We start from the raw sequence: 252,032 nt of genomic DNA, 5'->3' as shown, positions 1-252,032 counted from the left end.
ATATGGCTTTTGTCTAAAATTTGCTTAAGATGTTTCTCAGATCCTGATTTCCAGCAAAATAGCTGATGCCAACCAGCGTGCAGACCCACAAAGAGGAAGTGAATTAGCATGGGAACACTGTTTCTTCATCTCTCAGTCCCGTGATTTCACCCTGCTTTCTTCAACCAATCAACAGCCCCCACACCTCAGACTACTCCAAACCTCTTAAAATCCCTAGCTCCAAATTCCTCAAGGAGGCAGATTTGAGATTTCCTCTTGTCTCCTCATTTGGCTGCCCTGCAATTATTGAACTCTCGGCTGCAGTGTCTCAGTATATAGACTTGCTACGCACTGGGCAAAAAAACCTATTATGCCAACACTTGGTATTATCAGTCTTTCTTTAATTTTAGACATTCTGGTGAGTGTGTTGCAGTATCTTACTGTGGTTTTAATTTCCATTTACCTCTTGCTGAATGATGTTGAACATCTTTTCATGTTTCTTACCAACTCAAGTATCTTCCTTTGCAAAGTGGTTACTCAAATTTCTTGTCCATTTTTAATGAATTGTTTGTTTTTTTATTACTAATATATGGAAATTTTCAAATATATTCTAGGTGAAGTCTGTGTGTGTATGTGTGTCTGTGTGTGTGTGTGTGTGTGTTGAATATTTTCTCCCAGTCTGTAGCTTAACTTTTCAGTTTCTTAATGATGTTTCTTTTGATGAAAAGTGTCTAATTGAGATGAGGTCCAATATGTGAATATGTGAATAGTTTGTTTTTATTGTTAATACCTTTTTTTTTTACTTTCTAAGACATTTTTACCTGTCTCCAATAGTGAAGATATTCTCCATTTTATTTTATTTTATTTTATTTATTTTATTTTATTTTATTTTATTTTATTTTATTTTATTTTATTTTATTTAGATTGTGTCTCGCTGTGTTGCCCAGGCTGGAGTGCAGTGGTGCGATCTCAGCTCACTGCAACCTCTACCTCTTGGGTTCCAATGATTCTCCTGCCTCAGCCTCCTGAGTAGCTGGAATTACAGACACCCACCACTATGTCCAACTAATTTTTGTATTTTTAGTAGAGACAGGGTTTCACCATGTTGGCCAGCCTGGTCTCAAACTCCTGACCTCAAGTGATCCACCCACCTCAGCCTCCCAAAGTGATGGGGTTACAGATGTGAGCCACGGTGCCCAGCCTGTCTTTAATTTTTAATTTCAAATTAATTTATATGTGTGGTATGATGTAGGACCCAAGGTTAATTTTTTTCTATGCCAATATCTCATTTTTCTACCATTTTTCCCTACCATTTACTGACATGTGATTTATTTTCTTTCTCACATTAAATTGCTTTGGCATTTTTGTCAAAAATCAATTGATCATGGGTCTGTATGTTGTCCAGTAAACCACTGCAGGTCTATTTCCAGACTCACTGTTTTTCTTTATGTTTTTTGTTTTTTGTGGTTTTTTTTGAGATGGAGTCTCGCTCTGTCACCAGGCTGGAGTGCAATGGCGCAATCTCAGCTCACTGCAACCTCCGTCTTCCGGGTTCAAGAGATTCTCCTCCCTCAGCCTCTCGAGTAGCTGGGACTACAGGCATGAGCCACCATGCCCAGCTAATTTTTGTATTTTTAGTAGAGACACAGTTTCATCATGTTGGCCAGGATGGTCTTGATCTCTTGACCTTTGGCCTCCCAAAGTGCTGGGATTACAGGCATGAGCCACCGCTCCCGGCCTATTTTTTATCCTTATACTTGAAAAGTAATCCTGACCCACTAATGGATTAAATGGACCCCCTTGGCTTAAGAAATCCTAAAAGCTAAGAAAAAGTTCATTGAGTTGCTGGCTAGGGCAGAATGGGAACTAGTTATGCCTCAACATACCCCTTCCTTATTAACCTTTAACCAGAATTCTTTCCTAAGGAGTAAGCAGAAACAGGCTGTGAAAAACAAGAAATGGACATCTCATTCCTTTATCACCTTTGGCCAATCATCTGAGGCTGCAGCCAGACTCCCCCGACACCACTACCCCCACCCCACACCCCCTTTGTCGCTTTTACATTGACAGTCACCAGTTTTGCAACACATCCTTTCCTGATGAGAAGCCACCAACCATGGTGGTTCTGGGACGTCTACAGAGGATGCACAATGCAATGACAGCGTTTGTGTCCTCTGCTTCACCTTTTGATGCCACGGGGCTGAAAACTTGACCCTCAGATCATGCTAATGGTGCCATTCTTTTTGTACATGTGATACAAGGAGAGGTGTACAACTCAATTGCACATGTGCGTGTTTCTCCTTTCATAAATATTCAGCACTCCCTATGCAGCTTATTAAATATGTATATGCAGCCACCCCACTCAGTATAAATTCCTGTTCCTTTTACTCCTCCCTTGAAGTGCTGTTTTTCCAGCATCTGCCAGAGTCTCTGCTTCCTGCCTGCAGGTTGTGATACCTTTCAGGAATAAAGCTCTCCATTTTAAATGTATAAAATATTATAACTTTATTGGTCAACATACCAATACCACACTGTCTTGATTACTATAGCTTTTTAATAAGTGATATGGTTTGGCTGTGTCCTCACCCAAATCTTGGCTTGAATTTTATCTCCCAGAATTCCATGTGTTGTGGGAGGGACCCAGGGGAGGTAATTGAATCATGGGGGCCAGTCTTTCCTATGCTATTTTCATGATAGTGAATAAGTCTCATGAGATCTGATGGGTTTATCAGAGGTTTTCGCTTTTGCTTCTTCCTAATTTTCTCTTGCTGCCGCCATGTAAGAAGTGCCTTTTGCCTTCCTCCATGATTCTGAGGCCTCCCCAGCCATGTGGAACTGTAAGTCCAATTAAATCTCTTTTTCTTCTCAGTCTTGGGTATGTCTTTATAAGCAGTGTGGAAATGGACTAATACAGTAAATTGGTACAAGTAGAGTGGGGCATTGCTGAAAAGATACCCAAAAATGTGGAAGTGAGTTTGGACCTGGGTAACAGGGAGAGATTGGAACAGTTTGGAGGGCTCAGAAGAAGACAGGAAAATGTGGGAAAGTTTGGAACTTCCTAGAGACTTGTTGAAGGGCTTTGCCCAAAATGCTGATAGCAATATGGACAATAAAATCCAGGCTGAGGTGGTCTCAAATGGAGATGAGAAATTTGTTGGGAACTGGAGCAAAGGTGACTCTTGTTATGTTTAAGCAAAGAAACTGGTAGCATTTTGCCCCTGCCCTAGAGATTTGTGGAACTTTGAACTTCAGAGAGATGATTTAGGGTATCTGACAGAAGAAATGTCTAAGCAGCAAAGCATTCAAGAGTGATTTGGATGCTGTTAAGGGCATTCAGTTTTATAAGAGAAGCAGAGCATAAAAGTTGGGAAAATTTGCAGCCTGACTATGCAACAGAAATGAAAAACCCATTTTCTGGGGAGAAATTCAAGCTGGCTGCAGAAATTTGCACTAGTAGCAAGGAGCCTAATGTTAATCCCCAAGACCATGGGGAAAATGTTTCCAGGCCATGTCAGAGACCTTCATGGCAACACGGAACATCACATCACCAGGTCATCACAGACCCGGAGACCCAGGAAGAAAAAGTGGTTTCGTTGCCCAGCACAGGATCCCCATGCTGTGGACTTGGTGCCCTGTGTCTCAGCCACTCCAGCCGCGGCTGAAAGGGGCCAATGTAACAGCATGGGCTGTGGCTTCAGAGGGTGGAAGTCCCAAGCCTTGGCAGCTTCCATGTGGTATTGAGCCTGCAGGTACACAGAAGTCAAGAATTGAGGTTTGAGAGCCTCCGCCTAGATTTCAGAGGATGCATGGAAATGCCTGGATGCCCAGGCAGAAGTTTGCTGCAGGGGCAGGGCATTCATGGAGAATCTCTGCTAGGGCAGTGCAGAAGGGAAATATCAGGTCAGAGCTTCCACACAGAGTCCCTACTGGGGCACTGCCTAGTGAAGCTGTGAGAAGAGGGCCGCCATACTCCAGACCCCAGAATAGTAGATCCACCAACAGCTTGCACCGTGCACGTGGAAAAGCCACAAACAATGCCAGCCCATAAAAGCAGCTGGGAGGGAGGCTATATCCTGCAAAGCCACAGGGGTAGATCTGCCCAAGACCATGGGAACCCACCTCTTGCATCAATTTGACCTGGATGTGAGACCGAGAGTCAAAGGAGATCATTTTGGAGCTTTAAAATTGACTGCCCCACTGGATTTTGGACTTGCATGGGCCCTGTAACCCCTTCGTTTTGGCCAATTTCTTCCAATTGGAACAGCTGTATTTACCCAATACCTGTACCCTCATTGTATCTAGGAAGTAACTAACTTGTTTTTGATTTTACAGGCTCATAAGCAGAAGGGACTTGCCTTGTCTCAGATGAGACTTTGGACTGTGGACTTTTGGGTTAATGCTGAAATGAGTTAAGACTTTGGGGAACTGTTGGGAAGGCATGATTGGTTTTGAAATGTGAGGACATAAGATTTGGAAGGGCCAGGGGCGGAATGATATGGTTTGACTGTGTCCCCAGCCAAATCTCAACTTGAATTCTATCTCCCAGAATTCCCATATGTTGTGGGAGGGACCCGGGGGGGGGCGGGTAATTGAATCATGGGGGCCGGTCTTTCCCATGCTATTCTTGTGATAGTGAATAAGTCTCAAGGGATTGGATGGGTTTATCAGAGGTTTTCGCTTTTGCTTTTTCCTCATTTTCTCTCGCTGCCAACATGAAAGAAGTGCCTTTTGCCTTCCGTCATGATTCTGAGGCCTCCCCAGCCATGTGTAACTGTAAGTCTAATTAAACCTCTTTTTCTTCTCAGTCTTGGGTATGTCTTTATTAGCAGTGTGAAAATGGACTAATACAATAACTCTTCAAATCAGCTAGTATAACTCGTCCAACTTTGCTCTTCTTTTCTGCAGCTGTTTCGGCTATTTTAGATCCTTTGCAGATATATTCTAGAATCAGCATGTCCATTTCTACAGTTGGATTGGGATTAAATTGAATCTGTAGATAAATGTGAGGAAAGCTGATATCTTAACATGCTAAGTTGTCCAATACATGAACATGGCATATCTGTCCATTTATTGAAAACTTCTTTAACTTTTTCAGCAATATTTTATAAATTCTCATGTAGTGATCTTGCATATCTTTCACTAAATTTAAGTGTATTCTGAATATATGATTCTTATACTACTTTAAGTAGTATATTTTAATTTTATTCTCTCATTGTTTGTTGCCTGTATATAGAAATATATTTCAATATTTGTACATTGACCTTTTATTTTATAACCTTGCTGAATTTATTTTTAAAATTCTAGTAGCTTGTTTGTAGATTCCTTTGGACATTTCATGTACACAATGATGTCATTTGTGAACAAAGATAGTTTTACTCCTTCCTTTCAGATTTTTAGGCCTTTAATTTCTTGTTCTTGCCTTATTGCACTGGCTTTGCCCTCTACTACATTGTTGAATAGAAGTGATGAGCGTGGACATTCTTGCCCTCGCTATAGGGGAAAAGCATTTAATATTTAAACATTAAATATTATTTTAGTTCTGTGTTTGGTAGATAGCCCTTATTAGAGAGGAAATTTTCTTCTATTTCTAGTTTACAGTTTGCTGAGAGCTTTTTGTTGTTGTTTTGGTTGGCTTTTTGTTTGCCTTTTTTTTTTTTTTTTTTTTTTTGAGATGGAGTCTTGCTCTGTCACCCAGGCTGGAGTGCAGTGGCACGATCTTGGCTCACTGCAAGCTCCGCCTCCTGGGTTCACGCCATTCTCCTGCCTCAGCCTCCCAAGTAGCTGGGACTACAGGCACCCGCCACATGCCCGGCTAATTTTTTTTTTGTATTTTTAGTAGAGATTGGCTTTCACCGTGTTAGCCAGGATGGTCTCAATCTCCTGACCTTGTGATCTGCCCGCCTCAGCCTCCCAAAGTGCTGGGATTTCAGGAGTGATTGTTTGCTTTTTAAAATCTTGGATGGATGTTGAATTTCACTGAGGGATTCCTTTGGATTTACTGAGATGGTACAACGTTTTGCTTCTTTATGATATAATTGTTTATTGAATGTTCAACCAATTTTCTGTACCTTGTAAAAACCACACTTCGTCAAGATAAATTCTTCTTTTTATATATTGCTGTATTGTATTTGCTAATATTTTGTTTGGGGTTTTGGTAAATTTCAGGAACTAGTCTAATCTGAACAACAAACTGTTCTCATTGTGTTGAAAAGAGGGTCTTCACATCCCAAATTCAATAGCTTCGTTGTCGTCATACAAGCCTTTCATGAAATACAGATTTTTTTTAACCTCTCATTTTTACTCTTCCTTGTGAAAAATTTTAAAAAGTAAAACTGAATTGAATTTGCCATGGCACAAATAAAAATGTATAGACTGTAGACATTTTCTGTGAAATAGGGATCATCTAAAAGCCATAACAAAAACAAATTCTATTTGAATTAGCAAAGTCAGACCAAAACCAGATCCTACTTTCTCTGTAACTGAGTAATACTGAGAAACCTGGCTGTTTGTTCCTTGTAACAATGCTTGTCTTTAGCAATGCACAAATCCTAAAATGACAAATTTTATCCTGGGATTAAGAATCATCCTTTTATAACTTGGGAATGAAAATTGTCTACGAAATATGTGACTTGATTTTGAGAAATAGATGATGAATCCCCAGAATCTCTCAAAAATCCTCATAAATTGTCTCCTGACACCATCCCCAATTCCCACTCCAATTCCAGCCCACCTGTATCTTTTGGTCTCTGAGTTAAGCCAATGATTCACTATGTGCAAGGGTAGACTTAGCACAGACCTTCTTCCTGTGCTGAAGTGGGGTCCCATCTCCCACATCAGAGAATCCCAGTCATACCAGGCCCTAAGAGTCATTCCCTGAGAAGCTCTTTTCCTGACATGTCCCCCAGGAATGCCTGGAAAATTGGATAAAGGTCCCATCTCACTCAGCCCCAAAGTAACCTACCTCAGGAAATGAACTCTCTCCAAACTGCTCACCAGAGCAAGGACTGTCCAAGGCCAAAACCTCTCCTCTGGCCTGCCCTGGGGTGGAACCTGCTCCCAGACAACCTGTATCTGAAGCCATTGCCCCACATCCACCCTCTGGCACACTGGTTCCAGGCTCTGTGGGGTGGAGACGGTAGCCTCTGTGCCTGTCTCCAGCCTTTCCCGAGAGCAATCCCTGATTCCTTGGAAAAACCACCCTTACTTACCACTCACACCCCATTTGTCTTTCTCACAGTTTCTTGAGTTTGTTTTGGGCACTTGCATCCAAAAGAAGCTTGGCTAGGTCAGGGGAAGCTAACATATATAAAAGTGAGGGAAACAAAAGTGCTGCAAGTTCCCTGCATGCAACAGGGTACGGCAAAGCCATGCAGGAGGACGCACCAAGCCAAACATGGGATAGGTCAAGACCTCACGACCAGGTGACTTGCCAACTGTGCAGCAGCAGAGAAAATGGAATCACCTTCAGTGTGGAAAGCTGGTAGAGGATGCTCTTGAAGACAGTTTCAAATCGTGCAGTGAGGCTGGATAGTGCTGGTCCCCAGGTCTGGCCAGGAATGACAATATGGCAGGGTATGTGGTTCCCGATGAGTTGGAGCAACAGTAACAAAAGAGTAATGACCCAGGCACAGTATTTCCAAATGCAGAGGAGAGAGAGGCTTGCTGGTCACCTGAGGCTTGTTTCAGCCCCACATGGATGAAATCCCTGTGGAATCTGCCAACTCCAATCCTCACACTTGGTCATCACTGTCACTCAATTCTTTGTCATGCCAGGCCTGGTCTTAGGAGCTGAGAGCCTATGAGTGAGTCAATCAAGGTACCTGCCCTCAGGGAGTTCACATACATTCTGCCAACTGAGCACCTACGGTGTGCTAAGCTCTCTTCTAAGCCCTGCACCTGCATTCATTCCTTCACTCCTCAGAGCAACCTTGTGAGGAAGGCGCTGTTATGAGCTCCACTGTACAGTTGACGAAAGAGGTTCAGAGAGATGAGGACACTGGCCCCAGAGGACACAGCTGGTAAGTGGTGCAGCTAGGACCAGCAGCTGCCTGGCTCTACAGCCTGAGGCCTTGGCTTCCCTGCAGGCAGGCAAGGCAATCTACACTCATCCCCCCACCTACCCCTGCCCCCCACACACACATTATTCTACTGGAAATGCTCCTGGGCCCTGGGGTACAGTGAGAAAGGAATCCTCAGACCAGCAGACAGGCAGCCATGTTTGGCTCTCGACAGGCGGGAGCTCTGAAGAAGAAGCCATTAGTGCAGCGAGACAGGGGTTCACAGAGAAAAGAAGTCTCGAGAGGAGACCGCAAGGATGGCGGCCAGAGGGGGAAGAGCAGAGTTGGGGCAGGGACACAAGAGTCCCATGGCCTAGTGTGGCTCTGAGACCAGGCCCTGGGGGGAAGGAAATTGGAGGCAGTGAGAGGGGTGATGAGGGTGGTTAGTGGAGAGGGAGGAAGTACAGGACATACTGTACCTAGCACAGTATCTGTCACCTGTTGTGGGGAGTGGAGAGGGAAAGAAGATGCTAAAAAGCCAAGGTGAAGACAGATTGTGAAAGACTTTCAATCCTTGTTAAAAGTTCAGACTTTTTGTTGTCAATGCAGAGTCAATAATGGTTAGAGTCATTAAAGGCATAGAAGTAATAAGTAGTACATGACCAAATCTATGTTTCTGTGTTAGATAGGTAGATAGTAGATAATAGAAACAGATAGATGATAGACAGATAGGTAGAGATGGCAGAGATACAGAAATGATAGATAGATAGTAGATATAGATAAATAGATCAATAGATAGTAGCTACAGATAGTTAGATAATGATAGATATCATAGATATGGTAGATAGGTAGACAGATAAGCATGATAAATAGAGATAGATGATAGAGATTGATATATAGTGTATCATTCCATTTCCACACTGCTACAAAGAAATACCTAAAACTGGATAATTTATAAAGGAAAGAGATTTAATTGACTCACAGTTCTGCATAGCTGGGGAGTCTTCAGGAAACTTACAATCATGGCGGAAGGAGAAGGAGAAGCAGGCAACCTTCTTCACAAGGAGGCAGGAAAGAGAGAGATCAGGAGGAACTGCCAAACACTTATGAAACCATTCACTCTCGTGAGAACTCACTCACTGTCATGAGAACAGCATGGGGGAAACTGCCCTCAAGATCCAATCACCTCCCACCAGGTCCTCCCTTGACACGTGGGGATTATGGGGATTACAATTTGAGATGAGATTTGGGAGGGGGACACACAGCCCAACTATATCAGATAGATGGATAGATAGATAGATAGATAGATAGATAGATAGATAGATAGAGCAATGATAGAGATTATAGAGATAGATATGATAGAGATAGCAATGATAGAGATCATAGAGACAGGTATGATAGATGGATAGATAGATAATAGATAGGTATGATAGACTGATGGAGGTAGAGGTGAAGGTACAGAGAGGTGGAGATGGGGATGGGGATGGAGATCGGGATGGGGAGAAGGGATAAGGATAGGGACATATATTTCCTGGTGGGGTGTAGAGGGATTTAAAGGCATAGAAGGCACTAGGAGTGGGCAGAGACCCAAATTATTTGTCACATTTCTCCTCCTCCCACTGTTCTGCAAATACCTTGGGGCAAAGTGTCCCTAGTACTCCTGGCTAACATTGCAGGCTGGTGACCAGTGGATGGAGGACATGCCGGAGGCAAGCCCTGGGCTGAAAGAACAGCCACTTCCCCTGATGGCTGCTCAACACCCGGACTTCAGATCCTCCGACCAGACCTGCTGAGCATGTAGTCGCTAATCTCTGCAACAAAGTTCCTCCCTGAAAATTAGGGGTTTTGTTTTTGTGTTTTGCCTTCTGCAGTCTTGTCCACGTTTGCCTCAATTTCCACCCCTCATTGTGACCACCTGTTGGGTCTAAATGTTATTAGGAGGGGACAAATCCCGCAGGTAGCTGCCACCTTGCCCACAATGGCAGTTGTTCAGAAAGCCAGGCTCCTGCTGCGAGGGGCCACGCCACCCTGGGAGGGAAATGACCAAGGTCAATGTTGGGGATGCAGCATCTGCAGTGAAGCATTTGCCCATTCTCCTCCTGTGGTCATTGTTACATTCCACTGACCAGCTGCCTGCAGGCTCCAGGCACAGCCGCCATTCATCAGAGATTAATGCCTGAAATGAGCCACACCTCTGAACAATTGCTTCCTATAAGAGGGACAGCACTGAATGGCCAGGGAGCCCCATTGATGACTGTTATAAAAGAGGTGAAGGCTTGCATGGAGGAAAGAAAAGTTTCACACCGCCCCTCAAACCTAGCTCGATTCTTCCTTCTCTCTCTTCTTTTCCCTTCTGACTGCCCATTTTGGCCACATTGCCTTAATTCAGAATCTTCTTTTATGTACAGGACTTGGGCAGCAAGCTGAAAATTTGTGAATTTGCTACTGTAAGTCATATTGCTGTGTGCTGATCGCATTAGTACTATTATCTGTGCAACTTTCCAACTTGACAATTAGTTACTATCATTCACGCTGTGCAATCAGCTGTTAAATCCTCGTTTATGCTAATTTGAATATGAATGTGCTGTTCAATAACATGTTAGATTGCCATGTTTACAAATATACTCCAGGTATTTAGAAATTTAGATGATGCAAAACATACTGTTTAAGTTGCGCTCAGTGCCAGTTTAAATAACTTAAGCCTATTTATCAGTCACTTAGCAATTCTTTTCACATACTTCTGTTTTCCTCTGTCCTACCCTTCTCAACCAAAACTAAAATATGCTCTTTTTGCTTGTTTGTTTTGTTGCTGTATTAAACTAATCATCTTCAAGATGGGACTTAATTAGCAGTCACCTCAACGTGGGCCTTCTTTTCTAATTCCTGACTCTTTTAGAAGCAGATGAAACAGTTAATAGGAAAAAGAAAGAAAAAAATGATCTCTGCAGCTGCAGTGTTAAATATTGACTTCTAACACAGTCATTGAAAAGGAATGATTTGTATGTAGCTAAAAAAGGAGAGAAGACAAAATTTTTTAATGAAGGTAAAACTAAAGAGGGCGAGATACTCGTGATGGTAAACTCCTGGAAGGAAAGCAATGTGAATGCTAGAGCGGAGCTTCTCAACCCTGAGCATGCACGTGAATCACCTGGGGATCCTATGACTCATACACACTGGTTTAGTGAGTACCCTACTGACTGAGCTGCTGTGGGTCAAACCATCTCTCAGGTGCTGCTATTGTGGCTGCTAGCCTGGGTACCACATTGAGCAGTCCAGCTCTAAAATGTATATCAACCAACTCCACTGGAAACAAGAAAAAGTAAAATAAAATAAAATACATATCATACCTCTACCTTCAACTATTATTTTTACAATAAAACACACTTTTCCACTAAGAGATTTAAAAATCAAGCTTGACAATTTCCCTTCTGAGTATTAATCCAAAAGAACTGAACTCAGAGTCTTGAAGAGATGTTTATGCAACATGCATGTTCATAGCAGCATTATTCACAATAGCCAGGAAGTGGAAGCAACCCACTTCAATAGCCAAGAAGTGGAAGTTATTATCCATTGACGGGTGGGTAGATAAACAAAATGTGATGTAGACATCCATACAATGAAATATTATTCAGCTGGAAAAAGGAAGGAAATTCTGGGACATGCTGTGACATGGATGGGACTTAGAAATATTATGTTGAGTGAAATTAGACAGTCACAGAAGGATAAACACTGTATGGATCCACTTATATGAGATCCCTAGAGTAATCAAGTTCGTAGAGACAGAAAGAAGAATGGTGATAGCCAGGGGTTGGGTAGAGGGGAAATGGAGGGTTGTTTAATGCATATAGAGTTTCACTCTTTCAGGATGAAAAAGTTCTGGAAATGGGTTACACAACAATGTAAATATACTTGGCACTACTGAATGGTACATTTAAAAATGGTTAGGATGGTAAATTTTATGTTATGTTCTTGTATTTTACCATCATTTTCCCCAACATATATAAAATAAAATTTTTTAAAAATTGGTTTTAGGGACATTGTAAAAAATATTTTTTTTCTGTAAAGAAAGCTATATTTTAGCCAATTCTTCTTGATTCTTCAAGGAGCTAATCAGATATCGCCAGCTCTGGCACCAGTCAGGAAATAATTAATCCATCTTTCTTCATAGTCTCACATCTTTTGATGGAAACTCCATTCCAGGATGGGTGTGGTGGCTCACACCTGTAATCCCAGCACTTTGGGAGGCTGAGGCAGTGGATCACTTGAGGCCAGGAGTTCAAGACCAGCCTGGACAACATAGGGAGACCCTGTCTCTACAAATAATTGAAAAATTAATTGGGTGTGGTGGTACATGCCAGTGGTCCCACTTGGGAGGCTGAGGCACAAGAATGGCTTGAACCTGGAGGCGGAGGTTGCAGTGAGCCAAGATGGCACCACTGCCCTCCAGCCTGGGTAACAAAGCAAGATTCTGTCTCAAATAAAAAGCGTTTTACAAAGAAACTCTGATCTGCTAAGTGTGACATTCTAGTTGATGATCAGATTCCTTGTGACTGTCTCCACGTCCCTCCCTACGGCGTGAGGTTTTGAGGGCAGTGGTTGATGTCCTGCAGAGCTGCAGGTGATGCTGTCGGCTGCCTTCCCTCGGGCCATCTTCTCTCCTCCTTCTTGACAGAGTCCTAATTTTGCTTAGTAAGTCTCCTTCTCCACTCGTCCATGCTGGCACCAGCCTGAGGATTAAGCTAGTATCAGAAAAAGACAGAGTCAAAGGACCCAGAGAGGCAGAGCCAGAAACCAGGCCACCCTTGCTTTAGATCTCCTGCCATGTGAAATATAAAGTGCCCTCAACACTCCAGCTGATTGAGTAGGAATTTTCTGTTTCTTGAAGCCAAAACCAGTTTAACTCATAACAGTATTTTGCAGGTAGAAGATCATCTGAAATTTGCCGGATTGAATTCAAGTAGGAAGATGGGGCTGGTTCACTGTGCCCAGAGGCTCAGCAGGCAGCGTGACAACTGTCCCCTGTGCTAAGCAACTTCACATAGGAAACGGTATTTTCCAAGAAGAAAGGTAATGGTGTTTTGGTTTTTTGTTTGCTTGCTGGCTTTATTAAAGGATTTTCTAAGGGCTACTTTTCCCAGAAAACATTTTAAATGTTTTTCCATTTACAAAGTTTTATTGAGTTTTACCTTTTTACAAACCTGTGTCTTACAAGAGCAACATTCAGGAATAGGTAAAAACAATGTCTACTGTTTCTTGAGCACTTACTCATGGTATTGTGCTCAGTGAATCCTCACAAGAGCCCTTGGGTGATACTACTTTCATTCTCCCTTTACAAACAAAGAAATAGGCCACAAAACGTTTCATTTACTTGTCCAAGGTCATACAGCTAATAACACCTAGGGCTGGGATTCGAACCTGAACAGTCGGCTCCTACCATTATACTCGGCAGCTATGCTTTGGTGAGGTGCATTGCGGCATTCCTTAGTTCAAATAACTGCAACCCACATTCTATAGGGTGGTCAGAAAAGTCTTCTTAAAACCATTACAACCTCCTTAAGACTTAAATCTCGTTAACCTGCTACCCAATGCCCTTCAGTGGATTCCAATGGATGTTCTAGATTATATCAAAGTGATTATATCCACAGCCTCCTCCCCCTGTCATTTCCAGCCCTGCCCACCTCCTACTGGCCTTCTCTCTGCTCCTTTAACACTTTCTGCCTCTTCTGTCTCAGAGCCTTTGCATGTGCTTCTCCACCCTCTCCAACACACTCACATACACACACACATGCATACACACACACTCACACACGCACACACATACGCACGCAGACGTGCACACGCACCCCTTGGTTCTGGATAACTTCTACTAATCCTTCGAGTCTCATTTTAATATTTTATTTCTTCAGAGAGGTCTTTGCTGACCATCAGTCTAAATTAGTCCCCCTGTTAGACTCTCTCCTTGTCATCTTTGTCACAGCATTTATCAGAATTTATCATTTCACTGGTTTGTGTGATTACGTGCTTTGTCTCTGTCTTCCCCAAGAAGAGGATCAGCTGCAGGTGTGTGCCCTCCTGTCCATATTGTCACCACTGTATCCTGAGCAACAGGCACATTGTAGCAAATAGCAGGGAAATTGGAGAATGGGAGAAGCAAAGTTGAAAGGAAAAGAAAATATTGGAGGGAAGGAAGGGAGGTGAAACTGGGAGAACAGTGGAAGGAAGGAAGGGACTGTGAGGCTCCCAGGAGTCGCCATGCATCAGAAAGCTTTCATCACGGTATCATTCCCTACTCCAACACTCAAGAAACACGGCTGTAACAATAGCTAGCTTGTTTCTATGCTTCCTTCTTCTTTCTATACCTTTCTTCCTATTTCTTTATTCCTTTTTCACTTTTTTATTTTTATTTTGTTGTATTATTTTATTTATTTATTTATTTATTTATTATTTGTTTTGAGACAGAATCTTGCTCTGTCACTAGGCTGAAGTGCAGTGGCGTGATCTTGGCTCACTGCAATATCCACGATCTCAGTTCATTGCAATATCCGCCTCCCAGATTCAAGTGATTCTCCTGCCTCAGCCTCCCGCGTAGCTGGGACTACAGGCGTGCATCACTGTGCCCTGCTAATTTTTGTATTTTTAGTACAGATGTGTTTTCACTGTGTTAGCCAGGATGGTCTCTATCTCCTGACCTCGTGATCCTCCCGCCTCAGCCTCCCAAAGTGCTGGGATTACAGGTGTGAGCCACTGCACCCGGCCAATTTTTTTTTTTTTTGAGATGGAGTCTTGCTCTGTTGCCCAGGCTAGAGTGCAATGGTGTGATCTCAGCTCACTGTAGCCTCTGCCTCCTGAATCCCAGTAATTCTCCTGCCTCAGCCTCCCGAGTAGCTGGAATTACAGGCATCTGCCACCAAGCCCAGCTAATTTTTGTATTTTTAGTAGAGACAGGGCTTCGCCATGTTGGCCAGACTGGTCTTGACCTCCTGACCTCAGGTGATCCACCCTCCTCAGCCTCCCAAATTGCTGGAATTACAGGCGTGAGCCACCGCACCCGGCTTACAAGTGTGACCCCCGCATCTGGCTATTTTTAATTTCCATAAAACAAGAGTAAATGATGAAATGAAACTGGCATTTAAAAATTAAATTATCCTTAAATTTTAAGGTAAAATATGTTCTGGGCCAACAAGATACTTTTACCCTTGTTTGATGGAGAGCCACGGAGCTCTCTCCTCCCTCATTCTCTTCCTCTTCTCAAAGATGTATCTGTTTATATTATGTGCATGAGCCTTCACAATCTCCTCTATCTTTCAGTGCAATAACACTAACCAAGCTATTATGCTAGAATTGGGAATATAACTTTTAGAAAATCCACTAGGCAATTTGGTGGATTGTTCACTTACAGGATTAAGAGGCTGTCAAGAAATCGGCATGGGGTCAAGAGAGTTACGGCTCAAATACCTTCCTTTAAGTAAATTAAGAGACAACTAGTGAGAAAAATATAATGACTTAAAAATACCCAAGCAACCAGAAAACCGTTAAAGGTGAGAATCACGAAAGTATAGAGTAATCTGGGGAAGCAACAGAAATTCTAGCACTTTAAGCCATTTTGAAATAGACAAAATAAATTCATTCCAGAACATGTCTAACTACTCAGGAAATGTGATTATAATCAGCAAAATGTCTTAAAATTTATTTTGTAGAGCATTACTTTGGTAATTATAACTAAGATGATATTGACTAACAAAATTCTAGCTACACCACTGAGGCCATATATTCAAGTTTCCCCAGATTAGAAAGCACGTGCTTTAACTAGTAAATGTCTCATGTCTTTTTTGTTTGACTAGCTTTCAAATTCATTTCATTCATAGGACCCATCAATTAATCATCTGATGTGGTAATGAGACTGGTGAAAGGAAGGAAGGGAGGAAGGAAGAGAAGGAGCAACAAAGGGAGGGAGAAGGAAAGCTATGTGTCTAAACTAATAGGATCCTTCAGTAGTGCTTCCTTGAGATTATGCATTTAGTCTTCAGTGCCTCCATTCCTTAAATGTTTTGGGGAAGTTTCCACTTGGAACTGTCTTTTCCATAGTGGTTCTGCCTTGTAGCAGGTGCACAGATTAGACCATCCCTTACCTGTATATCACACACCACAAAAGTTTAGGGCTTGAAGAGACTTTAGGGTTTACCAAGTGTTTATTTTATGGATAAGGAAACTGTAATTCAGATAATTTAAGACACTTAGCAAACTCACAGAAGTGAGAAAAGGGATCCACTTTGACATTAAACTATTCAAAGTTATTCCATTCTTTTTTTCTGCATCCAAGTATATCAGCTGTTGTCATTCTTTCTTATTAGATTCTCTCGTTCATTTATTCCGTAAATATTTACTCAATGCCTAGTAAGTGCCAGCTATTGTTGAGACAGCAGTGTACAAAACAGACAAAATTCTCTACCCTCATAGAGCTCATGTCCAGGGATTCAGTGTGATTTAAATTCCTGAATCTATTTTCCATTCACAGCTTGCTGTTTTAACAATTCTCAGGAACCACTTAATTAAAATCAAAGGTGTTGAGCAAATCACTTACAGGATTAAGTGGCCATCAAGAAATTATGTCCTACTGACATAATTTGATGAGTGTAGAAATTACAAATATGAGCCCACTCTATTGATCACAAAGGGAAATGGAAGCAGTGTCCATTCAACTTTTAAAGAGACAGAGAAATTAAACCCCGTGAAAAAATAATGTCCCAGCATAACATCCAGATTCGCCAGCCACAGCTCCTGAAACAGAGGGCAAGACTTAGAAGTAAGACAAAAGACAAACTAAAAGCATTTCTACAGGCTTTGCATACAGGATAAGAAAACATGAAACTCTTGGCAAATATCCTAGCAGCTTGCAAAACAAAACCACTCCCTGCCTGTAAGTGTTTAGCCCACAGCTGTTGGAAATGAAGAATGTCAAAATACGCAAATGTAAGAATTCATGCATGTGCATCAAAGAAGCAAAGCTCCAGGGAAACCCAAGGGTTGAACTCCAACTAGGATGGATCACCGGAGCATGGAAGAAAAGGCAGGAAAGGGAGATCTGGACCATGCAGAAGACCAAGCCACAGCCACAGATCTGGGCTGTGCTTATCAGCCTCCTATACCATCATATGGGAAAATTATCTCCATCATTCAGAAATACATTTTAATAGGATAAAAATCCCACTTCATTTGCTCTGTTTTGCACATGGTGCCTCAGTTTACTCAATAATAAAATCATAAAAACATAGGGAGGGGCCAGGGACAGTGGCTCATGCCTGTAATCCCAGCACTTTGGGAGGCCGAGGCAGGCAGATCGCAAGGTCAGGAATTCGAGACCAGCCTGGCCAACATAGTGAAACACTGTCTCTACTAAAAATACAAAAAAAAAAAAAAAAAAAGAATTAGCCAGGCATGGTGGTATGCACCTGTAGTCCCAGCTATTCAGGAGGCTGAGGCAGGAGAATCTCTTGAACCCAGAAGGCGAAAGTTGCAGTGAGCTGAGATCGTGCCACTGCACTCCAGCCTGGGTGACAAGAGCAAAACTCCATCTCAAAAAAAAAAAAATAATACGTAGGCAGGGCTCCCAGTTTGCTTTGTCTTTTTTTTTTCTTTTAATCAAATCTCATATTTACTGTACAAGTAAAAATACTTAATTTTGAAAAGCAAAACAATCTTATTTATAAAGAAAAAGCATTGTATACTTTTGAGAAGCCAATGTTCTGAAAGTTCATAAATCCCTTTATTTCTTGGTTTAAGTAAAAACACCACATCCCAGCCATAAAGGGGAGGCACATTCATCAATGGGGCCAACCCTTGTGGAGCCTTGTCAATGATGGTTGTGAAGATGATGTCATAACTCAGAGAAATTATTTGTGATGTGTTTTCTTTTTGATTTTTACAAGTTTTGTGGAATTTGACAGTGTCAGTTTAATAATTTCAACAAAACTAAAAATAATATAGAGTGAACCTCCACTATGACTAGAGGTGAGAGGCATGTCCCTGGATTTGGTCTTTTCAGATACAGTGACAAAGAAAGGCATCAAAATCAAAGAAAGTATGGGAAGATGATCCACAGGCCAGCTAAGCCTTTTGACACATGAAATGCAAGGATTGACATGCTTCTCTTATATCACCACTTTATTCAAATAATTCAAGAGACTTTTATAAGCATTAGGAAATTGGTCCCTAAAATGTCTTGAGTTACTTAGGTAAGAAAAAAGAAAGGGAGAAATCAGAAGAACTATTTTGTAAATTGCTTTGATGAGAACCTACAGGACAAACCCTAGTTCCAAGGCATGAGAGCTGCAGGCTACAAGAGGCTGAATTAATACAAGTGATAGTGGCAAGAGGCAGCCAAATGCCTATGCAGATAGGGGCAGGTCCCTGGTTAAACCCCACCTCCAAGCTGAAGACAGTTTAAAGCCTGAAAGCCAAGCTACAAGTCAAATCCACAGACTGGATTGAGAACCTGTCTTCCTGTTTGGCACACTTTCCTCTGACTGATCCCCACCCTTCATCTATTTTACATATCTATCCTTTCCTAATTGTCTTTCTACACTGCTGTGCCCACCTTTGAGTGGTGCTTTTGCTTTAGCCTTTCTTTGCATACTCACAAGCCAATCAGCACACACTCCCCTATTCTGAGCCCATAAAAGTCCCAGACTCAGCCACACTGGGAGAGGGAATCCACCCCACTGCAGGGGTGGGGGACCACCCCCGATGTTCCCTCTCCACTGAGAGCTGTTCCATCACTCAATAAAATTCTTATCCACCCATCCTCACCCTTCAATTGTCGGCATATCCTCATTCAGTGATTGGTAAAAATCATTGTTTATATCCTCCGTAAATTTTGATTAATGGAAAAAGGGATTTGTGAGACTAGTCTTAAGCTATAGTGAATCCATTGTATTAAGAATTTGTCTTTCTGTATCTTTCCATCAGAAAGAGGGATGCCTTAGGATAGAACATGGGCCTAGGACCCCGTAAGCCCACTGTTCAAGCCAGCCTGGCAAACTGTTTAGTAACAAACTTTGCTACAGGTCTCTAAAGAAAAGAACTGGATGAGGTCTCCATCTTGTTTTACGTCCTTTGCAGCTGGACCTTGTAACCACATGGCAGTACTTTCTTTTGGTCTTTGCCATTTTGCAATGGAGTCCCGGGTTCAGTCCTGGCTTAGGCAATGAGTACTTTCTGGTTAATATCTGCATGACTTTTACCATTTGCTGATTCTCCTCCCCTCCATGAACAACTTCTAGCTTCCTTTTGATGGCAGCAGTGGGCTGTCCAGAGCAACCACTGCACTGACTGCAGTGGGGAGGTGTGAGAGGTGGTGACAGGAGCAGCTGTGGGAACAGCAATGGTGGCGGTGGGCCCCCTGTGCCCCATGTCCCTGAGGCAGCTGACTGTGCAGCCCCCACCCTGGCACAGCAGCCAGGTGGGACCTGCCCCCAGGGCCTTAGCCTTCGTAACTCCAGACCCTGGCTCCGAGTTGCTGCTCTCATCTGCCACCACTGCAGGGGAGGGCTCAAGGAGAAGGTAGAGTTGGGCCCAGGGCAGTGCCACTCTCCATGGAGCCAGCAGGAGCCAGGGACAAGTGGGAACCCCCCAAAAGCCTGCTGTCCTGGAGGCTGCCATGAAGGGGCTAGATCAAGCTGCCCAATGGAGGGGAAAAGCATGGTTGGGCACAGAGGGGTGGGGACAGAGGGGCCCAGTGAGGACCTGGAGCCCCCACCCCAAGCTGCGAGGAAGCACAGCCAGGGCTTCTTGCATGCTCCTCAGAGAGGGCAGGAGTCCTGCCCTCCCAGGTGCAGGACCTGGGTGTCTCTGCACTCTGCACCCTCAGGGGTGTCTGCTCCTGCTGCCTGGCCTCTCCCAGCTCCCAGCACCTGCTCTGATCTTGGAGCGGGGTTGGAGTCCAGCATGGGCACTGTCACAGCCCAGCCAGGTACGCGCACACTTGGGGCAGTACTGGCACACCAGACACACCAGCCCCCTGCTGCCTCAGCCTCCTCTAGACATTGGGCACTGACAAGCATGGTGGGGAAGCTGAGAGGGGCACTGAGGGTAGCTCGGCACTGGTCTGCAGGTGCTACTTGTCACAAGTAGCCTGGGCACCATGGACAGTGGCAGGGGGGCAGACAGGCTCCTGGGCAGAAGGAGGTGGGTCCCTGGTGAGGCCCCACCTCAGGCCAGGGAGGGCCTGATGGCTGGGGGCGAGGCTGCCAGAACTGCAGACCAAAGTGGGAATTTGTGGTGCCTTTTCCAGGTGCCCCCCATGGCCACCCATGGACCAATTGATATACACTTTCTCCCCACTGAGGCCCATAAAAGCCCCATGCTCAACCAGAGCAGAGCAGATGACAGGATGACCAGCTGTAGAGAGGAGCTACCCTCTCTGCTAGGAGCTGAACATTCATCAGGACACCCTGACTGTGGAAAGGAGCTACAAACTGAGGGTCTCCTCTCAGCTGTTCTATTACTCAATAAAGCTCCTCTTCTTCTTGCTCGCCCTCCACTTGTCAGCATACCTATTCTTCCTGGTCACAGGACAAGACTTGGGACCTGCCAAATGGCGAGGCTAAAAGAGCTGTAACACAAACAGGGTTGAGACATGCCCTTTGCTTGCCACATTACAGGTGAAGAGATGGAGAAAAGAGCTGCAACCTTTCAGGGAGCCAAGACCAGGGAGCTCCCTCAGCCAGGACTGTGACTCCCTCCTTGGGGCCCTGTGATTTCTGGCATGTTCAAGCTTCTGGGTGCCACCATGTTCCCCAGTGCCATCTCTGGAAATTGCTTGTGGTGTGCCTGGTCCAGCCATAGCCTTGCAGACAGCCAGCACCTGTGCAGACACCTGGAGCTGCCCGCCCCACTGTGGGTTTCTGCACAGAGGTTTCTGGCCAGAAAAGCGGCACCTCAATGATCCCATAACATTTTCTCTGAGCTACCTTTAAAGATTTTAGATTTTGTAAAAAGTGCCTACCACCTCTGAAAATGCCTTGTACACTCATGATTAAATCAACCTTAGTTGAGGTTTGTTGGTTTCACCTGTGAGGTTAATTTTGGTAAAGTTCAAAAGTCAGAAATATCAGCTGCTTGGCATGGCTAAAGTTGGGTAATAAGGGAATTAAAAGAATTTTTTAAAGAGTGCTACAGCTAAAAGTCACCTTAATTAAAAGTGGATATCCAAGCTATATGTACATTTGAAAGGCCTTTATGCTTTTTTTTTTTCTCTTCTTGGATCTTGTTTTGCTGGAAAAAGTTTTCTTTCTTCTCAGTCACCTGAATTATTTTTCTCCATTTTGTCTTGCCACTCTTTTGTTGTTGTTGTTGTTTGTTTTTTTCTTGAGACACAGTCTTGCTCTGTTGCCCAGGCTGGAGTGCAGTGGCGCAATCTTGGCTCACTGCAAGCTCTGCCTTCTGGATTCACGCCATTCTACTGCCTCAGCCTCCCGAGTAGCTGGGACTACAGGCGCCCATCACCATGCCTGACTAATTTTTTGTATTTTTAGTAGAGATGGGGTTTCACCGTGTTAGCCAGGATGGTCTCGATCTCCTGACCTTGTGATCTGCCCACCTCAGCCTCCAAAAGTGCTGGGATTACAGGCGTGAGCCACCGAGCCTGTCTTGCCACCCTTAATGCACACATGAGAGGCCCTAAGACAACTTCTGATAGCCTGGGATGGCTTGGGAAAAACAGAAAAGGTGCCATGGACCCCATTTTGGGCAAAAACCTGTGTTTTCCTCATGGAACACCAGGAATTAAAAGTGGATAGAACCCTCTCAAAATCTGTATTTGTCTTCCTGCTATGCCTGTTTATTAGCCCTAGAAACTGCATGCTTTCCTAGCCCTGCTCTTGAAGGGCTCCACCCTGAGGCCAGTAATCAAATTAAGAAACTGGCAGATGAAAAATCTTACAACTACTGGATCTTCTTCTGTCTGTCTGTATAAAAAGGAGCTCTAATTAATTGGCTTAAAGAAAATAAAGGCTTAGATCAAAAATTTTAAAGGAAAAATAAAAGCTGTAATGCCATTTAGTTCACATGACTTTAATCTTTGAGAAATAAAAACAGTTTTAAAGATTATTGGTAAAATACAAATGTCTTCAAAATGTAAACATGTGGTCTAAATTATGTTCAGATATTAGGTTTGCTAAATGCTCTAAGGTCATAAACTGCTTCTTTGGATTTTGAAAACTGTTCGGCTTGTCTGCTTTACAGTTTGGTAAGGCCTTGGGACATGTGGAGTTAACTATACCTCTTACTATACTGGAAAGTGTCAGATCTTAGCTGCACCTAGTACATAATTAAAACAGCTTACCAGGTTTTACACTAAAATTAAAAATTGCTAAGAGTTACCATTATAACACATAATTGGGACTACTAAAAATAGATTTACATGCAAGGTGTGTAAAGAAAGTAAAATATATTTTTGGTAAAATATTATAAGAAGGCATGGGAATATAAATTTTTGCCTAGTTTAGAGGGTTAAAGAATTGTTTTAAATCAGATAAGATAAAGCTAAAGGTTTAAAGAAGTTGTGAAAGGTTGGTAAAAATTAATCTTGTAAAAGAAACTTCATTTGAGATCAACTAAATTCAAAAGGGTATGATTTGGTTTTTCCGTAAATCAAGCATTGGAATTAAAGCATAACAGGGTTTTCTTAATGTATTGATCTGCTCTTTAACAAAAATTTGTAAAGGGTTATAAAAGGTTTATAGGAACCTCACCTCATGGTCAAACTGGTTAAGATTGGATAGAATTATCTATAAGGTTTCAAATAAAGGAGGGAGGAAGACAAGACAGATTGTTTGGAAAGCTAAGTCTTCCCTCTTAGTATGTAAAGGTTTTTGCCTTTTTAAAAATGTTTTAAATCATTATTTTGGCTAAATAAATGACTTGTGGTAACCTGGAATTCTATTGCATAATATCAAATGTTTTAAACCTTTAACATGTTTGTAGGCTTCCCCAAAAATCAAACTTTAGCTTCAAGGTTGTCTTTTCTAGCCCCTAACTTTTGGATGCTACAGAGGGCCCCTGGAACATCCAAAAGAGAGGTAAACAGGATTATTTGACATGTTTAGTTACATGGGATTGCCAAAATAAAAATAACATTTAATTTTCAGGTTCTATTTTGGTGAATAATATTAATGTATGTTCCAAAATTGCATAGGATTTCTAAAATTCTAATGTCTGAGTATATGTTATCAATCATAATTAAGGTTATTATGTTAAGTTATTGTAAACCATACAAGTAGCCAAATTTCTCTGTCAATCAAGTTTTTAACTGTAACTAGCCTGAACATTTTGTCATTCACAGATAATTGTTGTCTTGTATTGTTCCTTTTCAAAAGATGGTTGATAATCAGCTATAGAACTTTGACAGGTGCTCTTAAATGCAGGTTCCTGATATCTTTGGAGATTGTGACATTGGAATAAAGGAAAAACATTCAGGACTCATGAAGAGCTGAAATGTTCATGAATATCAAGCAGATATTGGACTGAATCAATAGAAAACTGAAGTAATGTTTTCAAAATTTTGCTTAAAACATTGCTGATCCTTGTTTTGTTTTTCAGAGTCAAGGAATCTTTTGAGCTATCTACAACTTTTAACAATTGAGTAAGGTATACTACTGTGAACAAAATTTGGAGCATATTTGTTTCTCTCTGCCTGGTTTCTCTAGAATTTGGAAACTATTTGCGAGTATCCTTAACTTACGGCAATATAGTTATTTGCACCAGTGCAATAAGAATCCATTTTCTTTTGCAACAATATTCAATTGGAGAAACTGGTTGTTCTGCCAAGGCTTTGACTGGAATGATGTACTTTCCTTTAGGGAATCAAGCTTGACTTGCAGAACCAATAAAAGCCCCTTGGGAAACCTGGCCTCACACCTTGTCTACACAGTTCCTTTACAGGGTTCGTAACCTGTGGTGAGTAAAGAATGTCACTTTCTAACAGGCCCAGCAGCCCCAAGCTTTCTTAGAACCTCAGGAAGAGAGGAATTTACCCAAATCATAGGTATTTGAGGGTATAAACCCATGGCTGAGCTCAGCTTTGAAAAGTTTTATCTAAGATTACTTCTGGAACAGAGTTTCATCAAAGCCAACTTAGAAAAGCCTATGTGAAAATAATTATTCTTCCTGCACTTTATGCAGATAATTAAGCCATATATAAGATGAAAGTTTATTTTGCAAACAACTCAGTCCTATCATGATTTGTTTTTAACAAAAATGAGGACTGGAGAGAGAAAAAAATATGTTTCAAAACTTATCGTACACTTGACATTAAATTCTAGTCTCATTGTTTTTAAGTTTTTGTCTGCATTTTAGACTAACCCTGCTTATTCCTGTGAACCAACCAGTGATCTCCAGCTGCAGCTCAGAAGAAACAGAAGGGCTGGGTAATGTAAAAATCTGGATCAATATTCTAGTTCTGGGCAATTATCCTGCAAATCCTGCCAGGTGATAGGAGTAAATAGGGTGCCCATAACCCCAAGATTTCTTTGTTTGGGAAAATAAGACCAAGGGAGCTAACCAAAGCCAAGCTCCATGCACTCAAATCTTAGCAGGCATAACTATAGCCATCAGTTATCTGGGCATGTTGGCAACCTTGGGATTTTTGAACTGTCCTTACCCCCTTGTTTCATTTTGATACATGTCTTCTAATAACCTGGTTTGTCTCTTTTCACCTTCAGGCCATCAAACTGCAAATGGTCATGCAACTGGAGCCTCAGACAATGGCTCCCTTTTGTCAGGGACCCTTAGAGAGGCCTCTGAGGGAGAACTGACTGCCATTTTCCCAAAATGGCACCTCCTGTCAGCATGAAGCAGTTAAGATCGGTCACCGTTCTTATCCTAATGACAGTTAGAGGTACCTCTTCAGAGGGGGGAATTGATAGCGGCAGGAGGCAGACAAATACCTAGGCAGATATGGGCAGGTCCCCAGTGAAACCTGACCTTCAAGCTAAAGACAGTTTAAAGCCTGAAAGCCAAGCTACACGTCAAATCCACAGATTGGATTGAGAACCTGTCTTCCCATTTGGCACACTTTCCTCTGATTCGTCCCCACCCCTCACCTATTTTACATATACTTACCTTTTTCTAATTGGTTTTCTACACTGCTGTGCCCACCTTTAGTGGTGCCTTTGCTTTAGCCTTTCTTTGCATACTCACAAACCAAACAGCACACACTCCCCTATTCTGAGCCCATAAAAGTCCCTGACTCAGCCACACTGGGAGAGAGAAACCACCTGAGTGCAGGGGTGGGGGACCACCCCCGCCATGTTCCCTCTCCACTGAGAGCTGTTCCATCGCTCAATAAAATTCTTCTCCATCCATCCTCACCCTTCAATTGTCAGCAGCATATCCTCTTTCTGCTTGGACATGACACAAGAGCTTAGGAATCACCAAACTTGGGTACAAGCTATAACACTGGTGGGCCAAGTGGGCAGGGCGCCTCCAGAGGCAGGCCGGGCTAAGCGACGTCTGGGCAGGGAGGGGGTCACTGGCCATGGAAGTCCCCAGTTGGCAAAGTGGCCAAGAAAAATCCTGTGTCACAAGTAAATATGGCCTCCCTGCCCCACTGCATTCCTGCCCCTGAAAAGCAGCTGACAGGATTTGCATAATATGATAAATTTCCAGAGGTCAGCTTAACTACATATGTGAAAATATATATATCCTTTGAGCTAACAATGCCTCTTTTAAGTCTTTATCTTAAAGCGCTAACCAGAGAAGTACACAAAAGGTATTTGTACAAGACATTGATTTCAGCTTTCTTTCTAATAAGAAAAAAATGAGCACCCCCACAAATGGCCCACAAAAGGGATTAATTATATAATTAAAGAATATCTATATGATGAACTCTGATGCTGTCTTTAAAAAGGAATATGGGCCAGGTGCGGTGGCTCACACCTTCAATCCCGGCACTTTGGGAGGCTGAGACGGGTGGATCACCTGACATCAGGAGTTCAAGACCAGCCTAGCCAACATGATGAAACCCCATCTCTACTAAAAATACAAAAAATTAGCTGGTCATGGTGGCACGTGCCTGTAATCCCAGCTACTCAGGAGGCTGAGGCAGGAGAATCACTTGAACCCTGGAGACAGAGGTTGCAGTGAGCCGAGATTGTGCTATTGCACTCCAGCCTGGGCAACAAGAGCAAAACTCCATCTCAAAAAAAAAAGAAAAGGAATATGAAGATATAGAGTCAGTGAAATGAAAAAAAAAACTTCATGACATATTGTTGGCTAAAACAAGCTATTTATAAAATGGTATGTATGGATGGGAGGGGGTGGATGATGAGAAATTAATTAATGGGTACAATATTCCTCATTTGCATGATGGACACACTAAAAGCCTTGACTTCACCACTACACAATCTGTCTATACAACAAAATTCCACTTGCACCTCATAAATTTATACAAATAAAATAAAAGAAAATGGTATGTATGATATAGTACCATTGTTACTGGGCAAGATGTATAAATGCGTAGACATCCGAAAAAGCAGTCTCCTGTTTACCGGCAGTGGTATCTCTCAGTGGTGAATTTAGGATGACTTTTACTTTGATCCTTACTCTGGCCTGTGTTGCTTGAACGTCCTACAAAAGGAGGTGTGGACTTCATCTGGTGCTGTGAAGAGGCCTCTAGGATGGAGCTGACGGAGCCTCTTGAGAAGCCCTGGGGAGCCCCAGCATAGTGACGGGCGGAGGCCCCAGGGATGGAATTGCTGGAGGGTCGGCAGAAAGGCTTAAATGATGTGGAAGCAAAGACAGAGCCCAAGCAGTTTTATGGCAAGAGAAAGGGCTGTGATGAAGCAGAATTTCCGGGTGATTTGGCTGAGCTCTCCGCGAGGCTGCATGGGATTCCATGTCCCATTATTATTCATAGAATTCTTGCTATCATGGAACTTATTGGGCCATTGAAACAGCCTGGCTAACTGATTGTTGTTTTGTGTTTTTGTTGTTGTTGTTGTTGTTGTTGATTTTATTTTTTATTTTTATTTATTTTTTTGGTCAGCTTGGGACCTGCTGGGGAAAAGTAAATACCAAGCTAACTTTCCCAAGGAATGCCATAGTCATTGGAGGTGGGGGAGAAATTCTTCCGCAGAACATGTGAAATCATTAAGGTCCACAGGTAGGCTGCAGACTATCTTGATTGGCAGTTGCATTCAGCACAGTGAAATACAGTACATTTTTCTTTCCTAAAAAATGGTGAAAATGAGGTAAAGAATAATGAATCTCTTCATATAACAGGAATCCAGCGTATAGAGTGAGTGTAGAATGTCCTGTAATGGTTCCATTTAGTGTTGAGATCCTCAGGCACCAAAGATGTAACTACTAGATAATATAATAGCTCTAATCCTGCGAAATTTTCTAGCGGAAGAGGGAGAATAAGAAGCATTTTTGGCATAAGTACTAGTTTGCCTGATTAAATATTCTCTATAGAGTAGGTGGAGTTCACAATAGAAATCAATAATATTGAAATAATTATCATAGTGTTGGTCCAGCACAGAAATATTGTTCAGTACTTCAGTAACATATTTTCCACTACCTAAATTCAAAAAAGTATTGTAAAAATATAGCCAAAACACTTATTTTCTCTTCCATAAGACTCTATTTGATAGAAAATACTTATTAAAAGGAAAATATCTTCAAACCGATTGCCCAAAATGGCTCCAGTGCAAATGTCTGGGAAAATGACATGCTAATATTCAGAGGACTTTCCTACTTGATCCTTTTAACAGTGGTCACTTGAAAACTTCACATTAGATTTGCACACCATACCAAATCAAAAATTAAACAGCCAAAAGAAATAAAAAACAAAACCATAATGCAAAACCAAGCTGCAACAAAAAGCCCTCAAACATTTGAGGCTATTTAAACATTTTAGAACATCTCAAAGTGAAAATAAACTTCTCTGCTCAAAACTAGTAAGCAAATTTTAAATGTTGCAACACAGATTTTCTATCACATACTTTGAGTTAACACAGAGATACAACTTAATACAATAAGCATGGCTGGCTTCTCCTGTTTGGGATTCTTAAATTGAAAGAAATATAGCATGCTGGCTATTTACTCTGTTTGAATTAACAGCAATGTACATATAGGATATTGTTAAGATCTAGTCATTCTATGACCCTTTGCTGCTTAAAATTTCTCCGTTTAACAGAATCCATACATTGGTAATGTTTAAAATGAGACTTTTCTGTGACCAAAAAAAAAAAAGTATTTGTGTAATCTTCAAAGTGTTTAATTTGTATTAAAGCTAAATCCAGAGGCTCTGAAACCTTAGGGGCTCTTGATGTGGATTTTTGTTCTGGTTCACACACCTTGAGACAAAGGCTCATAGTCAAGATGTGGAGGAAAAAGACGTTTTTTTGTGTGTGTGAGATGTGGGGCAAATTTATTCCTGAGGCAGCCTGGAATGGGCTTCAGAAAATGGATAGAGTGTCTTCTTGAAGAAAGGGCCTCTAAGTAAACTCCACTGCCATTCAAAAGATTTGCTCTGACACTTAACAAGTGGTGCAGGAAGAAAGGAAAATCTGTTGTCAGGTTTGGGGTGTTTATCAGCTCCCCTCGAGACACTTGACCTAATGCTGCGGTCCCCCTAATCCGCTGATCTGCATGCGGTGGCCCTGCAAGCCTCAGCCCACAACTGCCAGCAAAATTGCCTGGAACACTTATCCCAACACATTGATCCCTCAGTATATTGTGTGCCGCTCACCTACTCCCCCTCCTCCCCTCCCGCCCCCCTCTTGCGACTCCCCCGAAATTTAATTCTGCTCACAAATTGTGAAATAAGTTGTTTGGGCTGGATTTGTCGAGTGAATTGTCCCACTAATGAAACAGTCTGTTCATTATACAGTGGTAGGACGGAAGATTTAGCGCTCCCATACCCCGGGACCCAGGCAGGTTAACGTTTTTAGACTGACAGTTGACAAAAGAATGAATAGCTCTCTCCTGTCAAATCAGGCTTACAAACAGCTTGGCATACAAACAGTTACTGCTTGCATGCATGAGGATTTAGGGTCCCCGTCTGCTAATGCCCCAGATTTGTAAGTACAAATTGGTTAGCCTTCAAACTGTTTGCTAAAGGAATAAAATGACCAAAAATTAGTTTGTTTTAGCCTTTCCCCCTCCCCTCCCTGCTCCTGCAAGTGAAACATTAAAAAAAGAGAAGAAAAGGATAAAATAGTGTGTAATGGTCTCATGGAATATTGTTGGGTTTCTGGGTAAGGCATCAAATTAAGCAGAACCATTGTTTGGCAGGAAACATTTTGTTGTGCTCGGACACCCTGCTTCTCGAAAAGCAGCTGAAAATCTAATGGAATTACTGTAAGACATGTGATTTTAAACGATAGGGAGCAGAGGGGGAAGGAGAGTGATCAAAAACATTCATTTCTATTCATTTTAGTACCTGTTGCTTAAAACAGGTTACAATAATACAGTGGGTAATTGAGATTTCTGAAACTTTTTCATCGGCAATTATATGTACATTAGATAAAAACCATTTTAGTTTTCCTTGTTGGTTTGCATCATTTTGTGACTAAAGTAAACTAATGCAAAAATCACTGAGAGAGAATGCTTTATAGGAAAGAAAGTAAATACTTTTACCAGGTGATTTCTCGATGTGGTGATAATTTTTAGTCTGGGTTAGGTTAAATAACTCTCTGCTATATTATAACTGAGGCAGAGCAGTTGACAGGGACAGGAGTGATAGCATATATTTTTATTGAATTCTAGGGAACACAAATGAAAAAAAGGTAATAGACAAGAATTTTTTCAACTTCAACATGACCCAGTGTCTTTGAATTAAGAACTCTTTTCTTCTTTATAAAATATATTCCCAGGGTAGCCATATTTCAGTGAGTTCATGATCACATCTTTCTACATATGCTAAAGACAATTTTTAAAAATCAGACCTTTTGGAAACTTTGCAAGTAGCAGTTATGAGTTAATTCAAACATTCCTTACCACCTCCTCTCTTATCAGCGTCTAAGTCTTGCACGGGTATTTGCAGCATTAAGAGTTCCAAACAATAAGTACAATCTTAATGCAATGCATAAGTGTACAAAGTCAATGACAGTTGCTATTGGAAATCTGAATAAAGCAAGAGCATTAGGCTGCTAGAGAGAATAAGTGGGACAGCCTTCGTCCCAGATATGATTGAATCATTTTTTATGAAGTCGTCCAAGCCTATAGAATGTTCTGCACCTGTGAGTCCTTATGCCAAAATTGGTCATTTAAATCTGAGGATGGGAATGGGAGAGAAAGTCACAAACAACTCAATAGCAAACAATACTATGGCTGCACACAGAACAGACCCGAGTGGTCTCTCTCCCTTTCCCATTTCTCCTTACCACTCCCAGAACTTTGCAAACATCTTCCTCTAAAATCCATTCCTTTCCCATCAACCCTAAATTTTTTTTTCCTACATCATCACATTTTGGGCGTTTCAAAGACAGAGGCCGGGACTGATGAAGAACTTCAGGTTAAGAAAATGCATATGTTTGGTGAAAACTTTTTGGAGAAATATGCTTAGAGAAATGGCATTTTCCTATGGATTTTACAGTGCAGTGATTCCCTTACAATGGAAAACCACAGAAAATGCGGGGGTTTCAGTAATCAGGTCATCTGTTTGGGGCAGATTTCTCCATACAATCCACAAGATTACAAAGAACGCAGAGGGGAGTAAAACTAAAGCTGACCTAAGTTCCATGCAAGAGTTGAAGAGAAATGAATAAATACTTAGGGCTGCTTATTGTCTTACTCCTTATGAGAAACAAAGGCTGCTGATGGAAAGCATTGTTAATAGCACACTATAGGCTAAAATACAAAGCCTTCCTACTCTAAAAAAGAGCTGAGGCTAAAGCAAGCAAGCAAGCAAGCTAGCTAGCTGCATCATTAGCAGGAAGGGATGGGCATGGCGCACAGGTCTCTACAGAAGGAAATGCCGTTGACCTACATGGAAAGATTTTCATGGTGGTAAAGCCTCAGTCACCCAGTGACCATGGGCAGGTCTCTTAACCTCTTTGAGCTTCCCCATCCCATCTGTAAAATGGAAAGAACAGCATCTCATGCTGTTATTGTAATGGATAATTTATGTGTTACACAATGCCTAGTCCAGCAAACAAATATATGTAAATATTTCCCATATATATATATATAGAATAAATAGTGGACAGGCACGGTGGCTCATGCCTGTAATCCCAGCACTATGGGAGGCTGAGGCAGGCAATCCCTTGAGCCGAGGAGTTTGAGGCCATTCTGGGCAACATGGTGAAACCCCGTCTCTACAAAAAATAGAAAGAGTAGCTGGGCATGGTGGTAAGTGCCTGTACTCCAAGCTACTTGGGAAGCTGAGGTGGGGGGATCAGCTGAGCCTGGGGAGGTTGAGGCTGCAGTGAGCCATGATTGTGCCACTGCACTCCAGCCTGGGGAACCCTGTCTCAAAAAAAAAGATAAAAAAGGAATATATATTCTTATGAGGTTTCTGAGCAATTGCAACTGGCTGAAGCAGAAAAATCCTAGTGTTTTATGATGTATCTAAAAGCCCAGTGGAAAACAGAGGGTGATGGCTGTGGCTGAATGAGCTACCCGATCAGTAAACCTCAGGTTGGTGTTGCATCCCCCAGTGAGGCTTAATTCATCTAACGTCAGGTCTGGATGTCAGTCTCCCTTATCTTACAGATGAGGAAGCTGAGGTTCAAATTAACATGGGGTTAAATCTCAGGCCTCCTGATCACCAGTCTAGTAATGTTCTTCCCCTTCAGCACATTCCTTCTAAAGGAAAGGTTGTAATGCCGTAACCTGGTTTATCTTTTGACACGTAACTCTTATTTTATCTGTACAAAATGGGGCATTTGTGTGGGTTCACTGAGTTTTCTGAAGTAACATTGGTTCAGTACTTTTTGCCTTTTAGGCTTGTTTATGAATCTGTGAGATCTATTTTTAGAAGTTAATTACAAAGTCTACCTTTTTTCCAGTTAAATGCCTAGGTTGTGGTTATTGTTGTTTTGTTACTTATAAAGTAAAATAAGCAGAAAAAAACCCCGAAAAACAAAATAACCTATTTGTTATTTTAAATCTTCTAAAATATAACATCAAAAATACATTTTTCGGCCGGGCGTGGTGGCTAATGCCTGTAATCCCAGCACTTTGGGAGGCCGAGACGGGCAGATCACGAGGTCAGGAGATCGAGACCATCCTGGCTAACACGGTGAAACCTCGTCTCTACTAAAAATACAAAAAATTAGCCAGGCATGGTGGCAGGCACCTGTAATCCAAGCTACTCGGGAGGCTGAGGCAGGAGAATGGCATGTACCCGGGAGGCAGAGATTGCAGTGAGCCAAGATTGCGCCACTGCACTCCAGCCTGGAGGACAGAGCGAGACTCCGTCTCAAAAAGAAAAAAAAAAAATTCACATTAAAAAATCCATTGATTTGAGAAAACTGTACTTAAACCATGGCCCCAGGGTGAAATGAATGGTGAGTGGGAATGCCAATTAAAACAGATGGGAGGAGAAACGTACTTGCATTACCTTACACAGGTTTTCTAGGATTCCCTAAGTTCCCCAGAAACCTCTAGAAGGTGTTTGTTTTCTCTTTTGCCATCTCCCTTTCTGGGAAGGCTGCCAGAGTCCCTTCACCCCGAGCACCCATTCAACATAAAGCACCAGAGAGGCTAACACGGCTGCCACTTCCAGGCAGGGCTCAGGTTAGGATATTAGCTGCTCATGGCTTGGCTACATATTGCTTTGATTCAGTATTAGCGGCATCCTGCTGTGGTAAATATTATCTTTTAGAGAAAGGGATCCAGAAAGAGACGTCTAAAGCCCCCAAGACAAATTTCATCGTTTTACCCAGTACAAGCCCATGGCAGATCTATACAAGAGCCACCGTTCTCTAACTAAAAATGGGGCCAGGGCACTGAGTCCTATGTGAAAGGAGTGTAATGATGAGGTTGGAAAAAAACAAAAACAAAAAACAAAGAGGCTGTGCAGTCAGGGGACATGGTTTTGAATTTTATTTTATTCCCGCTCACCATTCGTTCACCCTGGGGCCATGGTTTAAGTACAGTTTTCTCAAATCAATAGATTTTTTAATGTGAAAAATGTATTGTTGATGTTATATTTTAAAAGATTCAAAATAACAAATAGGTTATTTTGTGTTTTTTGGGTTTTATTCTGCTTATTTTACTTCATAAGTAACAGAACAACAATAACCATGACCTAGGCATTTAACTGGAAAAAAAGTAGACTTGGTAATTAACTTCTAAAAATAGATCTCACAGATTCATAAACATGCCTAAAAGGCAAAAAGTACTGGACCAAGCTGTGTGGCCTCAGTTATTTAGTTTATTCACTTAGGTATTCAATTATTTAATTCTTCATCTAGAAGATGGAGGTGATAATAATATCTCCCTCATGAGGTTAAAAGTAAAGATTAAATAAGCAGACACATATAACACACACATACAGTACTTACAACACAGTCATGTGGTTCATAAGTGTTAGCTGCTGTCAATGGATATTCACAAGACCCTCTAGTGAATGTTCACTAGTGTTCAAAGTTTGGGCCTTGGACCAGAAGAATGGACATCAACTTGTCAGCAATGCAGAATCTCAAGCCTCGCCCCACAACTGCTGAATCAGAATCTGCACTTTCGTAAAGCACTCCGATGATTCATGCGTCCATGAAAGTTGGAGGAATGCTGGCTTAGAACACACACTCCAGACTTGTCCCTTGAGGCTTTGGCTGGGTGGCATTGAAATGAATGCTGAAGTCTTCAGCTTGGATCTCCCATATGCTAGCACACTACCCAGTGGTGTGGGCTGCCAGGCTGGTTATTTAATGAGTTTTATGATACATTAAATCTTCCAGACCTCACGGCAATTTGACCATTAAAGAAATAACTTTTTTTAAGGTAGCCCAAAACAAGCCAACTCAAGCGAATAATGGGATTAGCGCGGTGATATTGAAATCAGAGTCAGACCACGTGAGTCAGTCTCCATCAATCACGGCTGCTGTCCTCACAGCTGATTGTGGCACATTGTTTCATCAAATTAAACACCAAAGGGATGTTGTAAAGGCAGCATATGGTCCTCTTTCAAAAGTAGTTAGCCTGGCATTGCACAAGTGGCCTCATGGTGGCTCCCCTGAAACCTTCTGAATCAACATATTAAGGGTATTTGCTTTCGCAAAACAATGACTCATAAAAGTGGTTGCTTTTAATTGCAGGCTTGATAACGTTGTCGTCGGAAGCAAGTCCAGGATGTGAGATGGGAAGGAGAGTAGATGGACTCATGATGAAAGGACAGAAATCAACTGCCATCTTTTCCTGTTCTCCCATTGCAGTGGCAGTGATCACAGAGGAGAGATGCCTATGTTCACCTCTTCCACCTGGATGGATGCTGAGCTCTTAGAAATTGACTTTCCAGGGGATACAGAGGCTCATGCCTATAGTCCCAGAACTTTGGGAGGCCGAGGTGGAAGGATGGCTAGAGGCCAGGAGTTTGAAGCTGCAGTGAGCTTGAGACCAGCTTGAGACTAGACCCTGTCTCTATAAAAAATGTTTAATAAAAACTTAGCTGGGTATAGTGGCATGTATCTGTAGTCCTAGCTACTTGGAAGGCTGACATGAGAGGATGGCTATGTCCAGGAGTTCAAGGCTGCAGTGAGTGAGCTGTGATTGCTTCACTGCACTTCAGCCTGGGTGACAAAGCAAGATCCTGACTCAAAAAAAGCCAGGGGGAGTAGGAATAAAAGAAAAGAAAGCAATAGACTTTTCTCCCTCTCTATTAGGCAAAAGCAGACTGGGGATGGTTTTAGAATCAAGGCAAGAATAAAGACATGTGGCTAAAAGACCTGCTGGAGGGGGAGAGGATGTCCTCAGGAGAGACAGAGGACAGACTTCGCAGAGGGGCTGGTGAAGGGCAGCTGTGTCAGCCTCTGGTGGCTCCGGTAGAACCCTCGTAGTTTTTGATGCACCAGCTAGATGATACTGGAAGGTGAGGCCAGCCCAAGTCTGACTTTCAAGAGAAAGTCATTAGGCAATATTAGGAGTGATGTTTGGTTGCTATTTTGCATGTATGTGGCTGACCTTTGCTCCATGAATGTGATGGATTAGCCAACGTGTGATTAGTGAATAGCAAACCTCACAGCGCCCCTGTGAGCTCAGCATGAAAGGAATGATGTCATATCATAGGTAGCAGGTCACCTGAGCCATATACCTCTCTTGCAACTGCAACTCTTATCCCACCCTCCCCTCAAAGTGCCCCCAAAATAAGAGGGCTTGACCAGCCTTGGCGCAGGGTTGGAGACTGCATGGGTCACCTCCCACCTTCTGGTTTGTATGTGACCCTTTGTCACTTATGACCACACAGTTGCCACCATTCCTGGGGGCAGCCCTAAGTCCACAGCCCCCTTTTATGTCTGCTCAGAGGTAAACACAACTAAGAGAACTAAGGGAACATTTGAATCACAGCCTGAAAAAAGGTATTATTATTGGCTGGGCGCAGTGGCTCACGCCTGTAATCCCAGCACTTTGGGAGGCCAAGGCGGAAGGATCACTTAAGCTCAGGAGTTCAAGATCACCCTGGGCAACGTGGTGAAACCCCTTCTTGCTAAAATAAAAAAAATTAGCCAGGCATGGTGGCTGTAATCCCAGCTACTTGGGAGGCTGAGGCACCAGAATTGCTTGAACCCAGGAGGCAGAGGTTGCAGTGAGCTGAGATGGCACCACTGCACTTCAGCCTGGGTGACAGAGTGAGACTGTCTCAAAAATTAAAATTAAAATTAAATAAAAGATATTATTATTATTATTATTATTCAACAGCAAGACATGACCTTTCATTTTTCAAAATCAACTGAAGGGGATAAAAATAAAAGTGAAAGTCTTGTCAGCTGACTCCTTTACCAACCTTCCCCTTCTGTCCAAGAGTAGCCACTGGTGCTGGCATGTTCTCTACCCCGAAAAGGATCTTAGATGATGCCTGGTCAGCTTCCCAGTGGATACAGAAATCTCCTCAACACTGAGAATGAACCAAGATGCCTTGGTAAAATCATCCTACTGATAATACTTCACAAATAACACAGCCTTTTCCCTTGAGAGTTGGGAAATACTGGTTTTTACCCCAATTTATTAAACTCTGGCAGCATGATACAGTATCGTAGGGGTGCTATTTTACCCTTCATAAAACAGACGTGGGTTCTACCATGTCTAGGCTTCTGCAGAGGCCTCAGAAAACTTCCAGTGATGGCGGACGGTGGAAGGCAGGCACATCACATGGTTGGAGTAGGAACAAGAGAGAGAGGGGGAAGGGGCTACACACTTTTAAACAACCAGGTCTCACCAGAACTCACTCACTATCCTGAGGACAACATCGAAGGGGTAGCGCTAAACCACTTATGAGAATTCATGAGCACCCATGAGCCAATCGCCTCCCACCAGGCCACACCTCCAACATTGGGAACCTCCTTCCTACCAGTGGGCAAAAAGCAATAAATCACTAGGTAACCAGGACAATTCAATCCATGAGTAGCCACAGAAGTGACCTCAAAATTCCAAGTTATTTTTCTTGACCAAACAAAACTTTTAAAACTTCAAATAGAGGAAGTTGTGTCAACAGTTGCTAAGGTCATTATCTACTGAAGAGATTATTAGTAAAAGGAAGATTATATAAGAAATGGAACTCACCTACTGGTCTGATTAAGAAAATTCAGCATGGAAAGACTTCAATCAGAAAAGTGAGAGAAATATTTCATTCCTGCTTGAATAACAGGGGTATTTTAAAGGAAAACATGTGTGCCACAGAGTGGAGAGTGAGCTCGTCCAAGACAAGACTTAGATCATATCCTTAGCTGTGGCAAGACGAGGTGGCTCCTGGTATAGGATTCATGGGGGTTGGCAACTGTATTAGTCTTTTCTCACATTGCTATGAAGAAATACCCAATCTGCAACCAATTAAGCTGACTGAATTCCTTTCCTCCCGGGGGCCAGGTGTGCAATGGCTGCAAACAGCAGCTTCCTTGGTAGTGTACGCAGCCTGTTTCTTGTATGCGTTGCTCTAAGGGACCTTGGAGACAGGCCCTTCAGATGGATGTTCATGTCTCTGACCTTGTATTACCCCAATGTATGCTCCAAACAGACATGCGAGGTGCCTTTGGAAAACCCCAGGGCACTGTGGCCGGGGTTCACATTGTACCACGGTTATCATGTCCATCTGCACCAAGCTGCAGAACAAGGAGCATGTGATTGAGGCCCTGCGCAGGGCCAAGTTCAAGTTCCCTGGCCACCCCAAAGATCCACATCTCAAAGAAGTGAGACTTCACCAAGTTCAATGCAGATGAATTTGAAGACATGGTGGCTGAGAAGCGGCTCATCCCAGATGGCTGTGGGATCAAGTACATCCCTAGTCGTGGCCCTCTGGACAAGTGGCAGGCCCTGCACTCATGAGGGCTTCGACTGTGCTGCCCCCTCTTAATACTCACTAATAAATCCTACTTCCTGTCCAAAAAAAAAAGAGGAAGAAATACCCGAGAATGGATAATTTACAAAGAAGAGTTTTGAGGCTGGGTGCGGTGGTTCACGCCTGTAATCCCAGCATTTTGGGAGGTGGAGGCAGGTGGATCATGAGGTCAAGAGTTCAAGACCAGCCTGACCAACATGGTAAAACCCAGTCTCTACTAAAAATACAAAAATTAGCCAGGCGTGGTGGCGGACACCTGTAATCCCAGCTACTCAGGAGGCTGAGGTAGGGGAATCGCTTGAACCTGGGAGGCAGGGTTGCAGTGAGCTGAGATCATGCCACTGCACTCCAGCCTAGGTGACAAAGCGAGACTCCATCTCAAACAAAAAAAAAGAGTTTTGATTAGCTCACAGTTCTGCATGCTGTCCAGGAAACATGATGCTGAGATCTGCTCAGCTTCTGCAGAGGCCTCAGAAAACTTCCAATGATGGTGGGCAGTGGAAAGCAGGCACATCACATGGCTGGAGTAGGAACAAGAGAGAGAGGGAGATGGTGCTACACACTTTTAAACAACCAGATCTCACCAGAACTCACTCACTATCCTGAGGACAGCATCATGGCGGTGGTGCCAAACCATTTATGAGAATTCATGAGCACCCATGAAACAATCACCTCCCACCAGACCACACCTCCAACAATGGGGATTACAATTTGACATGAGATTTGGTGGGGACGCAGGTCCAAACCATATCAGTGACCACGTACGAACTTAACCGCTCAGCTAAAATAATGACTACATGTAACCAACTTAAATGATCTTAATAAACTCGTAACCCTGGCGTTCGGGCCACCTTGGGATCTGCGGTAGCTGAAGCATAACAACCAACCAACCTGCTGGGGGAAGATGCGATTCAAAACACACCTGCGGTAAGTTATTTTTTGGTATCAATTTAAAGCCCAAACACTGATGCAATTTGGTCCTCTTTAGAGCCAGGCTTCATCAGGCACTCTCCCCGTTAATTAGCTGAGCTGTAAGATGTTGCTAATAGCCACACATCTTGTAAACATGTTGAGGAGGCCCTGGCCCTGCCCCTGAAGAGCCCGCACTGTTAAGTGATATCTCAGCTGGGGCAGGCAGAGCCGGTCTTCCCACCAGGGAGCGGGTTGCAAGGTGTGCAGCCTCTGCTCAGCATCAAAACACTGTGCTCTGAGAGGTTCTCATTTGGTCGTTGTTCCCCTAGAGGTGACTGCCTTTTGGTAGTAATGATAATAATAATGAGAAAGAGAATAAAAATGAAGAGGCAGAGGAGGAGTGGGAGAAGGAACTTGCCTTTACATTCACTAGAGAGACTAGAGGCAGTGAGATTGTGAACATTCTGCTTTCTTCCCAAGGTAAACGGAGACATCAAGCCTTGCAGAGAAGAAAATATCTGTGAGTGTTCCTTAGTCTGCTGACATGGCTGATCAGCTGCTCTCTGGCTAGCCACCAAAACTAAAACCATAGCAATGAATGATTAAAAACAGTTTCCCAAAGCAGCACCCAGATAGGAAACTGCAGAGGCAGAAGAAGGAGTGAATGAAGAGGTGGAGAGGCCACATGGCTGCAGCTCTGTTCGCTAACTTGATGTTTGAATTCTTTTGCAGGATTATGTCCAATCTCGGGTATTCAGAGGTATATCAGGGAAGCTGATGGAATAAACCAAATGTGGAAGAATCCTGGAGTTATGGTGAACAACCATCCTAGTTTTCTCTGACTCTCCCAGTTTTAGTACTGAAAGTCCCTGTTCAGGGAAACCCCTGAGTCTGAGGCAAATCAAGACAGTTGGCCACCCTGCATAGAGTCATAGAAGTGCATGGTTAAAAGAGACCCTGGAGCCTCATACAACTCCCTCATTTTTGGCCCAGAGAGGTCAAAGAGGCAGCACAGCAAAGAACTCAATGTCTTCTTAATAAATGATGAATAAATCTATTGTCTCGTCATGTGAGTAAAATCACCAGAGATTATTAAATGTAAACATGGTACGAGACAAGGACTGGCACCAGAGTGAGGTGATGTGGGATCTAATCCTGGCTCTGCCACTAAATGGGGACCTTGGGTAGGGGAGCTCTGACCTGCCAGGTACTATACACCGATTATTTCATTAATCTGAATTATACTCCTTTAAAGCAGGATTAATATGCCTGTTTAACAGATGGAAGAATGGGCTCAGAGAAATCAAGTAACTAGCCCAATATCATAGTAAGAGCTAAGATTCGAAGGTCAGTTACTCTGACACCAAAGCATATGTTGTTGCCAAAATAGCCCCTACACTGGTACAAAGCTGATGGCAAATCAGCTGCTTGTTGCTCCCATGAAGGACTCATCAGATGGGAACGGCAATTGGAAGAGATAATTTTTTTTCCATTTCTGCAATGCAATTAAGGATATAATAAAATCATCACAGAATGCCCAAATGATTGATAATTGAGAGACTAGTACCAAGTCTACTTCCAAGAAAGATTTAGATTAGCTAGTGCATGTATTTAACCTGAGCTCTCTTTTCTGTTTTTTAATAACAAACTCAGCATCTGATTGATTTTAAGCTTAAGTTCACCAGTTTCTCATATCCACCAAATCAGAAGATAAACTGTATGAGGATAAGAATTTTGTTCACTGCCATAACCCCGGGGCACTTATGCTTGCCATGTAGTAGGTTTGCAATCCATATCTGTTGGATGTAAGAATGAATGAACAAATGAAACAAATTCAAAATTCAACATAGGAATGTTAAGTAATCTTATTATGTATATATACATGTGATAATTTATTTAAAAGTTGATTGAGCACTCAATACAGGAGGTAGAAATAAGGGAAGTAAAGATTTATCTGCCATGCAAATATTAACCAAAAAATTATTGGATGGATAAACTATAAGGATCAAATTGATCTATATATTTTTAATTTTTATAGATTAGAGCTTTTTTAGACTAAAGGGGGTTAGTAGAAGGTTCCTGTGATGAAATAAAGAATCCTTTTAGCAAAATAATAATGATCATAAACTCATTTTTCTAAAACAGTTGAGGATTTGCTTCCAGTGAAGGACTCTTTTACGGTAACTTGAGTCTCACTTTCCTTTGTTTATGTGGTGACATACATGTAGGAAGCAAAAAGCTGAATGCTTTTCTCTTTTGTTTTTTTTTGAGACAGGGTCTCACTCTGTCACCCAGGCTGGAATGCAGTGGCACAATCATGGCTCACTGCAGCCTTGACCTGCCAGGGCTCAGGTTATCCTCCCATCTCAGCCCCCCAGGTAGCTGGGACTACAGGTGCGCCACCACACCTGGCTGATTTTCATATTTTTTCATAGAGGTGGGATTTTGCCATGTTGCCCAGGCTGGTCTTGAACTCAGCATATGTTATAAACATAATTTCTCTGATAGTAAGGATGATATATGTGGGCATTCAGTACTAGGGGTTTGGGGTTTATGGGTGAATGAAGTTTTATATCACTTACCATGCTCTATGCTCCTTAAACTAGCTAGTGCTTGAAAATGGTATTACCATACATATCTTCAAATATGTATATTTGACAGTGGAGAATAAAAAAGAATAAATCACATAGCTTTAAAAATGATGTCAAATACAGCTTCAGCCTTTAAAACACATTTTAGAGGAAAAAAATTAACTATTATATAGAGTTAATCAAAATAAAACAACTTCTTAGGTTTGATAGCAGATCAAAAGTAAGCTTAAAAGTAATATACAGTGTTTAACATTTATGTGTAAGTTTAGTGGTCTGAGAAATAACTTTCCAATTGTACGGCCACTCTGTATTAGACATGATATTAAGGTAATGATGGAATATGTTCTTTCTTTATGGATACAAGGGATCTATTACCATAAAGAATGAATTAAATCTGTTACTATATCAAGAAAAACAGTGCATAAAATACTAATGCTACAAGAAAATGTGTCTCAGCCGGGTTAACAGATGGGTGAAGTGTGAAGGCAGATAAACTCTGCTTCTTTTGGCTTAGTCTTTATATCTCCCTACAACTATAACTAATCCTCTTTATTTGAACAATTTCAAAGACTCTAATTTTACACACATGGCATGCATACAAGAGACACACTTTTAGTTCCTGCCAGCAGGTAATTAGAAGCAACAAAAAGGTATGTCTTGATGAAGAATTGCCTCACTGCCCAAGCCACCACTTCAGCTGATCCAACAGAAATTCATCCTGTTACAGACCACTGCTCAGAGGCAGAGAAGGTCTGGTTTGCAGAGGAAAAAAAAATCATCCAGCCAATCAGACTTGAAATTGATCAATTCATCCCATTATATTTATGTACAGAAAAAGCCTATTAATTTTTGTATAACTAACTTTATAACCAGGTACTTAGTCATATTATTTCTAACAGCTTTTCAATTGATTTATATGGATTTTAGAGATATATAATGATGTAATCTGCAAATAATTTTCCCCATATTTACAGCTTTTTTTCCTCTTATCTAATTGCACTGGCCAGTACTCCTAGAACAGTATTAAAAAAATAGTTTCCATGGTGACCAATATTGTCTTTAATAACGGAAAAAATGGTTTTAGCATTTTGCCATTTAGCATCATGATGGTTTTTCAACTAATACGTGCATATGTGTTTACATGTTAATTTATTGTGTCCAGAATCTATTCCTAATTGAAACTTTTAAAATGAAGAAATGATTGTCAAATTTTGACAAAAAAAGCTCTTTGGGTCACAAAACTATAATTATGGGTTTTTTCTTCCATTACCTATTAATATAGTAAATTATGATAATAAACATAATAGCAAGCCATCCTTGCATTCCTATGATTTTTGCATTTCAACAAACTTCTAAATTCTATGTGCTAGTATTTTCTTTAAGAATTGTACTTAAGGACATACAGTATAAAGAGATAATCAGGGCCAGGTGCAGTGGCTCATGGCTGTAATCCCAGCACTTTGGGAGGCTGAGGTGGGCAGATTACCTGAGCTCAGGAGTTCGAGACCAGCCTGGGCAACGCTGTGAAACCCCATCTCTACTATAATACAAAAAATTAGCTGGGCATGGTGGCATGCGCCTGTAGTCCCAGCTACTTGGGAGGCTGAGGCAGTAGAGTTGCTTAAACCCAGGAGGCAGAGGTTGCAGTGAGCTGAGATTGCACCACCACACTCCAGCCTGGGAGACAGCAAGACTATGTCTCAAAAAAAAAAAAAAAAAAGAAATAATCAGAATTATCCCTCTCCATACTGGCATTTCTATATTCTTTGGCTCTGTAGGAAAGTTGGTGCTGCTAATACACCTCTAGGATTTATTTGCTGTAAGCAAGTAATAATAATAATAGTAGCTCACACTTCCTACAGCATGTATTCTGTAACAGATGATGATCTGAGAGCTTGTTACATAATGCTTTCAATCCTGTGAGGCAAGTACTATCATCATTATCATCACCATTATCTCCACTTTTCAGACAAGGAAACTGAGCTTGTTCAAGGTCACTTAGGTAGTAAGTCACAAAGTCCAAGCAATCTGGCATGACAGTTTGTGTTCTGATTCCCTAAGTCACTCGTTCATTCCACCTGCAGCATGTATTTACTCACTGCCTATTTGGAAGACACTTCACAATATTTTCCTTTTAAAAAGCAAATGAATACTTTGATGAACATCTAGGTCTATGCAGTAGTTCTAAAATGTTTGTATCTATTTATTCCAGGCACTATTCCCATACAGCTCTCTCCCCAACCTTTCAAAATTTCTGTCCTAACTGCTGTGATCCAATATGTCAGGCTGAGAGAATATTAAGCTGAGCCCAAGATACTAGCCTAGTCTGATGACATTCTGGCAGAGTCTATGTGGATGCTCCTGGAAAGGCAAGGCCTTAGTAACAAAGGAGAACCAAATATCCATGTCAGCTGGATGACGAGGCTGTTGCAAATGATGCTACCCGACATGACATGTCTCGTCTGGAAAAGAGAGAAAACTAGCTAGATGTGCAGCAAGGCATGAGTGCTTGGCCAGTAGAAGGTACAAGAAAATAACCGAGTGCCAACTACAGGCAGAGCGTGAGAGCGGAGCAGCGTCTGGGAGGTGCTTTTCACACCATATGTCTTTTCCTTTGCCCCACAGCCCCTGTGGCATTTTTGAGGTGTCAGCTCTTGATTTCTTCTATTACCTGGTTTACATTAGCCTCCTGAAGCCCCTTTGTGTGGGTTGTAGTGTCCTCTGTGAGGGTGATAAATAGAAGGCACCGTGGCCAATATTTGGGGGAAGGAGCCTTGTGAATGGGCCTGATGGGCTGAGGTTGGGGGCTGGGGAGGATGGAAAGAATGTTTCCTCTGTAATCCGGCATTTAATCACTGGCGCTGAGGACAATGGAGGCTCCTCCACCCTCCCAAGGCCTGATTTCATTTGGCAAGCCCAGCCCTCTTTTGTCAGCCTCACAAGGAGGTCCCACCCCTCCATGCTCCACACAAGGTTCGCTTCCCAAGTGTCATTGAGATGAAACAGCCAGAACATGGGCTGGGGACTGCTGCGCTCAGCCTCTCTCTGTCACCAGCACTGGTCCTTCCCTCATAGGCCTTTGTGACTCTGTGAATCTATAATTCCAGGAAATTTTATATTTAGTGTTCTCAAAGCGAGTGCAACCCGGTGCAATGCGTTTCTATATATATAACTTTTCCTAAGAAAATTATGATTCCATTCAAGAGCCAAAGAGTGCCAGATGGTTCCCAGCAATATGAAATGATAAGCACAGTGGTACTAAAATGAAAGGAAACCTCTCAATGACTTTCATTTCTTCCCTTCCCTTCCAGTCCTTAAGTATGATGGCTATCTAATTTTATGTAATAATTACAGCAAATATGTGATTTTTTTGTACTTTTTTTCAGCCTAGTATTTTTTAATATTGCTATGTTGCTTTCAAAATAATTATGTTAATGCTAGATACTTACACTCACGTTCCTGGGTTAACATTTACCCTGTTGCCAGACACAGATATAAAGGGATGTCATACTGCACGATCAGCCCCTGGAATCAGAAAACCTCAGCTTTGTTCTGCTTTTATTCCAACAGTGTGATCTGTGTATCTTAACCACTCTGAACATGTCTCTTCATCCATGAAGCAAGGGTCACAACCGCACCTACTTCCCAGGGACACGGTAAAATCAAAGGAAATGATACATGTGACAGCTGCTTGTGAACTGCAGAGCCAGACAAGTGGTAGTTATTAGTAGCTTGTTTCCCAGTTTTCCATGCTAAAAATAAAGATTAAAGTGAACATTTTCAAACACAGAGCATTCAACTCCCTTTAGATGCTTTGTCTAGGATAGATTCCAGAACCTAGGACTATTTGATCAAAAATAAAGAAATAAACATTTTTATGGTTCTTAGATCAGAATTGCTACCTGCTTTTCAAAGGGTTGAACCAACTTACATTGTAACTGGCTACATATGGATGTAGCACTTTGCCAAGACCTCACCAGCATAGCAAAATTTCGTTTTAAAACAGGTTGGCTAATTATATAAGTTGCCACCATTTGCGTTGTTTAACCACTGGTGAAGTCTGAACATTTTTCATATTTCCTTATGAAAAACAAGTGGGCATCAATATGTTTTAAGACCATTTTTAAAATAACACTAATTTCCCAAGGTAGGGAGAAAAAGACCATATCATGTAGAGAAACCAACTTGAGCTTTAAAATGACACTTAAGTACAAAAATGTTTGCAGTACTCTATAGCCAATGAGCTCTCCAAAACCAAGAAACCAAGTTCCCACTTTTGTCCTGAGATATATCTGGCCACAATGATTTATCCATATCTGGGGCCCAATCCTGCCTCTTTGGTCCTTTTCTGTAGTGTGGATATTAGCTTGTGAAGGCAAGCAACAGAGTTGGGGACTGACAGTTTCCTGGGGAAAAACGGAGGCTTAGGGGGCTAGACTTCAACTAATGGACTAGTCGACAAATATTTATTGGGTGTTATTAAGCACTTACTAAAGCATGGCTTCTACTCTCAAAGAAATAGTAAGATGAAAGGGTTAACAACAGGAAACCATCGTAGAACACAGAACATACTTGAAAACCTGGTGATGATGCCCCCTAGCACCCTGGCAGTCAGGAAATGGAGAAAACATGTCGCCTGGAGTGAGCTGGAAAATCTTCAGAGAACAGGTAAAAATTGCTCTGCCGGCCGGGCGCAGTGGCTCACGCCTGTAATCCCAGCACTTTGGGAGGCCGAGGCGGGCGGATCACGAAGTCAGGAGATCGAGACCATCCTGCCTAACACAGTGAAACCCCGTCTCTACTAAAAATACAAAAAAATTAGCCGGGCGTGCTGGCGGGCGCCTGTAGTCCCAGCTACTGGGAAAGCTGAGGCAGGAGAATGGTGTGAACCCGGGAGGCGGAGCTTGCAGTGAGCCGAGATCGCGCCACTGCACTCCAGCCTCGGCGACAGAGAAAGACTCTGTCTCAAAAAAAAAAGACAAGAAAAGAAAAAGGAAAAAAAAGAAATAAGAATTGGGCACTTCATTCCCAGGGGAATTACCAGAACCCACCTAAGCTAGACAGGAAAAGAAATGAAAGTAGAGGTTATCTGTAGTTCATGATGAACTTGCTGTTTCCCTCATTATCACTTGTACTTTCCTCTTGTTTATGTACCTAGGATGACTCCTTTGTCCAACGCTTCACCAAATCCAGCACCATGGACTCAGTCAGATTCCATAGGCGAAGAACAGAAGCTCATGTTAGCAAAGCTTCCTTGTGTGGTATTCTGATTTGATGATCTTTTTTTTTTTTGGAAACATACTATCAAGAGATCCTGTTGGCCATGCAAGGTGGCTCACGCCTGTAATCCCACCACTTTGGGAGGCCGAGGTGGGAGAATCCCTTGACACCAGGAGTTTGAGACCAGCCTGATGAACGTAGCAAGACCCTCATCAGTACAAAATATTTAAAAATTAACTGAGTGTGGTGGCATGCAACTTGTAGTCCCAGCTAGTCAGGAGGCCGAGGTGGGAGGATCACCTGAGCCGAGGAGTTAGAGGCCGCAGCTGAGCTATGATTGCACCACTGCATTCCAGTCTGAGTGACACAGCAAGACCCCATCTCCACAAAACAAACCTCAGAAAGCTTAGAATTAAAATGAAGAAGGTGATTGGGATAAAAAAAATTCATGATGGAGTAAGATAATAAATACAAACCTAAATATACCATAATAATATTAATGGCTCAAATTCCCACAGTAAAAACAGATTAGATTTAAAAATCAGTTATATTTGGCTGGGCGCAGTGGCTCATGCCTGTAATCCCAGCACTTTGGGAGGCCAAGGCAGGTAGATCACCTGAAGTCAGGAGTTCGAGACCATCCTGACCAACATGGAGAAACCCTGTCTCTACTAAAAATACAAAATTAGCCAGGCGTGGTGCCACATGCCTGTAATCCCAGCTACTTGGGAGCCTGAGGCAGGAGAAGAGCTTGAACCTGGGAGGCAGAGGTTGCGAAACTCCATCAAAAAAAAAAAAAAGGCCGGGCGCGGTGGCTCACGCCTGTGGTCCCAGCACTTTGGGAGGCTGAGGCAGGCAGATCATGCGGTCAGGAGATCGAAACCAGCCTGGCCAACATGGTGAAACCCAGTCTCTACTAAAAATACTAAAAAAAATGCTGGGGGTGGTGGTGGGCTCCTGTAATCCCGGCTACTCAGGAGGCTGAGGCAGGAGAATCGCTTGAACCCAGGAGGCGGAGGTTGCAGTGAGCCAAGATCGTCCCACTGCACTCCAGCCTGGGGGAAAGTGCGAGACTCTGTCTCAAAAAGAAAAAAAATCAGTTACATTCTATTTATAAAAGATAATCCAAAACATATGGAGGACAAGGGAATAAAGTGATGAATAAAGATATACCAGACAAATAGGAACCAAAAAAAAAATCTAGGATCGCCACATCAATTTTAGACAAAATAACAATAAAGAGGGTAACTAACATTCTGATTATCTAGAAAAGAGAGTAACTAACATTCTGTTGTTTAGAACAACAATTCTAGAGTAGAGGGCATCATATAAAATAGCGTCAAGGAGGAATAAGTTCCAGTGTTCTATACCATTGTAGGATGACTGTAGTCAAAAATAATATGTGGTTTCAAACAGCTAGAAGGAGGATATCAAATGTCCCCCATACAAACGAATGATAAATGTTTGAAATGATGGATATGCTAATTCTTGTTATTCTGATCACTATACTTTATATGTACCAAAACATCACTATGTGCCCCATAAATGTGTACAATTATTACATGTCAACTTAAATATATATAAAGCAATAATTCTAAAACAAGAGATTCTAAAATTAAATGGAAACATAGTGGGCTAAGAGTAGCTAAGGCAATCTTGAAGAACACTTCGGAGCTATTAAAATTTATAAAAGACCTATCATAAAACTCTAGTGGCCAAGACAGTAAGGTATCGGTACAAGAATGAAAAAAAACAATAGAACAGAATGGTGAGTTGAGAAACAGACCCACATATATACAGTCATCCAATTCATAAGAAATTGACAATCAGACAATTAAATTTGTTTAAAATCTTGACCCCTGACTCACACCAAAGATGAAAATCAATTCCAGACAGATCATAGATTAAATGTATTGGGTTAAACCATATGAAACTCCTATTTTTTATGTTGACTATTAGTAATTTCATATGGTTTAACTTAATAAAACAGTAAAACTTTTGTGATAGAGCATGGGAAAATATTTTCATGAAACTGAAGTAGCCAAAGGTCTATTTAACCAACACAAAAAATGTGATAATCATAGAGAAAAAATAAGTAAATTAAAACACATTAATATTAAAAACTTTCGGCCAGGCGCAGCAGCTCATGCCTGTAATCCCAGCACTTTGGGAGGCCAAGGGAGGTGGATCACCTGAGGTCGGGAGTTTGAGACCATCCTGACCAACATGGAAAAACTCCATCTCTACTAAAAACACAAAATTAGCCGAGCATGATGGCGCACGCCTGTAATCCTAGCTACTCAGGAGGCTGAGGCAGGAGAATCACTTGAACCTGGGAGGCAGAGTTTGTGGTGAGCTGAGATCACTCCATTGCACTCCACCCCAGGCAACAAGAGTGAAACTCTGTCTCAAAAAATAAAAAAGATTAAAAACTTTTGTTCATCAAAAGACAGTGTTAAGAGTGAAAAGTTAAGCCACAGAGTGGGAGAATATATTTAAAATACATGTATTCAACAAAGGACTCATTCAGATTATATAACGAACTCCTACAAAGCGATTTGTATTAAATGTCAGACAACCCAAAAGAAAAAAATGGGCAGAATTATGAGCAATTATGTCACCACACAAAGAAGATAGCCTTCAAATAGTTATCAAGAAAATGTCACCTAGGACCACAATTGTGTACACAAGAATGACTAAAGGGAAGAAGACACTATCAAGTGTGGGCAAGAGTGAGGAACAACGGGGACCCTCATATACTACTGGTCGGGGTGTAAAATGGCCCACCCACCTTAGAAAACTGTCAGGCGACATCTACTAAAGCAGAAACATATGTGTAGTCTGTGACCCAGCAATTTCAATCTTGGATGTATACTCAACAGAAATGTATATACATGTTCACCAAAACACATTTAGGAGAATGTTCATGGCTTCACTATTTATAATAGTAAAAGAACTGGATACAACCCACATGCCCATCTATAGTAGAATGGGACTAGGTACAGTGGCTCACGCCTATAATCCCAGCACTTTAGGAGGCCAAGGCAGAAGGATCGCTTGAGCCCAGGAGTTCAAGATTAGCCTGGGCAACATAGTGAGATCCCACTCTACAAAATAATTTTTTTTTAAAGATGAAAAATTAGCTGGGCATGTTGGCATATTCTTGTAGTCCCAGCTACTCAGGAGGTTGAGGTGGTAGGAACCCTTAAGCCCAGAAGTTGGAGGATACAGTGAACCATGATTGTGCCACTGCACTCTAGCCTGGGTGACAGACCAAGATCCTGTCTCAAACATTAAAAAAAATAAAATTAAAATAGTAGAATGGGTAAATAAATTGTGTAATATCCACACTTAGAATAATATTCAACAGTCAGTGAGAGCGAATCATCTGTAACTGTCTAAGACTACTCAGGCCCTATAACAAAACATCACCTATTGGATGACTTATAAAAACAGACATTTATTCCTCATGGTTCTAAAGGCTGGAAGTTCAAGATCAAGGTGCCAGCAGATTTGATGTCTGGTGAGGGGCACTTTCTGGTTCATAGATGGTGCCTTCTTGCTGTGTCCTCACATGATGGAAGAGAGAAAACGCTGGTCTCTCAGCTTCTTCTAAGGGCACTAAGTCCCATTCCTGAAGGCTCTACCCTTATGACGTAATCGCCTTCCAAAGGCCCTGCTTTCTAATACCATCGTCTCAAGAGTTAGAATTTCAACCTGTGAATTTTCAGACCAAAGCAAGAATATAAAGCACTCAAAAACAACCTCAGATATATATATAGAGAGAGAAAGAGAGACATTTTATATTTGCATATCAATAAATAGAACTGGGAAAATTAGTTTTTCATATAAAAAGTTATACCTAAATCATGCCATACTCAAAATTAATTATAGATAGATTTAAAACTCCAATGTGAAAAGGAAAGCTTTAAAACTTTGGGAAGAAAATATCAAAAATATCTTTATAAATTCAGAATAGTGAAGGACTCTGGGGCCAGGCTATCTGGGTTCCAGTCTCAGCTCTATGACTTACTAGCTGTGTGAGCTTGGACAGTTTCTCCCTACTCTTTACTTTCCACGTATGAAAAATAAGGAGAATAATGGCACCTTCTCACAGGGTCATTGAGAGGATTAAATGAATAATATGCATAAACTGTTTAAAATACTGACTGACACTTATTAAGTGCTATATGGGTTTTTGTTGTTTTATGAGTAGTACTGGTAGTTGTTATAAGGGACAGATACTTTCCAGTTGGAAGATATATGTTTTTAAAAGTTCAGAAAGTCTAGTAATTAAGGGAAGAAATGGATAATCAATATTGAAAGATAGCAAAAAAGAAAAATATAATAAAGAAAGGACAAATTAAGAATTTGTGAGCCCCTCATGTAAAAAACCAGACTAATGTAAATAAGCTGAATTACTCTATTAATCATTTAATCTGTGTATGTCTCCCCCACTGACCCCCAAGCTGTCCCTAACCAAGAATACCATGGGATTGTGTTCTTGTCTGCTTTCTTCCTGCTGTACTTCCACATTCTGAAATGCATTCCACAGGCAGGTGCATCTTGGGTTTCCAATAAAAATCAACCGACCAAGGGGGCGGAATCTCCAGGCTTGAACCCTCAAATACAGACAGGATTATGTGTTCTTTTTCTATTGGGAGGCATAGTTTTCTGGTAGGATACTGGCAAATCAGAAACAGCAAAACAGAGTCTTCTCAGGAGTTCAATAGACTTTGCAGCAAGACTCTTTTATATGCTCAAAATTTAAAATCATTCATGCACTTCTTCATTTTTAAAAAATAGTCTTTTAAGTTTATAGTATTTTCTTATGTTTTTCCAATATTGAAAAACTGCAATGTACAGTATTCTTATTCTCCTGCCAAAACAAATAGCATATTATTGCAGCTGTAACATTTTATGTCTTTGCCACAATAACTGTGGTTTTCCGCAGTAATTTTGCTATTATGCTATGATTTTTATTAGAAAATGTATTACTGCCATCTTAATTTTCTTAGCCAGTTTAACACATTTATGGCTTTTCTGCTTTGGCAAAGTGGTATTTCAAATACTGAAGAATAACTTTTTTAAATTCTATAAATCCTGGATGAAATTTAAACCATAAATTTCATTTCTGAATAATCAAATCAGAACATTACTGCAACTGTGTCATCGCCTAAAGCCAGTAATATTCCATGAGTTTGTAATAACATTATTTTGAGCAAGTCACACAAGGGGTAGTTTAGTGATCTGAAATGTCCAGGGTTTGCTATTTTTTCCCCAATAGTCCTTTTTTTTTTTTCTAAGATGGAGTCTCACTCTGTTTCCCAGGCTGAAGTGCAGTGGCATGATCTCAGCTCACTGCAAACTTCGCCTCCCGGGTTCAAGCTATTCTCCTGCCTCAGCCTCCCAAGTAGCTGGGATTACAGGCTCCTGCCACCACACGCAGCTAATTTATGTATTTTTAGTAGAAGACGGGTTTTCACCATGTTGACCAGGCTGGTCTTGAACTCCTGACCTCATGATCTGCCCTCCTCAGCCTCCCAAAGTGCTGGGAGGCGCAAAGTGCAGGCGTGAGCCACCATGCCCAGCCTCTTCCCCAATATTCTTGAAGAGATTTATAACAACACCGAATCTCAGATTTGATGGCTACCTGTTGAGAGAAATCAAGGAATGAGGAAGAATTTGAATGAGGAATGCAGGTGGCCTTTCTCGCCATCCTTTTGCCTAGTGGCCCCCTTTTTCACCAAGACAAGAGGCTGGTTTTTGTTTCTGGTTTTATCACATCAGACTCTGGCTCATAGCAAAAGCAGTCAGTCTCCTGTTGCTGCTTCATGGATAGCGCCTCTAACAGGCATTAATTTTTTGTTGTTGTCGTTATGGAGGAGTGTCAGCATACACTCTAATAGAACAGTCTGGAAAGACAAGTGTTGTTGGTAAACCCTAGGGACGTGAGAATCAAGTGTCACCAGTAGGTGGAGGACTTGATCAGAAATACACATGCCTTGGGGCCTATACGGAGTTGCCTGCTCAGCTATGGTTTGAAGCAGAATCTGAGGGGATGCTCATGGTCCAGTTTGGCAAATATCAGGGTGTGGTTATTTAGATGAGGCACAAGACTAACTGGAAGTGTGGGACATAAGTGAAAGATGGCACCAGGAGGTTGAAACTGTCCCTTAAACTGAGTCCTACAGGCACCCTCCCTTGGGTGACGGAGCCCCAGTTATTCCTGTGCACCCTCATAGTCTTCTGAGCCAGGGCCCTCTCCCCAGCTAGGTGGCTGATGCCCCAGAACACACCGTATGTGAAACTGTCAGTGGATTCCAGGCACCCGTCCTTTAGTAGGCAGCTAGCAGATCCCCAGCTTAGCAGAAGGCACAGGTTTGGTGGAGACTCAGAAACTAAGCCCAGCAAGTTCCCTCATCAGTGGCTCTCCACCTGGATACATAAACAACTTTTACAATGGTTGTTTAAATAACAGAGCTAGTTCGTCGCCCAGATCTCCTGTGTGTCCTCTCCGTCTTTTTTTTTTTTTTTTTTTTTTTTTGAGACGGAGTCTCGCTCTGTTGCCCAGACTGGAGTGCAGTGGCACGATCTCGGCTCACTGCAAGCTCCGCCTCCCGGGTTCACGCCATTCTCCTGCCTCAGCCTCCCGAGTAGCTGGGACTATAGGCGCCCACCACCATGCCCAGCTAATTTTTTGTATTTTTATTAGAGACAGGGTTTCACCGTGTTAGTCAGGATGGTCTCGATCTCCTGACCTCGTGATCCGCCCGCCTCGGCCTCCCAAAGTGTTGGGATTACAGGCGTGAGCCACCGCGCCCAGCCTCCTCTCCCTCTTAGACATATATTTTGCACACTGAGCTATTTGCACAATCAGGATTAACAAGCAAATAGCTGATGGAGGAAGGGTGAATTGGCTCTCTCTGCTTCAGCTGGGACATCCGTCTTCTTCTGCCCTTGGACATCAGCTCTCCAGCTTCTCGGGTCTTTGGGCTCAGACTTAGACTCACATCATTGGTTCCTCTGGGTCTCAGGCTTTTGGGCTGGGACTGAAACTATACCACTGGCTTTCCTGGACCTTCAACTTCCAAATGGCAGATGGAGGGACTTCTCAGCCTCCACAATTATGTGAGCTAATCCCTCATAATAAATCCCTTTCTTTACATCTATATATAGCCTATCAGTTCTGTTTATCTAATACATTTCCTTTCTGATTTCTTCAATTACTTCTTCTTTACAGCTTTAATGAGACATAATTCAAATACTACACAATTCACCCATGTAAAGTGCAAACTTCGTTGGTTTTAGTGTATTCACAGAATTGTGTAACCATCACCACAATCAATTTTAGAAGCTTTTCATCACCCCAAAAATAAACCCATGCCCATTAGCAGTCATTCCCCATTTCATCTCACCTCCAGCCCTAGGAAATCACCAATCTATTTTCTGTCTCTATGGATTTTCCTATTCTGGACATTTCATATAAATGAAATCATACCATATGTGGTGCTTTCACACTGGCATTTTGCACTTAGATAATGTTTCAAGGTTTATCCATGTGGCAGTATGTATCAGTACATCATTCTTTTTCGGTGCTGAATAATATTCCATTGTGTGGATATACCACATTTTATTTATCTATTCATCAGTTGATGGACATGGGTTGTCACCACTTTGGGGTATGATGAATAATGTTGCTATGAACATTCATGTACAAGTTTTTGTGTGAACATGTATTTCACTTCTCTTGGGTACATACCTCCCAGTGGAATTGCCTGGTCATATGGTAACTCTATCTTTAACCTTTCAAGGAACTGTCAGACTGTTTTCCGAGGTGGCTGCACCATCTATGACAGGCTGAGCATCCCTAATCTTAAAATTTCACATCCAAAATACTCCAAAATCTGAAAATTTTAAGCACCAACATGATGCCACAAGTGGAAGATTTCTCACCTGACCTCGTGTGATGGGTCGCAGTCAAAATGCAGGTGCACAATGCTGAAGATAACATAGTTAACACTGCAGAAAAATTGCCTCTAGACGACATAATGAAAACGTGTGATGGGCTCATTGAAGGACTAGAGCACCACGCATTCATAACAGAACAATAAATCATATCAGGTTTATAAAGTCAAAGAGAGACTTCTAAGACAAGAACAATTTACGCTTGACATTTATGCTTTAACGAGGCAGTTGATTCTGGAGGAAACATCTTTAAAAGCCATCCATCAGAATGCCTCCTGAGCCCCAGAGGACCCACTTCCTGGTCTCTCAATTGCTTCTGAAGTTTCTTCTCATCTAAAAAAATAAAATACAGTGCACAGTAACCTTTTCATCAAAACACAGCATCGTAGGTGGAGCCTGAAAACCTGCTGTTGTTTGTTGCTACTGCTGTTAAGCAGCTGATTCAGCTATTCCAGGGATGCTACTGAGCAGCTTGGTTGCCCTGAACACATTATGTTTTCACTGCATTGATGGCATTCCATGTTTTATTTATTTACTTTTTATTATACTTTAAGTTCTAGGGTACATGTGCACAACTTGCAGGTTTGGTACATAGGTATACATGTGCCATGTTGGTTTTCTACACCCATCAAGTCATCATTTACATTAGGTATTTCTCCTAATGCTATCCCTCCCCCAACCCCCCACCCCCTGACAGGCCCCAGTGTGTGATGTTCCCCACCCTGTGTCCAAGTGATCTCATTGTTCAGTTCCCATCTATGAGTGAGAACATGCAGTGTATGGTTTTCTGTCCTTGCGATAGTTTGCTCAGAATGATGGTTTCTAGCTTCATCCATGTCCCTGCAAAGGGCATGAACTCATCCTTTTTTATGGCTGCATAGTATTCCACGGTGTATATGTGCCACATTTTCTTAATCCAGTCTATCACTGATGGACATTCGGGTTGGTTCCAAGTCTTTGCTATTGTGAATAGTGCCACAATAAACATACGTGTGCATGTGTCTTTATAGTAGCATGATTTACAATCCTTTGGGTATATACCCAGTAATGGGATTGCTGGGTCAAATGATAATTCTAGTTCTAGATCCTCTAGGAATCACCACACTGTCTTCCACAATGGTTGAACTAATTTACACTCCCACCGACAGTGTAAAAGCTTTCCTATTTCTCCACATCCTCTCCAGCATCTGTTGTTTCCTGACTTTTTAATGATTGCATTTCTAACTGGTGTGATATGGTATCCCATTGTGGTTTTGATTTGCATTTCTCTGATGACCAGTGATGATGAGCACATCATCATGTGTCTGCTGGCTGCATAAATGTCTTCTTTTGAGAAGTGTCTGTTCATATCCTTTGCCCACTTTTTGATGTGGTTGCTTGTTTTTTTATTGTAAATTTTTTTGAGTTCTTTGTAGATTCTGGATATTAGCCCTTTGTCAGATGGGTAGATTGCAAAATTTTCTCCCATTCTGTAGGTTGCCTGTTCAGTCTCATGGTAGTTTCTTTTGCTGTGCAGAAGCTCTTTGTTTAATTAGGTCCCATTTGTCTATTTTGGCTTTTGTTGCCATTGCTTTCAGTGTTTTAGTCATGAAGTCCTTGCCCATGTGGTCCTGAATGGTACTGGATGGCATGCCATATTTTCTACTGATCAGTACTCATGCAAATAAGTGTAAGAAAATGATTTTTATTTATTTATTTATTTATTTATTTATTTATTTTTAAGACAGAGTCTCGCTCTGTCGCCCAGGCTGGAGTGCAGTGGCATGATCTTGGCTCACTGCAACCTCCACCTCCTGGGTTCAAGTGATTCTCCTGCCTCAACCTCCCAAGTAGCTGGGATTATAGGCCCGTGCCACCACGCCTGGCTAATTTTTTGTATTTTTAGTAGAGATGGGGTTTTACCATGTTAGCCAGGATGGTCTTGATCTCCTGACCTCATGATCTGCCCTCCTCAGCCTCCCAAAGTGCTGGGATTACAGGCGTGAGCCACCGCACCTGGCCAAAAATGATTTTTATCACTAGCATATATATTCAGAGTCTGGAATAACAGTGATACCAAACAGCAATGCCCACACGGGTGGCTGAGATAGTGACACTTGCTTTCAGATGGTTCAATGTATACAAACTGTGTTTCATGCAAAACATTATTTTAAATATTGTATAAAATAACTTTCAGGCTATGTGTATCAGGTGTATTTGAAACATAAATAAATGTCCTGTTTAGATTTGGGCCCCATCCCCTTATATCTCTCATTATGTACATGCAAATATTTCAAAATCCAAAGAGCATCTGAAATCCAAAACACTTCTGGTCCCAAATATTTTGGATAAGGGAAACTTAACCTGTACTTCTTATCTTAAAAGTTTATTTACTATTCAATTAATTTTTACCTCATTTTCCTATGATTTTATTTTTAAGAATTTATTAATCCCATATAGACTTCATTCCATATATAGTGACAATCTATATTTGCATTTTCCTCCAAATTCATAGCCAGTGATTCCAAATTATTGCTGAGTAATCCTTAATCTCCTCAGTAATATATATTTTCTTCTTTTATATATCAATTCAAAACAACATTTTTCAGACACAGGGTCTCACTGTGTTGTTCAGGCTGGCCTCGAGCTCTTGGGCTCCAGTGATTATCCCAAATAGCTGAGACTACAGGTGTGCACCGCCACCTGTGGTTACAGTCTGTCTCTGTTCATGTCAGTACTGCACTATTTCAGTGACTGCCATTTTGATTTTTGTGTTTTGGTGGGTTTTTTTTGTTTTGTTTTTTGTTTTTTGTTTTTTTTGACAGAGCCTTGCTCTATTGCCCAGGCTGCAGTTCAGTGGTGGATCTCAGCTCATTGCCACCTCCAACTCCTGGTTCAAGGATTCTAGTGCCTCAGCCTCCCAAATGGCTGCGGTACCAGGTGCATGCCACCACACCAAGCCAATTTTTGAATTTTTAGTAGAGACAGGGTTTTGCCATGTTGGCCAGGTTGGTCTTGAACTCCTGGTCTCAAGTGATCCACCCACATCAACCTACCAAAGTATCATTTTGTTTTAATAAGTCAAATGACTAATCCCCCCTTATTATTCTTCATATTTTGAATATTTTCTTTATTATCTCATTGAACTTCAGAATACTTGTATCAACTCCTTCGATATTTGTATCAATTTCCATTGGATTTTTAAAATCACTATTGAATTAGCTCTCTAAATTAAGTTGAGAGAAGTTGTTATTTATTGCTGGCTGGGCACAGTGGCTCGCACCTGAAATCCCAGCACTTTGGAAGGCTGAGGCAGGCTGATTGCTTGAGCTCAGGAGTCTGAGACCACTATGGGTAACATAGCAAAACTCTGCTTCTACAAAAAAAGTATAAAAATTAGCTGAGCATGGTGGTGCATGCCTGTGGGTCCAGCTACTTGGAAGGCTGAAATGGGAGGATTGCTTGAGCCTAGGAGGTCGAGGCTACACTGAGCGGAGATCGCACCACTGCACTCCAGCCTGGGTGACAGAGCGAGACCCTGTCTCAAAAAAGAATAAGTTATTATTTCTATAATTTTAATTATTACACATTGAAATGTGCTTTTTCTGCAGGAGAAATTTCAAACTACAATTTCCAGTATTTGATGATTTGTTGGCTCTTGGATTAAAGAAGGAAGAGTCAAAATGTTTCTAAGGCTTGGGGTCTGAGAGACTTTGGGACTCAGAAAAGCTTCACAGGAGCCAAAAGAGCATTGCTAAGTGTTATCAGAAAGAAGAGGGAAGATTTTTCAGTGTTACTCTTAAGGGCGGAAAAACAGCCAATGTCTCAAAATTCCCAGGAGACAGATTTAGCCATACATAAGAAATTATTTTACATAATAGAGCTCTCCAAAAATGAAAAAAATGCTGCTGTGTGAGGAGGCAAGCCTTTCATCTCTGGAAGCATTCAAACTGAGGATAGATTACAAGTAAGTGTCAATAAGACAGCCCTCTTATTTCTAATAGTCTGTGTTGAGTTTATTCTCCAAGCGGGGGTGACCTTCATATAACTGAAACAAGTGACTAGAACTCATGAAGAAGAGCAGGGTTAAGGACAACACTTTAGGTGCTGCTCAAGAAAAGAAAAATAGGCCAGGTGCCATGGCTCACACCTGTAATCCCAGCACTTTGGGAGGCCGAGGCGGGTGGATCACTTTGAGGTCAGGAGTTCAAGACCAGCCTGGCCAACATGGCAAAAACCCGTCTCTACTAAAAATACAAAAATTAGCTGGGTGTGGTGGTGCTTGCCTGGAATCCCAGCTACTCGGGAGGCTGAGGCAGGAGAATCGCTTGAACCTGGAAAGTGGAGGTTGCAGTGAGCTGAGATGGTGCCACTGCACTCCAGTCTGAGCGACAGAAGGAGACTCCACCTCAAAAAAAAAAAAAGAGAGAGAGAAAGAAGAGCCCAAAGGGGAGAGAGAGAGAGAGAGAGATAGAAAGGATGTGACCAGTAAAATAATATTATAAGCACCAGGAAAAAGTTATAGAATCATGCATGACAGTGGAAGACCAAGGAAAGGTTGGCTAATAGTCAGGTGCCACAAATAAGAGAAGTACAGTAAGGCCAAGCAAGTTGTGAGAGGACTTGGAGAGTGAAGTTCCAGTAGATCTGTGCAACAGTGAAATGACACCTAAGTGGCACTACAGAGTCAAGTGACACTTTCTGCATTTCAGAATGAGGAGGCCTTGCACATCTGAAGTCCAAAGAACAGACAGCAGGGATTAAGAGATAGAAAGTACAGGATATTCCTGATATTTATGCTTTAATCTCTATGGTTCTTACCATTTGTCATCAACCTCTATGGGCCAAACCATGTTGTAATTTCTAAATTTTGCCAAGGCACACACTGGAATCACATCCGCTGAGGAACTGCCGCACAAGAGTGAGTCACTTATTTGGAGAGCATGCCTCGCTAGCTGCCCAACATCTGTATCATATCATGCCTTTGTTATTCTCTGCTAATCGTATGTGCTGTAACTATCATGAAGTGAGAGGGACTCCGCTGCTTTGTAGATTCAGATAAGCCCATGGGTAATGTCGCCACTAAGATGATGTATGATGACTACTTTAGTTCTTTAAAAACCATCTAAGGGACTGAAGATATCACTTCGATGCTTCAGGTATTCTTCCCATCATTTTATGGAGGTAATTCCATATGAGGGGTACTCTGAAAAGAGGGATTTTCGAAGCTCTAAGGATACATTTCTTAAAACTATCAAGATCAAGATTCTACTTATTGGAAGAGATGAGGCCATCACTAGAGAAGAAACGCAGGAGTTGGGAAGGGCTGCTTTTAGCTCACAGGTAGAAGAATTTATTTTAGAATCTGGAAAGAAGAAAGAATGTGGCTTAGCCTGATTTTCCCAGAGAGTAGAACATCAGAAAAGCATATATATACATATATGCAAGCACTGTATTGGGAACTGCTATCCCTAGAAGCAAGAGTGAGGGAGAGGGAAGCGGTGAGGGGCAGCGCAAGGTAAGTTACTGCTTGATTCTGTGAACCACCTGAGAAGCCACAAGGCACGCATCTCAGGACTGTCTGCCTGGATTGAGAAAGGAGGAATCCCCCATTGGTCAAAGGATCACTCCATGGAGGCATTAAGTCCCCGGAACTTCAGGTTGCATTCATGAGACTACTAAGGAGTGTTTGCAGTGTCTGTCCCAGGCTGCAGAGATGACAGAGAAGGCTTCGGATGGGAGGTGAGAGGTGCTTGCAAGTTAGTTCTACATGCAGCTGGTCAGGCTCATGGCAGAACTGTCACTACAGTGGCGGCTGGAATCAAAGACAGGTGTGGCTGAAAGGAGCTGAGGCAGTGCTTACGAGGTGTCTGATCCAAGATGTTCATGTTCTAAGGAGTATATAGGTGTGAGCAGGATGGTAAGAAAGCCCTGGTACGATTCCTGGCTCCTCTCAGATGCAAGGCCTTCTCACGAGGCCAGGGATGCTGTGACAGCAGTGAGTATCTGACACAAGTGGAGAAGAGTTATTGCAGCCACTGGGCCAGAACCGCTGGAAGACTTCCGGGATCACATCAGGGGTTCTCAGGAAACCAAGCATTAGGAATTCTTAGTTCTCTGCATTTTCTCCATGAGTGCCTGTACCCTAAAGTGGATGCTGAGGAAGCAGACCATGAGAGGACCCAGAGTGGACTTTGCAGAGGGCAAAGGTCATAGGTAGGGGTCACCTCGGTAGGGGTCAGGGCAGTGTGGATGCAGCAGGGCAGGGAGCTGAGGGTGGATGGAAGAGGTAAAGCCAGAGGCGCTGATATCTAGAGACACTGTGAGGATGGAGCAGGGAGAAGGAACACACATAGAGCCCTGCACAAGCTCTGGGGCCCAGCAAGGCCATGAGGTGAGGACATGAGTGCTGACGGCCTGCAGTGAGCTGAGAATACAGATGTTAAAGTTGCCAAAGAAGGAAGGGGAAGGGAAGTTGGGAAGGAAAGAGAGACCCTGAGATGACTCCTGCCCCAGATGGAAGAAACACTTATAGAAGACACTGGTAGTGATTTGGAGGCAGTTAAGTAGGGGGTGGTAGAGAATCCAGATGAGAATCCATGAAGAGAGGGTGTCAGAAACAGTGGAATTTGAGGCCTTGTGGTAAAAGATTTTTTTTTTCTTTTTCAGAGACAGGGTCGTGCTCTGTTGCCCAGGCTGGAGTGCAATGGCGCGATCTTGGCTCACTGCAGCCTCAAACTCCTGGGCTCAAGAGATCCTCCCACCTCAGCCTCCTGAGTAGCTGGGACTATAGGTGGGCACCTCTACACCTGGCTAATTTTTTATTTTTTGCAGAAACAGGGTCTCACTATGTTGCTCAGGCTCGTCTCAAACTCCTATCTTCAAGTGCTCCTCCCATCTCAGCCTCCCAAAGTGCTGGGATTACAGATGTGAGCTACCATGCCAGGCCCAAGGTAAAAGATTTTAAGGAACACGTTAGTGAACAATCAAGCAAGATTTGCTTCACTGCAGACTTACACCAGACATTATTTCCAGAAGATCAGTTGTAGAGGGGGGTGTGGATTTTCACTTTTGCTTAATACATTGGATATTATCTGAATGTGCTATCAGAAAAACTGCATTGCTTTTATGATAAAAAATAAAACGGAGAAAGAAAACAAAATTGGTCAAGGACAAAGCTAGAATTCCATCTCATTGTGAACAAACACTTGTCCACCACCCGTTGGCTCCACAGCTGAACAAAACAGGCAGTCTGAGGTGTGGTTTTATTAACCTTCCCAATACTCATTGCTGCTAAATCAACTTAAACTATGTGACCGGTTAACACAAAGAGCCAGTGGAAGTAAATGCTTTAAAAAGACAGGGAGATATAAAACCTGGGGTAAATGTTTAACATGCCATACACAGGGCCCCAGCCACATTCCATCAGCAGCTGCATGTTTGGCCTTCAAGTTTCCAGGGAAGTACCTGGCTCTTCACACTCTTTGCCTTCAGCCAGGAACCCCACTAAGCAAGAGGTCCTGGAAGGCATCCGAGTCATAAATAGAGAAAGTCACAAAGAGTAATCAATATAGTAGCTACCATTACTGGCTGCCTTATTTGTGCTCAGTTTACACTAAATACCTTATGCTGTTTATCTTAGTCATTAAAATAAAGAAGTAGAAGAGACAGTACCAGCAAACTTCCACTTACCTTGTATAGTAGGCCATTCTCGCCTTGCTATAAAGAAATACCTGAGACCGGGTAATTTATAAAGAAAAGAGGTTTAATTGTCTCATGGTTGTGTGGGCTGTACAGGAAGCATAGCAGCATCTGCTTGGCTTCTGAAGAGGCCTCAGGAAACTTACAATCGTGGAGAAGGTGAATGGGGAGCAGGTGTGTCCCATGGGGAAAGCAGGAGTAGGTGTGGGGAAGTGCCACACACTTTTAAACAACCAGATCTCATGAGAACTCACTATCGTGAGGACAGCATCAAGCATTCATGAGAAATCCACCCTCATGATCCAATCATCTCCCACCAGGCCCCACCTCCAACATTGGGGATTACAATTCCACATGATATTTGGGCGGGGACATATATCCAAACTCTGTCACCTTGTATTGGACAGAATTAAGGCACTAGTATATAATTCAGGGTTCTTGGTTACAGGCAACAGAGTCTACTCTAGCTGGTTTAAACCAGGAATTTCTTCAGATATACAGATACTGCCTTGAGTCATTGGAAGGACTGAAGAAATGGATTCTAGACTGAACTCTGAAAGTCACCATAGAATTGAACCATCATGGGGAGCTACTACCTCATCCACAACCAGGAAGTTGCTGAATTAAGAGGCCACATTCTCCAACAGGAAGTTAGTGCCACAGTCCTCAGCTCTTGAGCCATGCCATATTGGCCACAACCAGTCAACAACTCAGTCAGAAGGCCACCCCCACAACAGACCATGCCATATCTGCTGAGACCCTGGCCAGCAAGAGATTCCCAGTACTCTCCTCTCTCTTCTCACTTAATTCATTCCCAAAGTCTCAGGATCCTCTCTCCACGTGACTTCATTCTGAATCAAGTATAAATAATAAAACTTAAATCCCATCTGAAACCTCAGCTTCAAGAGACTCTGTTGTGTTGAATAATAGAGATTTCCAGTCTCTACAGTAGAGGCAGGCAAGACAGAAAGATGTTGAAATAGAGGTTGAGTACGCCAAACCATTGGATTAGCCACAGTTGCTCTGGAAAGTTGGGGTATTCGGTGTATTGTTGGCCAGCCTTTCCCTCCCTCATCTTCAGGCATCCAGTGCACATATATTATCTCATTTTTTCCTCAGCTCTACCTTTCAACAAAGTATTATTATACCCACTTTATAGATAAGGAAACTGAGGCTTATAAAGTTTAAATAATGTGCAAGAAGGTAACAGACTCAAGGTTTGAACCAAGATCCACTTTGCTATTCTTACATGGTAGAATTCATATATGTGCTTTGCTGAAACTGATCACCCAACAATAGCAGCCTCTCTCTATTCTCAATTCCCTTTATTCTGGCTGTGATTCACTGGCTTTCCAAATGGCTGAATAGGCCTGGGACTCTTCCACCTCCAAACCTTTGCTCCAGCAATTTTCTTAATTACTTGAGTTCCTTTATCCTGTGGGCCACCGAGAAGCCATTTGTGCCAGGCTCTCTGGGTGCAGAAAGGAGGAAGGATATATCCATCAGCTTGGATCCGCAGTTCATCAAATAATCACTCCATGAGAGATCGTTGTCCTTTCCCCCACATCTGACCATGCAGATCTCAGCCATCCCTTAAGGCCTAGATCCAAAACTACCTCTCCCCAAGGACTTCACCAGTCTCCCTGGCAAAGGCCGACCTTCACTGGGATTCCCCTGCATTGTGTCTGTATCTCCCTTCAAACATTTCCCAGATGCAACTTACATAATTGCCCCTCCTATAGTATAACTTCCTTAAAGACAAGAACCATGACATTGATCTCTGTGCCCCTTAAATCTCCTGGCACAGTGCATGTGTGTGGTAAGGATTCAGTAGATGAATAATAAATAAATGAATGAATAAATTTCCCTACTGAGGTGCTCTCTTCTTTAACATATTGGAGAATCTGTATCTGGGTAATTACAAATCAATTGCTCCAGACTCCTAGTGCTTTTAATTAGCAAGATTTTTCTTTATCTCAGCAGTCCCCTTCTTGGCACTAGAGACCAGTTTCATGGAAGATAATTTTTCCACAGACAGGCAGGGGTAGGAGGTGGTTTGGGGATGATTCAAGCGATTACATTTATTGTGCACTTTGTATTATTATTGCATTATAATATATAATGAAATACTTATACCACTCACCATAATGTAGAATCAGTGAGAGCCCTGAGCTTGTTTTCTTGCAACTAGACTGTCCCATCTAGGGGTGATGGGAGACAGTGACAGATCATCAGGCATTAGATTCTCATATGGAGCATGCAACCTAGATCCCTCGCATACACAGTTCACAATAGTTCACAATAGAATAGCATTCTCAATTCAATCCTATGAGAATCTAATGCCACTGCTGATCTGACAGAAGGCAGAGCTCAGGTGGTAATGTGATTGATAGGGAGCGGCTGTAAATACAGATGAAGCTTCTTCTCTTGCTCACCCACTGCTCAACTCCTACTGTAGCATGGACTGGTACCAGTCCGTGGCCTGGAGATCGGGGACCCCTGCCTTATCTTTTTTTCCCATATTTAGTGAGACTTCATCAGTTGTTAAGGCCCAGGTATTTATCTTCCCTTAAAATACATATATTGAAACCTAATCCTTAATGTGATAGCATAGGAGGTGGAGATGTTGGAATGTGATTAGGTCATGAGGGTGGAGCCCTTATGAATGGGATTAGTGCCCTTGTAAGAAGCTGAAGAAACCACAGTTTCCCTTCCACCATGTAAGGACTCAGCTAGAAGGTGCCATCTATGAACCAGGAAGCAGACCCTCACCAGAAAACAAATCTGCCTTGATCTTGGCCTTCCCAGCCTACAGAAATAAATATGTTGTTTGTAAGTTACCCAACTAATGGTATTTTGTTATAGAAGCCCACATGGACTATCAGTTAATGTACATAGAATAATTGTTACCTATTTATTGGTTTTGTGGCTTCTAATATTTTTTTAAATGAATTTTAAAAAAGACAGAGAATAATGTCTATCTTTGGAGTTCAAATGAGTTTTTTTTCTTTGGAACAACTACGATAGGACACTTTATACAGTAGTGCAGGCATTTACCATAAGTAACAATTCATCAGACCAAAAAAGGTGGAATAAATCATGAAAGTAAAAGTATCAAGGAGTCTCCGTACTCTACATTTAATCCATTCAATTTCCTGCTAAAGTAGAATTTCTTCCATTTGTGTCAATCCTTTGGGATCAGCCTACAGCAACAGTCTCCTCAGTTTCTTCTAGAAACTTCCCAGTTTAGAACCCCAAAAGAGTGGTCAGCAGTCACCAAGGCAGGTTCTCTCCTGCGTGTAGTTAATGAGACTGGTAGGCCAGCAGCTTCCTCCTGGTTGCCATGGAAATGACCAGGCTGCTGGCCCTCCGAAGACGGAAAAGAACAGCAAGTGCAAGACCACGCATTCCACCCTGGCTTGCAGATTAAACCAGCTGTCAAGCCAGGGTGAAGGATCCGTGGCCAGGCAGAGGTCTGTGGAGTGGAGAGGCGAGGCCTCACGGTGGAACTCTCAGATGTAAGTAATTTCTGTGTTCTTCTTTTTTAAAAAGCATGTCTAGTCTGACAGTTTTTCAGAGCTTCAGAATTTCTGCTGCATGGCAGGAACTGTGACGGTTGGAAGAACCATTGTCAGGGTCACCTTCTTGTTGCATTTGCATTTCCTGAACATAATGTACATGTATGAGTGGCTTTCACTATGAAACACTTTTTTAGGCTTCCAGGCATATGAATTCCTCTTTACTGAGATTCTGCCTTTAAAATGAAAGATTTTCAGTGCATTAAGCAAAGAATGACATGGTCTTCTCATTTAAACCCTAAAAAGATAAACTCACTTAAAGCTAATATAACAGATAGCTCCTTGAAATCTTGTCTCTATTTTAAAACATCTGGCTAGACTTTTCCATTAGTCTTCAATGCTAAATAACAATTAAGGAAAAGAGATATGATATCTCTTTTCCTTATTGTGATCACAAACAAAGAAAAGTGAGAACTCCCAAAACACCGGCTGATACTGTTTCTTTGCTCTGTTTTATCTTTTAATAATATTATATTTACTGCCTATTTACACACCAGGCTTTATAGAGTTTGCTGATTAGAAAACAAAGAAAAGAAAGTAAGCTAAGATGAGCATTAACATTTGGATTGGATAGTTCGTGTTTTTAAAAAATTGGTCTTTTATTCAAAAGTGAAAAAGCATGATAAATAATGTAGCAAAAGGCAAGATGAAGAGGGGAATGTTTTAATTCAAAATGAGTAGAACATATACAGTCTTGCATTTATTTCTTTGTTTAATAAGCATATTTTTGGAAAGCTTTTAGCAAAAAGTATGTTGGTGTATACTGAGGACAGGAAATGTTTCAAAAACATTGTGCATAATATTTATAAAAAACCCACCCTTAAAAAATACCAAAAAAAAGACTTCATTTGTTTGAAAATTTTTTACCGAAAAGAGCCATCCTTGAGAAGTTTTTTGCTTTTTTTTAGTCTAAATAATGCAATATGTTTGGAAGGAAAAAAAAAGACTTTTCATTACTTTTTTTTCTGACAGAAATTGGGCATTTTCTGAAAATAACAGTTTCAATAAAGTATTTATGGAAATGAGTGCTTTTCAAGAGCTGACTTGGATTTCTCATCTTTCTTTTCCACACTAATATTTTTCACTGCTTAAAGCTGCCACATTATCAGCTTTTAAAATTCAGTGCCCAGTGGCTTGTGTCTGTGTCTGTGGGAGCTAATAGGTCAATAGGCCCCAGTGGGAAGAACAGGCAGGCCTCACAGTTCTGTGGGCGTGGGACCAAGGGGCAGCTGTGCAAAGCTGTGGATGTGAACCCCAGTGATGCAATTAACTGAGTGTCTACCAAGTCACTCAAGGGGAAAGCCTGAAGGATTTGCACTCATTGCCTAATTCACTCTCTCAAGGACTGTGTCAAGTAGAAAAGTACGGTAGCCACATATTTTAGTTAGGACTTCCCAGTGGCTCACTCTCTGAGAATTCTTTGTCCCACATTCCATACCTATGTTAGCAGAAGCAGCACTCTGCTCATATTGTCCTCTATTCTGATTATGAACTTAAGAACAGAAATTTCTTTCTTATGGTTCTGGAGACTGGGAATTCCAAGGTCAAGGGGCCTGCATCTGGCAAGGGCATTCTTGCTGTTTCATTCCATGGTGGAAGGTGAAAGGGCAAGAGAACATGTGCACACACATAAGAGAGACAGAGAGAAAGGGGGTCAAATTCATCCTTTTATTTGAAACCTATTCCCATGGTGACCAACCCACTCCTCAATAACAGCATTAATCCATTCATGAGGGCACCGCCCTCTTAAAGGTCACCCCTTAAAGCTCCCACTTCTCAACACTGTTGCACTGGGGATTAAGTTTCCAACACGTGAACTTTAGGAAACACATTCAAATCATAGCATTTAGCATGAGGGTTCTATACACATATAGGTTAAAGGCTACAGCATCTAGTAATAGAATACAATGCATGGAATCTCACTTGAATAGGCCCAAGACCCTGGGGTAGGAAATAGCGCTGTAATTTCCACCATGACTCTTCAGAGTATAGTTGGCTGTCTGGGTTCAAATTTTAGCCATTATTAACTAGTTCTGTGACCTTGGACAAGTTATTTAACCTCCCTGAGTACCCATGTATCATTTCCTGATATGAAAATGGGACCATATGCAGTGGCTCATGCTTGTAACCCCAGCACTTTGAGAGGCTGTGGTGGGTGGATCACTTGAGGTCAGGAGTTCGAGACCAGCCTGGCCAAAATGGCGAAACCCAGTCTGTACTAAAAATACAAAAATTAGCTGGGCGTGGTGGTGCAACACCTATAATGCCAACTACTCGGGAGGTTGAGGCAGGAGAATTACTTGAATCCGGGATGCAGAGGTTGCAGTGAGCCGAGATAGTGCCACTGCACTCCAGCCTGGGTGACAGACTGAGACTCGGTCTAAAAAAAAAAGGGGAGGGGGGGCCATAATATCTACCTGTAGGATTACAGAAAGGATTAAATAACATAAAACACGTGAAACACTTAACAGTACCTGGCACAAAAGAAACACTCATTAGATCTTACTATTAGTGAATAAAAATATGGATAGTTCCTGATTTCATTCAATTTTCAGTATACAACATACATGTATCACATTTTATATATTATAGTATGTTGCCTCTTTATCAATGACAATTTGCTGTATTTAGCTAGCTTAGCCTTGGGAACACAGGGCTGAGGAACAGTGAATTACTGGTACAGTAACATTTCTCATAGGAGTCTGAACTTTCTTGGGAATCAGGAGCTGTGTATTTGGCATGTTAAGTTGGAGATGTCTACTAGACATTCAGAAAGAGCTATCAGATACAATGTGGGACATGTGAGCATGATGCAGTCAGGAGCTAGAGACGTATCTCAGTTCACCATCAGCATCTAGGTGGTATTTAACTTCACAGGACAGCATGCAGGCACCAAGAGAGTGGACGCACATACAGAAGACAGCCATGCACTGAGCTGGGGACATGCAACAATAACAGGTAAGAAGATCAGGGCCGGGCATGGTGGTTCACGCCTGTAATCCCAGCAGTTTGGGAGGCCGAGGCGGGCGGATCACGAGGTCAGGAGAGTCAGACCATCCTAGCTAACACAGTGAAACCCCGTCTGCACTAAAAAAAAAAAAAAAAAAAAATTACCGGGCATGGTGGTGGGCGCCTGTAGTCCCAGCTACTCTGGAGGCTGAGGCAGGAGAATGGCGTGAACCCGGGAGGCGGAGGTTGCAATGAGCCGAGATCACACCACTGCACTCCAGCCTGGGCGACAGAGCGAGACTCCGTCTCAAAAAAAAAAAAAAAAAAAAAAAAAAAGATCAAATGCCAGCCAAAAGACTGAGAAGGAGTGGCCATTGAAGGAGCCAGAAAACCAGGAGAATGTGACATCATGGAGGAACAGAAAACTATTCACTCAAAAAGAAGGGGGAGGCAACTAAGTCAGATGCTTGTGGGAAGTCAAACAAAATGAGACCAGGAAATTAATCACTGGATTTGGTATGGGGGTGGTGGGATTCACTGGGAACCTGATGAGAATGGTTGCAATAGAATGATTACAGCAAAAGTCTGGTTTTTTGGAGTGGCTTAAAAATCTAACACGACTAGGTACTAGGCTCTGTGTGATAACAGATTGGCTTACAAAAGCTCTTTTTTTTTTTTAATTTATCTTACAATAGACTGATGTTGCACTCTAAGAAAAGTAGGTTTGAGTCAAACAAGAACTGTCACCTATTCCCCCAGCATAATAAAATGTCATGAAAGAGGAGAGATTTGAAGACAGTATCAGAGATGAAGGTAGTTTCTTAGTGGACAAGAAACAGAAATCATCCCCAAACACAGAGGGCAACATACCCAGCATGAGGCGAATGGGGTCCAGATTGGAGAATAAGAAAACACAATGGGGGCAGGCGCGGTGGCTCATGCCTGTAATCCCCACACTTTGGGCGGTGGGAAGATCTCTTGAGGCCAGAAGTTGTAGATCAGCCTGAGCACTACAGTGAGTCTGTGTCTCTACAAAAAATTTTAAACATTAGCCAGTGGTACGCACCTATAGTCCTAGCTACTCAGGAGGCTGAGGTTGGGAGGCTTGCCTGAGCCCAGAAGTTCAAGGTGACAGTGAGCCACTGCACTCCAGCCTGGGTGACAGAGCAAGACCTTGTCTCAAAAAAGGAAAGAAAGAAAGAGAGAGAGAAAGGAAGAGAGGAAAAAGAAAGAAAGAGGAAAGAAAGAAAGAAAGAAAGAAAGAAAGAAAGAAAGAAAGAAAGAAAGAAAGAAAGAAAGAAAGGAAGGAGGGAGGGAAGAAAGAAAAGAAGAAAGAACAACAAAAGCCCAGTGAGACATCACACACACACACACACACACACACACACACACACACACACGCACCCCTCGAGGCTTGTCCCCACAACATGCCGTGATGCCTCTCCTTTCCCAGTTTTGATCCACTTCCCATAAAAGGATTACTTCGCATTTCCATCTCTGAAATGCCTGGTCTCTGGGTCATTAAAAAAAACAAAAAAAGAATCTTCTCTGTGGCCAGGAGGTCTGAAGAATTCATTTGGAGTTGTGCCTAGACACTATTTCATGGGCACTCGGTTTAGCCCAAATTGTGATGCCAGATTATCTACTGGAGCTCTGCTGCTGTCACAAAACTAATCGTCAAAGAGTCATCAATGAGATCAGGATTCACTCTTTTTAAATAAAATTCTTATTTTGCAATAGTTTCAGGTTTACAGAAAAATCGTGAAGATAATAGAGAGTTCTTATATAGAGTTAACATCTTACATGAGTATGGTATATTTGTCACAATTAATGAACCAGTATTGACACATTATTATTATAAAATAAAGTCCAAACATTATTCAGATGTCCTTAGATTTCACCCATTGTCCTTTTTTTTGTCCCAGGATCTCATCCAGGATCCCACATTACCTTTAGTCATCATTCCCAGGAAGCATTTTAAAACTCTGAAAAATCTTTCAAGAAAGAAACAAGGTTTAAATGTTCATTGGTTCCAATATTTGTAACTAAAACCAGCAAAGGAAATTTTAATTCTTATTTTTGTCCAAAATCGAATGGTCGGAACTATAGCTTGAACACAGTTGAAAGGAAAAAAGCCCAAGGCTTACATCTTAAGGAAATAGTGCAGGTACTTTACGGGAATATAAGAAGGGCACGACTGTTAAGTGGAAGATCTGAATTCTCTTTTATTGTTCTGGAAGCAGGTAATTAAAATAGTAAAGGTCTGCCAGCCTTTTTTTTTTTTTCTCTCATCTCCTAGCAAAGGGATTAGTGTCTGACTCATTTTCCTTGGCAACTTCACACTCACATAATACTAGCCCAGTAATTTAAGCAAAGCTCTCCCTGAGTTAGCTTTGCAAGATTGGACTCTGAAAGGTTAGGTTGTGGGGGAGTTTTGCAGCAAGGGCTGTTGTAATCTCTCAACCAAGAGCAATTAGGGGAATGGCTTCGTGATGCTCACAAATATCTGTGAGACCAAAATATACTAATTCTACTCATGTTTTCCTTCGCCCCTCGGAAGGTGTGTGGCATAAGATGGAAGGGCAGTGACTGGAGGCCTGACTTGGGACTCACGGTCTCCATTCTAGCCAAGTGTATTTCACGCTTCCTCCTCATCAGATTCACAGGAAAGTTGTAAGGCAATCAGGAACCTAGACTAGGCCTTTTGTAAAGTCACAGGAGGTTGGAGGTGCCTCCTGGGATTTTGCCAGATGTCATTCAATGGCTTTCAAGGATGATGCACAGCTAGGCCATAGGAGAGTAAGCTCAAATTCCCACCCTGTCACCCATACACAGAAACTCATTCTGGTTTTTCTGCCATGTCTAGGCCATACAATGAAAGTCGCTGAAGAAGAATATGAATTTTGCCTGCGGATTTGCTAACACTCGACAATCCTAGGAGGTAAAAGGCAAAAGAGGGGCTGGGTGTGGTGGCTCACGCCTGTAATCCCAGCACTTTGGGAGGCTGAGGCAGGTGGATCACCTGAGGTCGGGAGTTCGAGACCAGCCTGACCAACACGGAGGAACCCCGTCTCTACTAAAAATTAGCCGGGTGTGGTGGCACATGCCTGTAATCCCAGCTACTCGGGAGGCTGAGGCAGGAGAATCACTTGAACCCGGGAGGCGGAGGTTGTGGTGAGCCAAGATCAAGCCATTGCACTCCAGCCTGGGCAATAAGAGCAAAACTCTGTCTCAAAAAAAAAAAAAAAGGCATAAGAGGGAATCAAGGATCAATAACATGCCTCATTGGCTTAGCAAATGTAGGGACTCATTTGGATAATATAAATAGTCATGGAGTGCTCCTATGTGCCAGGCCCTGTGCTAAGGACTGGGGAAACCGCAATCAGCAAGAAGGCATCAGAAACCTGACCCCCTGATATGGTTTGGCTGTGTCCCCACTCAAATCTCACCTTGAATTGTAACTCTCATCATTCCCTCATGTTGTGGGAGGGACCCAGTGGGAGATTATTGAATCACGGGGGTGGTTTTCCCAATAACGTTCTTGTGGTAGTGAATAAGTCTTGCGAGATCTGATGGCTTTGTAAGGGGAAACCCCTTTCACTTGGCTCTCACTCTTCTCTTGTCTGCCACCATGTGAGACACGACTCACTTTCCACCATGATTGTGAGGCCTCCCAGCCATGTGGGACTGAGTTCATTAAACCTCTTTCTTTTGTAAATTACCCAGGCTTGGGTATGTCTTTATCAGCAGCATGAAAATGGACTAATAAAACCCCACAGTAAACCAACAAGGAAGCCCCGCATCCAGGCAGCAAATTAGTGGGTGAAATTAATACCCAGGTGAGCTCAGTGCTTTCCAAATAAAATATCTACTTTTCAGTCAGTTCTTACTCAGCTTCTAAGCTCCTAAGCACTTTAGTCTATTTCTATGATTCAATCAATTTAATCTCAAACAGGTAATCCAGCTGATACCTGAAGAGCTCCTGGCTTCACCAGCCAGAGGGCACAGATGAAGTTAAGTGAACACGAATAGCTTGTATTCTGTTGGCTCGTGCTCCCACCTACCAGATACAGGTCCTTGCCTCCTCCCACCACTACGTCTACAAAACAGAATTTCCTCTAGGTGCTTCTTTGAGTCCCCAGGGGTCTTGCCTATGCGCACAATGGTCCTTTCATCTGCTTCTGTCCCCAGCCCCCACTGGATGCTGACTGTCCCTTACCTTGGCCATGGGGCTCCCTGTTGCTTGATGACCAGAGAGCAAAATCCAGGGGTAGCCCCAGTCTGTTCTTGAGAAAGGGTCAAATAGTGCCATCTGTCCCTCATTCCTCACTGTGCTAGAGCTGAGCTGTACTCAGTACAGAAGTGGAGAAAATGCTTCTGTCCACCACTCAATGTCACCCTTTCTTGCCTGGGCAGGGGGCCACTTGTGCCTCACATCTCAGAATTCTTAAAAGCACTTCTTGCAGCCTCTGCTTGCTACCTGACCGGACTCAGCCTCAGGCATACGTTTGGGCTGGAAAGACACAAATGCCACTGTCCCATCCCTCTGCTCTTCCCTGCCCTGGGCCCTCCCATATCGTCTTCGCTCTCCTTCAACAATTCCATGTATGCAATTAACCACCTGAAGATGGTTCCCCCTCAACTCATAAGACGTAGCCAGATGTATCCATTTGGGCTTGGCTGGGTCCAACATAGTGTGACTATTCTATGGGAGCATTGAGCTCGGTATTTCAGGAGACTAGTTACCAATGATCCAGGCTAATGAGAGGAATAAACCACATAATGTAATTAGCAAACACTGCAGGGCTGTGAATACAGAAGGGCTGGTTTGGTCCACAAGGGTGGTTTGATGTGGTGGTTTGGTTTCCTCACCGTCTCTGTATTCATTTCCTATTGCTGCTATAAAAAATTTCTACAACTTGGCCAGGCGCAGTGGCTTACACCTGTAATCCCAGCACTTTCGGAGGCTGAGGCAGGCAGATCACTTGAGGTCAGGAGTTTGAGACCAGCCTGGCCAACATGGTGAAACCCCATCTCTACTAAAAATATAAAATTTAGCCTGGTATGGTGGTGCACACCTGTAATCCCAGCTATTCAGGAGGCTGAGGCAGGAGAATTGCTTGAACACGGGATGCAAAGATTGCAGTGAGCCAAGATCGTGCCACTGCACTCCACACTCCAGCCTGGGTGACAGAGCGAGACTCCATCTCAAAAAAAAAAAATATAATCTACAATGTTAGTGGCTTGAAACAACATATCTATATTATTTTACACTTCTGGAGGTCAGAAGTTCAAAACCAGTCTGACCAGGCTACTGTGAGGGTGTCAGTAGGCCTGGTTCCTTCTGGAGACTCCAAGGGAAAATCTGTTCCTTGCCTCTTTCAGCTCCTAGAGGCTGCTCGCATTTCTCAGCTTGTAGCCACATTGCTCCAATCTCTGCTTCAGTTGTCATATTGCCTTCTTCTTATAAGGACCCTGTTGATTACATTGGGCCCACCCAGATAATCTAGGATCATCTCCTTATCTCAAGTTTCTTAATTTAATAGCATCTGTAGAGGCCTTATGGCCATGTAAGGTAATGTATTCACAGGGCCCAGGTATTAGGACACAGGCACCTTTAGGGACCATTATTTGACCTACTATAACATCCATTAGGCACAGTTGGAGATCAGAAATAAAGTGTTTTGATCACATCCCATATTCCTGCTGTTCCTTTAAACATTTCATTCACATTTAAGTTAGTAGAAATGGGAATCAGATAATTAATTTCTATTTTCCAGACTAGCTCACTAATAATTTCAGGACCTCACAATCCTCAGAATTTACAGGAGGACGTTTGTAAATCTGATTGGATTAATTACAGGAAAAATCATGCAGAGAGACATTTTTGTTTTACGCTGTGCTTGTTCTCTGTCTAGTCAAATGTTTGATACAAGTAATGCATTAAATGAACCAGTTACTTTAGATTTCTTTGGGGTGGCTTTTGGGATGCCCTCACAGAGCATGGTAATACATTTGTTATCACTATGACTCTGATATTACAAAATATCAATGTCTATGAATAGTACTATGTATATTGTAGCATGCCTATGAGTACTTATGAGTATACAATATACATAATACTACAGAACTATTCAGGCTGGGTGTGGTGGCTCATGCCTATAATCCTAGCACCTTGGGAGGCCAAGGCAGGAGAATCACTTGAGCCTGGGAGTTTAAGACCAGCCTGGATGACATAGTGAGACCCCATCTCTAAACAAAATAAATAAATAATATAGTACTATTCATATATATATATATATATATAATCACATGCATCTACTTTGCTTTTGCAACCTGTGTGGTTGGATTATTATCCTGTGCCCTGTCAAGAGAAATAAGACTCAGACAGGTTCTCCGACTGATCCAACTATATACTAGTGAGTTCAACATGAACAGTCACAAAAATATTTTAAAGTGTGTCCTCTCAAAACCCAAATTGCATACTTGAAGCTAATTTTGCCTGCATAATTCCAACTTATGGAGACATGAATTTACTTCATCTTTTTCTAGATGAGCAAAAATATCAGATGAGAGCATATAGTTTAGATCCTACTATAGAAACCAAATGAGATTCCGATCACATCAGAATTACTGGGAACTCATTTCCTGCCCCGCACAATGAACTGTGTAAACCACAATGAAAGGGAAGTGATCTTCACCCACAGAGACTGCACAGAACGGTGACTTCAGCATTAGATCCTTGCAAGGGCCTGTGAAAATTCAGTGGCTCATACCAAGGATGAGGATGTGCTGTTGTGGAATGTGAAGAAGAAATAAAAGACACAGTATCACAGTATCACAGTATCACAGTAAGAAAACATTGGGGAGGGACCCAAATTAGTTTTCAACTTCATAAGCTTTGAAATAGTAAACAACAAAGATATCATTCCGTTTTCAAATATCTTACATAGTGTTTATCTCTAACCTATCTCCTGCAGTGCATTCGTGGAACAAAGCCAAAGAAAAGAAAAATGCTAAAAATCCCTTTTTTCAAGAGCATTTCAAGGTCCTACAGCTAAAGCCCTCACACTGCCTGTGTGGGCATCTCATCCACATAACAGAATAGCCAACACCCCTCCTTGACCTCAACGGGAAGAGGGGTTGCACAGCCCTGGACAAGTGGGCACTGGACCTGAGAACAGGTGACCACTTGTTTCTGGAGCCCAGCGTGGGTCTCCACCCCACACTCCTCCCATACTTTCTGTTTGATCCTTGCTATCTCTCTAATAAGGAACAAGGTAGCCATAAGGCTTACAGTGCAAATACCCTTGGACAAGAATGTGTCAGTTTAAATTCCGATTAAGGCCTAACCAACTGGTATCAGATACCAATCTGTGAGCGGGTTTTCAGCACTGGCTCCTGGAAAGAAAAGAATGGATGATCAGGGAGTTAAGAGGAAGGCACATCAAGGGGAACTGGGGATCGGAGAGCTACTCCACCTACTCCATAGTTTGCCATAACTAGCCCTCACTAGCAGCTAGGCTTGCTGCCAGTCTGATGAAGCCACCCAGAGGCTCCTAACTCTGAGAAAATGAGCTATGTTTTTCTCGTGGCTGTCAGGGCTCACAGTGGATGTCTCAGGGAGTGGCGTTCCCAGGCAAGCTGTGTTGGGATGCTAAGAATGAGACAACGATGAGAGGCTGAGGCAGAAGAATTGCTTGAACCTAGGAGTGGGAGGTTGCAGTGAGCCGAGATCGCGCCACTGCACTCCAGCCTGGGAGACAGAGAGAGACAAATGCTTTGCTGTGCTGCCCACTGGGCTCTCCTGCTCCCTGTACCACTGGTTCCCTCCTGGAGGTTCTAGCAGGTATCCTGACTCATGCTCATAGGAGGAAGACAGCCTCATCCTCATCCCCACCTTCTCAATCCTACATTCTTGGTTCTCTCCATCCCCTTGAGGATTCCAGATATTGAAACAAATTTATCCAAAGAGCCTGGAGTTAGAAGGAGTCAACAAATGGAGAGATGGAAATCACTGAGGAAAATACAAAAGAAAACTATTTAGAATTCACTGTCCTGACTAGTGTTTTCTCCCCAGATTCAGTCTCTCCCTGGCAACCTAGGTTACCTTCCTTAAACAAGATTTAAGTAGATGTCTCCTGCTTCAGACCTTTACCATCTCATTTTTTGTCTCTTGCAGGAGCCTCCAAAGAGGGAGCTTACCTCACAGGAGGTTTGCAAGCCAAGCTAGTGGGGTAGAGCTGAAAATATTCAAACTTTCATTTTTATTTATTTTTCATCTTAAATTTTTAAAAATGCTACAGTTTGTGTATTGTTGATAATACAGATGATATGTAAGCATGGTAATATGTGAATGGCCTTTATAAATTAACAGATACATCTATTGGGGAGGGTTTTAAAATCATTTATTGATGGGGTGATGATCAGAAGAGTTTGGAGACCAAGTAACTGCCAGCATAAAGTCCAAACCCCTTAGCTTGACCAGCAAGGTCCTGTCTAACCCTGTCTTCCTGCCTACATCCCCAGCCTCATGGACCTCCAGATGTCTTATACCTGCTCTAAACATACTAAGGACTTTAGTCATTCTGACATCTGCGCCAATGACTCTTATATCTGCACTGCCTCGCCCTTCCTAACCCGAACCTCTTCTCTGCCTGGCCCAAAGAGCACATCCTTTGAGAGTCTTTCCGTTTCTCCCTTACCACCACTCCATCTGCATCTTTTTTTTTTCTCTTTTGAGATGAGTTTCACTCTTATTGCCCAGGCTGGAGTGCAATGGCGCAATCTCGGCTCACTGCAACCTCCGCCTCCCAGGTTCAAGTGATTCTGCTGCCTCAGCTTCCTGAGTAGCTGGGATTACAGGTGCCCACCACCACGCCCAGCTAATTTTTTTGTATTTTCAGTAGAGACAGGGTTTCACCATGTTGGCTAGGCTGGTCTCAAACTCCTGACCTCAGATGATCTGCCCACCTTGGCTTCCCAAAGTGCTGGAATTACAGGCGTCAGCCACTGTGCCTGGCCTCCATCTGCATCTTTAAGAACTACCAATCACATTGTCTTATAATTAGTTGCCCAGTTGTTTGTTCCCAGAGTACATTCCAAGTTCTCTGGGCACACTTCAAGTCCCTTGAGGGCATGGATGATATCTTCTTCATTTTTGCTTCCCCATGACTTAGGCCATTTGCCTGGCATCCAATAAATGTCCTCTAAATGTTGATTTCTCATTTTCTTTTGAGAAAAGAGGATGTAAAAATCCTAAGTTGCAAAGCAATATTAGCACCTGCTGTATTGTACCCAGCTAGCAGGGTAGGCTAGCTGCTTTGACAAACTTCAAGATATCAGTGGCTTAGAGTAATTGAGATCTGTTCCTCCCTTACATCACAGACTAATGCCATTAAGGGGGAAGAGGGGTGTGCTCTCTTTCATACAATCATTCAGGGATTCAGCCTTTTGTCTACAGTTCTGCCATCTTCTAGGGCCGTCGGTTCCTTCGTGGAATCTTCCACCATATTCCATTGGCCAGAACTCAATCACATGGTACCACTTCACTACCAGAAGCTCAGAAATGAAGTCCAACAGTGTGCTAAAGAAGGAGAGGAGAACATGGCATTCACAGGGACTAGAAGTCTCTGATATACCTAGGTTGTAAGACGCAATAAGTAGCTTGATGCAACCATGACAAATACTCAGGGGATGTCTACACATCCAAATTTTTCAGTCAAGATGCTAAAAACTGTGCATGTTTTTTTTTTTTTTGGTTTTTTTTTTGTTTTTTTGAGACAGAGTCTCACTCTGGAGTGCAATGGCGCGATCTCAGCTCACTGCAACCTCTGCCTCCTGGGTTCAAGCGATTCTCCTGCCTCAGCCTCCTGAGTAGCTGGGATTACAGGCACATGCCACCATGGCCAGCTAATTTTTGTATTTTTAGTAGAGACAGGGTTTCACCGCATTGGTCAGGCTGGTCTCGAACTCCTGACCTCGTGATCTACCTGCCTTGGCCTCCCAGAGTGCTGGGATTACAGGCGTGAGCCACCACACCCGGCCTATGTGCTTACTTATTAAATATTTGAGCCTTTGTGCATGATTATTAAATATTTGAGCCTTTAAATCACTGGACATGTTTAAAAACCAGAGCTACTATTCAGAATCAGTTTGAGTATTATTTTTGTATTGCAGCTGAAGAAATCTCAAGAACAATACTAGCAACTAGCTGCATAAAGACAGAGGGTTCTAAATTGAGGAGATACAGACATCAGTTACTTCAAAACAAATTCCACACAGATTCCTTCTCAATCTAGGATTACACCCAACATTTAGATAATGTTTATACTTGGCTTCAAAAGGAATGTTTCAAACTTGACTAGTTCTGTTTATAAGAAGATATTACTAGTAAGGAGATATTGTGTCAGTGGGAGGACAGCATTTGGAGCATTTGCCCAAAACAGATTTGAAATGTCATAAATAATGATGTTCTGAGCTCTATAGTCCTAACACAAAAGACAAATAACTAATTGTGGAAAAATCAAGTGACATTCTCCAAATCCTTATAGCAATTAAAAATCAAAAGCAATTTAAAAACGTAATTTGGAAGTGAGCTTAATTTGAAATCAAAAGTGGTTTTTATTTTATTATTTGAGATAGAGTCTCACTCACTCTGTCACCCAGGCTGGAGTGCAGTGGTGCGATCTCGGCTCACGGCAACCTCTGCCTCCCGGGTTCAAGGAATTCTCGTGCCTCAGCCTCCTGAGTAGCTGGCATTATAGGTGTGCACCACCACACCTGGCTAATTTTTGTATTTTTAGTAGAGACAGGGTTTCCCCATGTTGGCCAGGCCGGTCTTGAACTCCTGACCTCAAATGATCTGCCCCCCTCAGCCTACCAAACTGCTGGGATTACAGGTGTGAACCACCATGCCTGGCTGTGATTTTTATTTTTAAAGTGGAAATGCAATTAGGGGAAAGACTCAAGAGAAGAAAATTGTGAAAGGCTCAAGAGTCAGAAGCTGAGAAGATGCCCTGGCAAGAAGCAGTCTCAAGTATAGATCTGAGTTATGGCTCTGGGGTTAAAGCCAGAAGAAAGCTAGGGCCCGGGCACCCCAAGGAACACACTGTGAAGCCAGGACTTGGAGAGGTAAGCAGGGCTATTGCTCACAAATGCAGTACCCAAAGTGTGTCCCTGCAAAAATCCTTGAAGATTCTTGGGTGGTAAAATCGAGGGGCCCTCCAGTAAAGGAGCCAATTTGAAAATCTGAATATATCCCACAAAGTCAGACATATATCTGCACTCTTAGAGGGCATTTTATCAAAGTGGTGCTTTAGTGTTTGCTGAGACTGAGAGGAGTAGAGTTGCAATGCTCACCCATGCTCATCCCATGGGTCTTGTGGGCACCCACCTTTCTGACTGCCTACCTGGCCCTTTTCTGATAGCGCCTCCTGATTTCCCTTTGCAGAACCATCCTTCTACCCTCTCAGTCCACTCTTTGCAGTGGGGCTGATCCCATTCATTGGCTCCCAAGCTGAGTGTACGACTCAGGAGTCCAATGTATTTTTGCCTCCTAATATTTATTTATTTACTTATTTGGTTATTTATTTCATTATTATTATTATTTTATTTTTTGGTTGCAAAGTCTCACTCTGTCACTCAGGCTGGAGTGCAGTGGCACAATTTCAGCTCACTGAAACCTCTGCCTCCCAGGTTCAAGTGATTCTCCTGCCTCAGCCTCCCTGTAGCTGGGATTAAAGGCACATGCCACCCTGCCTGGCTAATTTTTGTATTTTTGGTAGAGACAGGGTTTCGCCTTGTTGGCCAGAATGATCTCGAACTCCTGAGCTGAAGCGATCTGCCTGTCTTGGTCTTCCAAATGCTGGGATTACAGGCCTGAGCCATTGTGCCCAGCCATATTTATTTATTCATTAGAGATGGGGTCTCGTTCTGTCATCTAGGCTGGAGTGCAGTGATACAATCATAGCTCACTGCAGCCTCAAATGGCCTAAGAGTTCAAAGCCCAGTGAAATCACAGCTCACGAGGGGTACTTGAGAGAAACTAGGGGAGGAAGTTTTAAGACACAGTCTCCAGCAGAATAGGCTGTCATGAACCCGTGGAGTAAGAATTGGGGTTAGGTCATGAGGAGAACAGGTGCCTTTGCATATCATCCCTCCCTCTGTCAGTCACCCTAGGCAAGAAGCCATCCAGAGAGACTCCGAGGCCAGGGACTGAGTGTGCTCACACACCTTGCCCTGAACCTGCACTTGTGTCCCTATTTCTGCCTGTGCAGCCATAGCAGATACCACAACAGGGTGGCTTAAACAACACCGAATTCTCAGACTCAAGTGATCCTTCTGCTTCAGCCTCCCGAGTAGCTGGGACTATAGGTGCACACCATCATGTCCAACTAATTTATTTTATTTGTAGAGATTATGTCTCACAATGTTGGCTGGGCTGGTCTTGAACTCCTGGCTTCCCACAATCCTCCTACCTCAGCCTCCCAAAGTGCTGGGGTTACAGGTATGAGCCACCACACCCAGCAGCCTGGTGCTATTTAAAGAGAGGTTTATTTATTTATTTATTTTTTCTTGAGAGGTTGCTCAGCTGATAGAAAGTAAACCTGGATCTACTAGTGACCATCTTGTCCCCAGAAGGAGTGATCTTATCTGGGAACAAAGCCCACAAATGAGAAAGAATAAATGAAGAACGGACAGACATTTCTGACAACCTTTTTTGAGTAGCTGGATCAAGCCATGCCTGAAATCCTTCCTTAATTTTTCAAATAAGTGAGCAGTTTATTTTGTTTATTTTTTTATTTTTTTTTACCCAAGTGAGTCTTAATTGGATTTCTATAGCTAGCAGTTAAAAGAGTTTGAGTACACTGACATTTGGTAAACTATGTTTTTTCATTCATTCAATGAAATTTGTTGAGTCCTTGCTATGTGCTAGGCACTGTGCGGGAAATTGAGAATATAAAGCCCAAAAACTGCTCTCTTAAGGTCTTTACCCCAGTGAAAGAGAACCTTGAACTAATAATCACGGTACAGCCGAGTGCAGTGGCTCATGCCTGTAATCCCAGCACTTTTGGAGGCCAAGATGGGTGGATCACCCTAAGGTCAGGAGTTCAAGACCAGCCTGGCCAACATGGCAAAACCCCATTTCTACTATAAATACAAAAATTAGTCGGGTATGATGGTGCGTGCTTATAATCTCAGCTACTCAGGAGGCTGAGACAAGACAATCGTTGGAACCTGGGAGGCAGAGCTTGCAGTGAGCTGAGATTGCACCACTGAACTGCAGCCCGGGCGACTTCATCTCAAAAGAGAAAAAAGAAATTCATGATAGACTGAAGGAGGAAAATTTCCAACTAGCATTTCTGTGGCAGCCTCCATAAATGGGTTACCAGGGGTATTTGCCCCACTTGGTGCCCTCTTAGTGAGCCTTCCCCCACTAGGCATGTGTTTTTGTTCTGGCCTTTGGGCTTCCTAATGTCCAGGAGGCAGGGACCATCCTGAGGTCTAGCCAGGGCCTTACTGTCGGGAAGTTGCTCACAAATTCTTCTGGGAACTTCTTGTCCCACATGTTCCGCAAACCAATATCCTTTTCTCTTCTGATCTCTTTTCCTCTTCCACGGCTGCCTCTAAAAGGATCAGCACCTGAAACAGGGAGGCAGACACTTTTCTCACTAGGTTCGGGCTGATGAATAGACCTCTCCCCTCTTTTTTCTTTTAAGGCTAGGGTCAGGGTGGGCCAACAGTATTGACAGCATTCCTGGTTCTGGGATAACAGGGTTACTGGGACACGAAGTCCCAGAGGCCTCCAGTGGAATCTGGGACAGCTGATTGTCTAAAATTATCTTGTAATTAATAAATTATACACCGTTCCTCACTAAGGGGGTAGACACACCCACATTCTAACACTGCTTAAGACTGTTAAGCCTCTTGTTCAGGGAGAACGCTTGTTCTCCACGTTTCTCAAAGCTCTTTCTTTCATGACAAAATGTACCTATTAATACATTTAATAAGAAGCCTTTAAGAAAATCCTGTGCCAACTTCAAAATAGATACAAAGCACTCTAAACCGCCTTATCCAGTCCCCCGCGTCGAATCTCTCTCTCTCTCTGCTATGTTCTCATAGCCGCCTGTATGTTCAGTACAGTGCTTCTCAGTTCAGCCTTATTGGTCTTTTTCCTTTGAGGATAAATCCTGGAGGATAGGATCCAGGTCTTTTGTATCTTTGTTTCTTCTGCTTGGCCTAAGCCAGGGCCTGGCACACAGCCCAGGCTGGGCCCTGCCTAACTCCTGCATTTGCCCCCTCCTCTCGCCTCCTCCCCACTGCTATAGCCTCTCCATCCTCACATGCAGGACGGGCCTGGCTTTGGGCTATGACGCCCCAGCCCATTGGAAGCAGAATCAATTTCGTTAGGACATAAGTTCTATGAGGACTGGGCCCTGGGTTGTCTTGTTCTGAGTTGTACCCCCATGGCTAGCAGAGGGCATGCCACCTAGTAATCTTCCAATAAGCATTAGTTGAAGGAAGGAAGGAAGGAAGGAAGGAAGGAGGGAAGGAAGGAGGGAAGGAGGGAAGGAAAGAGGGAAGGAGGGAAGGAGGGAAGGAAGGAAAGAAGGAAGGAAGAAATGAAGAAATGAAGGAAGGAAGGAAGGGAGGGATGAATGCATGAATACAGTCACAGTTGCTGTGAATCAATGTCTCACCCTCTGTTCAAGTTTACGCGGCAGAGCTTACTTCTATCCTCCTGGCATCCCAGCCATGGGGTTGTGGCTTGTGCCTCCTGCCTGTCTACCCGATCCCTGGCATTTTTAGCCTTGATTCCTTTGGATTTCTAATTGCCTTGTGGCCTCATCTTACACCCTAATTGCTGCTTGTCTGCCTAGCCTCTTTCCTGCTGTCACTGTACTCTTTGGACACATGTTGAGCTCTTCAGACTGACCCTTCCATCTGTGGCTCCCTGGCCCTTAGTGTAGTGGCCCTGCCAGTAGCTCTGGGCCCTCCCACTCAGAGGTCGCATGCCAAGTATCCCACCACACCCATGGAGCTTAGCAAATGGAGAAGACTGAATTGTATTGTTTGGTTTCTCTCCTCAGTCATTGGGGGAATGTTATTACTTTCGCCAAACTGAAATGTGGTACACTCTGCCATAATGCTCATCTCATCTCATTCCAATCACACCACAAAGGAGGATCCTGCATCTGTCATATGCCAGACACTGTAGGGCTTTTACCCAAAACTGGACATTGGTGCTGCTCTTTAAATTACCCATGCATCCCTACCTTATTTAGATTTTTTAGAAGTTCTTATATATGGTTTTGTTTTGGAGCCCTGCAATACATTGACAAGATCAGTTCATAAATTTCTTCTGGCATAAGAGTAGCTAAGTCAAAATAATTGTGATTAATCGGTGGGTGATTAGTCTTTTTGTTGTCTATTACCACAGTTACCTAGGTACATTTGTAAGAGGCCCTGAACAGGATGAATGGACTCACAAACAGATTAATATGGTGGGGATGGGAGGCATGTTTATCTACTTAGAAATTAAAGCTTGCCATTAACTAAATGCTTCATTGGTATTCATGCTATGTTGTGTAATAGGTAGCGCTTGGATAGCTGAATCCAACAAAGAAGTGTTTGTCTCCCGAATTCCAGGAAGTCAGATATTGAGGGGGAGGAAAGCATGTCATGTTCAGGGGTTTTTGGGCGCTTCATGCTAGTAATTGGATGTTTGGAGAATGTGCTCTTTCAACTCCAAATCCCTGCCCATAGATAGGATGCGGTAGGTCTCCTCTCTGGCATCCGCTCTGGCATCGCTCTGGCTGTGTTGTTGGCATGTTGGTCTCACTGTCAGCCAACATCACTGGGAGTTTTACACCTCAGATGAGCAGAGCTCAAAGGTTTGGCTGCTGTCTCTGGATGAGGTGCTGAGAAAAGAGCTTGCCCAGTGCCTGGGCTGCAAGCATTGCCTGTGGCTCAGGAAACAGTTACTAGAACTGCAAGAAAGAAATGTTTACAACTTGTTTTTTTCTGGGGTTCCTTTTCCATAAGCTGTGTATTTCAAATGAAAGGTTGTGATAAAGCTGCCTCTTTTCTTTCAGGTGAGTTCCAACAAATTGGTTCAAAAAGAGGGGGGATAAACACGCTGGCCCATGCTGGGCAAGCATGGCACCACCTTCCAGGCACTGTCTTCTTCTGATCAGCACTCTGGGTGTCTTTGCACTTAACTGCTTCACCAAAGGTCAGAAGAACAGCACGCTCATCTTCACAAGGGAAAACACCATTCGGAACTGCAGCTGTTCTGCGGACATCCGGGATTGTGACTACAGTTTGGCCAACCTGATGTGCAACTGTAAAACCGTCCTGCCCCTTGCAGTAGAGCGAACCAGCTACAATGGCCATCTGACCATCTGGTTCACGGACACATCTGCGCTGGGCCACCTGCTGAACTTCACGCTGGTCCAAGACCTGAAGCTTTCCCTGTGCAGCACCAACACTCTCCCCACTGAATACCTGGCTATTTGTGGTCTGAAGAGGCTGCGCATCAACATGGAGGCCAAGCATCCCTTCCCAGAGCAGAGCTTACTCATCCATAGCGGTGGGGACAGTGACTCCAGAGAGAAGCCCATGTGGTTACACAAAGGCTGGCAGCCATGTATGTATATCTCATTCTTAGATATGGCTCTTTTCAACAGGGACTCAGCCTTAAAATCATATAGTATTGAAAACGTTACCAGCATTGCCAACAACTTTCCTGACTTTTCTTACTTTAGAACCTTCCCAATGCCAAGCAACAAAAGCTATGTTGTCACATTTATTTACTAGCATAATAACTGTGTCCAGCTGCCTGGAACTTTGGCAAATGATGAATAATTTGCAGAAGGAATCTGGAAATAAGGCCGTGAGATAGGTATCCCTACCCACAACTGTGCCTCTCTCCGCAGGCTCCATTTGCAACACAGCCACACATACCAATAACCAGCTCTCTGTTCTGCTCTGTGCCCAACTGCGAGAACACTTTTGAAAAACAAAAGAAAAAGAAACCAAAAAACCAACTTGATTCCGTCCAGGGACATGTCTTGGGAGCCAGCTAGGCTTGGTCTCTGCAACTAGAAGCCTGCAGGGAAATGTCCCGTCAGAAATGGAGAAAGCAATACACCCTAGAGACTGCTTAGTGGAGCTCCTCCTAGAAGGTGACCCCCAAGAAACATATCTTCTTTCAAAATACTGCCTTAATTTTTTTCTGTTTCATTTTGTGAAATTGCTTGGAATTCCCCTAAGTAGAGAATAATCAATTTCAGAGGTTTGGGGACTATGAGTTTTATAAAATGGTCGGGCACAGTGGCTCACACCTGTAATCCCAGCACTTTGGGAGGCCGAGGCGGGCGGATCACCTGAGGTCGGGAGTTCAAGACCAGCCTGACCAACATGGAGAAACCCCATCTCTACTAAAAATACAAAATTAGCCGGGCATGGTGGCACATGCCTGTAATCCCAGCTACTCGGAGGCTGAGCAGGAGAATCGCTTGAACCTGGGAGGCGGAGGTTGCAGTGAGCCAAAATCGTGCCACTGCACTCTACACTCCAGCCTGGGTGACAGAGTCAGAGATCACACCATTGCACTCCAGCCTGGGCAACAAGAGCGAAACTCCATCTCAAAAAAAAAAAAAATAATAATAATAAAATGATTAGGTTCTCTTAAACTGATCTTTTCTAAATACCTTGCTAAGAATAGATGCACCAAGAAATAAGAGGTTGGAGACTGTGTTTGTTGGGGTGGAGGTACCACAGGCATGGATAGGGTAAGACCTTAGGATCAAATGGGGGGACCAGTGTTCCAGAGAGAGGGATGCAGCAGTGAAAATTGGAGGACACAAAACACATTTGCATCTATCTCAAAATTTTGCTTAGAGCACAGCCTAACTGCAAGGAAAGTTCTTCACTTCTAGCCTTTCACATTCTTTTCCTTTTCTTTCTTTGCATGGTCTGTCTTTGCCCCTGCTATACCATTTCACCAATTTCTCTTCTCATTTTCATCTTCTTTCTCCTACTCCTTTTCCTCTTGCTCCAAAAATCAGAACTTAGATGAATACCATTCAAGCTATGTTTAACTACATTAGGGGCTAGCCTGGGAATTTACTCACCACTTACAACATTATTTCTATTGTTAAAAGTGCTCAAATTATTAACAGATAATTAACAAAAAAACATCTAAGGCTCAATCCATTTGGAAGGTTAAGATTGCAAAGTGAAGGCATTTTATATGACACGGTTAACACAAAATGATTTTATGTGTGCTGATAAAAGGAACCAAAGCAACATACTTTTGAAAAAATTAAATGGATTCATTATTGTACAAAGAAAATTTTCCCTCATAGAGACGCAACTTGCCATTAAAGTGGACTGTAAAGAATCCATGGCTTGGGAGGCCGAGGCAGGCGGATCACCTGAGGTCGGGAGTTCGAGACCAGCCTGACCAACATGGAGAAACCCTGTCTCTACTAAAAATACAAAATAAGCCAGGCGTGGTGGTGCATGCCTGTAATCCCAGCTACTCAGGAGGCTGAGGCAGGAGAGTCACTTGAACCTGGGAGGCGGAGGTTGCAGTGAGCCAAGATTGCGCCACTGCACTCCAGCCTGGGCAACAAGAGCAAAACTCCATCTCAAAAAAAAAAAAAGAAAAGAAAAAAGAATCCACTGCAATTGTGATACAAATGTCTAAACCTGGAGTGGAATGAATTTGAAACATTATTGCATTCATGATACCATAATGATAAGAAATAGTCCATGACTTAACAGGATATCCTGGGGTTGATGACTTTAGATCACATACATCACTTTTTTTTTTTTTTCACTTAACCTTAACATAGAGTAACTGAAATAATCTGCAATTTCTACATTTGCTTAATTGGTGGGGGATTTAGCCATTCAGGCTAATTAGCATGAGCCCATGTCAGTGTTTAAATTAGGCCAAAACAAAGACCAAAGTATGAATTTTAATAGAAAAATGTGACCTCATTACTGACATTGTACTGCAGATAATGTTAAAGTGAAAGAAAAAATAAGGAAAAGGGGAAAAAGGAGGAAAAAGGAAAGCAAGAAAAGACAAGTGAAAAGATTAGTAATATATTCATTGTCATTAGTTACTGAAAATATAACAAATTGAATTTTAATAATTTTTATTAATAAAGTATAAAATTAAATGATGATAGAAAGTATATGCCTCCTATAAATATCTTCCATTTGGTAGCTTTTAATAGTTTCAAAGCCCTTTCACATATGTTTTAAGTAAGTCTTTTGAGAAATACTTGTGAGTTAATGGGACTTAAACCAACAGAAAAGGAAAGCTAATTTAGTTATAAATCAAGCCTGAGGTTTCAGATTTCTGGACTAAAAATATGGTTCAGTTTGTGCTGCTGTGGGATGAAGAATGGGCAGAGAAAATCCACAGTGCAGGCATGGGGATTAATGGCATTTGGCACTTAGCTGCAGGGTTTGGGGGACAACAGGGAGTGGTGGGATGGTGGTTAAGTAAGGGTGCATGCCCCACCTGAAGCTCTACAGTGGCTCAGCTCCAACTGAGTGTTGCCATGGGAAAATCTGATGGGGCCAGATCTGATCCTTCAGAGAATGAGGAATTCCAGGTTGTTATGTGAATTCTCACAATTTGTAAATGTCGGCTTGCCATTCAGCTTTTTTGTTTGTTTGTTTTAAATAATATCATGTGGGTCAAACAAACTATGTTAATGGTAGCCATCTGGCCTGGGGCTAGTAGCTTATTGCCTCTGGCCAGTGGTGTGCTAACAAAAGTTTAACCAGCAGCTCTCCAACAAAAAAGGGAGGTGGGCTGCTCTGCCTATGCAGTAGCCATGCTTTTATTCCTTTACTTTGTTAATAAACTTGCTTTCACTTTACTCTACGGACTCGCCTTGAATTCTTTCTTATGTGAGATCCAAGAACCCTCTTTGGGGTCTGGTTTAGGACCCCTTTCTGGTAACATCTTTATGGCAACCACAAAGGGATGATACTAAGGAGACCCCTGACCCAAAGGAAATAGACCAACACTGATTGGCTGACTTTGGAGTCAAGGAAACCTTTCTTTTGAGCTATTGACAGCTTTCAACAATTGCATAAATTACGCTCCTGTGAACAAAATTTGAAGCATGCTTGTTTCTCTCTATCTAATTTCTCCAAAATCTGGAAACTAGTTATATCACTTTTAGTCAGAGTTATGAATGGCCCTCACCATACGGACTTTCTCTGACTGAACTCCTCTCTACCCTGGATCTGAGACCCTAATAGATAGGCAGGAATATCATCACCTCATTCAGCCTCCAGAAGTTACAAAAGATGGACCTTCATCTCTCTATGACCCTTAGGATTAAGGGTTCTCTTATAAAAGGGAGCGGGGAAATGTCAGAGGCGTTTAAACCAGAGCGACTCCATCTTGTTTAGAGGCTGGGTAAAATAAGGCTGAGGCCTGCTGGCCTGCATTCCCAGCAGGTTAGGCATTCTTAGTTACAGGATAAGATAGGAGGTCAGCACAAAATGCAGGACATAAAGACCTTGCTGATAAAACAGGTTGCAGTAAAGAAGCCATAACCCACCCAAAGCAAGATAGAGATGAAAGTGAACTCTGGTCGTCCTCACTGCTACACTCCAACCAGCGCCATGACAGTTTACAAATGCCATGGCAACATGGTCTAGAAAGGGGAGGAATCCTCAGCTCTGGGAATTGCCCACCCCCTACCCATTTCCGGAAAACTCATGAATAACCCATCCCTTGTTTAGCATATAACCAAGAAATAACCATAAAAATGGGCAACCAGCAGCCCTCAGGGCTGCCCTGCCTATGGAGTAGCCATTCTTTTATTCCTTTACTTTCTTAATAAACTTGCTTTCACTTTAGTCTTCAAAAAAGTACGCAGATATGTATGTACATAGTTTATTTCAATTTTACGGATGTAAAGAATGTGTAGCACACAATTTACAAATGATAATAAACTATAGATTACTCTTTATTATATACTCTTTGTACATCATTAGTTCTCAAAGAATGCTTTGATTTTTGCCAAACTCTTGTACACAAAGCCAACCTAGGGTTGCAACTGATGAGCATGTATAGTTTTGGTATAAATATTGGTTGAGATTTTCATTTATGTTAGAAGTAAGAGGAAAGTTAAACAACAAAGATATATGTGAGAATGTCACTTGCTAGTCAGTGATGAAAGCAACTTCTTTGCTGAATCAAATAATAGTTTTCAAATACTGGAGGAATATTTTCTCATGTATGGGGACTATTCACAATGTAAGGGCTATGGACATGACACACTTTTAAGTTTAATCTGCATCGTTAACATTTTCTCCATCACACTCAACAAAATCATAAATCACACTCTGATATGTAGTGGTGTAAATACTGCCACCATAACCCAATTTCATGCTACCAAGAGAACATGGAGTTGAGAAAAGACATACAATAGGGCAGCATTATATAGTATTTCCACCCTACCTATACAACAGGCACAACTAACCCCAAAAGCATGAATAATAGTAAAGTGAAGTAAAATAATTAGGAAGTGATAAGTTCTGAGTATTTATTATTTTTGGTTTTGATATAATTTATTTAATTGTAAGTTTACATAATTTGCTTTCAATAATGACTGTGCTTAACAACCAGCTTGCAAATTCCTGAAAACTTACCAATCAGCTCTTATGAGCCAGTACAAGTCCATGCCAATACCCCACTGACTGGAAGAAAGAAATGCTGACGGAACTAAGTAAAGACAATGAGTTTAGAATGTGAAGGATGGCTTGCAGTATTGAAATCCCCAATTTCTCACTTTCCAGAACCAGGGGTGGAAATTTTAGGGGTTTGCACCCACCTTCCATGCAGTAGCCCATTCTTCAACATTGAGAGTCATGATTCTGAAAGCACCAAAGGTGGTAGATGATGAGGTTGTGGAATTTAAGGCCTTGTGAGAAAAATGAGTTAGGGGTTAAAACTCTTGAATGAACCTATGAAAGTCCCTCAAAAGAAAGGAAGGAACAAAGGAATGAAGAAAAGATATAGATAACATTTTATACACATTAAATTAGTAAAAACAGGAATTGGAACCTCCATTTCCATTTCCCAGACTTGCTCACGAATAACTTCAGGGCCTCTGTTTCTCCAGAATTTACAGAACACTTGTAAATTGGATGTGATTTGTTACAAGAATAATGATGTACGGAGGCTTTTTCATTTAACAGAGTCTGATATGGTTTGGCTGTGCCACACCCAAATCTCATCTTGAATTGTAGCTCCCACAATTCCCACAGGTTGTGGGAGGTACCTGGTGAGAGGTAATTGAATCATGGGAGTGGGTCTTTCCCATGCTGTTCTCATGATAGTGAGTTCTTATAAGATCTGATGGTTTTATTAAGGGGAGTTCCCCTGCACACACACTCTTGCCTGCCACCATATAAGACGTGACTTTGCTCCTCATTCACCTTCAGCCATGATTGTGATGCCTCCTCAGCCATGTGGAACTGTGAGTCAATTAAACCTCTTTCCTTTATACATTACCCAGTCTCATGTGTGTCTTTATTAGCAGTGTGAGAACAAACTAATACAGAGTCACAACTCAAAATGTTGCACAAGGTCATGTTTATCCTACCCAGACTCTAGGAAAGCAATGAGGGAGAGCTGGCTCTACAGAGAGTACATTTCTCCTAAAGACAATTGTAAGACAATATAAATGGCACCATAGATAGACAAATACAGCAGGAAGGATGCCTCAAAGACAGATCCTAAACTAAAAAAAAAAAAAAAAGTACTTGCTAATAGTAAAATCATTAAAAAAAATGGAAAGGGAAATTAAGTCAATTGAGGGTGTTAGAAGCACACACACACAAAACAACAACAAAAAATAAAAAACAGACTAGGACGCACACTAAAAACAGTATCATATGTGGTGATGGTATGGGGGCAATTCTTATTTTCTACCTATCTGGGAGAAATATTTATTTACTGGGAGATATATTTATTTTTTGAATAAACATATAATCAAGACTTGAAAGAGCAGGGAGTAGATGATGAGAAATTACTTAATGGACACAAGGTACATTATTCCAGTGATGGACACACGAAAAACCCTGACTTCACCATTATGTAATATATCCATGTAACAAAATTGCACTTATGCCCCATAAGTTTATACAAATAAAATTTAAAACACACAAAATCACTTTCATAATAGAGAAAACCCAATAAGAGCATTTCTACATACATATTTTATTTTTATTTTTTTGAGACAAGGTCTCACTCTGTCACCCAGGCTAGAGTGCAGTGCCGTAATCTTGGCTCACTGCAACCTCTGCCTCCTGGGCTCAAGCGGTCCTTCCACCTAGGCCTCTTGAGTAGTTGGGACTACAGGTGCACACCACCACGTCTGGCTAATTTTGCAATTTTGGAGAGACTGAGTCTTGCCATGTTGCCCAGGTTGGTTTTAAACTCCTGGACTCAAGCGATCCACCCGCCCCAGCCTCCCGCAGTGCTGAGATTACAAAGTGCATGAACTACCATGCCCAGCCCATTTTTACATAAATAAACAAATGATGCTGGAACAAGTGCTTACTGCTTAAAGTTACAGTCTTACCCCAAGACAAATCTCATAATGTTAAATTAGATAGTATTAAAGTAGAAAACAAAGAGACTAACAATCTAATAGAAAAACGATGAAATAAGCATGCAATTCACTTTAAGATGAAAACAAGTAGCCAATAACTGAACAACAAAAAAATTACCTCTACCCAGAGAAATGCAACAGGAAACTAATATTTCATCCACTAGATTGGCAAAAAGTAAAGTTATTTGATATTCCATTTTGTCATGCCTGTAGGCAAATAGTCTCTATTTAAGAGAATAAACTGGTACAGTCACTTTGAAGTACAATTTAGGAATGTGTCTTAAAATTTACACAAGCTAGAAAACAACATTTATATTTTTGTATATCTACATAGAGAAGCACCCCACACACACACATACACATATGCCAGTTAGTAAAAATTCATTTAGCTCTTCATGTACAATAAATGCACTTTTCTGTATGCATTCTATACTTCAATAAGAATTTTTTAAAAAGAAAAGAATGAATAATATGACTAACACTCATGTAATTATCATCCAGAATTGACAAATATGAACATTTTGCCACATTTAAGATTTTTTATGAAAGAAATAAAACACTGTTAGTTTTTAAAAATGCAAAGAAATTATAAACTTTAGTAGGCTTGTTGGTGGTGATAATATTGGTACAACAATTCTAAAACCACTTTGTAGGATTGTGCAAAAGAGTAAATACACTCAAATTTTTGGAGGTCCATCCAGAGTTGTAATGGTAGGAAATATGAAGTGAGGGAAGGAGCAGAAGCCTGGGATGTTGGATTGGAATTAAAGGTATCAGTGCAAACTCATCACTTTTTTTTTCTTTTTTTTTGAGACAGGGTGTTGCTCTGTCACCCAGCATGGAGTGCTGCAGTGGTATGATAATAGCTCACTGCAGTCTCGACCTCCTGGGCTCAAGCAATCCTCCCACCTCAGCCTCCCAAGTAGCTGGGACTACAGATGTATGCCATTATGCCTGGCTAATTTTTTTAATTACTTGTAGAGACAAGGTCTCACTATGTTGCCCAGGCAGGTCTCGAACTCGTAGGCTCAAGCAATCCTCCCTTGTTGTGCTGGGATTACAGGTGTGAGCCACTACACCTGGCCAAACTCATGCTTTTTAAGACATATGTCTTAGCTTTATCCTCTGAGAAAGCCTAGAAGCAATGACACCCCTGTGGCAAAGAACACACCTGACACCTAAATTGTGGTTTCTCAACACCATTCCCCATTAAAACAAACAAACAAACAAAAAATAGGGTTTTGAAGAAATGGCTGATTCCAGGGGTCTGGAGAAACAAAAACATAAAGTGAGCTTGAAACATCTTACTGTGACAGAAAGTAAGATAAGGTCAAAAAGTTGATGGAGATGTAGCAAGAGAATGCAGAACCCATCGCAGACAGTTCTACTGGCCAAATTAGGGACAATATGAACATCAAAACGATCAATTACAGAAATGGATTTTAGCATATTGATTTGAAAAAGACTCCATGAGTCTGTACTGTCACTAAAAAAAGTAAAAAAATAAAAAGTGGGAAAGAAGAAGAGAAAGTCTGATTTACAGAACATTGGCAACTAATAAATTTAGAAGGAGTAATAGAGAGTAATACCAAATTACCATTTTGCAAATGCTATAGTAATCATGAATTCTGAAAAGAATCATTAATGGATGCTAAAATGATTGGTTGAAATTCTGAGGAATATTTACACAGTCTAAAATTATCATCATTCCACAGATTACTTATTAACTACAAGTAGGACCTTTACAATGGAGAAAGGTCCATAACTGAGTGATTAAACTTACCAGGGGTGACCATAGCCAATAACTGAATTGTACATTTTAAAATAACTAAAAGAGTGTAATTGGATTGTTTGTAACACAAATGATAAATGCTTGTGGGAATGGATACCCCATGTGTCTCCATGATCACATTGCATACCTGTATCAAAACATCTCATGTACCCCGCAAACACATACACCTACTATGCACCCATAGAGATAAAAAAAAAAAACTTACCATGGGACAAATTGGCATCATAAGCTGCCTGACATGATGCATTGAGAACTACACATTACCTAGGTAGGATTTTTCCAAAAAACGTTAAACTTTGTGTAATCCAAATCCAAATAGAGGGTCATTCTGGAGAAGAAAAAAAAAAAAACTGATGAGGACGCTTCAAAAATGTCAGTGTTGGCCAGGCGTGGTGGCTCACACCTGTAATCCCAGGACAAGGTGGGTGGATCACCTGAGGTCAGGAGCTCGAGACCAGCCTTGCCAACATAGCGAAACCCCGTCTCTACTAAAAATACCAAAAATCAGCCGGGCATGGTGGTGCATGCCTGTAATTCCAGCTACCTGGGAGGCTGAGGCAGGAAAATTGCTTCAACCTGGGAGGTGAAGGTTGCAGTGAGCCGAGATCTTGCCACTGCAGTCCAGCCTGGGTGACAGAGCGAGACTCCGTCTCAAAAAATAAAAAATAAAAAAGAGTCAATGAAAGTTAAAAGAAGAAAAAAAGAACGGATAGACTGTTCTAGAATAAAGGAGACTAAATACCCATGACAACTAAATGCAATGCACAATCTTTACGAGATCCCAGATTGGGGATAAAACAACAGCTATGAAAGACATTATTGGGATAAGTGAGGGAATTTTGAATATGGACTCGATGTTAGATAACAGTAGTATGTTAATGTAAAACTTCCTGAGTGTGATAACTGTATTATGGGTATGTAGAGAAATGCCCTTGTTCTTAGGGGATACTCACTGAAGTATTTAGGGCTGCAGTATCAGGATGTCTGCAGGTAACTTTGAAATGACTCAGCAAAGATAAAGAGAGAAAGCAAATGTAGCAAAATATTAACAGTGATGAATCTAGGTGAAGGATATGTGGGTAATCGTTGTATTATTCTTGCTGTTATGTGTGTTGGTGTGTTGAGAGAGGGTCTTTCTCTGTTGCCCAGGAAGCAGTGCAGTAGTGCGATCACAGTTCACTGTAACATCTAATTCCTGGACTCAAGTGATTCTTGAGTCGCTGGGACTATATGTGTGTGCCACCATACCCAGCTAATTTTTTTATTTTTAATTTTTTATAGTGATGGGGTCTAGCTATATTGCCCAGGCTAGTCTCGATCTCCTGGCCTCAAGAAATCTTCCTGCCTGGACCTGCCAAGGTGCTGGGATTACAGGCGTGAGCTACCATGCCAGCCTCCTGCTTGTGTTTTGTTTTTTGGTTTTTACCCCGAGACGGAGTCTTGCTCTGTCGACCAGGCTGGAGTGCAATGGTACGATCTCGGCTCACTGCAACCTCTGCCTCCTGGGTTCAAGCGATTCTCCTGCCTCAGCCTCCCAAGTAGCTGGGATTACAGGCATGCACCACCACACCCAGCTAACTTTTTTGTATTTTTAGTAGAGACGGGGTTTCACCATGTTGGCCAGGCTGGTCTCGAACTCCTGACCTCATGATCCGCCCGCCTCGGTCTCCCAAAGTGCAGGGATTATAGGCATGAGCCACCGCACCCGGCCCTGCTTGTTTTTATCATTTGAATTTTTCCAAAATAAAAAGTTGGGAAAATGAATGAAGTATATTTAAACATACTTAAAAGAGCTGCAAATCCCAAGCTAAAAGGAAAAAGCAAGTTATAAAATAACACATAGAGCATGATACCATTTAGTTAAAAAACACAGAGAACATTACTGTAGATAAATAGATGCTGTATCTGTGCAGAAAACAGAAAACAGTCTAGGTGTTTTGAGCAGAGAATGACTAAACACAAGCAATCAGGAAGGGAATGAACCAAAAATTAACATTTAATACCTTTTAAGATTTAAACCATATGATTAGTTTATAAGTTATTCTCATTTTCTTCTTTGTATTGTTTTGCATTTTCTGAATTTCTAAAATGTGCAAGCAGTACTTTTATAATTAGGAAAAAGTTACTTTTCAAAGTCCATCTGTAGTTTTTAACAAATTCAAAGCTGCATCTGATTCTGTTAGGTAATCATAGTCTAAGCTTACTGTATGTTTATTGTATGACTTTGCTGCCCTCTAGTAACACTAAACAATACAGAAAAAAAGAAACATCAATTCTTCTATCCTTTATACCCAGAGAGCATGTTTATAACTGTCGTCTTCCATAATATATCTGCTTCAAATTTTTTTCAAGAGGCACAATAATGTATGAATGATACTGACCCAACAGGTGGTAAGCGGGTTCTTTCAGAAAGGGTGCATAGATTGGTATTTTTGCTTTTTCATTGGTCACACTATTCTCAGATATAAAGTGTCCATTGTGAATGTAATATAAATATCTTGTTCTACTATGGTTCTGAATAATACTCTTTCACATAGTAACACTAGAAGATATAAAATACTGAACTGAACAAAATGATTTCAAATGCCCATTTTACATGAAATGTTTGAAGAAAAGTTTACTACTGAAGACACCTTGGAGCTGTTCATTGTAATTATCTTGCAGGAAAATGTTCTGCCTCAGCCCCCAAAGTCCTTACACATTTTCTAATGATAAAGATACTTAACTGGCCATTGGCACTGTTAGGGCTCACAATACCACAAAGCATGCCACTTTAGCATGCTGAGTACTTTGAACTAAAGGAGATTGGAAAACCACAGAAGGAGCCTCAGAACCAGGGTCTCTCTGACCTTCTCCTGCCCTCCTGTCTCTGGCCCCTCTTTCTTTCCCAAAGCACAGGGAGAGGCTCTCTGAACTTCTCATACCTGCCTAAAGATAGATCCTCCAAAAAGAAACTCAATTGTCATGAGTCTCCTCCCCAGGAATCTCTTCAACCAAGGAAGATCAACTGCAACCCAAGAGAAGAGACTGAAGGTCAACATCATGCCCAGAGAGACTTGGCACAGGCTCTAACACCTATTCATCTTTTCCCCAAATTATTTTCTCAACCTTAAGCTGCCTACATCCTTCCCTGTCTCTCCCCTTTGAAGAAGGTATATAAGCTTCTCAATATCATTCGGTTATAGGGTACTCACTTTTTCCTATGATGCCCCTGTGCATATAATAAATTTGTGTGCCTTTTTTTCCTGTTACTCTGTCTACTATCTATTTACTTCAGTCCTTCAGAGGGTAAAGAGAATGTTTCCTGTCCCCTACAGCACATAGAAAAAATAAACTCAAACTGAAATTTCTATCATTTTATATCAGTTCTTAAGATGTAGTACCCTATTGATTTCGTTCACAATTATAATCACAATTAGCAATTAATTTGTTTATTGACTTTTTACATCTCTAGCAGCTGACTACAGTTCTAGGACAAAGAAAACATCTGTCTTATTCACTGTTGTGTCCCTACTGCCTAGCACAATGCCTAGAGCATCAAACATGTTCAATAAATTTTGTTGAATGAATGGGTAAGAGAAATACCTGGTCTAAATAGAAGATACATCTTAAAAATAAACTAGGATGAACAAGGTAACCTTCATTAAAACATTTACTTTTGTTCCAAGGTTGAGGGGTCACATCTGGTGAAGGCCTTAGTTTGGATAAAGAGAAATTTCACTTTCTTTTGGTTGAAGAAAGTGTCATTTTGGAAAATGAAGAAATGACCATTATAGCTGAATTGCCAAAACACTCATGAGTGGAATACATTTATAAGAGTTGAATCTCCACTGGGGATACTAATGTGGCCAATAATTTTTAAAGTAACAACTTTATTTAAAAAAATAAATAAATAAAACCTTGGGGTCTTTTAAACCTGGATTGAGTCAAAGTTTTAGTAGAAACAATGATCTCATTCAATTAGAACCAATGGCTACATTTTAATAGAGTTTGATACAAAGTATAAATTTACTAACAATTTTAACTAGGACCATTTATATGCTCTAAACAGAGGTACTTATCTCTATTAGCAAGTTACTTGCAATAACTATGTGCCTGCAGGAGAGAGAGCATTCCTCACTGTTACTTGCTGCTTAAATGCCTGCTTGTGAGGATGTATGTGTGCATAGTTTTTAAAAAGAAAGAAATAAGAGAAAAACTCTGTTGAACAAAAGCTATAGGTGAAGAGTTATTAAGCAAGTGAACTTTTAAAAACAATTGTATAAGGTACACAGATAAAATTTACCCTACTATAAAATGAAAATAACTCTTTAAGCAAATATACGTAACACAATAAAACATCATTAATACCAACAATAACAAAAAGGAAATTTATTATAAGGATTCCAAGAAGATCAAGGGAACTCACACATGGCGTGCAGTCCAGCTTCTGGAAGAGTCAAGGACCTGGGAAGGTACCAGAAGCCCTCAGAGTATCCTTTCTGTCCTCATTCTTCTCTCTCGCTACATTGACTAGTTTTCTTGGCTCCTGAGTTGACATGTAATTTAAGGCTTTCCTACTGCTTTTGAGTTCATTGCAATTCCAGCCATAAGCAGGGACTCACTGTCTCTGTTTCAAGGGCAAAATCTCGGGAGATTCTGATCAGCCCACTTTGCATCAGCCAGTACAATGTAACTTGGTGTCTTAGTCCATTTCTTTTTTTTTTTTTTTTCTTTTTGGGTGTGTGCCCTTGTTGTTGTTGTTGATACAAAGAAATACCTGAGGCTAGGGTAATTTATAAAGAAAAGAGGTTTATTTGGCTCATGGTCCCACAGGCTGTACAAGAAGCATGGCACCAGCATTTTTTTCTGGTGAGGGCCCCAGGAACCTTCTACTCATGGCAGAAGGTGAAGGAAAGCCAGCATGTCACATGGTGAGACAGAAGCGAGAGAGAGAGAGAGCGAGAAGAGGAAGTACCAGACTCTTTTAAACAGTAGGTTCTCATGGGAACAAATAGGGCAAGAATACACTTGTTACAGGATGACACCAAGCCATTCAGGAGGCATCTGCCCCATGATCCAAACACCTCTCACCAGGCCCTACCTCCAACACAGGAGGTCACATTGCCACGTGAGATTTGGAGAGAACAAATATTCAAACCATATCACCTGGCTTCCTAACTCACGGGGTACTCTTCTCCCTAGAGGAGGCAGTTCCCAAAGGTGGAGGGGAGATGTCTATTACTACTTTAAGAACTAATCGGCCGGGCGAGGTGGTTCACGCCTGTAATCCCAGCACTTTGGGAGGCCGAGGTGGGTGGATCACCTGAGGTCAGGAGTTAATGACCAGCCTGGCAACACAGCGAGACCCCGTCTCTACAAACATTCGCTGGGCGGGTGGTGTATGCCTGTAATCCCAGCTACTCGGGAGGCTGAGGCGGGAGAATCACTTGAACCTGGGAGGCGGAGGTTGCAGTGAAACGAGATCACGCCACTGCACTCCAACCTGGGTGACACAGCGAGACTCCGTCTCAAAAAAAAAAAAAGAAAAGAACTAATCTACTTCAGTAATTTATAATACATTGAGATCATGCTTTAGAAATAAAGGGTTGTTACCTGTAGAATATGTCCATTTATATCAACGTAGGGTAAAATATTTATCACTAATTCAATAAACAGATAATGTCCAATAGCATTCAGTCAACGAATATTGTCTATTCTGTGCCAAGAGCCATTGAACATACTGTGAAAACAGCAGTGAACAAAACATAAAAATCTCTTCCCCTATTGTCTTAGTACATTTTGTGTTGCTATAACAAAATACCACAGCTTAGATAATTTATAAAGAACAGAAATTTAGTTCTTATCGTTTTGGAAGCTGGAAAGTTCAAGGTTGAGGGGCCACATCTGGTGAAGGCCTTCTTGCTGCACCACATACCACGGCAGTACGTGACAGGGGAAGAGAGTACAAGAGAGCAAGACAGAAAGGGGGCTGGACTCATGCATTTTATGAGGAAGCCAATCCCAAGATAACTAACCCACTAATCCAGCGACCACCACATGAATCCATTCATGAGGGCAGACCCTTCATGACCTAATGTCTTAATGTCTCACCTCTCAACATTGTTACATTGGGAATTAAGTTTCCAACACATGAATTTTGGGGGATACATTCAAACCGTGGCACCCATGAGTTGACATTCTACTTTAAGTTACTGCAGAACTGCCTTCATCAAAGTAAGGTCTAAATCAATCTAAAAAATTATTACATTATTTCTTCAGCCTTTTTCCAGAATAGAATTATTGAGATGTCCAGAGTTATAGTTTTTTTAAAAAAAGGAAAATCCTAGATCAGGGACTCCTAGGCTGTTATATTTCACCTACCAGATAAAATTTTTTAAAGATAAAATAAAAAATTGAGGAGGGCCTATAGCTTTTACTACATTTCAGTTTTCCAAGTAAGGGTATGAAGATAAACTCACAGACTACCATATATTAGCATCATTGTTTATAGAAATAAAGAAATTTTCTCATCTTAACATGAAAGAGAAAAAAAGGCACATAATTTCAGAATAAAGGACTATTTCTTCCAAGAAAGGACATCTGGTTACTCTATACACACAGACTGTCCTTCCTCTTTTATTTTGGCAGCTGAGTAGGGAAAACTTTTCACAAGTTCACAGACCTGAATTTGGTAGTCATTGTTCCAGACTGCATGGTTTAGGACTGAGTTGGCAAACCAAACTGCTTATTGCCTATTTTGTCTGAATCTGTGTGTCAATTAATCCATGTAAAGTCACAATTTCATGGGAAAAATACTAACCAGAATTATTGCTTGGAAAGATGACTTTTTTTAAAGGAACAATTTATTGATTGAAACAAAATGGTTGATGTATTAGTTCTTTGTCTTCCCAGGATACTAAAAGCATTGCAATATTAAATGGTGATGACATACTATATCAACAAACAAATTAGTATATTTGATACTCAAAGTACAGAAGTACTTTATCAAGTAATTAGTTTCTGATAATATACCAGCTGACAGGCAGTTAAGGTAGCTATTCAATTTCAGGAATTTAATTTCCACAATCTCTATAACTTCTGATAGAAGAACCTTTGGCTTGCTTGGGCAGTAAGATAACTTTTAAATGTTTAACTTTGCTCTTTAACTATATAAATAGGTAGACTGGCAAAGTTATAAATAAATCTGTTGTATCTGAATACAACCATGCACTGCATAATGATGTTTTGATCAATGATGGACTGCATATATGGTGGTGGTCCCATAAGATTGCAATGCGGCCAGGCGCCGTGGCTCATGCCAGTAATCTCAGCACTTTGGGAGGGTGAGGCAGGCGGATGACCTGAGGTCAGGAGTTCGAGACCAGCTTGGCCAAATGGTGAAAGCTCGTCTCTACTAAAAATTCCAAAAATAGTCATGTGTGGTGGCACGTGCCTGTAATCCCAGCTCCTCAGGAGGCTGAGGCACAAGAATCGCTTGAACTTGGAGGCAGAGATTGCACCACTGCACTCTAGCCTGGGCAACAGAGCTACACTCTGTTTCAAAAAAAAAAAAAAAAAAAGATTGCAATGGAGCTGAAAAATTCCTATCATCTAGTGACATCATAGCAATCATAATACTGTAGCACAATACATTACTCATGTGTGTGGTGATGCTGGTATTAAGAAACCTCTGTTTCAGTGGTATAAAAGTATAGCACATACAATTACATATACCACATAAAACTCCATAATGATAATAAATGACTATGTTACTGGTTTATGTATTTGCTATACCAGTAGTCCCCAACCTTTTTGACACCAGGGACTGGTTTCATAGAAGACAATTTTTCCATGAACTAGGGGGTGGAGGATGGTTTGAGGATGATTCAAATGCATTACATTTACTGTGTACTTTATTTCTATTACAATTACATTGTAATATATAATGAAATAATTATACAATTCACCATAATGTAGAATCAGTTGGAGCCCTCAGCTTGTTTTCCTGCAACCAGATGGTCCCATCTGGGGGTGATGGGAGACAGTGACAGGTCATCAGGCATTAGATTCTCATAAGGAGTGCACAAGCTAGATCCCTCATGTGCAGAGTTCACAATAGGGTTCGTGTTCCTGTAAGAATCCAATGCTGCTGCAGATCTGACAGGAGACAGAGCTCAGGTGGTAATGCGAGTGATGCAGAGTGGCTGCAAATACAGATGAAGCTTTGTTTGCTCACCCGCCGCTCACCTCCTCTTGTGCAGCTCGGTTCCTAACAGGCCACTGACTGGTACCAGTCTGTGGCCTGGAGGTTGGGGACCCCTGCTTTATCTTATTTCTCGCATATTTAGTGAGGCCTCATCAGTTGTTAAGGCCCAGCTATTTATCTTCCCCCCAAATGTATATATTGAAACACTAATCCCCAGTGTGATAGCAGAGGAGGTAGAGATGCTGGAATGTGACTAGGTCACAAAGGTGGAGCCCTTATGAATGGGATTAGTGCCCTGGTAAGAAGCTGAAGAAACCACAGTTGTCTCCCTTCCACCATGTGAGGACTCAGCTAGAAGGTACCATCTATGAACCAGGAAGCAGACCCTCACCGGAACACAAATCTGCCAGTGCCTTAACCTTGGATTTCCCAGCATCCAGAGCTGTGAGAAATAAATTTGTTGTTTATAAGTCACCCAATTAATGGTATTTTGTTGTAGCAGCCCAAATGGACTAAGACATCAGCTAATGTATATAGAATATTTTTTACATATTTATTGGCTTTGTGGCTTCTAACATTTTAAAAATAAACTTAAAAAAAGAGAGAGAACAATGTCTACCTTTGGCCACTTGCCTCCTGCAGGGGTGGGAGGTGGTTGGGGACGCCTATACTATACTTTTTACTGTTATTTTAGAGCGCACTCTTTTTACTTACAAAAAAAAAAGTTAAGTATATAAGAGCCTCAGGCAGGTCCTTCAGGAGGTATTCCAGAAAAAGATATTGTTTTTATAGGACATGATAGCTCCATGTTTGTTATTTTTCCTGAAGACCTTCCAGTGGGACAAGATGTGGAAGTGGAAGACAGTGACACTGATAATCCTGACCTTGCGTAGGCCTAGGCTGATGTGTGTGTTTGTGTCTTAGCTTTAAAGTTTAAAAAGTAAAACAAAATAATTAAAATGGTAAAAATAGAAGATATTTTTGTGCAGCTGTAAATGTGTATTTTTTTAAGCAAAGTGTTATGCCGGGCACGATGGCTCACGCCTGTAATCCCAATACTTTGGGAGGCTGAGGCAGGTGGACGACCTGAGGTCGGGAGTTTGCGACTGCCTTGACCAACATGGAGAAACCTTGTCTTTACTAAAAATACAAAATTAGTTGGGCGTGGTGGTGCATGCCTGTAATCCCGGCTACTCAGGAGGCTGAGGCAGGAGAACTTCTTGAACCCTGGATGCAGAGGTTGCGGTGAGCTGAGGTTGCACTACTGCACTCCAGCCTGGGCAACAAGAGCAAAACTCTGTCTCAAAAAAAAAAAAAAAAAAGTCAAGAAGTTTTAAAAAATGTCTGGGCACGTTGGCTCATGCCTGCAATCCCAGAACTTTGGGAGGCCGAGGTGGGCAGATTACTTGAGGTCAGGAGTTCAAGACCAGCCTGGCCAACACAGGAGCTTGTGGGGTGTGCGGATCATCTCTACTAAAAATACAAACATTAACTGGGCATGGTGGTGCACGCTTATAATCCCAGCTACTTGGGAAGCTGAGGTGGGAGGATTGCTTGAACCTGGGAGGCAGAGGTTGCAGTGAGCTGAGATCACGCCACTGCACTCCAGCCTGGGGATAGAGTGAGACTCTGTCTCATTGCTTGAACCTGGGAGGTGGAGGTTGCAGTGAGCTGAGATCGCGCCACTGCACTCCAGACTGGGTGACAGAGTGAGACTCCATCTCAAAAAACAAAAACAAAACAAAACAATAACAACAAAAAAGTTTTAAAAAATAAGAAAGCTTATAAAGTAAAAAAGTTATAGTAAGCTATTTATTATTGAAGAAAGAAATATGTTTAAACATTTAGTGTAGCCTAAGTGTACAGTTGTTTATAAAATCTACAGCAGTGTACAGTAATAACCTAGGCCTTCATATTCACTTACCACTCACTCACTGACTCACCCAGAGCAACCTCCAGTCCTGTAAGCTCCATTCCTGGTAAGTGTCCTATACAGGTGCACCATTTTTAAAGCTTTTATGCTGTATTTTTACTGTATCTTTTCTATGTTTAGATACAGATACCATTGTGTTACAAGTGCTACAGTATTCAGTACAGTAACATGCCGTATAGGTTTGTAGCCTAGAAGCAATAAGCTATGCCATACAGCCTAGGTATGTAGTAGGCTACACCACTAGGTTTGTGTAAGTATGTGATGAAATTGCCTAATGGCATATTTCTCAGAATGTATCCCCGTCAAGTGACAAGTGATTGTATTGTGGCTTACTTTAAAATGAGAGGTACTCTTCCCTCTATCCATATCCAATCACCACTTTTACACTGGGAGAAATTTTTGAAATTTCAGGCCACCATAATAACATATTTGGCTTCTGGACCTTGTCTTTGCTACCTCTACCCTAATTATTTTACTGCAAATCTTTCTCTTGGCTCAGGTGTCTGGAGGCTGATCAGGCACAATTTGAATCTTCTATGATTAGAAAAGGGAGTTCAATTTCACTAGTGAAACACTGTTGGAATCAGAACTTACACCAATGCTGAACAGCCAGAATATAAGAACTGAGAGTAACATAAGTAGAATGGAAGCCAGATGTTATTAACCCTTCCTATTAACTAGAAGAAAATGTTAATGTTATAGAGGATGCTCTTAGCTCCAAAACTGAGTCCTAGTTGTGCACATGTCAAATCTAATTAAAAATATAAAAATTAGGCCGGGTGTGGTGGCTCATGCCTTAATCCCAGCACTTCAGAAGGCCGAGGCAGGCGGATCACAAGGTCAGAAGTTTGAGACCAGCCTGGCCAACGTGGCAAAACCCCGTCTCTACTAAAAATACAAAAATTAGCCAGGTGTGGTGCCAGGTGCCTGTAATCCCAGCTACTCGGGAGGCTGAGGCAAGAGAATCGTTTGAACACAGGAGGCAGAGGTTGCAGTGAGCTGAGATCGTGCCATTGTACTCCAGCCTGGGCGAGAAGAGCAAGACTCCGTCTTAAAAAACAAAACAAAACAAAACAAAAATACAAAAATTAGCCGGGTGTGGTGCCAGATGCCTGTAATCCCAGCTACCCGGGAGGCTGAGACATGACAATAGCTTGAACATGGGAGACAGAAGTTGCAGTGAGCTGAGATCGTGCCACCGCACTCCAGTCTGGGCCATAGAGCAAGACTCCGTCTCAAACAAATAATAAATAAATAAATAAATAAAATAAAAAGAAATGCTTGGAGTGCTCGGGATCTTCCACTTCAACCTGGAATTTAAATCTTACTGAAATTTCTACAGGATGGTGTGGGCAAACAGGCATCCTAATGTTTGCTGATATAAGTGCAAACTGCATAACTTCTATAAAAAGAAATTTAGAATTAGCAAAATCATAAATGCATATATTGAGATCTAGCAATTTCAATTCTATTTCATCCTACAGATGTAACAGTTTTTCAAAGCTTTTCATTACAGCACTGATTAAGACTAGAAATAATCTAAATATCAATGTTTATGGAACTGGTTAAATAAATTACGGTATATCCCAACAATGAATCACTACGCAGGTGGGTTAAAAAAAAAAATAGACGGCCGTGCGCGGTGGCTCACGCCTGTAATCCCAGCACTTTGGGAGACTGAGGCGGGCGGATCACGAAGTCAAGAGATTGAGATCATCCTGGCCAACAGAGTGAAATACAAAAATACAAAATAAATTAGCTGGGCGTGGTGGCACGTGCCTGTAATCCCAGCTACTAGGGAGGCTGAGGCAGAAGAATCACTTGAACCTGGGAGGCGGAGATTGCAGTGAGCGGAGATCGCGCCATTGCACTCTAGCCTGGGCGACAAGAGCGAAATTTAGTCTCAAAACAAACAAACAAAAAACCAAAAAAACACAACCCTTCATATACAGATATGGGCCGATCTCCAATCTACGGTAGGCTAAAAATGCAGCTTACACACCATCTGTGTAAAAAGGGGAACACATTAAAATATGCATATTTATTTGCTTTTATGTTCATGGAACATCTTTAGAGGATCATAAGAAACTGTTAACATTGCCACTGAGGAAGTGAACAGCCTTCCAGACATGGGTGGATTTTTTTCACTCTACCGAATACCCTTTTAATTTCGAAACATCAAAATGAATTCGCATGCACAGGTGCATGCCCGAAGGAAAAACTTCTAGTTCGGTGATGAGATAGGGAAAGCCGGTGAGTTCAACCTTAGGCGCAATCACCCTGTGAAGGTGTGGCCAGCGAGGGCTTTGTCACGCAAGTCTGAGAACTGTCACAACCTTCCCCACCCCCTGCTCTATTTTCCTTCCACTTGTTTCTGAAACTCACTAAGCTTTGGAAAGTATTTAGTCATAGAATTGCTTGCAAACTTGGCATTCTTTAGAAAACACGGAAACACTTTTGCTTTCCTTGTTCCTGAAAGACTGGGGAACGGGGGACATCAAGCCAGGTAACATTGTATCATAACTGAAATTCAATGTCTTTGAAGTAACATTGTACCATAAATGAAATTCAATGTCTTTGAAGTAACATTGTATCATAAATAAAATTCAATGTCTTTCTAAGAGCTCTGTAGCTATAAAGCTGTAGAAATACAAAGTATTACTCAAGAATAACTAGTAATTACCAATAGTCACACCTCAGGTCAAAGTTTGGAGAGGACTATTCCACCTACTAGATCACACTTTCCTTCCCGAAAGCCGCTTCTCTCTCTGGCCTCTCCCCTCCTCCTCCTCCCTCATCTGTTTGGCGGGAGGCTTCCTCACATTACCGCTCCGCGTAAGTGCGAAGACGCACTGCAGCAGCGCCGTCTGAGGGACAACAGAGCCTACTCTTTCTTCTCATCTCTATGATCCTCTTTGTGACCTGTCAAACAACACCAGAGTTCCATGCTAATAGTACTCCACTCCGACAGAGAGCGATGCAAAGAGCCGACGCTCTCGCGAGAGGTGTGGGGCTCTCTCTCTCTCTCTCGCTCTCTCTCTCTCTCTCTCTCTCGCTCTCTCTCTCTCTCTCTCTCTCTCTCTCTCTCTCTCTCTCTCTCTCTCTCTCTCTCTCTCTCTCTCTCTCTCTCTCTCTCTCTCTCTCACTCTCTCTCTTTCTCCAAGTATTGAGAGCGCGTGGGAGCATAGGCGCATGCGCGCTCGTGGGGTGCGCGGTAGCAACAGAGGACTCGACCCGGCTGGAGCTCCGGAGAGCGCGCGTGCGCCGTCACGAGCTCGGCGCTGCCGGGGCCGCGGTGTGGAAGCGAGTATTCGACCGCCGTGCGGGCCGCGGGGATGTTCCGAAAGGCCCGGCGGGTGAACGTGCGCAAGCGGAACGACTCCGAAGAGGAAGAGCGGGAACGCGATGAGGAGCAGGAGCCGCCGCCGTTGTTGCCGCCGCCGGGCACGGGCGAAGAGGCGGGCCCCGGTGGCGGCGACAGGGCCCCTGGCGGGGAGTCGCTGCTGGGCCCGGGGCCGTCGCCGCCTTCCGCGCTGACCCCGGGCCTCGGGGCTGAGGCCGGGGGCGGCTTCCCCGGCGGCGCGGAGCCCGGCAACGGGCTGAAGCCGCGCAAGAGGCCTCGCGAGAACAAAGAGGTGCCCCGGGCCAGCCTGCTCAGCTTCCAGGACGAGGAGGAAGGTAAAGTGCGCGCTTCGGACGCCCTTAGACGGCCGCATCCCCGACGCAGGCCCCCGTCCCCCGCCCCCGTATTCTCTGGACGCCCAGCCCCGGAGCCCTGGAACGGAGTCCCCTGCCGTCCGACCGGCTGCGAATCTTCCCCAGCCTCCGGCCTTCTGCTCGGGCAAGGGACGCGTTCCCGCGCTGCCCCCAGCCTTTTCTTAACCACCTCCTCTGCCACGGGGCCGGAGCTCAGATCAGGCATTCAGAGTGTTTCAGGGGAAATTCGGTGTTCCCTGTCCTGCCTCTTTTCTGCCTGGCGTGTTTCAGGGCCAACTTGGTGTGGGTCCCCTGGCTGCTCTTGGCATGCTTTCCGAGCCCTCTGCAGGTCACTGCGCCCACACTTCTTGGATGCTCTGTCCAGGCATCCTCGACCATGAAGGCCGAGTTTGTAAAAAGGAATACTAGGAGAGGGAACAGAAGCCTGGAGTTGCAGCTCTGGTTCTGAGTGACCTTGGGCCAGTCCCTTGCAGTCGCTGAGCCTCAGTTTACCCATAAAAGTAATTAGGGGTAGCAGATACCCAGCCTTCTTCGCACTGACTTTGGGAACAGTGAAGCGAGACGGTGTAAAAATAGTAAAAGCAAGGTAGTTTCTCCAATTCCTGTGGGAGGCCAGGCTGCAGTGGTTTTAGATTGCTGATCTTAAATGAGCCTTAAATCTTTTCTTCTGACCATTTGAATGTGCATAACCCAGTTAATTCCATGTTACGAAAAAAGAAATTAAGTTTTGTAAATCTTGCATTTTTATTCGAGAGGTTTCCAGTAAGGTAGGTAGTTTATCTTTGGCATTTCTGTTACTCTTTATTTGGTTTGAGAGGAGTACAGACAGATTTTTGTTTTTGAGATACATGAGCTATTTTTTTTTAAGTATTTAGTACTTTTAAAATTTCAAATCAAAGAAAAGTGATTTGCCCTTACCTTAGCTTTAAAACCACTATGTCAGCTTGTGGTGGATGTAGTTACTCAGAATTGACAGCACCTTTTTATTTTAGATATTTTGTTTCGGATTCGTTAATAACTTGGTGATGTGGTTTTTCAGAAACATTTTGAATGATTTTTTCCCCTCTCAAATAGATGATTTAAGGACGACAATAATAGGAAAATTTTGTGAAGTTACATGTGCTATTCCTTTAAAAAGTCTCAAAAATCTCATTACTTCACAGTAATTTAGGAAGTTGACCTCTGTTTTTGAGTCTGTGACAGACTTGAAATAATTATACAATGATTTTGGCATATGAGTATATATATTTGGGATAATTTGGACAGCACGTAAGATCATGTGAAAGAAGGGAAAATATTTTCAGAAAATAGTTGCTACAGACTTCATTTAATTTCCTTTTTAAGAAAATGAAGAAGTTTTCAAAGTGAAGAAATCAAGTTATAGCAAAAAGATAGTAAAATTGCTCAAGAAGGAATATAAAGAAGATCTTGAAAAATCGAAGATTAAGACAGAACTCAACTCATCAGCTGAAAGTAAGTACCAAACTAATTGAATTCTTTTGAAATGACAAAATGAAAGCTCTTTCTCACAGTGATTTGCTGTATATCTTCTGAACTCATTCAGTGGACCCTGTGGTTGTCAAGGGCCCTTATTGAGTAGCAGTACAGTTCTGTTATTTAATTGTAACACAGATGCTTTGTAAATGTATTTTATAAGAAGACAGAATTGTTGCCACTGGAACATTTCTGCTGCAATGACTAGATTCTCTCACAGTTTTCCTACTTGTGTGCAGACTGCTGTTGAACAGAGAAAGAAGGTTTCTCATTTTAGCCTAAGACACAGGTTTATTTCTGTTTGAAGGAGTGTTGTGCAAATTCTTGTATTTTGTAGAGACAGATTTGCGATTTCTTTGGTGGTATTTCCACAGTGGATTTTATTCTTAGAGAACTTTTAGGAATGCCCTAAATTTAATATTAGTATTACTCCCATTCAGCAGCCTTATCTGATACTAGATGAAGACTCCTTAGAATAATGAGGCAGGTATATTGTACAGACATCTCTTACGTCTCTCAAAACCTCAGTTTAAAAAATTTTAAGCGGTTATTTTGTCTTTAGGAAAGTGGATCCAGTATAATATTCTATGGTCTGAGTTATTCTCCTGCAAATGCTATTTTATTTTATGGAATTAATGAGAAAATCATGATTTTCCAGATTCTCACTTACAGGCTTATTGTGAAAAAGTATGGCTTTGTATCTCAAATTTACAATCTAGATGTGAAGACAATATCTCATAAATGTGTAAGAGGACTCAGTGTTTGGCAAAATGTTCAATCAGTGTTCCAAAGGGTGGCTACTCTTTCAGAGGAGAGAGGACTGCTTTATGGAAAAAGTGGGACTCGAAGATGGATCTTTGATAGTTAAAATTCCGAAAGGGAAGGTATTGGGGGTATGATCAAGGATTAAAATGACTAAAGCTGTTTTGGAAAAGAACAAGTACACCTGACAGGTCAGAGTAGATGATTTGTGAAGGAAGTAGTTAGAAGTTTCATGTGAAAGATACGTTGACAGATTGTGAAGGATGTTCAGTATCCAGTAAGGGTTTACATTTGCTACAGTGGCTTGCCAAGATGGTGACATGATAAATGCGTTTTGAAACTTTAGCCTGGTATTAACATGCAGCATGAGGAGAGATTGGAGGCCTAAAGCAGTTTAAACTCAAGGGCCAGCTTTGATCCATTAATAGTGGGTTTAAAAAGGTCTCACAGTTGAGCAAGAGTAAAGGCTTCTACTGATTTAGTAGGAAATTCTGGATGAGTTAAAAATGTTTTCTGTTGTTTTAGGGGGAGAAGTGGAAAGAAAGAATGATTTGAGAACCATTCCAAGGGAAGAATTGATAGGCTTAATATACACTTTGCCATATTGGATTTAAAAGAAAGAGTCAAATTTGAACTTTTGTCCTGGAGTGTCTTAATCCATTTTCTGCTCCTGTAACAATACTACAGACTAGGTAATTTATAAACAATAGAAGTTTATTTGGTTGACAGTTCTGGAGTCTGGGAGGGCCAAGAGCATGGCACAGGCATCTACTAAGGGCCTTTATGTTGTCATAACATGGTAGAAGGGCAGGTGAGTCTCCAAGACAGAGAGAGAATATCCTGCCAAACTCATCCTTTTATCAGGAGCCTGGGATAATGGCATTCACCTTCTCATGTTGTAACTGCCATTTAAGGGCCCCACCTGTTAATAACGTTACAATGGCAATTAAATTTCAACATGAGTTTTGGAGAGGACACTCAAACCATAGGGTGTCTTGGTTATGAATAATTATATATAGGAATAGAGAAGGCAAGTGGAAGGAGGAATGTTTTTAGGAGAACTGGTTATTTTGGAGTCTAGGAAACTGCCTTATTTTCCTCAGAATTCTTGAGACCAACTATATATGATGAGAGTAAAAGAAAGGTCAGGATAAGTGACAACTGAGAAAGGCCTGTTGTCATGGTTGTTGTATTAAGTCTGTTTTCATGCTGCTGATAAAGACATACCCAAGACTGGGAAGAAAAAGAGGTTTAATTGGACTTACAGTTCCACGTGGCTGCGGAGGCCTCAGAATCATGGCAGGAGGTGAAAGGCACTTTTTACATGGCGGCAGCAAGAGAAAATGAGGAGGAAGCAAAAGCGGAAACCCCTGATAAACCCATCAGATCTCGTGAGACTTATTCACTGTCATGAGAATGGCACGGGAAAGACCAGCCCCCATGATTTAGTTACCTCCTCCTGGGTCCCTTCCACAACACGTAGGAATTCTGGGAGATAAAATTCAAGTTGACATTTGGATGGAGACATAGTCAAACCATATTAGTTGCCATTTATTGTTGGGTTTAGAAATTGAAACAAGTGTGAAGTTGATGAAGCCATCTCTGACCTCTTCCATCCTTCTATCCTCATTGAATTCTGATACTCCACTCACTAGATAACTCCAATTAATGTCCTCTGAAGGCGGAGTCTGATTGTATTGTAGGTTGTCATTGGTAACACTGAAATGAAGGTCTGTCATTAATTGGCAATCCAGAACTCTTCCTACCTTCAACCCTCTATAGTAGGCAGAGACAATTAACTTCAAAATAACCACGGTATTGACTTGAGAACCCCATTTTTCTGATATTCTTAAAATAATGAGTTCTCTTTTTAATTTGAATTTGAGTGGAAGTAGTCAGTGAATACCTAGAGATGTAGATTTGGGGGTGGTGCTTATTGCGGTGATAATTAAAGGTGAATGGAATTGATGAGGGAGCCGTATATAAAGGAAAAATTCCTGAAGACCAAAGACTTCTACTCTAGTAAGCCTACATGTAGAGGAAGGGATTTACCAAAGAGATAAAAGAATCAGGAAGGCCAAAGAGGAAAAGAGAAGAATGTTTCAGGAAGATGATGGTCGCTTGTGTGAACTAGTACAAGAAAAGTCAGGAAAAGTGAGGACCAAGGAGGGGCTATTGGCAAGATTGCCCAGCGTTTCTCTTGAGGGCTTCTGACAGGATGGATGGGAGTGGCCCACCAGCCAGACCCAGTGCCCTCAGAGATGTTTGGAAGAAGGAACATCTTTTGCTAAATTGCTTGATGATGCTATCATATATGAATTAGCCGTGGCTGCAGCCATTGGGTTAGGTTGGGTGAAATCAAAGGCTGTTTGTAGGGTCAAGGCACAAAAGTTGGAGAGGAAGTAGAGGGCAGCAGGTCCACACTGCTTCCTTGGGAAGTTTGGCAGAGAGAGACTAGGCAATAACTAGAGGGACCAATGGAGTCAAGTGGGAAAGCTCTTTTGATGAAGAGAAGCCTGTCCCTCTTTGTAGAAGAGGAGAGGGAGAGCCTGACCAGGTTTAAGGTGAAGTGGGTAATAATTGTGAGCAGGTTTCCTGAAGTAGTAGTAAATGAAATTGAAGGCATGAGTGGAGCCTTGAAAAAGGTTATTTAACATCTATATAGAGATGTCTGGAAGGGTAACATGTGACCACTGACATTCACATATCACCATGCTTTCGGCTTGTGTTTGCTCAATCATAAGCAAATACTTGTGAATTTAATGAAACATTGAATCCTAAAATTTGTAGGAATCATTCATTATCTGAGCATATCTGATGTAGTAGACCTTTTGTGCTTTTGTTTTTAGTCCATTAACAGCCATTGGTTTAGCATGGGTAAATTTGTTTTGTTTTTGAGGTGGAATCTCGTTCTGTTGCTCAGGCTGGAGTGCAGTGGGGCGATTTCACCTCACTGCAGCTTCTGCCTCCTGGGTTCAAGCGATTCTCCTGCCTCAGCCTCCTGAGTAGCTGGGACTACAGGTGTGCGCCACCAAGCCCAGCTAATTTTTGTATGTTTAGTAGAGACAGGGTCTTACCATATTGGCCTGGCTGGTCTTGAACTCCTGATCTCAGGTGATCCACCCGCCTTGGCCTCCCAGGGGATTACAGGCGTGAGCCACCATGCCTGGCCTAGCATGGGTTTAGAGCAAAAGGAAATAGGTAGTTTTTACTCCATCTAATAATGTGATAAAGTGAGTTTTAAAACCTTATAGCTTCATAATCCATTTCAGAGGGAAGTCTGGGTAATGAGAAAATGGTAAATGAAAAAAAAAAAGAAAAAAAATGAAAGAGCCTAAAAGAGGTTACCTAAAATCTTCTTGGTAAAGTTAAAAAGAGGGGAGGGATGTTATCTCTGGGACTGTTACTTAAGGGAGTACAGTATGGTTTGAGAAGAAGGAAGAAGTTTGAAGCAGTTTTGGGGACAGGAACATTCTAAGGAAATGACAGAAAAATATCTTTCATATTGAGAATAAACTTTTGCTTTACTCTTTCAGTATATTCCTTGTGCCTGTTGTGAGCATTACCAGGTTCAGTGCTTCAAGGTGAAGCACTTCGATTTTTGCCTGGGACAGAGGCTGTATTAGGATTATTTAATTGTAAGTAATGTAAACCAGGACAGTTTATCATTAAGATGTAGTGGTGCCTCCTGGATGACAATGGCAGGAAAGCAATCTTGAAATGGGCCTCAGGAGTGGATTAGAACTGAGAATTAGGAGGCTCTCTTCTCTGTCCAGATGGCACAATGTGGCCATTCCTCAGCTCCCTTCCTAGTTTACATATTCATGTAGCCTTTAGTTTCAGTCCTGATTCCAGATTCCCAGAAAGAGAATCTGGTTATCTCTGCTTCAGTCAGAAGTCCACTCTTAAACATTGAGTCGTGGTAGTGGGGTCAGGCTTGCACAGTGTAAATGTGACTGCTGGGATCTCATCTCTTTAGGTGATAGGTGACAAGTGGTTTTGAGCTAAGAAGGTATTCCATGTAAGTGTCCATTACTAAGAGACTTAGCTGGACTGTAAATGTGCTTTGTTCATAACAGAGTTGCCTCGCATGGGCTTAGGGTTTAATGAAATACTAACATAAAATGAAGTAATGCTTGAAAGAGGTACAAGCAGTTCCTTGTGGGAGTTTAGCAGAAAAAACAGTTAATTTTGATAAATTGTTGACATTTTGATAAAATTAACTGAAGGTGGAATGGAGCAGGGCCTCAAATGCATCCTTTATTACATCCTCTGTATTATTTTTACCTAATCCTGTCTGTTATGCTGTTTCATACTCACACACTCAAGAGTTATGAGTTTTTAACAAACAATTAATTCAAGCTTTACTGGATTGAGCCCATAATTGAATGAAAAGTTCCCCTTTTTTTAATTAAAAAAATTTTTAATGATGTCAATACCATTGGAATAAACTTTCTTAATTTATGAATTTTATTTTACATATATTTTAATTCTTCAAAAATTTAGGTGAACAACCTTTGGACAAAACAGGACATGTTAAGGATACAAATCAAGAAGATGGAGTTATCATCAGTGAACATGGTGAAGATGAAATGGATATGGAAAGTGAAAAAGAGGAAGAAAAGCCAAAGACTGGTGGAGCTTTTTCAAATGCTTTATCTTCATTGAATGTTCTTCGTCCAGGTGTGTACTCAAAAGTATTTCTCAGAACTAAACTAAACCCTCAAGAATGGGCCATCTTTAAAGATGATTATTAAGAAGGAATTAGCTGAGTGGTGTTTCTTATTATGACATTGCTGTTTGAAGAGGGAGTTTTTCCATTTGCAAATATAAAAAATAGGAGAACCAGAAGTTTCCCAACTTTTCCAAGTTTATTCACAGACAGGTAATTGTATTTTGCAAATAAGTCTTCAAGTAAATGGAAAAATGGTCCTGTAGTCCTTTTTAATGTATTTCAGATTAAGACTGACTTAACTTTCTTCTGAACTGCTGCTAAAAGCAAAACTAGTTTCTGTTAGTTTTTTTTTTTTTTTTTTGCTTTTTGAGGCGGAGTTTCCCTTTTGTTGCCCAGGCTGGAGTGCAATGGCACGATCTCAGCTCACTGCACCCACCGCCTCCCAGGTTCAAGCGATTCTCCTGCCTCAGCCTCCTGAGTAGCTGGGACTAACAGGCGTGCACCACCATACCCAGCTGATTTTTGTATTTTTAGTAGAGATGGGGTTTCTCCATGTTGGCCAGGCTCGTCTTGAACTCCCAAACTCAGGTGATCCGCCTGCCTCGGCCTCCCAAAGTGCTGGGATTACAGGCGTGAGCCACTGCACCCGGCCTAATTTCTGTTAGTTTTATGTCCACACTCCTTTTTACTTTTCTGCAAAAAATAGTTTGCAGGTCTATCCACTGGCTAATCAGCCTTTGAATAAATAAGTGCTTAGTAGCCAGATTTAAATTATGAAGCAGTACCATTTAACTCCTGTTAATGTTTATACAATTTAAAAATATGCTACTCTGGGCTGAGAAAGTTGTAGTAAATTCTATACATACATCACTAGTGGCAGTCTGATTGGTACAGTCCTTATGGGAAGCTCTTTGGCAATATGAATCAATAGATTTCAAAATGTTCTTACTCTTGACCCAGTAATTTCATATCTAGAGATTTATCCCAAGGAAACCATGTTTTTATTGGAACATTTGCAATGAGCAACATTTAGGAAAAAATGTCTAGCAGGAGGGGAAAGGTTTGTTAGAAAATTACAGTACATTTACTTGATAGGATATTATGTAACTGTTAACAATTAGGCAAGTAGGGAGGCATTAATTTTTGCTATACTCAAAAGGTCAGTTAATGTGTGCGGTAGATTATGCCTTATCTATGCAGAAAATGTTAAACCATTAAAAATTATGTTTATGGAGAACAATAACATGGAATAAAACTTATTATGATATGAGAAATAGGTACAAAATTAAATATTTAGTATGATTACAGGTAAACTAAAAACTATCTGCAAGAGAAATGTACTATACATCATATAGTGCCTTTTCAGGGTCATGAGATTATATTATTTTTATCTGTTTTCCAGCATCATAATACAGTTTCATTACTTTTTTTTTTTTTTTTTTTTGAGACGGAGTTGTGCTCTTGTTGCCCAGGCTGGAGTGCAGTGGTGCAATCTCGGCTCACTGCAACCTCTGCCTCCTGGGTTCAAGCGATTCTCCTGCCTTAGCCTCCCAAGTAGCTGGGATTACAGGTGCCCGCCACCACACCTGGCTAATTTTTTGTAGAGATGGGGTTTCACCATGTTGGCCAGGCTGGTCTTGAACTCCTGACCTCAGGTGATCCACCTGCCTCAGCCTCCCAAAGTGCTGGGATTACAGGTGTGAGCCACTGTGCCCGGCCACTTCTATTTGTTAAAAATGAAAAAAAAAATTATAGCTAAAATAAAACTGCTTTGGTGGGTTTTTCCTTTTTACCCCGTCCCACTCTTTCCCATATATATTACCATTATATGTTCTTTTTAGTTTCCTCAGTGACTTTTATATTCCATTTAAACTCAATTAACAATCTTTTGGATTGCAGACATAGTATGGGAAGGAGGTGCCAGCAGCTGAAACATCACTGTGATGAGGCTATCTTGGATTATTTTACCCTTCATATTTTCAAGAAAATAGAAACTTTGCATCTCTCATACTGCCATATTCTTACCATTTGTTTCTAGGAGAAATTCCAGATGCAGCTTTTATACATGCTGCAAGGAAAAAGCGCCAAATGGCCCGAGAATTGGGAGATTTCACTCCTCATGATAATGAGCCTGGTAAAGGCCGCCTTGTTAGAGAAGATGAGAATGATGCCAGTGATGATGAAGATGACGATGAGAAACGCCGGATAGTTTTTTCTGTGAAAGAAAAGTCACAAAGACAAAAAATTGCTGAGGAAATAGGTAACTTGATTTAATTGAATAGTAAGCCTATTGCATTGCCTTTTTTTGTTTGTTTTAAGGCAGGGTGTCATTCCATCACTTAGGCCAGAGTGCAGTGGTACAATCATAGCTCACTGCAGTGTCTTGACTCGTGGACTCAAACAGTCACCCTTGTCTCAGCCTCTCGAGTAGCTGGGACTACAGGTGTGCGTCACCACACCTGGCTAATTTTTTTATTTTTAATTTTTTTGTAGTTATGGGGTCTCACTGTGTCTGGTGTCTTAACTCTTGGCTTCAAGAGATCCTCCTGCCTTGGCCTCCCGAAGTGCTGGGATTACAGGCATGAGCCACCATGCCTCAGCCTCCCAAAGTGCTGGGATTACAGGCATGGGCCACCATGCCTCAGCCTCCCAAAGTGCTGAGATTACAGGCATGAGCCACCATGCATGGCCTCTAATGCTATTAAATGTGATTTGATATTATAGTCAAGTAAAAAGTATTTAGACTTACTAAATTTTATGTTAGAGGACTATTCTTGGGTACAAGTGTTTTATTGGAATTTTTAAAAACTAATATCATTGTGATAACTCATGTTCATTGAACATTTATTGTGCAGCTGGTATTGTGCTTAGCAGTTTACATGCGTAAATTCATATAGTTCTATATTCCTAGGAGGCATTAGATTTTGTTCCCTTTGTTGATGTCAAGTTTACAGAGATTAAGAAACACATCCAAGATTTTAACTATTACATTAATACTGCCTTTAGCTTCAAGGAATACTGTGTTTAAAACAGGCAAAGTCAGGACTACCAAATGAGAGAGGAGATCATATTAGACATTTTAGTAAGATTGAGTTAATAGTTTTGCTCAGTTCTTGTGAAATGTCAGGACAGCATCTTTTACCTCTTTGCTCTTTGGGTGTTACTTACTTTTCTTTGTTGCTCATGGCTGTAGGAATTGAGGGGAGTGATGATGATGCTTTAGTAACTGGAGAACAGGATGAAGAGCTCAGCCGATGGGAACAGGAGCAGATAAGGAAAGGAATTAATATCCCTCAGGTACGACAAAAGAATTAAACTAAAAATTAAAAGTAGATTAAAAAGCCTTTTTTATTTTGTTAAAGTAAAAAATTCCGTATTGAATCTTTGTCATTCATTTCAAGTAACAAAATCCCATGAGGAGACACACACACACACACACACACACACACACACGCACGCACGCACACAGAGACACGTAGGCTTTTAGAAGAAACTGCAGTGTGTTCGGCTTTTTGCAGTCAGAATGATGGAGGAATTTCCAATTTCTTAGATGAGTTTTTCTCAAAGTGGTCCTTCAGTTAGCATTAGCATTACCCGGTAGCTCATTAGAAACGCAAATTACCAAATTATCAGCCCCCAGAGACCTACAGAGTCAGAAGCTTGGGGTGGTGGGGCCAGCAATCTTTGTTGAACAAGCCCTCCAGGTGATTCTGATGCACACTAAAGTTTGAGAACCATTGCTTTAAATGGAATGTTTTTGTGCGTGTAGCTTATTTTTTTGGACTTTAAGAATTATTTTGAAGAAGATGGATTTCTCAATAATACAAAAAACTTGAGATCGATGAAAAATATCTTCCCAGTTATAACAATTTGTTTTATAAAAGTAAGTAATACAGTGAGAAAAATTGCATAAACGTAAACCTATTTTTGTTAATAGTGTTTTGAGGCAGAATTCGCATACATTTGGGTGAAGTTAAGAAAATGGCACAATAGAGAAAGTCTTGGACTGGATGTCAGGAGTCTTAGATTCTAATCTCTGGTTGCCCATTGATTCTGTGACCATGGGCAAGGCATTTATCCTCTTTCATTGATCAAAGGTGGCCTTAAATGATTTTTGATGTTTCTTCCAACTCTGAACTCTGTTTTTCTGAAAATTATTAGAAATAAATTTAGTGATTCCACCAAGAGATAGGACATTCATTCAATCCTGCTTTTATCTAATTTTGAAGAATTCTGCAATTATTACATAATATTTGGCAAATAGGTATAATTTTTGCTGTTGATTTTTTAACCCTAAAGGCATATTATTATTTTCAAAGTTTTAACTACCAGATTTCATCTATATCCCATTTCTTTTCTAGGTTCAAGCCAGTCAACCCGCAGAAGTGAATATGTACTACCAGAACACTTACCAGACAATGCCTTACGGCTCATCCTATGGCATTCCTTATAGTTATACGGCCTATGGATCATCAGATGCCAAATCTCAAAAAACAGATAATACAGTCCCTTTCAAAACTCCCAGTAATGAGATGACTCCCGTTACTATTGATTTGGTAAAGAAACAGCTTAAAGACAGGTAGGGCAGATCAACTTCTTAAAGACCTGTCCGCTAGCTTTCTGTTCCCTCAGGCAACATGTAGTCTGGGGTAGCAGATGCAGAATATCAGCAAAGAAGATTCACTGGCCCAGCTTCAAAAGCTAAACAGAAGATGACTTCATACTTTGTTCTGCTACCTTCTTGGATTACTTCTGTGGAAGCCTCGAAAAATTATAAAAAATGCCACTCCATGATCTTGTTGAAGACATTTCTGAGTTTGTACCTCTTGGACTCTGAAAAAGTGTAGTCACGCTATGGGGGGAAAAGCAAAACAGTGAGATTTTGGTTAGCCCACAAAACTGTGAAATCTGTAAACTGCCATTTTTTGTTTTTTGAGAAAAAAAGCAGTACAGAGGAAAAGATGCCATTCCAAATATTTTTATGTTCTAATAGTGGAGCTAAATGCATATTTTAATATTGCAAGAGTCCTGACACCATAGACCTTTGGATGTAAATGTGTTATATTTATCCTTTTGTGTTCCTAAGGTTGGACTCCATGAAAGAATTGCACAAAACAAATCGACAGCAGCATGAGAAACATCTGCAAAGCCGAGTGGACTCTACCAGGGCTATTGAAAGATTAGAAGGGTCTTCTGGGGGTATTGGTGAACGGTATAAATTTTTGCAAGAAATGCGAGGGTATGTCCAAGACTTGCTTGAGTGTTTCAGTGAAAAGGTAAGAATGCAAAAATACTAATCTCTTTGAATAAGGCAAAATTAGGGAGGTCTAGATGGCCTTGTGTAGAACATTCTATAATTCTCAGAAAGTACCCACTGAACTCAACATTAGAAGTGATGAAAAGTCATGCTTCATTTTTCTTCACTTCATTAGTGGCATTATCTCTTAAGGGCAATATAATACCTTTGTTGAAAACAGAAATAAAGATAATATCTTAAAGCACATTTAAATAAGACTTTGGAAAGTCTTATTTCAATATGGTGGTAGATTATTATTGGCCTGTGCTGAATTCTTAGAATATAAGGGACTCATCTGATAAAATTTTCTTTTCTGGTTCAGGTTTAAACTTATTTTTAAACGTTTCTACAAGCAATTCTAAATATGCATATAAAGTTGCAAATTTTTATTAGTTTTTTTTTTTTTTTTTTTTTTACCCTGGATGATGATTACCATTGTTGCTAATAGTTTTTATCTAAGTAAGCCTATGCTTGATTTCTTTCAGAAACCATTTCATTGGATATCATTTTTTCTAAGGTTTCATTTCTCCCAAGTTTGTTTTTTTCAATAGGATAGTCAGTTGACAAAATGTTTGGCATTCTTATACTATTTATTGTTTACATTTAAAATTAGGTGCAAACAGCTAGTTTCTCAAATGACCTCCTAATTGATTTTTTTTCTTTAAGATAAAAGTATTGGTTGAGGCACTGGTTTATAAGCATTTGTGGACTTTGCAGCCTTATCTTTAAAAAAAAAAAAATTAAAACTGTGGTCCTTAAATATCCTGTCTGAACTTTGGATTGGAAGGCACATTTCCCTTTGTTATTGGCTATGTAGATTAGCTTAGAATCTGTAAGCATATAGTGTGGTTAAATATGTATTTCAACTTTTGTTATCTTTGTTGATTACTTGAATACCCTAAAACCAATGGCTGGGAAAAGATCATTGCCAGACTATGTCTTCCTGATGGATCTTTCTTCCTGATGGGTCTTAATGGTTCCAGTCAGTCTGTGGCCAGATTCAGGATGAGATAACATTCACCATGTCCTCTCTGTAGGGTTTCTCATGTTTTGTCTTTATCACCTGGTTTCTGGAGAAGCAGCTGCAGTCTGAGTTATGATACCACTTGTGGTGTATCAGTTGCTTAGGGTGGGGAAGAAGTATAGGCTTGTCTGTATTCCTCTGTGCCGGGAGCTGGAGTCAAGATTGGAAGTGGAACCTAAGTGTCAAGAGTTGACAGTCATGTCCTTCCTACTGGCAAAACTCTTCTGAGCCCAGTGGGCATGGTGGGAGCTGGTCTCATAACCTTTGTGACTAGAGAAAGGATCTTTTTCTTAAACTATGCTTTATGAGTTTGTCCCTGGAGAGCTGCTTCTTGAAGTGTCTTGGCGCTTGCTTCGGAACTTTCTTGAGTAAATTAAGACATTCATAATTGCAAACACAACTCTAAAAAATTTGACAGTAATATGATCAGCTAGATCATACCAAAAGTAGGACAACCTAGTTTATAGTTTTTAATTGTTGAATTATTAGTGTATTTCATCTCGATTACCTTGTTCCTAGAGAAGTTTACTTCAGATTATGCTAATGTGGTTATACAGAGTCACTTAGATTTTTTGGAACAAATCTTAAACCTTATACAGTGACTACGTTTTAATTAAAAGAGAGGTAGACATAGCTTCATTTAAAGATGAGTATTATATTTCATTCTAACATTTTCATGTGTATTTCATTTTAAGAGTACTGCTCAGCTTAGATCTTTAGAAGATAATCTTAAAAATAAAGAAAAAACAAAAAAGTACTGCTGAGTTGATAATATAAATTGTTATATTGGAGATACTTAGAAATAATTGGATACTTTGAATAATTATACTATAATAATATTTCAGAGTTAACCGTAAAAAGATAAAGATCCCTTTTTTTTTCCTCTTTGCTTATGAAAGTTTAGGTGGTTTTTAAAGAAGTTTTAAATATTTGTAAATCATTTTAACTTGCCATTGTTTTTGTTTCCCTGTAATTATCTTTCTTGGGTTCTTTGCCTTAACTTTGGCCCTAAAATAGTAATAATTGGTGAGAGTTTTGAGTTTGGAGAGGATAAAGAAATTGTCACGGTGCAGACTCTTGAGATAAATCAATATTGTTAAGAAACTTGAATGAGAGCTCACAGTCTGTTTAGGGCTTTTATTCTCAGTAGAGTTTTTCTCTGGACCTCCGGTAAAAGGCATTCCAGTTAACCTAAAGAGAAAAACTACATTGTCAGAATCTTAACTATATGTTGCAAAATTATATTCTGTATGATGCCAGCTTAGGTGGGTAGTTCCTACAGTACAGGAAGCTTAACAATCTCTAGGATTAAAAGATAAAAGAATGCCTCAGGCTCATTTATCTTTAGTACTTCATGGTTTAAAAAAAAAAATGAGGGCATGGGGAAGTGTAAATGGCAATGTTGTGGCAGTAATTGCTAAAAAAAAATCAGATTATAATAAATTTTAATGATAGAGTCTCTGGACTCAGCTATCAAGGATAATCATTACAGATTTGGGGACATTGTTGCCCATGGTGTGGCATATTAAAGAACAAAATAACTCCATTAGTTTGACCTTTCTGTGAACATTTGCTACTTTTGCAATGGAATCATGCAAGTATATAAAATTGCTTTTATTACAGACATCTCTGTATTCCACCTGCCTTTTTTTATTTTCCATTTGCAGTCTGTTCAGTTCAGGAAGCTGCTATAACACTTGGTGCCAGTGTTCCCAAACTCTAAATAATGTGTTTTCCATTTGCACTAACCATCAGGAAACTAGAATTTCTGGTTTCCTCAGGTATGTGTAGTGGTCATTAGTGTTACGTGAAAGTCTCATAGCATTTGATTATAACATAAGGTATTTAGAAAAAGAAAGTTTTCTGTTTTAAGTTAGCTCTCATGTTCTTTTGTATTCTATATGAATCAAGTAAATGCTTTAGGGATATTAACCTGGAAAAATTATTGACTTTGTAAGTTCACAATTCATGTAAAGAAATTTTTATAAAATATGGGAGAATTTAAACATTTGACAGGAAGAGAACAACTTTTTAAATTTGAGATATATTGAGTTCAGAGAGGTTAGTGATAGCTGGAAATTTTATTCGCCCTAGTAATTATTTTGTTTACATTAAAAAATCTGTAATAAAGCTACAAAATAGTAAACAGATTACTGTAACGTACTTGGTACATATGAGTGGCAGAGCAACTGAAATGTCCAAAATTGGAGAATTAGCAGACTCTTGTTCTTACCTACTTATAGAGCCATTGCACTTTTTTGGTACCACACAGTGATAATGTTTTACTTTGAACTACAAAAATCGCAATGCAGATAATGCTGCTGGAAAATTAAAAATAGATATTAAAAAGACTTCTAAGTACTTAAATATTCTCTAAGGGAAAAGCTCTAAAATTGTTGACATTTCTTTACTTGTTCTATGAATACTGAAGTGTTACATTTCTTAACTAATGTTTGCTCCAATAACTAGGCACTGGACATTATAGCTCTATGCATGGATTAAAAGAAGAAGTGTCGTTTCCCAAACATAAAACAGAATTTGCTACTTGTGTGCTGTTGGGGATTCATGATTATTCTGTCCATAGAGAGGGTACTTTTTCAGAAATCCGGAAATAGTATGGAACCCTCAAATAAATAAGCAGCTGAGGAGTTTGGTGTTACGGAGTGTGTTGTATTTTTACAGGTGCCACTGATTAATGAACTTGAATCAGCAATACATCAGCTGTACAAACAGCGAGCTTCCCGCCTTGTCCAAAGACGACAAGATGATATTAAAGATGAATCTTCGGAGTTTTCAAGCCATTCAAGTCAGTCCATCTTGAAGGTTTTTATTATTCATTAAACAACCTTGTTTACTTAGTGCAGCCTAATTGAAAATTAGAGATCTTGGAGCTTTTTTTTTTTTTTTTAAAGAAACAATTTCCTTGCTGTTGTGTCAGGTAGATCTAAAAATGGTAACAGCATGTACTTGAATTGTGTTTAAGAAAATAGAGCTTCACAAAGGAGCTCAAAAACGTGCTAAGATTCTGTCAGTCTTCTTATTCTTTGGGCATATTTTTTCATTCTCCTTTAGAGTATAGAAAAGACATTATCCGTATTTTATGTTAAAACCATTATCTGTTTGGCCCTAATTGGTTTTTTCCCCCATTTTCATTCAAAACACCAATACAAATAAATGCTTTTGTTGATCACAGTGAAAGAGTTTGAGTTTAGGGACTGGGACATGTTGTGGGTAGGGGGAGGGAAGCTATAACTTAACAAATGACACAACTCCAAGATAGGAGAGTTTTGAGCTTCATCCTTTGGATAAAGCAAACTTTTTGTAATTTCTTTTTAAATGTTTCTCTAGTTTGCTTTATGTACTGTGTTTTTTAGTAAGTCAGTTGGTGCTTACAATTCTTGAAATTTTGTATACAAATGGATAGAAATTGAATTTGTACTTCCATCATTATGACATGTGTTATGGAAAACCAGAATTAGAAACCTCTTGTTAAATAGTTCAGCGGAGGTCCTTTAACTGGATGTTTTAAACCGTTTAGTTCCTTTTTTTCCGTTACCCTCCATATTCTTGAGTGCGCTAATAGGAATTTTCCTAGTGTGAATTCCTTGTGGTTTCTTTTGTCATTTCTTTGTTCCCTTTGTCAGCATTTCTCAAATGGAAGTGTGCATCACAATTACCTGATACTCGTTTAACATACAGATTTTCTGGTTCTATCCCCAGTGATTCTTACTAGGTCTTCAGCATCCAGAAATTTGCATGTTAAACAATCTCTCCAGGTGATCAAATGCAAATAGCTCTAATGTTATTCTTTCAGAAAGCAATGCTTTGCTATACATGGTCTCTAAGTCAGAGAGACATAGGATCCCTGAAAAAGCATCCTCCTATATGTCAGATGGGTTTTGGAGAGGCATAAACAGATGGTAATACGGCCCTCATAGCTGAGGTAGTCTCAGCTATGAGCCCTATAAATGGCTATGACCTTCTGTTTTTGCCACTGAATTTTAAATTGGATTATTGACATTAGCCACCTACATGACTCATGCATCCCTCCCAGATCACTTTTGATCCAGACAGAACCAGATTTCTGGGGCAGATTACAGGTAACCATTATACTACAAAGGGAGGTAATTTTCTTTTAAGTTAGATGGTTTGTGTGAGCTGTACATTTCATCAAATACCTTTTCCCATCTGTAATTTGTTCTTGAGAATATGGAGCTATTTACTTAGAGGGGATTTGAAAGAAGAGTTGAATTATTTATATTAGTTTGATTGAAAGTTGGAAAGAAATTAAAAGATACTGGGAAAGTGAAAAATACAGTCCTAGAGGGAGTATACATTAATTGCCAAAGATTTGAGGAAAATGACATGGGATGCTGGAGAATCAATTCATTTTCTGATCTGTTTTTTAAAGAAGTAAAGAATAGTCTGAAATTCTTCTGTTTAGATTTATAAGCACTTATCTGCAATTACTGTGTATAATTCTTACAGAAATGGAGGAGGCTATCACTTGAGTCATGTTAGACTCACCTGTCTCCTCCAGTGCACATTTTACAAAACCTATACATGCAGTGATGTTTTAAGTATAATGTTTTTTTTTTTTTTTTTTTTTTGAGACGGAGTCTCGCTTTGTTGCCCAGGCTGGAGTGCAATGGCGCAATCTCGGCTCACCGCCACCTCCGCCTCCCGGGTTCAAGCAATTCTCCTGCCTCAGCTACGCCTGGCTGATTTTTGTATTTTTTTTAGTAGAGACGGGGTTTCACCATGTTGGTCAGGCTGGTCTTGAACTCCTGACCTCGTGATCCACCAGCCTCAGCCTCCCAAAGTGCTGGGATTACAGGCGTGAGCCACCGTGCCCAGCCGTATAATGATATTTTTAAAAATATTTCTTGAAGGAAAACTCTTGAGTCTGGAATTATTTTTATAGTTTGGGATATTTTAGCTAATTCATCTGGGGTGTGTAGTGAACTCACATCTAGGGCTGGGAAATCTTTCTGGTTTAGTAATTTTTCATTGTAATTGATGCACTCAGGAACATACCTCCTTCCTAATTTCAGAGCTATTTTGAAATATGAATGAAAAACTCAGTAAAAAAAAAAGTCAACTTTTAAAAATAGTAGGGTCTGGTCAGGCACGGTGGCTCTCGCCTGTAATCCCAGCACTTTGAGAGGCCGAGGCGGAGTTTGAGACCAGCTTGGCCAACATGGCAAAACCCCGTCTCTAAAAATACAAAAATTAGCTGGTGGCGGGTGCCTGTAATCCCAGCTACTCAGGAGGAGGCTGAGGCGGGAGAATCGCTTGAACCTGGGCGGCGGAGGTTGCAGTGAACTGAGGTTGTGCCATTGCACTCCATTCTGGGCGACAAGAGCAAGACTCCGTCTCAATAAATAAATAGATAGATAGATAGTAAGGTCTGATAATTAGGATATTCTGAAGTAAGAGCTAAATTTTGGTTTTGTTTTTCCTGTTGCTGATTTTGGTGACACATCTCTGTTGATATCAGTAAATATCAATTGATAAGTAAAAAAATATGCAAGTCTTAACTTGGATGTCTTTCATCTTGCATGTGCTCACCTCCCTCCCCTCTCACCCAGTCGTTTGGGTTGTTTGCCTCCCCTTACTGTCATATCTTCATAGTGTGGAACTAAAACGTAGAAATGAGGGAAGTATAGTGGACAGATGTTTCCCCCACCCCTTCTTTTACCTAGGCAAGAGATTAGGGGAGTCTTTTTTGATTAAAGAGAGTAGGTCCAAAATAAAGACCCTGAAACACTAAAATCTGGGGATCCCCAACAAAAGAACTGGCTCAGTACCTAGTGATCCGACGGAGACACCTCTGTTAGACAGCTCCTGCCCACACACACAGCTTCCAGTCTTGCTCTTCTATATGAACAGGCAGTTAACGATGATCATAAGGACCAACCTGAGCAGCAGAACCAAAGGGACTGAGGAAACAGACAGTGCTGGTACAAGTATGCAAGTTTTCTGTAAACAGATTACTTTCAAACAGTTGGGAGCCCCAGGGAGATAATAGAAGGTATCCTACTCAACAGGAGTATATAGAATGCTGTAGAAGAGGAATATTGTAAGAACAAGAACTATCTCTTGAAAACTAAAAATATGATAACTGAAATATAAATTTAAATAGGATTGGAAGCTAAAGCTAGGAAATTACCCTAGAATGTTTTTTGAGAAATGGAAAATACGAAGACCAAAAAAATAAAATAAAACTATGCTGTGAAAGAGAAAGATTAGCATTTGAGAAGGCGGAAGTTGGTCCTGCTCAGATGCGGTTTTCAGATGCCTTATTCTAAAAATAGTGATAGAAAACAAATTTCTACAAAGCAAAATTACAATAAATTTATTAAACTCTTGCAACAAAGCTGTTTTCTTATGTCTTCCTATGTTTTCCTGCTGTCATTCAATGTGATGCTGAAGTTCTTCCTCCTTAAAAATGTAATATTTTTCCCTTTGCACAGGTAATTTAGAGTTTTAATTTATTTGGTCATCATGATAGCTATTCCTGATAGCTGTCCTGTTACTTAGACATAAAAATAGTGAGTAAGCCCAATTACATATTTGTAGGGTTGTTGAACTCTTAAAAAGAAATCACTTCTTTAATTTTTCTACTTTTTAAAATGGGAACGCAGAATAATAATGAAATTTGTTCTAAACCAAAAACCTACCTGGTTTACCAGTTATTGCAGAATCTTGCCGTTGAGATTAGCAAGCAGTCTGTCGTAATGGCTTATTCTGTGCAAACTCTTTCCTCAAGATTGTTGAAAGATGGCTTTTAATTTTAACTGTTGTTGTTTTGCAGACAAAGCTCTGATGGCACCAAATCTTGACTCCTTTGGACGCGATCGGGCACTGTATCAAGAGCATGCAAAACGTCGCATTGCAGAGCGGGAGGCCAGGAGGTAATTCTCAAAACCCTTGCTCTGGCTTGTTTGGGAAGGGAGGAGTCTCTGTTATCTAGTTTGGGAACTTGATGTTTATTATTTAGGACTCGTCGTAGACAAGCCAGAGAACAAACCGGTAAGATGGCAGATCACCTTGAAGGCCTTTCCAGTGATGATGAAGAAACTTCTACAGATATTACTAATTTCAATCTGGAAAAAGGTTAGACATTTATTTGGAAATAAGACTCATCATCAGTTTAGTTTCTACTTGGGTATGGTTTTTACCATGAAATGATTTGAATCTTCATGGTCTCTGCATTAGAACCAGACACTTCTTTTTTAATTGCAGAAATTTGCATGCCTTTTTATTAGTGAATATCATGATGAATTCTCAAAAATAGGGGTAACATCTTCTCATAGGGTGTACTTAGTATTTGCATAATAAATGTTGTTACTGTTCCAAATGGTAGAATTTTAAGTGACTGGAAATGTGTCAGGTCCTTGAGGGCAGCTCTCATTGCAGCCTGTCTGGTCTGGAAAGGTAAAGCTTGGCAGTAGAGCACTCAGCCCTGAAGGAAACTCTTGATTTGGGGAGTCATAAGTAATCTCACCTTAGAGGAATGGTTAGTACTATTATGTGCCAGGCATTTTCAGAAGGATCCCAAATAAAAGTCTTCATTTCCCACCATTGGCTATAATTGTTTGGAATTATATCAATTGCACACCATTTGGAACTTAGTTGGAGAAGCTTCTTTCTCTTACTTTTTTTACAGTGAACATTTCTAAACAAAATTTGAAAGACTAGCACAGTGATCATCCACATACCTATCACTCAGATAACAATGCTTATGATTTCACCAAGTTTGCCTGGCTCTTTATACAAGGAGATGTGTGTGTTTGCTGAACCATTTGAAAGTAACTTACAGACCTCATGGCTCTTCACTCCCCAAAATTTCAGAGTGTGTTTCCTCTAAATGAGTATATTTTTCTGTATAATCACAGTATTATTATCTTTTTTCTTTTTGTTAGATGCCTATTCTGATTAAGTATTTCTTTTTTTAGCACAATAAGAAAACAGATTTCTTAATATCATGTCCATATATAATTTTTCTCAATGGCATCCTGGAAAAACCCTTTTTAGGAACTATTTTTATGGGTTATTTTGTGGTTTTTGAAACCAGGATCCACCTAAGGTTCATGCTCTGCATTTGGTTATGACATTTTTAAATCTGGAATAAATGAGTAACCCTAAGTACACATTCACACACCCACCCCTATTGTTCTTTAAATTTTTGAAGAGACCAGGCCACTTCTCTTATAGACTGTCCTATATTCTAGACTGGTCTGTATGTTTCCTCATAGCATTGTTTAACTTGTTCTTTGATCCATTTCTTGTAAACTGGAATTTAGGTCTGAAGGCTTAATTAGATTTAAGTTAAACTTTTTTTTTTTCTTCCCCAAGAATAATTTATACAGGATGCTGTTTCATACTGCTTAAAAGCACATGACAAATGTTAGACTGTCCCCACTATTAGCAATGTTAAGATTGATCTTGCAGTAAAGGTTCTCAGAACTTTATCTCTCCATTGTAAATATTTCCTTTTCCCAAGTAATCTGGGACATCATAAGAGTATCTTATTCTTGGTTGGGCACAGTGGCTCACACCTGTAATCCCAGCACTTTGGGAGGCCGAGGCAGCGGACCACTTGAAGTCAGGAATTCGAGACCAGCCTGGCTCACATGATGAAACTCCATCTCTACTAAAAATACAAAAATTAGTTGGGCATGGTGGCGCATACCTGTAATCCCAGCTACTCAGGAGGCTGAGGCAGGAGAATCACTTGAACCTGGGAGGCAGAGATTGCAGTGAGCTGAGATCGCACCACTTCACTCCAGCCTGGGTGACAGAGTGAGAATCTGTCTCAAAAAAAAAAAAAAAATCTTATTCGCAAATAACTTTTCACTTAAAGTTCCTAGCATCCATTCAGCTGATAGTTGGCTATGTCAGTTATTATAATCACCAACAGAGTTTGAATGAAGCAATGTGATTAGTGACTGATTATGATGCACAGCTGTTAATCTGTGCAGTGATCTGTGAACTAAAAAGCTAGCGGCACAATTACTTATGGCTAATACACCGTAGTAACTGAAATTTGAACCATCTTGTTTGGGAACAGGTTTTATTTAGCCAAACTGTGGTAGAAAAATTGTATATACTGGAACTGCAAAACAAGGACTGGCTGCACTTTAGTTTACATAATAGACAAATTGAAACTTCAATTTATTTTTTTCTTCTAAATTGTGACTAACAATTGGCCCTTTGTTAATGAGCGTATCTTCTGATACTGAAGCTACAAAGAAAACACTGAAAATATTGGACTGTTTTTTTCCTACTTCATACTAATGTATGGTTCTCTGTGGGGTTTTGTTGTTTTTAGATCGAATTTCAAAAGAATCCGGCAAAGTTTTTGAAGATGTCCTTGAAAGTTTCTATTCAATTGACTGTATTAAATCACAGTTTGAAGCATGGCGTTCAAAATACTACACATCCTACAAAGATGCTTACATTGGCCTTTGTTTGCCAAAATTATTCAACCCCCTCATACGACTTCAGCTCCTCACTTGGACTCCTCTTGAGGTGAGTGGCTTCTGTCACTATTAGAAAGTGTTATAATTTGATATCTGGGTAATTTTAATCTCAAAGCTAGAGATGTAAGCTTAAGCAAAATATTTTGCAGGGGTGATAGGGCATAGGCTATAATTGATAGATTGTATCTGGTTATAATCTTATGATCTTTCCTTTTAAGTTTCATGTCTTCCCAGCAGAGCTATGTGTTTTTTTTGTTGTTGTTGTTGTTTTTTCAGTTTACATATAATCCTTTTTTCAGCCAGCTGAAATTATATGCAGTAACACTGGGATATGAACATGAATAGTAAGAACTTGGTCCTTTGATCCTAGAGGAACTCAGAACCAGATGGGAAAGCACAATGAGGCAGGTGTGAAATGAGGACATGACCCAAGTCAGTTGTCATGGTGAGAAAAATTGATAGGCCAGGCATGGTGGCTCATGCTTGTAATCCCAACAGTTTGGGAGGCCAAGGCGGGAGGATTGTTTGAGCTCAGGAGTTCAAGACCAGCCTGGGCAACATAGCAAGACCTTGTCTCTACTTAAAAAAAAAAAAAAAAAATTAGCTGTGGTGGCATGTGCTCATATTCCTAGCTACTTCGGGGGCTGAGGCAGGATTGCTTGAGCCCGGGAGATCAAGGCTGTAATGAGCTATGATTGTGCCACTGCACTGCAGCCTGGGTGATAGAACAAGACCTGCCACAAGAAAAAAAAAAAAAGATAAGGAGGTGGAATCAAGAGGACCTATTGGCCTGTCATATAAGGGAGGGGGCTAGAATTGACTCTGGAGGTCTAGTGGTGATGTTTACAATGTGGTTTTAGAAGTTACCAACGTGGGTGAAGCTGTAGACATGGTTGAGATTGGCTAGGTTGAATTTGTGAACTATAAGGAAAAGGGAGCTGAGGTTGATGCCATGGAAACACAACTGAAAAAAATGTGAGCTCTGAGAAGCATTCAGCTCACAGCTCCTATTTCCTGTGTGCTCTTGGCCAGACCTTCTGAAGTTTTGCTGTGTGCATGAGTGTCTTGGTAGATAGCAAAGGCCCAAGACTGTATTTTGGAGTTATTTTTCTGTGTCCCCCACTCCTCTGCCCCACAGTTTCCAGCTGTGTCAGCCTTCCTGAGCTCCACCCTCTGTCTCCTCCACTCAGCAAAACTGCTCTGCTGTCCTGAACTAGCATCTCACCTCATTTGATTCCTTTCTTTAAAGGGTCATAGTCTTGTGCTGCCTATGGTCCATTGTATTTTGTCCAGTTCTTTTTTATTTTCTTTGGCTTTTAAGTTCCAGGGTACATGTGCAGATTTGTTACATAGGTAAACATGTGACATGGTGGTTTACAGCACAGATCAACCCATCACCTTGGTAGGAAGCCTAGCATCCAGTAGCTGTTGTTGCTCTCCCTCCCCCAAGTCCCCACCCCCACCCCCCAACAGGCCTCAGTGTGTGTTTTTCCCCAGTATGTGTCCATATATTCTCATTGTTCAGCTCCCACTTGCGAGAACATGTGGTGCTTGGGTTTCTGTTCCTGCGTTAGTTTGCTGAGGATAATGGCTTCTAGCTCCATCCATGTCCCTGCAAAGGACATGACCTCGTTCCTTTTTATGGCTGCATAGTATTCCATGGTGTATATGTATAACATTTTCTTTATCCAGTCTATAATTGATGGGCATTTGGGTTGATTCCATGTCTTTGCTATTGTGAATAGTGCTGCAGTGAACATACATATGCATGTAGCTTTATAATAGAATGATTTATATTTCTGTAGGTATATACCCAGTAATGGGATTGCTGGGTCAAATGGCATTTCTGCTTCTAGATCTGTGAGGAATTGGCACACTGTCTTCCTTACACTCCCACCAATAGTGTAAAAGTGTTCCTTTTTCTCTGAAACCTTACCAGCATCTTTTGTTTCTGGACTTTTAAATAATTCCCATTCTGATTGGCATGGGATGGTATCTCATTGTGGTTTAGATTTGCATTTCTCCAATCATCGGTGATGTTGAGCTTTTTTTCATGTTTGTTGGCTACATGAATGTCTTCTTTTGAGAAGTATCTGTTCATGTCCTTTGCCCACTTTTAATGGGGTTGTTTTTTTCCTATAAAGTTTCCTGTAGACTCTGGATATTAGACCTTTGTCAGATGGATAGATTGCAAGAATTTTCTCCCATTCTGTAGGTTGTCTGTTCACTCTGATAATAGTTTCTTTTGCTGCGTAGAAGCTCTTTAGTTGAATTAGATACCATTTGTCAATTTTTGCTTTTGTTGCAGTTGCTTTTGGTGTTTTTGTCGTGAAATCTTTGCCCATGCCGATGTCTTGAATGGTATTGCCTAGATTTTCTTCTAGGATTTTTATAGTTTTGGGGTTTACATTTAAGTCTTTAATCCATCTTGACTTAACTTTTGTATATGGTGTAAGGAAGGAGCCCAGTTTCAATTTTCTGTATATGGCTAGCCAATTCTCCCAACACCATTTATTAAACAGGGAATCTTTTCCCCATTGCTTGTTCGTGTCAGGTTTGTCGGAGATCAGATGGTTGTAGGTGTGCGGTCTTATTGCTGAGTTCTCTATTCTGTTCCATTGGTCTATGTGTCTGTTTTTGTATCAGTACCATGCTGTTTTGGTTACTGTGGCCTTATAGTTTGAAGTCTGGTAGCATGATATCTCCAGCCGTCCAGTTTTTAGTTGTTTGCAACCAAAGGTTAAATCCAGTTCTTGTTTCTCTTATCATAGCTGGAAGCAGAAATAGCCACTATTTTAGTATTTGGGTAACCTTTTAAATGTCTTTTAGGCAAAATGTCGTGACTTTGAGAATATGCTGTGGTTTGAATCTTTGCTGTTTTATGGTTGTGAAGAACGAGAGCAAGAAAAAGATGATGTAGATGTTGCCCTACTACCTACCATTGTGGAAAAGGTGATTCTTCCTAAACTAACAGGTAAATCTCCTGTTCTCTGAATTGAGCATTCAGACACACTGGCTTTCTCAAATCTATTTTTATGAGTTTATAATTCAGAGCATGTTTCCTTATAGAAATTACATGAGAAATAATAGTTACCACCTGGCCCAGAGATGGCTAGAGGGCAGAGGGGTTCTTATCCTGGGACTTGAAGACCACTTTAGGGTGGGCCTGTAGTTGAGTGCAGTAATTGCTTCATAGGTGAGGTTTAGAAATTCAAAGACTGACTGAAGCAAAATTATACAGAGTTTGAGGGAGGAGGATATGCATTTATGTGGGGAGCAATTAAAATGCTTTCATAAGTTCCTCAAAAAAGATTAGGAATCATTGATACAGGAATCTATTTTAAATACTAGAAATGTTAGTTTGAAATTCTTGATGCCAAGACAACATTTCTACAGAAATCCTCTTTTTTCCTAATCTTTATTTTCCCTGAGTACCAGAAATAAGAATAATCTATCCTCTCTCCACATCCCTATCCCTCCAAATTCCCACAGTTAATAGGACAAAGAAGACTAAAGCTTATATTGTAGAAAAAGAGGAAAAATAAATTAGGATTGGCATTAATAGAGGTCTGCTTGACAAAAAATTAAAGGTACAATTGGCTTCTGTGTCTCAATCCTCTTTTTTTCTTAATAGTGATAGCTGAAAATATGTGGGACCCTTTTTCTACAACACAGACTTCAAGAATGGTGGGAATTACACTAAAATTAATCAATGGATATCCTTCAGTAGTGAATGCAGAAAATAAAAATACACAGGTAATTTAGTATCTTTTGAAGCCTTTTTTTTTTTTCCTCTTTCTGTTGAATATGAGCAAGCATTGAGAGAATGAGTGGTTATCCTAAACCAATCAGAAATCTGGTTCTCCCACTTGGGCCATCAGGGCCATTAAAGCCTGAAATACACAAAATTTGAGATGTTAGGTTTTTTTTTTCTTTTTTTTATACCTAGTCCCGCAGAGAGATGTTAGTTTTCAGTTTAAAAAAATCAATATGGAAGGAAGATGTCATCATTTTAAATAGCCTTTCATTATGATTTCTCACCACCACACCTCAGTCCCAATCCAACTAATCAAATGTCCTTTTAAAGACTGTATTTTCTGGGGGGAAATGAGAAACCAAAATGTTAACAATTGATAATTTAAGCTTGTCCAACCCGTGGCCCATGGACATGTGGCCCAGGACGGCTTTGAATGCGGCCCAACACAAATTTGTAAACTGTCTTAATACATGAAATTTATGCACAGACCCCGCCCCCCTCCTTTTTTTTTTTCTTTTTTTTTTTTTTTTAGCTCATCAGCTGTCATTAGTGTCATTGTATTTTATGTGTGGCCCAAGACAGTTCTTCCAGTATGGCCCAGGGAAGCCAAAAGATTGGGCACCCAAACCATTTAAACAGCATATAAAACAACTAGATACTGTTTTATAACTAGTTGCCAAACTTAAAGTTAATGCTCTTCAGGGGCCATTCATAGAAGCTGTTTAAATGTAGAGAAGGTGGGTGCTCTTTGTCATTGTTGAATTTTCACTTTGAGAGCTAGATTATGTGTCTGGTCTTAAATCTTTATGTAGACTAAGGAATTGAAAGATTTCTAAAGCTTTATTGCTTGGCAGTTGTTGAGGAATGAACTAATAGATTATTAAGTATTAATTACTTTAGGGTCTTCAATGAGGAAAATTAAAAATTTGAGAAACTAGTTCACTCAGTTCAATATTCAGTTACATGATTTGGAATATGGCTTATTTTTCTTGTCATAGTCCTTATTAAAATGTGTGATCTACTTTTAACTTTTTAGGTATACCTAAAGGCACTTTTATTGAGAATGAGAAGAACTTTAGATGATGATGTATTTATGCCCTTATATCCCAAAAAGTAAGTAACTCTGAAGAACATTAAAGATAATATTCTCCATTGTGTTTCAGAGAAGGCTTATAAAATTCTGAAAAACTAGCTTGAAATACAAACTTCACCCATGTAGTGTATTACAGAGAGACTAGATTAGTGGCGAGATTGTTCCCTTAAGCAGAATAAAACAATACTCTTACGTTCTCCCTGAGTGTCTCAGAATAAATTTCCATTGCCTTTTTAACATACTATCTTCCAGAATGCAATTATTTGAAAAATTAAAAATTTATTTTGTTTACCTGTTTTGTAGAAAAATCTTTTGTCCAGGAATCATATGGCACCTACATATAAAATATCTGATCATGATATGTTTCTCTTTTTTTTACTTAGTGTCTTAGAAAATAAAAATTCTGGGCCTTACTTGTTTTTTCAACGACAGTTTTGGTCTTCAGTTAAGGTACGTGTCCATAGACTATCTAAAAGACTCAGATTTCGTTTGACTTCATATATTACATTTTTTAGAGTGTTTTGTTTTTTATTAACTCCATAGGCTTAGATCTATTTATATCTATACCCAAAATCTCCATTTTACAAAGTATTTTATTCCAAAAGTTCATTCAAGTTTGATATTTTCACAGGAGAAAGTGATTTCTGAGTTCCAAAGTAAGGTCCATCGTACTCAACGAAATGCCTGACTAAGCCACAATTAATTTTTTCAGCAAGTAGACTACAGTAGTCCTCCCTGTATCCATGGGGTATATGTTCTAAGATGCCCAGTGGCTACCTGAAACCACAGATAGTACCGAACCCTATATATACTGTTTTTTCCTCTACATACATACCTATGATAAAGTTTAACTTATAAATTAGGCACAGTAAGAGATTAACAATAACTAATAATAGAACAGTTATTAATAATATACTGTGGTAAAGGTTATATGAATGTAGTTTCTCTCTCAAAATATGTTATTGTACTGTGCCACAGCTGACTGAAACCACAGATAAGGAGTACTGCTGTAGCAGATACTCTTCTGAGGTTCGGGGATATAGCACTGAGTAAGCTAGAAGTGGAATCTTTGTGGAGTTCACAGTCCAGCACAGTTGACAACAAATAGGTAATCTCAGGTGTGATGAGTTATGAAAGGGGACATTCAAGGTAATGTGGAACATATGACAAGGGGCACAGAGACCTTGACTAGCTAGTCCCAGAAGATTTCCTTCCACCCTGAGGAAGTGATATTTAGATCATTCGACCTGGAGAAAAAATAGAAGTTAGCCCTGAGGTGAAAGAGAGCAGGCTACACTGGAGGCGCTGAAGAAAGCATAGGACAGCTGGAGTGAGCAAGTAAGTCCATAGTCCAGATGATAGAGGATCTTGTAGGTCATTTGAAATACTTTGGTCCTTATCCCAAAAGTTGTAGGAAGTCACAGGAAGATTTTTTCCTTAAAAAAAAAATAAAAGGTATAATTTACATACGGTAAAATTCACTCTTTTTAGTGTATAGTTCTGTAAATTCTGATGAGCAGATACAGCCATGTTATCACTACCAAAATCAAGATATGTACAACTTTTATTGTCCTGAGAAATTCCCCATTCTCTTTTGTAGTCAAGGTCACCACAAGCCCCTGGCCACCTCCCAGTCTATGTCCTATGAAGAGAAGGGAATTACATGATAGGCAAAGTCTTTTGAGTCTGGCTGCTTCCACTGAATAAATTTGAGGTTCAGCCTTGCTGTGTAGGTGCACCAGAGTTAGGTTTTGGTTTTCATTTAGTCCCTAATTAAGGGACATTTGGATTGTTTCTCTTGGGACTCAGAAAACAATACCATAAAATGAAGGCCTCAGAAACAGCCTTAGAAGAACTTTTTCTTTGACCTTCTCCTGCCCACCTTTCAGTCCTGTTCTCCCTTGAGGGTTGCCATAGAAACTAGAATCCCTGTTGCCCCAGGCGGGTCATAGACACCAGAACCCCTTTTCCGCAAAGCCAACCATAAAACCTAAATATATTACTCTTAATTTTGCCTCTGCCTTTCTGTGTAAAAACTGGCCATAAAACATCTGACCTACCTTGTTTGATTATAGGTCATAAAACCCCCATTCCAGAGAGGGTCCTGCCCCATACCCAGAAGGAAAGAATGCTGCTCAGAGAGGCCAAGAAGAATCTGGACGGACAGGCCTTGTGTTGTCTTCTCTTGAGCAGTAGATCATACCTTTTTGTCCAGTCATGTTTCTGCATGCCTGTACATATTTCGTTAAACCTAAACATAGTAGACAATTTCTCCTCCATCTTTGGGTCTTCATTCTGAAGGCTGTCATGTTACATAAAACTGTGATCAAATAAATTTATATGCCTTTTCTCCTGTTAATTTGCCTCTTGTCAGTAATTTTCAGCGAAACTTCATAGGGCAAAGGGGAAGCCTTCCCTTGGCCCCGACATTTCCAATTTGGTTATGAACAGACCTTCTATAAGGGTGTAAGAGCTTCTATAAGGGTGTTCTGAATATGTAAGTTTCATTTCATTTGGGTGAAACAGCCGGGCAAAGCTGTCTTCTGAAGTGGCTGTATAATTTTGCGTTCTTACCAGTAACCTATTACTGTCCTGGTTATTCCTTACTCCCACCATACTTGCTGTTGTCAGTGTTTTGCTTTTTAAGTCATTCTACAGGGTGCAATGTGGTATCTCATTGTGGTTTTCATTTGCATTTCCCTAATGACAGTGTTGAGGACGTTTTCATGTGCTTATTTGGAATTTGTTTATGTATTTTGGTGAAATGTCTTCAAATCTTTTGCTTAGGTTTTAAATTGGGCTTTATTCTTACTAAGCATTGAATTCTATATTCTGGAGAGAAGTCGTTTATCATATAAATGATTTGCAGATTTTTTTTTTTCAGTTTGTGGCTTATCTTTCCATTCTAATAGTCTTCCATATGCAGAAGTTCTTAATTTTGATGAAGTCCAGTTGATCTTTTTTTCCTGTTATGGATTGTGCTTTAGATGTCATATCTAAGAAATCTTTGCCTAATATGAAGCCACAAAGGTTTTCTCCTATCCTTTCTTCTAGAAGTTTCATAGTTTTAGGTTTTACATTTAGGTCTGTGACTCTTTTCAGGTTAATTTTTATTATAGGGTGTGAGGCCTGGATTAAGGTTTACTTGTTCCAGCACTATTTGTTGAAAAGGCGATAGCCTTTTCTGTGAACACCAAAAATTCCTTTGTCCTATGAACACCAAAAATTTGAGACAGGTCTCAGTTAATTTAGAAAGTTTATTTTGCCAAGATTGAGGACACACCTGTGACACAGCCTTAGGAAGTTCTGATGACATGTGCCCAAGGTGGTCGGGGCACAGCTTGGTTTTATACATTTTAGGGAGACACGAGACATCAATCAATATGTAAGAAATACATTAGTTCCATCCAGAAAGGTGGAGACAGCTCAAAGCAAGGCCCCCCCATTGGGGACTTCCAGGTCACATGTAGGTGAGAGAGGGATGGTTGCATTCTTTGGAGTTTCTGATAAGTTTTTCCAGAAGAGGCAATCAGAATATGCATCTATCTCTGTGAGCTGAGAGATGACTTTGAATAGAATGGGAGGCAGATTTGCCCTCAGCGGGGTCCCCAGCTTGAAGAGGCCCAAGATATTTCCCTTTCACAGTCCATTGAATTGCTTTTGTGCCTTTGTTGAAAACCAGTTAACTATATGTGTCATGGAAGGGTTTAAGGTAAGTAAACAAATTGCCTTTTTTTTTTTTTTTTTTTTTTTTTTTTTAAAGAGACGAGGTCTTGTGTTGCCTAGGCTGGTCTCAAACTCCTGAGCTCAAGTGGTCCTCCTTCCTTGGCCTCCCAAAGTACTGGGATTACAGGTATAAGCCACTGTGCCCAGCCATAAATTGCCTGGCTCAGCCTTCCGAGTAGCTGGGACTACAGGCGCCCACCACCACGCCCGGCTACTTTTTTGTATTTTTAGTAGAGACGGGGTTTCATCATGTTAGCCAGGATGGTCTCGATCTCCTGACCTCGTGATCTGCCCGCCTCAGCCTCCCAAAGTGCTGGGATTACAGGTGTGAGCCACCGCGCCCGGCCGTAACCACAGGTCTATAAATTACCATTTTTAAGATTACTCTGTCTGCTATGTGGAGATAATAGATTGAAGTAGGTATGGATAGTGATAGTGAAAATGGGAACTGGTATTTATTGTGTATTTTATGGGAACTAGTACTTACTGTGTGTTTACTATGTACCAAGCACTGTCCCGCACCTTTTACATAGATTATCTTGTTGAATCCTCAGAATGGCTCAATGAGGTACACGCTGTTTTTTCACTTTACTGATGGGGTAGTGAGGCACACAATAACCTGCACAAGGTCATTCCATTGGTAATTAGAGATGGGAATCAAACTCAGCCAGTCTGACTCTTGAGCTGCTCTTCTCAACTGGGCTTCTGTGGGAGACTTAATACCTAATGCCCTAAGGCCTCCATTGTCTATAATGAATTCTTCTTTTTCCCCTGCATCTGTAACAGTACTAGCTATGTATCATTCTTGGGAGAACTGAGTAAAGAGCCACACAAATCATTTTCTGTAGGTTTAGAACTCTTGCAGAGCCCTGCTTCAGAAAGGCTACTCAGTGCTCTTGCTCATAATCACTGGAGTAACTGCAGGGTTCTGAAGAGATTAAGGTGGGTCAGATTCGGAGGATGGCAGCAGGAACTGAGGGAAATGGACAGACTGGATGGTCGTGGAGACACACAACTTGAGAGAGAGGTCAGGAATGACCTCCAGACCTCTGCCGCAAGCAGCTGGTTGAATAGTGTTACCATTTACTAAGTTGAGAAACAACTGGGAAACTATAAGTTTTTATGGTGGGATGGGATGGGGCTTTCATTTTATGATGATAGCTTTCATTTTCTATATATTGATTGAGCTTGGGTAGCTTGAGATGCATAAGTGATATAACTTGGTTGTAGTTCATGATACATGGTAGCCATGCAGGGTTGTAGTCAGACTCTCCCATCTTTTGTGGGCAGCGCGGGGCGGGGTGGGGGTGTGCATAGAACCAGCTAGAGTGTAATTTTGAATGGAGGACACTTACCTAAGACTCAGCACTCCCTGATAGTACTGTCTGCAATGATGGAAAATGTTCTGTATCTGTGCTGACCAGTGCTGTAGCCACTAGCTACATGTGGCTGTTTCGATTTTGACTAATTAAAATTGAATATTCAAATGTAACCATTCTAGGAAATATCTGTACCTTTGAAAGTATTAATATTTCTTAGTACTTTGGCAAGACATGGTCTGCTGTATTTCATATGGTGTTTTACTATGTAACTTATTTACTTTGTACCTAATCTAATTGTTTCACATTACCTATTTTTTTTCTTCTTTCCAGCTGTTAGGCAATTTTCTTCAGTGGTATGGCATTTTCTCAAATAAAACTCTGCAAGAGTTATCAATAGATGGTTTATTAAATCGATATATTCTCATGGCTTTTCAGAATTCAGAATATGGAGATGACAGCATCAAAAAAGCCCAAAATGTGAGTTAAATGCATAGTACAGTTTTTAAAGCATATAATTTAAAATGAATTAAGTTTTTGTTTGTTTGAAGAGGGATTTGAGAATTTTATGAAACCCCTTTGATTACTGGACTTGCATGTAAGGTTGACAGTTTGCCTACCCAGGTAGTTCCAACCCCCTACAGCATTTTTTACATAAAAATGCATACTGTTATATATATATATATCCATCTATATCCATATTTTTATAGATATTAGTGAAAGTTTTGATATTTTTATAGGTATAAATAAAAGTTTTGATTTCAGAATAATAACCTTATTATCTTAACCTCAGTCTGGGCCAACTCGACTTCCCTTAGCAGCATGCATGGATGTCTATTCGTGGAATTATTGCAGGGGATGGGGGTGCTGTAATTTCATTTTTATACCACTCATTTTTACATCAAAAGCTGCTGGAAAAGGAAATTCAGTATATTTAGGCCATCCTAGAAGACTGGAAAATGAAGCAGTTGGTTGTCAGTTTTATGTTACTAATTTACTCAAATATTGGACAGATTATCTTTTGCTTTGAGTGCCTAACCCATTGGTTGGGGTAAAAATTTAGGTATATTGGTTTAGTTAATGTAGGAAGTCAGATTTAAAAGAATATTTCTTCAGAGTAATTGCTGTAGCTCAGAAGCACGTCTTCTGGTGAAATACATTTATACCCATTAACTAGACTTTGCTTTTAATACTTTAATTTATTCTGTCTTAACTATTTTATTTTACGTCTTTCTTCTCCACAGGTAATCAATTGTTTCCCCAAACAATGGTTCATGAATCTGAAAGGAGAAAGGACTATTTCTCAGTTAGAAAACTTTTGCCGATACCTTGTACACTTAGCGGATACAATTTATAGAAATAGTATCGGGTGTTCTGATGTGGAAAAAAGAAATGCAAGGTAATTTTGTAATTAATGAAATGGTAATCTAGAGTTGTTTAGTTGCCAGATTTAGTATTAAAATGTTTTAAGTAGAGATGTTTATATTTTAGTTTAAATTGTATGTTCACTTAGTATTATAAACCTACCAAAAATGCACATAATTTTTCATTTTAGCAGTTTTTACTTTTTTTCAGTATGTTATTTATGAAGATACTAAGGAAAGACTTCTGGTAAGGACCAACCCTCAGGGGAGTGAGTAAACGGTTGTTTTCTCTGTCTCCCTCTTTGAAGAATTAGAGAGGTCTCAGACTCTCTTGTTTGGAGTTTCATTATGCAGATTTAAATTCAAGTTTATCTCCCAATTTGGGGAGATTTTTTGTTTTAATCAATATTATGAACTAGAGGTTATCACTCATGGCTTTTTGGGGCAACTTATTTCTAATTTTTATCAAGGGTTGTAAGAAAAGAGTGAGTGAACCATTAGCCTTTCTGTGGACATTAATTTATGGGTGTTCAGGTAATTCTGGGATAAATCTCTAGCATAAAAAGTAAATAATAACACTAAGTAGGGCAGTTTGAAGGAATTGTCTTTTTAAAATTTTAATTTCATATATCTTCATAATGTCAAAGTCTAATTTTTGTTTAGATCACACCATTAGTCATACCCCTATAACAAAACCTTCTTCTGATCCCTCATTCCCCTTTCTTGAAAAAGGACCTATTTTCCTGCAAGAAAATTGGATATTTTTTCCACAATAAAATTAAAGTAGCTATTAAAGATTTTAGGCCAGGCATGGTGGCTCATGCCTGTAATCCCAGTACTTTGGGAGGCTGAGGCAGGTGGATCATGAGGTCAGGAGATGGAGACCATCCTGGCCAACATGGTGAAACCCTGTTTCTACTAAAAATACAAAAATTAGCTGGGTGTGGTGGTGCGTGCCTATAGTCCCACCTACTCGGGAGGCTGAGGCAGGGGAATTGCTTGAACCTGGGAGGCAGAGGTTGCAGTGAGCTGAGATTGCGCCACTGCATTCCAGCCTGGTGAAAGACCAACACTCCGTCTCAAAAAACAACAACAAAAAAGATTTTAATGGTAAAATTCTTTGGCAGGTTTTGGCTGATTTGATTTTGTTCTTAGTGTGTGCCATTTTGTTATTTGTTGGCACTAATATTTTTTTCTCTGTGTTTTCTACTAGATAAATTTTATCACATTTTAAACTTTGATTTACATATATTTAACAGTGTTTCTGTTTGGAAGTTAAATATCAACAAATAGTGTTTACTTTTCTACAGAAAAGAACTTTAACAGCTATGTAAGCACCTGCTTTGTGCAGTGCACATAAAGCAGGTTTCATGTGGGTTGGAAAGTTTTGCAAATTCTAATTCTTCCCTAATAGGTGCTTACTACAATTCTGTAGAAGAGATGAGACAATTACTAATGTCATATTATGTCTTGTTTCTCGTGAGTGGTTTAAGCTAAATGTTAAAACAGTCATTCTTAAAGTGTGGTCCCTGGACCAGCAGTATCAGCATGGCATGGGAGTCTGATAGACTTGCAAGTTCTCGGGGCCCCACTCTGGGCCTCTTGAATAGAACTCTTGGGGTGGGGCCAGGGATGATCTGCATTTCAACAATCCTCTAGGTAATTCTAATGTGTGCTAAAATTTGAGGATTACTTCCTAGTAAGAAAGCAGAATGACTTCTAGCTGGAGTGATAAGGAAAGTCAGATTATACTTTATTTAGTGAATTTTGGTGGAGTGGAAATTATGCTGGATCTTGACAGATTGGTGATGAAGAGACACAAATAACGATTTGTGTTCCAGGTATACGCTAAAACAGCCAGGACTCTGGTTTGGGAAGGAATGGGAGACAGGCCTCTGAAGTAGTTTGAAAACAGATTGCTTTCTTTTCTTTCTCAATATTAATGAAACTCATTGATCTCAATGAATTTTGTTTTGCTTTTTTAAAATGGGTCCCCTGTCTCTGGGCTAGTCATTTAAACATATGTAAGTTTTGTTCTATATGGATAAATGTAAACTTTTTTTTTTTTAACATGCTGTAGCTTGCATATCTGTTTCCTTTCTTTGAAAATGTGTGCTTGGAAAAATTGATTGCAGAAGCTCTAAAATAGCCATGAAATCAGTAGCAAATTTTCTCTTAGATATACTAATTAATGAGATGCTGCTATATTTTTTTCTTTTAGGGAAAACATAAAACAGATAGTAAAACTCCTTGCAAGTGTTCGAGCTTTGGATCATGCTATGTCTGTTGCAAGTGACCACAATGTGAAAGAATTTAAGTCTTTGATCGAAGGAAAATAGATCTATGAGACTGAAAAACCTATTTGCTTGATTACCATTCCCAATGTGTAAATTTTGTATATATGTAAAGTTTCTTAAACTGTAAAATAGCAATTCTTGTTTTAATACAAAAAACATTATATTCAATACTGTGTCCTTAAATGATATTTCTTCAGAATGAAAGGAATTCAGATTATTTCTAGGAGTCTATGAATGTTTTCTTTACTGCCTGTCATACTTTGTTTACTGAAGTATTTTGTATGGTCATTTAAATTAACCCTCTCAGTTAATTGTCCCCTGTAAACGATGTGTGCAGTGTAAATTGTGTAATTATGCATATATATATTTATACCACCATGGACTTACTTTCACACTGGAAATTTGTGGTGTTTTTCCACAGAGGAAGCCTTTTAACAGCAGAAAATTATCCGGTAGCAAATTGTCTTAGGGAAATTACTACACTGTTGTAACAAAAGGGCTGGCAAGTGACTAAATGTTCATTACCTTTTGGTTAGCGTTGCTATCACTGTAGCTGTGCTGCCTTAACATTGAGAGTTGAGTTGTGGACTTAGTCATTGAGTGAATGTTGAACTTTCTTCCTTGAATCAGCGTTAGAGTCAAATGTGGGTTTAATGTGAATGCTAAATGAATATGCAACATAGTTTCAAATGGAACATAGAAATTTCACTTTTGAAAATAATAAACCCACAACCTAATTGCATGGTTTTGGGCTGACCGTCCTGTCTCATTCATGATTTTACTCCCTGCCCAGCTTGCAGATACATGCATTTGAATTTTAGTAGTCTGTCATATTTAAAATCCCACATATGTGAGTTAAATATGCAATAAAGAATACGCCTTGCTGATTAGCCACACCCAGGCAATTTAATATCCATGGTCTTCTATAATGTTTATACCACATTGTAAATATTCAGAGAACTTGTTTTAAAGTTTATGCTTTCTGATTCTGTGATTTTCAAAAGAGGAATTTTTTTGGAAATTAAGGACTATCGTTTGATAATTATATATGTAATTAAGATTTAGCCAAGCATTAAATTAATTTTTAAATATATCCTTTGTTGTATTTTCCTGACGACTAAATTTGCAGCATTTCAAATGACTCTAATAAAGTGGGACTGTGAGCAGGCCCATGTGTACCCTTGATCAGGACATAATATGCAGAACAGTGTCATGCACTGTATTTGCTCTGTTAATTTTATCTTATCCCTACATATTTGTATTAGTTCATTCTCACGCTGTTATAGGGACATACTTGAGACTAGGTAATTTATAAAGAGGTTTAATTGACTCACAGTTCCGCATGGGTGGGAAGGCCTCAGGAAACTTACAATCTTGACGAAAGGCACGTCTTCACAGGGTGGCTGCAGAGAGAAATGAGTGCTGAGGGAAGGGGGAAGTCCCTTATGAAGCCATGAGATTTCATGAGAACTCAGGAGAACAGCATGGCGGAAACCACCCCCCATGATTCAGTTATCTCCACCTGGTCCCGCCCTTGATGTGGGGATTATTACAATTCAAGGTGAGATTTGGGTGGGGACACAGAACCAAACCAAATCAGTATTCATTCTGGATGAATTTTTCATTACACCTTACTGGCCTACTAAGTAGAATTAAAGTCAGAACACCTATTCCTCATCTTAAGTAGAATAAAACATAAAACATGTATCTGTATCACATACAGATCATTTAGGCCTTAAACTGCATATTATTTCCAAACCCATTAGACTAATTACTCTGCTTTTAAGAACTCTTAAAATAGAGTTTTTATCCTATGAAATCTGTCAGGCTATATTGGTTTCAGGAATGGGTTTGAACATCACACTAGGAATTTGATGTAGGGTACATAAAACAATGGTTTTTCTATCCCAAGCAGAACATTTTTATTCCTGAAATAGCTTAAGGACATTATTTCTTATGAAAGGAATTATCAAAAGATAAATCCAGAGGGTTACATTTTAATAAAGCTGGTTTTGCTTTTCAGTTTTTTCTTTTGGAGCAATCCTCTGAATTAACTCCAAAATAGGTGACAAATGTTTTTGAGAAGGAAAGCTACTTTATTGAAACAACATAAACCACAGTCAAGAGTGACTAGTACTACTGTAGCCAATGATGTCGAAGTCTCACCATGTCCCTGTTCTTGCCACTGGTGTCCTCTTGCAAGTATTTGCTCCTCTGCCTGAGGGCTTTTCTTTGGCCTGTGCAACAGGCTGGAGTGTCCTGGAGATACTTCCTGGAACAGATCTCAGCCAAGGGAGAAAAGGAATTGGAGGCTAAATGCCCCAGTGTGTCAGTTAGGGTCCTCCTGGGAGCAGACACTGAGATGGTATTAAATGTACAGGAAGTTTATTGGGGGAATGCGTATAAGAGAAAACGGAGGGGAGCCTGGAGGAGGCTGGGAAAGCTGTCAGACAATGAGGCAGGCAGGTCTCACCTGTGTGAAGGAAGGAGGATGAAAGTCTTAGACATTGGTGCAGTTCTAAAGTTTCAGCAGGGCCAACTGGCAGCTCTGACAGGTACAACCAGGGGTCTCCTTGCTAGTATGAGATCTGAGAGACAGAATTTCCTGATGACCAAACCCAATTTGCTGATCTCTCAGGAAAGCAGGTATGGTCCACATTGCCTATAAGAGGTCTTCAGTTGAGTAGAGCCATAGTTGCCTGCAGTGGTAACATTACCAGCACCCAGAATTGGCCAAAAAATTGAAAATGCTAATAATCATCCTTGAAATCATGAAACTCTTACAAAAGTAGTCAAATGTTACAGAGCTGCAATATAAAATAGGAAACTGTAAGTTGCTACATTGTAGTGGTTGTTAATGGTTACAAGAGCTCTTCTTATCTCTAACATGGTAATACCCATGTAATAAAGGGAGTCTTGCCATTCACTGATTATGACAAAACATTTGATCTGTTGTTTCAAGTAAATGAAAATGAGAAAAACACTAGCACTACATGTAGGAAGAAAAAAACATATCTGAATGGGAGGTGTACTTTCATAAACGTTTTGAAGACTGCCCTCCAGAAATGAAACTGTCCATGGATACTGGGTTCACAGCTGCTAAAAGCTGCCTCAGACTGCCCAAACACAGGCTGAATATTGTTATATGGGATTGGTATCGACATGCAATGTAGACTGGTCCCTGGCCTGCTTTGGGACTCTAGCCCCCAGTAATTTGTACTGCGTTCCTGTCAGTCCTAACTCCAGCAGCGGCTTAAAGGATACAATCATTCAGTACAATGAAAATCCCTAGCACATGACTTCTTAGGCTCTTGCTAAATATCTTTAGGAAAATGTATGAGAAAAGTTTTGACAAAACACTGCAGAAACCATTTTAAGCTACTTTGCAAAAACATTTTGATCATGAAAGCTTACCTTTTACTTGTAACCTTAGTGACATTGCTGTTGCTTTGGGACCGAGAGCCAACTTGAACAACTTGAATACAGCTCTAATCTTGAAGGTTGAGCCCTGTTTCTGGCTCCGGCACTTTGATTTCCACAAGAATCTTTGTGTTTCATTAAAATAAACCCCCTTCACTTGATCTCTCTTCAGTTGGTCTCTTGTTCCAAATGAAAATACTTCATTTTTATCTATCACAAGTTTCCTGTTTTCTCTAGTGGCAATTTCCTGTCTATGATACCTGCAAGTTATTTTTCAATCTGTTTTTTTTCCACAGTGATTCTGCTCTCAAGCTTACTAGTTTTTTATTCATAGGATTTCCATTTTTCTAATTTAAAATCTTATCCTTCACTGGTTACAATGAATTTCTTTAAAGAAAAAGCTAATGCTATTTGTAACCTACTGTTGCGTTGCCTTTCAAGACCACTGTTTTCTGTTCGAGCCATTTCTTTCTCAGTCATTGGTGGGGAACATGGCCAGGTACAACTAGGGTCTGCAGATCCTGCTATACTAGGACCAGGATCTGCAGAGCACTATACTAATAACTCTGCAGATCCTGATCCTGATATAAAAGTTAGCTTAGCCTGTGTAACCTGAAAAGAAGCTGTTAAAGGTTACTGAATCAGACTGTTAATATTTCCCTGATCTTCCATGTTGTCTAGCATTTTTGACAAAAAAACAAAAAACAAAAAACGAGCACTACTACTATATTGCCACTATGTGATTTTTTTTTAACCTATGAAAATAACAATTCCATGTTTCAACATAATGAATTGCATATTTCAACTAGAGTTGCCCATAGGAGAAATAACTTGCTCACAAATCAACATCTAGAATTTAGGGTGTTTGTCTTTAATTTGTTCTATTGGATGTGATATCTGAAACACCTACCTGGGGCTGTCTCTCTCCTGATGGAAAGTCACATCAGCCTTGTGTTAATTTCTTGTAGCTGGTGTTACAAATTACCATGAACTGGGTGGTTTAAAACAACAAAAATGTATTTTCTTGCAGTTCTGGAGGCCAGAACCAACAGGGCCATGCTCCTTCCAAAGGCTCTAGGCTCAAATCCTTCCTTGCCTCTTCCAACTTCTGATGGCTGCTGACATAGCTTGGCTATGGCCACATCGCTCCAATCTCTGCTGCTGTCTTCACATCACTTTTTTTTCTCTCTCTCTCTCTCCTGTGTGCGTGTTTAATTTTCCTCTGCCTCCCTGTTATAAGGACACTTATGATTGCATCTAGGGCTCTAGGGCCCACCTGGATAATTGAAAATAATCTCAAGACCCTTAATCAAATCTGTAAACCTAAATTAACATTCACAGACAAGGATCTCTTTTTGAAGTAGCGTTTTTTAGCCTCCCACAGGCTCTTCATTGCACAGTTTCAAGGGTTGAGTTGGTGTCAGCCTGTCTCTGTAGGCCCTTAGGATCTCACTAAGAAGTTTGTGTATGCCACTTAACCTATATTTTAAGTCACCCTATCCCAAAGACATTTCAAGGTCAGTGAAAATTTTTCCAACTATTGTCAAATGCTGTAACAAAAGTAGAAGTATAAATAGGAAAGAGGGACAAGAAAAAGAAGATAGAACCAATCAAGCCACTAGTCAAATTGCCTTTATGTTTTTCAAACTCTGGGCATGTGTCTTTTTCATGACTAAAATGAGATGTGGAAAAGCTGTGGCCTTCTAACAAATCTAGGAATAAGTCTTGCTACCCCCCAGTTTAATTTGAAGAAAGAAGCTGGAATTCCAACCCAGAACCCAGAAATTTTGACCTAAATCTCCTCAGTCCAAAATAAAAAGGAACCAGGAATATGCAGAACACTTGTTCGTAAAAGAGCTTAGTACCCATGCTTCCCACTATAAGAAAGGAAGCATTTCTAGTGTAGCCTTACAGACACACAGGCATGGTGGAAAGGATTTTGGGCTTTGGAGTAAGCAAGTTTGGTTTCAGTACCCAACTCCTCTTGAAACTGAATGATTTCAGTTGTCATAAAAGGTACCTCTCGGCCGGGCGCGATGGCTCACGCCTGTTATCCCAGCACTTTGGGAGGCCGAGGCGGGTGGATCACGAGGTCAGGAGATCGAGACCATCCTGGCTAACACGGTGAAACCCTGTCTCTACTAAAAATACAAAAATTAGCCGGGCGTGGTGGTGGGCACCTGTAATCCCAGCTACTCGGGAGGCTGAGGCAGGAGAACGGCGTGAACCCGGGAGGCGGAGCTTGCAGTGAGCCGAGATCGCGCCACTGCACTCTAGCCTGGGCGGACAGAGCGAGACTCCGTCTCAAAAAAAAAAAGGTACTTCTCAAGCAACACATTTGATATCAACAGTTTTTTCTGAGACAGTACTGACATAGAAATCCCCTCTAGTTCTTAGAACTAAATCCAAGAATCTTTGTGTTTCTCCTTCATGACTTGAAGTGGCTTCTTTTCTAATAAATTTAGTTCCGTGTCCTGAAACCAGGGTGGGTACAGCTTCTCTAAAATGGACGAAAAAATCAAGTCACATGACAGGGCCTGAAGAGGGAAATGATTTTTGCAACATAACCAAATTTAAATCCTGCTTTGGCTGTTGAAAACCAGAAGGAGAAGAGGTAAAGAAAAAGCAAACGCAAGTGGAGACAGTTTGAGTGCTGGGTTCTTCAGGTTTTCAATTTCTTTCTGCCCTGTTGGCTTTGACTTCATTCTCTTTCTTATTAGGTCTATTCAATGGAAGCAGAAATCTATGGGACACGCTGATATTAGCCAGGAAGCACCATTTGTTGAAAAATGAGGATGAGATAAAAGGGTTAGGTGCCTTTAGTTACTAAATTCCACGGTTGGCAAAAGCTATTCATCCGTCGGTGACAACCACAGCTGTCGTGGCCTCCCTACGGCCATGTTTTGTTGGACTCAGCCTTGAGATCCTGGTTTGTGACGTCCCACTCTCCATCGTATACACCTAAGCACTCTTCGATAGAACCCTGTGAGCTCCAGAACACACAAGAAAAGGCACCGAACAGAACTGTCCCAGAGCAGGCATTAGTTTTTCTTCTGCTACCTATCCAGACACTCAGACTAGGAACTCGGTGCCGTTTGCTGGGCTGTCGACACCATGGACAGCTCTTCAGGCGCCACCTGGTTGGCTCGGCGAGCCGACCGTCCCGAGCCCTTCCTCCTCTCCCGTCAGGCCCGTGGGGGCGGCGGGGTTGGTCCTGACGCCCAGCTTGGGGAGCAGCAATACGCAGCCCCCCAAGCTTTTCTCCGGAGTCCCTCCCCGGCGCTCACGCTCTGAAGAGCCCACGCAAAAGGACCAAGGAGGCCAGATCTTCCCTCTCCCTGCACCCCCGGCGGTGGGATCGCAGCTCTGCCTGGGGGCGGCCGCAGGAGGCAAAGGTAGCTGGAGACTGAGGCTGGGGCCGCCCGCGGGTGCCAGGCCCAGCCGGTCGGCGCAGAGTGGGCGTGGTCTCCCTCCTGATGCCCCGCCCCTTCCCTCGCGCGGGGCGGATCTTCCGCCCCCGGCCGCGGCGCAATGCGGAAGAGATGGGCCTGCTGGAGCGGAAGTGACGCTCCCGGCGGCTGTGGCGGCGGCTGCGGGAGAAGGAGGAGGAGGAGCCGGAGGAAGAGGTGAGCAAGCCGGCGGGGGGCGGGGAGCTGCTGCGGCCAGACCCACGGGCAGCCGGGCGGGCGGACGCCTCCAAGACCAGTCTCTGCCTCCGCAGCGTCAGCGGGAGCGGTGAGGGGCGACCGCGAGCAGCCGGGGTGCGGGAGGACGGGCGGGGTTGTGAGCAGACCACTGGTTGTGCGGGGTGCCGCGTCAGGCTGGGGGCTGTGGTGACAGCGGCTGTCAGCCCGCCCGCGGGAACGAACCGAATCCGCCTGGGCGCCGGGGTATCTCTTCTGGCGCATAAATGGAGGGTTTGGGCTGCTCGGCTCTTCCGTCTCTCCGAGAAGGAGCCGCTTTCCCGGGCAGTCGACTGCCCGGGACCCCCGAGGAGCCCCAGTCGGGTCGGTGCCCCGAGTCGTGACTCTTCCCGGGTGGCCATTCGTATTTATCGGCCCCGCCTGCCGTCCCCCCAGCCGGCGGTAGCCCGGGGCAGGAGAGGCGGCGGTAACCTGTGCCTTTTCCCTTGCCCTTCATCGCCACCCCCGGGAGAGCCTGTCGCGTGGGATAATCCTTTTCCTTCTCCTGCCCCCTAAGGAGCTTTGAACCAGCCTTGTCACCCTTCCCTCCCACCTCCGCTCCTTTCACCTCGAAGGAACTGCTTGAAGTTTCCAAATAGGTTCCCTTTCAACGTAGTGACAGATCTTGAAGCAGGAAGCTGATAAACAGCTCCGGACGAAATACGCTCAAAATTTTTCCTTTCAGTAAGCATAAATTAAACGGGAAACTCAACCAGACCGTTGATTGACTTACAGTGCTAAAACCTTGTCTTGCCTTGGTATGAGAATTGATAGCTTTTCCTCTTGCTTTTTGGTAAAATTAAGTGACGACTTATCTTTTGGAAAAAGCCATTTTCTCCCAGAGCTGTCTGTTTTTTCCCACCCCAACCCCCCATCAAAACCTGGCGGGGAGGGACTTTTGGATGCTTTGCAGTCCTTGCTGCAGAAGGAAACATCAGCTTCATTTGCTTTGCTTTGCTTGGTTTTCGCAGGGCTGCCTCCGAAGAAAGGAGAATGGCGTTCAGTAAAGGATTCCGGATCTATCACAAATTGGATCCCCCACCTTTCAGCCTCATAGTGGAAACTAGGCATAAGGAAGAATGTCTCATGTTCGAGTCTGGGGCTGTCGCTGTGCTCTGTAAGTCATCTGTTAGAGCCCAATTTGTCATGGTCTCTGTTTTGATTTGAAACAATTCAGATGCAACCATTTTTTAGAAAAGAGCCCGACAACCCTTTCACTGTATTTCCTCTAGCAGATTATGCTTGTATTTCCTTTTAATCAAACTTATTTTCCTGCAAACTTTTTGTTAACAGGTTTTTGTTGAGGGGGTGCAGGGAGATGCAGGTTTTGGTTGCAGGATTTTGCTTTCTTGGGTTCTGCTGCTGCTTCTAAAAGTAAATGTTTTTTCCAAAGAAATATTGTTTCAGTTTGTATCATGTATCACATAAACCCATACAGTGTCTTGCTTGACATATTTACTGGTAGGTCAGTTATAGTAGTAGGTATTATCTAATATTATCCAATATTGTTGGAGTATTTCTGTTATGGCCGTTGTGTTTTCATTAAGGGAATTGTAAACAACCTCTAGATTTTCATGTGAGATACATGATTGATTTTGTATTATTTTTAAAAGTATTTTGATAGTCTAATTTAAAGAAAAGGACTATTGTACCACAAGAAAAATAGATTAGTAATGTTTGAGTTATTTTAGGGGCAGATGGATGAAATTAAAATTAATTTGGATACTGGGTCTTTCTTAATGTAAGATATGCCAGGTGTGGGGGCTCACGCCTGTAGTCCCAGCACTTTGGGAGGCCAAGGGGGGCTGATCGCTTGAGGCGGGGAGTTTGAGACCAGTCTGGGCAGCGTGGTGAAACCCTTTCTGTACAAAAAATACAAAAAGTAGTTCGGCTCCGTCGTGTGCCCTTTAGTCCCCGCTACTTGGGAGGCTGAGGTGGGCGGATTGATTGAGTCTGGAAGGTCGAGACTGCAGTGAGCCTTGATCTCGCCACTGCGCTCCAGCTTGGGCAACACAGTGAGACCCTGTTTCAAAAATTAAAAAGAAAAAAAAGTATATGATTATATATACACATATATATGATTTAGGCAAATAATCCTAGTGTTGGGATTAGTTTAGTTACTGATTATATCTTTATAAATTAAAAATAGTGTTTGAAAGGCATACTTACAAATATAAGCCCTTAAATATCTTAAACTACTAAGCTTTCTCCAGCCTCAATAAATGAAGAGCATAAGACCTCACTCTTTGCATGTAGAATATTAATGTCAGTTAAAGTGTTAACTTGACTAAATAGTATAATTGCATCTTGATGGGGAAAAAGATAGTGACATAATGAAAAGTCTTAAGCAAAGAACAGTATATAAGAAATATATATTTGGTACATATATTTTTTGAATGAAGGAGAAGGGGCTCTAGGTCTTCCAAGAAATAAGTATAAATAATATTGGCTATACTCAATCAGTATGGACTTAATTGCTTCAAGTTGTTTTTTGTATTTAAACTATACCTTGGTACAGTATTAATTTCCATTGCATATATTTTTTACTACAAGTGGAATTCTTATACTGATGAATTCTGAATTAAAATATTGTGGGGGTTGGGTGGGGCGAATGTTTGTTTTTGTATGGGAAGCATTTTTCAGCTGCTTGTGTTTTTTGGTGACGTTACCTGACTTACTAATCTTGTATAAATTCTAAATGTTTCTTTAATTATGATTACTCATAATAGCAAGTCAAATGTTCAGCTACAAACTGTGTATTACTTATAGTTTTTAGAATTATTGCTACACTTTACTCCAAGGTTAGGAAACCTAAGAATAATAATATTTCCAAAACCTCCAGCAGCCGTCTTTTATGCCAAATAATGGTTTGTTTTTACCAAAAGGCCCTAAAACATTTATTTTGGCATTAATGTGCATTCTAAGGAGAAAGAATATTAAAATATTGTCTAAGCTATTCTATTTTCATTAGATTTAGACTATGTGAGCAATTCAGAAAAAAAATGTTGGAATATTGACTCTTTCTGTAAAGCTAACATAAATGGATGTCTAATCTCTTGGAATGTCATTATCTTTCCTACTATAAGCTTTACAGTAATACTTAACATATTAATATTTAAGAGCTAACAAACCTTCTTAAGTCATTTGACTTTTAAAATTAATTTGGCCTTCATTTTGGAGTGATACCAAGGTTTGTATTGTGCTGTACAGTGTTCACTTAAAATCTTCACACTTTAAAAATGCCTATTGTATTCAGAAGCTGTGCTTGGAAAATATCAATGTGTTCTCTTCATCTTCAATAATCCCAGCTCCCTGAATTTCAGTGCATTCTGCATATTCATCTACCTGAAGAATCTTCTAAAATCATGTTTTTTCTTTGTTTGTTTGCTTGTTTGTTTTTTGAGACAGGGTCTCACTCTGTTGCCCAGGCTGGAGTGCAGTGGCATGATCTCGGCTCACTGCAACCTCCACCTCCTGGGTTCAAGTGGTTCTCCTGCCTCGGCCTCCCAAGTAGCTGGAATTATAGGTGTGTGCCACCACGCCTTGCTAATTTTTGTATTTTTAGTAGAGACAGGGTTTCATCATGTTGGCCAGGCTGGTCTTGAACTCCTGACCTCAGGTGATTCGCCTGCCTCAGCCTCCCAAAGTGCTGGGATTACAGGCGTGAGCCACCGCGCCCAGCCCTAAAATCATTTTTTATATTAAAGCAAAGTGTAACCCTGTTTTTCACCAAGATTAAGTTTGTACTCCTCAACCTGTCATTTGTCCAGTGTTGATCTCCTTTAAGGAGATCTGGTGTTTCCTCAGTGCCTTCCCAAGCACCATGCTTTTTTCAGCTTCATCATACTGTTGCTTTTTACACCTTCTTCCTCCAAGACAGCTAGAGTGCTGCTTCTCTAATCTGAGCCTGTCAGTCCCACCGAGGTCCTACTCAGGTCTTCTTCCTTCATAAGACTCTGCCCCAACCACTCCAGCTCACCTTTATCTCTACCTTCTCTTCATTTCTCTAGAACTTACTCTGTATCACAAGGTGCATACTTCTTTTTTGCTTTTATTTTTTGAGACATGGTCTTGTTCTGTCACCCAGGCTGGAGTGCAGTGGCATGATCACAGCTCACTGTAATTGAACTCCCTGGAACTCCCGGGCTCAATTGATCCTCCTGCCTCAGCCTCCTGAGTAGCTGGGACTACAGGCGCACACGACTATGCCCAGATAATTTTTTTCGTATTTTTTTGTAGATAGGGGGCTTCCTCATGTTGCCCTGCTGATCTCAGACTCCTGGGTTCATGGTTTCCACCTGCCTCAGGCTCCCAAAGTATTGGGATTACAGGCGTGAGCCACTGCTCGCAGCCAAGACGCATACTTCTTATGTGCTGGTTTTGTTGTTGTCTAAATGCTCATATGTAGGTGTTTTTCTTGGAAAGGGGTGGTGGAAGTGACCTTAGCAGGACTTGGTCTTTATGTACACAAAGTTCCTAATTTCAAGTCTCTACTTGCCCTGGCTTTACTTTAAAAAGTAAATTTTAAACAGACATTTTAGTCAGCATACAGTGTTGAGGATTAGCAATCACTTAATTTTCTTGGCCTTTGCTGAAGTGCCATGAGATACCCAACATGAAATTTTGTCTTTCATACTATTAGCACATACCAAAAGATTGCAAGTAAAAATACAATGAAAATAGTCTCATACAATGGATCCCCTTAGGGACCCACGTGTTCACTAATGCAGCCTCAAGACTCTGTCTTTATGTCGATAGGATTCTAAGCTTAAATCAGTCATGATGTTATGACATTATCAGTGTTACAGTCACCTGGGCAGCTTTTACAAATACTACTGTCTGGGCTCTAGCCCCCTGGATATTCTGATATAATTAGATTGTGATGCTCATTTCTGAGCAAAGTGTATTTAGGCCTTTCTATGATAGATTAGGGGATTGCTTTTTTTTGGCTTGCAGATTTTATCCAAAATAACCATGTTTCCAGAATTTTGGTGCTGTTGTCTTTTATGGGGCTACTAAGTAGTTTTCTTGAAACTGTCAGGCTGAACCAAGTGCTAATACTCTTGTAGCACTTTGAGTATAGTGCCTTCATATCATATGGAATTCTGCTCAGGTTCTGTGTCTGGATGCCGCACTCCTTGAGGAAAAGGCCTGTGTGTCTTAGTAATATTTGCAGTCTTAGTGCTTAGTGTAGTGTTTTACTCATACTTGAAGAAAATGTGATTATTAAATGAATGACAGCAAGGGAAAGACTAACCTAGATTACAAAGTTGATAAACATGCAGTTATTATGTTTGAAAATAAGAGATATTTTTCCGTAAATTTTTGTTGTTGTTTTTTGAGCAGAGTCTTGTTCTGTCACTGAGGCTGGAGTGCAGTGGTATGATCTCCGTGCACTGCAACCTCCGCCTCCTGGGTTCAAGTGATTCTCGTGCCTCAGCTTCCTGAGTAGCTGGGACTACAGGCGCACACCAACATGCCCAGCTAATTTTTGTATTTTTAGTAGAGATGGGGCTTCACCATGTTGGCCAGGCTGATCTGAACTCGTGAACTCAAGTGATCCACCTGCCTTGGCCTCCCAAAGTGCTGGGATTATAGGCGTGAGCCACCAAGCCCAGCCCTATAAAACTTATTTCATATACATACATGCATACATTATATATATATATATATATATATATATTTTTTTTTTTTTTTTTCTTTGAGATGGAGTTTCATTCTTGTTGCCCAGGCTAGAGTGCAATGGCACGATCTCGGCTCACTGCAACCTCCCCTTCCCAAGTTCAAGTGATTTTCCCGCATCAGCCTCCCAAGTAGCTGGGATTACAGGCATGCGCCATCATACCTAGCTAATTTTGTATTTTTAGTAGAGACAGGGTTTCTCCATGTTGGTCAGGCTGGTCTTGAACTCCCGACCTCAGGTGATCCGCCCGCCTTGGCCTCCCAAAGTGCTGGGATTACAGGCATAAGTCACTGCACCTGGCCTATTTCCTATGTTTTTGAGAATTGTTATCTGACTGAACTGCTGATATAAAAGATGTATATTACACATTATTTAGATTTGTTATTGACAAATCCTATTGGAAATAACTGTTAACCACATTATTAAGGTTCTTCTGAAATGCCAATTTGAAATGTCTATGATAAATGTTACTTATTATTTCTATAAGTACTATTAATTTGTTTCAAAATTACTTTTTTTTTTTTTCCAAGATGGAGTCTTGCTCTGTCACCCAAGTTGGAGTGCAGTGGTGCAATCTTGACTCACTACAGCCTCCGCCTCCTGGGTTCAAGGAGTTCTCCTGCCTCAGCCTCCTGAGTAGCTGGGACCACAGGCGCCCCCCACCACACCTAGCTAATTTTTCCTTATTTTTAGTAGAGACAGGGTTTCACCATGTTGGCCAGGCTGGTCTCAAACTCCTGACCTTGTGATCCACCCACCTCAGCTTCCCAAAGTGCTGAGATTATAGGCGTGAGCCACCACGCCTGGCCTTCAAAATTACCTGTTTAAAATAGAAAATAATTTCATTATTATTTCTTCTGTTGCATTGATTTATTTAAAACACTTTCTAAAAAGTTCTTACCCTTAGATAACAGTTAATATGTTTTTTAGGAGTGTACCCATTTTTAGCATTACTCAGTTTTGAAAAGTATTTGTACAGCAAGTGTTTGATTAAATTGCAATTTGATGTCTTTGGAATAGTGGTTCAGTGTAGCAGGTGAGCTCTGTGACTAGTTTGCTGCATCTACCAGTTTAAGCAGCTTGTGTGATGGTTAGCAAGTTATAAACAGGTACATATTTTTTTCCTGGAAACAATTTATTAAGAGATAAAAGATGTCTCTCAGCTTTGTGTACAATTCATTGTTCTTAGTCTTTCTCCAGTTTACACACACATACACAAAGACTGTCACAGGAGAAGGACAAGCTGTCAGTCTGACATACATGCATTAAATTCACAATCTCAATATTTTACAGCCCATCTCAGGCTTCAATAAAGTGAATGATTCATTTCATAATTATATCCTAAATAGAAGATGGAGTAAAGAAAAGGTCAACATATGGGAAATGGAGGATAACTCTAAAAACAGAAGTTATGGACCTCTACGTAAAAGATGGGGAGGTGAGGTGGCGCCATGGATTCCTAACTCTTAAAATTAAAGCTTTTGCTCTTTTCCATATTACATGCTAGCATGGGAGTAAGGATGAATTGCTTTTATCTGTCTAGTGGTAAGATTACTTTCAGGCTTTTCAAGTAGCATAATTTGAGTCAGATTAGGACTCAAATCATGCATTTTATAAATAGCAAGGCCATATCACTGCACCTGGTTTTCCTCCAAGTTGTCCTTATGAGATTCTTTGTCTACCTAATTTTTTCTTACAACATAAGTCATAATACTATATATAATACTCAATATAAGTCATAATACTATAGGATGATATTCTGAGATCTTTATTACAGAATATGAAATATCCTCTCTTTTCTATAAAACTGCGTAAAGGACTAATCGTAGTGAAATGATAATGGCTACCACTTACTGGAAGCTTATTCTGCCAGTCACAACATTAAGCCAGAGGTTTTTAAACTTCATTGTTTTATGGTGACCTTATTATCTCATTAAGTTGTTTTTGTTTTTGTTTTTGTTTTTGAGAGGGAGAGTTTCGCTCTTGTTGCCCAAGCTGGAGTGCAATGGTGCGATCTCGGCTCACTGCAACCTCTGCCTCCCGGGTTCAAGCAGTTCTCCTGCCTCAGCCTCCCAAGTAGCTGGGATTACAGGCATGTGGCACCACGCCCAGCTAATTTTGTATTTTTAGTAGAGACGGGGTTTCTCCATGTTGGTCAGGCTGGTCTTGAGCTCCTGACCTCAGGTGATCTGCCCACCTCGGCCTTCCAAAGTCCTGGGATTACAGGTGTGAGCCACTGTGCCTGGCCTCGTTAAGTTTTTCACAACACCCCTAGGCCACAAACAATACTTAATAGTTCTGTTTATTAAATAGTTAGGTCCAAAAAATATTTGTGTCCCAACAGCTTTTGTAGCTGTTCAAAAAAAAAAATGCAGAAAAAATAGAACATTTATTTTCTTCATAAGTAACCACAATTTACTAATGAGATGTGTGTGCTTGTTGAGCACTGAGCACTAAATAGCTTTTCTTTTTCTTTCTTTTTTTTTTTTTTTAAGATGGAGTTTTACTCTTGTCACCCAGGTTGGAGTGCAATGGCACGGTCTCGGCTCACTGCAACCTCTGCCTACGGGTTCAAGCAATTCTCCTGCCTCAGCCTCTCAAGTAGCTGGGATTGCAGGCACCCGCTACCACACCTGGCTAATGTTTGTATTTTTAGTAGAGACGGGGTTTCACCATGTTGGCCAGGCTGGTCTCGAACTCCTGACCTCAGGTGATCTGCCCACCATGGCCTTCCAAAGTGCTGGGATTACGGGCGTGAGCCACTGCTCCCAGCCTGCATAGCTTTTCAAACCTTGGAACAGAGTACACTGCCGTCCTCATTTCCTGTTCCACATTGATTTTCAAGTGACACTTGCTTTTATCACAGCAACCAGCAAAAACCCGGTTTCACTAATATATATCATCCAAGGAATGCACTGCAATCTAATATGACAACTCAAGCACCTCAGGTTAATAGTTTGGCTGGTTTCCAGCATGTGTTGAGAATCTCAGTGTTTCCTTCTGTTTAAAATATGCAGCTTCCCTGGGAGTTTGCTGTAGTGCCGTGGGGCATCTGAGCACACAGTTCAGGAGATGTGGCATTTGACACACTTTATTTCATTCAGTTCAGATTGTGCTTTTATCCACATTTCAGAGATTTGGAAACTGAGGATTGGAAAGATAACTGCCCCAATGACATAGTCCTACCATTTAATTTTTTTTTACTGTAATTATTGTTTGTGCTGTTGTGAGGCTATTGTATTACCATATATTGTGTGGCTATTATTTTCAGGGGTGGGGAATGAAGTGTAAAAATAAGGGAAGGCGTTAAGGTTAAGAGTGTAATTGGTAGCATTTTCTAATGAGGGAACTGTACACTTGTGTTTTTCCCTACAAACTATTAACATATTAATATATTAGAGGAGAAAGTATGGTTTAATTTACAGTAAAGTCATTAAAAACAAAGTTTCTTTCCTGGGCCAAGTTAAATGTCAGGTTCTAGACTTTTGGATAAATATAGTAGGTGGTAATGCCAAACAGTGTGTGTAGTTTGTTTTTTTTTTTTAATTGCCAAACGCTGTCAACATGATTGCCCTTTAGATAAGTTGCAGTGTCCTGTCTCTTTTAAAGAAAAATTTGCAAGTTGAGGGAAGAAGTGACTTTTTATAGTTGACTTTTTCAGCAGAGAAATCATGAAATTTAGACTTGTTATATATCACTTTATGTTAGGGTTGCAAAAATTCATTTTCTTTTTATAAATACCTTTGGAAGGTGCATATTTATTTTCTTTCTTTTTTTATGTGCCCCTGTAGTCTGAGGAATGTACGTATTTAATAGAAAGTAACTTAAATGTCAACTCTTTAAAAAGAAAATCAACCAAACTTTTTTATTCTGGGTTGGTAGTAGGATTGACCTAGGGTCAAACCAGTAGTTAGTTCTTAAGTGCTTTCATTTCTTCACCACTTAACTTTGCTATGAGGAAATAAAAAGGAAAGGCAGAACTTCCACTCTCACTGAATAGTAAAAACTCTGTGGCTTTTTATTACATCATCTCAGGTCTATCAGATGTTCTAACTTGTCCTATAAAATATACGTAACTCAGGACTATAACGGGAGCTTCTGACCATAGTGGAGTAACAGGAACTAGATTTACCCTCCTACCTTAAGTAACAACAACAAAATGAACAAAATACATGGAATGATTTGCAGACCTTGAACAAAAGGCAGCACAAGATGCTGACCCCTGAGAGAAGGGAAACAAATGAGGTGGGTTTTATGAATGCTCCAGCTTACTGCCTGGAGAGCTTCCAGGCCACAGCAGCAGAAGAGTCACTCAAGCAAAGCTTGACAGGATTCCTGAGTAGGGAATATGGGGAGGCCAAGGCAGCCAGAATCTCAGGGCTGTGTACTAGAGATGAGACAGTTGCACAAAGAGCTCCAGAGATCTGTAGAGGACTCCGTTTGAGACTTCAGCTCAGTGTTGATCGGTGCCAGTGTGTAAGGAAACCATTTGAGGCAGGGAAAGAATCACCAAAAAGGAGTAGGCAGAAAAATTTCTGGAGCTCACACAGGGCTGGGAATAGTTCATGTTTAACAACTAGAGTGGAGAAGTCCTGCATGGAGAATTAGGTTGAGTACTGCAAAGGGTATACTGCTTCAGTAAAGGGGCAAAGTAGTCCTAGACTAAATTCCACTCCAGCCCTCCCTAACAAAGCTTAAAAGCAAGACCCAAAGGGATGCCACTGTTTCCAAGTAACCGAACTTCCAAATAACTGTATCCCAGAACGAAGTTTAAGAATATTTATAGGAATATAGGAAAATATACCTCATAAGGAGCAAAGTCAAATGTAGAAACAGATGCTGTAATAGACAAGGACATTAAAACAGCTATTGTAAATATACTCCATATGTTCAACAAGTAGAGGAAAAAATGAACCTGTTAAGACGAGATATGAAAAATGTGAAAGAGGCCAGGCACGGTGGCTTACACTGTTAATCCCAGCACTTTGGGAGGCCGAGGTGGGCGGATCACCTGAGGTCAGGTGTTCAAGACCAGCCTGGCCAACATGGTGAAATCCCATCTCTACTAAAAATACAAAATTAGCCGGGCGTGGTGGCAGGCACCTGTAATCCCAGCTACTCGAGAGGCTGAGGCAGGAGAATTACTTGAACCCAGGAGTTGGAGGTTGCAGTGAGCCAAGAGCATGCCATTGCATTCCAGTCTGGGCAACAGAGCAAGACTCCGTCTCTAAAAAAAAAAAAAGTGAAAGACCCAAATTAGACTTCTAGATGTGGTAGGGATTACTATATTAGACATTGTAGAAGAAATGATTGGCAAACTTGAAGACATAGTAATAGAAACTGTCCAAAATAAAATACAGAGAGAAAAAAGGCTAAAATAAATAAATACACAGAGCATCAGTGAACTGCAGGACGACTTCCGGTGACCCAATATACATGAATATGTGGATCCCAGAAAGAAGTTGGTAGGGAAGAAAAACACTTGAAGAAATAATAGCTGGCACTTTTGCAAATTTCATGAAAGCTATGAATCCACATATCCAAGAAGCTAAATGAACATAAAGCAGAACACTATACCCAAATACATGATCAAGTTACTGTTTACCAGTGATACAGAGAAGATCTTAAAAGTAGCCCAAGGAAGAAAAGACACACATTTACAGAAGAGTGAAGATAAGAATGATAGTAGACTTTTCTTTGCAAGCAATCCAAGCCAGAGGACATTGGGAACATCTTTAAAGTACTGGAAGGAAGAAACCAAACCAAACCATTCACCTAGAGTTTTGTACCCAACCACAAATGAAGATGTAAAGACTTTTCAGACATTCGAAGGTTGAAAAAATATGAGCTAATTATAATGACTAGCAGTTTAATATTGTAGTATTACCTTTCTTAGTATCCAATACCAACATTTTCAAAACTTTTGAGATTATAAAGTCTGAATCAGTGAAATTTTGAAAGAAGCATACAAAGTGAAAGAAGCAATAAAGAGTGGAATGGGCTAGTGCAATTGTTTAGCCTTGTTAGAGTATCAAAAGGAAGTATAGTTTTAAAAATTGTGCATGATTTTTACTGGTGACAATTAAAATTTGCTTTGAGTGTTTTAATGGTTGTTAATAAGAATTTGTATTTTATCTTTTTCCAGCTTAAATAGAGTTTATAAATATAAGCCATTGCTGATCAGTAGTGTTACGTATGTGAGCACATGCATTCACATTGGGTTGCATTTCATAGCTACTGAACCAAATGATGAATGATTTGGCACTTGGAGAAAATAAATTTGGCATTTGGAGAGATATATAAATTCTTCTTGGTTGGATACTCATTACTTCCTCAGTTCAGAATGAAAAAATTTTAGACCCTTGAAATTCCTGGATAATTCTGGGCCAACTGAGTCAGTGAAAAGAAAAAAATTAAAAAAAAACTTTATTGTCTCAAAACATTAAATATTTCTATATGTTAAATGTACTTATTAAAATTTTGTGTTTCTATTTCATTATAGTCTTATTTAACTTTTTATATATAAAGGTGTGTTTACTTATATAACTAGCTCTTAGCAATAAATATTTATTATGAGTTATGTTTCATTCTGTTCACTAGTGGACCATAGGATTGCTGTAATCTCTTGAATGTGTTGCTGAAATATAGATAAACAAAATCATTTAATATCCTGTGGACCATGTGTGAACTATAAGTAGAATGAATCTTCTTTTTTCAATTTTTTTTTTTTTTGAGACAGAGTCTCACTTTGTTGCCCAGGCTGGAGTGCAGTGGCATGATCTTGGCTCACTGTAACCTCAGCCTCCTGGGTTCAGGTGATTCTCCTGCCTCAGCATCCCGAGTAGCTGAAATTATGGGTGTGCACCACCATGCCCAGCTGATTTTTGTATCTCTTTATTAGAGACAGGTTTCACCTTACTGGCCAGGCTGGTCTCGAACTCCTGACATCAAGTGATCCACCTGCCTCAGCTCCCCAAAATGCTGGGGTTACAGGCGTGAGCCACCGTGCCCGGCCTCTTTTTGTTTTTATTTTTAAATTCCAGAATCTTATAATTAAATAAATTTCTAGCTGGTTGTACCTTAGTGCTCATTAGTTGTCTTTCCTTGGTTAGCATTGGGAATATATCTTTGGCCTATCTTGTTCCCAGTTTTATCAATTCTCTTAGAGAATGGAGTAGAAAGTACAGTTTTCAGATTTTTAGTTGTGGCAAAGTGACGTAGGATTGATGAGAGCTGGGTTGAATAATTATGTTGGATGACACAATTGAGATCCAGCTTTTTGAAACTCAGATAATGGGTTAGAACCCACAAAAGGAAAATGCACTTCCCCTTGCACCGGATTGAGTGTTTGTGTATTCCTGAACCAAAAATGACTGTTGAGATATCATGTGCTGTTTGCATCAGGTAGATCATTGGCAGAAGAAGGTAGAAATTTCTGTGATTTCCATAGTATCACAAACTGTTTGGTGGCTACCAAATGAGGAAGAGTTGGAATAGGTACCGTATTGATGGTCTTACCAACCACTGCATATCCTCAAACCTGATCTTTCCTTCAGTCTCCCTTATGTCAATGGATTGCACTCCATCTACCAAGTTGTTTCAAACAACTTAAGAATCATCCTCAACACCTCTTCCCCTCACATTTCACACATTCTCTCTATTACCAAGTCTAGTCAATTCCTCCTCTTAATTTCCTTGAGATTCCATGCAACTGCCTGCATTTAGCTGGCTCTGTTTCAATCAAGACACTGTTGTCTCTTTCATGGATCATTACAATTCCCTCCTTAACTGGTCCCTCTGCTTCTACTTACCACGCCTACACCCCAGTCTTTTAAAAAACATGGTTTAGATCTTATTAATCCCCTGCCTAATACTCTTCAGTGATTGGCCACTGAAGTTAAAATCTAAACTCTAAGATGACCTACAATAAAATCGAGTTTCTGCTTCCCTCTTCAACCTGTTACCACTTTACCTCTTGGTTTCTATGTTCTAACCTCATTGGCCGCCTTTCAGTTCTGAATGTACCAAATTCTTTCTGGCGTCAGGGTCTTTACATATGCTGTTCCGTCTGCTCAAATGTATTTTTTTAAAATAATAAGCTTTTTAAATTATAATACATGTAGAAAAGTATATAAATCTTAAACATACAGCTTGATATATTATTATAGAATGAACATACCCTTATTACCACAACTGGGTTGAGAAATAGAATATTATTACTAGCATACCAGAGAGCTTTCCAGAGAATAATCCCCTCATGCTCCTTCCCAGTTATCTTTATTATGATCTGCAAAGATAATCACTATTCAGACCTCTTACATCATGGAATAGTTTTAAGTGTTTTTCAGCTTAACATAAATGGAGTCATTCTCTGTGTATTCTTTGGTATCTAGCTCCTTTCACTCAATGAAATCATCCATGTTGACATATGGGAAATCATCCATGTTGACATATGGGAAATCATCCATGTTGATATATGGGAAATCATCCATGTTGATATATGGGAAATCATCCATGTTGATATATGGGAAATCATCCATGTTGATATATGGGAAATCATCCATGTTGACATATGGGAAATCATCCATGTTGACATATGGGAAATCATCCATGTTGACATATGGGAAATCATCCATGTTGACATATGGGAAATCATCTATGTTGATATATGGGAAATCATCCATGTTGATATATGGGAAATCATCCATGTTGACATATGGGAAATCATCCATGTTGACATATGGGAAATCATCCATGTTGACATATGGGAAATCATCCATGTTGACATATGGGAAATCATCCATGTTGACATATGGGAAATCATCCATGTTGATATATGGGAAATCATCCATGTTGACATATGGGAAATCATCCATGTTGACATGGGAAATCATCCATGTTGATATATGGGAAATCATCCATGTTGACATATGGGAAATCATCCATGTTGATATATGGGAAATCATCCATGTTGACATATGGGAAATCATCCATGTTGACATATGGGAAATCATCCATGTTGATATATGGGAAATCATCCATGTTGACATATGGGAAATCATCCATGTTGACATATGGGAAATCATCCATGTTGTAGCAAGTGGCAGTAGTTTACTCATATTTGTTGCAGTGTAGTCCATTTTATGAATATTAAAATATTTAGCTGTTTTGTTGACATTTGCTTTATTTCCAATTTTGCTATTATAAATGACACAAGTATGAACATCCTTGTACATGTTTTTTGGTACATATATGTACACATTTCTGTTGGCTGTATTCTTAGGAATGGAATTGCTGGATCACAGTATATACGTATGTCGCCTGAAACATTTTTATCTCCACCGTTTATTTGGCTAGCCTTCCTGTCTCACTATAAAGGTCACTTCCTCAGTGAGGTTTATTCTAATCATTGTCCTCCTCCAACAAACAATTTAAAATTAGGTTCTCCCATTGTAATCTGTTAGAACTCCATTATAGTACTTACTATAATTTATAATTTTGCATTTGTATGGTTATATAATTCCTGTCTTCCTAATCTGATTCCTAAGAAGGTGTCACGGTACTGACTGTTTTTATTCCTAGAACCTTGCCAGGGGCCTGGTGCATGGTAGGCATTCAATAAATACTTCTTGCGTGAATGAAAGTTTTTTTTTTTTCCTTAAATGTCACCAAGATTGGAATGTGAAGTTTAAATAGGACATTAATTTAGATAGTTTAATATCTTTCAGCTGGAATTTTAATTACTTTTGTAAGAGAAACCTTTTCCTTTTAAAATAATTTTTCTCTTTATATATGATGAAATGGAAAGAAGCTTTACTGCCAGCTAGTTATGTGATCTTGGATGAATGATCTAATCTCTACTCTTTTTCTTCTGAAAATGAGAAGCTTGGATTACATGATCTCTAGGATCCTCATACAGGAGGTTCTCTGGTTCTATACCAAAGTGCTGTCTGCATGCAAATAAGCTCACCACAAACTGCAGTGCATGCAACCACAGGCAAATTGTGGTTCTAGAGAGATCATTCTAACATGCAGTCTTATTTTTACATTGTTATTGACCTTCTTTAGCTTAGTCTTCTGTATCAGCTGGGGAAGAACAGTGTATTCTCAGACTGCAAGGTTTGACCCACAGCAGAATGTTGACATTGGATAGTAGGCCCTTCATTTGGATGGCTTTATTATTTAGCTTAAATTATTATAATCCATCAGAAGTTGGAGAAATTTACATTTAAATTTAATCCTGAAAATACTTTTAAAGTAAAATGAAAGTGACATTTAAGTTACCTATTGCTCTTGGATAAGAAGTTAATTTTGTTTCTTTTCTGTTCAGATGTGGAGTTAGCAATGCAGGTGTGATTATCATGCGACAACTATGTTATGTTTAACAAGCCTCTCTTTTAGAGCCACAACTCATGAAAATCAAGAAATAGGTATATGATTATGTCTTCATCTGAATTTTTATATTTGATCCTAATACTTCATTATTTGCCTTAAATTCTAATTTGAGAAACGAGGTTGTAATACAACAATGCTGAATAATGCCAGTTATGTCACATGACATAGTATTATAAGTCATTGCTGGGCGCGGTGGCTCACACCTGTAATCCCAGCACTCTGGGAGGCTGAGGTGGGCAGATCATGAGGTCAAGAGATCGAGACCATCCTGGCCAACATGGTGAAACCCGTTTCTACTAAAAATACAAAAATTAGCTGGGCATGGTGGCGCGCGCCTGTAGTCCCAGCTACTCTGGAGGCTGAGGCAGAAGAATCGCTTGAACACAGGAGGTGGAGGTTGCAGTGAGCCAAGATCACACCACTGCACTCCAGCCTGGCGACAGAACGAGACTCCATCTCAAAAAAAAAAAAAAGTAAGTCACTCCAGAAAAAAGAAAAAGGTGGAGGATGTCAAATAATATGATAGAGCACAATTGATATGTTAAATTTTGATAGAGAACAATTGATATATTTATACTCTGAGTGTTTTCTGTAGTCTATAAATAGACCACCTCTACCGTTTCTATTTTTGTCACCTTCCAGTAGCTTAACGAGGAAAAGTTGTAGGTTGGGGCTCCCTTCAGTCATGCATGAATTTGTTCAGTTAAAAGAAGTTTGAAAACATGCACAAAACTAAAATAAGGAAGGAGTTGAGTTATCTGAATTAAGTTGTAGGATATTACTACCTCATGGCTTTATATAGTTTTAAATATTTCCTAACTTCTGTGATAATGAGCAAAAACAAACTTATTATTTTCCAAGTATAGTTTCCATTTCAACAGTTAGAATATTAAAACTAAATTATTTAGGAAGAATATAAGGAAAACATTGATGGCAGGGTATAACAATATTTACCCTTCCTAAGGCCTCCATTCTGGAATTACTAAATCTTTTCCTTTCTTAATTTATTATATATTTACTATTTGATGAGTGTTTGAGAGCCTTGGGAAGTGTGGGCTATGGGGCCATTCTAAAGATTGTAGGACTTACAAGTCCCTTTGAAGTTTATAAAAGTCCAAATCAATCAGGTGCAATGGCTCACACTTATAATCCCAGCACTTTGGGAGGTTGAGGCGGGAGAATCGCTTGAGCCCAGGGGTTTCAGGTTACAGTGAGCTATGATCATGCCACTGCACTCAGGCTTGGGTGAGAGTGAGAGATCCTGTTTGGGAAAAAAAAAAAAGTTCAAATGTCTGTTAAACTTTTGGCTAATGCACTCCTGGTCTAGGGTAATTAGAGAAAAGTTCTTCTCTGATCCCTTAGAATTCCAGTAGCTTCTGGCTGTCTCAAGATAATTGGCCAGAGTTATCTCTCTCCTTTCTGAATTTATCCAATAGTTCAAAGAATGTAATAATTTTTTTAACATTTTATTTGGAGAAATAGTGTAACTGTTACATATGTCACCTAGCCTCCATAATATCAACTCATGGACACTTTTGTTTTTCTATATTTCTACCTACTATCTCTCCCTCCTTATTTATTTATTTATTTATGTTTTTATTTATTTATTTTGAGAAGGCATCTTGTTCTGTCACTCAGGCTGGAGTACAATGATGTAATCTCGGCTCACTGCAACCTCAACCTCCTGGGTTCGAGCTTTTATGCCTTAGCCTTCCAAGTAGCTGGGATTACAGGTGTCTGCAACCATGCCCGGCTAATTTTTGTATTTTTTGTAGTAGAGATGGGTTTTTTACCATGTTGGCCAGGCTAGTCTCAAACTCCTGACTTCAAGTGATCCTCCCACCTTGGCCTCCCAAAGTGCTGGGATTACAGGCATGAGCCACCACACCCCACCTGATTTCCATTTCTTTCACATGAAACACATGGCAGTGAGAATTCTGTCAATACTCTTTAAGCATAACATAAGTACATGAGTTTAATAGGCAGTGTTTTTGGCTGGACACCATGGCTTACGCCTATAATCCCAGCACTTTGGGAAGCCAAGGTGGGAGGATCACCGGAGCTCAGGAGTTCAAGACCAGCCTAGCCAAAATGGTGAAACCCCATCTCTACTAAAAATACAAAAATTAGCTGGGCGTGTTGGTGGGCACCTGTAATCCCAGCTACTCGAGAGGCTGAGGCAGGAGAATTGCTTGAACCCAGGAGGCGAAGGTTACAGTGAGCCAAGATCGCGTCACTGCACTCTAGCCTAGGTGACAAGAGTGAGACTCTGTCTCAAAAAAAAAAAAACACTCCATAAAATCTCTTTCTTTTTTTTTTTTTTTTTTTTTTTTGAGACAGAGTCTTGCTGTGTCGCCCAGGGTGGAAAGGCGGTGGTGTGATCTTGGCTCACTACTACCTCCGCCTGCCGGCTTCAAGTGATTCTCCTGCCGTAGCCTCCTGACTAGCTGGGACTACAGTTGTGCGCCACCACGCCCTGCTAATTTTTGTATTTTTAGTAGAGACAGGGTTTCACCATGCTGGTTTCAAACTCCTGACCTCAGTGAGCCACCCACCTTGGGCCTCCCAAAGTGCTGGGATTATAGGTGTGAGCCACTGTGCCCAACCGGCAGTGTTTTTTCTTAAGTCAGTAAAAATTTTACTGTCTAAAAGCGTGTTGGATCCATGGGTGAATTGAAATATATTTCTAATACATAAGTAAGATTGGTTTTTATTTAGCTTTTTAATTGTTCTGTGATTAACAAGCCATTGAAAAATGAATCTTGTTAATTGTTAAAATCTTCTTATTGTCTTTATATGGCAAGTTTTGGTTATCCCTCACCTGTTACATATTGTTCCACCTTTATTTTTTATTTTTTAGAGGTGGGGTCTTGCTATCTTGCCTAGGATGGTGTTGAACTCTTGGGTTCAAGCAATCCACTTGCTTGGCCTCTTAAAGTGTTAGGATTACAGGCGTGAGCCACCACACCCAGCAAAATGATTCTTTTTGGGCCCACAAAGAAGTTTTTCTTTTCTAATAAAGAGCTGGTATCAAATGAAAAAAAAAAAAGGTACCTAAGAAAAGGTATGAATGAAAGATGGTGTTGAGTATGACATGGGAAAAATAGTCTTTTCCTTTAAAATAAGCTATAGAGGGAGTTAGGTACTATTTATTCCTGAGGTGTTATAGCAGAAACTTTAGAAGTTGGAATTTGCTTTAGCTTATGTGTTCAGCATGTGAACTAATGCGGTGCAGGCCGCCTTACCTCACCTGAACTGCTGTCGATCTTGATGGGCTCAGAATCACTCCGAAAGCAATTCTCTTCTGGGACATTCCTACCTACTTATGGTTAGAAATCAGTAACTTACAAAGAAAGGTTTGTTTTGCCTAGCATCTCGTTTGTTTAATAACCACCATGAATAGGAGGGGAAAAAAAATACCTCTTCACAAAAGGGAGTTTATTCCATTCGTTGAAAGTGCAGTGGATGCCTTGAAAGACTGCACTAGCAGGAAAGTGACCTGAACTTCCTCCCTAACACGGTATCTTCCGAACTTTCATTTCCGCTCATTCTTTCAGTTTGTTTCCTCTGAGCTCCCCACACACCCTGCCACTTCATAAACTTCAGTATTTTAAACCCTAGTTAGCAACCATTTAACAATGCCTATATTTCCCACCCCCACCTTACTACTCCCTGCCACAGGCATACACATTTGAAAGTTTCCAGACGTAACTGAGGAGTTGTTGAATGTGAATCTCAGTAATGAGGGCATTCAAATACTTTCAATGATAAAGTAAAATGTTTTACCTCTTTTTTGAGACGGAGTCTCACTGTGTCACCCAGGCTGGAGTGCGGTGGCACATCTTGGCTCACTGCAACCTCCGCCTCCCAGGCTCAAGCAGTTCTCCTGCCTCAGCCTCCCAAGTAGCTGGGATTACAGACATGCATCATCACGCCCACCTAATTTTTGTATTTTTAATAGAGACGGGGTTTCACCATGATGGCCAGGCTGGTTTCGATCTCCCAACCTCAGGTGATCCACTTTATATATTATTTTTAAATTAGCAAAACATGTTCTTTAATGCACAACCTTTCCATTTGTTTTTGTCTATTAGATGAACATTTAATCAGCAATTGCAGTGTTCCATTCAGAGTCTCTGTGTTAGGTTAGGTATTGTGTTGAGATATAAGGAAATGAGGCTAGGTGCAGTTGCTCATGCCTGTAATCCCAGTACTTTGCGAGGCCAAGGCAGGAGGATCACTTGAAGCCAGAAGTTTCAGACCAGCCTGGGCAACATAGAAAGACCCTGTCTCTACAAAAAATAAAAATTAACCAGGTATGGTGGCACGTACCTGTAGTCCTAATACTACTCAGTAGTAGTCCTGTAGTATTAGTGCCTGTAGTCCTAGCTACTCAGGAAGGAGGCTGAGGCAGGAGGATCACTTGAGCCCAGGAGCTTGAGGTTACAGTGAGTCATGATTGTGCCACTGTACTCCAGGGTGGGTGATAGAGTGAGATCCTGTCTCAAAAAAAAAAAAAAAAAAAAAGGAAAAAGAAATAAGACTTAGTTTCTGTTGTTACTAGTTTACATGTAACTATAGTATAAAATAGGAGAAAGATTTACCTCCAGCTAGAGTGATCAGGGAAAATCTTTGGGAAGGGAAGTGGTGTTTTAATTTGGAACTGAAGGATAGGTAATATTTGGAAACACAAAGATGATTAAAGGTTGGTCCAGATGAAACAACAGTATGAAAAAAGGGAGAAAGGGAAGAGAATGTGGAACATGTGGGCAACAAAATTATTCATTTTGGCTGAAGCATGGGATGCAAGGGAGATTATTAAGGGAAAAAGAATGATGGTGATGATTGTAAAATATTTCCAAGTGCTGTATTTTATCTAAAGATTATACATATTATTTTATGTAATGTTGTATATAGCCTTTCTTATTTTAAATAATCTCTTTATAGTAGAAGATTCTAAAATAATTTTCTGGAATTAAATTATCAGAGAAGTGGGGCAGAAATTTAATTAGGTTCATCCCCCTTCCATCATGTATTTTTGTGAAGTTTATGGAGTCTCATAAAATAAGGAAATCTTTTTTCCCCATTAAAAAAATGTACAGGGAGGGAATAACAAGGTATTTAGAAGAGTTTACCTTATTAACGTCAGAGATAAAAGCTTCTTTATCTGGGAATAAGTATATGTATTTTTAAAAATTATTTTTGCTGGTTACATTGAAAAAATTTTAATTTTGCAGCAATTTAAAACATAAAGAAAGGTTGAAGTATAGTACAAATAACTTTTTTTCCTCTGGACTTCTTTTTTTTTTTTTTTGCCCCAGAACTGAGTGGATTCTCTGGACTTTTTAAGAATAGGTTGCTGACATGATGACCCATCACCCCCAAATACTTTGCTATGTATTTCCTAGAAAGACATTCTCTTGTAAAACTATCATAAAATTAACAGTGATGTATTATGGCTATCTAATCCTTATCCTCTCTTCAATTTTTACCAATTGCCCCAACAATGTCTTTTATAGCAAAAGGATCCAGTTCAGATGTGTACATTTTATTTTGTTGTCATGTCTCTTTAGTCTCCTTAAATGGAAAAATTTCTCGATCTGTGACATTTGTGGCCTTAAAAATGTTGAAAGTGAAAACCAGTTACTTTGTAGATTCTCCCTCACTTTGGGTCTGTCTGATGGCTCATGCGTAGATTCAGGTTATTCACCTCTGGCAGGAGTATTGCAGCAATGGTGCTTTTTTCATAGTGTCTTGACAAGTGGCTCGCAGTTTTGACTTGTCCTCTTACTGTTGGTGTTCACTTTGGTTTGCTGTTGTTGTTGAGACAGGGTTTCACTCTGTCGGCCAGGCTGGAGTACAGTGGCATGATCTCAGCTCACTGCAGCCTTGACTTCCCAGGCTCAATCAACCTTCCCGCCACAGCCTCCTGAGTAGTTGGGACCCCAGGTGCATGCCACCACACCTGGATAATTTTTATATTTTTTTGTAGAGACAGGGTCTCGCCACGTTGCCCAGGCTGGTCTCGAACTCCTGGGTTCAAGGGGTCCTTCTGCATCAGCTTCCCGAAGTGCTGGGATTACAGGCGTGAGCCACTGTGCCAGGCCCCTGTTGGTGTTCACTTTGATTACTTGATAAAGGTGATGGTTTGCTAGGCATGTCGGGAAGACTTTTTTTCCCTTTATAATTGTTTTGCCCATTCCTCATGAGACTTTCAATTCATAGGCTTATAACCCATTACTCTTATTATTTATTTTGATGCTCAAATTGTCCTGGATTTCACCAGTAGAAGCCCCTTCAAGCTGCCTTCTGCATGTTTGTGACATATCTCAATTATCCTTTGAACACTTGCTTACTTTTTGGCACAATACTATGTTTTAGGCTCATTTTGTCCCTGCCTTTGCCCTGGAATCAACCATTTCTCCAAGGAATGCTAGTAGTTCCTTTTAGTGGAGAATGGTATGTAGAAGCCAAAGTATGCTAGGTATGCGCATTGCTGTCAGAGTATTGTAGATCCTGGGTCTGCTCAGTGGCTAGTGCTAAGGAGTATATGTAACTATATATGTATATGACATATATACTTATATCTGTGTTTCTATCTTTTTGTCTGTCTTTAGTCTATCTAGAAAACACTGGTAACTCCAATTCTTTTTTTTTTTTTTTGAGACAGAGTCTCACTCTGTCACCAGGCTGGAGTGCAGTGGTGCAATCTCGGTTTACTGCAACCTACGCCTCCCAGGTTCAAGTGATTCTCCTGCCTCAACTTCCCGAGTAGCTGGGACTACATGTGCCTGCCACCACACCTGGCTAATTTTTTGTGTTTTTCGTAGAGACAGGGTTTCACCATGTTGGCCAGGATGGTCTCAATCTCTTGACCTCATAATCCGCCCACCTGGGCCTCCCAAAGTGCTGGGATTACAGACGTGAGCCACCATACCCGGCCTGGTAACTCCAATTCTAATCAACACTGTCCATTCTAGTTTCTCTGTTTGCATTTGTGAGTACCTTCTCTGACAGTGAGAAACCTGGCTCTCATTATCCTTGATCATACCCCATAGATAACCACTCTCCTATTGCCAGTGTAGCCTCCTCCACTGCATAGGTGCCCTCCTTACCCCACTGGCACTTCAAAACCCTGCCTTTCCCATCCCTCTCAAGCTCTAACTTACCATGCCGGGGTGCCCCTAACACCCATGGGTGGACAGTCCTCTCCTCACCCTAGTCAGACTTCAGGAACTCATGCCAGGCGGCCCCTCCCACAAGTGGACGCCCTTTTCCCCTGCCTCTAGCTTCAGCTTCTTGCACAGGCCATCCTTCTCCTAGTGGCCATTACTGGGCCTCCCTCCAGTCTACTCAAAACCTTTGAAGCATATATCGTAAAGTAGGGAAACATCTACTGTCCTTCAGATACAAATGTATTTATGAAGAAGATACTGTTTTCTCTTAAGAAATTTGGAGTGTCTGGAGTTAAAAGTACCTTTGGCTCTAAGAGTATGCACTTTAAGGTGTGTGTGTGGGTGTGTGTGTATCCTGTTTCCTGAGTGTCCGAATAGAATACAAACATGTAAATAACTAAACTGCAAGGCATTTGTTTGCATGTTTGAATTAGATGATAGTCTAATAGATGGGCCTTCATCAGTCCTGAGAGACATACGTTTATGTATTTGGAGTGTAATTAATGAGAAGATAGTTATTATGCATTATTAGAAGAGAGAACATTTTGTTACATGGTAATTTAAGTTATAGAATGACTTCTCTGTTTTCTAAAGGAAGGTGGTGACTTAATGTTAAGAATATGTTTTTTGCCCATGCCTGTAATCCTAGCACTTCGAGAGGCTCAGACAGGAGGATTGCTTGAGCCCGAGAGTTTCCAACCAGCCTGGGCAACGTAGAGAAACTGTATCTCTACAAAAATAAAAAATAAAAAAAATTAGCTGGACATAGTGGCACATGCCTGTAGTCCCAGCTCCTTGGGAGGCTGAGGTGGGAGGATTACTTGAGCCCTGGAGGTCAAGGCTGCATTGAGCTGTGATTGTGTCACTGAACTCCAGCCTCTGTCTCAAAAAAAAAAAATAAAAATAAAAATAAAACTATATTTTCTTCTTAACTCCTACTGCCTCCTGGCATTTGAACCCAAATGATGATTGCTGCTGAAATGGATATATCTAGTACTTTCTATATTACTATATTAGTGATTGTATTTTAAATGTATATGGCATATAACTTGTAAACCTCTAGAATAATATTTATCCTGGAAGTCATGCCTTCTGTCCTGAGAGGTATAACAAGTCTCTCTAATGTTTACAGTACATATGGTACTCTTAACGAGGCAGTATTTAGAAGGCAATTCTATTTTGCTTTATAAAATGTAATTAAAGTTTATATTGTAATGTTTTACATTTGGGTTGCTTGTCATGGAATGTTAGGATCAACTGTTGGATAAACATAAGATGTAATAATAATAGGAACTCAAGGAATACAGAATGAAATATAAATCCCCATCACTTTAACGGGTTGGCGAATCTCCACTCCCTAATTTCATACTGGGTGGTTTGATAATGGCCCACACTTAATAATGAACATGTTAGAGAATCGTGAAAATATCAGCTAATTGAGTGACTGAGTCAGTTAGTCTTAGCCTGTGCTGCAACTAGCAGAGCAAAACTCATCAGAAGGCAGAAGCCAGATCACTAGGAAGAAGGCTTAAGCCTACGTGGTCTGAAAAGAGGTGAAGCAGGCAGGGAAAGTGAGATGTTCTATAGGACTCTGGAGAAGAGCTTCAGGCAAAGTAGAAGATCTCTAATGCAAAGTACAAAGGAGTATTAGGCAAAGCAGTAGGCTGAGAAGAGCCCTTTTGTTGGCAATAAAGATGGACAGGAAATGAGACAGTCATAAGTATCTACTTACGTGATTTTCTAACGTGGAACACGTCAGTGTTGCCAAACATCCTATTTTGTAGATAAAGGAAAGGGGATAAGTGTAAGAGATAAGAAGTAAATAAGGTATGAACCAGTCAGCCAGGAGGTGAGTTGAGTGTGGTGTAGATAATGGAAAAGGGAAAAAAGCAAAGAAGGAAAGAAACCTGGAAGGAAAGGAAGGTATCTTTCTCAAGGATCAACTGTAGACTGTGGGATGTATTATTTGTATTTGTCCTTTGAAATACTGGTTGTTAATATTTCTTTGGTTCTTTGTGAAATTTTTAATGTGTAATTGCTAAGTGCTAGGAAGGTTTTTTCTTTAACGTTTCAGGATTTGATTTTTTTTTGTTGTTTTTTCTTCTCAATAGAATAATCATAATAGCCTGTCTTAGGAAAATTATTCTGTGGTTTATATTCATTAACAAGGTAACGTTAACTTTATAGCAGAAGAAATAAATCAAGGCAAAGACCAGACTTTTGTCCTTTCAGAATCAGATTTCCCTATTCTTGCCCTACATTTGTGTAGTCAAGTGTTGCCATTAGCTTTTATCATTTAAATGTTTTGTCAGTTTCTAAGTGTCGAGCACTATTCTGTCAAGAATAAAAGGGTAAGAAGACAGAGTTCAGATCAGTGGACAGGATGGATTAATTAATAGATGGTCTTGGAATAATTTATTAACTCTTTGGGAAGAATACTAATGTTACTAGTTTAAGAAAATATGCAGTACATTTATTTTAAGAATATCAGATTTAGAAACTTTTGATTGAAACTCTGGATTTATACTTAGCTAAATAGAATCCAATGTTTCAGGTCATTTTTCTTAAACTAAAACTTTTTTTTGTAGCATCTGCAGAAAAAGAGGCAATCAAGGGTACATACTCCAAAGTACTGGATGCATATGGACTCTTAGGTGTTCTGCGGTTAAATCTTGGTAAGTTTATCATTCAGTAGAATTCATCCATTTTTTCATTTCTATTTTGTAATTCTAAGGATTTGAGAGGGACTAGCTATGAATTATTGTAGACTCCATATTTAAGCTACACATGTGCTAACATCTTTTAAACATTAATGTAGCTAATATTGTGATAATGTTTGTTGCCCAAAAAGGCGTGCTACATGCTCAAACTCATGTGAGTGGAAGTTCGGAGACAGTCTCTGGTTTGACCACTTGAAGAGATAAGTATCAGTTGTCAAAAGAGAAAATCAGAACATTCTCCTTTTTGTTGATTCAGTGCATTTAGGAAAAAGTGTCTGCATGAGAACTACACTGATTTTTCTTGGTTTGTATTGGAAAAGACATCTGTTTTGAATTCAGAAAGTGTCTGCTTGAGCCTTTTTTTTTTTTTTGCCACGTAATGTCACCGTGAGCTGCAGAGTAACCTTTGCAGTTACTAGTTTATCTGTAATTTTGCAGCTCAAAGTGTTCTTCAACATTGGTACTGGTCCATAAATCATTTTGTTATTGATCCGTGATAAGATAAGGAGCTTGCACTATGATACAAATCAACATGTGGCTTCCTTCATTGATAAAGTCTTACTAGAAAAAAAAGTCAGCTCAACTAAAGGGTGAACTTAGTAATATAGTTGATTTCCATTCTGGTGTAAGTGTCCTTTCTCATTGTGAGCTGGTAACAGTTCATGGACCATACTTTGAGTAGCACTGGTCTATAAAATGGAGATTTGTCATTTGTTATGAATCTATCACATATAAAGCACTGCGCTTAGGTGCTTTACTGATTACTCCTGGGTAAGCCTCACAGTATAATGAGGTATTTGCTTTAATCTCTTTTTATAAGAGATGATATCTCAGGTTCGTTATGCTACATACTGAAATTGGTCCAGGTAATAAGTAATGGAGCCAAGATTCAGGGCCGCTTCTACCTGTGTCAGAGCCCATGCTCACAGTATACCATTGCTCAATTTCAACTTTATACTAATTTCATAGGCTTTTTGTCATAATTACATGAAAAAAATCTCTGTGAAAGTTTTTGTAAACCAAATTGCTTTATAAGTTGTTACCAGAGACTTTTGTCCATTTGTCATCAACATCATCAGCTGATAATAGTATACCATTTTTTCAACTTTACTATTTACAAAGAACTTGTTAAAATGAGTGTGAATTCATTATCTTACCTGAATTTTCTGACAATCATTAAGCAAAAGTAGAGAAGGTAACACATACTTTTTTATTTGATAAAGTTTTTTTCTTGTTTGTTTGTTCGTGTGGTTTTTTTTGAGACGTAGTTTTAGCTCCTGTTGCCCAGGCTGGAGTGCAATGGTGTGATCTTGGCTCACTGCAGACTCCACCTTCCAGGTTCAAGTGATTCTCCTGCCTCAGCCTCCTGAGTAGCTGGGATCACAGGCATGCACCACCACGCCCAGCTAGTTTTTGTATTTTTAGTAGAGATGGGGTTTCTCCATGTTAGTCAGGGTGGTCTTTAATTCCCGGCCTCAGGTGATCCACCTGCCTCAGCCTCCCAAAGTGCTGGGATTACAGGCGTGAGCCACCGCACCCAGCCAATTATTCGATAAAGTTTTTTTAGCCTCAGAATAAGTTCAGGAACAATTTCGTGTGAGATTATCCTGTTAATGTTTAAATGCTTTATTATACTTAATATATTTAAACAAGGATTTTTTTCAACTAAAATGTCTAGTGAATTTCAACACATCCATGATAAGTTTAAAATAATCACAATGTCAGATTTAAAAAATAGAGGTGCAAGAAGAAATGGAATAGCTTGAAAATGTTGGGATTTTTCATCCAGTAAAATCTTTGGGTTTTGCAGGTGATACTATGTTACATTATCTGGTCCTAGTCACTGGATGTATGTCTGTTGGAAAAATTCAAGAATCTGAAGTTTTCCGAGTTACTTCCACTGAGTTTATATCACTGCGAATCGATTCTTCAGATGAGGATCGCATTTCAGAAGTGCGGAAAGTTTTGAATTCAGGAAACTTTTATTTTGCATGGTCTGCATCTGGCATCAGTTTAGATTTGAGTCTTAATGCGCATCGTAGCATGCAAGAACAGACAACTGATAATAGATTTTTCTGGTGAGTTCATTTTTTCCCTTTTGGTGATTTGGGACATAATATGTTCAGCAGTTGTTCAGTCATCAAAAACCTCCTCACCGTGACAGCAAGAAAGGAGGAAGAACCCTGAAGACCCTCGATGCCCCTTTTCAGCAGCAAGTAGCTACAGAGAATGACCTCTACCTCATCTCCCAAAAGATTTCTGGGTCCCAACGCCTTGAGGGAGCAATGTAAGAGTAGACAGTCAGATATGAGCAGGCACGAGGGGGTGGTATACGTGTTGGAAAGAATGCCCCGGAACTCCTCTTAGGATGCTCAGTACTCACTCCGTGGTCGAACTGTCAGAATGTTGTTAAGTAGATCCTGATAAGGAAGGAAAAAGGCAAAGGGGAATTCCTGAGAGCTGAGCAGGCATAATGAGTACAAAATTGATGGCTATACCTTCCTGGGGTGGTGGTAATAAGCAGTGCCACCATTAGATAGGATTCATATTGATCACTGGTTCCCGTGCATGTGCATTAAGCACAGTAAGGGAGGATCCCCCAAACCTTGGTGAGAACTGGGTAAAGAAAGAACTGAGACAATAGAAGATCACAATGCAGAATGTCTTGGGGGTGTTTCCAGCAGGGTCAGCCCACTCCTTTCTTGGAGTGTACTTGTACTTCCTCAATAAAACTTTTGCTTGCTTTACAAAGAAAAAAAGTTCAGCAGTTGTTATGTCTAGAGATAACAAGGGATAGACATTGCTAATTGAGTGTATCCATCTTTCCTTCTCTGGAGTCCTCAGCAGAGCATGGCAGGCAGCCAATGTCGGTTTATTGAAGTTGGCATGTGACATAAAACCCCTGTGCTCCCCCCAGTCTACACTGAACTTTCATTTCCAAAATACATTTAAAATAGTTGTGTATATTTAGAAATGAATTTAATTGTAACAAAACTGTGTTACTCACGTTTCCTATTCTTGGTTTTGAGATCTTGTCTCTGGCGGCATTCCCTTTCTAAGCCAACATTCCCTTATTATTCTAAATTTTAAGGTTATAAGTAGGTGGTCTTGATTCAAGAGCAACAGATTGTGAAGAAGTAGTATACTGGGACAAAATCTAGTACTATAATAAGTTAGGACTTATGTAGGTAAGTGTGATGTATTTCATGATTATGCATAACTGTGCTGTATTCTAAGTAGGCACAAATGGTGAGCAGAACACATGGGACTATAATTAGCATTGTTCTATTGCAGCAGACCAGATTTCTAGTATAGTGGTTCTGTTGTTTACAGCCAGCATTGATGTTGACTTTTTCTCTTGATATCATGTGCAAATTATGTATTATTATATTGACATATGTTATAAGGCCAAAGTTCAGGACTCTTTGCTCTTGGCCTCCCTTAACAGTTCAGATTCAAGATGGTTTCCTCTTGTGTACTTTTTCTCTCTCACACTTTCACTGTCACTTATATAGTCCTTGAGTAGCACATTCGGGTGTCACCCATTTGCCCTAGCTGTCAGAAGACTCAAAGTCAACAACAAACTTAGGATAAGAAACTTAACTTTAGAGCAACAGCTTGGTCACGTTGTAGCTCACATGGAAGTGTTTTGACCCAGAGTGGTGGCATCAGGGAGAAGAGTGGACAGAATAAAAACAGGGTTTATAGCATTATGTGTTAGAGACTTGGGTTTAGCAGAGGAGGAGACCATGAGGGAGAGGAAAGGAGAGAGGGGATGCAGGGACTAACAGGGCAGATGAATGGACATGAGTTCCTGCCTGCCCAAAGAAGCTAGCAGTGATGGGATGTACTTTTGTGAAGCATTGAGAAATAGGCTTCCAAGAGTTAAAACCATGCCAACACTACATTTTTTCTAGTAGAAGATGTTGAAGTCCCTTGAAAAGGTAAATGTGTTGCAGCTGTCCTTACATTTTTTTCCCTCCTCATTTTTACCCAAAGTTTCTTAGATTGAGAGATAAAAGCTTTCATACAACAATTAGAAGTCCAAGCAGATGCAGATATATTGCCTAGGTTTAATCAATAGGCATGATTAATTGGATGGTTGGTTGATTGATTTTTTTGAGTGTCACTCTGTCGCCCAGGCTGGAGCGCAGTGGCGCGATCTTGGCTCACTGCAACCTTCACCTCCTGGGTTCAAGCAATTCTCCTGCCTCAGCCTCCTGGGTAGCTGGGACCACAGGCGTGCGCCACCACGCAGGCTAATATTTTTGTGTTTTTAATAAGGATGGGGTTTCACCACGTTGGCCAGGCTGGTCTCCAACTCCTGACCTCAAGTGATCCCCCCCACCTTAGCCTCCCAAAGTGCTAGGATTATAGGCATGAGCCACCGTACTTGGCCTCCTTTTTTTTTTTTTTTAATTCACTTAAGAGTAGAGATGGGGGCAAAGTCAGATAAAAGAAAGCCTGAGATTTGTCCAGCAGGAGACAGGTTGAACAAAGGGACAGCTAGAGCACCAAAGGTGAATTTTGCTCATTTTACAATTTTGCTAAGGATTGGCATTCTTGAGCTTCAGTTTATATAGAAAAACGGGAACTTTTGGAATTCATTGTGCATACCCTTGCACTTAGTAGCAATATTTTCCAGGATACAACCATGTAATTTTTGTAGCCAAAGAGTGGCAGATACCTGTGACAAAGCCCAGATAGCTTTACTCCATTGGAAATTCTAAGCTGCTGCCAGTCAAAAGTCATGTATAAATTTAAATGCTAAAACAGTGACACACTGACAGCAAAGAAAAATGAAAACTGACAGCAGAGAGAGAAACTCTGCCTGCACAAAATGCATAGGATTTAAGGTCTATTTAAATGAGGACAAGTAAGTTTCTTATAACTTTGCTGTGGCGTAGGTCTCAGCTGTGGTGGTTGGACATACTGGGTCACAACCAGTTTGAACTTTGCCTCAGATCAATGTGGGTAATAGTAAAGTATGGAAGTTTAAGTCAGTGTATTTTTAAAATAAGTAATGGTCATCAGATTTAACATTATCCCTGTTGTAATATCATCACTCATTTATATTCCCGTGTGATTTCCTGGATGGATAAGAGGGGTTGGGGTCATAGCTGGTTTTCCAGAACTGCTGACCACCCTTTTTATCTCTGTTGCAGCCTGTAATCTGAGGGGCTGGCAGGGAGTTGGGGCTATTGCTGTGAGTCTTCAAGATAATGCTATTACATCTTTTATACCTTATTTAAGACAGGAAGAGAGAGAGAGTACGGAGCACTTAAGTAGAAGAATTCCACTTAAAACCTAAAGAGTCAAGCTTCAATAATATAGAAAACTCATTTTCAAATTGATAGAGTTTTTCCACTTAACAATGTATTTTCCTTAGTGGTATATTGTTAGTAGCTTCTTTATATGTTCTGTGGAGGTCTAAGGTTCCAGGAGAGATCCCTGAGGGGTAATCAGGGTGAGAAGGCCAACCCAGCAAAGTTCAGTCCCAATCCCCACTTTAGCCATAGCAGCTTTTATCTGTATCATAATCATTGGGCTTCTGCATGTTTGTTTGAATAAAATTTGTTTCTCTGAAAAAAGTTTGGAAACCAGGCCACATCTGTTACCTAGAATGCTAAAAGTATTTGGAGCGATGATAAACCCTATGCCTGCACTATCTAATGTGGTAGCCACTAGCCACATCTTGCTATTTAAATTTAAATTAATTAAAATAGAGCCTTATAAAAGTCAAGCCTTAAAAGTAGAGCTTCATGGGCGGGCGCGGTGGCTCACGCCTGTAATCCCAGCACTTTGGGAGGCCGAGGCAGGTGGATCACAAGGTCAGGAGTTCAGGACCATCCTGGCTAACACTAACACGGGGAAACCCCGTCTCTACCAAAAATACAAAAAATTAGCCAAGCATGGTGGTGGGCGCCTGTGGTCCCAGCTACTCAGGAGGCTGAGGCAGGAGAATGACATAAAACTGGGAGGCAGAGCTTGCAGTGAGCCAAGATCCCGCCACTGCACTCCAACCTGGGCGACAGAGCGAGACTCCGTCTCAAAAAAGAAAAAAAAAAACAAAACAAAACAAAAAATTAGCCCGGCTTGGTGGTGCATGCCTGTAATCCCAGCTACGTGGGAGGCTGAGGCAGAAGAATCGCTTGAACCTGGGAGACAGAGGTTGCAGTGAGACGAGATAATGCCACTGCACTCCAGCCTGGGCAACATTCCGAGACTCCATCTCAAAAATAAATAAATAAATAAATAAATAAATAAATAAATAAATAAATATTTTTTTAAAAAGTAGAGCTTCATAAATTGGGGTGGGGACATGCATATGTATTCCTTTTTGGAACAAGTTAGGTTATAAACACATTATATATAAAGACATAACAGAAATGGGCCACAGATACTAAAAACACAAAAATACTCCTTTTCTGTGGATCATAGATCACATGTTGAAGGATCTCGTTTTATAGCCCTATCTTCTGATCCCTAGCATAGTAAATGTAAATGAATTGATTTGTTGTTTGTGCCTTTAAATTTAATAATATTAAATTAATTTTCCAGGAGATTATTTTAAAAGTCATACTTTGTTACTTAGTATTCCATAAGCTAATCATTTATTTCTTTTCCTATTAGGAATCAGTCTTTGCATTTGCATCTCAAACACTATGGCGTGAATTGTGATGACTGGTTATTACGTCTTATGTGTGGAGGAGTAGAAATCAGAACAATTTATGCTGCTCATAAACAGGCGAAGGCTTGCCTCATTTCAAGATTAAGCTGTGAACGAGCTGGGACCAGGTTTAATGTCCGGGGAACAAATGATGATGGTCATGTTGCCAATTTTGTAGAAACAGAACAGGTATATATAGTGTTTTATATTACTTAATTAATTTATTATAGGAGAAGCACAGAAAATACTAGAATAACAGATTTTTATTTGATTCGGAGCTTATTTTAACATCTATAATGTTTTATGATTGTTCTTGGTTACTTATGGGCCTTAAAAAAAGGCTTCCCTAAAAAAAACTTATTTTGGTGTGGCTCTTCATCTAGGTAAGAAGATGTCACTAATCAGCATGACATAGTCAGTGTTGTGTGTTTTGGTATTGAATTTTAATGAATTTTAAAATCCTCAGCTGTAGAGTTAGACAACTTGTTTTTTTGTGAAGTGAAATTAAACCCAGCTCTTAATGGCAAATATGTGTACCATCTAAAAATCAGAAATTATGATATTTTTGGCTATGAAACTATATGATTATAAATTCAGGCCATGAACCCAGCCCAACACAGATCTTCAAATTAGGTTATAAAGAGCTAAACAAAATGAAATATAAAGATATGTATGTAAAATATTAAGATTTAAAAGGAATTTATTTTTTAAAGTTGTGAATCTTATGCTTATAATTTTACTAATTTTTTTGGTTAATATCGCTAACAGAAAAAAAAGTCAAACCTGTATAGTGGCCTGTTTTGGACAATTGTATATGAGAGTTAGATCATAAAATGTAACTAGTATGCAATAGATTTTAGTAAATTTGTTTTTCTAATGTAAGTGTAACAACTTTTCTGTGGAAATAGTTTACATATTATTTTTTTTTCTGTAGGTTGTGTACTTAGATGACTCAGTTTCTTCCTTCATACAAATCCGAGGATCTGTTCCATTGTTCTGGGAGCAACCAGGGTTGCAAGTATGTGTTTGACATTCAGTTATTTTTGTTTTTTGAACAATTTTCATATTTTCTAAACTTTCTGGATAGTTTATTAATTAATTCATTGATGGTTCCATTATTCCATCTAATAATGTTAGCTGGATTTGCAAATAAGGGTCTAGACGAGTACAGAGTTTCTGGAATTATCTTAGATATTTTTTCTTTTAATGCTCTTTCAAATAGCCATTGAAATTGAGCTGCTGTATTTAGTGTTAAAAATTTTGAAGTCTTTATAGTGTATTGATTTGCAATGTGATTCCATATTTATTACCTTCTTATCTTAGTATATAATGATTTAGTCTCTTTAGGCAGAAGAATGTAGTAGATAAAACAAAGCCTTGGGAACCAGACTTCTTAATTGGGATCTTTACTCTACCACTACTAGCTGTGTGATCTTGGGCAAATAATTTAACCCTTGTGTGTCTCAGTTTCCTTATCTGTATAATGGGAATAATATTAATAGTACCTACTTTATAGGGTTGTTGTAAGGATTAAATTAAAAGCACTTAGAATAGCACCTGGCCCCCAGTCAGCACCATGTAAGGGTTAACTATTGTTGACATTTTATTTTTATTCAAAATTTATTAGTCCTTGAAGTATATCATATTTACTTTAGGATCTGGGTATGTATAGTCTAGTAAGTTTGGTGCTTCAGCCTATAGTATTGAGAAAAGGGAAAGAAAAAAAAATCTTTCTTCCTTTATTTGACTGCTGGATCTCTTACATCTTAGACTGGTTATTGCAGAGAAAAATTACAGACTACTTGAACCTTTTTAGTAACATTTTATTTAAGACAGTCTAAGAGTTAACAAGGATTAACACTTCTACTGCTCTGCAAAAATTCTTGAATTCTTGTCAAGACGATTTGACTTGTTTTATCTTTGTAGGGATAACGTAAATAGATATATCTTTCCCTAAATTTCCCTTAGGAGAGAATGCCAACAGAACCCCACTTCTCCTACGCTTTCATGATCAACAGTGGGTGTTTGGAGTATTTGCTTTAAGAACATTGCTGAAACCCTGATGTGATGCGAGGTGAATGCTTTTGTTTTAGGGACAGGCTAGTGTTAGAGATTCTAATAACCAGTTTATGAGCCCTATGGTACACTGTTTTTATGTTATTTTATTTCTTTGTTTAATTTATTTATATTTATTTATTTATATATTTATTTATTTGAGACAGGGTCTCACTCTGCCACCCAGGCTTGAGTGCACTGGTGCAATCATGGCTCACTGCAGCCTCGATCTCCCAGGCTCAAGTGATCCTCCCACCTCAGCCTGCCAGGTAGCTGGGACTACAGGCACATACCACTATTTTTTGTAGAGACAGGGTCCCACCTTGTTGCCCAGGATGGTCTTGAACTCCTGGGCAAACAGTTCTCCTGCCTTGGCCTCCCAAAATGCTAGGATTACAGGCCTGAGCCACTGTACTTGGCCTGTGTTATTTTAATAAGTTCTGAATTACAGTGTTTTGATGATCCAATAAGGTTGCGTCCTGAGTAGTTACACTGAGGGATCTTCCTTGAGTGGGACTTCCTTGTGCCTTCCTTCTCCTGTGTGCTTTCCTTCCTATACGGTCTGGTTGGCTAATGTTATGTGGTGATAGGTGGAAAATTATGGATTTTTTTTTTGGCACGGAATGATGCTCTGTCGCCCAGGCTGGAGTGCAGTGGTGCGATCTCAGCTTACTGCAACCTCCGCCTCCCAGGGTCAAGCAATTCTCCTACCTCAGCCTCCCGAGAGCTGGGACTATAGGCGCGTGCCACCACACTTGGCTAATTTTTTTATTTTTAGTAGAAATGGGGTTTCACCATATTGACCAGACTGGTCTTGCACTCCTGATCTCAGGTGATCCACCTGCCTTGGCCTCCCAAAGGACTGGGATTACAGGCATGAGCCACCGTGCCCGGCCAGGAATCCTCATTTTTAACCAAGTTCTCTACCACTCAAAGTCAAGAACTTCTATTTTATAAGATCCTACTCTAATGGCTATGAAGCAGCCAGTCCTGACCAAGTGAAAAGTAGCCCTGTTACCATTAGTCTCAGCATTGTTCTAGGCAGTAGGACTTTCTTTTTATTCCCACTACTATCCTCTGAGTTAAGGTTTTCATAATTTCTTCTAGCCTGGAAGATTCTCACAGTTTTCTGTCTTGTCCCTCTAGGCCCTGCTTCCTACTAGCTCCGACAGGTCTTCTTATTTTTGATATATATGTTATGCGTGTCAGATTTACTAGGCACCTATGTCCTTATGATCTGGTTTACTCAGCCTGTCCAACTTCAGGCCTTGCAGTTTTCTAGCAGGAATCCTCTACTTCCAAAATTAAGATTTATTGTCCTTCAGTGGCCACTCAGATCTCTTCACTAAATACTTGAGTTCTTCCTGTGTATGTTATTTTATGCTAGGTGCTATGAGAGATTCAAAGATATAATGATGCTTCATAGAGAGGTTGCCATTTGGGCACTCAGGCCTTTTATGGAAAAGATAAATACCAAGATGAATTTGTTTGAGGCATTATAAGAATTGTCATAAGGTGTTACACAAGTAAGAATGACATTTTTAGTGCTGGCAACTTACTTATGATTTCCTTTGACTTGTGATTTTCCTTTTACTTATGATTTCCTTTCCCTGAAGTTGTTTAGCATTTATAACTTATAATACTCAGATCATATATTATTATACTACATTTACAGTATATATCAGTTTATTAGTCCATTCTCACATTGCTGTAAAGAAATACCCAAGTCTGAGTAATTTATGAAGAAAGAAGTTTAATTGGCTTATGGTTCTGCAGGTTGTACAGGAAGAATGGCAGCATCTGCTTCTGGGGAGGCTTCAGGAAGCTTCCAGTCATGGCAAAAGGCAAAAGGGGAGCGAGGAGTCTCACATGGTGGGAGCAGGAGCAAAAGAAAGATAAGAGCGAGGTGCTACACACTTTTAAGTAACCAGATCTCATGAGAACTCACTCACTAGTATGAGAACAATACAAGGGGGCATAGTGCCAAACCATTCATGAGAACTCCACCCCCATGATTCAGTCACCTCCCACCAGACCCCACCTTCAACCTTGGGGGTTACAATTCAGAATGAGATTTAGGGGGTACACAGATCCAAACCGTATCAATCAGTCAAAAAATGGTAAACATTGTAAGGTCTACCCCCAATTTTTGGTTGAAATTTCAGAAATATGTGAAGGTAAAGAAGTAATATTGATGGAAAATGATATACCATACCACACAATTAAATGATTTTTAAAAATACCTTTAATGCAAGCTTTTTTTTTCCCCCAAGTTGGAATTTAGCTCTTGTTGCCCATTGGAGTGCAATGGCACAGTCTTGGCTCACCGCAACCTCCGCCTCCCGGCTTCAAGTGATTCTCCTACCTCAGCATCCCGAGTAGCTGGGATTACAGGCATGTGCCACCATGCCCAGCTAATTTTTGTATTTTAGTAGAGACAAGGTTTCACCATGTTGGTCAGGCCGGTCTCAAACTCCTGACCTCAGGTGATCCGCTGGTCTCGAACTCCTGACCTCAGGTGATCCAGCTGCCTCGGCCTCCCCAAGTACTGGGATTACAGGCATGAGCCACCACACCTGGCCGCAACTTTTTTTTAATTGGGTAAAGTTATGGTTATTTAAAGCCTTAACACTTTCTGGAGTGCTACTTTTATCACGATTGGCAATAGCTCTGTTATTGTAAAACTTTTCTTTCAACATTGAGTAATAAAACCTAGTCTAGGAGGCCATGATGGGAGGATTACTTGAGACCAGGAGTTCAAGACCATCCTGGGCAACATAGACCCATATTTCTACAAAAAAATAAAAAAATAAAAATCATTCGGGCATGGTGACGTGTGCCTGTAGTCTCAGCTACTCAGCAGGCTGAGGTGGGAGGATCCCTTGAGCCCAGGAGGTCGAGGCTGCAGTGAGCTATGGTTGCACCACTGCATTCCAGCATGGTTACAGAGTGAGACCCTGTCTCTAATAACACAAAAACAGAAATCTAATCTAGTCTAGCCAGTATATTGCTATGAGAGCTGTGATACATAGCTGAATGTATATATGTGTTGGGGAACAGAGTGGTGGAAAACAACCATAGGCATTACCTGGAAGACATGAAAACTGGATTTTTTTCACCTTATGCACCGTTGCAGTACTATGCAAAATAAATGTTAATCAGTAAACAAAAATGCTAAGTTTTGAACTTGTATGGAGTGATAGGCAATTAATCTGGGATTACTCCAAAGAAAAAGTATCAACTTGTGAGTTTTCTGCAGTCTAAAATGCTTAATGTCCTGGGACATACGTCTTTCAAATTTTAAACTTTTATGAATATTATTAAGTACCATAAAATGAAATTGAACACAGATGTGACATTAGGCTAATTGATTTCTTATTTAAAAATTAAAGAGAGAATCCCCTGGTTATCAGAATACTCATTAGATTATCTGACTTAGTGCAGTGAGGGATAATGCTTAATGAATGATAATACTGTACTGTTAATTCAGTTTTGGAATTGGATGAGCATATTAGAGTTTATTTTCTGGTTTTACTTGTCCAATTACATGACTGATTTGACAACCCCCCTTTTACACCCTCTTTAAAAGCACTTTGCGCGGGGCGCGGTGGCTCATGCCTGTAATCCCAGCACTTTGGGAGGCTGAGGCGGGCAGATCACAAGGTCAAGAGATTGAGACCATCCTGGCCAACATGGCGAAACCCTGTCTCTACTAAAAATACAAAAATTAGCTGGGCGTGGTGGCGGGCGCCTGTAGTCCCAGCCACTCGGGAGGCTGAGGCAGGAGAATCGCCTGAACCCGGGAGGCAGAGGTTGCAGTGAGCCGAGATCACGCCAATGCACTCCAGCCTGGCAACAGAGTGAGACTCCGTCCCCCACAAAAAAAAGCACTTTGTTCACAGGTTAGCAAGAATGAATTTTGGGCAACTTTTTTGCCCCCCCTCAGTGATCCTTGTTGTGATTGGGCAACCTTCATTCCAACGTCTCAGAGAGAAATGTTTAAATTGAAGTTCAGGGAAATAATCTGGTCTCACCTATATATTTCTTCTTGGCATGTTATATCTTTCTCAATTATGCCTCATCTCTCTGCTATTCTCCTGTGTAAGAAAAGAAAAATTATAACAATATACAATAGGTAGATATTTTCCATCTTGTTTAATTTGCTTAACCCAAAATTCCTGATTCTGCAAAATGTGCAAATACTATAATTGGGTGATGGCAAGGTTGACTTGGAAAGTCTGCTTTTCCAGGAAGGAATGATATTCTCAATTTGGTGGAACTTTGGTGTGAATAGAATATTCAACATAGTAGAGAAGAAAACACATAGACATTTGTATTGGTAGGCAGCTTGGAGGAGTAGGAATTTAGGTCAGAGACATAAAGTCTCATCTGAATCTCTTTTGGAATTGGTTATGTTGATCTCAGATAGCAAGTTATTTTACCTGTTGGTATTTTGGTTTTTTTAATTACCCAAATGGTAATAGTATCTGTTACACAGGGCATGTAGTTTGAACTTAAAACAAAGTACCATATATGAAAACACCTTTAAAAATAGTTTTCATCAATAAAAATTCCTACTAGTTTACGAGTATTTCATAATGATGTAACTTCTTTTTTTGATGAGGTTGGTTTTTTAAAAATAAAGGTGGAGGGTGGAAATTCCCTGGAACTTGTTTTTTTAAAAGCATATCATGAATGGAAATCAGTTATTTGATTAACGACTGTGTGTTCAGCAAAGAAATTGTTAGATATTGTAAGCAGTGATATTTCTTTCGTCTATATGTTGGTTTTTGGTTTGATTAAATATATTTTTCTTGTCTAAGGTGGGATCTCATCGTGTCCGTATGTCAAGGGGATTTGAAGCCAATGCACCTGCTTTTGACAGGTAAGACAATTTTTACATAGTGCTTTAAGTTTTGATATTGCTAAGCAGTGGGACTGCTTGTATTTACTGATTCACTTCAAACTTTTTTGGCTTTAAATAAAATTCCTCTGACTCCTAATTTAATTGAAAGACAGTGACACCTAGTGTTACGACTTCTGGGGGTGGTAGTGCTGGAAGTGTGGGTCTTGATCTCTTGACCTTAAAACTTCCTCTGTGGGCGCATTGTCCAGTATAGCAGCCACTAGCCACATGTAGCTACTGGGCACTTGAAATGTGACTAGTCTCAGTTGAGATGTGCTGCAAGTATAAAATGCACACTAGATTTCAAAGACTGCCTTAAAAAATAAAAAAGAATGTAAGGTATCTCATTAGTAAAATCATGTTCGGTATACTCAGAGTATTGGTTCTACCCTCACATACCAAAATCTGTGCATACTCAAGTCCCACAGTCGGCCATGTGGAACCCATGCTTATGAAAAGTCATCATTCATATTCATGGGTTTTGCATGCCAGGAATACTGTAGTTTTGATTCTTCTTTGGTTGAAAAAAATCCATATATAAGTGGACTTGCACAGTTCAAACCTGTGTTGTTGAAAGGTTAACTGTAGTTGTTTTATATTGATTACATGTTGAAATGATATTTTAGACATGTTGAGTTAAAGAAAGTATAATTAATTTCATGTTTATAAATGCACCTTCTTGAAAATTTAACATTATAGGTGTGGTTTATGTTACATTTCTTTGTGTGGCATTGCTCTACATAGTTTCTGGAATGGTTAGAAGCTGGAAAGAGAAAAGACTCGTATTTGGGGCCCATTTTTCTGAAGACTGGAGCTAGTAAGGAGGTCCCTCTGAATACTCAACGGAGTAGGTGATGTCCTCACATGTGAGCAGCAGCCCTTTGCCATCTGCCCTTACTGCCTTTCCAGTCAAGCTTATGGCTGGTGTCTGTCTTGTCTGGTGCCAGCCTCACAGAGTGGGCAGAAGCTGGATGCCTCCACAGCTCCAACAGGGGTGGAAGTCTCAGTACCCATAAGTCAGAGAGGAAGTTGCATTCATGAGTTTTCGTAAATTCGGCTTTGAGACCATGTACAATGAATTCGCACCCAGTTTTCCAATTCTGTGTTTAAAATACTGCCATGTAAGTTATATTTAATAATGGATTATTGTTTATTGAAAAAATTGGGCTTCTTATTTGACATGTATTTATTTCCTTTCTTTCTTAAATAGGCATTTTAGAACACTTAAGAACTTATATGGTAAACAAATAATAGTAAATTTGCTTGGATCTAAGGAAGGTGAACATATGCTAAGTAAAGCTTTCCAGGTAAGTATGGTCATTTCTTATTTCATTCTGGCCCATGGACACCTAGAATGGTATTAAAAAATAAAATAATACAGTAATCAGATTCTTCCAGGAAGTAAATTACTTCCAAGAAAAAGGTTGGGTACTTGTTGGAAACTTGAACTCTTTGGGTCTATTAAGAAACAATTTAGGCTAATGTTGCTGAAATTGGGATTCTAAAAAGCTTTCAATGCAAATGACACTGTTTTCTAATCTGCTTTTTTATTTTGTAGAGAAACAGAAAAATACCCTCCTTGCCAAAAATGTTTATCTGTCACTAGTAGAGAAATAGCAGTTTCCTTCTTCATCTGTTGATTGCTTTGCCTGCTTCCTAGAACCATAGTCATTGTTTTTCACCTATGGAATTGTGAATGATGCATTTATATACATGCAACGCTATACCTTCTTGTACTGATGAGAGAAAACTTGAGAATTTCATGTCAAAAAGAACCCCAAAATTGCCTGACTTCTAAAGAAAAAATATTTTAATGAACACTTATTGAATTAATAATGAATTAATATAAATTATGTTGTTACATAAGATTATAAACTTAAACAAGATTGTTAGAAAACATTTTCTAAAGTTCAATCTCCTAAGTCCAAAAGCATCCTGATTTTATAGCTATTTTTTTAATCTGGTGAAATAAATATTGTTAATAAACAGATTATACTTTACAGAGTGACTTTATGGTAAAATTTAAGAATATTTGTATGTATTGAATGAAGTTATAAAATATGAATCTTTCAGTCTTTGATAGGCTTTGTCTTAGATGACTTTGAGATTCTATAATAGGTCTAAATAGTAAGTTTGTGTTGTAAAAATAAAATGCTGGCAATTGGAAATAATTTTTTATTTCCTAAGCCAGATGAGAATATTATTTAAGTACACTGATGTTAATTGTGTCACCGTATCTCTCAGGGATAGTTTTTGAGGCTTTAGGGAAAAGATTTATTGCCAGTGTCAATGAAATGTGATGAATATTTAGATGGATATTTGCCTTTTTACTTTCATTTAGATGAATATTTGCCTTTTTACTTTCAGAGTCATTTGAAAGCTTCTGAACATGCTGCTGATATCCAGATGGTGAATTTTGACTATCATCAAATGGTTAAGGGAGGAAAGGCAGAAAAATTACATAGTGTTCTTAAACCTCAAGTCCAGAAGTTTCTAGATTATGGATTTTTTTATTTCAATGGAAGTGAAGTTCAAAGGTTTGACTGTTCTGTTTCTCTGTTCTTTGAATTGGAACATTAATTAAAAATTATTCTTAACGTTGAACTCTTAAATTTTCTTTTTAAAATTAAAGTTTATAATTAAATATCTTTTAAATATTTCATTTTATTTTTATTTTTATTATTTTGAAATAGGGCCTCACTTTGTTGCCCAGGCTGGTGTGCAGTGGTGCAGTCTCAGCTCCCTGCAGCCTCTGCCTTCTGGTTTCAGGAGATCCTCTCACCTCAGCCTCCTGAGTAGCTGGGACTACAGGTGTGTGCCACCATGCCTGGCTTATTTTTTTTTTTTTTTTTTTTTTTTGGTAGAGACGGGGGTCTCCCTGTATTGCCCTGGCTGGGCTCAAACTCCTGGGCTCAAGTGATCCACCTGCCTCAGCCTCCCAAAGTGCTAGGTTTACAGGCATGAGCCATCTCACCCATCCTATACTTGATTTTAAACTTGTTTTTCTTTCTTTAGAATTCACCAAATAATAATGAGAGGTTACATTAGTGAGCGCATTTTATGGAGCAGGCAGTGTACTTAAGTCTTTTTTTTTTTTTTTTTTGAGACGGAGTCTCGCTCTGTCGCCCAGGCTGGAGTGCAGTGGTGCGATCTTGGCTCACTGCAAGCTCCGCCTCCCGGGCTCATGCCAGTCTCCTGCCTCAGCCTCCTGAGTAGCTGGGACTACAAGCGCCCGCCACCACTCCCGGCTGTTTTTTTTTTGTATTTTTAGTAGAGACGGGGTTTCACCGTGTTAGCCAGGATGGTCTCGATCTCCTGACCTCGTGATCCACCCGCCTCCGCCTCCCAAAGTGCTGGGATTACAGGCGTGAGCCACCGCGCCCGGCCGTACTTAAGTCTTAACATGTATCAATAACAATTATAGGGATAGACTCTATTATTATGCCCATTTCCATCTGCTGCAAGTCTCATAATTAGCAAGTGTTAGAACTGGGATTCGTCTGGCTCCATACTTCATGCTGTTATATATGAAACTGTTTTGCTTCTCTTTTAAAACTTACGTTTTAATATTTCTTGATGCCAGTAAAGATTATTAAATGCAAATAGAAGTGAAAGGCTTTGTTTACTGTCTGCTTTAGTATAATTTAAATATTCAGTTTTTGTATGTGAAATAGAGGAGAAAAGTAAATGTTAAGAGAGTTAAGTTCAGAATATAGGTTAAGGGAAACTTTAGTGCAGAAAGCTCAAATTTTTAATTTTTCAATTTGTATTTTATTTAGCATCAATGCTGTAGACACAGTCATTAGAGATAACAGATCTTAGGTTTAAAAAAATTTTGTTCTATAAATATTTTTATTTTATGTGCAAAGAACTGTAAGAGCATAAACCTGAATGTATATTTAGTTTCTAATTGTTGGCCTAATTAAAAATAAGTGTGTGATAGATAATGTAATGAAGCATATGTGACAAAATGTTAACAGTTGTCAAATTTAAATGGTGGGTATATGGATGTTCACAGTATAATTTTTTTTGTATATTTGAATACTGTAATAATAAAAAGTTGGAGAGGGAAGGTGGATGCTACATTTTAATTACCTCAATTATTCACTGTTTGTTTTAGCTTTATTTTTGTTCCAAACTGGATATTTAACTTTATTGGTTACAGATGCCAGAGTGGTACAGTTCGAACAAACTGCTTGGATTGTCTTGATAGAACAAATAGTGTGCAGGCATTTCTTGGCTTAGAGGTAAAAGAATAAATTAAAATGTATGTGCCTTGTATCATCTGCCTCTTTAAGTGCTTTTTGAATACTTATGTTTCTTATTACCTTCCAGAAAGTGTATGTAATGTTATGCTTCATTTTGTACTTCTAATCTCTGTCTCTTTTTTTGGCCAAACTTTCTTTTGATTTAAATATTTCCTTTACCTGATCTTCATATTCTCTTTAGGTAGCTCTCTATCTACTTCTGTTGTTCCTTATTCTCCCTTTTAAAATCTGCTGTTTATAGTATTTCAACAATTTTTTCCCTGTCTTTTGGAGGAAATATATATGTGTGGGTGTGGGTGTATGTGTGTATTTGGCCTTTTATTCTCTGTGTTGTCTTTTAAAAATCTATTTTAGGATAAGAAGGGTCTATTTTCATATGTACAATTATATAGGACTATATTTTTGACAATTTGTAACCCAATCCAGTTTGTTTGGTGTTTTCAAATTAGTAGCTATAAAAAAACAGGATCAGATGAAAATGCCATAGTTAGTGAGAATGAAAATGAATGCAATTCAACTTCTCTGATACCAATCCAGTTTGTTTGGTGTTTTCAAATTAGTAGCTATAAAAAAACAGGATCAGATGAAAATGCCATAGTTAGTGAGAATGAAAATGAATGCAATTCAACTTCTCTGATAAGGTCGCTGTTTGCAACGTTTTTTCTTTTTTTTTTTTCTTTACTACTTATCCATCAGATTCAGCCTAAGATAAACATAGTCTCAACTCTTTGACAAACTATTTAGCAATGCTGAGCTTTCTAAGTCTTCCCTCCTCTGCAAGTTAAGGTTATAAGGCTGTGGCTAAACTTCGTTTAGTTCCATCAGAACTTAACATAGTTCTCAAATACTATAAAAAAACAGCAATAGGAAGTTACATGTTCTTATTTCCTTTAGTTAATGATCTTAAATTTGACCTGAGTATTGGTTAATTAGTTACTTTGCAGCTGAGGTTCTTTATCTCAAAAATGAAAGTACAGTGTATAAAATTCTCTACTACAGAATATATTTTTCATGTAACTAAATAAATTTTACTGTTTGGATTTTTTGAGTATGTTTTTGATGTTTATTTGTAATTTATTTAGAAAATTTGACAGAAACAAGAAAATGAAAGCAAGCATGTTGGTCATTTAGATAAGAGTTTATCACATGCCTTGGATTTGTTTCAAGTTTTAAGTGGCTGAATAAATGTACATGGATTCTGATAATAAGCTTATTGAAGTACTTGGACCTCTTCATCAAAATTATAACAGATGTTAGTTTTCAGGATCTGACTTAGCTGATTCTCCACTGTTGATAGTTAGGAATTAGAAAACTCCCTAGGATAGCAATTGGTTGACAGGTTACAAAGTTTGACACCAAGATAGACAAAGCCAAACTAGTAGAGGAATAAGATCAGTTTTGCCCAGTTCCTTGAAGAAAGATTTAAATGATAAAGGAGGCCCTGGGGCTCATTTTGTTTTATTCTCCATGCTAGCAAAGAACAGCTCTGGTGTAAGTCTCTAGGTAATTAAATGAACCCAGTTTAAGGTTTTTTTAATCTTATTTTAGCTTTTGGTTCTTCTATAATTATGGATGATCACCATACTTACATGATAAAATAAAACGTAAATTGGAAAGAGTTAAGTTAAAATGCAAGGCATAGAATATGACTAGATTCCAAATACACAGATTGGATAAAGATCGAACATTGACTCTGTCAGATTTATAGGCTAGAATTCTTGCATATAAAGATCAATAACTTTTTGGAACACTTTTATTGTTATATGTGATAAGGACTTGTGGAAGCCGAGAGGTCCTTGAATTTCTTGCATGCTCTTCCCCCTAGTTCTTCCCTTATATATATTACCGATGTGGATTTTATGCATAAAAAGCTGTCATGACTTCATTCAGAAGTTTTACTTATTTTCTTTATTTTGTGACAATTTAAGAGCAACTCCTTTTTTTCATTTTTTTTACCTTAATTACTTAAACTTATAAAGCCAAATCCAAAAGTTAAAGAGACCTAGTTATTTATGTTTAGGACTAAGTAAACTTTTTTTTATTCTAATGCAGGCTGTTGATTGATGAATTCTTTTAGGTGGGCAAGGTAAACAACTCTGATTTATAGGGATACTTTAATAAGATAAATTTTATCATTTAACCAGAAAGAAGTCCTTATCAATACTTGTAGTTTCCATTGATACAGTATTTGTTTTAAAAATTGAAATGATGGGAAATAACTCAGCCTAGTAAACTGTTATGTTTTCAGAAGCTAGTCCCAAATAGTGCTATAATGATAAATTTTTGGTTTGATTCTGGTAGTTCTTAAAAGCCATATTACAATTAATATATTAATGTACTTATAAAAATTTCTTGTTTGCTTTTTAAGATGCTAGCTAAACAGTTGGAAGCTCTTGGTTTAGCTGAAAAGCCTCAGTTGGTGACTCGCTTTCAAGAAGTTTTTCGGTCAATGTGGTCCGTGAATGGTGATTCAATCAGTAAGATATATGCAGGAACTGGAGCTCTTGAAGGGAAAGCGAAGGTATATCTAGATCTATCATAACATTACAGAATATCCTCTTTTTCCTCTCTTCATAAAGCTTTTAAATGGCCTTTTAAAAGTTAATAGATGGTTTAAATTAATAGATGTGTCTTAGAATTCTGTTTAATGTGCTTTTATGCCTTCTTTGATACTTCCTTTCACAGTGGATACTAGTGAATAAATGGAAGATAGGTATTTCCCTAAGTTTGGGAAGTATGTATATATAACGTATCTAGTCATTTAGTGACAATCCACTAAGATGATATATATTGCTCTTTTTTTCATGATTTCCCTTGTATATCTGTTTTACTTTTTGTATTGTTTGTTTTGATTACAAATATGATTTTTAAAACCATAGACCTCTTAATAAAGGGTTCTCTCTTATTTGGCTTTGCGTTCCCTGCACTTAACACAGTGCCTACTGTTAATAGATGTGTGACGTATGCCACTTGGACAAGTAAGTCCATCAACAGCTTATGCAGTGCTTACTAGGAACCCAAGATTAGGGCATAATTGATCTTTACTTATCTTACCTTAGAAAGGTGGCTATCAAGATGTGCCAACGAAGTGTGAGATATGGGCCAGGTGTGGTGGCTGACGCCTATAATCCCAGCACTTTGGGAGGCTGAGGCAGGTGGATCACTTGAGACCAGGAGTTCTAGTCTAGCCTGGCCAACATAGCGAAACCACATCTCTACTGAAAATAGAAAATACTAGCTGGGCATGGTGGTGCACACCTGAAATCCCAGCTACTCGGGAGTTTGAGGCATGAGAATCACTTGAACCCAGGAGGTGGTGGTTGCAGTGAGCCAAGATCACGCCACTGCACTCCATCCAGCCTGAGTGACAGAGTGAGACTCTGTTCCAAAAAAAAAAAAGAATGGACTTAATTATAATTGTCTGTTTCATCATTACTTTTTATTTCCTGGTATTATCTACAGACTACTTTCTTCTCAAGTATTTGTCCCTTATTGAGGGAGTTTGGAACAATACTTGAGATAGTTTTCATTATTTTATATTCTTAAATATTGTTTAACTTTTTAAGGATCCTGGCCTCACTTGAATTTATCAACTTTCTAAATCTCCACAATTTCTCAAATTATTTCAAGAATAGAAATGAGAACATTTATCACTTTTATAGTTCTCATTCAGCTTCTTCCATACAGCAACTGAAATTCTTTAAAGACCATTCATGGTCTCCAAGTCTTCTTTTAATTTCCAAGTCTTCCTCTTCTGTGTCTCATAATATGCCATGCCTCTGCCCAGAGGTATTGGCCTTACCTGCAAAGTTTCTTTTGTTCAACTCATAGAAATAATTTGTATTGACTTTTACAAATATTTACTTCTTAAGTGGTCCCTATTTTTGTAAACATCAAATTGTTAAACTTTGATTTATTCCTTTTAAACAACATAATTCTTGCTATTAAAAGCTGATTCTCAAACTATTGCTTAAAATATTCTTTTATATACTTCTACCTTTTCATTTCTGCAGTGACTACAATATATGTACAGAGGTTACATATATTTTCAGTGGTCTTTTATCTTTAACATAATATATAGATATAAAATTTTATACATTAAATATGCTAGCCTGAATTGAACTAAAATCTAACATCTGAACTGCTCTTTCTTTTCCTTTTCTCTGGGTTCCTTTTGATTAATTGCCTGATAATGTGAATGGTGAGTGTCTTTTCAAATAATGTCATTTGCATATGCTATTATATAGAAAGAAATAACACTTAATGCCAAACATTAATTGCTTATTAAATATAGTAGCATTCATTTAATGGCATTGAAGAAAACTGGTTCTTCATTTAGTGGCATTTAAGAAAATTGGCTCTTTATTCTAAAAAGAAGCCTTGAGTTACTGTTATTTCTTTAAAGAATAAAAATTACATATTGCAAACTGAAGTTATTTCCTAAAAGACGCAAGTTTTTTGTTTTGACAATCATCAAAATCTGTAAGATCAAAATAAATCATTATGGTAACTAACATGCCTAAGTAAAATATATATTCATTAAAAGTTATAATCAAATCTCACTATAGGAATAAGTTTATTATCTTATGATGTATTTTTGCATGGGCAATAAAATGACTCAAAATATACAAACTGTAGTTTACATGTAATATTCGTTTATGAACTGTACTTGTAAATTTCTTTTGAGACTAGACCTTCATTCTTAGGTTTAGTTTTAATTTTAACTCATGTAAGCTATTTGGGAGCAATTTCCATTTTCTTTTTCTACTACCAAAGTAATTTGAAGTTTTTCTAGGGGCAGTTAAGCTCAGTGTATCTTCTTTTATCTCCCATTTCTCCTTACCCATTTTATCCCCAAGTTTACAAATTACCTTGTAAGAAGGAATTTTCTTGTTTTAAATAAGTTCACTTCAGTTTATTTCCTTTGTAATAAGCAATTTTAAACATTTGTTGCCCTAGATGTAATTACTGGATGAGGTTGTAGCACTGAGCTTTTTCATTTCTTTGTGCAGAGCTTTAATCCAAAAGAAGAAAGGAAACAGTGACATGTTGGAGGCATTTTAATTGTCATGACTATATATTCAAAATAGAACGATTAGGTCCTTTTTTATACTAAAATCATATAAAACTGATTTAAAATTTCAAAAAACCTAATGAGTAAAATCAGTAATATTTAAAATGAAAATCTGCGCTCCTTTCTTAACAGGCTGGAAAGTTAAAAGATGGTGCTCGCTCTGTTACCCGAACAATTCAGAATAACTTCTTTGACAGCTCCAAGCAAGAGGCCATTGATGTTTTGCTACTGGGAAATACTCTGAATAGTGATTTAGCTGACAAAGCTCGAGCACTTTTAACTACTGGAAGTTTGCGTGGTATGTGCACTTTATATTTTATTTGTTATTTATATTCCTAAAGGTCCAAGAGGTAAATGTAAACTTATTTACACAGAATTTTTAGTTGGTTAAAATAGTTTTTGAAGGGATTTCTGTAAAGGTAATTTTTGAAAAGTACATTCTCCAAGGGAAGTTTGTCTGTTTTAAAATATTTGTACAATCAGTGGTATTACTAAGCTGTAAACTGAGGCCCTTGCATGGTTTCTTCTATAGATTATGATTGAGGGGTAAATAATTAAGCATTGTTAACTTTGTACAAGGCAGTATTTCATAGAATATTCAGCTAGTACTTGTAATACAGCATTTAATAATCTAATTATGCAGAAAAATGCTTTACTGGGAAAACTAATGCCTATATTGGTTATTTTTTAAATCACTATCCCAAAAGTTTCTGTAACTTGGTCTTAACTTTTAATTGCTATTGTTTGAATAAGCATTAAATCATATTAATAATTTAAAGTAGTGCTAATTATTGGGCACTAACTGCTATTACCAATTTTAATATTTGAAATAAATATATGACCTTCAGAATAGGTTTTCACCTTCCACTGTGTCTTTTAAAAAAAAACTTCTCCTATCAGTGAGCACATAAAAGTAGCATGACGGGAAAACTCAACATTCATTGTAGAATTTAATAGATTAGACTTACTTTTTCTTTCTCTAAAATGTATTGAGGTATAATTGACAAAATAAATTTTTTCCATTTTAACTTTTTAGCACTCTGAAAAAGAAATTTTTTTTCTGTTAGCCCTAAACCAAACTTTTTAATGTTCCCTGTTCAAGTGGGAGAAAATTGTTTCTGCATCAAGTAATGTATTCTTGGGTAATTACTTGGTCAAATAAGTTATGGATTATTTTAGAATTTGCATGGTGCCTAAAGGTAGTTAATTACGGACAGTTCCTCAGGGACCTGTAAGTGGGCTAGGGAACTTAGACCTACTAAAACTCCAAAAAATGTCTGATCTTAGCTACTACTTTCAACTTCAGGCTTTCTTCCTGGCTTCCAAAAGTAGAGACTTGACTGATTTGTGTTTTGTCACCTCTTTCCACCTGTGCCTACATTGATGTGGAGGCATTAATAAGCAACAATTGAAAGTAAGTGGTTGAAGGAAAGAAGAGGAGAAACAAGGGACCTATGTAATCCTCAAACTTCAGCATTAGTGTTTTTAGTTTCCTGCGCATTTTACTATAAGTAAAATCATACCTTTAAAAAAAAGTACAGTCAGTTCTGCTGTAACGCTTGTTCTGAGAATGGGAATTTGTTCCAATATGATATATTAGGGAACTGTTTGAGCATAAGGCCAATTTTGCATGAGCTTATGCATGATTTTGCTGGGAAGCAACACTAGGTAAATGCAGAAAAGTGCACCCAGCAGAACTAAGATGGCTAGAAATATGTACAACATATAAAACACACATACACATATGCACACACACCTCAAACATCTTCCCCTGCCTCAGTTCACTATGTGTGTTATGAGCCATACACATTCACATCTGTTCTTTCAACTTTTCATTGAATTTCAGATATCCCTTTCTCCATTATTCATATTACAAGCTGCACTCTGCCTGATGCCCATTTCTACAAGCCAACTTCATTCAAGATGAAGTGCCTTATTAATGGTTATATTCATGCATTTCATAACCATTTAACATGTATAATGTCTTGCTACTATTTTTATGAGGTTCCCATCTTTTTTGATGTGTCATTGTTGAAGTTTTTGAACGTGGTACCCCAACCCCATTTTTCCCATAAGCCCTGTGGCTGTGGGAATTTGCAAAATTTGCATAGCATGGTGATGTTTTTAGAATGCATTTTTCTTGTTATAGCTGAAGTGATTATACTTATCAACTGCTAAGTCCCAGAAAGAATACTAAAAGGTGTGTATTAGGGCAGTATCTTCCATATCTTCAACATCCTCCATCTTCTTAGGTTTTCATATTTATATTCATAATATTCTCAAACATGTGCGCATGCATGCATAACATACACACAGGAGCAGCCAGAAGCGCAGGCCTAGGAGCTTCTGATGGTGAAACGGTGGATATCACTGAGTCACTGTAGGATTCTTCTTAGGTGCAGAAGGTTTGTATCAATCATTGTCGTTTATTTGTAACACTTGGTGTTCTATAGCTATCAGAAAAAAATAAAGTCATCAAATTGACTTAAGTGAGGTCTTCTCAAAATGTTTTGTCACTATACTCAACATTTTAATTGTAACTTGTTTTTACTAATGATTCTTTGTTTTCTTCTTGTTGCATCCATAGTTTCTGAGCAGACATTACAGTCAGGTACAGTATAGAAAATCAATCTATAAATAAAAGCAATTTTTTCTTATTTTTTCTGAAGTCGATATTGTAAACAAATAAAGCCATATAATTGGAAACTTTCTCATTTTGCCATCAGATCCTAACAGGATAAATTGATATCTTGTTTTAATCTGAGAAAAGAATTTCAAGCTTGAGAAAATTAAGTACTTCATTCTGAAGAAAATGTGCAGTGCTCTTTGTCTTCCTGTAGCAATTGCTTAATTCCAGTTAAAGATAATTCAGCTAGTTTTAATTTCACTTTTACATTTCATTGAACAAATATTATTAGTGTTATGCCTTACTCTTAATAGGCTGATGGAAAAAAATCCAGATGTAACTACTTTGAATTAATTTCTGAGTGCCATCCGTGATATTTACAACTACTAAACAGTGTTTCTCACATATAATATTTAAGAAGGCATTGTTGCATTTCCTTATTGTGAATGAAATAGTTTCAAAACTATAGACTTGCACTAAAATATGATCTGAAATCTTTTAATTTTAAAAAGTGCCAAGATTTCTAACAAAGAATAGTTAAGTGTGTGAGACCTAAAGACTATTTATTATTTTTCTTGCCTATTTATTCCTAGGAATCTCACGTCTTCATTCTCTGGGCAAGGTTTATGATCTTGTCTTTAAACATGAATCTGTGGCAAAAGGAATGAAAGCTTAACTCTTGCCAGAAATTTAGTTGAAAAGGATTTGCTATCACTTAAGAATTGTTTGGCTTAGTTATTGTTCTGAATGTTTTGAGAAGCTGTTGATTATTTTCTCGAGAAGGGTAGAGGAAGAGAGCACCTAGATATATTTTTGAGTTATATAATGAACACCATTTTCTGAAATAGTATGGTATTTAGGGATGGACATCTGTTGTTTGAGCATAGACTCATTTCTTTTTTAAAATTTTTTATTTTATTTTATTTTTTTGACTCTCTGTTTCTTTAAGCACATTAAGGTGGCACCAGTTAAGAATAAACTAGGACTATTTTTTATCTTTTTATTTCATTTAAAAACTGACTTGACTTTATTAGTTCATACAGTGAGGCAGTACGTTTTTATTCACACAGTTCATTGTCTTGCTGAATATTTTAAGCCGTGTAATTATTATAGAACTTGTGTGTTGATATAGAATGGATTATAGACACTATGTTCGCATTGGTAACAAGCAGTGACTTCAATTTTTAAGAGCAATGATAAACCATAATTATAGAGAATTATTTTTATCTAGGTACAGTCAGCTTTGAATTAACCATACCAACAGGCCAGACAAGTAATCTGCTTTCATTACCACCCAGACACCTCTATACAAGCAATCAAAGCAAACAGCTAGGTGGTGAGAAATCTGCATATCTGCCCCTGGAAACAATGGGGATATACTTATCTAAATCAGCAGTTCCACAGGTCAAAATTATCTTTACAAGAATACTAAGACATCACTCGCCTTTTTCACTCTCATTTCCTCATAAGACTGCTATATCTTGGTATCATAAGAGAATATCATAATAAAATAAGATCATGTGGTAAAAGGTGAAAGTAGTTTTGATGTCCTTTTCCTGTTACCGGTTAGCTACCAATGAAGTACAGATTTTTAGGTTGAGGTGCTTTTAAGGTTCTATGCTGAGAATTTAACCAGGATAGAATGTGGTTTAGAAAGGGAAAAGATGGGTTGTAGACCAAAAAAAAAAAAAAACGGGAGAGATTGAGGATTCAAAATGTATTGAACATTCATTCATTTAACAATTATTTATTGAGCACTTACTGCGTACCAGGTAGTCTTTTAGTTACTAGGAGTATTCCCATAAAGAAAACAGACTAACATGTCTGCCCTCATGGATTTTCCATTCTCATGAGGGGAGACAGTTACAGGATAAATAAATAAAATACATAGTTTATAAATGTGATAAATGCTATAGAGAAAAATAAAGCAGGGAGGGGATAATGGAAAGTTAAGGGCAGAGTGCAGTTTAAATAAAGTGGTCAGAGAAGGCCTCATTGGAAAGTAAAGACTTGAAGGATGTGCGGGAAGAGTGTTGCAGGCTGTGGGCACAGCCAGTGCAAAGGCCCTGTGGTGGAAGCAGGCCTCATATGTTTTTGAAACAGCAGGAAGGCCAGTGTCTGAGCAGTGAGTGCACCAGGGAGAGTGGAAGATGAGGGTGGAAAAACAAGACAAATTGTTGAGGGCCTTGTGGACCATTGTTTAAGCACTTTGGCTTCCACTCTGAGTGAGATGGGAAGCATTTAGTAGTGATTTCATTTTCAGAAATATCAGCTTGTATTTTTCTCAAGGAGCCATTATTCATCAAGCTGCCTGTCAGTAGCTACAATCTTAAATGTAAATGTTCTTAAATGTTTTTGTTTGGAGAAAAATAAAATTTATATTTTTACCAGACTCTTAATGAAAATTGTAGAAAGTTAATTGCTATATTCCTAAAAATGTATAGTTCATTGGATTTGTACATTAATGTACCATTTCATTGAAACAGAACTATTTGTTCTGCATGTTGCTGCAATAATTCTGTATGTGTAGTATTTTTTTTTTTACTTTGGCTATTGTATTTAATGTTGACTTTTTTTTTTTTTTAAAGATGTGTTGGTTAATTGCCTCATACCAGGCTTTGCATTGAAGGCTGATCTTTTTTTGTGCCTGTGCCTGTATCTTTTGCTTGTTTGTGCTTGTGATAATAATTGTGCTTTCCAGCGGACATCGTATCTCAGTTATGAAAATCAATTTTTATAAATGGTTTGATGCAGCTAAAATTCTATTGTGTCTTCTCTTGATTAGCATCTTCTAAAGTACTAAAGAGCATGTGTGAGAATTTCTACAAATATTCAAAGCCTAAGAAAATTCGAGTATGTGTCGGAACCTGGAATGTGAATGGTGGGAAGCAATTTCGCAGCATAGCTTTTAAGAATCAGACACTCACTGACTGGCTTCTTGATGCACCCAAGTTAGCTGGCATCCAGGAGTTTCAAGGTTGGCTTTTTATAATATGGATTTAGTTAATAAATCCTGACTGTGTTGTATTGATCTAGAAAACAAATATAGCACTTCAGAGGATGCATTAATTGATGAAAGAAACTTGGAGCTATACATTTGAAGACCAACAACATCTTTAAAGATCACATCTATTAAAATCTCAGCTTTTTAAAATTTCTAGACCATTATTTTCTACTTCATAAAAATATATGATGGTAAAACAAAAAATCTTTTTTCCATAATTGATTCTCAGGAAATAGGAATTCACACATAGATTTCTTTGAAGGCAACCACACATATAAGAAAATCTAGTTTTGTTTTTATTTTAAATGGACATAAACCAAGATTATGGACATAAACCAAGATTATGTCCATTTAACATTGATCATTTATTAATTTTAATTAAAATTACATAATTAAAATATAATTGATCACTTGAGTTTTATTTTTCAAACCTACTATGTCCCATTTTTCAATTCTTAATCCTCTATTTAGTTACTAAGATAAGAAATGTCAGAGTGGGTCTTGAGCAGCCTTATAAAACTTGTGATATTTATTGGTACTTATGTAATAACTTAAGAGCACTGGTTTATCCTTGAAAAACTTTGTTGGCATTCAGTTTGGGTTCTCTGCACCAAACTGTTAATAAATAGCCAGAACCAAACATTTAGCAGAGGATACTTTTGTTAAGGTTTTGGGCTGGGCACGGTGGCTCACGCCTGTAATCCCAGCACTTTGGGAGGCCGAGGCAGGTGGATCACCTGAGGACAGGAGTTTGAGATCAGCCTCGCCAACATGGTGAAACTCCGTCTCTACTAAAAATAAAAAAATTAGCCGGGTGTGGTGGTGTGCGCCTGTAATCCCAGCTACTCGGGAGGCTGAGGCAGGAGAAATGTTTGAATCCAGGAGGTAGAGGTTGCAGTGAGCGGAGATCCCACCACTGCATCCAGCCTGGGTGACAAGAGTGAAACTCTCAAAAAAACAAAAAAACAAAAAAAAAGAAAGAAAGAAAAAGATTTTGATTAGAATCATGAACTTAATTTTCTTCTTTTTAAAAATTAACTTTAATTCCTTTTTAAAATAGTATATAATTACCAAGTTTTATATGTGAGGGTGATGTGTATAGGAAATGGTGTGAGATAAAATTTTTCTTTTTTAGTTATTTTTCATCAGTTTCATCTTAAACCCTGGGATTCTCCCCAAACTTTTTATTAAAATACCTTTCTTTCTTTTCTTTTTCTTTTTCTTTTTCTTTTTTTTTTTTTTTTTTTTTTTTTGAGATTGAGTTTAGCTCTTGTTGCCCAGGCTGGAGTGCAGTGGCAGGATCTCGGCTCACTGCAACCTCTACCTCCCGAGTTCAAACGATTCTCCTGCCTCAGCCTCCTGAGTAGCTGGGATTACAGGCATCTGCCACCGTGCCCGGCTAATTTTTTGTATTTTTAGTAGAGATGGGGTTTCACCATGTTGGCCAGGCTGGTCTCAAACTCCTGACCTCAGGTGATCCACCCGCCTCGGCTTCCCAAAGTGTTGTGATTACAAGCGTGAGGCACTGCACCTGGCCTAAAATGCCCTTTCTTACTTAATTGAACCTAACTTGAAGTTGTGATAGTAATGATAATAAAATAACAGCTAACACTATAATTCTATGTACCTTACATGTGTTCATTTAATCCTCAGAGCTGACCTATTATTTCATAGACACCATTATTCCAATTTTACAGATGAGGAAACTGAGACATTGAAAGGGAAGGAACCTGCCCATGTTTGTGCAGTAGTGGCAAAGCCAGGATTTGAACTCAGGCAGTTTGGCTTTAGAGTGTGTATGCCAGGCTGCATTTTATGTGTGAACTTGGGCAAGCTTCCTGTTTGTAAATAAAAGATAAAAATAATCTTTCTTAGAAGATGTTTTTATGGCAGTTTAAATAAGATGATGTATGCATGAGACTTGCACATAATAGCAGTCAATAATTTTTTTTTAATTTCAGTGTTAGTTCAGACTATTTATAGGCTCTTCTTTTTTTTTTCTTTTTGAGACAGGGTCTTTCTCTGTTGCCCAGGCAGTGGTGCAGTCTCCATATCATAGGTCACGATAACCTCAAACTCCTGGGCTCAAGAGATCCTCCCTCCTCAGCCTTCTGAATAGCTAGGCATGCCACCATGCTAAGCTAATTTTTTTATTTTTATTTTTTTGTAGTGATGGGGGTCTCACTATGTTGCCCAGGCTGGTCTCAAACTCCTGGCTTCAAGTGATCCTCTCACCTCAGCCTTCCAAAGTGTTTGGCATTACAGGCAGGGGCTGTAGCATCTGGCCATATAGGCTCTTTCTAGCTATTTGTCCTCATTTCTAGAAACTTGGGGCACCCGAAGTCTCCCTGGGCTGCTTTCTCAGGCAGCTCTGTTCTCCGTTAGTCCTTGTAGTTTCCAGAGTGCCAGCAGCTAGACAGAGTGATGTGTCTTACTTTCTGGATCTCTCCTAGTTTTCCTGGATTTCTTTCACCCAGAAAATAGCAAAAAGATCAAGATTATGTTTTTCAAATATGAATGTGAAAAATTCCTCCCAACTGTTACCAGCAATTTGAGGTAGTTTCTCAGTCACTTTATTCTTTGTGCCTTTTCTGAATAATTTCTCTCTCCAGTTTTATGTGAGATTTTGATTTGAGAAATGATTTGTTTCTGTGCTGTCCCTGGTAAAAACTTTAGCAAGAGTTTTTTCAAAGTGAATTCTGAAAGGGCTTAAGAATCTTCAAGGATAACCGTCTTAAAGAAGCAAACTTAGGACACCCTAATAGAAAGTAAATTTTAATAATTTCATTCCACTCAAGAGTGTTTGCCTTTAATATGAATTTGGTTAAACTCAAAACACAGAAATCAGTCTTTATGAGACCTGGTGTTATGTTGTGTTGGATGGGGTTGCTATTTGCCTGAGGCTATATTTAAAAGTATTTCTTGGATGCTTAATTTTAGATAAAAGAAGTAAGCCAACTGATATATTTGCAATTGGTTTTGAAGAAATGGTAGAATTGAATGCTGGAAACATTGTGAGTGCAAGGTAAGCTAGCCACATTAATCCACTGAAAAATTTGCCAGTTGAGGGAAACTATGGAGGACAGATAATTAAGTAATTGTTACAAGGATAGTTTGAAATAATAAATGGAAGGGTGCTCGTAAAACTGTAAAAGAGCATTTCTCATACTTTTGGGTCTGAGGATCTCTCTGCACACTTAAAAATATTGAGAATGTTAAATAACTTTTGCTAATGTTGTTTATATCTTTGTTATATTAGGAATTAAAAATGAAAATTTAAAAACATTTAATTCACTTAAAAACAATAATAAACCTATTACATGCTAACTTAAAATAAATTTTTTGAAAAATAACTTTTTCAAAACAAAAAATTTACTGAGAAGGGTGGCACTGTCTTGTAGTTTTCCAAATCTCTTTAATGTCTAGTTTAAGACAGCCAGATTCTTACATCTACTTCTGTGTCAGTCTGCTGCAGTATGTTGTTTTGATTGAAGTATATGAAGAAAAATCACATAACTATGTAGTTTGAAAAGGAAATATTTTAATAACCTTTCTAGATAATTTCTTCTCTGATACTACACCAAAACAGATAATTTATTCTCTGCTGTAGTATAGATAACAGAGAAGTATTATCTTGGTGTAGTGTGTGGATAAGACACTATACCAAATGGTAGTGTCCTAAAGGTTAGTTGCAAAATGGAATCTGAAACCATATTGATGAACTTTTTCTGCTCTATTATCTAAAATTCATCTTTTACCTTTGCGTGATTTTGTAACATCATGTATTGGTCACTTGGGTTCCCTAAGTTATGTAGCACTTCCAAATTTTAACACATTTCATTATATAATATCAAAGCATCATATTGGTTAATTACCAGCATTGGTAACTGCATCAGAAAATAATTGTTGGGAAGCTGTAAGGATCATGGTAGCAGATACAAGTTTTCCAGAATACTAATTTTTGCCTGAAAACGCAAGTTTTTCCATTGAAAACAAATGCTCTTGGTTGTTTTTCTTAAAGAGACAGGCTTAGTTGAAAAAAATGCCACATAACCTAAATCTGAATAACCACCGTCTGTCATTAGTTCTTTTAAGGGAAAATTGTATTCCAAAAAAAAAGTGGCAGTTTGACTCACAATTTAAAGCATTTTCTTTTTTTGTTACAGATCATAAGTCAGTATGCAACACAAGTGCTTTGTATGTATTTCCTGTGTATCACACAGAATATTAAAAAGATGTGACCTGGGTTGAGCTTTAATAAAATCAATAATGTCTGTTGCTTCATCAAGGACATTCTTAGGCGAAGTGGCATTTTTTTTTTCCTGCAAGTATATGGCAGTGGGGATTGTAATGATGACTAGTATAGTTTGGTGCCTAAATTCGAGTGAAAGCACCAGCACTTTTACCCATTGTTGCTTTTGCACCATCAGTGCAAATGTTAGTCAACACAGTGAAAGATGTCTTAATAGTATGATGAAAATAGTTGTGACCCCATGGGCTTTGGGAACCCTCAAAGATGTCTCCAGATCACACTTTGGGAACGCTGTTCTGAATCCATATTATAAATACAAATTATATGAGTGAGGCTTAAAACTTCAGTGTTTTATTTTAACAAAGTATGCTTGCTTTTAAATTTCAGCAGTTTCCCATCTTTTATGACATTTTTAAAGATTTTTAGGAGAAAATTATAGGCTGAAATAGTCATCAATCTTGCAAGTGACAAATATTTTATTAGGCAAAATGAAAAACAATTCACATCAGGAAAATTGGAAAGAAATCAACTTCACCCATTTTGTTGTTTGATTATGTTTCCTGAAAAATATATTCAGGTCCTAAACTAGACTATAACTCTGAGGGTTCCTAGTACTAAGTGCATGGATCAATTGTTTGTCTAAATAGAGTTTAATCAAATTCTTCTTTAGGCTAGGTTTAATCAAATTCTTTAGGCTGGGTGTGGTGGCTCATGCCTGTAATCCCAATGCTTTGGGAGGCCAAGGCAGGTGGATCACTTGAGGTCAGGAGTTTGAGACCAGCCTGGCCAATATAGTGAAACCCTATCTCTACTAAAAATACAAAAAAATCAGCTGGACGTGGTGCCCCGTGCCTGTAATCCCAGCTACTCAGGAGGCTGAGGCAGGGAGAATCGCTTGAACCTGGGAGACGGAGGTTGCAGTGAGTGGAGATCGCACCACCGCACTCCGGCCTGAGTGACAGAGCAAGACTCTGTCTCAAATATGTATATGTATATATATATACACACATGCACACACACACACACACACACACACACACACACACACACATATATATTCTTCTTTAATAAAGTAGTGAATATTTATTCATTTATTTAAGCAGTACCTACTGAGTACCACTCTTAAGTACCTCCAATGAATCAAACAGACAAAAATCCCTATCTTCATGGACTTCGTATTCTAGTGGGAAGAAACGGACAGTGAACAATAACAACAATAAGTAAATTATACAGCATGTTAGAAAAGTGCAATGGAAAAGAGAGGAAAAGGAGATCAACTATAGGGACACAGGGAAGTGTTGGAAGTCTCAAATGAATGATCAAGATAAGGTTCATTGAGAAGATGAGGAATGAGTTTCAGCTACTTGCGGGGCTGAGGTGGGAGGATCGCTTGAGCTCAGGCAGAGGTTGCAGTGAACCGACATCCTGCCACAGCACTCCAGCCCTGGGTGACAGAGTGAGACCCCATCTCAAGAAAAAAAGAGAGATTAGGAGACATGACAAGCAAATGCAATATGTAGACCTTGTTTGGACCCTTTTTAAAGAAACAAACCAACTGTTAGAAGATTTTTTTTTAATAAATGGGGAACTTTAAGTATAAACTATTAGATGATATTAAGGAATTATTAATGTTTAAATGTGATAAGGTGAAGAGGATGGAAAAAATAGATTGGCAAAATGTTGGTAATTTTGAAATGGGTATATGGTGGTTTGTTTAATGATTATGTCTTCTAATTTCCCATAGCAAGATTTTTTAAAAAGACATTAGTTATAATTTAGAAAAATTTTGAAAAGTGGGGAAATGTATTTGGAAGCACATATAGTCACATATATGTGCACAGTTAGCTGTCCTTATCCATGGGTCTGACATCTTTGGATTCAACTCATCAAAATATTAAATATTTTTTAAAATTGTGTCTATACTGAACATGTGTAGCCTTTTTTTTTTTGTCTTTTTTACTTGCAGACTTTTTTGTATCGTTATTCCCTAAACATTACAATATAACAACTAATTACATTGTATTAGGTATTATAGGTAATCTAGAGATGATTTAAAGTATACGAGAGATTTACATGGGTTATATGCAAGTATTACTCCATTTTATGTAAGGGACTTGAGTATCCTTGGATTTTGGTATCATGGGAGGTCCTGAAACCAATCTCCCACAGATACTTCTATACTTCTCTGTGATCTTAATGAATACTTAAGGAAAAAGTAAAATGTATAAGTTTGAATTTACTCACCCAGTGAGTAGCCATTTAATGTCTTTATATTTTCTTTGTAAAGAAGTAATAGATTAGATTTTGAAATGTGGTTTTCTTTTGGCTAAATTGTAGATTTTCCTTTTTAAAGGAAACAAAAACAGCCTAAGCTTCCTTCAGAGTCTTAGGATATTTGGGTAGATAAAGGTATAATTGACAATTGTCATAAAATAGGCTATTGTCAATACCTTTTTAAAAAATTCTCTTTTTAATATTTTCTTGTAGCACAACAAATCAGAAGCTCTGGGCTGTAGAACTTCAGAAGACAATCTCCAGAGACAACAAGTATGTGCTGCTGGCTTCTGAACAGTTGGTGGGCGTCTGTTTGTTTGTTTTTATCAGACCACAGCATGCTCCTTTTATCAGGTCAGTAAACAGAACACTCCTCTAAGGCTACTTCCTACCATTAAATAACAAGAAAAAAGCCTAGAATGTTTATTGTTTCAGTTCTTCAAACAAAAACTATCCATAGTTCTTGTTTTAAAATGGGGTTTTGGGGGTTTTGATTAAAGACTCACCAATAGCTTCACTGTACTATTTCAAAGGCTTGCCCTCAAAGTACCATACCATGTGTACTTAAATGATTATGTATATTCCTCATTTCCTATGCACATGGAACTCTTGAAATTTCAAATCTGCGATTTAGAATTCTTTGTTTCAAAGGGATGTTGCAGTTGATACTGTGAAGACTGGAATGGGAGGTGCAACTGGAAATAAGGGAGCAGTTGCAATCCGAATGCTCTTCCATACAACCAGCCTTTGCTTCGTCTGTAGCCACTTTGCTGCAGGGCAGTCACAAGTCAAAGAAAGAAATGAAGATTTTATAGAAATAGCACGAAAATTGAGTTTTCCTATGGTAAGCTCTTGCTGCTTGTTCTTGAAGATAAAGCTTTGAAATATATTTTAATTTGCCCCAAATTCTACATCAATGTTTTTGGAAATTTAAGATAGTTCCTAGAAACATTAAGAATATTCACCTAAATAGATATTTCATGAGTATTAACCCAAAATATCTGAGACAGGGCTCAGTCAATTTAGAAAGTTTATTTTGCCAAGGTTAAGGATGTGGCCATGATATAGCCTCCAGAATTCAGAATGACATGTGCCCAAGGTGGTCGGGGGTACAGTTTGCTTTTATACATTTTAGGGAGACCTGAGACATCAGTCAGTATGTGTATGATGTACACTGGTTTGGTCTGGTAAGGCAGGACAACTCGAAGTGGGGGCTTCCAGGTTAGAAGTAGATAAGACGCAAAAGGTTGCATTCTTTTAAGTCCTAGATCAGCCTTCCACTGAATACACAATTTAGTGTGGCTCAGTGAATCTGCATTTTTGCATAAACAATAGGGCAGAGGAAGCAGTCAGATGTGCATTTGTCTCAGGTGAGTCTCAGAGGGATGACTTTGAGTTCAGTCTATACTTTGTCCACAAGGAATTTCCTGTGGGCAAATTGTGAGGGAGTTATGTAGCTTCTTATCTTTGGAGCTATCTTATTTAGGAGTAAAATGGGAGGCAGGTTTACCTGTCATAGTTCCTGGCTTGATTTTTCTCTGGGCTTAGTGATTTTGGGGTCCTGAGATTTATTTTCGTTTCACATGTGTTATTACTGTTGGGTCAAAGAAACAGGACATGGGAGGAGACAAGCATATCTCAGGCAAAGAAATAGTTGTAAAACATTTTTGAACATTGATTGTTTTGAATTTAAAATTCTATCTCATTGCTTTCAGGGAAGGATGCTATTTTCCCATGACTATGTATTTTGGTGTGGTGATTTCAACTATCGAATCGATCTCCCTAACGAAGAAGTTAAAGAGCTCATAAGACAGCAAAATTGGGATTCTCTTATAGCAGGAGATCAACTTATCAATCAGAAAAATGCTGGACAGGTATATCTATACTTGAGAAAATACTTGCATTAAGATTTTGGGTCGTGAAACATGCCTTTTTAAATCAAGATGTTTTAAAATTTTCTTGGGGTCTTTTTGTACTTAAATATGCATCTGTAGGTAAACAGATAATAGAATTATCTTTCCTTAAAGTGTAGCAGGATGAGCTGCAGACAAGAACCCTTCAGACACCAAGTTGTAGAAGGAAAGGGCTTTATTCAGCTGGGAGCAGCAGCGGACTCACGTCTCCAAAAACCGAGCTCCCCGAGTGAGCAATTCCTGTCCCTTTTAAGGGCTTACAGCTCTAAGGGAGTCCATGTGAGAGGGTCGTGATCGATTGAGCAAGCAGGGGGTATGGGACTGGGGGCTGCATGCACTGGTAATCAGAATGGAACAGGACAGGGATTTTCACGATGCTTTTCCATACAATGTCTGAAATCTATAGATAGCACAAGCGGTTAGGTCAAGGGTTGATTTTTAACTACCAGGCCCAGGGCACAGTGCTGGGCTATCTGCCTGTGATTCCATTTCTGCCTTTTAGTTTTCACTTCTTTCTTTGGAGGCAGAAATTGGGCATAAGACAATATGAGGGGTGGTCTCCTCCCTTATTCCCCCCTTTGAGAACTTCACTCATTAATGGGAGTTCTCACTTTCATCCTCATTACCCATGTCTTCTTGCAAGACAGATTGATAGTGATTCATATGGTACACTTGCGCTGAAGCATTTTGGTGAGCTAAGGTAGTGATGAAGCTTTTTATCATTTGAAGAAGTACAAGTAGCAAACAAGGGAGCAGTAAGCAGGTTCCTATTACTATTATAACTCCTATTATAAGAGTTTTAAATCCTCCTAGCACTGGGAACCATTTTTCAAACATGGCCCCCGGATCAAATCCATGCCACACTTGCACAGGCACATGTGTCAGTTTTGTCATATCTCTAATTATGTCTTCAACTACTTGCCCTTCATCATCTGTGTATAGACAGCAATTAGTAAGGTTAAATTTCCCACAGACCCCCACCTTCAGCTGCTAGCAAGTAGTCGAGAGCCAATCTATTTTGATAGATAGCATTTCTCATCTGAGACTCTTGCCAGGGCAGTATAGTCAAGGCTCTGCCAGTTTTATTAGTGATTATTTCTAAGACAGCTTGTAACCGTATGATTCGGTTGAGCATGTAAATGGGGGTCCAGTATCCCCACGAGCCATCTTGTGCCCAAGTAGCAGGTCTGTAATATTGTATGATTCTCTCAGGGGGCCATTCATCATCTTTCCAATTTCCTATAGCTATGCTTCTCTTTTCTCGGGCAGCATAGACAGGGAAACCCAGGAGTTTGCCTGTCTTTATGGGCAGTAGGAAGAAAGATGGTTTAATAGTGCCAATAACACAACTACCTGTCCACTGGTTGGATAATTTGGCACAAGCTCTATGCCCACATATACAGTATAATCCAGTGGGGGCTGTCCAGTCCTGGTGGGACTCCGGATGGGTCCACACGGTTTGCAACTTTGGGAATTTACTAAATGGATTCCTTTCTGTGTGATTTGAACTCCACCAAGTGACTGTTTTTGTGGTACCATTATACAGTTTCTGTCCCAGACAACTAAGTCATCCTACGGGGTGAGTGAATTCTTTTCCTTCTCCAGCTATGCAATATTGTCCAATAATTGAGGTTTTTAGGACCCAGAAATTATCAGGGTGATTCTTTTGAGCTGGGAATTCATCAGGAACTGGGTCTGTAGGTACTAATTCTCGGGCTTCTCGTGGCCATTGATCTCCCATTACAGTTCCTCCACATACATAATGTGAAGCAACATTGAGAGACTAGGCTACATGCTTGGCTAATTGCAAAAACAAATTTCTTGTTTTTCCTGGAATTTCTGGTACTGGCACATTTAGTTCATCATAGAAAGTTTGAAGCACTGGCTCAGGAGAGTGTTTGTAAACTTCTCCTCGAACTAAGATATTTACTCGAGGATCCAGTCCAGCCCCATTGATTCCTAAGGTCACACGCTCCCCTTTTTTCCAGCGAGGATCAAGGGGATTGGTTATTACTAGCTCTAAGGGGTTACATTGTCCCTTAGTACAGGAAGGGCCACTTTTTCCTTTCTGAAGCTGCACTGGATCCTTTTCATTTTTTATCCAAGTGGCCCAAATGACACCAGTATCCACATTGATTTCCACACAGTCCTAATTCATGACAAATATACTTATTTTTGGTCATATAGCCTTTTTCCCAATCAAAAGCCACACCCCTTCCTAACTTATTGCTCTTAATGACAGCACAGGCATCAAATTTCAAGATTATGCGTTTGGGCACCCCTTTTTCTTCTGTTTTGGCTAATACTTGTATCATTTACAAGTCCCCATCAGTCTTCAGTCCTTAATCTTACTTCAAAAACTGTGGACCTGGGAGGCCACAGAGGGATCATAACACACATCTGGGCAGTCGTTTCCTAGGCTACATACCTCGTACTGAGTGTCATTATATAAACACGTTCCTTTTAAAGTTCCTAGGCATTCATAGTAACTATAGAACAGAAAGATTGTTTTAACTTGTTACCCTACCTCAGTAACCTGATGTATACACTGAGAGCAGTCTTCTATGCAGGGAAAATCAGTGGAAGTTTTTACTATACAAGTCCAAATTATAAGGAAAATGAGTCCCACGATGATTCTCCTCATGCCTCGGCCGTGCGTAGACCAGTCAGCTTCCGGGTGTGACTGGAGCAGGGCTTGTCATCCTCCTCAGAGTCACTTTCAGGAGTTGTCTGGGCTCGGTTTTGCCTCCCAAGTTTCAGCAGCTGCAGGTTTCACACGGCTGTGGTGGATCCAGGCTGGGATTCCTTCTCCTTTACAGCCGTGGGGGTGGTCAGGATGATGGTGTGAGGTCTTTTCCACTGTGGCCGCAAAGGGACTACGTTCCAGTCCTTGATCCACATGCGATCACTTGGAGAGAAAGGGTGAACTGGGGAGAATAAGCTGACGGGACACCTCTCATTTACCCAAGTTGAGATTGTTTGTGTAATTTTTCCCAAAGCCCGTAGCTGTCACTGTAACTCAATTTCACCTAACTCTCGGGGAGTGCCTGGAAGTCCCCCTAGTATAGGAGGAGGCCTATGATACAGTATTTCATAAGGGGAGTATCCTGTTAGAAGGGATGCATCTAATTTTAAACAATACCATAGGAAGGGCCTGTATCCATTTTAATCCTGTTTCCTGACATACTTTCCCTAAACTATTTTTGATAGTCTGATTCATTCGCTCCACCTTTCCAGAACTCTGAGGTCAGTAGGCGGCATGTAGTTTCCAAGTGATTCCTAATGCCTTTGCTGTCTTCTGTACCAAGTCAGCCACAAACACCGGCCCGTTATGTGAGCCAATTCGTAAGGGCAGTCCAAACCTAGGAATAAGATCTCGGAGAAGCACACGGGTTACTTCGTAGGCCTTTTCAGTTTGTGTTGGATAAGCCTCCACCCACCCAGAGTAAGTACACACAAGAACCAGCAAATACTTGTTACCTTCACATTTTGGCATTTCTGTGAAATCCACCTGAAGACCCTCAAAAGGAGCCGCTCCATAAGCTTGTATGCTGGGTGGAACCGTGGGGCCTTGCCTCACATTGCGCTGTCAGCAAGTAACACACCATTGTGCTACTGCTTTGGCAAGGGCTGGCAAGTGTGAGATGTAGAAGTACCGGCCTAACAACTTTTCAAGTGACTCTTGACCTAGAAGAGTGGTTTCATGCATGGCCAGTACGACTGTGGCTCTCAGCAACTGTGGCACAGCTACCTTCCCATCTGGCAGTCTGATCCATCCTTCTTTTATTACTTGCCCCACTTCTGTGTGGAAAAAGTCTTTTTCTTCCTTAGAATAGGTAGGTACCAGGTCAGGTGTTTGAGGGAGTAAGGGGGCTGCTACTGATGCACAGTAAGGGGTAGATGCTGCTTTTCGAGCTTCTGAGTCAGTTTGGGAGTTTCCTAAGGCCACTGAGGTGGAGGCTCGCTGGTGTCCCCTGCAGTGCATGACTGCCACCTTCTGAGGTTTCCACACTGCCTCTAATAATTGTAGAATTTCTTGTTGATATTTTATGTCCTTTCCCCTAGAGTTTAACAGGCCCTTTTCCTTATATAATGCTCCATGCACTTGGAGGGTTAGAAAGGCATATCAAGAGTCAGTGTAGATGTTTACAGTCTTACCTTCACTGAGTTCTAGAGCCCGAGTTAAAGCAATGAGCTCAGCCTTCTGGGCTGAAGTGCCCTGTGGCAATGGTTTGGCTTCAATGACAGCGTTCAAAGTTACCACCGCATATCCTGCACATCTTTCTCCATGTGGATTGATGAAGTTGCTCCCGTCCATGTATAACTCCCAGTCTGCTGATGCCCATGGCTGGTCCCGAAGGTCAGGTCTGCTAGAATAAACTGAGTCCAACATGTCTACACAGTTATGCTTGACCAGGCTCTCTGATACTGGGAGCAGGGTGGCGGGATTTAGGGTGTTACAGACGTCAGTGATTATGCGGGGATTTTCACATAGCAAGCTTTGGTACTTGGTTAATCTAGCATTTGTTAGCCAATGATGTCCTTTGGTATTCATCAAAGTTACCACAGTATGGAAGGCCTTTATATTCAGGTTTTGCCCAAGGGTTAGTTTATCTGCTTCTTGTGCTAACAGGGCCATTGCTGCCAGGGCCCTTAGACATGGGGGCCAGCCTTTGGAAACCCCATCTAGTTGTTTTGAGAGATAGGCCACTGGCCTTGGCCAGAGCCGCACAGTCTGGGTTAAAACTCCAACTGCCATTTTTTATCTTTCTGACACATAGAGTGTAAAGGGGTTTGTCAAATCTGGTAGTCCTAGGGCTGGGGCCAACATAAGTTTTTCCTTTAACTCATGGGGGCCTGCCATGCGCTGCTGTGGTGAGGCGTTCGACCGGGGCAATTACCTACCCGGAAGTGCTCTCAGGATCCGCATTGCTCAAGCTGGCCGGAGTCCCCCACAGGGATGTGCCACAGGGCAGGCCTAAGCCACCTAAGGGGCTGCCTTGACCATCCGTTAATCACCTCACTTCCCGGTCGGGGAACCAAGAAATGTAGCAGGACGAGCCTCAGACAAGAACCCCTCAGACACCGAGTTGTAGAAGGAAAGGGCTTTATTCAGCTGGGAGCATCGGCAGACTTGCGTCTCCAAAAACTGAGCTCCCCGAGTGAGCAATTCCTGTCCCTTTTAAGGGCTTACAACTCCAAGGGGGTCCGCGTGATAGGGTCATGATCAATTGAGCAAGCAGGGGGTATGTGACTGGGGGCTGCATGCACCAGTAATCAGAACAGAACAGGACAGGGATTTTCATGATGCTTTTCCATACAGGCCTGAAATCTATAGGTAACACAAACAGTTAGGTCAGGGGTTGATTTTTAACCACCAGGCCCAGGGCGCAGTGCTGGGCTATCTGCTTGTGGCTTCCATTTCTGCCTTTTAGTTTTTACTTCTTCTTTCTTTGGAGGCAGAAATTGGGCATAAGACAATATGTGGGGTGGTGTCCTCCCTTAAAAGTAATAAAAATAGGAAAGAGAAAACCCATAATAATTCCCATAAAGAAAAATATATTATGTATCTATAAGATTCACTTTCAAATAGAAGGATAAACTTTTTTTTCCTTGGTGATAGTTTAGAATCTTCATCTTTAGGGCTGTTTTTTTTTTGGGTTAAGTCCTGTGGTTATTGACTTTTCTTTTGTTTCTATGTCATCTGACTTTTGAAACACTTCTTAAAGCTTATGACCACAAAATTTGGGAAGAATTTATTAAATTTTTTTTTTTTTTTAGGTAAAAGGATCAGTGGCCATCTGGTATGGTGCCTGGTGATCACCAGACTTGAATCTTTGGGCACCACATTACCTTTTCAGGCCTCAGCACCTCATTGAGAATAAGATATCAGGCTAGATGTTTCCAGAATCCCATTTACAGTTCCAAATGTCTCATATAGCTCAAAGATCAGGCAGAATTCCCTTATTCATGTAGTTAGTTTAATCAAATGTCAAACAAGTGGTATTGAAGCAGGATATTTCCCTGACTGCTTCGCAGGTGGGAACTGGAGTGCATGGGCACTGGCGGGGCGAACTCTGCTCACTTGACCCACTGCACTCCACCCCTGTAGGAGGGGGAGTTCTGGTAAGTGAGTGCAGGAGCTGGGGTGAGCGCTTTTGGGCACCGGCAAGAGCGAACTTTGTACCAGGCCCGTGGCAGTGTCTAGGGGAGGGTGCCTCCAACCCCTGAAGCCCCACAGAAAGTGTTACAGTGCTGTTTTAGCTCTGCTGCCTGCAGATGGCTTAAGTGTTAACAGCTTAGTGGGGGGTCAGTGCGACAGCCTTATGCTCCCACACTCATGGCACCCGAGTTCTTATCTGGTGTCCAGGAGGAATGAGGTCACATGAACGAATTGAAGATGGTAAATATGGGGTATTTTATTGCCGATGAAAATGGCTCTTGGCAGGAAGGGGAGCTGAAAAGGGGACAGAGCAATAAGATAATCTTCCCCTGAAATCCAGCCATCCCATGGCCAGACTCCTCTCCAAAACTGTGCTGCCAAGCTGTCCCTTTGAAGTCAAGCTGCTTCTCTCTGACATCCAGCTGCCTCTCCTCTCTCTGCCAGCTGAGCCTGGGGTTTTTATGGGCACAGGATTGGGGGCAAGGCAGGCCATGGGTGGTTTTGGAAAAAGCAACATTCGAGCGAGAAAACAGGGATATAAGTTCTCATTTGGGGCTGTGGTAACAGACTTTTTGGCTTGAGGGTGGGACCCAGCAAAGGGACCCACCCACTTCTGCCCAGAATTTCCCTGTCTCCTGTCCCTATGGGTATGAAAAATGCTATGTCTCAGGTTATTTTTCTAAGCTTTGTTCCATTCAGCTAGAAGTGTTCATCAGACGCATACAGATTTCTTCTGAGAGCATCCAGCATGTAATAGACATTTAATGGATGACTGTCTGAATGAAAACAGAACTTGTTGCTGTTTGGGAATAACTTACTTTGTATATGTTTATTTTAGGTTTTTAGAGGATTTTTAGAAGGAAAGGTAACCTTTGCTCCGACATATAAGTATGACTTGTTTTCTGACGACTATGACACCAGTGAAAAGTGCCGCACCCCTGCCTGGACAGACCGTGTCCTTTGGAGAAGGAGGAAATGGCCTTTTGATAGATCAGGTTGGGAAATGGGCTTCTTTATTTAAATGAACTAATGTAAACTTATGAGGAAGCAGGGAATGACATAATATCAAATGAGGAGAATATTGTTTTTCAAGAAACATTAACTGGAATAGAATAAATAAAATTTAAATATGTCAGATTTTTAGAAATATCAGATCTGTTTATAATAACTTATTTAATTTTTCAGCCTATTTTCATATAATTTCATGTAAAGAGAAGCAAGGAAATATTTTTGTGAAATTTTTAATTGAAGCTAATTTAGGTTTTTAAGCTAACTTTAGTGGTTTGCATATGTTTTGAACTGCCACTTGTCTCTTGAATTGTTTATGAAACACCATTTAGTCCCAGTCCTTTAAGTAATCTTGGAAATAAAGCCAGATCTTAATTTTTACTAAATAAAGCATAAAATGATAACTTTACCAAAACCTTTCGAATTTAAAGGTATTTAGACTGCCTGCCTATTACCAAGTGTTTCTGGCATTCCAGCCTCAAACCACTGAAGCTCATGAAAGGAAGGAGAATGCCTCTTTGCTCTACACGATCTGTCCTGCTTATACAGCTTCTCTTGTGTTTTCATTTCTTCTGACTGCAGCTGAAGATCTAGATCTTCTAAATGCTAGTTTTCAAGATGAAAGCAAAATTCTGTACACGTGGACTCCAGGCACTTTGCTGCACTATGGAAGAGCTGAGCTGAAGACTTCTGACCACAGGTTTAAGCAGTCTCAGTTTTTCTAATAGTGTTTGAAATTTGTTTGAAATACACCCTTTTAAAAACATTTCTAATACATCTATCTTCCTTTATGCCTTAAGGCCTGTCGTTGCCCTGATTGATATAGATATATTTGAAGTTGAAGCTGAAGAGAGGCAAAACATTTATAAAGAAGTAATTGCAGTTCAGGGTCCACCAGATGGTACAGTATTGGTCTCAATCAAAAGTTCTTTACCAGAAAATAATTTTTTTGATGATGCCTTGATTGATGAGCTTCTGCAGCAGTTTGCAAGTTTTGGTGAAGTTATACTTATAAGGTAAGATGTTTATTATGCAAAAGTAGCTTGTGATTCATAAACAATCATTTCTATATAGAAATCACCTTATTTGGGGAAGGAGAGAATTTTAAAAAAGAAAGATACCACCTTATTTAGTGTTTAGTATATGAGTATTTTTATTTCCAAACTAAAGCAAGATCATACTGTGGATATTATTCTGTAGGTTTTTATAACTGAATTCTCAACTTAGAAAGTTTAAATGAATAGTGAAACTTTTTTTTTAAGACAGGGTCTCACCCAGTCACCCAGGCTGGAATGCAGTCATGTGTTCATGTCTCACTGCAGCCCCAACCACCCAGGCTCAAGCAATTCTCCCACCTCAGCCTCCCAAATAGCTGGGTCTGCAAGTGCACACCACCACACCTGGCTAAGTTTTGTTTTGTTTTGTTTTGTTTTTGTAGAGGCAGGGTTTCACCATGTTGCCCAGGCTGGTCTCAAACCCCTGGCCTTAAGCGATCTGCCCAGCTCAGCCCCACAAAGTGCTGGGATTACAGGCGTGAGCCACCATACCCAGCTAAACAGTGAAACTTTATGTGAACAATTGAAAACAAAAATAGGTGCAAGTTCAGATATGAACTCTCACGATTCCTATACAATAGAACATGTAACAAAACCCTATAACAAAATGAAGCTGTGATTGCTATTTTTTTTTAAGGAGAGATAAGAATGACTCCCTCCCTGCCTCAGTTAAAGAAATTTGAGTAATTTTAAGTATGTTTAATTTCTAACAGAGATGTGATGACTAGTCAAGAGTCATTCCTTCTAGTCTTGGTTTCCCTCATTGATCTAGCCATCTGCCTTTTGCAGAACCAGATGCCTGTTTCCTTGTTTTAAAAATGTTCTCTTCCAACTATACAGCAGTTTTGAGAGACTGAATGATGTGCATGTGTGCATGTGTTTGGATTTCATAGGGAAAGAGGTACCATTAAATCCCTTTAAATACCATTCATTTGCTTAGTTAGGTATGTTTGATAGATATTTGGTGGGCAGATCTCTATACTAGTTGCTGTAGAAGAGCAGAGGAGAAATGGAAGATACAACTCCTGCTTGTAATCTAGTAGGGAAAGTCAGCATGTGTGTAATGACACCCCCAGATCCTAAAGGGCGTAGTCCACAGAATTAAGATGGTATGGCTTCTACAGAGTGAAAATCAAAGACACCTCAAGTCCTTTCAGAGAGTAAATGAACAAATGGAGAAGAAATTGTGTTTAGACTTTCCTCAAATCTTTTGACAAAGGTCTATCCCAAAGCTTTCAAATTAAACAAAACAAAACATTTCAAAAATCTTAAGGTTCTTGAAAGTACACAGTGAAATCTGCAAGTGTACAGATGACAGTATACTTTGCCAAGTACAGAAATGCCAAACCACCAGAAGCATCATGTAGACTGTGTGAGTGGGCAGCAGAGTAGCAGATAAATGTCTTCCTGAGCAAATGTAAAATACTGCACTGAGCTACAAAGAATCCAAACTGTATAAGGGATGAAAGACTCTGATACAGGAAAGGGACCTGTCTTTATAACCCAACCTCTAAAGAACTTGTTAAATTGAAGCCAGAAGGTTTCCCACAAATGTTTGTCATCATTAGGAAAAGTATTGGTAAGAAACTAAGGCATTAACCTAACATTATAAAACCATGGGGTGTCTCCAACCTGGAATATTGGTTGTTAAACCCCAAGATGACTAAGTTGGAAGAGAAAAAGCAAACACTGAAAGTCAACAAGGAGAGGATCTCTATAAGTAGTGAGAAGAAACTGATTATTACCTTTTAGTCTAGATTAAGACAGCCATTAAGGAGTGAGTAAACCCTGTGAACCCCTTTATTTTTAAATAAGAGGTTCCCTGGAAATGTGTATGGGATAAATTTAAATACATATAGATGCTTACATTAATTGAAGGAAGAGTCTAGAAGCTTTTACTGTAGTGAGTGAAAGCAGGAAGAAAATATAGCTTCCAAAAGAACTTACATAAATCAATAGATATAAGAACCAGAATCCCTTGTTAAAGTTAGAAATGTGTAAGGGGCACATTGCTGATTGAGAATAAGGACAAAGATATTAGCCCTAACCCAGGACCACAAAAGTGTTGGTACCTATCAAAGAACAAATAATGTTTGGGGTCTTAGGGGACTGGTGCAGCATAAATGTATGCTTACAGTGGTGATTATAACCTTTGGAGGAGGGATAGTCTCCATTGCCAACAATCTGAAAAAGATACCTTCGTGTAGTTAGGTAAGAATGGTCTCCCTGTGTATTTCAAAGGATAGCATCCTGCAATTTAGTTTTATGCCAAAGAAATTGAGTCAGTTGCCTTGGTCATATCTGTGGGATTGTAGAAATCGGTTCCCTCCAGGCCCTTGATTTTACCAGGGTGAAGTACTTATGCACACTTTTGTTTTGGCCTTTTCCTCTTAATATTCATAATTCATACTTTGGAATCCTAGTTTAAGTAGGGGGTTAGGGGGAGAGTGATACTCTGTGTGTGTGTGTGTGTTTGTGTGTACATGTTTTCCTCTCATTGTGGAAAAATCTGTAAAGATTTCTGAACTTGTGGTTTAACTCGCCAAATTTTCTGTAATAAGACTGATAACATCATAATTTGTTCTTTTTTGAATAATAACTTCATTACATACCTGCGACCCTCTTCAGAACTTCTTCTGTCCTTTTTATTTTTTTTTTCCTCTTGATAGTTTTTTTATTTCAAAAGTAAAAACTTGGAATCCTATCAAAGACCATTGAAGTCCCAAAAGAGTAAATGTTTGTCAATGATGAAAGACAAGGAGCATAACTTATCTAAGGCTTCTTGGGGCCAGTCTGGTTTTGTTTTCTTTCACTGGCAACTCTCATCTTTTTTGATCATAGGAAATTTTCTTCAGGGAAGTCACTGAGACAGTGAAAATACATAGTACTGGGTTGTGGGGTCCGGAGACTTGGATCCCAGCCCTGTAACATATTCTCCTTATAGAGTCACTTTGAACAAGTCACTTAACCTCTGTCCCTTTTTGCCTTGTCAATGAAATGGAGGATTGGATGGGACTGGATTAGCAGTGATCACAAATGGAGGTGCACAGACTCATTTCTTGTGGCTGTTCCATTAACATAGTATTTGAAATTGGAGTTAGAGTGTTTTTAGGGGAAGAGTGCCCTCTCCAGGTCACCACCAGCCCTACCTGCGCTCCCTCCTTTACTTTTTACTTCCTGGCCTCTTGTGGCCCTTGTTAATGATCAATAATCATGGGAGTAGTCACTGAGCTTGTTATGTCTATGGTATTAATTATGGTTTTTTATTGTTTTTCTTAAAGATTTGTAGAAGATAAAATGTGGGTTACATTTTTGGAGGGAAGCTCTGCCTTGAATGTTCTGAGCCTAAATGGTAAAGAGGTAAGGTAGCATTTGTTGATTCTAAACCATTCTGAAATTAAATGTCTGAAGATGGTATGATATTTTTATAGACATGCAGCAAGATTATCTAAATGGGAGGGGAAAAGACCTTATGGTATGTTCGAGGAGTTATTTAATGTTTTTTATTTAGACTGGATTTCTGACTAGCCTAGGCTTATTTTGGCCCCTCCCCAGAGATATTAACTGTTGATATAGACTAAGAAGGAAACATGTTTAGCACCTAATTTGATTTATTACATTTTATGATGCAAAAAGTTTTAAAGTTTTAATTGGGGGTAGTCTGGCTTATCTGTATAGTAGAAAAACATTCTATCAAGTGAAGAAAATGCATTATGTACCAGAAAACAAGGGAGAGAGGTGCTCATTATTCCTAGGAATTTGTTTCATTGGCTTGGCTTACCTAGTTATCTTCTTCAAACATAACTAAATTAATTTCCAGAGATAACAGATCCATCCCATTGAAGTATTTTAGAAATTTTTAACAAATGGAGATATTCCTAACCTGTGATTTGAAAAGTCATTGATGACGGAAACTTACATTGTTGGCCTGGAATAGTTTTACTTCTCTGAAGTGCTTCATCTGTCATTTTTTTCTGAACTCCTTTAGACCCAAATCCTAAATTTCTAAGTATATAGTCAGTGCACAAGATGGATTGTACTCTAGGCCTGATTCCTGCAGCACTGAGCAACTCTGTGAGCACTGTCCTGAGCTGCTTCTTCTGTCACATCAACTTCTTTGGAGAAAAAAAATTCTTTGTATGTATTAGGCTGGGTGCGGTGGCTCACGCCTGTAATCCCAGCACTTTGGGAGGCCGAGACAGGTGGATCACCTGAGGTCAGGAGTTTGAGACCAGCCTGGCCAACATGGCAAAAACCTGTCTCTACTAAAAATACAAGAAGTAGCCAGGCGTGGTGGTGGGCGCCTGTAATCCCAGCTGCTTGGGAGACTGAGGCAGCAGAATCACTTGAACCTGGGTGGCAGAGGTTGCAGCGAGCCGAGATTGCACCAGTGCACTCCAGCCTGGGCAACAGAGCGAGACTCTGTCTCAAAAAAAAAAAAAAAATTCTTTGTGTGTATTGCTTTTGAAATAGGTTTTGTAGAGTTTTGTTTGTTTTCCTAAATGTAATACTAGTATACTCATGTAAAATCATGTATCAGGAAACATGGAAAAGAATTAAAAATAAGACCACTCACATAATGCTACCATTCTGAAGTAATTTCTCTTAACCTTAATATTAGCATATACATATGTAAATACAAATGGGATTTTATATACACACAAACACATTAACACAAATGGGATATGCATATACGCAAACACAAATTGAAACCGTGTTATAAAGCTATTTTCTTACTACCTCTTATGACTGTGTCAGGGACATCTTAAACAAATATGTCATTTTTAATGGCTTCATTAATTTCATTTTGTGAATAAATATATACATTTATTAAACCAAACTCCTATAGACATCTAGATTATTTCCTATTCTTAATTATTAAAGCCAATATTCCAGTGAACCTCTATGTATCTTTTTGAATATTTTTTTGGTCTTCTAAATTTCTTCCTTTTCATTTGGCCCTGGTCTCTACCAAGGGGATAGTCCTAAGGAATTACATCTTAATTGGCCATTATGGTGATAGGTATTTAAGAATGCTTGTTAGTATTTTTTGATGAATATAAAAGAATTTTGTTGACTTTGAAAAGTAATATATGACTTGTAAAGCGTGTTAAGTTCTGAAATTGGATTGATTTTAGTACTCATATCTACTTGGCAAGTAAAGGATTATGAATTCTTAGGATTCTGACTTTAAAGCTCAGTGTGGATGCTAAATTACTAATAAACACAGCTGTGCCACTCAGTTCAGCAACTTTCAACCTCTCCATTATTATGCCTTCAAGGAATTCTAATATCAGTAACACTTTGAGCCAAGGAAGATCTGTACCCACAAAGGTGCCAACTGTCAGCACAGCATATTGATCACAGCTACACAGTTCATTTGCAAATACCAAAAATATTCACATCTTGTTCACATTAAGAAACTCTTCAAACAAAGGAAATTGAAACTATGTGGGAGAGAGATTAAATTTAGAAAGCAAGTTTGTTATAAGAATATGGGTTTTAAATGAGAACTCCTTTCTAGTGCACATTTTGTCCTTGACCAAAGAGTCTTGCTGTTATCAGCAAGTTTTTTTGAGAGTATTTTTTAAATACATTGACACGATCTGCTATAATTTGATTATAATGTCTTGGTTGTCTTAGATTATACTTTAGTCTAAAAGTCACCCAAATTTATAGAGAAGGCAGAGTGCCAGTTTCACAGGTAGAAGTCATTCTGTTTTTAGAATGATTAATTTTTGTTGAAGATTTAAAATGGTGTTCAGTTCTCTTAATATTCTTCTGACATTTGAAATGCTAAAACTGTATAGGTTAGCACTTAGCAGCTGACAATATAGCAGCTCTTAGGACCATATGCCAAGTTAGGAAAGACCAAATGAACAGGAACAGGAAATGCATTTTAAAGATTTTCTGCTGTCTCTTTTGTAGTTGTTTCACGTGGGAACAATTACTTAATCTGTGAATCAAAATTAAGAAAGTATAAAGTTATGTAGCAGAGTTGTTGGTGAATTTACATCTGGCCAGGAAAACATAGTGGTTGTAGCAAAGGAAACTTGCATCTCTGGGCATCCTAGAAAAGATCTTTATTTATCACCACAGGTGTTTAAAGGGAGAACTGGGAACAACCTTTAAACTAGTTTGAAATTTAGTATATGTGAAAGAACTATTTCTTTAGTTAGCTGAATTGTCTAACTAAATTAACTGTCTATACCATTGCATAGTTTAACGAAGTCAGCCTCTTTATTCCAAATTAGTTAGCTTTCATGTTAATCTTTATTTTATATCTCTTTTACTCCGCTAGTTATTGAATCGGACTATAACTATTGCTTTAAAAAGTCCAGACTGGATCAAAAATTTGGAAGAAGAAATGAGTTTAGAGAAAATTAGCATTGCATTGCCATCATCAACAAGCTCTACCCTGCTTGGTGAAGATGCAGAGGTTGCAGCAGATTTTGATATGGAAGGTTTGTTTCTTAAACACATTTACTTCTTGTAGTTCTAGATATGTTTTCTTCCAATCTGTAAAGTCTTATTTTCCAAGTTCATCTTTCTTCTTCTTCTTGGGACGTACATAGCACTATTAATTAGAATGTATTTTGGCCAGGTGCGGCAGCTCATGCCTGCAATCACAGCACTTTGGGAGGCTGAGGAGGGTGGATTGCCTGAGGCCAGGAGTTCAAGACCAGCCTGTCCAACATGGCGAAACCCTGTCTCTACTAAAAGTACAAAATTTAGCTGGGCGTGGTGGTGCATGCCTGTAATCCCAGCTACTCAGGAGGCTGAGGCAGGAGAATCGCATGAACCCAGGAGGCAGAGGTTGCAGTGAGCCGAGATTGTGCCACTGCACTCCAGCCTGGGCAACAGAGCGAGGCTGTCTCAAAACAAAACAAAACAAAACAAATTTATTTCACATCATATTGTGTTTATTTTGCGTATACTTTAAATGTATTTACCATTCTTCCATTCAAATATTAAGACCTTTACAAATGTTAATTTATATTCTTATTGGATAAATACCCAAATTAGTATTGTTGGTGTATGGTTTAGTCCCAATAATTAAAGTTGAGGTAAAAAAGTAGAAGTTCCAAAAGGGTATTCTAAGAACAGAAATGAATTTAAGTAATTACGCCGAAAATTTCCTTAAACATGATTTAAAAATGCATTTGTTTGATGGCAACATTATCAAAAGAAAAAATTTTTAAATGCATTTGTTTTCTAACACAATATGCTATTCTAGCCAGTTTTTCATTAAAATGCATACCTTAGATTATAATAATATTGTAATGCCCTGTATAGCTAGGTACCACATTTAAGAGTTGAACGTCTTACAAGGTTATCTCATTTTCACATTATCTGTTCATTTGTTTACTCAGTCCACACATATTTATGTAGTACCTTTATGCCAGATACAGCTGGGTGCTGGAGATTCGACAGCTGTGGTTCTTGCCTTTCCAGAACTCATAGCTTATTGGGTGTTACGTGTAAGTAAGCAGGCAATTATAATAAAGTGACATAAATGTGATAATGAATGGTTTTGTGGTAGCTCATGGGAAAGTTGCTTAACCTGGATTTGGGAAATTGGGCAAGCTTTCCCAGAGGAATTGAAATTTAAGTTGAGAATCCAAAGACTCAGGGAGAATGGAATTAATGCTATAGAGGAGTGATCCAAGAAGAAAGCATGTGCACAGTCTAAGTGGGGATAAAGAGGATCCAAATGGATTATGGAGGGATGTTTGTGAGGGAGTAAATGAAGAAAAGAAATGCAGAGAGAGAAGTAGGTGTGGGATGGAAGATGAATTTTGTTTCGGATATGTTGAATTTGAGATGTTCATGGAGTCAGTCAAACATGAGTCTGGTGCTCAGGAAAGAGCTCTGGAGTCAAGGCAGCTCTAATAGCCTGCAAAGCATGGGCATTTGTTAATATAACTTTGGCCAATAGGATTATGACGAGACAGAAGAGAATGAATCGAATATGGAGAAATACAGACCTGGGATTGAGTATGTGGAAACACAGAGTTTAAATATAGACAGAAGAAGGCTGCCCGTGAAAAGAAAATGAGAAGAAACAATGGCAATTGTTTCTAGAAATGTCAAAGAGCCAAGAGAAATTCATGGCTTAAAAATCAAGGAAAGAAAGTGGAGCATGGAAGGGGAGTAGTCAGTGGTGTCTTGTAACACAGAAAGATGAGAAGAAATGAGGACAGAAATGTGTCCTTCTGATTTAATAACAGGAAGGGAAGCTGTTGTTGACATTTCATGAGAGTGATCTCAGAAGTGATGAAGTCAGATAGTGGTAAATTGATATGGATGGAAGGTGAAGAAGTGGAGAAAAGTGTCTGTAGACAACTCTTTAAGAAAGTTTGGGGGGAAAGAGAAGAGGGCAATTGCTCTAGGAAGATTGGAGGTCCTAGGGTGGTGGTTTTGGATGGGACAGGCTTGAGAATGCACAGTGCTAATGGAAAAGTAGAGGAGAAAGGGCTGATGGTTTGGGGGAAGGGCAAGGCAGAATAGTAGAGCAGTGTCACTGAGAAAATTAGGCTGGGTGGGGCCCATTTGTTCCATCCTCAGATACCCAAGTGACAACCATGTAATGAGACTCCAGCTTGGGGGCAGGCTGTTGAAGTAGGGGTTCCCATCTTAAGACTTCCCTCTTCTCTGTGAAGTGTTGAAGTGATCTGCAGGAGTGGGACAGCTCACAGTTTCAGGAGGGTTAAGGAGTTTTGCAGTAAAGCTCCTGAAGAGCAAAGGGTGAGGGGAAGAGCAAACCAGCAAATCATGGAATTGCCAGGCACTTTAGGCCAGAAGAGACTGAAAAGCATAATTTCAAATGTGACTGCAGTTGTCAGGACTGGGTGGTTTTCTTTAGCAGAGGCAGTCAGCAATCCAAGTGTTATCACAGAAAGATTAAACAGGGGAATCAGTGCAGGGATGGGGTTATGTCAAGCACGTGCAATGGAAGAAGAGTGAAGTAGGGTAATGTTTGAGATGAAGAACCATAGAATCTGAAGGTAGGTACAGAAGAAAGCAGAATCAGATGGAGGTAAAAGTTAGAGGGATCAAACCCTGGCTTCTGAAGAAATCAAAAGAGAAGGAGTAGCCAAGGGAGAGAACTGAAAAGCTGGGAGGCCAAAGTCAGAGTGAAGCTTTTGAGTTTATTATTTCAGAAGAGTGCAGTTCTGAGGGGTGAGGGTTAGGAGTGAAGGCGAATGTCCATAAGGATAGGACCAAGGCATTTTGCTATTGAACGAGTTGTCCACATGGACTTTGATGCCACGCAGAAAGATGGTGCGGGACCTGACTTACAGTCTTGCTCTCTGCTTAGTCCTCAGTGAGTGGGTTCAGGAAATGGAAGAATGGACGTTGGAGATGACTGTAGCAAGTGGGGGTAGAGGATGTTACATAAATTCCTGATGGCATAGCCTCAGAGCAGTAGGACTTTTTGTTCAGGGTTGGAAGACTAATGTTCTGGAATGGCAGTTAGGTTGCAAGGGTTACCTTGTGCCCACTTTCCTACCCAGAAGTAAGTGGAGATGAGGAGACCCTGGGGGAGAACCAGTGTTTACTTAATTAAAGCAAAGCGGGTCTTTGTGGGGTGAGGGTTGCAGGGAGGAGCCTTCTGGGGGAAGACTGTGTGGCTCCTGAGAGCTTGTTGACTCTGAGGCTGGACCTGGGTTAGGCAAGGGAGTGGGGCAGTTCCACAGAGCACAGTGGACAGGTTTGGAAGGAGAGCAGGAAACTTGAGTTGGCTTGCACTGGAGAAGCTGCTCTGGGGCATATTGAAAGCCCATTGGGTCACCCCAGCTCCAAGTGGTTGGTCACCTGACATCTTATTGCTCAGAGACAATAGATACCTTTACATCTTCTGAAACAAGCATTTCTACTAATTGTGGTTTTATACATGCCTTCATGCTTAATCCATGTGTGTTTGCAATGACATAATGTTCATATTTGTTTTGTGTATTTTAACTTTTTAAAACCTAAGGTGAAAAAAATCTCTGAGCAAGTTAAAATGGAGTTATCTCTGATCAAGCCTGCTTTTCCTTAGGTGATGTTGATGACTATAGTGCTGAAGTGGAGGAACTTCTTCCTCAGCATCTCCAGCCATCTTCAAGTTCCGGCCTTGGTACTTCCCCCAGCTCTTCACCCCGAACTAGTCCCTGCCAGTCACCTACAATATCAGAGGGTCCTGTACCTTCCCTTCCCATCAGACCAAGCCGAGCACCGTCAAGAACTCCTGGGCCTCCCAGTGCACAGAGTATGCATTTTATTTGAAAGTTTTGTATGGCTTCCTGTGGCCAATGTGCTTGATGTTGGAGAGTCATCGTTTAAGTTTCATACCTAGGTGATAAAGTGCACCCTGTTTTCTCCGGTACAGAATAGGAAAACTTGTAGATGATAAGCTCTCAATGGAAAGGAAACTTGCTATAACTGTCACTAGATGACAATTGTTCTTAATCTTTTTTCTATGTGGTTAGGTTTGTCTATGTCTTATAACTGATGATTTTCTATGGTATGAACCCGTTAACTATTTGAGCTTTTTCTTCTCTCTACTGGCCAGACTACAAAATGGCTTAACTCAAACAATACTTTGTGCATATCAATAGGGCCACTTAGTAAATTAGCTTTCAGCACCTGAGGCCTAGGTAAGAAGTCAGCACAGAGGTAGCATTATTGCTGCCATGGTACCAAAGGGCAGTTTAATAGTAGACTGCTTTTGTTATTCATACTGAAAATACATGCCCTTTCTTTACACCATTGTGCACATTTTATAGAACATTACACATATATATGAAGGACTGTTCCCTTCTGTCAACAGCTACTTAGAAGCTGATCTTCTTACCTCCTGTGCGCTTTTTAGGTTCTCCTATTGACGCGCAGCCAGCAACGCCGCTGCCGCAGAAAGACCCCGCCCAGCCCTTGGAGCCCAAGCGGCCGCCGCCGCCCCGCCCGGTCGCCCCTCCCACACGCCCGGCTCCCCCACAGAGACCTCCTCCGCCTTCAGGTGACAACCTTTTATTTCCATTTCTGCTAGATGTAAAATTCTTCACTCTATTTTAAAATGTTTTGCATGTTTTCCAATCTCTAGCTTCTGGATTTTACAGTTTTTTCTATCATTATTGCTATTTCTTAGCTTTTCTCTAAAGAACATGGTAGGCGCAACAGACAAGGTAGAGTGTTTGCAGAGTAGATTCCTCTAAGGTGTTTTCACAGCTGCCTTTAGCTGCCTTCTCACCAGCCAGCCAGAGAGGTTTATTTTGTTTTTGCTAATTTGATCTAGTTAGGCATGTAAACTGTTCTTAGGTAAAATTAGGTTTAATTTTTTTCAAAATCCTCATTTCTGGATGATTTATAAGCATAAAATAATTAAAATGTACTAATTTCTGTAAAAGTATAATAAAACTGGAGAGCATACGTATTAATGTACAATTGTATGTATTTGTTTAATGTTCTTTTAAATTAAATATAGTGCTGTTACTTCAATTATAAGCATATGCATTGAATAATAGTTTTTGTAGTACGTAGATAATATGTAATTCCTGCATGATACTTGATGTCATGGATACTATAGCAATCTTTGACATTTCACTTCTGTATTTAATGTCATTTCCTTTCTGCTGCCTATTTTCTTATGAACTATAAGGGGCTAGGAGTCCTGCACCCACTAGAAAGGAATTTGGAGGTAACCATTTACATTTGTTAGCATGTGTGAATCGTGGTTCATTAATGTTTTACACCTGAAAGACATTTTAGATTTGTTTGATAAAAGTCAAAATGAATGACATTCTAGTTTAAAACTAATCCACAAATAAAACTAATAAAGGCTTTCATTTCCCAGGTAGGCTGGGATTGTTCATCAGGCCTAATTTTTTTTTTAATAAATGTGGTCGATTCATTTACAAAGATTTAATACCCAAAAGTTATATTAATTTTAAAAGTCATTCAGGTACAGTAAATACAGAACATTTCCCAAGTATCTGATTAGTGATACATTTATTTTCTAGTGGAAAAGCTTTTGGATTAGCAAAGAACTGTATGATTTTCTTTTCCTTTCTTCATAAGGAAATTTTTATTCACAAAGGGTCACTTTTTGTTTGAAGTATAGTTTATTTGGTTTACATGAAAACTCACAGAGCTCAGTTGGAGTTATACATTTGACAAGTTTATTTAATCTAAATCTCAAGAAAAGATGAGATGAGTTTTCACAATTCCTCAGAAGAACTTTTACAAATCCAGTGTTACTAAGGCTCACTGTGCATGTGTAGCCTGGTCTGTTTCTATTGTAGCTTGCCTAGTGACATGGCTGAGCAATTCAGGTCTTACTACAGACTGACTTTGCCTGTGTGTAGATCTTAATGACTGCGTGTGATAAGAATAGCTAAATTATTTCAGCATTACAGCTTCTGCCGAATACAGCTAAGTGATCATTTCTCCATTGACCTACAGAAAACATTTAATTTTTCCCTTTTCAAGCTCCTGCTTTTATAGAAAACATTTAATTTTTCCCTTTTCAAGCTCCTGCTTTTATTTAAATTTCCATGATAATTTTTGCTTATCTTCTGCTTTAATTAGGAAAACATCCTGTAGAAAATAAATTTAAAATGAATCTGTCAAAAGTTAGGCAAGCCAGTGGATTACAGTGAAATCTGTCTTAATTTTAAAAATTGCTCCCCTTCATAATTCTTTTGTAAGTAGTGTTTGCAACATGTTTTTTCATCCTATAAACAATAATTCCTTTACGTCATTATAGTACATTAGAGTTTTTAAAATTAATGCATCAAAAACTAACTTCAAAAGACTTACGTAGTCTCATAGAAATTTATGATTTCTTTCCTTTTGACTATCAAATATCAGAGTTTTTACTTGCTCTGGATATAAGGAGTAAGATGATTTTTAAAGCAAAGGTCTTCATTAAACATATTTTTTAAATTCCCTACTGGTAGTAATTGCATACATAAAAAGAAAACTGTCATCCTGTTTCTACTCTTCTGTTTGAGTAAAGGGAGGATTCAGATTTGGGCCAAGCATCTAAAGTCACTTTGGTTTGTATTGATATCTTTGAAGAAATTTAAAGCAATAAAAGAGCCTTTTTGCAAAAGTGAGTTTACTATGGAAATTGTCTTGTGTGCCTGCCTTTCATTCTGTGCTGTGGGCCCTGAACAATATATAGTTTCTGTTCTTTCTCTAAAAAGGTATTGGAGCCCCTCCCAGTCCTGGGGTAGCTAGGAGAGAGATGGAAGGTAACAAGACTCTTGCATTATAGAAGTGGTTCTCTCATTTTATTTCTCAGTGTCAGCGCCCCACCTCCCCACCCCGCAGTGTTTGCAGGCATACTAAATCTTTTCTTGGTCCAGCTGTAAACTTCTCTTTCCCCTCCTTATGTATACCTTGTATTTTTTCCTCTCTTCATTCTATGTCACCTATAGTTTCTAATGGATATCCATTTAATTTCCCTGAGATCCTTAATGTTGTTTGTACTCTGTTTCATATATAGTTTATATATGCCCAGGTTGTGAAATTACTGTTTAAGAATGTCTTCAAAATTCTTTTCAGAATAAGTAAAATATTTAGAAATGTACTTTACTAATCTGAAGTTTTAAAAATTAATGATTATAATTAAACCCTATTAATTCAGATCCAAGAATATAGTATTTTGTAGTTGATTTCAGATAACATAGCTATTTTATAGATTAGCACTGAGCCAGATTTGTTTAAAAGACCTTTAAGACTAGAGGCCATTTGTTATGATTTTAGTTATTAAAAGGCTGATGTATTTCTTATAACAATTGTACTTGAATTTCTTTACAAAAAGGAGAGTTTATTTAAGATGCTGCCCTTGATAGTCACTCCTACTCCTTTTGGCTCCAAGAGTAATTTATTTCATTTTATCCTTCAGCTACCTTTCTAATGAGTTTGAACATATTTTTAACACTGTCTTCCATAAGGCAGATATTTGGTAATAACATATGCCTGTCTTCTGTCTTAATGATGGGATTTTGTTATAGAAATCCGAAAGATCTCATCATAAGATAACCTTATCCACAGTGACATCTACAGCGTGAAGCCCTAAAGTATTGCTACTAGGAGCCTCTTGTGTAATTTGACAAATGCAGTCCTGTCTGTTGCTCAGAAGCCACTTGTCTGCCAGACTCTAAGGGGCAGCAGTGCCGCATCTTGTGACCATTCACACAGCTGACTGTATGTTTTCAAGGTTCACGAGAGAGTTCTATGGGGAATGCCACCCTAAAAGTGGTCCCATGAGTGAGATATCAAACTAAAGTCACCACTTGTCTCCCATAAAGGTCTATCTAAATATTGTAATTTTTCTCTCTTTTGGAGTATTTCATTCAGGACTGATAATACCCTTCATCATTATACAAAGCAAAGTGCTTTGTTTTGTTACCATCTCATGCCCCCATTTCTGCTGGTAATGAAGCAGAACAGCAAGCTGATGTTATGCAATATTGCTTAATTGTTAACTTACAACTAATTTTTTTTTCCCTTCTTGCTTCAAAGCACCCAAAAGCCCTGGAACAACAAGGAAAGATAATATAGGTAAAAACACTTGAATGTAGCTATTCACCCTTAAAACTGGACCGTGAAATAGACACTTGGAATATAAGTACATGGTTTCTTGTTTATTTTTTTAAACTTAAATATATGATATGATGTCTTTGTTCCAGGACGCAGTCAGCCTTCACCTCAAGCAGGACTTGCAGGCCCAGGACCTGCTGGATACAGTACAGCCAGACCGGTAGGTAAAACCTCGCCTGGGGCCAAGGGGTCTCGGTTCTAAGTCCTGTTTACTACTAGTCAGTTTTGTTACCTTGGAGAAATCATGTGACCCTTCAAGGCCTCAATTTCCTCATCTCTAAAATGAGGGAATTGCACTTGATGATCTTCCGACTCTAACATTATTTTAACATACTCTTCAAAAATAACAAACTTCATTATTTGGATAAAAGTGATACACTTAAAACAATTATGGTCACTAAATAAATATCTTAAGAGTCTCAGTATATGAGGAAATGATGGATTTGGGCAGCTTTTTATCATTTTACCTGAGTAATTAATGAAGATATAAAGTAATCCTTCATTAAAAAGGATTTTAATTACATTTCAGAAAAAAAAATGATAAATTCAGTATAGTAAAACTGGTTCTAAAGGTTTTTTTCTCTTTTTGGTTTTTTTCTTGATCAGGTTCATCATATTCCGTAAAGGTATTAGAAATAGGAGAGTAGATGTTGTTACAGGATTTTTCCCTACCTGATGAATGTGTCTTTTCTGTATGTTTATATGTTCTCTTATACACATAGGTTTTTTATTATTTGAAAACTTTCTCTGGACTATAACAGGTAATCAAGAACAGAGAGAAAGAGCAAATAGAAACCAGTAATCAGTGACTTAGGCTAGTCCAGTAGGAGCTGGGACTACTGAGAGGCCCATATCTGAAGAGTAGGAAACTGAGAGCTATTACTGTACCTAGAAATTAAGATTATTAAGATTGTGAGAACTGAGGAAACCACTTCCTATGAAGATAGAAGCTTTTTGTCTTTTCTGTTGTAGCTGTCCACTTAACAATCTGAAGGTTCTTTTTTATATGTAATATTACTCTTCAAATATTTATCCTCCTTTTTTCAAAAAAAGGGAAATTTGCCATTCACTGATCCCATGACCACACTTGGCACAAGAACTTTCTTGATTCTGTTGAATACCATAAGTATAGGAAAAGAAAGTCAGGATTTTTGTGAGTTTAAAAGTTCATATTTTGCTTAAAATAAATATTGTTAGCTTAGATCCTTCAGCAAACATATGAAAATAGAAAAAATATTTTTCACTGATGAGTCTTTCAGTGTATTTAATTCGGAATATTGAGTTAGTCATTCAAAAGTTGTACTTCTGTGTTTAAAAGCAATATATATGGCTGGGTGGCAGTGGCATGCACCTGTAGTCCCAGCTACGCAGGGGACTACATTGGAAAGATCGCTTGAACCCAGGAGTTCAAGTCTAGCTGGAGCAACATAGCAAGACCCCATCTCTTAAAAAACAAATCTTGACCAGGTACGGTGGCTCACGCCTGTGGTCCCAGCACTTTGGGAGGCCGAGGCGGGTGGATCATGATGTCAGGAGATCGAGACCATCCTGGCCAACATGGTGAAACCCCATCTGTACTAAAAATACAAAAAATTAGCCGCGTGTGGTGGCGGGCGCCTGTAGTCCCAGCTACTCGGAAGGCTGAGGCAGGAAAGTGCCAGAACCCAGGAGGCAGAGGTTGCAGTGAGCAGAGATTGTGCCACTGCACTCCCGTCTGGCCACAGAGTGAGACTCCATCTCAAAAAAAAACCAAAAAAAAAACAAATCTCAGGGTGTTTTTTCCCCAAAGTCTCCTAGTTGCTCAGGTATGTATCTCTCTATCTCCTTGTATATTTTAAAATCATCCCAGTTTTCCCCATAAAGACAGCATTGCACATGGTTAAGAACCCTAGCCCTGCAGCCAGTCAGACCTGAGTTTGGATCCTGGCTCTGCTTTCTGTGTGGCTTTGGGCAAGTTGTATATATTTCTTCATCTTAATTTAAAATAGAGATGATAAAATAATACCTACTTCTGAGGGATATTTTGAAGATGAAATGGAAATGCCTGTACAGTACTTAATTAACATAATGTCTGGCACATAGTAAATAGTCAGAAGTAAACAGGAAGATTTTAAAATTCATCATTATAATGGCTTCAAGTAGAGAGCACTTAAAATGACAAATTAGGGACTAATACCATAGAAGAAAGTAAATGAGATGCAAAAGCAAATGTTTTCACAGAATTTTACCTGTGGAAGGTAAGTAAATGTCTCAAGTGTTATGTTTCCTATCTGTAGACGATTCCTCCTCGTGCTGGAGTTATCAGTGCCCCACAGAGCCACGCGCGGGCATCTGCTGGAAGACTGACTCCTGAAAGCCAAAGCAAAACATCAGAAACGTCGAAAGGTAGGTCCTCTTTGGGAGGCTGAGGCAGGAGGATCACTTGAGCCCAGAAATTTGAGACCAGCTTGGGCAACATAGTGAGACCCGCCTGTAAAAAAATTAAAAACTCTTAAAATTAGCCAGGGGTGATGGCACATGCCTGTGGTCCCAGCTACTCGGGCGGCTAAGGTGGGAGGATCACTTGAGCCTGGGAGGTTGAGACTGTGGTAAGCCGTGATCACACCACTGCACTCCAGCCTGGGCAAAAGAACAAGACCCTGTCTCAAAAATCAAAAATTTTTAAAAATTGAGAGAAAAGAAAGGTAGATACTATATTAGAAATACTGTACTGGTTTTGTTGTATATTTTTCTCTTTTTCCTTCTGTCATCTCCCACCTTCTACAACATATATTCAGATAGCTATATCCTTCCTTCATTATACCACAAGAAATGAGGCTACTTATTGGGGGAAGAAATAACTAGAATGTTCTCCTAACATTTCACTAAAGAAGGAAAAAAACATGGTTTTCTAGAATATACCTAACATCTGACAACCACTGGTTTTTTAGGTTCAACTTTCCTTCCTGAACCACTGAAGCCTCAGGCTGCTTTTCCTCCGCAGTCTTCTTTGCCCCCGCCTGCTCAAAGGTTGCAAGAGCCTCTTGTCCCTGTGGCAGCACCTATGCCTCAGTCTGGCCCCCAGCCAAATTTGGAAACCCCACCACAACCACCACCTCGAAGCAGGTCATCCCATAGCTTGCCTTCAGAAGCTTCCTCACAACCGCAAGTAAGTCTCATTTGTTACACAAAATATTATCTTTGATGCATATGATTTAGTCTTTGAACATACCTATTTTAATTATTGCCTGTTATAAGAAGTAAAAATAAATACGAGTTTTAATTTTCTTTTTATATTTGTTATTATACATATATATGTGTATATATATATATATGTTTGGGTTTTTTGTTGTTGTTTGTGTGTTTGTTTTTTCCTTTTTAAGACGAAGTCTTGCTCTGTCTCCCAGGCTGGAGTGAAGTGGCATGATCTCCGCTCACTGCAACCTCCGCCTCCCGGGTTCAAGCGATTCTCCTGCCTCAGCCTCCTGAGTAGCTGGGATTACAGGTGCCTGCCACCATGCCCGGCTAATTTTTATATTTTTGGTAGAGACAGGGTTTCACCATGTTAGCCAGGCTGGTCTTGAACTCCTGACCTCAGGCAATCTGCCCACCTCAGTCTCCCAAAGTGCTGGGATTACAGGCGTGAGCCACCATGCCCAGCCTACTCTGAATTTTCAAAGTGATCTTTCCTTAAAAGTATCTCATTAAACTCTTTTGAAAAAACTGTGAGATGAGTGAACCCTAACACTTTGGAAGGCTGAGGTGGGCAGATCCCTTGAGCCTGCAAGTTCAAGACCAGCCTGGGCAACATAGAGAAACCTTGTCTCTACAAATTAAAGAACTATCCAGGTGTTGTGCCATGCACCTGTGGTCCTGGCTACTTGGGAGTCTGAGGTGGGAGGATTACTTGAGCCCAGGACATCAAGGCTGCAGTGAGCCATGATCGCTCCACTGCATTCCAGCCTGGTGACACAGTGAGACCCTGTACCTCCAAAAATAATAATAAATAAATAAAAAGTCTTCTTTTACACTTTGGAAAGATCTGAAATACAGAAATAATACGTATTGGCAATGTCCCTTTAACACATTTATAAGTAATAGTTTACATTTATTTTTACAGATATATAGGTATGTCCAGCTAGTTGGCAGAAGTGAGCAGTTTCTTAAGTGTCTACAGGGTGAAAACAGATATTAAAGTAAATATGATTCAATACAATATGAATAAAGTTAGCAGTTAGCATTTATTAAGTCACATTTGTAAAAGTTGAAGGATATATAATACAGAAAAATAAATGTTCCCTTAAGCTGGTTAATACCAAAAAGAATTCTATATTTTTTTAGTTTAGAAAATTGAGGATGAAGTCTGGGAGCGGTGGCTCATGCCTGTAATCCCAGCACTTTGGGAGGCCATGGCGGGTCGATCGCCTGAGGTCAGGAATTCAAGACCAGCCTGACCAATATGGTGAAACCCTGTCTCTTTTGTTTTGTAAAAATACAAAAATTACCCAGGCATGGTGGTGTGCGCCTGTAGTCCCAGCTACTCAGGAGGCTGAGACAGGAGAATTGGTTGAACCTGCGAGGTGGAGGTTGCAGTGAGCTGAGATCGCACCACTGCACTCCAGCCTGGGTGACAGAGCGAGACTCCATCTCAAAAAAAAAAAAAAAAAAAAGAAAAAAGAAAAATTGAGGATGGTGAAAATATATAATAATGGTAGAACTCTTTCAAATAATGATTTTTTTTTTCTGCTAATCCATTTTTAGTGAATCGTGAATTTTTCTTATTTTCTTGTATACTCTTTTGTAGTTTTTAAAATGTAATTGAAGGGCAAAAAACTTTTTCAACTAGCCACTCTGAGCTTTCTAGGACTGTTTTAGGGCATCCATCTCATTGTAGTTGCGTGCCATAATTACTAAAACTCTGATGGTTTAAGTGTCCTTAGACCAATACAAAAGTAGATAAAGTACTCTGAAAAACTTCCGGAGGTGCAAACTGTTAGCTGAGATTGTAGTTATCATTATAAAATCATTCTAAGACACATATCATTTTCTCAGAAAACTTTCCATTGTTTTATGTTTTTCATTGAAGTGAGTATAGCGATTTGGTGGCCGACGGGCACATGCTTTGTGTGTGCCCCCTTAGATTGTGTTCTTGAATCTCATGGTTGTCAGTTCATCAAAAAGACAAAGATATTTGTTTCAAATCCTGAAGTATCTTTTTGCCTCAGTCATTGATATCAAACTCCTTAATATTAGATACACAGACACACTTTTCTTTCTTGGAGGGTGGGGTCTTGTTTACATGCAGAGTGTCATTGTGAGGGATCACAAAGTGGTTACAGTTTCCTCCAGGGAATGCCCAATGCTGGGGGCCAGGAGGCAGGTGAGGAGGAGTCTTTCTATCTTTTTGTACCTTTTGAATTTTGAACCGTAAAATAATGCCTATTTTAAAAATAATAAAAAAAATTTTAAATTATTGGAAGTAGCTGTTAAGTTGAACAATTTACAAGATTTTCAAACCTGATGGTGAGATTTTTAAATATGACAAGTTTGATATTTTGTAATGACATGAAATAGTTTTAGAATTGAACATTTGTAATTTTTACAAGTCTTTACTTATCCTATTCCAAATCTACAAGGTATTTAAAACATAATGTATATGACCCAGTTTTACTTTTTATTATTTATCCTTTGACTTTATAATTTTGTATAGAAGAGATTCATTTAATTCGAGTGATTATATAACATGTTATACGTCCTTTACAAAGTATAAAAAATCCTCACTTATCTATCTGACTTCTAGCATCTTAGTCATCTTTATCAGCTGAGAGCCAGAAATAAGGAAATGCAACTGGAAGTAAAGGAACCGAACTCACTGCTATACTGTTACTGTGAGACCTGGTAGAAAAATCACAGCATTCTAGACCCATTTAATGGAGGATACAGCAACCTTGTACCTCTCAGTATAAACCTATTCCTGATCTCCTGTCCACTGCCAGAGCTGATACATAAAACTCTGAGTGTTAAATAAGAGTCTCATGTTTACTAGGCAGGAAATTCTAAAGTACTTAATATATTTCTGGGTGATGTCTCTGAATTGTCAAAATTAGTTTTGCTATTTAGTAATAGGTTTAGATATTGGAGAAGATTTACCTCAAAACTTGCTTGAGGATACTAGATTTTAAAAAATAATGGTATATTATAGAGGGATTATGATTTCATTTTTAAACAAAGGTAAATTCCAAATTTCTTGTAAGGTACAAGTTTCTTGTACCTTCCAACTAATACATTATGAAGTAAATTAATGATATTAAGAGTATCATCCTTCAGAAAATTTGAGTAAGATAAAACAAGCTGGATGAGTACTAATTTTCAGTAGGGTAGTCTTTTTGCAAAATAGTATGTACCAAAAATGGTACCATTTTGTACCATTACATTGCCATTTTCTCTAATAATGACATCCCTAGGCTATCCTAAGGCTGTGTCTTAGTCTGCTTGGGTTGACATATGAAATACCATAGACTGGGTGGCTTACACAACAGAAATTTATTTTCTCACAGTTTTGGAGGCTGGAAGTCTGAGATCAGGGTGCCAGCATGGTTGAGTTCTGGTGAGGGCACTCTTTGTGGTGTGCTGACAGCCACCTTCTCACTGTGTGTTCACACAGCCTCATTGCATGTGGTGCCTGGAATGAGAGCATGCACACACCCTTGCACACGCTCTCTGGTGTCTCTTCTCATAAGGACACTGATTCCATCATGGGGTCCCACCTTCATGACCTCATCTAACTCTAATTACCTCCTAGTGGCCCCACCTCCAAATACCATCACACAGGGGCTTATGGAATCAACATATGAATTTGGGAGGGGAGAGCACACAAATATTCAGTCCATAACAGGTTGCTTAAAATATTTTAGAACTCTGAAATCATTTGGAGTATTATTTTTGGAATAACAAAACTGAACTGGTTAGTAATCAACCTCAGACAAAACTAAAGTCTGGACCCTAATTCAACAAAATTATAAAAGGAATTGGAATTGTCTTTTGAATTTATGTTACAACCTGCAAATATTGCTGCTCTTGGGTTCTGTCTGTAACTTAGAAAGCATTTTGTTGACTGAATTGTTAGGGTTGCTGGTTGATCTCGGATTGTCCTCCTAACTCTTTCCTTTGATGTCTGTTTCCTTTCTCAAAGCAGGAGCAACCATCAGGGTAACAGGTATCTGACAATTTATCAATCTTACATGTGTTTTCATCCGTCTCAACACATTAGATGTATGAATCTCTGCTTCATACATCTAAAGTTTCACCCATTTTTAAAACCACCTGTCTCCATTAATAAATTCTATCATACCATAAAACCTGCTTTTTCTTTTTCTTAGTATTTTGGATTTTAGGAACCATGTAGTTGTTCTTGCTAATGCTTTACCACTTTTTGCTTCATTTTTTTATGAAAATTAACAAAACTAAAAAGTGTAACTTCAAGAAAGTAAGATTTAGGTATATGAAGGCCTTTTTGGCAAAACCAGATCGGTTCTTGGTTTTAACAATGGCATTTATGTAATTACATAAACACAAAATTCAGTATGTTTTTTAGGAAAAAATATTTGGGGGAAATATTTTTTCAAATGGTTTTAGTAGCAAGATTGTTATTGGTAAGGAAGAATTGATGGTTTAGAAAGATGAAAGTTACCAGTATAACAAGATTATCTAAAGGTCCTTCCAACACCTTTCTCTGTAAAAATAGCACCAATTTTAATATTGTCATCACAAATCCTGCTTAGATTACAAATTAATTCTAATGTGATGAATGGTGATGTGGTTGTCATTGTAATTTCAAGTCTGGGAAAAATGATCCTGATTCTATCAAATTAACTTATTTTGAAATAAAAATTTTCTTATATATGCAAATAAAGGTGTTTAAATGTATAGCACTGATGCAGCAGGTGACTTCTGTTCTAAGCTGGCAGAGCACAAAATTCTCCTTTCCTATAATGTCTGTGTTGCAGACGATTCTATCTGCCATAGGAGAATTTTGTCTCAGACAGAAGTATTTCATTTTGTATTAACTATAAATAGTCCAGAGATTTTTGGTAATATAGAGTTAATTTTATAATATCTATATAAATTTCCTTTTAAGTACATTTCCACATATAGGTCTACTTACCTAAGACATTTAGAGTACAGTTTAAAGTCTGTGACATGTTTTCTCTTTAGTTTTGTACAAATTTATCACACTAAGTTTGAAGAAAAATATACTGTTTCAACCAATTATAAAGCATATTCTAGGATAGTTGAATAAAACAGATACTTGAAAGTTATTCACTTAAGTCATCCATTTCCTTTTACAAGTGAACATCCTTCCATATTCTTAAGCAGTAACTAAGTGTTTCATAGTATGCAGTTACATTTTATTGAGACTGCTGCTGTTTTTTTCCAATATATTTCATGAAAGTATAGTTATGTTGCTTTAACAACTATCCAAATTCCTTTTGGGCAGTGCTCATTTTATTACATTGCCAGTCTTGAACTGAATTTTTTTTTGCCCTATCGTATCCAACCCTGAAGTTTTCTTAAGTTAGCATAAGTGTCCAAGTCATCTACCCTAGTTTTAAGAATTATATACATTTTTTTCAAAATTAATAATGTATGCCTGATAAGCTAATTTGCTTATGAGGCAAGAATCATAGTTCTTTTCCTTCATCCGATCATTTGTCTTTGCTCAGTCCCTTGGCTGTGCTCCACTCCAACCACCTTCTTTATGGAGTAGGGACCAAGGGATTTAGGGCAGGAGTGAAGGAATTCCAAGCACTCTTCCTACTGATAACAGTTCACAGCCAACTCTGTCACATAGAAGGGACCAGGCACCACTCTAGGCACATCATTGTGGTTGTAGACTTCATAAACCAAATAGAAAATGGAACTTTTTTTCCTCTGGTTTTAAGCAATGGTTGCATTTGGTTACTAATAGTGTATCTGTTTTGGAATATTTTTACAAGACAGGAGGGTCAATTTTTTTATGGAAAGTTGTCACATTACTCAGTTTTTGTTTTTTGTTTTTTGAGGCGGAGTTTTGCTCTTGCCCAAGCTGGAGTGCGGTGGTGCGATCTCAGCTCACTGCAACCTCTGCCTCCCAGGTTCAAGCAATTCTCCTTCCTCAGCCTCCTGAGTAGCTGGGATTATAGGCGCGCACCACCATGCCCAGCTAATTTTTTGTATTTTTAGTAGAGACAGGTTTCATTATGTTGGCCAGGCTGGTCTGGAACTCCTGACCTCAGGTGATCCACCTGCCTCAGCCTTACAAAGTGCAGGGATTATAGGCTTGAGCCACCGCGCCCAGCCTCACATTACTCAGTTTATTCAACAAAGGAGAGCTTACATTAAAAGTCAGCTGTGCCGGGCATGGTGGCTCACGCCTGTAATCCTGACACTTTGGGAGGCTAAGGTGGGCAGATTGCCTGCACTCAGGAGTTTGTGACCAGCCTGGGCAACATAGTGAAACCCCATCTGTACTAAAATACAAAAAATTAGCTAGACCTGGTGGCACACGCCTGTAGTCCCAGCTACTCAAGAGGCTGAGGCACAAGAATCACTTGAACCCGGGAGGTGGAGGTTGCAGTGAGCCAAAATCGTGCCATTGCACTCCAGCCTGGGTGACAGCACAAGACTTGGTCTCCAAAAAAAAAAAAAAGAGGGGGTGGGCAAAGAACTCTCAAAATTTATTTTTCCAAGTAGAAGACAGAAAGATGGAGTCTTCGTCTTAGGAATAAAATATGCTAATAGAATTAATTTTATCTATAAAATTGAATTTCCATAGTAACATTAATTTTAGAAAACACACTTAAAAGAACAATGAAACCACATCATCATCATAGATGGGTGTTAGAATTTTATTTATATAGATTTAGCATAAGTTATAAGTATGGATTTCTTAAGTTCATGCTGAAATGTGATAGAACTGGGCATGAACAAATTTGTTAATTCTGTACAATTCTCCTTCTTACCATTTCAAAACTTGCATGAATGAAATAAGCTCTTTGATTTTGAGGGATTTAAAAATGGATTTAATTAGAAAGGATTTATTTAGAAAGAAGTTTTTAAAGACTGTAGGTGTTTCATGTTATTTAAACCACCGGAGTAACAAACTACACAAAGCTACTTTTTAGTTTCTAAATTTACATGCTTGCCCCTAAAAGGGAAGAATAATTGAGACAGGAAGAATAGGGGGTATTAAGAGTAAATATAAACTGATTTTTCAGTGCTCCCTTTCTTTTGCAGGTAAAAACAAATGGAATCTCTGATGGCAAAAGAGAATCACCATTAAAGATTGACCCATTTGAAGATCTGTCATTTAATCTGCTTGCTGTATCAAAGGCTCAGCTATCTGTTCAAACGTCACCTGTTCCCACCCCAGACCCAAAGAGGTTGATTCAGTTGCCTTCTGCAACGCAAAGTAATGTTTTGAGTTCTGTAAGTTGCATGCCAACAATGCCTCCAATTCCAGCTCGGAGTCAATCCCAGGAAAATATGCGAAGTTCTCCAAACCCATTTATTACTGGCTTGACCAGGACAAATCCTTTCAGTGACAGGACTGCTGCTCCTGGAAACCCATTTAGAGCCAAGTCTGAAGAATCAGAGGCAACTTCATGGTTCTCCAAAGAAGAGCCCGTTACTATCAGTCCTTTCCCTTCTCTGCAGCCTCTTGGTCATAACAAAAGCAGGGCTTCATCTTCACTTGATGGCTTTAAGGACAGTTTTGATCTACAGGGCCAGTCTACATTAAAAATTAGCAACCCGAAAGGATGGGTAACCTTCGAGGAAGAAGAGGATTTTGGTGTGAAAGGGAAGTCAAAGTCAGCTTGTTCAGACTTACTGGGTAATCAGCCAAGTTCATTTTCTGGCTCCAACCTGACATTGAATGATGACTGGAATAAAGGTACAAATGTCTCCTTCTGTGTGTTGCCGTCAAGAAGACCTCCTCCACCTCCTGTCCCTCTGCTCCCGCCCGGCACCAGCCCTCCAGTAGATCCTTTCACGACCTTGGCCTCTAAGGCTTCACCCACACTGGACTTTACAGAAAGATAACGCCATGCAATAGAAAACAGTGGGTACTTGCTTTTGGCAGGATAGAGCTAAGAGAATTGGGCATTAGTATTTCATTATGTGCAATAAGTCATTGTAAGTGCACTGATATCTTCACAAAACACCACTATTTGATGTGTACAGAGTTGGACTATGTGTATATTGGAAATAAGGAAAAACCCTTCTCATTGTTAACTGGAGTTTTGATGTATTTCTCTTTGGATGAATAGGAGACAGTAGTAGCCATAAAAAGTACTTATACTTTAGAAAACAGTCCTTATTCAGAAACTTTTCGGTCAGTCTTCTGAAGAATCTCAAAAAGCCCACCCAACTTTCAGCTGACATTTCCACCAGCCCTCTCATACTTGTTAACAATTGGTATCTTTGAGTATTTACCAAAGAGCTGCCAAGGTTACAGTGAACAGAGTTTTGAAAGGCATTGCTTTAAAGGAAAAAAGTATAGGTATGTGTACATATATAATACATACAAACACATGTACTTCTGTATACATTTACATATTTTTACAATTCATACTTTAATTTCTAGGCTATAACTCAGACCAAATTATACCTAAAAGTTCCAACAAAGTCCCTTTTTCAATATCACATTACCAAAAAGATGGCTGCAAATGTAATTTGGACCTTTCATTAATTTTGTTTTCAAAACTAGAATAATCTCACCACAGAATCAGAATTTTCTACCGTTCCACACCCAACCCCTTCAAATACACACAACCTTGTTACTTTTCACTCCAGCACCTTCATACGCTTTTCTCCAGGAGGAGGTTCTTGCAGCTGGAAACAGCCTATTTTGTGGTCACTGTCAAGTGGATGGATATTCTAGCGCTCCCAAAAAAGCACTATGGCCTTATATGCAGGGAAGGCACATACCACCAAGTTCAATGAGAAATATTAGAGCTAACCGTACTCTCTTCTCTGCGTACGTTCGAGTATACGTTGCCCATATCCCTCCCATATTTTCTTTTTGCTGCTTTTGCTCTGGAACTTTGCTTTTAGCAGGGAAAGCAGCTGTCCCCTGAGTGCTTTGAATTGGGAATATACCCAGTGTGTGTTCTCCCCCCTCTTACGAGGCTACATAACACATCTATGATGCTGCTTTAAGTTTTTAGAGGCTATACCTCAAAGTAGCTGCGGATTTTGTCTCCTGCACTGCCAATATGCAACTGATCCCGCTTTTATTAATTTTTTGAAGAAGTACACAGAATTTTTACAGAATGTAGTATTTTGATATCATTAAGTAAACCAATCAGAAAACTCCTTGAGCAATAGTTGTTTCTTTGTCAGTTTCAGTTACAATCATCTTTACCCATTAAGACTTACATTAACATTCCTTTTATATAAAGAGTTGTATATGTCCACCTAAATTCCTATGTCCACACTTAACCTTTAAAGATGTACATTGAGGGAATATCAAAAAATAGCGTTCATGGCTACGAATATGTAGAATGTTAAAAGCACAGCAAACTGCACTGCACTTATAAAGCAAATCTATTAGAAAAAAAGCATTTTTCTAAATGCTCAAATGTTATCAAAATACTATATTTATAGAAGTAATCTTCTCTGTTAACAGCCAAGATTTGCTGTTAGAAATAACTCTTGTGAGTTTTATATTGTGCTTTTTGGAGGTTCTAATCATTTCAGCAGTAGCGTCTTAAACAGCAGTATTACTATAAGCAGTTGCTTCAAAATGTGAATTAACTTGTTGAAACTGTGGCTTTAACATCCATGTGACTAGTGTATATGGTATTTGCTCTCCATTAGCAAAATAATTCATTGTTAGGTAAACTTCACTAGTGCAAATTGCAGATCTGTGAGCAATGTTTCCTATTGAATATAAACTACTGTCTAAAATATACATATCAGCAGCCCAGCCTTTATCAGGAAAATTATACTTGGCAAGTTGCTGAAAATGCACAAAGTTATGAAAGTTAAAGGTATGCTGCAAATAACTAGCCATTATTCTATGTATTATTAAATATTTACTAGTTCTGTTAAAAGCAGAGCAGAAGTTAGACACTAAGGATCTCTTTGTGAACTCTGTGTTCTCTATATTAGATTGCTGTTTATATGTAAGAATTTTATTGCTTATGTGGCATACAATATTTATAACTATAAACTTTATAGAAGTACAGTATTAAAGTCAGTGGTACACAGACATTCTGTACATATCCTGTGAAACGTGCTGTCATATGAAATAAATATATCTGTCTTTACCATGCTGACTTCTTTGTTAGAAAGGGAAGAATTTTTCTCAGCCATTTTCCTTGTACTTTACATACACAAGTTTGGTGACGTTCAAACAAAATAAGCTTAACCCTTATTGCCGAATCAGATATTTTAATTCAAGACCTTATTTTCATTTCTCCAGATAGTGCTTCCTCTAAAACTAAGAAGATTTTCCGAGATTACTAATCATTATTAAAAAGTCCATGCCCAGCCTGGCCCACATGGTGAAACCCCATCTCTACTAAAAATATGAAAAAAAAATTAGTTGGGCGTGGTGGTGCAGGCCTGTAATCCCAGCTACTGGGGAGGCTGAGGCAGGAGAATCACTAGAACCTGGGAGGGAGAGGTTGCAGTGAGCCGAGATTGTGCCATTGCACTCCAGCCTGGGCGAGAAGAGCGAAACTCTGTTTCAAAAAAAAAAAAAAGTCCATGCACTTATTCCATAAGAGAGGCCCTCACGCAAAAACATGCTGACTTGAAAATAATACAAGAAATATGAATGATTTTTCTTACCCAAAGTAGAAGGAACAAGTGGGGGGCAAAGAGGAATTGGGACAAAAATAGCCAATCAGAAAAAGGGACTGCCTAAAGAGACCCAAATTAAAAGGCCAGGGCCGGGCGTGGTGGCTCACGCCTGTAATCCCAGCGCTTTGGGAGGCCGAGATGGGTGGATCATGAGGTCAGGAGTTCGAGACCAGCCTGACCAACATGGTGAAACCCTGTCTCTACTAAAAATACAAAAATTAGACGGGCGTGGTGGCAGGCGTCTGTAATCCCAACTACTCAGGAGGCTGAGGCAGGAGAATAGCTTGAATTTGGGAGGCAGAGGTTGCAGTGAGCCGAGATCACGCCATTGCACTTCATCCTGGGGGACAGAGCAAGACTGTCTCAAAAAAAAGAAAAAGAGGCCAAGGCTAGGCAAGGTGCAATGGCTCATGCCTATACTCCCAGCATTTTGGGAGGCTAAGGCAGGAGGATTGATTGAGCCCAGGAGTTCGACACTAGCCTGGACAACATAGACTTTATCTCTGGTAAAAATCAAAAAAATTAGCTGGGCATGGTGGTGCGTCCCTGTAGTCCCAGCTACTCAGAAGTTTGAGGTGGGGCATCACTTGAGCCCAGGAGATCGAGGCTGCAGTGAGTGAGCTATGATCACACAACCACACTCCAGCCTGGGCATCGGACCAAGACCCTATCTCACCAAAAAAAAAAAAAAAAAAAAAAAAGCCAAGGCTAGTATTGCCTTTTTTCAGACCTGTCTGATTGATATTTGAAATTCTTACTTTAATTCTTAATGTTCATTAACCTTTTATTAAGAAGTTACAGAATTATTGGCTTACAAAAACCATTTTAAGATACTTGTAGGTTAATATGGAGTTATAAGAAATAATACAGAGACCCCGTGTACCCCTTTACCCACTTGCCCCCATGGGTAACAGCTTGCAAAACTACAGTACCAGAGCATGACCGAGACATGAACAATACAGAGCATTTCCATCACCATAAGGAGCCCTCATGTTGCCCTTTTCCCACTGCCCTTTCATCCCATCTCCTTTTCCCCTGCCCTTAACCTCTGGCAACCACTAATCTGATCTCCGCATGTATAATTTTCTCACTTCAAGAATGTTACATAAATTGAATCATGGTATGTAACCTTTTGGGGTTGGCTTTTTTCACTCAGCATAATTCTCTGGAGATTCATCTAGTTTGCATGTACTCTGTTCCTTTTTATTGCTGAATAGTATTCCATGGTATGGATGTACCACCGTTTATTTAACCATTCATCCACTGAAGGACACTTGGGTTGTTTCCAGTTTGGTGGCTATTACAAA

The 252,032-nt window shown here is 39.9% G+C and overlaps 3 protein-coding genes, 5 long non-coding RNA genes and 1 other non-coding gene across 42 annotated transcripts, besides 7 other annotated features; 5 read left to right on the top strand and 4 right to left on the bottom strand.

The window, feature by feature from the left end:
- Window positions 27,313–29,805: an enhancer, noted in NCBI's record as "VISTA enhancer hs1548". NCBI's record gives its function as "enhancer in: forebrain[6/6]" and the evidence as "EXISTENCE:transgenic organism evidence [ECO:0001131][PMID:17130149]".
- Window positions 28,945–34,595, top strand: LOC124905012 (uncharacterized). The gene is made up of 2 exons (XR_007067846.1): window positions 28,945–29,056; window positions 34,241–34,595. It is a non-coding gene; the product is annotated as an uncharacterized LOC124905012 (long non-coding RNA).
- Window positions 34,596–36,955: 2,360 nt separating this feature from the next.
- Window positions 36,956–37,090, top strand: LOC124900470 (small nucleolar RNA SNORA70). Its single transcript, XR_007067942.1, has one exon. It is a non-coding gene; the product is annotated as a small nucleolar RNA SNORA70 (small nucleolar RNA).
- A 28,157-nt stretch (window positions 37,091–65,247) lies between these two features.
- EPCIP (exosomal polycystin 1 interacting protein) lies at window positions 65,248–88,278 on the top strand. Of its 3 annotated transcripts, NM_001162495.3 has the most exons (4): window positions 65,248–65,359; window positions 68,297–68,377; window positions 71,235–71,309; window positions 84,466–88,278. In NM_001162495.3, the coding sequence occupies exon 4, from the start codon at window positions 84,530–84,532 to the stop codon at window positions 85,187–85,189; it is 660 nt and encodes a 219-aa protein (NP_001155967.2). In that variant the 5' UTR covers window positions 65,248–65,359; window positions 68,297–68,377; window positions 71,235–71,309; window positions 84,466–84,529; the 3' UTR covers window positions 85,190–88,278. The 3 variants fall into 3 exon arrangements, with proteins under 3 accessions (NP_001155967.2, NP_062542.5, NP_001155968.2); NM_019596.6 differs by lacking the exon at window positions 71,235–71,309; NM_001162496.3 differs by lacking the exons at window positions 68,297–68,377; window positions 71,235–71,309.
- EPCIP-AS1 (EPCIP antisense RNA 1) lies at window positions 81,244–106,851 on the bottom strand. 2 transcript variants are annotated; one of them, NR_024622.1, is made up of 4 exons: window positions 106,631–106,851; window positions 94,032–94,154; window positions 90,250–90,339; window positions 81,244–82,012 (listed from the first exon to the last, which is right to left on the bottom strand). It is a non-coding gene; the product is annotated as an EPCIP antisense RNA 1 (long non-coding RNA). The 2 variants fall into 2 exon arrangements; NR_024623.1 differs by having other exon boundaries at window positions 106,643–106,851.
- Window positions 106,540–107,529: an enhancer, noted in NCBI's record as "OCT4-NANOG-H3K27ac-H3K4me1 hESC enhancer chr21:34143733-34144722 (GRCh37/hg19 assembly coordinates)". NCBI's record gives its function as "activates a minimal SCP1, AML or CMV promoter by ChIP-STARR-seq in naive H9 embryonic stem cells {active_cell/tissue: H9 hESC(naive)}" and the evidence as "EXISTENCE:reporter gene assay evidence [ECO:0000049][PMID:30033119]".
- Window positions 107,196–145,052, top strand: PAXBP1 (PAX3 and PAX7 binding protein 1). Of its 7 annotated transcripts, none has more exons than NR_027873.2 (18): window positions 107,196–107,625; window positions 109,009–109,137; window positions 114,427–114,603; window positions 116,634–116,855; window positions 117,789–117,892; window positions 118,957–119,174; window positions 119,682–119,871; window positions 123,598–123,738; window positions 127,733–127,832; window positions 127,919–128,034; window positions 130,253–130,452; window positions 133,233–133,377; window positions 134,038–134,159; window positions 135,197–135,273; window positions 135,637–135,703; window positions 140,632–140,778; window positions 141,543–141,697; window positions 143,884–145,052. NR_027873.2 is itself a non-coding variant. In XM_006724066.3 (18 exons), exons 1-18 carry the CDS (start codon window positions 107,283–107,285, stop codon window positions 143,999–144,001), a joined length of 2,649 nt encoding a protein of 882 aa, XP_006724129.1. In that variant the 5' UTR covers window positions 107,196–107,282; the 3' UTR covers window positions 144,002–145,052. The 7 variants fall into 7 exon arrangements, 6 of the variants coding, with proteins under 6 accessions (XP_006724129.1, NP_057715.2, NP_037461.2 ...); XM_006724066.3 differs by having other exon boundaries at window positions 123,598–123,721; window positions 140,737–140,778; NM_016631.4 differs by having other exon boundaries at window positions 123,598–123,721.
- LOC124905010 (uncharacterized) lies at window positions 120,263–127,697 on the bottom strand. The gene is made up of 2 exons (XR_007067844.1): window positions 127,599–127,697; window positions 120,263–126,835 (listed from the first exon to the last, which is right to left on the bottom strand). It is a non-coding gene; the product is annotated as an uncharacterized LOC124905010 (long non-coding RNA).
- On the bottom strand, window positions 135,829–150,837 carry PAXBP1-AS1 (PAXBP1 antisense RNA 1). Of its 2 annotated transcripts, NR_038879.1 has the most exons (4): window positions 148,290–150,837; window positions 145,294–145,362; window positions 140,610–140,679; window positions 135,829–136,689 (listed from the first exon to the last, which is right to left on the bottom strand). It is a non-coding gene; the product is annotated as a PAXBP1 antisense RNA 1 (long non-coding RNA). The 2 variants fall into 2 exon arrangements; NR_038880.1 differs by lacking the exons at window positions 135,829–136,689; window positions 140,610–140,679; window positions 145,294–145,362 and adding an exon at window positions 146,035–146,432.
- Window positions 150,557–250,192, top strand: SYNJ1 (synaptojanin 1). Of its 24 annotated transcripts, NM_203446.3 has the most exons (33): window positions 150,938–151,005; window positions 152,034–152,179; window positions 176,904–176,990; window positions 178,846–179,113; window positions 183,669–183,894; window positions 184,640–184,723; window positions 190,584–190,645; window positions 191,877–191,973; window positions 193,034–193,203; window positions 194,832–194,913; window positions 197,303–197,455; window positions 200,150–200,306; window positions 202,596–202,619; window positions 205,420–205,611; window positions 208,579–208,663; window positions 212,378–212,518; window positions 212,816–213,008; window positions 213,880–214,038; window positions 221,079–221,235; window positions 221,831–221,948; window positions 222,049–222,264; window positions 225,585–225,663; window positions 228,605–228,767; window positions 232,349–232,558; window positions 233,162–233,305; window positions 233,945–233,983; window positions 235,494–235,541; window positions 236,818–236,856; window positions 236,985–237,055; window positions 239,172–239,280; window positions 239,826–240,043; window positions 244,067–244,090; window positions 247,150–250,188. In NM_203446.3, exons 2-32 carry the CDS (start codon window positions 152,056–152,058, stop codon window positions 244,085–244,087), a joined length of 3,936 nt encoding a protein of 1,311 aa, NP_982271.3. In that variant the 5' UTR covers window positions 150,938–151,005; window positions 152,034–152,055; the 3' UTR covers window positions 244,088–244,090; window positions 247,150–250,188. The 24 variants fall into 24 exon arrangements, with proteins under 24 accessions (NP_003886.3, XP_047296999.1, XP_047296998.1 ...); NM_003895.4 differs by lacking the exon at window positions 244,067–244,090 and having other exon boundaries at window positions 150,557–151,005; XM_047441043.1 differs by lacking the exon at window positions 247,150–250,188 and having other exon boundaries at window positions 150,911–151,005; window positions 244,067–244,093.
- Window positions 150,731–151,231: an enhancer, noted in NCBI's record as "H3K27ac hESC enhancer chr21:34100031-34100531 (GRCh37/hg19 assembly coordinates)". NCBI's record gives its function as "activates a minimal SCP1, AML or CMV promoter by ChIP-STARR-seq in primed H9 embryonic stem cells {active_cell/tissue: H9 hESC(primed)}" and the evidence as "EXISTENCE:reporter gene assay evidence [ECO:0000049][PMID:30033119]".
- Window positions 150,731–151,266: a biological region, named in NCBI's record as "H3K27ac hESC enhancer GRCh37_chr21:34100031-34100531".
- Window positions 150,767–151,266: a silencer, noted in NCBI's record as "silent region_13248". NCBI's record gives its function as "represses an Ori minimal core promoter by ATAC-STARR-seq in GM12878 lymphoblastoid cells {active_cell/tissue: GM12878}" and the evidence as "EXISTENCE:reporter gene assay evidence [ECO:0000049][PMID:35858748]".
- Window positions 151,232–151,732: an enhancer, noted in NCBI's record as "H3K27ac hESC enhancer chr21:34099530-34100030 (GRCh37/hg19 assembly coordinates)". NCBI's record gives its function as "activates a minimal SCP1, AML or CMV promoter by ChIP-STARR-seq in naive H9 embryonic stem cells {active_cell/tissue: H9 hESC(naive)}" and the evidence as "EXISTENCE:reporter gene assay evidence [ECO:0000049][PMID:30033119]".
- LOC124905011 (uncharacterized) lies at window positions 214,235–217,723 on the bottom strand. The gene is made up of 2 exons (XR_007067845.1): window positions 217,558–217,723; window positions 214,235–217,452 (listed from the first exon to the last, which is right to left on the bottom strand). It is a non-coding gene; the product is annotated as an uncharacterized LOC124905011 (long non-coding RNA).
- Window positions 217,540–217,729: a silencer, noted in NCBI's record as "fragment chr21:34033532-34033721 (GRCh37/hg19 assembly coordinates)". NCBI's record gives its function as "represses an EF-1alpha promoter that drives an FKBP-Casp9 reporter gene in an ReSE screen in HepG2 liver carcinoma cells {active_cell/tissue: HepG2}" and the evidence as "EXISTENCE:reporter gene assay evidence [ECO:0000049][PMID:32094911]".

This window comes from Homo sapiens, chromosome 21 (genome assembly GCF_000001405.40).
Source record: "Homo sapiens chromosome 21, GRCh38.p14 Primary Assembly".
Taxonomy (NCBI): domain Eukaryota; kingdom Metazoa; phylum Chordata; class Mammalia; order Primates; family Hominidae; genus Homo; species Homo sapiens.
Note: the sequence above shows the minus strand (reverse complement) of the source record. Positions and strands in the feature narration are given on the sequence as shown.

Coding starts and splice junctions, on each gene's coding strand:
- EPCIP (NM_001162496.3), top strand. CDS start 84,530: ATGGCACCACCTTCCAGGCACTGTCTTCTTCTGATCAGCACTCTGGGT.
- PAXBP1 (NM_016631.4), top strand. CDS start 107,283: ATGTTCCGAAAGGCCCGGCGGGTGAACGTGCGCAAGCGGAACGACTCC. Junction 109,138..114,426: donor ACTCAACTCATCAGCTGAAA/GTAAGTACCAAA, acceptor TCAAAAATTTAG/GTGAACAACCTTTGGACAAA. Junction 119,872..123,597: donor TTGAGTGTTTCAGTGAAAAG/GTAAGAATGCAA, acceptor GTATTTTTACAG/GTGCCACTGATTAATGAACT.
- SYNJ1 (NM_003895.4), top strand. CDS start 150,911: ATGCGGAAGAGATGGGCCTGCTGGAGCGGAAGTGACGCTCCCGGCGGC. Junction 194,914..197,302: donor AGGCATTTCTTGGCTTAGAG/GTAAAAGAATAA, acceptor TTGCTTTTTAAG/ATGCTAGCTAAACAGTTGGA. Junction 212,519..212,815: donor CAGCATGCTCCTTTTATCAG/GTCAGTAAACAG, acceptor TTTGTTTCAAAG/GGATGTTGCAGTTGATACTG.